The 288358-nt window shown below is 44.1% G+C and overlaps 6 protein-coding genes and 4 long non-coding RNA genes across 16 annotated transcripts; 6 read left to right on the forward strand and 4 right to left on the reverse strand.

Annotated features, from left to right (window-relative positions):
- The first annotated feature begins 13419 nt into the window (after window positions 1-13419).
- On the forward strand, window positions 13420-39499 carry TF (transferrin). Its single transcript, XM_083443270.1, has 17 exons — window positions 13420-13669; window positions 16183-16352; window positions 17042-17153; window positions 18143-18337; window positions 19432-19567; window positions 22174-22229; window positions 23141-23313; window positions 26576-26753; window positions 27465-27616; window positions 29813-29903; window positions 30882-30923; window positions 32724-32888; window positions 34019-34175; window positions 35202-35266; window positions 36595-36779; window positions 37306-37489; window positions 39257-39499. Exons 1-17 carry the CDS (start codon window positions 13627-13629, stop codon window positions 39295-39297), a joined length of 2145 nt encoding a protein of 714 aa, XP_083299396.1. The 5' UTR covers window positions 13420-13626; the 3' UTR covers window positions 39298-39499.
- A 1810-nt stretch (window positions 39500-41309) lies between these two features.
- SRPRB (SRP receptor subunit beta) lies at window positions 41310-49629 on the forward strand. The gene is made up of 7 exons (XM_083443392.1): window positions 41310-41558; window positions 43141-43235; window positions 44110-44187; window positions 44735-44817; window positions 45626-45762; window positions 46797-46851; window positions 47647-49629. Exons 1-7 carry the CDS (start codon window positions 41417-41419, stop codon window positions 47861-47863), a joined length of 807 nt encoding a protein of 268 aa, XP_083299518.1. The 5' UTR covers window positions 41310-41416; the 3' UTR covers window positions 47864-49629.
- A 104-nt stretch (window positions 49630-49733) lies between these two features.
- Window positions 49734-58663, forward strand: LOC310678884 (uncharacterized protein). 4 transcript variants are annotated; one of them, XM_083443420.1, is made up of 4 exons: window positions 49734-51197; window positions 52632-52740; window positions 56445-56601; window positions 58010-58663. In XM_083443420.1, exons 1-3 carry the CDS (start codon window positions 51006-51008, stop codon window positions 56585-56587), a joined length of 444 nt encoding a protein of 147 aa, XP_083299546.1. In that variant the 5' UTR covers window positions 49734-51005; the 3' UTR covers window positions 56588-56601; window positions 58010-58663. The 4 variants fall into 4 exon arrangements, with proteins under 4 accessions (XP_083299546.1, XP_083299547.1, XP_083299549.1 ...); XM_083443421.1 differs by having other exon boundaries at window positions 49734-51122; XM_083443423.1 differs by having other exon boundaries at window positions 49734-50348.
- RAB6B (RAB6B, member RAS oncogene family) lies at window positions 56368-112833 on the reverse strand. Of its 2 annotated transcripts, XM_083443408.1 has the most exons (8): window positions 112436-112833; window positions 84324-84382; window positions 74148-74201; window positions 70787-70892; window positions 67225-67336; window positions 66797-66890; window positions 65559-65625; window positions 56368-61292 (listed from the first exon to the last, which is right to left on the reverse strand). In XM_083443408.1, the coding sequence occupies exons 1-8, from the start codon at window positions 112503-112505 to the stop codon at window positions 61228-61230; spliced, it is 627 nt and encodes a 208-aa protein (XP_083299534.1). In that variant the 5' UTR covers window positions 112506-112833; the 3' UTR covers window positions 56368-61227. The 2 variants fall into 2 exon arrangements, with proteins under 2 accessions (XP_083299534.1, XP_083299533.1); XM_083443407.1 differs by lacking the exons at window positions 84324-84382; window positions 112436-112833 and adding an exon at window positions 74337-74539.
- Window positions 61299-66857, forward strand: LOC310678912. Its single transcript, XR_014512027.1, has 2 exons — window positions 61299-62611; window positions 66462-66857. It is a non-coding gene; the product is annotated as an uncharacterized lncRNA (long non-coding RNA).
- LOC310678907 lies at window positions 104413-126924 on the forward strand. The gene is made up of 4 exons (XR_014512022.1): window positions 104413-104501; window positions 110610-110878; window positions 116515-116584; window positions 126757-126924. It is a non-coding gene; the product is annotated as an uncharacterized lncRNA (long non-coding RNA).
- SLCO2A1 (solute carrier organic anion transporter family member 2A1) lies at window positions 126925-183680 on the reverse strand. 2 transcript variants are annotated; one of them, XM_083443280.1, is made up of 14 exons: window positions 182607-183680; window positions 159259-159396; window positions 152470-152632; window positions 147417-147638; window positions 142668-142766; window positions 138863-138996; window positions 137187-137265; window positions 135865-136029; window positions 133928-134117; window positions 132808-132967; window positions 131325-131494; window positions 130289-130353; window positions 129534-129654; window positions 126925-127848 (listed from the first exon to the last, which is right to left on the reverse strand). In XM_083443280.1, exons 1-14 carry the CDS (start codon window positions 182682-182684, stop codon window positions 127728-127730), a joined length of 1905 nt encoding a protein of 634 aa, XP_083299406.1. In that variant the 5' UTR covers window positions 182685-183680; the 3' UTR covers window positions 126925-127727. The 2 variants fall into 2 exon arrangements, with proteins under 2 accessions (XP_083299406.1, XP_083299405.1); XM_083443279.1 differs by having other exon boundaries at window positions 137187-137268.
- A 24483-nt stretch (window positions 183681-208163) lies between these two features.
- LOC310678899 lies at window positions 208164-212472 on the reverse strand. The gene is made up of 3 exons (XR_014512013.1): window positions 211776-212472; window positions 210001-210196; window positions 208164-209739 (listed from the first exon to the last, which is right to left on the reverse strand). It is a non-coding gene; the product is annotated as an uncharacterized lncRNA (long non-coding RNA).
- Window positions 212473-230491: 18019 nt separating this feature from the next.
- Window positions 230492-259730, reverse strand: RYK (receptor like tyrosine kinase). 2 transcript variants are annotated; one of them, XM_083443296.1, is made up of 15 exons: window positions 258639-259730; window positions 250579-250700; window positions 249276-249375; window positions 247394-247528; window positions 245495-245551; window positions 244459-244603; window positions 243049-243149; window positions 240663-240788; window positions 239714-239800; window positions 237338-237407; window positions 236526-236658; window positions 235357-235466; window positions 234325-234484; window positions 233428-233564; window positions 230492-231675 (listed from the first exon to the last, which is right to left on the reverse strand). In XM_083443296.1, exons 1-15 carry the CDS (start codon window positions 258838-258840, stop codon window positions 231564-231566), a joined length of 1797 nt encoding a protein of 598 aa, XP_083299422.1. In that variant the 5' UTR covers window positions 258841-259730; the 3' UTR covers window positions 230492-231563. The 2 variants fall into 2 exon arrangements, with proteins under 2 accessions (XP_083299422.1, XP_083299421.1); XM_083443295.1 differs by having other exon boundaries at window positions 240663-240796; window positions 243048-243149.
- LOC310678916 lies at window positions 250708-259032 on the forward strand. The gene is made up of 2 exons (XR_014512031.1): window positions 250708-253680; window positions 253789-259032. It is a non-coding gene; the product is annotated as an uncharacterized lncRNA (long non-coding RNA).
- Window positions 259731-288358: the final 28628 nt, after the last annotated feature.

The raw sequence follows: 288358 nt of genomic DNA on the forward strand, positions 1-288358 counted from the left end.
GGCTGTCTTTACACTACAACTTTGGAAACACCTCCCATAGGAATTTATAAACTTCGCCCACAGTGGTGAGCTGTGGGGTGCTGTCTTCTGTCCTCAATTCTCCTAACATCCACTGTGAACACTGCCCATCCTGAGAGCTTATTTGCACTCAGATCCATAGACTGGGCGACAAATATTGAGTAAGCTTATGGCAGAATGCAGACTCTTGGTTCCAAATTCAGCAGAAACGAACAAGGCACAGCAGTGCATTCTGGATCGCATGCCAAGAGCCTCATTTTCTTTGCAATTAACAGATCAATGGTGTAGAGAGCCTTTCATCCTGCCAAGCATCCAGTGTTCTTTGTACAATACCATCCAATCATAGCAACTTATTTCAAAACAGAAAACAAGCCCCTTTGGCATGTATAATATTTGGTGAGGTGTCTGAAGCAAGAATCCCTTCTTGTTATTTCCTTATTCTTACAAAACAGCTTGTTTTCAACAGCAGGTCAAACCTTGCTGAGAATATAAAGGATTTCAACCCTTGGTGCTCCTCTTGCTTAAAGAAAAGATTATTATTTATTCAATCACTGGTGGCAATACAATGGCATTTTAGAGTAACAAATGTAAGTAAACATGTATGTGAGCTTGCTGCACCTGGAGGTGTTTTCAAGAGCATTTTTTCTGCGGTCTTGCTAACCAGAACTGCTGTAGCCACTTTGGAAACAACATTTCTCAGTTTTGCACGAGTTCCTGTGGAGCAACATTTTATGGAAGGATCTTATGCCATGTCTGTAGTCATCAACTCCCAGAAGCCCCATGCAGAAAGAAGGGTAACAATGCAATCGATAACTAGATTTCTTCCAGAAACAGCATGGTGCCAAGCAATCTGGAACATGAATTATTTCTGACAGGGCAATGACAGGGCTGGCCTGTCATTAGGCAACATGAGGCAACTGCCTCAGGCCCCCTGATTTTGGAAAGTGGGCAGCAGTAATGAGGTGTTGAAGAACTGAGCTGTGTGTGCAGCTCTCAGCTTTCCTATTGCCCTCAGGTAGAGGATACTACCTATGTTGAAGTAAACCTCAAATGCCAGTCCAATTGGTTTGTGTGTCATCTTGCCCTTCATCTCGGGCAGCAAAATGTCTTGGGCAGGCCTGATTTCTAACAACATAATATAGTGCACTATCGTGAATGGTAGCATTGCAAAGCTTGAGCAGAACATTCAGAACATTGTGTAACCCACTAACAACCTTATATCTGCAGGAGTGTTCAAGTTCAGTCTGTACTCTGACAGTTTGACTTTCACCCATGGTTTCACTAGGCCAACCCTGAAAAATTAAAAGGGAGATAAAAATCAATCAATCAATCAATCAATCAATCAATCAAAGTTTAACATTTTAAGTAAGTTCAGTAGTTTTATATATAAATCACCAAAGCATGTAAATAATGGTGACAACTCTCAGGACCATTTAAGACTCTGATTACTTAGCCCATTCTCTCTATCAGAGATGACAAATGTCTTCAGCACCCTTAGGATGCCCAGAATAATAAAGAAACAGTCCTAACTGAAACGGCTCATAATCCTTGGGACATTGCCCTTTAAAGATGGCAGAGTCTTTTATTGATGCTCAAGCCCTGCAAATAGTCAAAAGCAGTCCAATAAGTTAACAAAGGGTACTTATTCTAATTAATGCATGAAGGGGTTAATGCTATAGAGTAAGCTGTCCTGCCAGGCTTAGCTATGTCACTTCCCCTCACCTTGGGAGGAAATAGGTAAACCTATTGTATCTAGTCTACTTGAGAAACTCAGCATGTGAAAAGATTTGAGCTGGTTGCTCCAGCCACTCTTGAGTTCCTATATCAATAATCAAGGAACTTTTAGTACTTTGCAACTAAGCTAAGTTATAATGTCATTACAACTTTTCTGACTGATGTGTGGGAAAACACATGAACCAGAACTTTGAAAAGTTTGTAAGTAAACCAATTTTTAACTTACCAAACATGTGATCTTTTCCCTATGCACCAAAAAACCCTTACAATTTTACTTTGTGTTATGAGGTTGTTGATTTTTCTCATTCTTTCTGGAATATGTTTCATGAATACTGTGTTTGCTTTGAAGGATGATGGATGTTATCCTTTATATCAGATGTGTGGCATATTTGTCCCTCTGTATGTTGCTGAACTACAAGCCCCATCAGCCCCAGCAAGCATGGTCAATGGCCAGGGAGGGTGGGAGATGTAGTTCAGCAACAAGCCAAAGTTTCCCCATGCCTGCGTTATATAGTGCTCTTGCAATTATAGCTCTGGTCCTTATATTCATGTATTATTATTATTATTCTTTTGTTAGGTGTGGAAATATTTATGTTTTGTTATAATTAAGGAACATATGTATAATCATATTTAAAACAAACAAACAAACAGATTCTCATTGACTTTTCTGGAGGAAGTTAAGATCTGTTGGCAGAGTTTCCTACTGGCATATTTCCCTGCACAAGGCAGAACATTCTCTCTTGTTTCTGTTTATCCAGGCTTATTATTCAAAACATCAAGTGAAATAGCAGTGAAGGCACATACAACATTAATCTGCATTAATCTGACATGTAATTATTGTTTTTGGGTTGGGGTTTTTTTTTTGTTTTGTTAATACCACCCTGGGAACATAAATGTTCTATAAACACCTGAAGCTTTTATTTTCAATATTGCGAAACAACCAGTACTGGATGGTAAAAAGAAGTTGCACAGAGAGTTCCTGGTGCTATGCTAAATGCAGGTGTGGTGAAATTTAAAAGCCATACACAAAATTGTTTCCTGTAAGCCAGGTTACACCTCTCTGAGCCATGCAAGATTTCAGGGGTTCCAGGCGCTTACCCAGAGTTTGTCTTTCCTTTGGAAATGAGGCACACTGAAGACTGTGGCGTCTTTATGATATATGGTTTATTTACACATATGTGCAACCCGAGCCTACAATTGAAAGGTGCACATCATTAACACTCCAAAAGGTTTCTGCTTCTCAGTCTTGGATGCCAGCAGAAATCAGCCATGTCTCCCTGTCCCCCTGCTTTAGCCTTCTGCGTTTTACAGACATAAAAACCTTTGCCCCTAATACATGCCACAGTAACTGAAATCCTAAAAAAACCCCTCTCCTTACAACCCTAGGCTTTGTCCTGCAAGCTAACCCTGAGCTGAAGAAGGGGCCCCTCTCTTGGGTGAGATTCCTAATGGCCTATCACTTTCCTTTTGTTCTCCTTATCAGCTCATCCCAGGCAATCTCCTGAACATGGGAAGCCAGCCTGTATTGATTTTAACATGCTAGATCCAGTGTCTGGCACTTAGGAATTAGAAGGGGGTCCAGGAATTAGAAATGGGGTCCAGGCATCCCACAAACTCATAACAGTATTCACAATTAGCTGATGGATTTTGAAATCACCATAATAAAAATAGGATTAAATAAGAAATGTAACAAAGCAAACAACTGTAGAACTAAATTACTGTGCTGGTGTGGGTTTAGCTTCTGCTAAGTCAAGTAACTTCAACCTTTTCATGTATCTTCAACTTTTTAACCCAAATATGCACGTGGGCCCCATTTCCTAAGCTTTTACAATATATTTGCATGGTGGTCGTGCTCCTATTGCCAGCCATGTTGGATCAGGCCATGGTCCATTAGGGAATTCTGACCCACCTGTTGAAGACCAGAGTGCTGAGTGTATACCTATATTGCATGGATTCTGTCTTCAAGCAGGGACACTCTTCAAATATGGATTTGGGCAAGTGTCCAATCTAAGCTCAGCTGTGTGAATAGAACTTTTAATCGACCCAGCGATGATTCCAGGCAAAGGGACTGCCCTCAGAGTTCGCCTTCAACATTCCTTACCCTTGAACTTCCTCATTATAAGCATCCCCTGTGGTCTGACTATTCATCTATAAACGGTCTGGCTTCCTCGTTCCAAATTCTCACTAGCTTCATGAGGTTTAGCTCTCAAGGACCCTGGCATCGTGATGAAAGAAACTTTTGTAGATCTGAAGTGTGCTCAGTTGGTAAAACAGCTTATCCCTTTATAGATGCAAAACCACCTCCAACTCACAATAAAAAATGCAACAGATCTCTGAAGTGGAACTAACAAGTTCTCATTCTTCGCCAGGGCAAGTCTCCTTTCAAGCTTTCCCCCCTCAGTAACCCCTTTTCTTCCACACAATACCTACTATGAGTAAATGACTTGGGGTTAAAAACTTTTTCCTCCTTGGTGGAGTGCTCTGTGCCTTTTAATAGCTATTGCATAGGCAGAAATTCTAATCAGGTGTAACCTCCCCACCCCCAGCATCCCTGTGTTGAGAAAAAATAATATGTGCTGGATTTCTGCCTGTTAGGAAGTTACAGACATATGGTTTCTGTCAGGAGAAATGGTGTGAATCCCAGAGACATCGCCTTGCCAACAAAGGTCCATATAGTTAAAGCTATGGTTTTCCCAGTAGTGATGTGTGGAAGTGAGAGCTGGACCATAAAGAAGGCTGATCGCCGAAGAATTGATTCTTTTGAATTATGGTGCTGGAGGAGACTCTTGAGAGTCCCATGGACTGCAAGAAGATCAAACCCATCCATTTCTAAGGAAATCAGCCCTGAGTGCTCACTGGAAGGACAGATCCTGAAGCTGAGGCTCCAATATTTTGCCATCTCATGAGAAGAGAAGACTTCCTGGAAAAGACCCTGATGTTGGGAAAGATGGAGGGCACAAGGAGAAGGGGACGACAGAGGACAAGATGGTTGGACAGTGTTCTCGAAGCCACCAGCATGAGTTTGACCGAACTGCGGGAGGCAGTGGAAGACAGGAGTGCCTGGCGTGCTCAACTAACGCTTGTTGGCTTTCAAGAAGCTTTGTGAAAAAGACTGATAGAAAAGTTGTTTAAAAGAAAGGTTAAGACCAAGAGATATAATGTGCAATATAAATGTAAGAAATGTGAGATGTAGTGAGAGTATGGAGAATTTTCAGATAGGCTGATGGAAGTCAAAAAGATGTTTATGTCAAAACAAATGTTAAATTTGGAAAAAATGTTTATTGGAAAGTGAATAAAAATTATTTATAAAAAAAAAAAAGGAGTGCCTGGCGTGCTCTGGTCCATGGGGTCACGAAGAGTCGGACACGACTAAACGACTAAACAACAAAATTCTGGGACTGCCAATGTAGTGCCTGTGGGTATAATGGTGACCCTGAGAATGTCTGGATCTGTGGGGTGTTGGTGTTTGGGGGGGGAGCAGGGGGCATTTTGCTCACAGCATCAAAATGTCCTGGGCCACTCCTGGGTTTTGCCATTTACTCATGTCTCATCATGTCTCTCAGGCTCTACCCAGCAGATTAAATATGGCCAGGTTCTTTCCACACATAGCCAGCCAGATAACATCCTCTGCCCCCACAAAGCACCATCAGGTCCTTCTCTTGTTCTAGGCTCTCCCCATGAGTTGGCAGGAACTGCTCTTTAGCTCTTAGGCTCCAAACTCTATCACTCAGAATATGAGCTTCTGCAGTCCTAGTGATCCTAACCCTAGGTAACTGCAAGACGCATTGGCTCCCACCCATACCCAATGTGGTATGGGGACAACCCTTCAAGGTCAGCCCCACTCCTGTTACATCCAGTTGGGCATCTGTTCATTCCATACCCTCCAACATTTCTCTGATGAAACTAGGGATGTCCCATTCCATAATGATAATTTTACTGGGCAGCTTCCAACATATATAAAAACATAATAAAACATTTTTTTTTTTAAAAAAAACTTCCCTATACAGGATGGCCTTCAGACGGCTTGGGGGTCAGATAACTCTGTACCTCCAACATTTCTCCAATGAAAATAGGGACATCCTAAGGCAGGCTTCCTCAACTTCGGCCCTCCAGATATTTTTAGCCTACAACTCCCATGATCCCTAGCTAGCAGGACCAGTGGTAAGGGATGCTGGAAATTGAAGTCTCAAAACATCTGAAGGGCCGAGGTTGAGGAAGCTTGTCCTAAGGAAAAGTGGGACATTCCAGGATCAAATCAGAAATGTCCAGGGATGTCCCTGGAAAATAGGGATACTTGGAGAGTCTGTCATTCTAAGAAGAGAACATTATCTCTGGATCTGCTTTTTGACTGTGTCATTCATGAATGGTTCGTCTACAGTCTGAACAGAGGAAGCTGCCTTATAGCAGTACTGTCAACAATGACTGGTAGCAGCTCTTCAGGTTTTTAGACAGGGATTTATCCAAGCCCTTCCCTAAAAATGTCAGCGATTAAACCTGGGACCTTCTACGTGCAAGCCAGGTGTTCTACCACTGAGCTATTGCCCTTCTGTTTGTGGTTTGTGAGTTTTATTAGCCACCGTCTTCTTATTTTGAAATCCTGGATATTTTCTGCAGCTAGTTTACCCTTTAAAGACAATGCCCTTGAGATATGCATTCAGATATGTGAGCCACATCTAGCCATCTTTTCTTTTGCTCTTTTTCTGGGAACATTTTTTAAAGGATACTTAAAATGCCTCCAAGCCTCTGTAAAGCCAATTCTGCATATGTATAGATATGGTCTAGTCAGAAGTACAGGGCAGCAAAAAGCCGTTTTAAAAACTGAATATACATCAATGTAGGTTTTCAGTTTAGATTACAGACATGGGAAATTCAAAGGAAAGAAAGAAAGTTTTGTTTTGTTTTGTTTTTTAAAAGACAGTAGGTCAAGGCATCAATCTTAAACCACAATGACAAAGGGGGAAAGAGAGGTTTTAATGTCTGCCAGGAGGGCAAAGATTGAATTTTGATATCTAATTCATTACTGCTTTTGGCTATGCATCTTCTGCTGGGGGAGTAGGGAATCGTCCAAAATTGTACTAGGATCCTAAGATAAGCCAGCTTCATGAATGGAATATTTCCTGTTCCCTCCTCTTACATCAGCCCTCTCTGACCCATCCCATATTGTCCAGAGGCTCCTTCAATAGAGAGGCTTTTTGGGGAGTGTAGGTGGCTGCATAAGGGAGGAGGGGATGGGGACATTTCCTTTCTGGGAATTCCAACCCCCCACCTTCTTAAACCAATGTTATTCTAAAAACAAACAACCTAGATATAACCTGTAATTATGGGTTAAATGGGATCAAGATCCAAACAGGCACTTATCAGGATAAATGTCTTTGGACTTACATAACCTCTCTGCTCGCCCGCACTTCCCATAGGACCTTTTTGCTGCCACCAGTTGAAATTGTCTATTTTGCCCTTGCTGCCTTCCACCAAAAAGCCTAAAATTTCACTGTGTCTCCTTGAAAAAAACAAACTTTCAGGGCAGTGTAGAATTTGGTGCTCAGACATTGGTGGTGAATCAAAGGAGAAGACAAGGTTTTATGAATTAATATTAAAAGTTTACTAAAAAAGATAAAATATGGCTCTTAGGAAAAAGGTTCAACATAGGAACAGATACAAACATACACAGCTTTCCTCCCACTTGGAGTAAAATAAAAAAATAAACTATCCATCCTTGATCTGCCTACAATGCCAGATTATTTGTGGAAAGTATGTGCTGAGAGTGCAGCAAAACTCTGAAAGATGGGTTGAGAAAGAAAGAGCAAAAGGTGTTCACAGTTAAATTGCAGTGCTAGAAAATTCCACTACCAACTGAGATCACAGCAGTGCACTCCTGACATTCAAAAATCTTACTGTGGTCTTAATAATGTGACAATGCTGGTTATGATCATCGCCACCTGGGCAGGTGGGGACCAGGACTCCTGTATCTTTTTACAGGATGAACACAGATTTCATGGTGTATGGTGAGGACAGATTTCTCAGCAGCAGTAGGAAAACTTCATCAGTTGGATTTCTGCAAAACATGTGACTATTACTAGCACAGGAGGTCTGCCAGATGAAGAGGTTGGCAGCCTACAACTCTCAGCAGGTTAAGCAACTTGGGTCTATAGCTGCCGGGAAGAGAAAGGAGTAGATATCTCAAGCAGACTGAGTGCCCTTTTTGCTTTCGTGGTTTGTAAATTGGGAAATATTTACATGCAAATATTGATTCAGTGGGCACCAGAGCTCCCCCCTGCTCTGGTTGCTTCAGCTCATCCTAATCACACAAGGGAACAAATGGAATTTTATTAACTTCACAGTGGGTGCCTAATATCACAAATGGGTCATTTAAATATTGCAACAGTGTTTGTCATGCGACTAGTGATTTGGCTTGGTGCTGCTTGTGTCAAAACCAGGAGCGGCTAGCGGGAAGGACTGGCCCTGCAGATCTGACCATCCAGCACCAACAACACTGCCATGTTTCAGGACTGGGTGGGGTGGAGCAGGGTGGCAGTGAGGTCAGAATGGTGCAGCCACACCAGCAAAGCCAAGCTGGTATTTGTGTTGTATCCACACTGCTATGCCCCCATCCCAATAAGTACCAGAGAAGTCGATGCTGAGAGGCTAGGTCTGTAGCTTTGGCCCTGCCTGCTGCCTGCTCCTGATGAAAACTAATTTGACACCTGATATAAGTTCAATCTGAATGCTCTAGAACTAGGTGTGGGGTAGGAGACCTGAAAAAAACCCCACATCTGGCAACCAATGCACCCCTTTGCCTTTTTTTATTTACCAGAAGTAATGTTCGTAGTGTTAACTCTGGAAGTGTATACTAAATTCTGACCACACAAAGCCTCCTGGTGCATATTGGGCTCCAGGAGGCTCTTTAGGCAACAGGTGTTTCACACTATGGCTAACCAGGTGCCCATGGCTAGTCTACTAGCAGGACTTTAGGGCAATAGCTTGCTTATAGACTTTCTGGACCCTTGTTGGAAAGATGCTGCTGGACTAGACTTTGGTCAGAGCCAACAGGTTCTTCTTACGTTCTGTTTTACAACTGTTGGCTTCACTGATCTTTGTGGATCTCTTCAGTGTTGTTCATATCAGCAATGAAAACTCTTAAGTTGCTAGTGCTTAGTCATTTTTTGTTTTGTTATTATCCATGCTTGCACATAGACTTACATAACCTGTGGTCTATATTGATAAACTATTAAACTTCGAGGTGAAGAAATATGCTGTTGGCCTTCTAACTTCTCCTTCTCTTATTTTGACATGGGGGTGTTCCTCTTTGGTTGTTGGCAAGAAAAGAAGTGAATTTCCAGCTCTTCACAATTTCTGTTGCAGAATAAACACATGGTATGTATGCAGTCATAGTTCATCATATTAATGCAGACTGTGATTCATATCTTTAAAATCTGTAAGATTTCAAGTTATATCTGGTTTTTATATATCACTATACAGTGGTACCTTGGGTTAAGTACTTAATTTGTTCTGGAGGTCCGTACTTAACCTGAAACTGTTCTTAACCTGAAGCACCACTTTAGCTAATGGGGCCTCCTGCTGCTGCCGTGCCCCCGGAGCACAATTTCTGTTCTCATCCTGAAGCAAAGTTCTTAACCTGAAGCACTATTTCTGGGTTAGCGGAGTCTGTAACCTGAAGCGTATGTAACCCGAGGTACCACTGTATAAAAAACCAGATTTATGCATATGCACCCTTTTAGCATGGTGAAATCATAGAATCATAGAGTTGAAAGGGACCATGATGGTCATAGGTCAACCCCCTGCAATGCAGAAGCTTTTGCCCAAAATGGGGCTCCAAGCCATAACCCTAATATTAAGAGTCTCCAGCTCTACTGACATTTGCTATGTCAGTTTGGCGCATGGTGAAGCAGTTGTAGAAGTGCTCAGTCCACATCCAGTCATTGTAAGTGAGGCTTCTTTATTCTTTAAGACAGGGGTTGTGGTGAAACCTGTACACCCAGATGCTGCTGTACTACAAATCCCATCATCCCTGGCTATTGGCTCTGCCAGCTGGGGCTGATGAAAGTGGGAGCCCAACAATATCTGGAGGACCACAGCCATTCCTGCTTTAGGAACGCTTCCTCTCTCTCTCTCTCTCTCTGTGTGTGTGTGTGTGAGAGAGAGAGAGAGATAGAGAGAGAGGGAGGAAGAGAGAGAGAGAGAAACTTTCCAAGTAAATCAAGTGGCAATGCTGAGTTTCTGGGCAAAAGTGACTTTTCTTTTACACGATAACATAATCATTGCTGTTGTGAGCACAGGGTGTGCAGTTGCCCATTGACTAGTTCTCATGCCTTCATTAGTCATCTTATTTCTACACTTCTTCTATTTTGTGTTTGGGGTAGAGCAATCCAATGAGAGTTGAGGGGGTGAAAAGTGGTACCAAAATGAAATAATAATAATAATAATACCATCTTACATATGCTGCTGATGGTGGAATGGATGCATGGTATGAAGGGAAAGGGGAAGGTTGATTGGCAGTTGTGGGTATAAATCTTAATACTAATACTAATAATAATAGCAGCTGGTGGCTAGGCCGCATTAATTTTCTGTTAACGATCTGTGTCCCTGAGGCACTTGCTAATCAAGGCAGAAAGCAGACACAAACACAGATGAATTTTAAGCCATTCAGCTAGCTTCTCCTGCAGCATCTTGTAGCAGCAAGTCAGTTTTAAACAGCTAATGAGTGGGCCACAATGCAACAAAGCTTAAGAATCTCTGGGGAAGGGCCATAGCACAGTGGGAGAACATCAGCTTTGCATGCAGAAGGTCCCAGGTTCAGTTCCCAGCACTTCCAGGTTGGGATGGGAGAAGCTCCTGACTGACAGCCTGGAGATGTGCTGTGAGTCAGTGTACACAGCAATGAGGTAGATGGACCAATGAGCTTCCTATGTTCCTAATTACTGACAACTAATTTTAGGGGATCAGTTGAGCATGCCTAGAATTACCACCCAAGGATCTGGTCCTTGGGACCATCACACCAAAGGAAGCGCCCTTGAAATCTGTATTTCAAATAAATATATTCAGGAGTGAGGTGCAAAATTCACATAATCACCTGCTCTTTGTCCTTTTTACTGTGAGTGATGGCTCTGTCACTTGTTTGGGTGGATCAGGGTCCTTCCCTTTTTTTTGACCAAACCAAGCCTTCCATTGTTGCTGAAGAGGAATGTCTCTCCACAACTACCTTATTCATCCAGTGTGTGATAAATATCTTGAATGCAAGGGTTATGGCATGGAATGCAACTCTTCAACATATTTCCCCCTTTTATTTGATCCACTCCTCCATCTTCAACTTAAAAAAAAAAAAATAACTTCATGAATCATGGGAATCACTCGGCTGACAAAAATAAAAGGAATTGCTAAAGCTATGCACACACCAAAACACCCTTATCTCCACTGAGAAAATAGTCCCCCTCCTGCTGGTAAAACTGGTACAGCTAACATGTTGCATGACGCAGCTCACATTTGTACCTGATGATACGATCATATAAATAGTTTCTGAGCAGCTGTCATATTACACATAGCAGCTTCCTGTACCCATGGTGCATTATGGGTTCATTCTGGGAAGTCCCGGAGAGAGCCACATACCTTCCCTGTCGCGTGTTCCCCATCGACATCCTCCTTGGCCAATAGTCTGGTGGCAGCATTCTGAACCAGTTGAACTTCCTGAGCTGTCTCCAAAAACGGCCCAGGGTAGATCATGGCACAATGGCTCAAGTGATGGGCAACTAAGGTATGTGTAACTGTGGTCATACCCAATGTTTTCAAAAATGGGCACAGTTGGCATGCCAGCATGAACTGTGCAAAGGCTCTCCTGACCTGAGCACCACCAAAACCCGGGCATTCACATTAATGAAGTGAATATACATGGTTTTATACTATTTCATATGTGGTTTTATATTATTTTACTTTGCCTTGAGCTTTAAATTTTTGTAATTGGTGTGGGTGTTTTATACACACACACACACACACACACACACACACACACTGGTCATTGACCGTAATAAAACAACGGCGACTACTACATTCAGGACTCAATCCAGGAGTACACCCAAACTGTGAAACTGAATTTTCAAAGGGAGTGTACTCTTATTCAAGACAGGTTGAACTCTTATCCCCTAATCTACCCATCTACTGACTAGGAACACTACTGGCTTGTCTGCATTAAGTATTTTATTTATTTATTACATCTATATCTTCTAAGGAGCTCAAGGTGGTGTACATGGTTCTCCTCCTCTGTGTTTCCTCCTCACAACAACCTGTGAGGTAGGTTAGGCTAAGAGATGGTGACAAGCCCAAGTGAGTTTCAGTTTGCTTGCCCCTTGCTAGCATCAGACCTGATTCAATACTTGAGCATATTTCTTGGATTCAGATGAAAAGGAGAAAACAGAGTTGGGTGTCATTAGTATATTGAAGTCACTGAACCTCAAAACCCCAGGTGACCTCACACAATGATTTCATGTGGGTGTTAAATAGCACGGGGGACATGCTGGAACTCAGAAGGGACAAAACTGATTTGGAATCATCAACATAGCACTCTTGGATGCAACAGTGCCTTTGAGGAGGACTTCCCTGACACTCACAGTCTCTGAGCCACACTCATTGCCCCTTTTGTCATGAGATGGTGAGAGTAGTAACTCACCCACCGAAAGGTACATAGAGCTGAAGGAGGACGTTGCACAAGGGATGCTCTTTCACACTTCCCCCTTCATCTCTTGGAACTGGACCACCTGAACTGAAAGAGGGTGAAAAGGTAGCAAGGGAAAAAGGGGGATCAGAACCACAGAACCTATAAAGCATTAAATGGCTCAGGACCCCAATACCTCAAGGACTGCCTCTTTTTGTATGAACTGACTCGGACCCTGCAATCATCCGGAGGGTGGCAAAAGGAGAACAGGCCTTTTCTGTGGTGACTCCCCATTTGTGGAATGCTCTCTCCAGGCAGGATCACCTCTTGGTTTTAATTTATCTCTGTGTCTTTTGGGTTGCCTTGGGCAAGATAAAACAATTAACAAATGTAATTAATAATAATAATAATCCTAAAGTAGCAAATTACCTAAACCTGAACTAGGTGATGAGAAGTATCCAGGCTTCAGTAGTTTGTTCACAGTTCATATCCTCCATTTTGTTATGTACCTCACCTTATTTAGTATAGTGAGAGAAACTGTAAAACAGAACATGAATGAATGGAAATAAAAACAAGCTTGACTAAATAGGGAGTTTCTTTCTCAGATGCTTTCCAAAATTAAATCCTAGAACTACTTTTCATTCTCTATTGGTTATTAAGCAGTTCCTTAAAAGTCCTCCATTTCAAACGGCTTTTAAAATCAGTAGTGGGTATATGATTTAGGTAACAATTTTATTCTGAAAGAAATCAATGGCAAAACACACGTTAATGTCAAAGGAGTAGGATTGTTACACAAATAGCCTAAATTCAGAGCCGCCTCAGACAAGCTGTTCTGTGGTTTGCCTTTGCGACAATGGTGGTGAAGGAACAGGCAAGGTGTTCCTGCCAGTTTCACTGTACTTCGGGTCCAGGAAGAATTAAAATGACATGGGGATTTCCCATGTGAAGCCTCTCAAGCCCTCTTGCTGTTCATATGAATCCCGTGCCAAAGTGACATTCTTCCTGCAAATGGAGGGAGGAGGGAGGAGCAGGAGCTATTGGGAAACAAGGACAGACAAACACAGTTGGGTCACTGCTTCTGCTAACACTGCAGAGTCCACTCTCTCTATAAAAAGGCAAGGCTGCTGAGTCAAAAGCCTCACAGACGCCGTGGGAGCAGTCTGTGATAGACACCTCTGCAACACCTCTCTCAAAGCCTCCAGGAAGAAGGCAACATGAAGCTTGCTCTCCAAGCTGCGCTCTTCACTGGGCTTCTGGGTAAGTGGATGCAGGCTTGCAGAAAGGGACAAGTCAAAGGCACTTCAAGGCTGCAAGCTGGAATTAGAGCCTGTGCTCAGACAATGGCAATCCTTTAAAAATCATGCCGCTTTAATTTCTGCCATTCCTTGCCTTTTAAGAAATAGGGTTGCAAGCCTTTCAAATATTTTCCTTATGGAAAACAGCAAAGTCCTAGTTTGGGATGGCAGAAAGCCTCACTGGTTTGCAGCAGTTCCTGCCTTTTGTTGAGGTCTCAGCCCAAGAGCCCTGCTGAGCTGAATGCTTCTGCTATCTTCTGTCATGCCCTCTCACCATAGATTGAAAGTGCATGGCTTCCCCCAAAGAGTCCTGGGAATTGGCGTTTGTTAAGGGTGCTGGGGATTATAGCTGTGTGAAAGGCAGGGCTTTTTTCAGCTGGAACTCATCAGAACTCAGTTCTGGCACCTCTCAGGTAGGCACCACTATCATTATAAGGAAACAAGGTAAGTTCATGGTGAGTTATGGCACCTCTTTTTCTATGAAAAATAGCACTGATTAAAGGTAAACTACATTCCCCACGATCTTGGGTGAGGGGGAAGCCATGGAATTTCAATGTATAGTGTGTACACAGTGAACCGTCAACCAGAATATCTTTCTTAGAGACTGAAACAGTGCTTAACTATAAATATATAGTTATGTAAGCTTGTGTTAGGTACAGTGAACAGCAAGATAGGGTTTAAGGAATAATATTTGAGGTATGCAACTCTACCTTCTGGAAAGGGCACCAGTACCATTATTAATCCCACAATGGTGATGTGCTTTGACCAGGATAGGGAGGCAGAATTGTATAGTCCTCTGTGAAATGGTTCAGAAACCCACATTTGCAAAGTGTATGTAGGATAAAGGGCATTTGTTGGGGAGGTTTGGGGAGGACGGTATGGTGGTTAAATCCTCTTGTGCTTCTCCCTTCCCCCACTGTATTTCTTCCCAACTGTTTTCCAGCTGCAGAAAGATAGATGTAGAAACAGCTTGAGGGAGATGTGGTCAGGGAAAGGGTTTAACACCCTCCTCCTGGCAGCTGATTCCCTCCTGCAAATCTCCCCAAACATGGGAGCCCCATGTTTGCATGTAATCCATGGTTTCGTAACCACACCATTGCATCTAAAGCACATCCAACACACATCTTCACCACAAAGAATCCTGGGAGCTGCGGTTTCTTATTCACAAAGCTGCAATACCCAGCACCCTTAAGAGACCACTGCTCCCAGAATTCTTTCCCAGGATTCTCGGGGATTGAACATGGGGTGCCTTGTGTGCAGAGCAAGTGTCCTACCACTGAGCTATTGCCCTTCTTCTAATTAGGGCTAGACTCAAATCAACTGGAATTAAGCTACAATGAATAGGGCTGTGTTAATTGCATGAGTGCAATTAATGCGTCTGGTGTTGGGAGGAAGCGATGGATGAATGGATGTGTTCTTTACCCATTCACCTCCCATTATGTGCTCCCAATGAACCTCTCTCCCTAGCACATTACTTTCAGTACATAAGGGAATCTTCCCCTGGTGTTTAATATGTGTCCAGGTTTTGGTGGTAGCAGGATTTTATTCCTGAAGCACGAACATGTCTTGGGATGGCTGCGTGCGAAACCACCTTACTAGAAAAGTTAACCAACAAACTTAAATTAGCACAGGGTCAAGCAAAGGAGGATGCCTTCACCCCGTGTGGTTCCCTTTTATCACATACGCAGCTTATAGCTGCTTGAACATGTGTGGCTGAGAGTGTGAAAGCAATCTCTCCAGACTCTTTTGATAAAGAATGTGATAGCTCTGGCTTGACTTGTGACAGCACAGCTGGCATTCATCACAGGCTGAATAAAAATCTCAGCTACCATGGACTGAAATAATTCATTGCCCTTAAGTACTGCAACATCAGACTACGCGAAAAGTGTTGCATTCCTCTAAACAGCTGAGTCTTTGTCTTGGGGCCAGTATGCGACTGCTCAGTGTGATGCAGTGCAAGACCTGGATTGAGGCTCTTGTGTGTAGGTCAAGCAACAGAGTTCTGATGGACAGAATCTGTAGAGATGCACTGAAAAGCATGCAGCTTTGAGAAAATCTCATTTACATGGACAATAAGGAAACAACAATTCAAGGATGTGTACCTTATGTAGGCATCTTGGAGCAGTTCCAGATCTTCAGGATTCTGCCTTGATAGTCAAGGTTAGCTTAATACAGCCTTCCACAACGTGGTCCCTAACAGATGATATGAGCTACAGCTCCCATCATCCCCGACCAGTGGCCATGTTGGCTGGGCCTGATGAATGCTGCAGTGTAAAACATCTGGTTGGGGAAGATTGGACTAACACAAAACTGGTGAGCAAATCTTCCTACCCTGATCCTAGTATTAGACAATTGCACAGATGGGGGGGGGGGAAATCCCATACATCTGGGGAGGTGGACTTCAGACAAAGCAGCGTTATCATCGTTCATGGCCCATGATATCACAACACTTCCCCTCCTTCATTTTCTTCACAGCATTGTGTTTTGCAACGTCCGGGGTAAGATGGTGTACAACATCAACGGCTGAGCAGAACAAGTGTCAAAGACTGCAGGAATGCTTAAGTACCTCCCAGCAACCTTCATCTTTCCCACAATTCAGCTGTGTGAAGAAGAGCAGTCCCCATGACTGCATCAGTGCCATTGCGGTAAGTGATTAGTTGAAGCTGGACCCAAACACTGGGGGACTTCCCTGAATTCGGTGTGCAAGGCAAACCAAACTTTTGCTGGTGGGTCTGTCAACTCTGCAGAAAATGGTTTGTTTCAAAGATCCTAGTGCCCTGGTTAGGGTCAGAAGCAGGAGCTAGGAGCGGCCCACGAGGCAGAACTGGGTTGACTAGGGACAGACGTTGGAAAGTTCTGACTGATCACAGAAGTGGCTGGCAGAATTCCTGGGGTCATGAAACCTGGGAGGAATCAATGGTAAAACAGTCTTTGCTTGTATACTGCCTTTTCAGACTCCAGTATGGGTTATTTGCCAGAAAAAGCTTTTAGTGGTTAAAACAGTAATCACCCAATCACTTTATTATGGGGCCATAGATCCAAACAGGTTAAAACAAAGTATTGTCCTGGCGGCAACCTAAAGCAAAATCCCAGGCAACTAGAACACTAAAGGAAGTCCCTTCTTGATCCCATGGGCTAAATTATCAGTTTAAGATCACTCTATACCTCCTTTCTGACTCTGGCACTATGAAAAAAGAGAAGAGAGCTCAGTTAATTTTGGGGTTCATCCGTCACTGAGCGGTACAATAATCTTTCTAGCTCCTTTCATTCCTGTCACTTCTCCTTCCCAATTGTGTTTTCTTCTTCCCATTTGTCTACTCTTATGTGTTTTCAGGCCTCCGAGGCAGATGCTGTCAGCCTGGATGGTGGTCTCATTTATGATGCAGGCTTGGCCCCGAATAACTTGAAGCCGGTTGTATCTGAAGTTTATGGCACAAGTACAGGAGGTAAATTTCAACAGGGCTGATTTTGAGAATTCTGTTGTGCTCTGTTTTGTGGCAAGGCCCAAGCTAGGATCAGTGTTCAGGTGTTGCTGCAATATGCTGCTTTGCTTAAAGCCCAGCCTGCTTAAAGCCCACTGCCAGAGGAGTGGAGAAGCCCCAGATCTTCCTGGGCCTACTGCAATGGAGTCCTCTGAGTTAGAGGTTAGAGACCCATCAGGTTCATCTGAGACTGCTTCTGGAGCAGGCCTTACATGCCCATGGAGTGTAGGCCTGGAGCCAGTGGCTTCAAGTTACAAGAAAGGAGAATCTGACTAAACACCAGGAAGATCTTTCTGACAGTAAGAGCTGTTCAACAGTGGAACTGACTCCCTTGGTTTTTGGTGGACTCTCCCAGATCTTGTTCCATCACTCTAACCACTACACCACACTGACTCTCTAGTGCTAGGAGTGGAAGAATCTGTCAGTTTGGGTTTCTTCCAGTTTCTTAAATTCAGCTCTTCCATTATTAAATTCAGCTCTCCAGATTTCTGCATCAGATTAGATTTTTTTAAAGTCCTCATGAAAGTTCATCAAGCTTCTTGAGTGCATTTCTCCTAACATACAGATTTTTGTATGCAGTTTTGCTGAATTTGCAAGCCATATCCTGTAATAATATACTCTAGTGAGCTGTTCTTAAACTTAGTAGACAAGAGTCATTAGGAGAAGGTCTCCAGACTAGGGAAGAAGTAGTAAAGTTCTTCAGGAAGAACCTTCCTGACAGTAAGAGCTGTTCAACAGTGGAACGGACACCCTTGGGAGGGTTGTGGACTCTCCTTCTTTGGAGGTTTGTCAGCAGAGGTTGGATGGTCACCTGTCATGGATGCTTTTGTTGCGATTCCTGCATTGCTCTACAATTCCAACTCTACAATTCTATTATTCTTCAAACTCTACAATTCTATTATTCTTCATTGCCGCACAGGTCACAATATGCCCTCTCTCTTTCTCCCTGCCAGGAGAATCTGTTACCAGTTACTACGCTGTGGCCGTTGTGAAGAAAAATACCATTCAGGCACTTGGTGATCTCCGAGGGAAGAAATCTTGCCACACTGGCTTGGGCAGATCTGCAGGCTGGGTTATGCCAGTGGGGCGGTTGTTGAATCTTGGTCTTATAGAATGGGCTGGAGCAGAAACAGAACCTATAGAAAAAGGTAAGAAGCAGAGTGATGAAAGCCACAAGATTGATGGGGATGGAGCGAGAATGGGCAGGAAGGTTCACCTGACCTTTGTTGAATAGATTACTTTCCAGCCACACAGAAGTCAGAGATTTCTTTCCATCCTCCATTCAGAGAAACAAGAGGTGTTATCATAGTTCAGAGACACATTCTAGCCAAGGAAAAGCACTCACAGGGTGCAGAGCAGGGCTGGTCATGGTGGTGGCGGCTTGAGGAGTGTCCTGATAGAGAGGGCCGCATTCAGCAACCAGGCCTCAGGTTCCCCATCCCTGGTGTACACCCTCTGGGAATTTTGGCATTCTGCCCTTTACTAAAGTCGAATGGTGACTCAGCACATGTTTTACATATAGCCACTCTTCATAGGTACCAGGTATAAAATCCAGGGTTAACGCAACACATTTTATTTACCCAAGTGTTTGCAGAGCATGATCTGAGAAGTGTGTCCTGGTATCCTGAGTATGTGTGTGCTTGTGTGAATTTGTGTGTGTGTGCGTGCATAAGAGAGGATGGAGGAGGCCAACTCCTGTTTTGTTTAGGCCACACCCACCTTTTGTTTTGGCAAATGGCCCCCAGAAGGCAAGCTGAGACTGAATGTGGTCCTTGGGCTGAAAGAGGTTTCCCCAGCCCTACCTTGCCGATATAACATTGCAGAAGCTTATGGGATGTCTATCACAAGTTGTATGCCTCTGCAGTTGCTGAAACAGCATATGGTCTGAGATTTGTTTTCTGGGAAATCACAGAACAGGGTTGGAGAACCTTAGCCCTCCAGATGTGGCTGAACTACAACTTCCCTCAGCCCAAGCAAGCATGGTCAATGGTCAGGGATGATGGGAGTTTAGCAGCATCTGGAAGGCCCAAGGTTCATCACCCTTGTCACAGAGACTCCTTGGACTTTGTGTTCCACCTGCTTTCTACCAAGAGGCGAGTGCTGTCCTTGACAATAATTGGCATTCTAAGGCCATGACTGAGACGTTTGTGTGGCTGACCCATCCCTGATACAAACTAATAGGTGAATGCTATTTAGAAGAAGGGACCTGCCAATGCTTTGCCTGTGTGGTCTTCTTTTACAGCTGTAGCCAAGTTTTTCTCAGCCTCCTGTGTCCCAGGTTGCAAAAATGAGCCAAATCTGTGCCGCCTTTGTGCTGGAAAAGGTGATGAAAAATGCAGCCGGAACGACCCCTACGCTGGATATTCAGGGGCTTTCCAGTAAGTAATATACATTTTCCATTTGGTTTCTTTTTGTGTGTGTGTGTGGGGGGTGTCATAGCCCTAGGAAATTCAGGTGCTTTATAACCAAAATAGGAAAAAGAGGGGTTTGTTCTGAAATGCCGAACACAATTTTTGAACCTAACACTGGAAACATGCAACCTGAGAGCCTTTCTGGACAATCAAAGGACTGATGGTACATTCCCCATTTCCTTGAACAACAAGAGATAATAAGAGCATCACTACCTTCTTTTGGCAGAGAAGGGGTGTTTTTGTAATATTTGGTTTATTTAGAAACATACAAGTATAGCTAGACATGCTTCTATTGTGCAGTGGATTCTCTACCCTGCATTAGATGAGAGGCTGCCTATACACAGGTGATGCCTTCAGCTTCTTGGAAACTCTCAGTTTTAAATGGTAGTTAGCAATTATGCCAGGGCTGCTGTTTCTTCTTCTTCTTCTTCTTCTTCTTCTTCTTCTTCTTCTTCTTCTTCTTCTTCTTCTTCTTCTTCTTCTTCTTCTTCTTCTTTCTTGCTAGGCCCATGGAGGAGGGAGTGTGCTTCAGGACTGAAGTACATGGGGATTTGAATTTTAACACTTTCTCCCCTAGCCATGATCTTGACAAAAATCAAAACCTCGTCAACATGTCTTTTAGGGTTAAAAACAAAACTTTAGCCAGATGTACACTCCAGTGCAGGAGAGGTGGAACAAAGGAATAAAAACAATCCACTCTCCTAACAGTGAAAAACAAACCAGAATGTTTCCGAAACAGCTAGACATAGCTGCGGGTGGGCTAGCTTAGCTGCCATTTTCCACATAAGTAAAGACATTTTTTAATAATGAAGGAAAACAAAGTTTCACATAATGGTGCAAACATGGACAGGAAATTATATCCAACAGATGTCAGTAACATTTTCAGAACATGTGACATTTATACTTTACTGCCATCACAATAGCAACATTGCTCTTCTGTGTGTGGATGCATCTGCAAATCATTGCAGAAGTACAGAAAGAGATGGAGATTATTTATTTTTGCATAATAAATGCACAAACAACTGAGTGTGTGGAAGTCTCCCAGTAGTTTCTGTGGCACACAAGTATGTGGCAAGCATTAAAATATCCTCAAAGTCTTGTATATTCTGGTTACTGTGGGTAGCAAGAAACTGGTTAAATATCTCTACATGGCAATGTAAAGTTCTACCATCAGGTTGTGGAAAAATGAATTTTTATTGTCAATTTCCAGTGAGGTAGCCATTTCAATCAGCTGCGGAAAACATGATAAAAAAACTTGTGGCACCCTAAGAACTGCAGACTCATTGTGACATAAGCTTTTGATGACTACAATTCCAGATCATAAAGCCCACAAAAGCTTAAATCATAATACATTTGTTAGTCTTTAAAGTACTACCTGACTCTTTGTTGTTTATATTATGAGTTTTTGCTATGATTTCTGTTTTGGAACACTCAACTTGCAATGTCTGATTTCCTCTCTATTCCCTCACGATAAGTCTTTCCTTTCCAGAAGAAAGTTTTTCTGGAACTATCAAAGTCTCACCTTACCTATTCTTCCACACTCTTACTACTCATTTGCACTTCAAGACCCCCAATCCACCCCTAGGAGAATAAAGACAAGGACACAGAATTTAGGTTAATGGGCAAAATTTAGGCCACAACTTTATTGGTTACAGAATGTGAGCGGTATTGGCATAGGCATTGGCATCAACAGACTATCTGACTCCTGCCCGCCTTGCAGGAAGTCTGGAAGGGTAAACCACCAGTAGGGGGAGCCCTGCCAATGAGGATCGACTCGAGCCCCCCCCCCCAGGTTCCTGCTGGGGTCGTGGCATGGCCCTAGCCCCTCCACAGGCTTCGGACAAGATCCACACCACCAGATTCCTTTAATAGAATACCCTTATGCATGGAGGGGCAGGTGATGGCTGCACCTCTCCTCCTCCCCACATTGCTATTCCACCAAATTGCTCCCCACATTGCTATGCCTAACCACCAAACCTTACAAAGTTGTGATGATTGCTACGAGGTAGGCGAAAACCAAGTGGCTGGTGCCAATCTGTCAAGTGGAAAAAGTCCTACCAGGCCCCTCAACGACGACCAACCGAAGTCCATAGCAAGGCCAGCGACCCTACCTAAAAGAGGGTGGGAGGGCAAGAGATCCGTGGTGTGAGGCTGAAAGAGGAGCTTCCAGAGTTTAAATTAGCACCGGCCACACCCCCACAGTACCCTGATTGGCTGCCTGGCAAATGGCGTGGCCGGGTCACCCTCAGTGTGACGCAGAACACTACCCCGCGCTACACTGAGGCGGGTGGTGGCCCAAGCGCAACCCGGTCCCACTCAGAAGCGGAACCGATTTCCTGTGCTTGGTCATTCCTGAGACCACCCATGTTTTATCTGTGTATTATGATTTTTAAGTTCTTTAGTTATGGACTGTATGACTTCTGTGTTCTGCTGGCGCTGAAGAAAATAAAGAATAGTAGTTTGTATGCTCAGGATCTGTAATTCCTTTCTGGTTCTTTGAACACGCAGAAGGTTGGTGTAAGGACCCAAAAATTCAGTTGTTCTAATATTTCTTCCTCTGCTTGTTCTTCTAGATGTCTGAAAGATGGAGCTGGAGATGTGGCCTTTGTGAAAGACGCAACTGTACTAGGTAAGGACAGTTGTTAGACTCCAGCTCCCATCAGGCCCCTGCCATCACTGCCTGAAGGTCAGGGATGCTGGGGACTGTGGTCCACAAAACCTGGAAGGCACCACACTACTGCCCCAAAGTTCCTAGTAGAGCTCAACCCTCTGTGCAGACAGAATTCACATCTTTGAGTCAGTTTGTGTTGAGTTCCATGGACTGAGTTGGTTTTATGAAGGCTGACAATATGTGCAGAAACCTGTATGGTTCAGCTTTTTCCACAGTGTAGCAAGTGCCAAAAAATACACAACTTCATTTGTGAAAAGGTCATGCTGTTCCAGCACCTGGGTGACTTCATTTATTATATCCTAAGATCAAACACCCTATATAGTACAGTAACCACTTGAGCATTCCTTGGAAGGAACATTGAAAGATCTGCCTTATGCTTAGCCAAACTACTGTTTCAGTGTTGTCTACACTGACTGCCGGTAGCTGTCCAGAGTTTCAGGAAGGATTCTGCCCCAGCCTTACCCAGAAATACTGGAGATTGAACCTGAAACCTTTTGCCTGCAAAACATGTACTCCACCGTTGAACTACAATGCTTTCCTGCAGGAAATTGTAACCACTGTAAACCTGGATGGACTCTCAGTATATACAGGTGGAATCAGTATCATGTAATTGTGGAGTTTCACCTTCATTGTTTTTCATTATTAGACATCACAAAACTCTTAATCTCAGATTTGTGGGTTCAAGCCTCACGTTGAGCAAAAGATTCCTGCATTGCAGGGGGTTGGATTTGATGGCCCTTGTGGTCCCTTCCATCTCTACCATGCTATGAGTCTATGGGCTTCTCATTTCTCAGCTTTGGTATTCTAGCATTTCAGGGTGGAACCTATCTTACATACCTGGCTTTAAATCTTGCTATCATTTTTCATAGCCCTCAGTCCGGAAGAAAGGAACCAGTATGAGCTGCTCTGTGATGATGGCAGTAAGAAGCCTATTGAAAAGTATAAGGAGTGTTCTCTGGCTAGAGTCCCTGCTCATGCTGTGGTAGCACGGAGTACCGACAGTCGGGCAGATGAGATCTGGACGGTCCTCTCCAAAGCAATGGTATGTATGTATGTATGTATGTATGTGTGTATGTATTTCATAAATTGTTTTCAATGACGTATCCCAAAGCAATTTACAATATAGTGGCCGCTTAAAAACAGCAACACACAGTTAAAACAACTGCACATAAGATTTGTAATACCTATGGGGGACTTCCAAGCATGCAAGTTTGTAAATTAAGTAACACACACATATAGAGTGATATTGAATGCTACTCCTACTCTCTATAGACCCACTGAAATGAATGGACAGGACTAACTTTAGTTCATTAATTGCAGTGGGTTGGACTTAGTTGACTACAACCCATAATAATGGAAACATACACAAACAAGCCTGCTTTAGGACTTATGAAATGTTGAGGTCCCAGAAATCCAAAGTATATAGAGCAACTTGTCCCTGGCCCAGCTGCTTCAGGTCATGGTGGTTGTGCTCCTGGAGACACCTAGTTTGGTTGTCCTAGGGGACTTTAACATCCATGCTGACATGACCTTACAAGGGGCCACTCAGGACTTTGTGGAAAGCATGGCCTCCATGGGGCTGTCCCTGAATAAGTTTGGCCCAACTCATAGTCATGGACATGCCTTAGAGCTGATGTTTACCTCGATGGATGTGGGTGATCTGACAATAAAAGCGAAACAAAAGAAGTGCCATGGTCGGATCACTTCCTGGTGCAACTGGACTTTTCTGCGACCCTTCCCCTCTGCAGGCAGGTAGGATCTATTCGGATGGTCTGCCCCCACCACTTAATGTATCCAAATGGTTTTCAGAGAGTGGTAGGGAATATTTTATCCCATGTTGATGGCCTTTCAGCTGATCCCCTGGTGGCCCGCTGGAATGCGGAGTTAACCAGGGCTATCGACTGTCTGGCTCTGAAGCGCCCTCTCTGATTGCATGGAGACTGGACAGCCCCGTAGTTTCCCCTGGAGCTGAGGGTGATAAAACAATCACTGAGAAGCTAGAGTGCAGGTGGCGGAAAACACATTCTGAATCAGACCAGACATAGTTTGGAGCTCAATGTCGAGCCTACCAAGTGGCAATAGCGTCAGCGAAGAGGACTTTCTTTACTGCCTCTGTTGCATCTGCAGAAAACAGCAGTATGAGACTCTTTCAGGTGGTTCACAATTTAACAGAACCACCTGCACCATCGGGGCCTGGTAAGGATGCCAAAATGAAGTTTTTTTGCAGATAAAGTCGCTCAGATTCGGAAAGAGGTAGACTCTAATGTGGGAGCAGGGCTGAGGCGGGAAAGTGCTAGAGTCCTGTCTAGTCAAGTTGCATGGGATCAATTCCAATCTGTTACCTGCGAGGATGTGGACAGGCTGCTTGGATGAGTGAAACCCACCACCTGTCCCCTTGATCCTTGCCCATCCTGGCTAATAAAAGCGAGCCGGGAAGGGCTGGGTGATGGGCTCTGTGGGGTGGTGAATGCTTCCCTCTGTGAGGGAGCTTTCCCAGACCCGCTGAAGGAGGCGGTTATTAAACCGCTTCTTAAAAGAACATCTTTGGATCTGGCCAATATGGCCAACTATCACCCAGTCTCAAATTTTCAATTCTTGGGCAAGGTGATTGAGCAGGTGGTTGCTGAACAACTCTAGACACGTCTGGAGGATGCGGACCATTTGAATCCCTTCCAGTCGGGATTCAGGCCTCACCATGGAACTGAAACTGCCTTGGTCGCGCTGGTTGATGATCTCCAACGGGCTAGGGCCAAAGATGAAAGCTGTTTCCTAGTTCTGCTGGATCTCTCAGCGGCCTTTGATACCATCAACTATGACATCCTTCTGGACTGTCTAGAGGAGCTGGTAGCTAGGGGCACTGTTATACAGTGGTTCTGCTGCTTCCTCCTGGGTCATGTCCAGAAAGTGGTGTTGGGGGATGTGTGTTCAGACCGTCACTTGTGGGGTGCCTCAGGATTCCGTCCTCTCCTCCATGTTTTTTAACATCTATATGAAGCCGCTGGGAGAGATCATCAGGCGGTTTGGGCTGGGTGTTCATCAGTATTCGGATACCCAGCTCTACCTGTCTATCAAATCAGAACCAGTGAAGGAGGTGAAGGTCTTGTGTGAGTGCCTGGAGGCGGTTGGAGGATGGATGGCGGCTAACAGATTGAGGTTGAATCCTGACAAGACAGAAGTACTGTTTTGGGGGGACAGGGGGCAACCAGGTGTGGAGGACACCCTCCTCCTGAACGGGGTAACTGTGCTCCTGAAAGACCAGGTGTGCAGCCTGGGAGTCATTTTGGACTCACAGCTGTCCATGGAGGTGCAGGTCAATTCTGTGTCCAAGGCAGCTGTTTACCAGCTCCATCTGGTATGCAGGCTGAGACCCTACCTGCCCGCAGACTGTCTTGCCAGAGTGGTGCGTGCTCTAGTTATCTCCCGCTCGGATTACTGCAATGCCCTCCATGGGGCTACCTTTGAATATGACCCGGAAACTACAACTAATCCAGAATGCGGCAGCTAGACTGGTGACTGGGAGTGGCTGCCGAGACCATATAACACCAGTCCTTATAGACCTACGTTGGCTCCCAGTATGTTTCCAAGCACAATTCAAAGTGTTGGTGCTGACCTTTAAAGCCCTAAATGGCCTTGGCCCAATATACCTGAAGGAGCTTCTCCATCCCCATCATTCAGCCTGGACACCGAGATCCAGCGCTGAGGGCCTTCTGGTGGTTCCTTCACTGCGAGAAGTGAGGTTACAAAGAACCGGGCCTTCTTGGTAGTGGCGCCCACCCTGTGGAATGCCCTCCCATCAGATGTAAAGGAAATAACTATCTGACTTTTAGAAGACATCTGAAGGCAGCCCTTTTTAGGGAAGTTTTTTAATGTTTGAAGTTTTGTTCTGCTTTTAGGCCTCTGTTGGGAGCCACCCAGAGTGGCTGGGGTAAAAATATGGGGTGGGGTAAAAATAAAACAACAACAACAACAACAACAACAACAACAACAACAACAACAACAACAACATTACAGTTCTGCATTTCTTCGTTGTTTCTTCATTAGACCCCCAAAAAGGAAGTGGAAGTCAGCTAGACTATACAAGTCTAGCAGTTAAGTTGAGGGCAGGTGAACCAATGGAATGTTGAAGGTGTCCACTGGAAAATAAAAGGGATGGAGAGAGATGGAATTGACCTGCTTTTGGCTAGGTTGGCAGTAGTGAAGCATATACCATGAGTTTTCAAAACTCTTCTATGCACTCCATCTGACTTCATGTTTTCTTCTTACCTTTTCTCACTCTTCAATGAATATTTATTATGCTATCTTAGGAGCTGGCTTCCCAGAACCCACAGTCTGGATGCAAACTTTTTGGTTCTCCTGAAGGTCCTACCAAAGACCTTCTATTCAAGGATTCTGCTGTCAATCTTCTTCGTGTACCTGAGTTAATGGATTCTCAACTCTACCTGGGCTCCCAGTACTGTGGTGCTATTCGGGCCATCAGAAAAGGTATGCAGGAGATCAGCTGCCATGGACCATCAGTACACTGGTGGTACCCAACTCTATTTCTCTGTATCATCTGGAACTGGGAATGGCTGAGAAGGCTCCAGACTGGTGTCTGGATGCAGTGGCAGGTTAGATTAGCTTAATAAACTCAGTGGCGTAGCGTGGGTTGTCAGCACCCGGGGCAAGGCAAGTAATTTGCACCCGCTAACCCGTGGATTTGCACCCCCTAACCCGTGGATTTGCGCCCCCTAACCCGTGGATTTGCGCCCCCTAACCCTAACCCCCAGAGGTTGCGCCCGGTGCGGCCAGCCCCCCCTGCACCCCCCCACGCTACGCCACTGAATAAACTGAGTCTGAATCCTGACAAGACAAAGGCTCTGTGGGTGAGTGGTTCTCAGATCTGTTAAGTTGAGACATTGCCTGTCCTGGATGGGATCAAATGCATTTGGGGGGGGGGGTGTTCCTGGATCCAGCTCTGTCACTGGAGGTTCAGGTCCCCACAGTAGGTAGAAGTGGTAAGAGGTATCTCTGCTGGTATTCTCTACACTCCGGCACATGTAACAGCACTGGTGCCAGTTAGGGTTGGACTTTGGGGCAGCTGTCCAGAGCCCCTTGATGAAGTCACCAGCACTTCCCTCTACCAGCACTTAATTTGCAGCAAGATGAGGCATCAGAACTCCTGGTTAATTGAGTTTCTCCTTTCTGATCCTTTAGACAGACCTTCCCCTGATACCGAAGGGAGGATCAGGTGGTGCGCAGTGGGCAAGGCTGAACAAACAAAGTGTGACTCATGGAGTGGAGTGAGCGGAGGCTCCATAGAGTGTGCTGTGGCAGAAACTCCTGATGACTGCATCATCAAGATCTTAGTAAGTGCTTCGAGCGGCACACCCCTTTCCCTTGTACCTTGCCACTGTGAGTCCTCACTTGGGTTTCATTGCTTCCATCCAGTGTGGTTTTGCTTCTGAGGCTGTGTACACATCATGCATTTAAAGCATGTTTCCCCACATGCCCCAAGAATATCGGGAACTGTAGTTTTCTAAAAATTATTTATTAAATTTGTTAGTTGCTTTACAATAATTTGTTAGTTGCTTTACAAGCGACTTACAGCCAAATGAACGGACATACAATAAACCCCACATAGAGACATTAAAGCCAAGAGGAAAGAGAAATGCATTAAAAACATCCCACCCATGTCTAAAAGGCCACAGGCAGTTAAATATAAATGAGATAGATAAGAAAAATCTCTCATAAATTAAAATATCTTCATATGAAGCAGGAAGTCCCACCCATTTGTTCTATAGCAGGGGTTGGCAAGGTTTACCTCACCTGGGCCAGTTCACTCCAGCGTGTGGGTTGGATCGTGTGCATGCGTGAGTGTGCACCCCCACCATTTCCGGCGTCTGTGCAGACACAATTTCCGGCACCACAGAAGTGAGTCCCCATGCTGTGCCAGTTTAGTGCAGTGCACGGGGACTCACTGAGTGGGTGGCTCGGTTTGGGGGCAGCTCGGGAGCTGGGCCGCTTGTGGCCCATGGGCCTTAGGTTGCTGACCCCTGTTCTATAGCACAGGGAAACCTCTTTGGTTATGCTGATCATTGTACTTAACTCACCAGCCAAAGTCATTACCTTAACAAAGGAACCAGTTTGGCAAGATTGCTCTTACACATTCTACCTCGACAGATGAATCGGAAGGGACTCAGGGAATCATGCAGAATGACCCCTGCCCACTCAGAACACTATCTTATCTTTGACCTGTGAATCTCAGGGATATCCAATATAGTAAGCTCTGGGTGTTGTTGGACTACAATTCCCATGATCTCTTCCCATTTGCCATCCTGTCTGGGACTGATGGAGGTTGTAGTCTAGCATCTGGAGGGCATCTTATTGGGTACTGCACTATTCTATTTCCCCACCTCTGCTCCCAAGGAGCTCAAGTGTCATATACCGCCTTCCCCTTCCTAAAGGGCTGTGAGAGTACTTTAAATGTCGGTGTGGACAATACCAACCATGTGCATTCTGTGCTCAGACACATTGAAACATTTGGAGGAAACTAGCTTCTGAGTCTTCCCCATTCTTTCTAGTCAGAGCTCACTAACCTGTGAGCAAGGCTGCAGCCAAAGAAGTTTTATATAGTGTTAATTTCACAATGTGTATTTATGTTCCAGCTTCCAGGCTCAGTGCCTGGAAGGCTGAGAGATTAATGTCAAGCTGCAAAATTTGAATTCGAATTACAAGATTTTAAACATGCTTCCTATTATGCAACATGGAGGTTGAATTTTAGAAAGGTCAGCCAATCTGGTGATCTCTAGATGTTTTAGACTATAGCTACCAGTATCTCCAGCCAGCATAGCTGGTAGTCCAAAATATATGGAAAGTATCAGGTTGAGGAAGGCTTTCATGGCACATGCATAACTACATCCAGGGCTACTGTTTCATGGCTTAAGCCTTTTACAGGCTTAACCATTTGACTGGGAAAGTGTAAGCATAACAAAAAGAAGAGGATTTTCTCTAATACTGGTTATGTCCAGATTGTTACATTTGTAGATGGATCTCTTACACATTTGAGTAGATACCCGTACAGTCATACCTTGGTTTTCAAACGCTTTGGGAGTCGAATGTTTTGGCTCCCGAACAATCGAAAACTGGCAGTGATCGTTCCAGATTTCGAACATTCTTTGGAACCTGAATGTCGGATGTGAATTCTGCAGCTTCTGATTGGCTGCAGGAACTAACTGCAGCCAATCAGAAGCTGCGCCTTAGTTTCCGAATGTTTTGAAAGTTAAACGGACTTCCGGAATGGATTCTGTTCGACTTCTGAGGTACCACTGTAAGTGCTCTTTGCGCAATAAAAGCACACCTTCATAATCCCTCTCCAAAGAAAGCAGGTACATTGCAATAAATAGCAATGACTGAATAATGCCCCTGAGGAACAAATTTGCTTCAAACCCAATGCATGTTTTCCGATGCCCCCTTTCATGCATGGATGATGTTGTCTTGGCTATATAAAACATTTCACATGTGGAGAATGTGTTTGCTATTAGCATATCTGATGTTCTTTGCAGAAAGATGAGGCTGATGCCATAAGCTTGGACGGAGGGTTTGTCTACACTGCCGGGATGTGCGGTTTGGTGCCAGTGATGGCTGAAGTTTACTGTAAGTATGGAAAATGACAGTTTGACTCAATACAGCCCACACTATCACAAGCACACATCTGGAAATAACTTCTGATACACCTTCATTGCAGTTCTGCAAGGGGCCCAATGGGGATTTTGACCCACAGGCTCAAGGTTTTATACCAATTTTGCATTGTGTTTATTATACCTACCTATGGGCAAGCATAGGGACATGGGTGGCGCTGTGGGTTAAACTACAGAGCCTAGGGCTTGCCAATCAGAAGGTCGGCGGTTTGAATCCCCACGACGGGGTGAGCTCCCATTGCTTGGTCCCTGCTCCTGCCAACCTAGCAGTTCGAAAGCATGTCAAAGTGCAAGTAGATAAATAGGTACTGCTCCAGCGGGAAGGTAAACGGCGTTTACGTGCGCTGCTCTGGTTCGCCTGAAGCAGCTCAGTCATGCTGGCCACATGACCTGGAAGCTGTACGCCGGCTCCCTCGGCCAATAAAGTGAGATGAGCGCTGCAACCCCAGAGTTGGTCACGACTGGACCTAATGGTCAGGGGTCCCTTTACCTTTATGGGGAATATTGTCACTTCAGATGAGAGCACATCACTGTGAAGGTGTGCCAAGCAATGCTCTGCATGTGATTCACTTTTATTATAAGTTCTCAGGAAGCATCTGGTGTTTGTCCCTCAGGTCTGTGACCACAAATGGCTTTACTCCCATTGCTGTTATGGCATTGCAAAAACTGGGTGGGTTTGGGGCGGTATTCAATTAGCGTGTCCCATCAGGATTTCTGTTTGCACAACAGAACTCCCCCTCATTTTCTTCCCCCCACTCACCACCAGACATGCACCCTGCATCCTCCTCAGATTTGCCCCAAAGGTTTAAAGGGGGGAGGACAGGGGGAAGCAGAAATCCTTGTGCTGGCAGAATGACTTCATTAGTGCTGCTTTGGATACAACTCTTTGTCTTGGAATATTGTGTCCAGAACCTCTTTCTCATTCTCTTTGTAGCTGACCCTGCCGCATGTGCCCATCCAGAAACAGAGGCAACAGGTGGGTAACTCTGGGACATACAGCCATGGAGAGTAAACCTAGGATTTAAAGCTTTTGTTCATTTGTTAAATCTATATCTTACCCTTCCTCTCAAAAGAACCCAGGGCAGAAAACATGTGATTCAAAAAACAACAACCCAACACCTAAAAACATGGATAAAACTTTCTGTGCAATGTTTGTTTGAGAGAGAGAGACAGAGGGAGAGGGTCTAATATTATACTTCCATTTCAAGCTGTATTTATATAAATATAATTATATATTCATTCATATTTGTTAAAAAGTGGGTAGACATAGCAGACAACACAGCGATTTCTCCAAAGCAGCTCTTTATTTGTAAGCTGGAACAGAACTGAACATGTAAAGCTGTATGGTGAATAGGGTCAATTAATATGCTTATGTGCCTTACTGAAACCAATAAGGGTATTGCTGTATGTAATGGAACCCCTATGATTGTAACTAATGCCTTATCTCAGTGGGGAGGGGTGTTATGTATTGAAGTTCTCACCCTGGCCACCAAGAGTATTTATATAAATGTATTTGCCAGCTTTAAAACTCTTTCAAATCCATGAAGGGTGTAGGTAGAGACAGTGCCGATTGGAAGGTCGGCGGTTTGAATCTGTGCAATGGAGTGAGCTCCTGTTGCTGTGTCCCAGCTTCTGCCAACCTAGCAGTTTGCAAGCATACCAGTACAAGTAGATAAATAGGTACTGCTGTGGCCAGAAGGTTAATGGTGTTTCTGTGCACTCTGGCACTCATCACAGTGTTGTGCCAGAAGCGGTTTAGTCATGCTGGCCACATGACCCGGAAAGCTCTCTTGGCTTGAAGTGAGATGAGCGCCGCACCCCATAGTTACCATTGACTGGACCAGGTCCAGGGGTCCTTTACCTTTACCTTTTTTTTACCTTATGTAGAGACAGCTCAAGCAGTGTCAAGGATGAGGGTCCTGCCCCCTGATGGTCAGATAGCTCAGAAGGGGAGGGGGAGCCAACAGAGGCAGGTGCCACCTCGCCTCCTGAGAAGCCAGCCAAACCAGGCCCACCCCTACCCCTGTCTCTTGGGAAAGAGTTTCCCCTGGTGGCTGAGCGGACCTGGCCAGGCTGGTGGTAGAGGGACAGTCAGAAGGTTGGACCACATTGTTGCTGAAGACACATTGCTATCAATGCAGGCATGAGCAGAGCAGAGCCATTCTCTGCTCAGTCTTCTCACTTGGGACAGGAACCTCATTAGTGATGGAGCACACTCTGCTCCTTCATAAGTAGAGCAGGAGGGGTGCGTCAATTGTGTTGGGACAACGTTTTAGCTCCTTTTTTTATTACATTTATAACCCACCTCTCTCCCAAGGAGCTCAAAACTCAGGACGTAACAGTGAGCTTACACAATTCTCCTTCTTGTCATTTAATCACGTCTGGTCATGCATCCTGGACTCTGCCAGTGTACCCATTGAGCCTTGTAACCTGAACCCTGAGTGAAGCAGCGATGCAGCTGATTTATTTAATAAAACTTTCAGGATTTCCTGAGCCGAGAGTCTGGGTTTTTCATCTGAAAGTGGGAGCCAGGACAGAGAACCCAGTTTTCAAACTGATCTATGAGCAAAGCATCCTTTTGACTTATGCCTATTTTCCAAATAAGGACACAACAATAGAGAGGTAGTCAAAACCCTACCCACTCATTCATTCAGCATGTGAGAGAATTACAAGCTTTCATGGGCCAACTTGGCTCCCTCCCTCCATTAATTAGGGTCTCATTTGATTTGAGGTCTTATTTGAGATTTTTCTCCCCCTTTTCCTTTCCTGTCTCCAGTAAAGGGCTACACTGCTGTTGCTGTTGTCAAGAAAACTGATACTGGAATCAACTGGAAGACATTGAGAGGAAAGAAATCCTGCCATACTGGTGTTGATAGGACTGCTGGCTATAACATCCCCATGGGCTTGCTTTACCAGGAGAACATTGGAAACTTCAATATTAGTGAGTGACCTCATGTTCACTTATTTAACTGCTTTGCACATGACTCCCCTTCGGAGCCAAATGTGGTTAAGTGGTATACAACCTGTTTAAATATGTAAACAAGCCACCTCACCCTATACATTATGTGTCAGAAACCTGGTGCCTCCTTTCCAAAGCCTGGGAAGCTTCTGCCCGGCTTCAGGAGGGAGGTGCGATGCTCACATGTGTGACATCACCCCCACCCCATAACCTTTGCAAGCTCACACTTCTGGCCCTAACTGTTCCCCTACGAAAAAATTCACTGCATGCCACTGTTTGGCGCTGCTGTTGTCCTTTTAAAAGGGCAGGGCTTTACATGGCAGAACACCCCAACCAGCAAGGTTGGAGGAGCTGGGAAGGACTAGGAGATAGACACTTCCACTCGCTCCAACCTCACTATTTCCTGCAGCACAGTTAGCCAGTGCTTTGCATTGTTCTGCCCAGCCCAGCACTTTCCTGCCTATTTTGTTTAAGTTGCAGTAAAATACAGCACTGTAAGCGCAACACTGCTATAATGCTATTTAATGAAAAATGTTTCCCAACATTTACCACGTTGCTGAAATGTGCGGGTGTGCACCTTGTGATATCTGGCCAGGATGGAGTGCTGAGAATCTGCCATTCCAGTCGCCTGCTTAAGAATGGCTGAGTACAAATGTATGGCACTGCCTTTTGGAGAATACCCTTGGATTGGCTGGCAATGTTTCGTTAGTCTATGGTGGTAATCCAGATGGCTGATAAACCATCACATGGGGGGGGGGGGGGATATGTTGGATCATGACGGTCATTTCTAGAGCTGACTCATTGAAATCATGGTTGACTTAGGTCCTACCTTGATTTCAGTCAATCTACTCTAAATGACTACATTTGGATGCAACCAAAATATTTTTGGGATGGGTGGGATACTTTCAAAATAAGATAGCTAGCCTGCCAGCCAACAAGACTGAAATTTTAAGAAGATGGTGGGGGGAATCCGCTTCCCTCTATTCTATTGGGCATTCCAAATAGCAATCCTTTTTTGTGTGCAAATATTTCACTGCAAATATGATATGTGGCCATCTTACAAGAACAGATACAGAAGAATTCCAAGTGACTATTCCATGTTCTCCTGTCAGGTACATTCTTCAGTGAAGGCTGTGCTCCAGGATCACCACCTAGCAGTCCACTCTGCAAGCTGTGCAAGGGCACTGGCACTGGAGGGGCACTCGCTGACAAACACAAGTGCAAAGCTAACAGCAACGAGATATACTACGGCTACAGTGGTGCTTTCCGGTAGGTAACTTGGATATTAAAAACAAATTCTTATTCAGGAGATGATAGAGGAATGTACCCATGAGATTTTCAAAGAGAAATCTTAAACAACTGCAGCAACGAGCCATTCAGTATTTTGTCTCTATTAGTCCATCAGATGCCGCCTCAGGCCCAGTTTCCTCCTCCTGTTACTTATTATTATTATTATTATTATTATTATTATTATTATTATTAGTGCTTCCCCCCCCTATAAAAATGTTTAGGGGGACTCTCATTTAGACTCAAGAAAATCACCATTTTATAGTTCAAATCAGGGAAAATAAATACAGTAAATGGACAAAAGTACAAAGATTCACAAAATGTTTAGGGGTATGCGTCCCCCTGTGTCCACCCAGAAAAAAAGCACTGCTTATTATTGCTGTTGTTGTTTTTAAAGAACATTTTCATGAATTCCCAGGATTCAAAATCCTATGCAGGATATAAGCCTTGTTAGTATTAATTTTAAAATTGGCAGGGCAAAGTTCTGCTTAGGATCCCCCCCTTTATCTCAGGTATGTGGAGCCTAGAAGCAATCACTTTGTGGGTACTGAATTGCAAACAACAAGCTCACATATTCCATGTCAAAACCTGGATATTGAAAGCAAGTTTCAAACTAAGATGTTTTGACTTCTGTCTCAAATGAAATCACTGCTCCACCTAGTGGGTGGAACAAATAAGCACAAATAACATTTCTCCCACTTCAAGTAAAACATATTAATCTGTACTTTTAACATGGCTATTAAATATACATCCAGGTAAATAGCAAAAAAAATCTGGTTGCCAGCACATTGCTGTGATTTCAACATTACACTGAATTGGCCACAACTCTTTTCAGTTCACAGCATCTCATCAAATTATCATCTGTGATTAATTGCGCCTTTCACTTGTCACTGCAAATTCTGAATCCATTTGAACATAACTGGAAATATTCAAATTCATTTCAGCAGTCTGGTTTGAAGGAATTGACAAATGCCACACCAACATTTTTCTTTTAATTGTATTTTCTAGGTGTTTGATTGAGGCAGGAGATGTAGCCTTTGTTAAACACACCACAGTCCAGGAGAACACAGAAGGTATGTGGAAGGTTCATGCCAGGTCTAAGCAGGATGCACAAGGAGCCCTACTCCTGTGGATTAACCTAACACAAATTTCACAAAGTGGCCACAGGTTTTATAGAGAAATGGTTGTCTATTTCCCCCATCACTACATGCCCATAAACGTCCCCTGCTCACAAGAGGGGTCCAAGCAGAATAGCATCTAAACAGCAAGTCAATTAGCAAGTCCATTGAAAAGAAGGGTAAATTCTGCATGAGTTACACTGAGGATGGCTAACTGCTGGCTCATGGAAATGTGAAATCTGAAGCAATTTAATTTGGCCCCTGATGGCTAAACTGTGTTCAAATTGAAAGGAACAAAGTCCTCATTTGGATGTTAAATTTATATGTAATATTATGCTGAGCCAAAGTTCACTATGATTGTGAATCCTTACTGCTAGATGGAAACATCTTTTTTTTTATCAGATTGCCAACCACTTCCAGAGTGGTAATGCCAGTGGTGGGTAATGCCAGACCTAACAGAAGGCAAAGCCAAAGTGTACAGTAGGTTATGTTCTAGCCAGGCAAAAGCACTTGATGGTGCAGAGAAGGGTATGGCCTGTAAATAGTCCCAAGGGCTAGACAGAGGTTGTTGGGAGAGGCGCATTTGGTCTTTGGACTGGAAGTTCCATACCCATACCCTCCCTATTCAGTCATTGTCCTCCACCCAAGCACTCCACAAAAGAGAGAGTGTGGCTGTTCTTGTTGGCTCAGCCCCTGACAACTCATGGTCTGCCACCTTTGCATGATTGACAGCTGTGAATTTACATGATTGCCTGCAGAGGGAAGCTTTGCACATACTGTTGTATTATGTGGTGGCTCGCATGAGACTGGGGACCCTGCACGATCAGAGCTCCCAGTTACAAGGAATCCTGCATATTGCAACAGCCAAGGGCAATGACAGCTGTTGGATGCTCTCCTCCTCCTACTCCTTCTTTTTACAAAATTTCTTTGCATACAATAAACTAAACTCTGCTTTTACAAGCTGTAAAGAAAAGGAGGGAAAGGAGCAAGTAAACTCAGTTGCTTTCACTTGTCACAATTCTCATGGAAGTTACATAAAAATATATCCCCTTAGGCTGCGCCACTGCTAAACCATTCCTCTTAAAGAAGCAAGTTCCAATACTACATGCAGATACCAAAATATATAAAGCCTTCTTCCCCTGTGTAGCCGTTTGCATCCACCTGTAGGTGTTGGTGGGGTATGTAACATCTGGGACAGGGTCACCTGGTGAGTGCTCACTTGACAGATCCCTGAATAGAACAATAAAAGCTTTATAATCTTTAACATTCTTTTTTCCTCCCAGGAGAAAACAAACCTGCTTGGGTGGGGAGCAAAACGGCTACCGATTTTGAACTTCTGAGACCTAATGGCGATCGCTGTCCAGTTGGAGACTATGTAAGATGTGGTCTGGCCACAGTTCCTACTCATGGAGTAGTTGCAGCACCTGGGAAAGCAGAGGCTGTCCGTCGTGTGTTACTTGACCAACAGGTGATATATTTTTTTTAAAAGGGGACTTCCCAGATCACAATTCACAATAAATCTAGAATCATAGAATCATAGCATCATAGAGTTGGAAGAGACCACAAGGGCCATCAAGTCCAACCCCCTGCCAAGCAGGAAACACCATCAGAGCACTTCTGACATATGGTTGTCAAGCCTCTGCTTAAAGACCTCCAAAGAAGAAGACTCCACCACACTCCTTGGCAGCAAATTCCACTGTCGAACAGCTCTTACTGTTGGCTTGTGATAGCTTTTGAAAATAGTATGTAAATAAATCACACCACTTCTGCATAGGTAGCCACAGTTGGACAAAATCCTTTGTACAAATGACACCCAAAAGCAATCAAGGAACAGTTTAATCATTAAGGAGCGCTCAGTAGGAAGAGAACAACTGTGAAACGTTTGATGCACCATTTGGATGGCATGTGATCACCACAACCTTTTACCAAAAAGTGGGTGACCAAAACTTTAACACGACAGCTAACTGAATCCTGCTTTTCTTCCTTAATTACAGGCTCTTTTTGGAAACAGTGGATCAAGAAATGGGGATTTCCAAATGTTCCAATCTGAAACCAAAGATAGCTTGTTCAAAGATGGCACTCAGTGCTTAGTTAGCACAAAAGAAAAGACCGTCGCTGCTTATCTTGGCGAGCAATATCTGACTGCTGTTCGTGGATTCAAGAAATTCTCACCTTCAGGTATCAATTATACACTGGGATGAATGACACCAGTCAGCTTCAGGCAAAAACTGGATTTCAGTTGTAGTCTAGACAGTACTCTCTTATAGTCGAAGAGGAAGCATTATATTTTTCCTCATCAAGGCTTTCCAGATGTTGTTGGAATACAAATCCCATCAGTTCCACCAACATGATCAATGGTCAGGGATGCTGGGAGCTATGGTCCAGCAACATCTGAGGGACCACAGGTTTCACGCCTCTGTTCTGCATCTTTTTTTTTAAAGCAGCCTTCCCTGATTTGGTGCCCTCTAGAAGGTTTGGACTATAGCTCCTATCATTTCTGACCATCAGTCATGCCGGCTGGGACACTTGAGAGCTGCAGTCCAAACCATCTGGATGATACCAGGTTGGGGGAGTCTAGTTTAAAGGGCATTTTAAGTGAGTGGCAAAAAGTAAATATCAGTAAGAACCAATGCTACATGACCTTTTCAAAAGGCAGTTTCATAAACTATAAGTTGTTGTCCCTCCCCCCCCCACACTTTTGGCTTGTGCACTTTTGTTGTGAATTTTTAAACATGTGTGCTCCACTATATTCTATAACAATTTTGCAAAGCAGATTTACTATAAGAGGTGATGAGTTACAATGTTTGGATCATTCTCAAAACTATTTAGATATCTCCACCCTTTTTTTTAAAAAAAAAAATGTTAGGTGACTAAGATCTAAAAATAAAGCAGTCTGGATTTTCCTGATAGGATCATCTATAAACTATATCGTATATAGAAAGTGAATTGAATGGTTAGCAAAGTTGTGGCAAAGGAGGAATTGAGTATTGGCTAAAATGGAGAACGTTTGTACAGGTATGTGTGTGTGCGCGCACACACACACACACATATGTGCTGAAAAGGCCTTTCAGAGCATGACATACATCTGGGGGACCATGGGTTTCTAGTCCCTGCTACAGAGAAACACCATTAAGAGCTCTGGACATGCTGTTTTCCTCACTGAGCCAATGCAACTCACCTTTTTCAAGTTCAGAGATGATTAGTGCATTCTTTCATCTTGTTGAGTTTTCAAAAGAATAAGAAAGCTATTTGAGGTAGGGATTTGTAGGAATTGAATTTGTTGCTGCTAATGTGCTACACAGAAACCGCAGGCCTAAGCTACATTGACTACTGTCAAGCCACAAAATGGTGATGTCATTTTTTCAGTCCTATAGAAGTTATGCAATCATCCTATTCCCAATGTTCTGGATAGGAAAACTGAATGAAATATAATGTTATTAGCTAGCTACACTGTTCATGCTCCCTCTCCTTCATTAGTCTGCACAAAACAGACCTTTGAGAGAGTCCATACCCATATTCAAGATGTGATATTACCCAAGGCTTTAGCTCCTAAGTCTTAGAGCCAGTGTGGTGTAGTGGTTAAGGGCGGTAGATTTGTAATCTGGGGAACTGGGTTTGCGGCTCCGCTCCTCCACATGCAGCTGCTGGGTGACCTTGGGCTAGTCACGCTTCTCTGAAGTCTCTCAGCCCCACTCACCTCACAGAGTGTTTGTCGTGGGGGAGGAAGGGAAAGGAGAATGTTAGCCGCTTTGAGACTCCTTCGGGTAGTGATAAAGCGGGATATCAAATCCAAACTCTTCTACTCTTCTTCTTAGACAAATTTCCATGAGAGTAAAATGGTTTCTAGGGCATTACGAAACATTGGCAGAGTTTGTCTGTTTTGGTGTGCTGATCTTAAACTTTCCTTTTTATTTCTCTTCTCTTCTTTCTGTTTTTATGTTACAGAACTCCTTAAGGTCTGCAACTTCCACCATCATGATGTCTAATGTGATGAAAAGCAGCTCCTTGTAATGAATGAGTAGCATTGGAAGCACCATTCTTTCTTGCCTTAACTTGGGGATCTGTCCAACTGTTTCTTTTCTCCTTAACATCACAACAAAGTGTGTTCAAGCTTCTCTTTGTATGGCTTTTTAACTCCTTGGTGTCACTAGTGCAAATAAATAAATAAAAGTAACTCTCACAAGCTAATTCATCCTGTTGGCTATGATTACTGATTCCTTTAGGGCAGGGGTAGGGAACCTACAGGCTGCTGGTCACAATGTCCATTATTCAAATCTACCAGCTCCGGTGGCTCCGGCTGAAGCATATTGGAGGGCCACATATTCTCCACCCCTAAGAACATAAGAAGACCCACTGTAATAAATATATTTTTCCTCTTATATTCCATCAGGGAATTGCTGTTGTTGATTCGCTTTTAATTGGTTTGGGAGTTGCTCCACTTTGGTTTTGACTCAGGCCATTCAAGATTCAGCACTACACCAGCATACAGGAATAGGTTTGTTTCTAGTTCACATGGAACAATTTATAGGTGGTTTATATTACAACGCTGATTTGCAAAGTTGGAAGAAGCAAAGCAAAGAGTTCCTATTTGTCTTGTCTCTCAGAGTTACCTACCTCAACCCTGGGCCTGTTAATTCCTGCAAGAAAACAGTTCATGTACTCGAGCAATGCTTTGGGAGATGGGCTCTACAAAGCCAAGAGGGTGCTGCTTGTGTGTGGAGTTTGTGCATCCAAAATAGAGCCCACACAGTACAGCAACTCCACTTGTTTACAAATCACCTACTGCCAAGCAACACACCTATACAGGTTACCAAGCCAAGGCAGATCATCCTTACAGAAGCTCCAACTGTGTCACAAGCACTAAGCAAGAACTAAAAGCATGTGGCTCAAGGAAGTGAGTCAACCTGCATAACAAACCAAGACATGTAAAGGCAGCACATTATCAGAGCTGGGCTATCTAAAGAAGGATATTGGGGGGGGGGGGGAGGCTTGTAGGAATATAGGAAACTGCCTTATCGCAGTATGACCATTTAATCTGGCTCAGTATTGTCTGGTCTGACTGGAAGTGGCTCTCCAGGGTTTCAGCCCCCACCTCTTAGGGCTCATCCATACTTCTGCCCTCTCTCTCGCCAATTTCATTCCCTTTTTGCCATGGGTGTAAGGAAGGACTTTTTTGGGTGGGGGCAGGCTTGGTTGGGGCGGGGGTCAGAACCTCATATTTGTAATGATTTACAGGGGGAGGCAACTGCAACCCCTTCACCCCCACTTGGCTATGTCCATGCTTTTTGCTGGCTTTACATCTGCCCAGTAGGGATAAGTAGGTCCCGTTGTCTAGCCCCCCAAAGCTCATGCTTACAATAACGCCGATGGTGCTTAATCAGGGCTGGATTTAGGTTTGATAAGACCCTAAGCTACTGAAGGTAATGGGGCCCTTTCTACATCCAGCTGTCGTTTGTCAACAACCAATTGTCACTGTTTTTGTGTTGAATGTATGCGATGTGGTAATTTATGGACCTAATCGGTATCTAAAGTCATTTGCATATGTTGCCATGCAACCAGTCCAGGCAGAGTATAGGCACCCTTTATACAGAAATGAGCAAACCAGTGATATTTTATGGAGCAGACTAGCAGGTGGGGCCCATTACTTACACCATAGGAGCCTACACAACACAAAACACTGTTGCTGTATGTAGGTTTTATTTTATTTGTTTTTTTATCTTATGTTTTGGAAATGTACATCCAGTTTTTCCCCCTTTAATTTTTTTGGGGGGCCCTAAGAGAGTGGGACCCTAAGTTATAGATTGTTTAGCTTATACGTAAATCCGGCACTACGGCTCAACGTGCAACGATATCCTTTTGTGGGTCTAACGACCCGCCGCCTCCAACGCTCCCCTCTCTCCTTCGCCTGTAGAACGAGCCGTGTTAGCGTGCGCGTGCTGGGGCGGGGGGGGCAACAAACTACAACTCCCAAGAAGCACCTGGGCCACGGAGGCGCGCGTCCCAGCAGTCGCTGCGCGCGGTGGCCGGAAGGAGACGAGTCCCGGGAAGGACACGTCGTTGTCGCGGCGCCGCGCGTAGCTCCGTGGGTGGCGAAAGCGGTTCGAGATGGACGCGGTGGAGGTGACAGCCGCGCGCGAAGGGTCGCCTTCTCCTCAGGATGCCCCGCTGCCGCCCCAGGACTTGGCGAGGGCCCAGCTGCTCGTCTCGGTGGCCGTGGCCCTGCTCGTGCTCCTCGCCTCGTGTCTCCGTGAGTGCCGGCCTCCTTTCGGTGGCAGGGGGAAAGAGCTGCCTGGTCGCGGAGCTCGCCCCGCCAGTCAGCCTCCTAGTCAGGCTCCTGTGCCTTTAAGAGCCGCGTGGCAGGCAGAAGTTAGTCAGGTGTAGCTTTCCGCATCGCTGCAGCTTCACGCTGGGAAAAGGCGCCTGCTGAGGAGCTGCCTCTCCTGCAGCTCTTATTAAAGACACCGAGCCACTTAGGGATCCGAGATCGTCTTCTTTCGTAGGAATTGCGCCTGCTCCGTAAGAAGACTCTTAACACAGAATGCAGTGGTTCTTATTTCCAAAGAACTGCAGTTCATTAGCATGTTATAGAATTGAAATTTAAAAGTCCGGACTGGAGTTGTAACATTTAGTGTCAAGAGTTATTATTAGCTGGTATTTCTGCCGTGTTTTAGAGTGTTGTAATGGCTCTATGGGCATTACAACAATCCCGTCAAGGGGGTTCATATTATTATTATCCTCATGTTGCTAAAGGGGGGGTGAAGATGTGTGAGACAGTTGGGCTTTGACTTGCATAAGCCCCCAGGGAGGGTTCATAGCAGAGGGAAATTTCAAACTGGGGGTTGTTAGTGTGCCCTTTCTTGCCATGCCAGATAGAGGAGGAGGAGTTGGGCAGGGGTGTATGCGTGGCTTTTATGAAATTTTGTAAGTTCTCTCAGGGCTTATACTGGTTGGAAGTTTAATACAAATGTTTACAATAAGTAAGTTAGTTAAGCAGGGCAATTCGAACCCCAGCTGGGCACCAGCCTGGAGCTGGGATGGCAATCAGGCCTGATGTCAATGAGTGACAGCTGTGGGGCCAGTAGGGGATCCAGTAGATCTCAAGCTGCCTTATGGTAGGATGTCTGAATTCTGTGGCAGCAGAGTGGCCCTGGTATCACCCTCCACATAGAGACCAGTAAGGCTGGCTAGAGAAATACCTCTGCAAAATCCAAGGCGCCTCTAGCCTGGTGCAATGGGGGGTGGGGGGTGGATTGTAGTTGTAGTCCCTCTCCCCTTCAGCTCCCCTTCAGCTGATCCCAACCAGGGCACATCTGCTGTGATCATCTTTAATGTGCTATGGCTGAAATCACATCCTTTATAAATCAGATGATAATGAATTTGCCCATGTTTTCTGTCATGACAAATCAGGTGCATCTTTGCTATATTGTGTACTACTAATGTTGTAGTGTAAACACAGTTACTAGACAGTAGGCCCCATTGAACATAGTGGGGCTTACTTTTGAGTAAAACTACACAAGTTGGGCTGCTACAAAGAAAGATGGTAGAAATAGATAAAAGCAAACTTTACTATGAAGTGTAATGTTATTTGTGTGGATGTATAAATGTGTTTGGCTGTTATGAGAAATGAATTTCCTGTATTGGATATAGGAGAAATGTATACATCATTATGACCCCAGAATGTTTGCATCCTTTTTGTACAAAACTTAAAGCAGCATTAAGACTTAATTAGAGGAGGCATGCATTAAATAGCTTGTTTTAATGGTGGCAAAATTGAGTTGCCTTGGGTATAAGCCTAAATACACTCCTCTAAGTTTTATCCTTCTTTCTAGTGATTTGGATATTTGTGCGGACCAGAAAGAGCAGTCGGAGAGCAGTGCTCCTGGTGGGTCTGTGTGACTCAGGGAAAACACTTCTGTTTGTTAGGGTATGTGAATTTCTGTTTCAGTTTCTTTTGGACAGTTTCTCAGACCTATACATTGTTGTCACGTTCCCGTTCTTTTTAAGAAAGGAGAACTCCTTAGGTTGTTCCCTCTTGTTTTCAAAGCGGTCTGAAATGTAAGGTATGAAAAATTCAAATGTTTTCTGATTAAGTTTCTTGGCACTTCATTTTGTAAGGTAAAGTAGAAGCATGGAGTACTAACTTACACTGTTAAATTAGTTGTTAATGTAGCTCAGTAAGGTAAAGGGACCCCTGACTATTAGGTACAGTCACGGACGACGCTGGGGTTGTGGAGCTCATATCGCTTTACTGTCCGAGGGAACTGGCGTTTGTCCACAGACAGCTTCCAGGTCATGTGGCCAGCATGACTAAGCCACTTCTGGTGAACCAGAGCAGTGCATGCAAATGCCATTTACCTTCCCGCCACAGCGGTACCTATTTATCTACTTGCACTTTGAAGTGCTTTCGAACTGCTAGGTTGGCAGGAGCAGGGACCGAGCAACGGGAGCTCACCCCATCGCGGGGATTCGAACCACCAACCTTCTGATTGGCAAGCCCTAGGCTCAGTGGTTTAGACCCCAGCGCCACCCGCGTCCCATAGCTCAGTAGTAGGCAGCATATATGAGATGCAGATATATTTGTAAAAAAATGTTTTGTCAAAGGTGCCATCAGGGTTTCTACTGATATATTCTGTTTCAGATTAGTTTTGTTGGATTCAATGGTTAGATTAAGATTCAAGGGACTATTTTTTTGAAATAAAAATGGCTCTTTCCAACTTTCTGCTGTGGTTTAGACTATAGTCAAATCATTTTAATTAGTCTGTTAATATTTCACCTTCTCTTTCTTTTATTTTTCTTAGCTATTAACAGGCAATTTCCGAAATACACAGACTTCTATAACTGATAGCTCTGCCTTGTACAGAGTAAATAATGACAAGGTAAGAAGATGTAATGTTTTGTGTTCTGTCATGTTCCTAGAAATTGCATATAAAGTCATCAGGGCACATTCTTAAGAGGATATGATGTAGCAACCTTTCTAAAGCGGAGTGGGTCTGTGCCTTGGTGGAAACGCTATGTATGTTGCCTTTAATTCAGTGATAGAAGGGAAGCAGATGTAAAACTAATTTCTGTATTTCAATACTGGCAATTTGTGTCTAAAGCAGAAGAAGCCAGCATGGTGCCATCCATATGTTGTTAGACTGCAACTCTGGCCATACTTGCTGGGGTTAGTGTGAGTTGTAATCCAGCAACATCTTGAATACAAAATTAAATAAATCGGTTTATAACATTTATGTGAAAGACTATAAATATTTATATGAAAATGGTGCATTAAATATTTGGAACAAATAGAGATTGATAATGATTTAAGCACAAGTAAGAGCATATGGATCCAAGCAGAATACAGTAGACTGATTGTTACCCTCAGGCTAAAATAATCATGTCCTCATTAAATGTTCATCAAAATATTTACTGCTTCTCCTACAGAGAACAAATGTGACATTGATTGATCTTCCAGGCCACGAGAGCTTGCGTCTTCAGTTCTTGGATAGGTTCAAGGCTGCAGCTAGGTAAGTATTGGAGGAATGGATATTTGTGCATTCAGGTTGTAGCCAGAAAGAGCTTTGATGGTGGTGTGCTGTATGTATTTGCTGTAATTAAACCTAGGCATTTATGGGTTGGGGGAGAATACTTGAGTCGCTACGTCTCCACTGTTCTTCCACAACCTGTATTTTCGTGCATGGTAGCTTTGGGGTCAGTTTTTCAAGTCTAGCTAGTCACATAGTCTGCAAGTGCTGGAGACTACTTGGGTGAACTGCTGAGAGTGTAACATCCATGTATTCTCTTTTTGCTAAAGTTGGTGAGAACGTGTAGAAATAGAATTGGGTAGGCGACAAACAGCAAAAATAGAAAGAAAATTTAGAAAGAAAGGAGACAAACTGAGATGGGGCAAAGAGGGTAAAATAAAGAGGCAGCAGAGATGTGGGGCTACAGACGTGATGCGGTGAGTGAAGATTTATTGTGAAATGACTTTGATATATTCTGTGGGAAACTATTCAGAAAGGCCTGCAATGGGGTAGAGAAATTGGTGCTTTCAGGACATTGTTAAAGAATACACTGAATGAAAATTGTGCCTCAATTGTTTTCCCGTGGATAATGTGCTAGTGTGGCCCTTGTTAGTTAGCAATAATGTAAAAGCAGCCCTTGAAGTAATTTTGAATCTTGCATCCCAGTATAGACAGTATCAAAGCTTGTGCTCAGAGCAGAATTCCAGGCGTGCAGTTAAACGTTCCATGCAGGCCATCTATTCACCGATGCTGCTAGCTGTAGAACTATGCCATACGAGACCATGCAAAGCGTACTCTTTTTATTCCGCAGGGCAATTGTATTCGTTGTAGATAGTGTAGCATTCCAGCGGGAGATGAAAGATGTGGCTGAATTCCTGTACCAGCTCCTGATTGACAACGTAGTGCTGAAAAATGCACCTCCCCTGCTAATAGCCTGCAACAAGCAAGGTAGTGCATGTCTGTTTGGAATCAAAATCATGACAGTTGGTAGATTTTTACAGCGATTGGCATTTTTTCATGTCCTTTTTCTTGCCTAAGACATGGAGTATCTGTACATGTTTCTTTTATATGCCATCCAAATGAACCCATTGCACATTACATTGGATAAATAACCAGGCTGCGCTATTAAAAAAACTCTACAGCCTGTAATCATCCAGCAGAGGCATCCTTTTACTTGCTGTTCCCAATCCTTATTGTAACAGAATATAGCATTCATATTTGTTCAATTGATTGTGACTGTGATAGGAGGTGACCATTTCATATGTCTATGAAGTAGTCCTATCATTTCATATTCCTCAACTTCAGAGGCCAACCTGGCTGTGCCAGGACTTACAGCTTTCCATCTGGCAATAACCAGGAAGAGAGCCTTTGTGTTGGTGCCCATATTCTGGAATTGTCTCTTCCCCAAAATAAGCCATGGTACCAATGCTATTACAGTTTCAGCATAATCTGAAACCTTTTGATTAGCCTTGGCTTTTGCTGGTTCTTGCCTGTCATCAAGAGTTTTAATTCATTTGGATTTTAATTTAATTTTAATTTAATATTTTATTATATATTTGTATAGAACTATCAAATTAGTGCAGTTTTGAATTCTACCAAAAGTACTGAACCATGGCATCAACTTGTAATTTTATGAATATGGGGTGTGGTGGCTCTCAAATTAAGGAAAAAGTATGGATTGTGAGAGTGCATGATAGTTTTTACTGCCATGTGTTTTCTTGCTTAACCTCGCTTTCAGTGACTTTTTGCTGACAAGGATTTTAAAAAGGTAGTTCCATTCTTTTCCTTGGAGCCTTCAGTTGTCTTTCACTCTGTCAGTTTCCCTTTATATAACTGCCAATGAGGCCTTTGTACAATGCACTTAGGAATTCCCAGTAGCAAAAAACCAACAACAACAAAAAACCCTGTAGCAAAATTGCAGGCTCCTTTTGTGGGTGAAATATTCAGTGCCAAATAATCCAAGGTTTTCCTTCCTTCCTTAGATGTTACAATGGCAAAATCTTCCAAACTCATACAGCAGCAGCTGGAGAGAGAGCTGTAAGTTGAAAGGGCTGGTTTGTCAAATCTCATTCATGTGTATGTTGTATTGTCCAGAATCCTTGACTGCATGTGATGTGACATCTCATAATTATTATCCCCATATGCTCCACAGTTCATTGCAAAAGGATGACAGGAAGGAACACAGAGCCAATAATTTGCCATGAGAAATGAAATGTATACTAAGGACAGTTCTGACCATAGTTTCCAAACTGTTCAGATGCCTGAAGTGGCGGGGAGGGGATTGCTGAACGTAGAAATCAGTTTAATCAAATCAGTTCATGTGTATCACATATTTTTGAAATATTGCCATGATTCAGACATCTCACTAATAATTTTTAGTCAGGTAACCGATTAATTGCTACCAGTTCCTCTCCTGTGTCCAGCAGGTGGCAGTAATATAACTTGGGTTGGTCAGTTTTAAATGCGATCCTGAAAATACATTTTCATCTTTAACTGACCGGGATTCTACCTCTTAAAAGGGCGTAGGGCATTGCACTGAGGGGGGGGGGGGGAGAGAGTTCTTCACAGGCCAATTTCCCCCAATCCTGCTGTATCTCCCCCTCTTTACCAATTCACTGCATATGGTTTGCATTTCAGAAACTGAATGGTATAAAAAATACAAACTATATTATCACATTATTCAGTGTGATAAAATAGAGCACCCCCAGAAAGAAGAATGTTGTCATTGCCAGTTTAAAGTGGATATCTCTAAATAAGTGGGTTGCGCACATCAGCCTTGGCTTTCACAGTCTTTTTTTGTTTTTCTAAAGTTATTTTTCTCTTCTCCAACAGCAATACCTTACGAGTGACCCTCTCAGCTGCCCCAAGCACATTGGAAAGCACAGGCTCTGGATCTGCCTCTCAGCTTGGGAAGAAGGGCAAGGAGTTTGACTTCTCCCAACTGCCCATGAAAGTGGAATTTATTGAATGCAGTGCCAGAGGAGGCAAGGGAGAGGAGGGTAGTGCTGATATTGAAGACCTGGAAAAATGGCTAGGAAAAATTGCCTGAACCTGGGAAGGTAGCAAAGGCAACTGCTGGGAAAATGGTATGAATTGGAATGAAGTCTAATGCGTTGCCAGGCACAGCCGGGATGGGGTGACAGTAGCACATGGAACTGCAATAAGGGCAAATTCATTCTGTGTTCTGCTCTGTTTTGGGCCATCTCGGCTTACCCTGTAGCAACCCATTCATTGTTACAGAATGCTCTGCTGGGATAACAGGGATCCTTCAGCAAAGTGCAGCCCCCTTTGCGCTTTCCGTTCTCGCTCCCTGCAGCAGTTTTCCCTGCTTCATCTTAATCAGAAAGTCTTTAAACGAGGATTCTATTTTGGGATGAAAGTTGCAAGAAACTGTGGAGTTATTTCAAACTATCATTCCAGGACTGTAATTTCTCCACTTCTGGGTTGCCTTCATATTCTCACCTGAGATACTTGTGAATACCCACTTGCCCATTCACACTTTTTTTCCTTGTCCCTGGGAAACATTACAATATTCAGGAGTGAATGGAACCTGCTCTTCTTATAGCATTGTTTGTGAAGGAAAGCTATGGGTTGCTAGTTAGATGCATCAGCAGGGGAGGACACTGCTTGCAATGCCTAGAATTGCTGTTCTCCTCCTAGGTTTGGGCATTGTGTTTTTTCTGCGAATAATTGTTACTGAATAATTGTCACACAAAGCCAGAAAACTCAAGTAGCCGGGGAAAATATTTTGGGTTCTACTTCCAAATAGTTTTTTCCCAGTCAGGGAGGATTGCTATTACAGTGTTCGAAATGTGTTTCTGATGAACTACTCCCTATTCTTTGGCTGATCTGGCTGAGTCTTTCCCTTCTTTGATCTGGCAATCACTAAAGTAACCTTCTGCATAAACTTCACACGAAGGGAGTGCGTAGCTTTTCAGTTCTGGATATGTTATCCATGGGTGGACTGAAACCTTCCCACAGTGCCCTAAGACCTGTCAGTGTCCCAAGCATTGGGAAATATGTCTGACAAAAGAATTTTAACTGTCCTGTGATATGTTAGGACAATTGTCAGAACGGCATACCTGTGTTTGACTACTAAGCCAGGGATGGCGGTTCTAAAGAATGTCCATGTGTAATAATGTGATTTGCTTTTTAACATATTTTTTTAAAATAAAAGAAAGATGCTTAGGGTACCATGCCACAAACAGGGCTGGGCTGCCTGCATAAAATCTGAAAAGATTTTTACAGCAATTGAATTGTATATCCCAGCAGTGAACACTGTTGTTTCAATGGGATATGTGTGTCTACAACTCTCTAAATCCCACCCAACTACTGCTTCTGGATGCTTGTTTACTATATTCCCATAGACATATGCCTATTCCTGCAGTGAATTTGCTGTAAAAACACTTCCATGCTGTTTGGAGCAACCCTAATGTTTTAAGTGCATCCATGCATGTTCATTGTTAGTGGCTCAGCCGTCATCATGGTGTGCTCCAAATTGTGGATTGTATTGGAAATTGGTTTCATACTTGCATGCAACTGAGTTTGGGACATTTGGACATGAAACAGCAGGATCCTGTCTGAAATCTGAGCTCTAGAATGGTGCTGGTATTGAGTTCTCTTGCTTTGACCCTTACAACCCTCTTGCCAAGTCGATCCAGTAATAAGAAATTCAGACCATGTACTGTGCTTGTCATTATGCCCATGGCTAAAGTTGCTGTCATGTATGTATTGGATTCGAGCTGCAAAGATGCAAGAATCCATTTCTTTTAAATTATTCTCCACTGATATCTGTAAATAAAGATGTTTGACTAACTTTTGACTGGAATTTCTCTTCTGCATCTCTGGTATCCCTTGTCATTGTCATGAATATCTTCTTCAAAATAAGACAGTGAAGCAATGCATTTACACTGTTCTGGTTCACTGAAGTGAGTTCATTTTCAAACACAGGATTTTGTGTTTGTGACTCTTGTACAAAATGTTTATATGCTTAGAAGAAATCCTAATTCGTGTCTCAGTAACAATTTTTTTACACAGACTGTAACAGTAGCTGTGTTGACTTATAACAAAAATTCTGAAATTGATGTTAGGGCATTATCTGTCACAAAATAACTTCAGGCTAGAAGGTAAATAAAGCTGGCTGAGTCTGTGGGATGGGACTCATCCATTGTTTATATGGTGGTGTGGGGAGCATGATTGGATACAATCCAAAATAAGCTTATTGACTCATGGAGAGGTTTGTCCAAGGGTGAGAGAGACTATTAATTTCTTTTCCACATGCCACCAAAATACCACTGCACAAAAGCCCATCCTCTCCTCTTTCTCCACAACACCAGCTAATCCCGCATCACCACTGAGGAACATTGCCATAACATGTTAATTCCTAGCTCTCTTTGGAAGAAGTCTTGCAGTGGAGAGGAATGCAAGAGTGTGGAGAAATAGCTCACGCATTGCCACCGCCCCAGGAATCAAAGGAAATTGTTATTGACTTGGAATACACCCATGGTTTGTTGAAAGTCCATATTGTTCAGCAGGTAAGTTGAAGGATTGTAACGAAGAAAAAGAGGAATCTTAAGTTCTATGCAGTTCTCCTTAGCTGTTTGCTGTATTTGGAAGCTTGTGACCAAGACTTATAAACAGACTTTTGTGAAGGAAGAGACTGCAGAGAGTGAGCTTGTGTTTTGAATTAAGGCTAGTTGCTTGTCTGAGCTGAGGCTTGCTTATGGGTTTGTATTTCTGTGGGTGTGCACATGGTCTAAGATGGAGCAGCTACTTCTGAGAGGAATCCAGGCTAAAGGAGGAAGTGAGTTGGGAGAAGGGGTTGGCAGCCACCAGCAGTTCTGCTTAGCTGTTTGCAATCTCTGGGAGCTTGTGACCTTGCGTTCGCAAGGGAGGTTAGCGGGAGAGTTTGAGGGGGAGGCCTGGAGTGCTCTCTCACAGTATATAGTGGTACCTCTTAACCTGAGGTCCATTCTTAACCTGAAACCGTTCTTAACCTGAGGTACCACTTTAGCTAATGGGGCCTCCCACTACCGCCATGCTGCTGCTGAGTGATTTCTGTTCTCCTCCTGGGGCAAAGTTCTTAACCTGAGGTCCTACTTCTGGGTTAGCGGAGTCTGTAACCTGAAGTGTTTGTAACCCGAGGTGTTTGTAACCCGAGGTACCACTGTATGTAGACTCAAGAGACATGGATGGCAAAGGAGCTGCTGTGGTTCTGCAACACCTGTGCCACATTTGTCTTCCTGCCTGAGAATATGTGGAGCTACACCTGCAGCAAGTGCAAGCTGGTTGTCTTGCTGGAAGAGAAGGTACAGCAACTTGAGGCCTGCTTACCCACTATTATCTGCTGTTTGCCACACAGCTCCACGCAAGTTGATTATAAGGTGTGCAACATTGATGTCCCCATTCTGGCCTCACATAGGAAATGCATTTATTGAAACTGTTGAAGCAGATGCAGAAGAGAAGACAATTCTTAACCCAAACAGCCACTCCACCTCCCCCCCAATGGCTGGCCCAGTATATTTTGCTGTGTGAGGGGCCCGCCTCCTATGTTTAGAATCCAGTTGGACTAGTGGTTGAATATTAAACACTGGTGATAGAATAGCTTCTTTCACTGCACCTAAGGCAGCAGACATCTTGGCTGCAGTTTCCACCGACTTTAAAACTTGAGTTTTGTTGGGGAATTTCTACAAGCTTTTGTGCACAGGAAGCTGTTGTCGTGAGTTTCCAGTTCATCTTTATTGTAGCAGTTTATAATGCTTTGTAGCCTCTGGAGAAAACTCAAAGGGTGGAACTGAAGAGATAAAAAACTCTGTTATTCACTGTGATGTTCCTACACTTCATGCAATTTATTGTGCATGTTAAAATTCAGTGGTAAAGTCATAACTGCTCCCTGGGGTTTTTTGGTTTGTGTGTGTGTTATAATACAGTATTTCTGCAGAATAATTTTTCATTTAAAATGGAAACAACAGATTGAAGCCAAACTCATTGTACGTTCACCCTATTGTAATCATTATGAAAAGTTAGTTCTGACTCCAGTGGGACTAGGGTGCAACCCCAAATAGCTAATATGTACCCATGTGACAGGATAAAGCCATATTCATAAACAGCTATAGAAGTAATTTGCTCAAGCATGTGGAACAACTTTGTAAGATACAAAGGTGGTCATGCAGTTCTGATGAGGTCATTCAAAGTCCATCTGACATTGCAGATGGCTATTATCAACCTGTCAAGGTCTATAGTAAAATGTGTGGAGATCTTGCTGACAATAATAGGAAGCCTGCTGTCTGATCTTCCATTGCCCATCATTGCTTAATAGTACAGCCTGCTGTTTGTGGCTGTTGGGCTAAGGCTCATTATATCATCTCCCCTTTTATGGAAAAAAGAACTTGATAGATAGCAATAGATTTTGACGAGATTCCTCAGGGGCCTCCCCTGCCACCAGCCCCATTTTGGCAACACTTGAATAATTCTTAGTGGCACTTTTTAAGATATCACACTCGCATTGTGTAAATGTTGTCTGTAAGCACTTTGGATCAGGGCCTGCTTGCTTATGGAACTCAGTAAATCATTATTATTATTTATTGAATTTATATACTGCCCTATACCCAGAGGTCACAGGGCGGTTCTACATATAATATAGATGGCACTGTACAAATGAGCACTTAACTTTTAAAATGTTATAGTGGCATGATTATATGTTAACAACAACAGGAAAAGCCCAGTGCTATATAAAAATGTGTTATTGAAATTATCTCTCTTTTTTAAGCTGGATATGTTCATCCACTCATTTTGAAGATTTCTCTTTTTCTCCATAGCTGACCATGGTTTCTTTTGTACAACAAAATGACACGGTTTTGGAGATAACCTGTTTAACGGATGTGAAGCTTTTGGTGATGGCTTTGAGAAAAATGACCTGTTTGAACAGTAAGAAAATTTGTGCTGCTGAAAAACAATTCCCCCCCCCCCCCATCTTGATATTTTATTAAGGATTTTCTTGTTTTACAGAAGTAAGTGTAATGCCTCGTTGTTTTTCCCCCATGTAACGTTTTTACAAATCCATTTCATTTGTTGAGGCATTAGGGGGAGAAGAAAAAAGAAAGAAAAAAGAAAGGGGGGGTGGAGAGAGGGAAGATGGATGGGGGTGGGGTCGGGTGGCGGTGTTTCTATTATGTTTAATGTATGTAGAGTTTGGTGTCAGCGTTGCTTGTGTTGTTCACTTGTGTTCCTTTGGTGGTGAGAGAGGTTGGGGTTGGCCTAGGGTGTGATTGTTTGCTTGTAACTGAAACTGACACGGGGACAAACGGAAGAAGACGCCTTCACCCCGGTATGGCTCCCATTTATCACATACACAGCCCAACAGGACAATGACAATAATCCACCAACAGCATACAAATCAATATGGCTAACCTGATCCAAAACACCCACCCACCCCACTCACACACGAAAACAAAGATCACCACAGCCAATGAAAAACAATTTTTTTTAAAAAATGGCACTAGTGCATGTAAGGGGAATGATCTAATAATTACTGTGACTTATGGTTGAGTTCAATTACAGCCCAGATTCCATTGGCAACTATTCCCTTGGGGCTGTGCCCCCTCCCTTTAGTCTTGGCTGTCTACAGCTAGTGCTTGTTCTCTGGATTGCCAATTAGCTCAGCGGAGGACCCTCCCCTGTGTGATCTTTGCAGATTGCTCACGAGACTGCTATAGTAGCTGTTCCTTGACAGCCCTTCATCCCAGCCAGCCTTTATTAGTTCTGCCTTCTGGTTTAATCTCTTCAATTAACTTGAGTGGGTGAGGGTGGAGAGGAGAGGAGGGAACGGAAGCTCCACTACACTTTTGAGAACTTCCCAGTGCTTCATCCATATGTGTAAATCACTCGGTGTAAACGCAACAATTTTCACACATGTTGGATTATCACATGGAACTTATGTGGTTCCTACATAGCCCATAATGTGTGCTGCTCTCTGCAAGAAGCCAAAGTATCTGGGTGTACCCTCACACTGCAACTGATGATAAACTCTACTGGTACATAAATTCTGCTTTATATCCTGTATGCATTTATCTTTTTCCTAGCAGCGTGTGCCATTAGTTTGGCCTGCCTTCTGTTTAAAATGTAGTTTAGCAAGAATAACTAAATGCAAGAGATGAGGAATCTGTGTCCTTCTGGATGTTGTTGGATTACAGCTCCCGTCATCCCTGACCATTGGCTGTAAAGACTGGGGCAGATGCGAGTGATACATCAGCAATATCTGTAGGGCTGAAGGTCTGCCATCTGTGTTTTCTGATATTAGCACAACTGAAGCAGTTTGGGCAAACAGTACATAAAACACTCTGCTAATGGGGTTGCTTTGCATCCATACTCTGAGATAGTCTTTGGACCAAACATCTTGGGATGCTGTTCACGTAATTAGCTATTGCACATGGGAGATTTTTAAAGTAATTAACAGCTGTGTGTGGAGGGGGCAGTCAGGAATGACACCATGATATGAAATGGGGGAAAGAGAGAGTAGTATTTTCGTCATGTGTCCCACCAGGGCAAGGATTTCTGTTTGCACAGAGGGACTTTCCCTCCTCCTCCTTCCTCGTGTATCCCATGTACCCTCCTCAAATCTATTCTAGGGGGTTGGGGAAACTCCAGAACAGATTTAGGGACTATGCAGGGGTGGGGAGGAAGAGGGGGGAACAAAAAGCCAGGCAGGAAGGAGGAATAAAAGCTAGTTAAAGTTTGAAACTTTATCTGCAACTAGATAAAGGTGGTGTCAGGTGTGCCTCCCTAGGGAGAGTGTTCCACAATGAGGATGCATCACTGAAAAGGTCCATTTTCTTGTTGCCACCCTCTGAACCTCTTGTTCAGGGGTCAGCAACCTTTTTCAGCGTCCCTCAGACCATGTGGTGGGCCGGACTATATTTTGAAAAAAAATATGAATGGATTCCTATGTCCCACAAATAACCCAGAGATGCATTTTAAATAAAAGGACACATTCTACTCATGTAAAAACACACAGTTTCCCGGACTGTCCACGGGCCGGATTGAGAAGGTGATTGGGCCGCATCTGGTCCCTGGGCCTTAGGTTGCCTACCCCTGCTCTTGTTTGCCAAGAAACAATTCATTTCATGCAGTTCTCATGTTTTCTTGCTCGTCTTTTGGATATCTGCCAATTCCTCTTTCCAGTTTGATAGTGGTTCTTGCCTCATAGCCTTCTTTTGCATGATGGCAAGAACCCCAATATTCACCTGGAAAAATGCTTCTTGGATGTATGTTTAGCTTTCCCTTACATTGAACTTCATGGGCATATGATACAATGCTAGACTTCTTAGCTGGCCAGATGTTCAAATGTATGATCAGGTACATAGAGTGTTCTCACTTCTTTTGTGCTGTGTTGTGTCCATGATAGTATTATTATTCAATTTGTGAGTTGCCTAATAAAAATGCTCTTAGGCAACGGATACATTCTATCTCCTTCTCTTCCTGAATCCTATCCAAAAATAAACCTTTTAAAATTAGACATACAGGGTTCTGATGGATAGGATAAGCTCTGGATCTCTGCTCCTTGTGTTCACTTTTGAAAAGGACAACCTGAGTAAGCCCCTCTATCCAGCACAGAGTCTGTTGCTTTGAGAGAAAACAGTGGCGGGCATATTTGTAAACATGGCTAGCTGGAGTAGGCCCAAGACATTTTGGCACCTGGGGTGGACCCCAAAATGGCTTCTCCCTCCATGTCAGGGAAAGAAGGGCTATACATCAGGAACAAGGGGGAAGAAAGATTGACATCAGGATCTGCTGCCCCAGTGGCTCATGCCGCCTAAAGCGGATTACCTCACTTGCCCCATTGGGTGTGCCGGCCCTGTGGCTACCACTGAAACAGAAATAGGTTCTTGAGTTATACACTGTCTCAGTTCATCACAGAAGAGCTCTTAGAGTCCCTGTTTTGGAACAGAGAGTGCTGCTGTAAACTTGTCCTGCTTATGGTCTTCCCATGGACATTGGTTGGCCGCTGTGAGAATAGAATGCTGGACTAGATGGGCTTTTAGTTTGATCCAGCAGTGCTATTCTTCCTTTCTCATGTATGAGGGTCTGTATAGAGCAGCCCTCCCAAACCTGGTGATTGCCAGATACTTTAGACTATAACCCTAGCCAGAGACTACACCGGCCATCTTTTCTGAATCCCCATCCCTAATAATTGGTGATTGATTGGATTTCTGATTGTGCATACTGCTCCAAAAAGCCCGGAGAAGTATAATTGTCTGCATTAAGTGGAAGAAACGGTCAGTAAAAGACATGTATGTTGGGTTTCAGAAGGTCTTTTGCAAGAATAATGGAATTCTAAGCAGGAAATGATAATGAAGAGGAGCCCGCCATTAGTTATGTCATGAGAAATGTACATGTGTCTGGGTAGGCCAGTGTAACTGCAGAGAGCAGGTGCTCCTTTAATGTTTCTTCCGAAACTTAGGAGAGATATAGGGAATGCTGGAGTTGCGATGACGTGCTTAGGTGGAATTTCCCCATGAAATACAGCCACTGAAAAATTCTAGCCACGAGACCATGTTTGAGAATAAGACAGTTTATTGTTAATTGGACTAACATGCTAAGTTCTGGTTTATTTTTGTTTCGTTTTTATACAGTTTTATGGAAAGTTGACGTGGCAGCCAATATCCTCCACCAAGCTACCGAGAAACTGAAAGACTCTGCCCTAAACTGCCTGCAGCCGCTCAAGAATGGGTATGATGTTTCAGTACAGAAAATGGAAGAAAGATGGAGAAAATGAAAGGGACTTCTCAGGTGATAACCCACAAGTTTGGGCTTAAGAATGCTATGGAGGCTAAGCTGTTTGATCATTATCCAAGTGTGGGTAGAGTGTGTGCCTGTTCCTCCAGTGCCAGGCTTCTTTTTAATTAGGTAGGGTAAGAAAATGGTACTCATATTCTAGAACATGACATTTATTTTCTTAATATACAGTGAGGGGCAACAGGTGAGCTCCTAAATTGGTAGCTCATGTGGCACAAAAGAACAGAATGGCAATTCATGTCTATCAGTGCCTGAAGGAGGGCAGAAGGCTTTAAAGGGTCTTTGGATATGCTTCAATATGGGAGCATGTGTTAGAAGTTTGAACCTTCAGTTATGGTAATGCATACACTACTGCATTTTATTCTCTTTATACATAGTCCTCTCCTTGGTTTCCTACTTATGAATGGCACCCTCTCTGGCTCTGAACAAAGCAAAACTGTTAGACAGGGGTCTTAGTAGGGATTTTAGTTGGGGGCACTGCTGCTGCTATTATTTGTGTATCTTTATTTTAGATCTTCTTGTGATTTGTGTGGAAATTGTTCAGTTTGGTTGTGTACTTTCTGATGTTTTTATTTATTCTTGAGGATTACTTTTGTATTTTTTTCCATGTCATAAGCTGCCTTGAGCATGGTTTTAACTGTGGAAAGGAAGAGTACAAATGTATGTGTGTAAAATGGATTTTCTCAATTTCCCCCCATCTGTCCAGTTTAAAGTTCCCTCTTTGCATAGTGGGGAGCACTGCTCAGACTGAAGGAATCATTTCCAAAAATGCATGTTAACTCTCACTTATGCTGGTGCTGGAACCTGCTGCTTGCTCACCTGGAGCTAGCCTATTCAGCCAGTTGATCTGGCCTGGTGACGGTTAGGGAGTCAAAATGAGGCTAGTTACATCCTTGCAAGCCAAAACACAGAAAGTTCAATGTCTGCTTGAAGAATTCGCCTGTCAAAAAAATGGAAATTTGTGAACAAACTTTGAACTTGGGTGTGGCGGTCTGTGCCACGACTGCTGTCTAGTTGTAGCCTTGCATGTGCTTGAAAGAGATTAAAATTGTACTAAAGTAGCTTGCTTGTCTGCATCCAATTTGTATTCTCTTCTGGTCAGCTGAGCTCTTGGAAGTAAACCATACCAATTATCTCCAACAGAACTCTGTCTGTGGTATTGTATTGGCATTTGTTGAGGTTTGGGACTTTCCAACATTTACTGTTACTTAAAAGCTGTCTTTATGTTGCCTACAATGGTTTTTGCAAACCTTTGTAGGGCAGTATTTCCACAGTCCAGTTGTTTCCTTTTATTTTCTTTCTTCTTCGTGTGAAACAGTCTGTCTATTCAGTTTCTTTTCACATGGTGTTAACAGTAAAAATCTCTATGCCTCCTGTCCCATCCCATCCTCTTCAATTTCAGCTTTAGTTTCCAGTGGAAGCTACTGGCATGCATGCAGAGCACATATCCTCAGACTGCAGCAACCACCTACATGAGAAGTTAAAGCCATTGGATGAGGACCTTCTGATCCCTTCAGTTTGTGACTTCAGCCCAGGGTGCTCACAAATGTCTTTTGTGAGCCCTTTTGTTCCAAGGTATTTAGACTTCTGATCCTTTGTGAAATCATCAGCTTTCTCATCCGTGTGCTATTGTTACAAATGTTATGGCATACTACATATAACCAAAACTTGAGATTTAAAAAAAAATGTTTGGGGGAGGCTATTGGGGTATATGTATTGGAGACTTTGCCAATGCCAATAATATTTAAGATATATTGGACACCTAACCTATGATGATTCTTTCTGAAGCTTAAGTTCATTGGAAACCAATAGTCTCAGTGAAGTCTCTGTTTTTTCACTGATAATAGTAAGAGCTGCCTATGGTGGTTAGGAAGAGGGAAACTTGTGTTTCTATTTGCTTGCCTTTGACAAATGGATGCTGTCGTTTAGTTATTGTTCTGCTCACTGTTTTGTGCAAATGCTCATCCATTTGCAAGCCCCACGTTAAACACTGGATTGGTTTGCTTGGTAGTAGCAATCGGCTATGTTCCGTTTAATTAAATCTAACACTTTCACATTTCTGGATCAGCATCTTGCTTAGGACCTCCTCGTGACCTTTTTCTAAGTGTAAGCCAGGCTTTTGCCTCCTTTTGGTTACCGAATTCAAGATAATCAGCTCACTTACCTTATATGCCTGACTTACTTAGCATTGATTTCCCCCCAACACACTTTCAGTCCATCTAGTTTCACCCTTTGCAAAGTGCTCTCTTATGTTCTCATGAAGTACCCCTGCAGAAGGAACATCTGATGGAGGGCAATCTTTCAAATCAAATCTGCCCCTGAGGATTCCCACCCTCTTCCTCAAAATGTCACTTCAGGATCATTTCACATGATTTAACTGAGAAACGCACAAAGTCTCAACACTTTTCAAGCTCTTTGAGTGAGGCAGTGATGCGTTGAGGATGGCATTAGATGCAAATAGGTAGAATAATGCTTCTATGATGATTGAGGCAAAAAACAAAACCGAGTAGGCAGGGAGTCTTAAAAGGATGATGGGAAAGGTAAGAAGGGAGAATTGAGGAGAAAACAGCAGAGAAGCTAATATGTTAAAGGAGAATGGAGTTGAGAAAGAAGGAAAACTTGATCACTTGTTCTGGCTGCAGGCTACAATTAGACAAACTAGAAGGGCACATGGGTGCTAGTGCTTCTCTATGGCTACTCATGAGAAAAAGAGACCTCCGAAGTGTGTGCTGGTAAGCATGTGAGGGGGTGGTGGTGGTTGTTTTGCAGCACAGGAATGGCACAAAAGTAGCACTATTCCACAGAGGAAAAGATAACACCATATTAAGTCAGTTATCACATACTGGTGATCACCGTGACATTTCCTGTAATGTAGGCTAAAAGTTGAACTAGAAAACATCTTGGAACCTTTCACTGACTGAAATGACCATGAGTTAACATGAGACCTCATGACAGCCACTTTCTCTGGAGTAATGCCAGAATATGACTACATGCGCTATCACACATTGATTGACAACATCTGGAGATACATCTCCGTGCATTTTTTTTCTAGCTTCACATGTATCTTGAGTTTAATTTATTGAAGACATGACAAATCACACTTTTCCCCGACAATAACAAAAACCTTCTAGACCCACACACTGCACCAACTGTAATTTTCCACAACTGTTGTTGGTTGCAAAGTTATAACAGTGGGAGAAACCAAGCATCTATATTGTGCATGGGTGTGTAGACATACACCTTCACACAGCTCTGTGTGTGTCAATGTATGTTTTATATCAATATAAAACATGCATACACATGTTACAAAAATTAAATACATTATCTATCGTATCTTTGTTGCCAAGGCAATCTTCTTTTCTACAGAGACAGGCTCTTTTGCTCTTTGTTCACTCATGCAGAAGTTATCATCACTCATAATAATGATCAACCACCATGAATAGTACAGTTGGCTAAAAGTGAGGTGACCCCCAAGGGATTACCTTTTGAAGTTACAGTAATTGACAGTTTCTGATTCAGTCTTGGCCATCATTTTGAGTTGCTTCCTTAAAGAAATCTACTTGTAACAATAAGCTTAGAGGGAGCCTTTGGATAACTCTATTTTATTCTGCCATATTTCCCACCTCCCCCCCTTTTTTGACAAAACCATCTGAGTGTTTTCTTCTTCAAGCCAATGTTAGCTACAAATCAGCAGCTATCATTGGTTGAGGTGGCCTTTTCAGGAAGTAAAGGCTACTGCTGTGCCCAACCATCCATATACACAGCAATGCCATTGGTTTCACATACACGCCATAGTATATGTGTGTGGTGGCTTATGCTAGCTAGTGTGATATTTAAAAAGTTGACATACATAGGCTACGCGACACAAGTGAAGGTCTTAAAAACAAGTATCCACCCACAGAAGTGCTAAAAAAGGAACGTCTCTCATGGTATAGTAAAATATAGCATGATGCATGATCGTAAGCTGTGCATGCGCAATAGATCCTTATGCATCTGGGAACTATGGAGGTGCACTGCCACTGTCATGAATAACATTTCTCTAGTTGTAGCTCTCTCTCCCACCTTTTCATGGCCATCTAGTCAGATGTTACATTGCACACCGGTGGTTGCATGCTTTGCTGGCCTCTCACTGGAGTGTGAATGGCACAGTTAGTGTTCAGTCAACTAATTGGGGGCTAGTTTACTTCAAGGATATGTCTACCATTTATGTCAAACACTGAAACTAGCCAGCCTGTATAATCTTGGGGTTTTCTCTGTAAGTTTACAAATATACAATTTAAAAAAAAGTACCCAAAAAAGGATATTAAGTCCCCATGGCTGAGAGTTGTATACACACAATTAAAGTGTCTTGTTTAAAATTCTGAATTGTTTTGGCATTTTTAATAAAGTACAATATATTACAACTAAACAAAAAAAAGAAAGAAAAGAAAATAGAACCAGTGGTTGAATCACATAGTCTGATCCTTGCCACCCACCCCCTCCCTTTCCTAGAGAGACACAGAGAGAAAAGAAATCCTCCCCATTGAATAACTCAATTCATATTATTAGGAAGCTAACCAATAGGAAGCAACACAACAAGCGTGTGGTGTCAAATGGAGCTGACGAATCCTGCGCTTTGCATTAACAAGAGCACCCGCCTTCACTGGGTGGTGGTTCCTGTGGTTTGTCCAATTTAATGTCAATCACTGCAGAAAAGGGTTAAGGGAGATAACAGGTTTATGCTATTGAGGGAAGGGCATCACTCCCAGAGTGTCAATAAGGTAATGCAACTTACCAAGGTGTCTTTACCAACAGCAGCAAGCAAGTCAGCTGGCAACATAAATGCCCATCAAAGCTTGTTAAATTCCATATCATAACAAGATCTAAGTGCATGATAGAGGTACACAAATACCTGTAGAGAACCCAAGAGGATGGTACACAAATACCGTTTTCACACGACATGTCCTCCTTGCCACCATCTAACACAGTAATTAAAATGGTCACCTGGAGTCACTTGGTTCCCACTCCAGACCATGAGTCCTGTGACTGGTTTCTGTAGGATGAGATTGGGAATTGACTTTGTAGCCAAGTTTTTCCCCACCTATATCTCCTGCCTCTGCTCCTCTTGCTGTGAATGAGGTATTAGTTAAAAGTCAGTATAAGTGAACAGCCAAAGAACATGGGCTGTTTCCAACACTGCTGGTGCAACAGAGCTTCCTCTTCCTCACCAACATCTCTCCCCCCCATCAATGCCCTCAAAATCAATTTGTATGGGGGGGGCGGAGGTTGTTGGTGGACCATTCAGAGCTGATCTTGAGGGTGCATGGGGAGGAGAGGAAACATAAGCCTGGTTGCTCCAGCAGCAGAACGCCCTCCCAATGGAGTGTGGAATACAACCCCATTATTTTTTCTGACAAAGCTCTCACTTCAGGCAACGTTAAAAAATCACAGTAAGGAGGTGCTCTCGCAAGTGACCAAGTAACTTGGCAAATACCCAAGCCAAAAAATGCACTGCAATGTTTGTATATCTGTGTGTTGTATAAACCTCCGTGCTGTCTTGTCTGTCGCTTGACAAGCAACGTAAAGAATCGGGATGAATTCCTGCCTCTTGGAGCAGAGGCTTTAGTCCTGAGGACTCAGAGAGATGACATCACACCTCTGTCTTCCTTAACCAGCCACAGACTGGTTTCTCCCTCTGCACGCAGCAAGGGCCGAGCCCAGGCTGTGCTCTTTGCATGTGGCGCTGACATATGTAATCTATATCAAACTCGGCGCAGGCCCCCAGGGGAGATGACCTTTCCCAAGCACAAAAGGCAGCAATTAGGGGAGAAGAGCTGCTGTCAGTCACATCCAGACACTCACTCTCTTCCGCCACAGTGGTTCGCAGGCGCCATGTCATTTCCCCTTTCCAGACAGGCACTCGCTGCTACCGCTGCCGCATGTGCCCTCTGGGGCAATCGGGAGAGAAGGAAAAGCAAGTCTCAGCAGTTGGAAGAGGATCGGTTTCTACAACCAGCAAAATAAAGTAGTGCCAGCTTTTTCTTGGCCTAGATACTTCAGGTTGCAGGAGGTTGTATCTTTGAAGTATTTTTAAAATATATATATATTTAAAATATCTCTCTCCTGAATATATGAATGGCATAAAAATATGGATCAGGCCATTGGCCCACCTAGTCCAGCATCCTGTTTTTGCAGTGGCCAACCAGATGTGGAATCTGAGTGCAATAGCCCTCTCCCCTCCTGCAACTGGTATTCAGAGGCATTCCTGTCACTGCCTGTGGAGACACAGCACAACTTACATCATGGCTAGTAGCTTTGGCTATCCTCCTCCTCCATGCTCTAGACAAGGTCTAGGCTGAACTCTTCTCCCTGCTGTGGTTTATGGGAATGGAGGTTTTTTGTTACTTCTGTAAAACAAGAAAATCCTTAATAAATAATAATAATAATAAGTGTTCAGATATGAGTGTTTCTCCATTCCCTCCTCACCAAGAGTGAGATTGTTCGGTCCCTAACTGCAGCTTGTCTAAATTGGCCTGGAGCGAGGGAACGGGCCATAGCTCAGTGGTAAAGCACCTGCCTTGCATGCAGAAGGCCCCAGGTTCAATTCCTGCCATCTCCAGGTAGGAGTCTCTCCTGTTTGAAACCCTGGAAAGACCTTACCAGGAAGCTGGAAAGACCAATGGTCTCAGTATAAGGCAGCTTCCCGTGTTGATAAGAACATGGATATTCTCTAGTCTTTGGCTGCATATATCTTTCTGCTGTGATGTCTTGTGTTCTGCCGCTACCTGAATTTAGGGATACCTAAAGGGGGATGCAGGTGGCGCTGTGGTCTAAACCACTGAGCCCAGGGCTTGCCGATCAGAAGGTCGGCGGTTTGAATCCCTGCGACGGGGTGAGCTCCCGTTGTTTGGTCCCAGCTCCTGCCAACCTAGCAGTTTGAAAGCACGTCAAAGTGCAAGTAGATAAATAAGTACCGCTCTGGTGGGAAAGTAAATGGTGTTTCTGTGCGCTTCTCTAGTTCGCCAGAAGTGGCTTAGTCATGCTGGCCACATGACCCGGAAGCTGTCTGCGGAGAAACACCGGCTCCCTCAGCCTATAGAGCGAGATGAGCGTGCAACCCCAGAGTTTAAAGGGGGTATATAGGCAGTTTTGTGTTTAAATTATCTGTCATGTAAGCTGCCTAGAAAACATTATGTTACATGGGGCATACAAAAGATGTAGATGAATATCCAAGATTGTTGGTCTAGATGGCATGGAGTGAGGAGATGGCAGGGGGGATGCAAGGCACATGAGTTAGCTAAAGGGACAAGGGGGTACAGAAAACTTCCCACTTGTGAAATCTGATTTACACAGGTTGCTCAAAATGTGTGTGTGTGGGAACTCATCATTCCATATCCTGAGGAAAAGAGCCTAGTGCAGAATGTGAAAGAAGCTCCTACATTTTTTTTTAAAAAATCTACTTACCAGGTTTGTGTTATCATTGGAAATAAATAAAAAAATTGTAGAAAATGGTCAAGATGATGAAATTTACAAATTAGCGAGAACAATAAGCACACAAACATTGGTCTTGATTTGGGGCCTTCAAAATGATTAATGGCACTTAACAAGGGGACCAGTGTGAGAACCAAGGAAGCGTAATTCACATCTACCAGCAAATGGCAACAGATTAAATGAGAACCCAGGAGCAAGCACAGAGCAGTCTACTGGATGCAAAATAAGGCACTTTTAAAAGCTCTTTTAGAATGAAGTTGATGTCATCACTCAGCCTCTGTTTCTGGGCCTCATTGGGACTCTCATCAAGATCATTTCTAAATCACACTGTTAGTAGTGAAAAATGGCTATTCAGGGCAGAAGGGATAATTCTGCAGGCCTCCTGCATAACCTATGCAAGGGAACATCTGGGGACATGGCATGAGCTGTCATTGTTTGGCAAACATTCCCTGTGTAACCATTATTCTTTATTTCCTGCCAGCTTCAGAGGCAGAGGAAGCCATTACTGCTGTGTTTAATTTAGAAACCATGAACTTCTCTGTAATAAATAACACTTAATTGGACCATATTCATTAGTACTGCTCTATGCTGATGCTTTCCTTTTGTGTGCTCATTCCATAATTGGAGAATGGGGATTCTGGGTTTAGTTTAACAAGGCCATTTGTGTCTTGAAGAACTATCGCAACAGGAAGGAAATAGCTGGTGGGTTCTTGCATTTGACCTCGGACATTCTTCTAGGGCAAGGCTGAGAAGTCATTTAGACACAATGTGAAGGAGTGATGGGACATGGCTTGCATAATCCCAGCTTTTCCCAATAGGAAAAAAACAAGCAAGGCAATCTGAAGTACCGTATTTTTCTCTCTATAAGATACACCAGACCACAAGACGCACCTAGCTTTTGGAGGAGGAAAACAAGAAAAAAAATATTCTGAATCTCAGAAGCCAGAACAGCAAGAGGGATCGCTGCGCAGTGAAAGCAGCAATCCCTTTTGCTGTTCTGGCTTCTGTGACAGCTGCACAGCCTGCATTCGCTCCATAAGACGCACACACATTTCCCCTTACTTTTTAGGAGGGAAAAAGTGAGTCTTATAGAGCAAAAAATATGGTACTTCCATCACTGATTAAGATTTTCTGAAAACATGCAACTCTCATTAGAGTGGACATTAAAGGGACAAGGAGCTATGCATGCAGTTTTGACTTGTGTACACATTTTTGTAAGTGGCTTCTAATCTAATGCATGTCAGTATGTTATTTTTATTAGTATTTTTTGTAAACATCGGTTGGGGAACTGCATTGGAAAATTCAGATAAGGGCAAAATTTGAAGGATGGCTGTGTTTTCTGGTTCTTACATTGTTTCAAAATTTGACAGATTTGGCTTCAAATGGGAACAGAACCAACCCCTCCCCCCCATCCCCAACTGTAAGATTTCGAATGGGAATGGTTCCTTGAGAAGCAACAATTGTTAATCAAGAAAGGATACTCCCTTCTTTGCTCTTCTCTTGGACACTCTCCATCCCTGGCAGAGCAGAGGCGACGCGTCGGAAGAGCTAAAGCAGCGTGCAGAGTGTACAGGAACAAAGGCAGGCAGAAGGTGGGTCAGGGAGCAAGAGAATAAATCATTAGTACTTTCTAGTTTACATCCAATATGCAACTGAAAACAGGAGCAAAAATAGTTACGGTATGTGTGACATGAGTTAAGTAAGCCCTAAGCTCACATCCATTTATACATCTGCCCAAGAGAACCAGACCTGGAGCTAATCAGACTGGTTACTATCAGTAGAAAGGGGAAGCTGTTCCCTTGTGCTTCTGAAAACAATGGTTGCTGTGATGTATAATTCCAACTTCCAGCCATGTGAAACAGGCTGACTTGAAGACCAATTGCAGTCAAACCTTGGTTGTTGAACCTAATCCGTTCCGGAAGCCCATTCAACTTCTGAAATTTTAGAAAACCGAGGCACGGCTTCCAATTGGTTGCAAGAGCTTCCTGTACTCAAGTGGAACTCGCGTTGGATGTTTGGCCTTCGAAAACCGGACCATACGTCCAGGTTTTGAGCGTTCAGGAGCTGAAACGTTCCAAAACGGAGCTGTTCAAGAACCAAGGTTTAACAGTACCAATATGGGAGAAGGACCAGCCAGATTGGGGCTTGGTGTCAAGGGAGCCTTTTAACCCTTTGCTTCTGCCATGGTCCTGATTGGACTTGCCCCAACACTTGCTAGTCACATTGGGAAGAAAGCTCCTATTGTGCAGGAGACAATTCTGATCATGACCACGGCAGGGGCAATAAGTTAAAGGCCTCCCTCCCCACTACCCATGCCACAGCCCCAGTTGGCCTGTCCCTCTCCCATATTGGTTATTCATTTATTTTTCCAATCTGCTATGCAGGTCACATCTCGTTTGACCTTGAGGTGCAACTGGTTTGCAGCTGAAGTTCCTGGAAACCAAAGGAAAACGAACTCTGCACAGACTAACGGGCTGTAAATGCTCACCACAGTATTGTACAAGTATATCCTGCTGCCACCTAGGCCTTCTTGATACATGACATTTCTCCCTAAATCAGGATAATCTAGCTTGCTAGCAACAATGATAAAACAGACACTTGTACCCCATTTGTGTGTGAAAAATGCATGTTTCATCCAATCTGCATGTGTCATGCAGGAGTCTGTAGCACACAAACTGGATCACGCTCTCCTCCTCACCCAGGAACAAAGGCACCTTACCTGTTTTACATTGTATCCTGTCTTCGCACTTGTCTCAATAAACATGACATTCAGTTCTTTAGCTCTCTGTTCCCCTTCTTCAATTGTTATCTGCCTAGGGTCAGACACACAGAAGAGGGGGAAATGGTAACTGTCTCAATGCAGCTGCAAAAGAGTAGGGAAATGGGTTGTGGCTCGAAAAGTGGAGTTGTAATAATGGCACCAAGCTGTGCCCTCATTCTTAACGATGCACAAGGGATTCAGAAAGGGTCAATAAAACAGGAGTTGTCACTCTAGGAGATCTGTTCCTATGGCAACAGTAGACAATGGAGCATCTCTACAGTATGTGGCTTATTGCCCTTTTGCAGGTTTCTTGTGTGTCTAAGAAGTTTAACCTTCTCTACCGGAAATTAATAATCCTCCCCCTCTTCCTCATTATGTGCATTTACCTCTTATCAGCAAGGTCTGTTTTGTTGCCCACTAACATGATGATGACATCACTTCCTCTTTCTGTTCTGACATCATCAATCCATTTGGATGTCTGCTGGAAGGAGTTGAGATCTACAAGGGAGAACAAAAACAAGGAAGGTGGGTATAAGACAAAGACCAGTCCTTCAATACGGGCGACAGATTCTGATACTTTTAAAAGAAGCAACACTTCTAACAAGAAGGGATGCTGGAGAATTCCAGTGAAAACAGAAAAGGAAGCGGAAATTGTTGCAGCTCACTTTTGTCTGTAGTTAGGAATGGAATCATTCAAGCAAATACAATGACTTTTTTTTTTTCATCATTGGGGATTTTGTGCGTGGAAGTTTGCAAATGATATGTAATTAATTGGAGGTTCTTTTTAATGCTGTTTTGACATTTCCTTTATGTTGAAATGTATGTAATTAACATCATTACACAACTTTTTCTTTTTCTCTTTAGCTTTCTCCTTTCCTTATCTTTCCTTCCTTCTGACTTTGTTCTCTTATAGACTAAATAGCTGTTTTTTCCAGTATATTACTAAAAAAATTAATTTGTAATGGGTATGTATTTTTGTATATCTTTGAATAAGTATGTACAAATAGATAGATAGATAGATATAGATGATAGATAGATAGATAGATAGATAGATAGATAGATAGATACATAACTTATATTACATGTTAAATAGTGGACAGCAAGACAAATAATGTAGTATTTGGCAGAAACCAAAGTGCAGCAGAATGGAACCAGCGCTGGCAGGGCATCCACTGAAGAAAATCCTGCCCAAAGATGTATCTGCATCCAAGCTTTTCCTGCTTGTTAATACCAGCTCCTGGCATCTCTGGTTACTGTAATTGTTAATGAAACTTCACTGTTGTTCTACTGCAGGAGTGGGGAACCTGTGGCCACCCAGATATTGCTGGGATCATCCCTCAAAACTGGCCATGCTGGCTGAGGCCGGCAGGAGGTGAAGTTCAACGGCATCTGCTGAGCCACAGGTTTCCCCATCCCTGTTTTACTGATTGTTCTATTTCGTTTTATGCTGTCGGCAGCTTTATTGTTCTGTAAATTGCTTTGGTGTTTCTGTGAAGTGAAAAGCAGCATACAAATAATAATTTAGATAAATAAAGAAGCCATGCCTCTTATCCACAGATGGCTCTCTGACTGCGCATCTCATTGGCAGCACTTTCAACTGATTCCTGCCCCGCCCCCCCCCGGCTCACAAACTGTGACGGGAGGCATCCACACCCCGCTTTTTCCCTGCCCCTTCCTTGCATTTTGCCAGGAGAATCTGCTGCCAATTAGAGGCAGAGTTTAGTGTAGCTATAGCAACCGGAGCATAGGCAATCCATTAAACAGGAACATTTTAAATGAGCCACTCGGCTCAGACTCAGCCGCCTGCGTAGGTCTGACCCCTCTGCGACGGCTTCGGCTGCCTGAGCCAGCAGGGGCCACCAGAGGGAAGCAGATCCACTTTTCTGTCACTTTTCATTTCCTCTTACATTAATTGCAATAAGGAACATGGTAAGTCACAGCAAACAGCGAGAGGTGGCTGCAGAAAAGGTCAGAGCGTTCTTGTCAGAGTCGGGCTTCAGAAAGTCTTGAAATATTTTGCTCGGTGGCTCCTTTACCGAGGAGGCAATAGATTCCTCAGAAGGGAGGATCTGAGTGCTGCATGAGACCCAATGTGGTCCAAGGGCCGGAGCACCAGCTAATGGCCATGTCTGATGGGAGTTGTATTCCAAAACCTCTGGAGGGCACCTGGTTGGCTAAGGCTGGGTCAGTGTCTGATTACGGCTGCAAAGTCCTAGATTCAAATCCTCAGTCATGTAGTTTCCTGGTTGATCTCAAGACAGTCAATTCCTCCCCATCTTGCTTAGCTTACCCCCCCCCCAGACAGCCCAATGAGGGCCAAGGGTGCGATCCAACCCCCCAATCCACTGTGCTAGGTTTGTGTATGGACACAGCAATGGTAGCCCTCCATTTGGAACAGTCCTGCCAGCACAAAGCTCCCTGTTCCGCCTGCCGAAAAGTGTAGGGAGGTAGATGTGGTGCTGGTGGCCTGTCAGAATCCCATGGGAAGCCCCCAAAGAGGTGCAGGGGAGCTGAGGCAACCCAGGATTGCGTGGGTCCTGAGCCAATCCCACTGCTGTCACTTGACAGCCTCAGGTGTGATCTGGATCTGATTTCCAGGCTAGCTCCAGGCAGCCCCCAGCTTTTGCATGCCCTCCACTTTTTATCCCAGCCAGGTAAGCAACAGGTTTGTGGATGTGGTGTGGTCCCGCCACTCTGCTACACTCCACCCAGGGCTTGGATTGCTCTGCCGACAGGCTGTTGGGAAGGGAAAACAAAAAATCATCAGGGAAGGGGGGAATGGGATGAAGTCCATTTGGCATCCTGAACAATGGGCATACCACACTGCAACACTCTGCCGCGGGTCCCACTCATTTCAGCCTATTCATAAAATAACTGGTTTGGCACTCTTGAGTTATTGTGTACATAATAGGAGGTAGTATCTCCTTAAAAAACAACAACATCCTCCTCATTTATCAGGTAGGAACCAATATATAGAAAGTTAAGGTCTCGTGCTTGGCATGGAAGCTCCCAGAAGCATTAGTCTGGCCACTGTTTGGCACAGTCTGGTGGACTGAATGGTCTTTGTTCAAAACACTCTTTCAAGGATGCTCCTAGAGGTCTTTGGATGGCCTTCAAACAAAGCCTAGCTCTTGCATCCTTCTACAGGTGTATATCTATCTATCTATCTATCTATCTATCTATCTATCTATCTATCTATCATCTATGTAAAAAGGTGAAGGACTCCTGGATAGTTAAGTCCAGTCAAAAGCAACAATGGGGTTGTGGCTGTGGTGCTCATTTTCCTTTCAGGCCGAGGGAGCCGGTGTTTGTCCACAGACAGCTTTCCAGGTCATGTGGCCAGCATGACTAAACTGCTTCTGGTGCAACGGAACACCGTGACAGAAACCAGAGCACATGGAAACACCATTTACCTTCCTGCCACAGCAGTACCTATTTATCTACTTACACGGGCGTGCTTTCAAACTGCTAGGTTGGCAGGAGCTGGGACAGAGCAACGGGAGCTCACCCTGTCACGGGGATTTGAACCGCCAACCTTCCAATTGGCAAGCCCAAAAGGCTCAGTGGTTTAGACCACAGCGCCACCTGTGTCCCTCTATCTATCTATTATCAAATAACTAACATTTAAGCAATCATAAGTTAACTAGGTTGCTTAGTACAACATGTATTTCATTTGGCGATTGTTTACAAGACAGCAGAACAGGTTTCTTCATGTAAACTTCTGCAGGACAGAGGCAACTCCTTCAGAATGGAAGGTTCTACCATGGTGCAGAGAGACTGTGTGTGTGTGTGTGTGTGTGTGTGTGTACAGGTCTATCCGTTTGTTACATCTTACACTGAGCCCATACAACAGATAGTCCTTAGCAGATGATATTGAGCAGCAATGGGCAGATACAAGGTCTTCCCATGCTTGCCCCACAGTCCAGCGCCTCCAAAACTGTAACTCACTTGTGATGTCATAGACCACCACGGCTACTGTTGAGTCTCGAATGTAGCTGGGGATCAAGCTTCGGAATCTCTCCTGGCCGGCTGTGTCCCAGAGCTGCAACCGCACCTGCCGAGAGGGGATCGGGAAGAGCGGCAGAGAGACATACAGTTAGGAGAAGAAACAGCCATTAAACACAGGAAGTCAGAAGACTGAACGATGAACAGAGGGAGCATCCATTATCTGTTATGTCCCCTGAGAGTTGTCATTTTTAATAAACAGCAACAATTGATTGCTCTTCATTCTTTATTCTAGCTTTCTGATTATACGAGGTGTGGAGAAATGACCATGTAATCCAGCATGATGTACAGGCTAGCCCTTCCCAGGTGGGCATAAACCATGGTTGGGGAACTGGATCCAGCTGGTGGGCTGGATCCTGGCTTCCTCTCACTCCCAAACCCATGTCACTATGATATCAGGGGAAGCCTATATACTGGTAGTGGCCTGCAAGCCTACTTAGTCCTGTAAGAGGTCCTAACCTGGCCCACAAGGCTTTTCCAACCCAAGCCACACCTGCCTATCCTCCACCTAGCATAACATATAACAACAGATTTGGGGGCAAGTAAAGGTAATACCTGGAAAAAAACCAAACCTGGCAGGCCCTGCTTCGGACCTCTATCCAGATTTGATGGAATGGGTAGGGACAGTCCCACAGACGGCACAGCTGTATTTGCACTGATATCCCAGTCATGTGCACTCAGTATACCTACGTACTTTGAGCACCTGAAAAAGGCTCTTTTGTAAAACATATCTGGGAGTCTCGTGAACAATAGGAAGAGTGCAGTAAAAGGAGGCAAAAGGCCACTGAGATGTAGATCAAAGGGGAAATGGGAAAGAGTAACAACTATGGAGTGGTTTCATCAAATCTTTGGAGTAGGCCACATTAGTCTTACTCATTAGACACAACCCTGCTTCACTAATAAGGAAAAAATGACCAATGACAGGTTGCATCCACTGCAAAAAGACAGATCTACTGTCCATGAGATCACAGTCTAACAAGGGTTGCTGACTCCCAACTGTTTAAGAACGGCAATAACAAAAAAGATTTCTTCTGCTTTCAAAATTAAGCTGTTAGAATTCCTGATCTGAAGCCACTCAGCTGTAGACCCCCATCATGTATACACGGGTCGTTCTAGTGTATGGCTCCTGGTGGGACACAGTGTGTGATTGGCTGCACCCCTTTGACCATTTTGCACTAGGCTCCAGTTGGCGGACCTCGAAAGTGGGTCCTGCCTACACTGCACGATTCCAGCCCATGGGCTACTCTGGAGTTTTGAAAAGTGTAGACTAAATTTCCTTCTACAATCCCAGGTCTAAGGCTCAGCCACATGGGACACAGCTGAGTCCTATGCTTTCACCCTTCGTGGCCTTTCTGTTGAGGCTGCCAGCAAAGGATATCAAGCTTGTGCTTCCATGATATCATGGAAGGCTTCTGGAAGCTGGAATGCTTTTGGAACCTTTCCGATGTGTAAAGGCCTTCAGTCACACGGGCTGGATTTTTGTGGGGCATCTGAGGCCACAAAATTTGCATTAACACCCATCAAATTCTCATTGACCTGAGAGGCTTTTGCAATGTTGTCTATGCTCCCATGCATTGAGAGTAAGACTGGATGGCCGATACTCAGGGAGCAAGCATACCATGTGACTAAAGCATCCTCGACTAAGAAAAAGAGGTGTGCAAAAGACTAAGGTGCCTTCTTGGACAAAGTTGGTTTGGTTGCTTGTAATCTACTCCGCAGTTCATTTGGCTTCAGTATTTTGCCTCGGTTCCAAATCACCACACAACTGATTTGGGATATCTTTTGGGGAAGAGATGATGTAAATGAAGAGATCCATTTCTATTTCTGCTGCTGGGTCAGAAACAAACCCATGGAAGGCCTAGGGAAATCTACCAGTGTGGCTTCATCTCCCCACCCCCCACGTCCCTAAATCACTCAGCCTGTGGCTTTCATTAGAGCAATTGGAAAGGCTTGGAAACAACCCATTAGGCCTGAGATGGATGTTGGAGAGTACATTAACACTGCAAGAGATAGTTAGCTGCTACTTATTAATGCAGCAGCTGCCGCTTCCCCCTCTCATTAGAGCCAACTCCCATCTGCACTGACATTGGGTTATCCTTGCACAAAGTCCCCCCAAAATCTATAAATCAAGACCTTTTTTGTTTTACAGTGGGCTCCCCCCCTTCCAATGCCATTTCCGAGAAAATAAGAGAAATGGCAAAATGCAGGCACTTAGGAAGGTCTTCCTAGCAGAGAGGATGATTGCCTGTCCTTGAAGAGGCTGCTAGTCACAAGCTTCCTGGCTCAAAGGAGAGAAAGCAGGCCCACTGTGGCTGCACGTTCCTGGCTTATAAGGAAAACAGCACAAAATCACACCCTCTCTGCCTGGTGAGCTATGGCGGTCAGAGTAGACAATACAGGGATAGCTGGATAAATGCAGAAACCCCTGGTAAGTGGTGCAACCCCTTTCCTGTCTGGCCCGTCTGAGGCAATAAAGAGTGCGCCTGAAATTAGATCACCAGGCTCTGCCAAAGTGATGGAAGAAAACAAGAAGTGCTTCAGTATGAAAAAGTGTTCTCTGGAAATAGTAAGGTTGAAAACCTCCAGGACAGAGGCATGAGTGCAAATGAGGAGTGGGGCATCTTAGTCTTGCTGCTCAGAACTAGGATGGAGCTAATGTGCAGGAACTCTTGCCTGCATGCTACTCTATGTCCCAGTGTGCTCAGTGCACACAATGTTAGCTACAATCCTGCATGTATGGTGCAATATCCTATATGTATGCTGTCATTTCTCTGAAAATACTGCATTTCGATTCATTTCCCCATTCCAAATTGAGAAAAAGCTGCATTTGAAGCTGGCAACATGTACAAAGCCTCAGTCATCAGTATGACAGTTTATCAGTGTAGCTTCAAGCCTCTGATTTAGCTGGGCTGGTGGCAGGGAATAAATTAAGGTATCGTGGGCAAAAATCCACAAGTCTTGTGGCCAGCTAATATATAGAATATAAAACTGTTTTATATTAGTTCCAGCTCCTCTTCACACAACTGAGAACATGTTATCTATAGAATATTATGATGGACAAGGACAAGCCCATGCAGAAATGTCTGATTGAAACCCTCCTTAAAACACCCATTTTTGACATGATGCTCTGGGAAAGGTAAGCCAGCATGCAGATATGAAAGAGCAGAGGCAGATTACTCCCTTATCAGTTTGGGCAAATCAGAACATGGGTTTGGTTCAAAAAGTCCCCTCTGCGTTCGCCCATTACTTCTGTCTGAATACGTAGCTTGGGAATGTCAGGTCCTCAGCAACTCCTGGCACTTACTGTCCGGTCTTCCAAGTACATGGTTTTAGATAAGAAGTCAATTCCAATTGTAGCCTATATAAAAAAAGAGGAACGGCATAAGAATTAGTAGATCGTCTGGAAGAAAATAATTTTTAAAATTACACACAGTGACTGGGATCCACAGAACCACTTCAAGAGATCTCAATGACTTGAGAGGGATTTGTCTACCTTTAAATGGTAGACCCCGTCTTCATGCCATGGAACAGACTGCTTCAGAATGTCCATTCAGTTTCAAATTGCATTGCTGTCTTGCATGGGAAGTTGCCATTCCAAGAAATATGGGCCCAAAGCTTGCATGGGGTTGGTAGTGCTAGTTGCACCATCTTTCAGATCCCATCTCACATGTGCTCAGTGATGTTCCCTTTGAAGTTGTTCTAGTGGACTGAGGGCTTATCCATGCTTCCTCTTCTCCTTCTGCTTTCCCCCAAGTGCTTTCCACTTTTTTAGCACTCAATTGGAGCAAACAGCAATTCAGGTTTTCCTCCAGATTGCCATTTCTTCTGATCTTTTGCTAGAGAGCGGGTTTTTCCTTTGGGAAGGAGTGGAGCAAGGGGGAAACTGTTCTGAACCATGCTTTCTAGAGGCACTGCATGAGGAAAATGTGGGTGAGCCCTGATGGTGGCCCTCTCAGCTCCGTTGCACTAATCTTAAATACCACAACAGTCATAGTGCACAACGTGTTTCTGTACAGCCTTACCACCATTTCTCTGCCATACAGAGTGCCATTCACAAGCTTCCCCGTTTCCTAGGCTTCTGTCTTACTCAAATGTAATAAGCAATGGCACCAATATTTGAACATCCTTTTAAAAATTTTATTTTGTCACACTGACTATTCACAGTTCTCCAATAGTTGACAGAGAGCCAAATAGGCTTTCCCACCATAGATGTTTTGGGTATTTTCTCTGTGTTTCCATAGAACTGGAACTCTAGAACACTGGGATGTCATCCAGGAATGAATGCATGGGCTGAAACAGTGGTGGGGAAATCTGAGACCATCTGGATGTTCTTAGACACCAATTCTCATCAGCTCCAGCTAGGTCAGGGACTATGCCAGCTTGGAACCAGTTTACTTGAAGAATTGTCTTCCTCTAGATATACTCCCACTCAACCACTCCAGTGTACGGAACTGGTGCTTTTACAAATGTCACATAATATTGGTTCTGCCCTTGTAAGGAATCAATCTTTTAGCACAGCAGCACTTACAGTCTGGAATTCCTTGCCTGTTGGCATTAGTCAGACACCCTCAATGTCCTGTTTGTGGCACAGGCTCAAAACTTTTTTGGTTTTGTTTAGGCAAGTCTTTCTAGATTAAGTTGGCATGTATTTTAATGTGCAAATTAATTTCACAGCATATATTTTCAGTGTATATAATTTTTATTAAATTTTCTGTTTTACAATTTAAAGTATTTTTTTTGTAAAATATGCAGGGATTTGTTATATGTAAAATGAACCATGGAAAGAGAAGAATGGAAGTCACTGATATCTTAAGGATGTAAAAATGAGTATTTTAAATCAGTGTATATTTTCAAACTACTGGTATTATTTATATTTTGACTTTTTAAGCTAACTTTTTTTAAACCCTGACTTTAATAATTCTAATGAATAATTCTAATTCTAACAAATAAATAAAATAAAAATAACTCCCCTTACCTCTGAACTACAATATCATAAGTGGTGAAAGCAATGTTGTTTTATTGAGAGATATGAGGGACTTCTGAACACCTATGGCGATTAATGAATAGTGTTACTGACACACTAAGGGATACTTTGCTCTAAAATGTACCCAGCATGGCAAATTGGGTGAAAAATCTCATTGTAGATTTGCATGGTATATAAATGCTAGCCCATTTTTACTACCCAGGTTTACATTGGTTTCCAACCAAGGACGGAAATTCCAGCAGGGCATATTACAGATGAGCTCTTGTGCCCCATGGCTGCAGAGCTGACCATTGTAATTAAAAGGAGCTGTCTCCAGAGCTCAGCCATTGAAACACTCACAGCTCTGGGAGTTTGGATTTCAAGTCACATCTGCGGCTGGCTTTAGTTGATTAATCAAACAGTATGTGCTGCAGTCTGCTAGGGGGCATCCTCTCCGGAGGGAACTGGCCAATATTTAAAAAGCAATGCAGCACTGGCTCTATAGAGTCTATATAGTTAGCCCTGCGCACTGAGCTGAGCTCGGCTAAGTGCTTGGGAATGCGAAAATAAGAGAATCTATCCATCTTCTACTGTCAAAACCACACTCGGTTATGTGCTGCTGAGCGGTCCAATTCAGACATCTGGGAGCGCCTTCTCAATTACAAGTGTCACAGCAGAAAAAGCAAACAGATGGAATCCAAATTTCTGCACATCTACATATGTACAGCAGCCACAGCATCCCACCTCGTTCCATCCCTGTCCTTTGTTGCTGTTGAAAAGCTACATTTGGGCACAGCAAATTAGAGAGGGAAAACAAAGGTGAAACCGCCAATTTCTACACAACTGAGTGTGGGGTGAGGGGAACAGCGTAAGAAGTCGAGGCCAAAATGGTTACATTCCTGCTTCTTAGACCTTCTGCCCACTGCTGCAAATCTATCCCGGGCAAATGGAGTTGCATTTCAAGGTGCTTAGTGCTTGCCTAGCTCGACTTCGACAAGCTTCCATGGCAACAGTGAGGCTGGTCAGCATGAATACTGGGTAGCTGCACATTCTCCCACCTAAATATTAATGCTTGTCTTATTTACATTCTAATAGAGGACAAAAACTTGACTTTGGTGCCTGATAATACGAGCGATGTGCAGTGTGGCAGTTAGACCTTGATATATAAGAGGAGGGTCTAGATCGGTGTCTAGAACGTCCATATTATCAGGGCTTGATAATATGGGCGCATTAGACACCAATCTAGATCTTCCCCTTATATAAAAGATCTAACTGCCATGCTGTTCACCCTGCTGCCCATTGAAAGACTGCCTTCTCAAGGGACTATCTCTGACAAGATGGCAACAGAAGGTTTGAGATATGGCTCTTTCTGAGCATCTACAACACAGAAGGCCAAGCAAAAAACCCAATCATTTTGAGAAAGTACGGTCCCCATATATCAGCCATGTAAACAGAAGTGATGTGAATGTAAGTCTCTGGGCTTATTCACAAGAGGCTGTCATGGATAGCTGAAGCCTTGGCGATGTAGTCACTGATTCAGCTATTCCACCCTGTCCTCACTCAATTTGTTTTCTTATATGTGGCTGGTATAAGCATATTAAGTCTTTACAGGGTTTTGCTGGAATTGATCAATGCTATTATACTATAAAATCAATAAAATATATCTCAAACCTTTAGTGAAAACCAAACAGAAAGAAGAGAGAAGGACAATGTGACAAGTGTATAAACAGCAGAAGGAAGATACCCTCTTTGAAACTTAAGGAAGTCCCTAACGCAGCCTTCCTCAGGCTGATGCTTTACAAATATTTTACACTATAGTCCCCATCACCCAACTATTGCCCAGGCTGGCTAGGGCTGAAAGGAGTTGTGATCCAAAACATCTGGGGAGGCTGCCCTAATCCCCCATTCTGAAGCCAGATCCGAACAGAGCCTTGGGAGATACAGGAGAGCTGGAATCTAAAAATCTGTGGGTGGATTGTACTGAATTTGGATTCTTGGGGATCCCAGCTTTACTTTTAATCAAGCCATTTTCCCTGGGAATGCTCTGAGAGTGTTCAGATAATGGAGAAAATGCTCTCCGGTAGGAGCACTAAGGGCCTGCGATTCCAGAGAGCAAGGAAAGGGCTTCAGGGGTCCTTGTATTGATTTGTTTCACCGCTGTCTGAAGGGGGATTGAGTGGGATTTAAGAAAGAAAGATGTGTGGAAGCCAGGAAGCCAATTAAGCCCAGTATCCTGCACCACGCAACTCCCATCAGAAAAGCAAATAACCTTTTGAATTTCAAGACCCCTGAAGCTCAGTGGTAGCAGACACTTGAAAAGAGGGGAAGAGAAACACAACAACAAAAGAACTGTGGAAGGCCAATGGGAGATGGATAAGAATGAAACTAAATCATTCGTCTGCACTGCTGAAGTGGAAAGAGGATGGGAGGAAGAGAGGCTAGACAACGTTTGCTTGCCATCACTTCAGTACAGCAGGTTAAAGGCACCTGTGGGGAACAGGATTTGACTAGCAAATCATAACCTTCTCTACCACTTTAGGCCACTTTGACAGGTGGGCAGGGCTGCCTACTTGCCTGACGTCGTTTTGACACCTGGTGATAATTTTGAAGGGGCTTGCTATCAGTGCCAATCAGCTGATTGGTGCTGACAGAAAGCCCGGCTTTGTCTCTTTTCCTCTCTGCACACTGGTCTGCAGAGGAAAAGTGTCAGCTTGAAGGTGTATTTTAAATCCAAAACCATGCCTGCAAATGGATGACTTAAAAGTGGTGAGCTATCAGTGCCAATCAGCTGACTGGCACTGACAACGAGTCCTGCTTGCCAAGGCACAATTGAGAGTGTATGTTAAACTCCTGATTGTTCCTCTGAAATAGCGTCTTACCTGCCCCACACCTGACGTCACATATGTCATCAGATGTGGGGCAGATGGGTGTAGGCCATAGGAGGTGTGTTCACAGCTACCCCAACCTTTGCCCTTGGAAACCTTATAAGGGAGAGGGATTGGGAGGGGTGTTTCTAGGACTAAGATGAAACTGTAAAGCTTCCTTATTATTTTTGTTATTGGATGCTGCATGTTGTTTAAGTAATCTTACTATATTTATAGTATTGAAATGTGGGTTTTTAATACGTTATATTTTTGTTTTGCTGTGTTATTATGAAATTGTTTTTGTAGTGTTTGTTTGAAATGTATACCTATTCCTTTGTTGTAAGCTGCTTTGAGCATTTTGTGGGTGGGGGGAGGAGAATGGCAGACAAATAAAGTGAATGAATGTATTGGTTGGGGGAAATTTGGCCCATGGGCTGGAGGTTCCCCACCTGAAGGAAATACACATCAGAAGAGCAAACATAGGGCTCTTTATATGAAAATATAAAAAATCTGAAACCAGAACATCCAGGTTCTGCATAGTGTAGAAATTAGGCAATTCCGTATACATTTTTTCATTTAGCATAAGTAATTTCCTTCTGCTAATTGAGGAGATGGGACATGGTTCAGCCACTGAGGGTCCACCGCATCTTGGCCTCTTTTGTCTTCAGGAGACTTCACCAGGCATCACCTGCACATATTAAGATTATTTTTGCAATCTTAAAGGCTTAGCCTCCCCACCCCCTTTTAAAATGAAACTTTGGATTTCCCAGTTGCTGATTTGTAGTCCAAATACCAGCTCAGAATCAGCTAGCGGGGAAGGAACCGGCAAACACACAGACATCTAGAGCTAATCTCAGCATCTCTCTGCAAAACTCAGAATTCAAAGGCACCAAATGAAGCATCTTGTCCAACTCCCTATCCCAGAACAAGGCATCCTGTCTCTAAAGCATCCTCACTGTTGAAAAACGTCCTGGAATTGGGGAAAGATTATGAGTCTTACTAACTTACAATGCAGCCCTAACCAGGTCTATTCAGATGTGAGTCCTACTGAATTTAATGGGACCGATTCTCAGGTTAGTGGCGTTTAGACTGCAGCCTTAAGGAGCTAACACACAGTGAGATCCACTGTAACACAGTGGTTAAGGGCAAAGGCTATGAGCCAAAAAGCTTTTAGTGTCTATCTAGTGCATTTACTCATTTATATGCTCATATGCCAGGGCTCACATGTATGCCAGATGCTGGAGATTAACAGCAGGGAATGGCTATTGTCAACTGGCTCTGCTTATGAGCATCCTAGAGGCATTTGTCTGGCCGCCATTGCTGGTACACACATGCTGCATTAGTCAGACTAGCACGACAATTCGTGTGTGAAATCCCTGCCAGATGAGATCAGCGTCAAAATGAGCCTAAGCTGGAACCGTTTGAAGACCCTGTTCAAGAGTTCTTTTTGCATTAACCTTCCTTAAGCAACAGGAACAGGCATTTTCAAACACAAGTCGTCAAGCAACTCCTGCTTTGATTAGTTTGCGATGCAAAAATGTCAGGCCGATATTGGACAGGAGACTCATTCAACATTGCAAATGGCCCATCGCTGCTTTCCCTTCTACGTTTAACCGAGAATTAATATAAAAATGCCTTGCCCTTCAAGGCCAAGCCTTATCAAGATGTCTTACAAAATAGACATCCAATGCAATGCTCAGATTTAAAACATGGGCAAAATATGGTCCTCTGCAGGCATTCTGAATTAAATAGTAAATATGTGAGGGATGGTGGTGTGGAGATTCATGCATTAGTTTTTCTGCACTTCAGATATAAACTACAATTGTCATTCCTTCTTTCCAAGAAACTGTAGTTTGTTGGGGTGGGCTAGACCTCTCTAATGTAGAAAGCACTGGGTCTCCTGATTACCAGCATTGCTGGGAGGGATATGGGGAGTGTTATGTACTGGAGTTCTCACCCTGGGCCAGCAGGGGGAAACTGTAGATAGTTATGCAAATAAGGGATCGAAAGTGACTTTCAGTGATTGGATAGTTTTAGAAAATTGTTACAGTTACGTTGTACTGGAGCTCTATATAAGCAGGCTGACTGAACCCTTCAGTTCAGTTCTGTTCTGGACTGTGAATAAACAAGAGCTGTTTGAAGAATCGCTGTGTCGTCTGATATGTTCACCCACAACTTAACAGGGAGGTTCCCAAATTTCAGTTTTCCAAATGAAACTAGCAACTAAAGGTGAGGCGGCAATGCAAAGAAACTGGGCAGGGACCTAAGGTTTGGGAAAAGAGCAGACCCTCCCCGTTGTGCTGAGTGTGCAAATGAGAACCCAAAGTAGGTTGCTGCTTCTCTCTTTCCCTGGCCAGGAGATGGAAGGAGCAATAAATGAAAAGGTGGAGAAAGATCTGAGGGTTTTTTTTTAAAGTGAGGGGGAGGAATTTGGGACTCTAAGTGACAAAGTGAGAAGCCGTGATGGATTAAGGGTTTTGTGATGATGGTGGCATTTTCGGGGCACTTGGAGACTACATTATCAATGTCTGAACTGGCCTGAGGCAGCCAAAAAAGAAATAACACATTTAATGGGGAGATTAGATATTTCAGGTTGTGTCTACTTTATTAGGCTTTAGGCATATCCCTTCCTTGAATCCTACATGCTTCCTCCTTTATGCCAACCGCTTGCTAGCTTGACAGACGCCAAGCACACATAGCATGAAATAAAAACTCTTCCTCTCCAAATACACTGGGCATGGGAAATATTATACTTTTGCAAAGTCATTTGCTGGTCACCAGTAGCAACCAGGCAAGAAGGAGCTTTTGGAAAGGTGGAAGAGAATTCTTGAGTGCAGAGGTATTTCTTTTTTTATTTCTTTTTGTTGTTGTTGTAGGGCCCAAGAAGGCTATCGTGGAAATTGCAGCAGTCTTTAACGAGGGAATCCATCTCGTGTGCTCATGCAGTGCTGCTCCTGTGATGCATTTTAAATTGCTTGTCAAGAGGTGAATGGGGTGTTTGTTTACCTCACTAAATTGCAACACTGACTGAGTCAGGTGGCTCTTTAAGCCCAATGCAGGAGAGGAAATAATTGCTGAAGGCCAATCACCTTTTAGCCTGAATGGAACGTGTTCCGTTTCAAATCGTAAAGCGTAAGAGCGCTGCTGCAGGAATGGCATCCTTCTGGGAGGTGATGAACGTGCTCCCCAACCCAGAGATGAAGAAAAACAACACTCAGGGGGGAAATGGAAGTGAAGTGGGCAATTAAAGCAGCTTTCCCAGCTTCTCTGAGTGACTGTCCTCCCTTCTAAGTCAGTGACAGCACCAGAAAAAAGAGAGAATTCTCTGTTAGAGATTCCTATTTTCCCATGTTAGAAAAGTTAGCATATGGGGCAGAAGCTGTAATATTATAACCAGGAAACCTAATGCAACAATCCCCTTGTCTGAATGCAGCCTTGGCTTCCCACAATGCTCTTGGCTTAGTGCCACACTGGGATGTTGTAAGAAACTGAAAGGGTGGCAAGACCCAGTTGCCCAGATCTGCTTGGAGTGCTGCTGCCGCCGTGGCTGTAACCAGGTAAGCCCACCATGAGCTACTGACAGAACAGGAGGCCCATCAGACGAACAGGAGGCCCACCGCCCAGAGTCACCTCAGACCTGGAACCAGCACTGCCAGGAGCACAAGCAAGGATCAAGGAGGCGTTTCAGAACCCAAAAACTGCCCTTTGGTGCTACATAAGAAGTCTGAAGAAAACCTCACTTTCCACTGCAGCAAGAAAATTGCAAGAGCCTGAAAGGTTAAAAAAGAAAAAGCACCAACTTGGAAGCACAACAACATCTCCTGGCATGCAAAGCATTTACAGATCTGCAAGGATTGTAAATTCCTTGGTTCACACCCATGAAAAGGCCCTAAAATGAGGGTTGAAATAGCATGAGGCATAAAAATATAATAAACTGGTCGTTCCAGGGAACCTGTAGGAGCTGGCAGGATGAGGCTCTCCACCAGGTAATTCTCAGTACCTCACCACACTGTAATTCCTAGAATTATTTGCCTGAGGGTATTGTATTGAAATTGGTACAAAGACTAATCTCAAATCTGTACTGTAAATAGGGCAGTCCCAAGGGATCTTGGTGAAGAGGTGGGTCTCAGCACCCTCATACTGCATGGGGTTCTGGTCACACCCCACATGTTGTGGATTCTTTCATTAGAAGCCTTCAAAATATTGCCAGAAATGATTGCTGCAGTTCTTTATGCTAGCCTTGGTAGCAACATAGTCAACCAATTGCTTCACAATGTGTCCAAGGTCCCATTTTTCCCAATATGGGCTAACATTTTACTGCTCCACGGTTCAATAATGATTGGCACAATAGAATGTCAACCCACAATAACTAAATTAGGATTCAGGTGCATAGTGGAAGCACCTGGTGAATCATTTAAGTTTTTTAAACATGAAATTAATCTGCATTTCTTTCCGGGAGTCGTACCCAGCAGAGTGCAAAAAGAAAGCATATTAACAGTTGCAAAACTGATACAGTAATGGATAACTGTTGAACAATGCATGAGCAGATCAAACATTCAGATTGATGGAAGAATTATTTGCTGGCAGCCAAGAAACATAATTTTGAATCACCCTGAGGAAGAGCAAAGCTTATTGCAGGCAGACCGAGGGGCTCAAATTCTCATCTATAGAGAGCAACGTGGGCACCTTTGCAGTTCCACACCCTTGAAGATGGCCGAGCAAGAAACCAGCCTTTTGTGTAACGTACAATAGCTTCGTGGGTTGCATCATCCATGGGGAGAGCTCACTCATTCGGTGTGTATTTTCCTGTTCCAGTGAACAGATGCAGCCTGCAAGACTGATGTCGCTGTCCTTGCCATGGATAATCATCCCATTTGGGGACTCATCCTAGGAGAATGGCCTCTCCTTTGCAACAGGGAGCGTGATCTTTTTTTAAGAGTACAGTATTGTTTCCATTTGAACAAATACTGCCTTGGTCAGCAAACAGACCAATTCAAATGTTTTGCAAGTGTGTAGACTCAGTGGATGCATGAGTGACTGGGATCATGGCTGCAGGTCACATCCCCAAGCAAATACATTTCTCAGAGGCTACCAGGGCTTTCTATCCTCTGTCATATTGCTTTACAGTGTGTCAAGCACCAGAAAGGAGGCGGGGGGGGGGGGGGAGAGCAGAAACAACCACCCTTCTGTTTCCATATAGTTTCTTGCTACTGCTGTTAGGCCAACACTGCCCATGCCAGCAAGAAGAAAGGCAGGAGACGAGGTCAGATTCAGATTAGCTCAGAAATGACTGAGTCCATTTCCTGACTTTTGGGAGAAATGGCTTGGCTTATTTCAGAGCTGAACCAACTGAAGCCATGGGCCTATGTGCCTTTCTGGGGTTGTGGCAAGGTTAAACCAGAAGAAGAAAGCACAGGGAAGTTGAGGCTACATCTACGCTGATAGGTGCAGGTGATCAAAAGCTGAACAATGCTCAGATTTGAATTCTGCTACTCCTCTTCTGCTCATTTGTCAAAAAGAAAAAGAGGGGAGCATTATTATTATTTTGCAGCCTTGGTCATGTGACATGGCTATCCAAAACACTGGGAAACTTTTGTTATTTACTATTACCATGCATCATGCAGTTGAGCGCCTCATAGGCGATGAAACTCACCTGGTATGTGTTGTCAAAGCTGTCATACATAAACCTTGTGATCAACGACGTCTTCCCAACTGGAGAGGGGCAGGGGAGGAAACACACAAAAGCCACAGAGATGCAATTAAAATAATGGACGCTGTGACCACCAATAATACAAGAGTCGTCATCCAAACACAGGATGGACATTCTTTGGGGCACTCAAGGCCCAGGTGGATGTGACAACAAAGAAGCAGAGATACAAAAAAACTTCTACAAATAGCAATCTGGTGGTGGTAGGGGACATAGGCAATTTGAACTGGGAACTGTGCCGCAGTTCACCCTTTGCCTTTTAGGTTTGCTTTTTTGTATTTTTTAAAACTTTTTGTTAAGTAGCCATGTGAATCTGTTGAAGGGTAGAGTACAAATTCCTTAAACTGACACAAAATTATTGATTCTTGTATTGCTTGGGTTTGGACTGGATGACCTTCGAGGTACCTTCTAACTTCACTCCATGTGCTGTTCATTCCGCCCTTCTAAAACCATATAAATGCATCCATGTGCTTCCTATCAAAGCAAAAAGCAGCAGGTTGGGGGGGGGGTGTCATCAGGGAAAGAGGTTCAAGGGGGAAGTGTTAGCTTCTTTCTCTCATGGTCTATGATTCTATGAATCTGTCTTGAATTGTCCAATATTCAGTTTCATTGAATGTCTACAAGTTATTGGCCACCTATATCAGGGTTGGGCAGAAGGTAGACTGCAGTCTGCTACTAGATCTCTGGGTGTTTCGAAGCAGATCAGAAGGGACTTCTGATTTCCAGTTGAGTAACTAGGGCAACAGAAACAACAACTCCCCCCCCCCCTTTAAATCAAACTGCAGAAATGAAGAAAGCTGGGAGTCAAGGCAGCAGTGAATTTGTGTGTAGAAAGACTGTAAGCTCCATTCAAAACAAGCTCCTGGGCTCAGAATTATTTAATTCTAAATGTTTGTCTTTTCCACCTTTGGGTTGAATTAAAAAACAAAGTAGATCTCACAAGCTGGAAATCTGCCCAGTGCTGACCCCCCTGGGAAGTGTGCATGCAAACCTGTTCTATGAAAGGCCACTGGGACATTACATGCAGAGCTTCAGGGGCCAGGCATGGAAGTTATACATTTCTTACACAACATATGGTATTTTTGTATTTTTCAGGAGATGATGGATTGAAGCCAGGCAATTCAAGTAAGAAACCCAAACTATGAGAACTCTCTAGAACAGATGCCTCGAAGAGACTCACGGGACCTCCTCTTCTCTTGCCACACTTCCATACCTAGGTATCTCCACAGAAAACACTTCTCCGTATACCCATCCAAAAACAAAAAACAAACAAAACCCCAGCTGATTTCCTGATTACAAAATGCACATTAAAAAGAGAAACATTTAAAGCAAACCTGGTTTAAGACCCACCCCCCTGCCCCGAGGGCACATTTGTTAATTAAGAAACTTTACAATGCCATTCATCGGGAGTCTTAATTAAGTATGCTAATTCCCTCCATGGTGTGCCTTCTGAAGAGATGGGATCCGTCTTTAGGTTTAATGAGCACCCTGGTGTTCAGCTCACACCAGAAGGAGTGTGAGGGTCTTTAGTAAAATTTTCTCTCACCCCCACCCCTATCAGAATCCCAGCTGAAAGAAAGGGGTGGAGAGAGACCATATTTCCCCTCAGAGCTGCTCTCTGTGGCTCAAAGCCAACCAGCTTAACACCTTAGCATTCCTCCTACATCCACTGTAGGAGGTAATTTGCCTCTGAATACCAGTTGCTGGGAATTACAAGTGGGGAGAACGATTTTGCATTCAGGTCCTCCTTGTGGGCTTGTGAGGCATCTGGTTGGCCAATGTGAGAATTGGATGCTGAACTAGAGAGGCCTTTGGCATGAGCCAACAGTAGAACATAACCATTGCGGGTTAGTAACTCATGCATTTCACCATGGAAAAGCTACCCCAACTTTGGAAGATACAGAAGATGTGCAAAAATAGGAAGCCAAAGTCTTTTTCCCTTCCTCACAATGCTGCGAGATACAATATCTACAGACACTCTCAGTATGCAGCATCACTTGTTGCTGGCATACATCTGTCTTGGGAGACAATGGAGGGGTGAAGTCAAACTGCTGGAAGGTTGCAGCACCTGCTGTGGTTGTAGAGACCAATATGGGAGAGGCATATGTTGTTGCAGTTGGGGCACATGAAGGCATCTGGTTGTGCATCAACATACATTTAAAAAGGCACTAGTCATATAATTCATTTCTGATATTCAGGAAGAGAGTGTCCACACTGATGCAGCCAAAATGGCAGCACCAACACATGGGAAAGAGGTAGTGTTTCTTAGGCCCCTTCCACAACATAAATTTAAAGCAGTATCATATTAAACAGTTGTGGCTTCCCCCAAAGCATGTATAGTACAGATGGGGCCTTATAAATAAGTAAGAAAAGAACCTCCCCCTCCCCAAAAAACAGCCCATTGAGAACAGAGTGTGGTCACTGGACACAGAATGCCGACTGGCTGTTGTAGGGGGGCAAAAATCCAGGTGGGAGGGGGGCATGATGCTGTGGCTAGAGAAGGAGGAAGAGGCACAGATATAAAAAGGACTGAAAGAACCATCTCATTGGTTCTTGATAAGCCATTTCTCACTTCATGCTGAGAAGCTATTTTAAAATGTTACCAGGTTTGGGAGCTGCCACAAAAACAGAAGTCCATGATTCTAATGTGTCTGGATTGGGCACCAGTTTGTCCACCCTGCTCTCTAAAACCTCTAAAGGTAGAAGCAAAGAAGAAGAAGAAGAAGAAAAAGAAGAAAAATCCCTGCTTTGCAAGCAAAATTGCATTTGCCAACCTCTGGAAATAGGAGAAAGCTGCCTGGGTGTGTCTGGGGATGCTTGGAAACTCATAAAGCCAAGCCCAAGAGCAATTTCTCTATACCAACCTTCCTGCTGCTCTCGTGGTACTCAGGAGACCAGCAGGAAAGATGGATTGAAGGATTGCAGATGTGAGTGAACAGCATGCTTTCAATGGAGAAAAGGCAGGTCTCTTGAGGCTGGGGAATGGAGAGAGAGGAACTGACAATCTCTTGCATTTTCATGCAATGCACTAATAATGAGAGAGGGGGGAGACTCTGCATTAATCCACTACACCACCAGTTAAAAACTCATTTGATCTGGAATGTTCCCCCCTCCCTCATTGTGCTAGATCAGCCTCACCAAACCTGGTGCCCTCCAGGTGCTTTTGACTACGACTCCCATCAGCCCCAGCCAGTACGGGGGCTGATGGGAGATGTAGTCTTTGGACTACATGTTTTGACATGTTGAGGGTGCTAAGTTGGAGAAGGCCGTGTTAGATTTTTAGTGCTCATAATTGAAGAGAATCCAAAGTCATCTTAACTGAAAACATTCCCACTCTCTTTTAAACCCTCCTGTTGCCTTCTGTATGGCTTTGTAATCTGTAGGAAAACATGAATGTGAAGGAACCGTAACTTTGGAAGCCACTAAGCCCCTGCTCCTCATGCATTCTCATTAGAGACTGCTTATTGTGAAAGGGAGAAAAAAGATGAACCAAAGAGCCAATCCAAACCAAACTATGGATATTTATAGAGCAGCTCTAGCCAGTTCAGTAGAGGATAAGGGGCTGATGCAGGATCCTAATTGGCTGCTGAATTCTACAAGGCATTGCCTGATGCTTGCTCCCCAGAGATGCTCCAGAAATCCAGAGCTTCATGAAGCTGACAAACAACATCCTCTCTCTCTTTGTCTCTGTTGCTGACAGATTGCTGGGACAAATAATGCAGAAATTGAGGAGGGAGGGAGGAAACTGTATATTGAATGTGTTTCCCATTATTCAACAGCATGCCCATCCCAATGCATTTTTGCCTCCCCTGTTCCATGTATCAGACTGGTAGTTTCATCTTATGTCCACACTGGTGACAAAATAATGTCCTTCACTGCATGCAGCCAAAACAGCAGGCTAGCTGAGGAGCACAGAGCAGGCTGCATAGTACACTCAGCTGTTCTTATTCCTGACCCTCAGCATCTGCTGCCTGAGGCAGCCACCTCACTCAGCTAATGGTAGGATCAGCCAGGAACATACAACTACTGGTGTCTACAGTCAAACTCAAATTTCATGCTGGATCTATTTCAGCATCTAGACTCATGGAGGATTGATTATTTAGAACTTCTATACATCATGTATTCAGTACTTGCATGATTTCCACTTCTGGTTACTTCCACACTAGTATTTATTCTGGAATAGCCATGATTTGTTCATCTTCTTTTTTTCTGAGCCATTATGATGACATAATAATCCAGTTGTTGTTTCCCTGCATTTTCCCTGTAGTTCTTCCATTTTCCCCAAGACTGCATACATACAGTTTTTGGCAGCAGCCATTGCACATGAAAGAACATAAATCATAAGGAATGCAAATTAGTTTCTTTTGTAATTTGATTTGCAAACTCAGTTCAGATCCCACAATAGCAATCCATATCAACTAACTAACTGTGCATGCACTCCTTTTAGGGGTTTAGAGTAACTGCAGTTTGCCATGATGACCAAATTGAGCAAACTATGGTTAGTATTAACCAAGAATTGCCTTGAAATCACCATCTGAAACCATGCTTCAAAGTACGTTTGCAAACCATGTTTCAGAGGCAATTCCATGTTAATGATCACCATAGTTTGCTTGATTCATGTAGACATCATAGTACATTTGACCCCAAATCATGGAAGAGAAAACTGGGATACAAAGGGAGGATGCAAGAAGGAACAAGCATATGAGCCTATTGCGTATTACAAATCCTCCAAACAAATTAGTGAATTGAACCAATATCTGGTTTACTTTAAATGTACTTAATGTGTCCTGTAATAAAACTGACAATAGTCTCAGCATCAAAACATAAGTATGTGAATATCTGGGTTCTTAAATAGTTCTGTTTTGCACTGTACATTCCTTTTTTTTCCAATTCTGTGTTTATATTTCCATTCTGCTGTGAAGGAGTTAGACCTTGAATGACTATTGTTGGTGCATTTGCACAAGAGTTAATGGAAAGGTTCTGGCAATGGAATATGTACAGAGCCAGCCCGCAGTAAACTACGAGAAAGGCTATTAGGGTGGCTTGCTTCCCAGGATCAATATCATTGGAGTTTTGAGGCAGGTTTAGGCACATAGTATAGCTATAATGCATCCCCCCCCCTATTCTGTGAGTATCCTGCTTGATAGCTGATAGAGGTTTCCCTCTAAAAGGATGCTCTCAGCCACCTGTGAATTCCACCAAGCAGAACACACAAGCATGCTCCCCTGAAATTGTCCTCTGAAGAAGAAACTACAGTAAAAGCAGACACATGTTTTGGAGGACTTAATTCCTTTATTAATATTTGCTTTCATAAACTGCAGTAAAAAACACATTAGTGGGGTAGGGAAACTAAGTCTCCTAGAGCAAAATATACACCAGGAGGCTTAGTTTGGTCAGAATCGAGTATACACTTCCAGATTTAATGCTAAATACATTACTTCTGGTTACAAATGAGCCTCCACAGCCGCTAGAGGGCTGTGAAAATTTGTGTCCTGGGGTTTTTAGACTCATCTACCCATGTACCCTCTGAACCCAAAGGGGCGTATTGTAGCCAGTTGTGAAATATATTGGCATTATTTTCAGCTCTCCTACCCCCCAAGTTTTTAGAGAGTCACTCATATTTTCTGAGACAAAAAGCCATAAAGAAGCTGCAAGCTGCTGGTGGTCAGACAGGGACAACTTGCAAACCTGAGCTTCTCCAACATGCATTTTACCTTCCTTCCTTCCTTCCTTCCTTCCATCTATCTATATCTATCTATCTTTCTTTCTATCTATCATCTATCTATCTATCTATCTATCTATCTATCTATCCATCCATCCATACCCTTCTTTTCCCTCCAAAAGGAAGTCTAGAGAGTCTAACATCATCATCCAAACATGACAAAAAAACAACAACCCAACACCATACAGGGGGAAATATCTGGCCATAAAGATGCTATAATAAAGCTACAAACTTTTTATTCAGTCCTTAAGAAAACACCGGGTTAATATGTACAAAATTCTGTAAAAATGAACAATGGGATACTAAAATACAATCCATATTTCAGCTAAACGCACACACACTCAAGCTGTCAATATAGACCATGCAAACATAATATTGAAGGAGACAAAGTCACCCAGCCTAGAGTCATCAGAAAGCAAGAGAAGAACTAAGAAGAATCAATGATACATTGATAGCATAGGATACAAAGAGTTTCCATACCCCAGAACCGTCTCATGCCTGCAGGTTAATATGCAGGCAGAAGAAAGGGAGGCAGCCTACACTACTCTCATGCAAAACTGAAAACTGGCATCCAGCAGGGGTTATTACTTCTATAGCCGGACTGGAGCATGCTGACAAGACTGCACATTTCCTCCAGGCTGGTGGGCAGGCACATCAGTCTCAGCCATGCAAGCAGGCTTCATGTTTCAAGCAGATCTATTTAAGAGTCAATAGCAGAATATATATCACACAATTACTGAGGGTCTTGGTGGACCACTTAATGATTCAACCCCAAATCCATTTTTAGAGGTTGGCTACTATCCTCAAAATATACACACACATATATATTACATATAAATAAGCTTAGAACTTCCACTCTCAGAGAAACTGAAATTAAATTTGCTCCTTCTTAATTTGAATGCAAAAACTTGAACAAGCCAACCTCTGCTCTTTTGCAACTGCTAAGTTGGTGCACTGAACTCACAAGGAGGGAGATGTATGTATGGCTGGCTGAAGTTTCACCTAGAGTTTTTTCATGCCCTGATTCTCAAGGGAACATCTGCTTCAGAATAAACCCACAGAAAAAATATCAGACTCATGTGTGTGTGCATCTGTCCATCCCATTCGGCACATGTTGGCAAAACAACCTCTCCCGAACTATATAAAGTCCTGTGAGATGAGAGTTTTGCACAGGGTACCCATCTAGGGGCAATGGGCTTGTATGCAGGGGTTTTTCTACCTACACTCCCATTTGCATACAGAGGCCGGGATCAGCCTTCAGAGCAGGATCTGTGCATTGAACCCAGGAAAGATATGACTATCCAGCCATGATTAACACTCACATCCACATGCAGCTTTTCAAAGCACTGTTGGGGGGGCGAGAACGCCACTCTGCTCACACATCGCCTGAGCAACTGAGCAGTTACTCAGCAAACATGAAGCAAGCAGGCTATTTGTATTCTGATCCCATGCGCCACCAGCATCCTGCTCAATGTTTCTGAAGGGAAATGCACTCCTTAGAAGATCTCTTTGAAAAACGCCTTGGGGGGAAAAAATATGTTGAGCTTTAAGATGCAATTTCTGGAGCTCACGCAGAGATCTAACAAAGCAAAATGTGGAACGGGACATAGGAATGTCTTAAAAATAAATTAAGATGGATTTGCACTTAATGGTGCTTCTTCCGCAAATCAATGCAGTGGAAAGCAACACACCTGGTATGCCCTCCCCTCAACTGCTTCTGGTACCCCAGATCAATCTTAGACCCAGTGCTCCACAACATCAGCCTGGGCAAGGGTCCACCTGCTCTCTCTCCTGCAGGTCATGCTCTGACCCCAGTTGCACAGAGATGCAAACAAGTCCCTCTTTACTAGATTGGCTCTTATTTCCCAAGGAACCAAACACTAACGGAACCATTTGGAATGGGGGGGGGGAGGGGAAGACAGCAAAGAGTGTGGAAGGAACATCCCAAAGTCAGACAGAGTGCCTTAGGGTGAGGAAAAATTATACGACTATAGAAAATTTAACTCAGAAGTGAGGAACCTGTGGTCCTACAGATGGCATTGGACTAAAACTCACACCAGCCCAACCCCACAGCCGCCACATCCTTTATTTAAGATATGTTGAGACACGTAGTGAAACAAAGCATGAGAAATACAATGCAGAAAAGGTAAAAATCAGTTAAATTTATTAAATCCCTGCTGGGATTTTTAAAAAACATATTCAGTAGGTGCTGGAAGTTCAACAAAGGCTCTGCCCAACTAGAAGGGGGTTCCACAAAATAGGGGGCAACAATTTTATTTTAGTCGTTTAAAATTTATGCATCACTTGATTTTGTTAAAAACCTCAAAGTAGTTTACAAAAGATAAAACAGTAAAATCAAAGGGGGGGGGGAATACAACCCTACTTTAAAGCATACAGAAGTTCATTCTGCGGTCCAAGGGCAGATTACTGCATTAAAACGAATAGTAAAACAACTTACAACCATAAAAATAAGGTGGGTTCTAAAAACATTTACCTCAAGTGTCAAAATCCAGGGTAAACAGCCACATCTTCAGCATTCTCCAGAAGCTTAGAATAATAGAATTGTAGAGTTGGAAGGGACCCTAAGGATCATCCAGCCCAACCCCTAGCAATGCAGGACTATGTAGCTGTCCCATATGGGGATCAAACCAACGACCTTGATGTTATCAGCACCATGCTCTAACCAACTGAGCTGTCCAGTGTATAATAAAGGCACCAGACACACAATGCTGAATGCACAGCTCCTGCTGGATACAAGCCAGGCATCAGAGCCATGAGGGATCCACTAGTAGTGACCCCCATGGAAGCCCTCCATGATCTAGCAGGGAATATAAGGAACTAGATGGTCCTTGGGGCATCTGGCCCCCATGTTAATAAGGGCACTGTAAATGAATACAATAACTTTGAACCTTGCCCAGTAGAGTCTGAGCACCCAGGGCAAGCTCTTGACCAGGCTCTTAGCTCTATCCATCAATATCTAGCAATGTGGATCCTTTATTGGCAACTTACAAGTTTTTCCAGGGAAATGCCCCCTTGTCAGGCCTATCCCAAACCGGCTCTTTCTACCCAGGTAACCACCCGCTGGGGATCGTTGGCAGGTCACAGGCTTAGGCAGAGGCTCAGTGCTATATGGCCAGTCACGTATTCAAGAGGGTGAGAAAGGTTTAGTCTCCAAACGAGACTGTGGCCTCTTTCAGTCCTCTTCTAGGCCTGCTGTGTGGAGCACTCATTGAGGCCTGCACTTTTCTGACCAATGCTACAATGGCAGCTGTTCATGGTCTGTCAGATCATGGAGAACCATCTTTCTATCTGCTTCGCTGGATTGTTCTCTCCAGCAGTCTTTGACCTGCTCCCACTACCACTGGTAGATACCACCACTACCCACATCCCCCTGCCATGCTCACAGAGGCCTTCACGCAACAGCTGTGGGATCCCAAGCAACTGCAACAAGGTACGAACATTCAGGATGCCAAGGACGCAGTCATGTTGGGTGGAATTAACCATATCTTAATCTTTGTTATTAGGAGGCTGCCCCGTCCTGCTTTGGACTTTGTGCCCATTTATTTCAAAGAACTATTTTAGTAGCTCCTTGACCACCCCTCCCTTCCAGTGGAACAATAGTTGTGTTAGAAGTGTGGCCTCAGCATTTGTCAAGATGTCTCCAGAGGGAAGCCAATGCTCTAGAAGAAACCCAGGGAGAATTACTGCCCTGCTGCTCTTGTTGGGAAGCCTATGAAGATGCTGAGCAGAGAGGGAAAACCATTTTTATCCATTAGGCAGGCAGTCCAGCCAGATCAATACTAGATCAAAGGTGTCTAGCAGAAGACGGTCCCTGCAATCCATCATGGTGCTCTCAGGCCCCTTCTACATTATCCAGGCAGCAGGAACTGACGGAGTGGGGGCCGACTAGAGGGGAAAGAGGTACTGTAGCTGCTTTGTAGTCTCTCTATAGACAACGATCTGCTTGCAAAAGGCTCCACATTATGAAGAGAGAGCATCTCTTTGTGTTTCTGAACAGTACATAAACACGGCTGGCAGTAACATTCTGGTGGTGGCGCTTTTAATTTAGTGGCACCTACAGAAAACAAACCCACATAGCACTCACATGATGGGCACGACCCAAGATGACATTAGGCTAACTGTAGAGTGGATTCGCTTGAAAGGTTTTTCCAAATAGCTCCTCAGTTGTTTTGCATCCCATTTGCGGGCAATTGTATAACTTGAGCATGAGGCTTGCCCTGCTAGAATCTCGGATTCTGGGCCTCGCTGGTGCCGCTCAATGCCCTTGGCCAGCAAACTATTTTGCAAAAGAAGATAGCAGCATCCCACCTTCACACACTGTGCTATTATTCCCCATAGCACTACCCATTTCATGCAACCCGGGGCCTTAGGTGCGTTTTAAAAAGATTAAGGCAATTACAGATAATGGATAGCTAAGCTTTCCTGGCAGGAGGAGCAAAGGAAGGATATATATCGAGCTCAGGAGAAGTCCCAGATTCAATTCCTGGTATCTCCAGGCAGGGCTGGGAAAGATGCCTAAACGAAACCCTAGAGAGCCCCATGGGCCCCTCCAGTGGTTGCTGGTCCTCAGCTCCCATCACCTTGGACTACTGGTCATGTTGATGCAAGATGGCATCCAACATCAGTGTTATTTTGCAGTACTGCTGCTTCTTGCTCGCATGTGGGTTGCAAGATATATTGCCCGACATGTAGTAATAATGCTACTTACTGTGCTTTTATTCTGGGGTTTTACAGACTTGTCTATCTTGGTGTTTTTGTTTTGTTTCTTAATTCATTGCATTGCCCTTGCACTGTTGATTCCCATGGTGAGAATGGCTTAGCATCCTTTCCCCCACCTCACATTTAGTTTTAACCTTGGGCAGGGCAGAATGAATCCGCAGAACAAAATCTTATCCTTCATTATGCTCTCAATGGTTGGACCATTTTTTAAAAGTTACTAAAACTGCACCTGCATAGATGTACTTAATTTGAAAACCCAAATCTTCCCCTAAACCTTCACAGTTCACCAAATAAATTAGTATTCAAAACCACCTAGAGATGATTGAATGATTAGCAGTATATAAATATTAGTAAATAACATACCTGTGATGGAATTCCATCTGTTGAACTAACTTAAGTTTTATTTTATTTTATTTTGGGGTGTGTGCCAAGTTCTGTTTTACTGAGGCCTCGCCCCCTTTTTAATGAATTTATGTTTTACTTTGTGTTTCTTTCCTTTATTTTGAGGTTTTAAGCCACCTAGAGAAATGTGGAATGTGGATTGTGGAATGACATACAAAGGTCACTCCTCCTTAATAGGCTCTGAACTGCACAATTCTCAGCAGCTAGAGGTCACAAATGGAAAATGCTGCCAGTGCTGCAGAGGATGGTTAGCGTTCATTACTGTGAAACAGTTTTTGACCACGCACTAAGCAGCCAACTGGGGTGCATCCTTTACCCGGCAGCAAAAACAGAGTAAAGGAACGCTAAGTACACCACAGTTCTCCCGTACAACCTGACCCAAATCACATCCTTATTTGCAAGCACAGGGCAGAGTTTTTTCAGTTAAGAATTTTGACGTTTAATATTTAAATAGTTGTGTGGAGGTGCGCCTGCATCAACCTTTTAATAAAAAAAAGTGGGGGGGGGGGGAGCAACACTGAACTCTAAGCACACACAACTCTCTGGGCTGGTGTACATGCCAGGGTTTCTAAAAAGTGAAATTTCAGAGACAATCTACTTCCTGCACTTTACAAGATGGGCATGCACCGAAGAGCTGCATGGCCCAGAATGAGGTTGCAGTACATGTGGCTTCAGAACCTCGCATTTTTAATTGCACCTCTAAGAAAGGCATGGCATTACCAATGAACGAGATATAGCGGCGTATTCCATACACTGGGACTCCTGAGCTGCAATTTAATTTATGGAAAATACTCCCCACCACCCAAAGGGTGCTATATTGGGGTGGATGAAGTGAATATTGTTTTTATATAGCAGACAGATGAAGAATCTAAAGTTCTTTAATTTCTTTATTTCTCTCTCTCTCTCTTTTAATACCTTTTCTATTTCTTTTTCTTTATATATATATATCTCTCTTTCCCCCTCTCTCGCTGTTTTTATCTTATTTAAATTAATATTTTAGTTTGGATAAAAATGGTATTTGATATTAAGCTTTGTGTTTCTCTCTATAAACCCTAATAAAAATTATTATTAAAAAATAAAATAAGATATGCCCCCCCCAGGGACTTCAGTGTGGATTGTAGATGGCAGCAGGTTACCTGTGCCTGTGTAAGTCTCACCTGAGCTGGGTGGCCAATGGTCTGGCTCCCTAATAAGGCAACTTCCTAAGGTCACTGTGAAGCTTAGAAAGAGAATCTGTTTCTTTGAACAACTAGAAATACAGAGATGCAAGAACAAAGAGAGAAGAAATCCAAAGATGATACCCAGCGATTCCAGACTCCACATTTAAAGCTGAACTATGCCAAGAGAAGGAAGGGTTAAGCAATGTTATACAGTATGTATGACTGAATAGTGCTTTGAATGCGTCGCCTGCTGTGTCCTGTTGAAATGCCAACTGGCATTATAATCAGAGGTGTACCAGCATTCTAGAATAGGTCATTTAAGTCAGCTTCTCCAAATTAAAAGTTGATGCCACCAGCAGCTGCTAGGAAAGATTGCCTACAAAAGAAGCAGCTTCTTCAACATTTAAATGCCACCCAGACACACTTCATTCTTCAGTGCGGAAAAAAATGAATGCCAACTGCATCCATCTCTGTCCCTACATTACCTACGGTGAATGAATGAGGGAAAGAAGACAAGAGAAACTGAATGATTTAATAAGCCTGAAAAGGGTAAAACACTATAGGTGGGCCCTGTTTTGATATGCAATCAGGTAATCTGCCATCTGTTGTCTTAACTTTGCTTTAAAATCATCCTGATTCTGTGCTAAAAGAATCAACCCATCATTTCACTATATTATTATAAATAGAATGACATTCCCACTCTGCATTAAGAATTGCCAAATCTAAAGCCAGCACATTTATGCCATAATCCCTATAATCAAATTCTCCTTCACCTCTTCTGATTCCTTCAGGTATGGACACCTTTTGGACCAGGTTTCTGGGATGGCGACAAAGGGCACCATGCTTCCATTTCTATCTTGATGGCTCTATCCAGAAGATGCAAGGCGACACTGGAGGATCTGCAAGATTCTATTTTGTTTCATCTACATGAAACTTCTGACATCATCTTGGAGACCAATAAGCTGATGAAACCAATCTTTCACCTTTTCATCAGATTCAGGTGAGGCTAGTAAATTGCTAGATTGAGGTGTGTAGTCAATAATGAACTAATCAGCCAATAAAGCAGAAGCTCAGTGAGGACATGATGAAACCATTTTGGTGGATGCTTCACCTGACTTGAGAAAGTAGAATTCAGCTTCTTCTGTATAGAGCTGCATTCACCAAAAAGAATCAGGTTCACAGCTTAGGGGTGCTCTGAGAGTCAGCCTTACCCTTGGAGGCCCAAGTGACTTCTGTGGCAGAAAGCACCTTCCACCAGTTCAAGCTGGTGTGCCAACTGCAATCACACCTGGCCATGGTTACCCACACTCCAGTAACATCTCATTTAGACTGTTGTTACACAGTGTACATGGGGTTGCATTGAAACACTTGGAAAGTCCATACACAACAGAAAGGTCTAGCCGAATGGAACATACCCTGTTCCTGGCTTTGAAACAGGACTGGCTCCAAGTTTGCTTCAAAGTACAAGATGGTGCTCATTTTAACCTTTAAATCAGGATGGGGAGCCTGTGGTCCACATAATTTTGCTGGACCACAACTCCAATTACCCCTGACCATCGGCCAAGGGGTCTGGATCTAATGGAAGCTGCAGGCCTAACATCATCCAGAAGGCCATAGGTTCCCATCTCTGCCCTAAATGCTCGGCAAACATTTCTACTGTGGTTACTGCATAGGATGCAGCAGTGCAAGTGTGATGGGCTCTTATTCGGAGTCACTCGCAGTGGAAATATGCAAAAGACAGCAACTCATACCAGCTCAAGCCTCCTCTACTTTGTGATGGAGCTGTATTTTATTTCTTTATTATTTACTTATAGCTTACATTTATATCCCACCTTTTCCTCTAAATGCTTAAGAGGCAGAACCCTGCCACTCAATAGCAGGGACATTTATCCAGTTGTTGTTGTTGCTTTATTTAAAAGGTGGTGGTGGTGGGAGTTTAAAGTAGCAAGGCCACTCTCTCTCCCCTTTGTCAGCAGTTCTGCCCTTAGAACTGCCCTCAGAATCACAAAAAATAGAGAGGAAATAGAGAGGTTGAAATAGAGGAAAGACAGGCTCGGCTGAGGGGAAAGGGACGGGAAGGCAGTGCCTAGAAATATTTGTGTAGGATGGGCGCGGCAAAGGGTTGAATCATAACCAGACGACTGAGAAAATGGCAGATGACATGAGATAACAAGGGGAGGGATGGGGGAACAAAGAGAAGACAGAGTGCACCAGAGACAGGCAAAAGGGGAAAGTAGTGCTGTCAAACATCCTGATGTATAATTAAAAGCCATCCTGATCTCCCACTGAGTGGAAACTGCTTTCCCCCCTCCCATTAGCCATGCTTGGGCAGCTGGAGCCTACGTCATACTTAACGGGGGTCCCTGGGGAGGGGGGGGAGCATAGCGATAGTGACTACTGACAGCAGGACAGCCACCCAGACAAGAGTTGGCAAGGGAGTGGCAGCCAGATGGTGCCACCACCAAAGTCACACAGAATGGGTGATGCGGGGGGAGCTGGCATCCATACCTGAGGGGGGTGAACCACAGAGTGCCACCAGTGGCTGCTCTCTTTGTGGCGGGTTGCAGCTCATAATTCCGAAGCCCATACACCACGCACAACGAACTGGGCACTTTTCCACATCGAGCCAGCTGGTGTGCAGCCTCTTCAGCGGCGCTTCCGCTCCAGCACAGTGGGAGAGACCATCCAATTCGCTTTGTGTTTGCCGTTGGCCTTTTTTCATTATTAAAAAAAAAAAAAGGAAAGGAGAAAAGAATGTGGTCCTGACAGCAGGTACGCAAATACAGAGTGCTGCTCTTCACAGTTGCCAGGCAACAGACGGCAAAGTGAGCACGGCAGCCTAAGGGGTCAGGCGGAGCTAGCAGAACTCTAGGTGATGAGCTTCAGGCCACATCGTTGCTGCATGGACATAAACACCCAATTAACGTGGAAGCCAAGCCAGTGCCTGCCCACTAAGGAGGACACCCTTCCGACCTCTGACTGTGGTTGTTCCTATATGCAAGAGCGCCCCGGACTGGAGCTGTAAGCACACTTAACAGGGTGTAAAGGTAAAGGGACCCCTGACCATTGGGTCCAGTCGTGGCCAACTCTGGGGTTGCGGGGCTCATCTCGATTTATTGGCCGAGGGAGCCGGCGTACAGCTTCCGGGTCATGTGGCCAGCATGGCTAAGCCGCTTCTGGCGAACCAGAGCAGTGCATGGAAACGCCATTTACCTTCCTGCTGGAGTGGTACCTATTTATCTACTTGCACTTTGACATGCTTTCGAACTGCTAGGTTGGAAGCAGGGACCGAGCAATGGGAGCTCACCTTGTTGCGGGGATTCGAACCGCTGACCTTCTGATCAGCAAGCCCTAGGCTCAGTGGTTTAACCCACAGCGCCACCCGCGTCCCTTTAACAGGGTGTAAGCCCCTTTAAAAACAATGGAACTGACTCCCAAGCAAACATGCACAGCGGTCACTATTAGGCTGCATGCACCCTGTGCATTTAAAGCACATGGCATCCCCCAAAGAATCCTGGGAACTGTGCTTTACCCCTCAGAGCTACAACGCGCAGCATACAAATGTGTCAAGTTACATTTACCAGGATTCCTTGGGGGAGGGAAGTCGTGTGCTTTAAATATCTGGTATGTACACAGCCCGAGCCTGCCTCTTTCCTGAAACAGCTAAATACGGCTGTGACCCCAAAGTACAAAAAGCTCACACTGAAGAGTTGCGAAATTATAACAATTCTTCAGAAATTCTGTTGGACGGTTTGCAAGTCATATGGACACAGCAGAAAGCGACAGGAGCGAGTATTTCATAATCCAGCACGAAGCAAAGCTAAAGAACCCTCAATTTCTGTGGACTTGGATTGAATTCATGGATGTCCACGTTCTGTCATGAATTTAATTCTGTGTTCAGCTGCAGCCACAGCGCTTAAATGCATGACTTAAGCCATGTGATTAAACACAACTGGTTCACTTGCTGATTTAGGAGACGGATCCTTTCTACACCTACTGGAGTTTCATCGCATGAAATGGCGGGTGCCATTCTTCAGTACAATTCGTCAGTGAACGCAATGGGATCAAGGGGGTCAGGATGTAAACCATCATTGAGGGATATGGGTTAGATGCAATTCACTAAATGAGGTAAAGGTAAATGAACACAGAAGTCTTAAGACCACACCAATAGCTTCTCTGGCCCAGTATTCTGCCCCCTGCAGGGAAAATGTGCATGAGATCAAAGCAGTGAAGGAGCAGAAACAGAAGGATTGACTTGCTGAATCAGTCTAATGGTCCATCTCACCCACCCACTGCAATCAAGTGGATGTCTCCAAGAAGATACAAGCAGCCTTTGAAGAAAACAAACCTCCCTGTCCCCAGCATCTCATATTCAGAGATAGGTGCCCAAATGGTGGTTGGAAACAAGGGTTGGAAACCTCAGGCCTGAGGGTCAAGTGCAGCCCTCTAGGCCTCTGTAACTGACCTCTGGGACTTTCCTAGGACACACCCCTCAGTGGTGGTCCTCCACATCTTTTGCACTGTAATCATGTCTCTTCCTTGCCTGAAGAGGTACATGTGGATACTGTTTGGTGGGGCTGGAACTGTACCCTACAGTGCAAAGAGAAGAGTCATATTCATTGCTCCACTAGCCATTGACATATGGCCCTCAGAAGGCTCCCCAGTGGGGAATGTGGACCTTGGACTGAAAAAGGTTGCCCACTCCTGGTTTATACCCATCAAAGAGTGTCCCCTTGGATTTGCTTGATCCCTTTTCAAAGCCATCTAAGCCAGCAGCCGTTACCACCACCTTGCAGCAAATAATTCCTGGTTGATCAAATGCTGCATGAAGAAATATACCCGATTAGTGATTCTGAACCTGTTTCCGTTCAATGAAAGTGGATGACTCCAAGTTCTACTGTTTTGGGGGAAAACAAAACAAAAACCAAGTCCTCTCTGTTCGCTCTTTCTGCACCATTTGTTACATTTCCTCTCAAGTTTCTTTCTGAAAAAGGAAAGGCAACAGAAAAGAGCCCTGTCCTTTTAAGCTCTTCTTTGTAGAGATCATCATTTTACTTGCAGTTTTTAAAACCTTCTCCAGCTCCGTTTCTCCTTTTTGAAATGGAGTCACAAGAACAGAACACAGCACTGTAGATTTACAGGGAGACATAATATCGGTTTACAAGGGTATATAATAGTTACTGTTTTATTTTCAATTCCCCTTTCCCCCATGGATTTAGCATTGTAAAAATACGATACAAAGTGTAAAAAAAATACAAACTAATCCAAAAGTATTAGCAAAAATAATGCTCCTTTCCTATAAAGGGAACCTGTTGTGTAAGCTAACATTGAGAGAGAGAGAGAGAGAGAGAGAGACAGAGGGAGAGAGAAACACACATATCATGGGGCAGGGGAATAAAAATACTCCAAATTGCTCCAATTCCAGCTCCTATTGATTATAGTAAAGCTGCTATGTATTTTATGAATGTTGTGTTTTGTGTTGCTTAATGTAAAGTGGGATGATGAAAGAATTCTACATGCCCTTCTGCCATGATCTCATGCTCTTTAAGGCACATGGATAAGGCTGAATTCCAACCCCACTTACCTGAGGGTAAGCCCCATTGAAGCAAACAATTTACTTTCTAGTAGGCATGGGCTGCATTCACATGGTTGCTTACTCAATTTTCCCTGTTCATGTCCACATTATAGTTGAGCTTTTACGCAATGTAAAAGCCACTTCTGGAACTATAGTGGAATGCAGCGCATCTTTAACACTGAGGATTTTGATCTGGGGCTGCAAAGTTTACCCTCAAATCAAAGGGAAACTATTCCTGGGCATTACACAACCCCCCAATATGGGCATTAAGCAGAGAAGGATCTAAAACATTTGTTTTGCCCCTTGGCAAAAAACTATAAATTACTGATTGACCTAAGTAAAAGAGAGATTGTTGTCAGATAAAAGTGGAGAAGAGAACTGGGATTTACTATCCCAGAGTCAATATGGTTTAAGATTTGGTGTTTTGTGAAAGATTCTTCATTAAGTTTATCAATAAGGGAAGTTCAATGGAAACTGTTACCACACTGGTATTTAACACCCTGCCAGATTGAATAGAAAGTGTATGGAAACATGTTGTGCTGCTAAATGCACACACATTACACATGTTATGGGAATGTCAGCATACTTACAGATTTTGGGAGGGAACTGTGTGTCAAATATCAATGAGAGGGTGAACTCTGAGACTTTCCTCAGGGTTGATCTGGTTTAACTGGATTGAGGAAGATATTTGTGGAGAACAGACGTATTTAGTTAAGATCCCGTTGATAACAGCTACAATAATTTGGGCTCGCAGATGGAAAAACCCAGAAGCTCCATCCATATGGGAATGGATACTTGAAGTGCTTAGAGTTGGCAGAAGGGACACTTTGACAGATTGATCCATTATGAGAAATGGAAGGACCAATAATGTAAAGTTTGCTGGAAGGTGGTTGTGTTTTGTAAACTATTCAAACATGAATTATGGAAATAGCAGACTGGAAGGAACTTTATTTCTGTAAATTATAAATAAAAATGTTTTGAAAACAAAACCACTGTTGTTTGTTTACAAGATCTGGAAAGAAATCAGTTTGTTTTGCTTGTCCCAGCAATTCATTGGGAATTATATTTTCATATTTTGAGAGGGTTTTTAAACCTGCCCTTCAGTGCATATCACATAAAAAATCCACCCATAAACTAAACATTGTGTTATATAAAAACACCATGTGAAAACCACATTATAACCTCTAAGGGGAACAGTAAAAATCAAAGCACAGACATTAATCAACTGCAGACCGAAGTTAAAATGTCTTAAGAGCTCCACCCAAAAAACAACAAAAATGGTACTATTTCCTCATCTGTGGTGCCATAATAAAAAAGGCCCTGCCCCCGCTATCTGTGAATTTCTCGAATCTTACCAAGAGGCCAAAAAGCAAGGCCTCAATGGATGTATCCTGATCACCACATCAATAATTGATTCACAAGGTCAATATATCTTAAGGTCTTAGGATGCTCCCCTTACTATCTTGAAACCCAGTGTGTTTAGACTGTCAGGCTAGGGCCTGGAAGACTGGGATTTAATACACACTCAGCCATGAAGCCTACTGGGTGACTGTGAGCCTGTCTTCGCCTGGGTTGTTGCAAGGAGAAAACAGAGAAAAGGAAAAGCATGGACACCACCCTGAACTCCTTGGAAGAAAGGTGGGCTAAAAATGTAATAAAGCATCCATCTTGAGTTACTTTCAAATCATAGGTGCTGTTCCATACTGTGAAGGCATCTCACAGTTTACTCCAAGGAAATTAGAGAGGTATTGATTACTCTGATCATCGTGGGGCAAATCAGAGGTGAGGGGGAAATTCACAATAATGGGAGTGGGTGGGTGTCTTTTCTTCACTTGGACTTATAAGATTATATCAACAAACTGAGTTTAAAGTAAGCTAACAGGACATTTTCTCTCCGCACTGGTAATCGCTAAGGGAAAAAAAGTGAATGGCATTAGTGCCACAAGATGGTTTAGACAGCTTACAATTCCCAATTCCCCCACACCCTGAGCACCTTCCCTGAAAATCATCATGACATGCAATAAATATCCCAGGAAACATTTGGGTATTATTTTTCATACTGCAGTTCTAGTTCTAGTCACCTGAGTCACATCTGCTGAATTTGCAGTACAAGCTATTCACCTCTAGCAGCTATGCTATGCCACATCACTGAACAATATTCCCATACAAATGTGCTACAAGCAGACACTAGCAAGGCTATGCTTGCAATTGTCAGACATAGGTCTTTACCAGCTGCTCAAATGCAGATCTGTTTGTCAGTCTTGCTTCCTCCCCCAAATGCTTTCTACCTTGTATAGCTAACTTAAAACACAATCCGTACCTTTATGCAATTAAGAGTATCATTTGTTGCCTCGCCCCACAAGTTCCAGAACTGTTATGTCCAGTGAGAAACTGAGCACGTTTGTGGATCCGTGACGTCACAGGCATCAGCCAGTCAGCACCCAGTGCACACCCAGTTTCTCTGGGAAATTCAAAAGAACTGTTTCCCCCAGAACTCAACCCTAGAGAAAACCATACCACAGCATGTGAGTAATCCCCACAACTTAAGCAATATTTTGTTTGTATGCAGCCAGTGTTACAGGTAGCCAACCTCATAAAGAATAAAGGCCTTAAAGTCTTAATATGAATAAAACCTAAGAGCAGCCCTTCAGAATCAGTGCTGTACACACAAATTATCAAGCTGCAGGATGTAATAATCAGCTGTGTAAAAGTTCACCATAGAATATATCTGGGGAGTCTACAATTTGGTGATTAAACTAATGGTTTGAATTTTGACCTCACAGCAAGTAAGTACCACAAATTACCTTGATTTCCAATACTTCAGGGGCCAGTTTTCATCCTCTGGCATCCAGGGCCGCAGTAGCGATGTTTGCCCTGGATCTCCCACACCTGTACAAGCCACCTTTCAACTGTGTGTGGAAGGCTATTGTTATTGTTCATTATTATGGTATGTATTTTTGTGTTTTCATATTGTAAACCACCCTGTGATCTTTGGGTAAAGGGTGGTATAGAAACTGAAGTAATAATTTCCTGGAGCGGCACTACATTGGGCACTGAGACAAAGGCCAACTCCCAGGCTACTGTGGTGGCCAAATATGCCTGAGGCAGCACATCTTTGTAAAAGGTGATACATGACAGGCCACTTTACCTCAGACTGAAAGCTGGCTCAGCATGTTGAGTATAAAGCTAAAGTGTATCTGCTGCACATACCTCTGAGAGAGGTAGGCTAGGAGTATTTTTGTCTGTGGGGATCAGGCCTCCATCACTGCTCAGGAGAGTCCTCGTCTCCAACAGCCATGCAGTGCAAAAAAGGCTTTTGGAATGTATACAGCACAAGCATGTCCTATTGCCAGCCATTTCTGAAGGTTGGAACCCTTTTCCCTTTTCTTTAGGGCTATCATACTTCTTCCTTCCAGAAGAGACACAAATTTGCTAATAATCCATCTTCCTGCTTTGTTGCCTTTGTTATCAAGCCCTGCCAAGCATCCTGCCCTGGCACAACACACCAACACACACTAAAATCCAGGGGTTTATTTTATAAGGAATGGTCCAAAACCTGAGATATCACAACCATCACAACCCTAATAAATAGCTCTGTGCTGTGCATGCAAAGACTCAATTTTTAGAATCATTTCAAAAACCTGAGCCCTACTTCCCTTGCTAGGGCATATACATGGTTATATAAAAGTTTAGCATCTTACCCACCATTTTTACATTAATTCCTCTCTGAACAGTACATAGAACCAAGGAATCACCTGCATGGAGGCGACTATAAATAAGATTGGGTGGGAGGAACTAAGAGTGTGAAATGAGGCTTGTTAGTGCTTTAATCAACCCTCACTTAATATTCCAATCAATAACAGTTCATTGCGAAGGTTACCGATACTGGGAGGCACAGTTAACTCAAATAGCCTAGTTGCTTTGGTCAGTATTATCTAACGAGCTACAAACATTTTGTTACTTTCTACACATTGCTATACAGAGCAATCCTACACATGTCTATTCAGAAGTGGGCCTCACTGAATTCAATGTGGGCAATTGGGTGTAGGACTATAGTCATAGCCATCTGGCAGTTAGCCAGTGGCCTGGATGAAACAGCAACAATACCTTCTAGGTGAATAAGATGGTTTGTCAAATAACCACTAAAGAGCACTTGGTGATACTTGAACATGCAAGCATGCAGGTTGGTAATAAAAGAGATCACAGGCTACACATCTTACTGTATAAATAAATGCAGCTTTGCAAATGCTAAAGGTCTAGGGCAGGCATCCCCAAACTCGGCCCTCCAGCTGTTTTAGGACTACAATTCCCATCATCCCTGAACACTGGTCCTGTTAGCTAGGGGTGATGGGAGTTGTAGTCCCAAAACAGCTGGAGGGTTGAATTTGGGGGTGCTGAGTCTAAGGCAATCTTCCCCAACTTGATACTCTCCAGGTGATTGGGCTATAATTCCCATTATCCTGACAACTGTCCACGCTGGCCAGGACTGATAGAGGGCACCAGCTTGGGGAAAGCTGGTTGAAAACAAAACACAAACATGCTTGCAAAAAATCAACTCTGCAGGCTCATTCAGATCAGGGGAGCAGGGAATCCACCTCGCTTTGTGTGACTTACACAAAAGGATGCTCAAAGTGAGCATTTCTAAGGGTATGTGCGAAAGCTTTGAACCACATCTATAGGGAAAGTGTGGAGTCTTTGTTCCTAGGTAGTGAGGCATTTCATGCTATCTACTGGAGCAGGGGATAATGCCATACATCAGTAAAGAAGAACTTGTGGCCCTCCAGATATTACTGGACTACAATACTCATCACTGGCCTTGCTGGCAGGGGCTGATGGGAACTGGAGTCCAACAACACGGGTCACCAGTTCTCCACCCCATCATACATTAACCTGCCTCAGAGACCCGACCAGGAGAGACCCATCTCTTTGTGCCTGATTCTTGCATCAGTCAAGAAAGCCTCAGGATGTCCTGCCAATATGTGGGTCAGCAAGCACTTCCCCTTCTAGGCAGTGGGGGTGGTTCACAGAGAACTGTGCAATTCAAATTGCATTCTGAATGCATTGCGTAAAAACCACGTTGCAGAGAAGAGAAGCCAAATGACCTTGGCACCAAACAGGCAGCTGCGTTTCAGACAATTGTGCTGGTTTTATATTATTGATCAAAAAAGAACTTTCAGCTGATCAATTTTTTCCATCTGTGATTATTTCCCTGCCTCCCACTCCCAGTTTCACAGCACCATTACCTGTCCTCAGGGCAAAAAAGGCTAGAGCAATTGGCTTTGGCTTTCTCCTCCCTTATCTGTCTTCTCTGACTGTTGCATCTGCCTGTTGCATTGTGCTTTGAGCTTCATGTCTGCTGCATGTTTATGGGCTTCCAAAGATTAAGCTTGAGATGGAGGCCCCTGAATATATCTGATACTCTATCTGTTACCTTGCTATGAAGACCTTCATTGCCATCCATTGGCATATGCTCCTGAGTGAAAGGAGGAACCACATAGATGGGAAGGATCAAGGGACTAACTATTTGGTTTCTCTAGAACAGGGATGAGGGAAACACCAGGATTCCAACCCCTATCAGCCTAGCAGAGCCAATGGTCAGGATTGAAGAGAACTAAACTCCAGCAGCATCTGGGAGGACCACAGATTAGCCATCCCTGACCTAGAAAAATAGTCCATTTTTAAAAGATAGTCTTTCCACCTTTATTATTTTTTAAAAAAAAGAACTTTTGAACTAGCCGTTCTTCAGCACATTACCTTCAAGAGGACATGGCAAGCAACTCAATGGGGTGGTTTTTACTGAGCTTGCTTCTGTGCTTTTTATCAGCAGCAGGAATCTAGCAGGCAAAGCTTATACTGACATAGAGATCAAGCTGCAGAGAAGGTTTCTTCACCTTCATACCAGCTGCTATTAATGGCACAAGGAGCAAGCCCAGAAAAAGGTATGGCAGCCTTACAAGGAATGTATTTGAAAGAAAGCCATCCTGCAATTGTCTGACAAGCTTAAAAGATTGCTTGAAGGAAAAGGTATACTGTACTGTCCCATTCATATCTTCTTTGAAAGATGGGAGAGACAAGAGAAAATCAAACTAGGAATGGCTTAGTGATTTTTTTCCTTCTTCCATGAAGATAAACCAAGATGTTAAAATATGCATCTATTTAAATAAATCAGCATGAGTCAGCCTCTGCAAGTTTGGGGTCCTCCAGATTTTGTGACTACAGCTCCCATCAGCCTCAGCCAGCAAAGTGCTGGGAACTAAAATCCAAAACATTTGGAAGGACATAATATTGGCAGAAGGCCAGCACATGTATAGAAGGAGTGATCCTTCTCAATTCTCAAGAGATGCCAGGGACATTAGCTTGATTTGGAAGAGTAGGAAGTAGTGTGGCCATTTCTGCACTACAAATATAAGCCAGTTTCAAGTCTACTTAAGTGCCTTGTGACGTATCATAGATTTGGGGGCTGCAAGGAGATTACAGCATGGTTTCAATGAGTTTAGATAGGTATTTATTCCAGGGAAAAATGTTAGAACAGCATATTCATTAGAGATATGCATTAATGGAAAGAGCTCCTGATGTGGACACCTAACAAAGACACACAAATAGGAAGCAATGGTTTAAAAGCATTTGATCAAGAAGATGAACATTAGTGTACTAAATTTCAAAAGGGAAAGGTTCAATGGGATGGAACTAAGAATGAATTGGCCTACCACACCACTTGCCTGATTAAGCCTCTGATCATTGTGTTTACAGAGATGAGTGCCCTTCCTTTCTTGTAGCAGACACTGCTTAGTTCCACCAGGAACTGTTCCACCAGGCCTTTGGTCAGGGCGCAGCCTGACCCCCTCCTCTGGCAATCTGCACAGGGTCTTGCTTGCTGGTTGCCATCAATTTGTTTTGATTGATTTTATGGTGAAAAGTTTTTAGAATGTTGGATTGTTTTGATTGTTGTTAGCTGCCCTGAGCCCAGCTTTGGCTGGGGAGGGCGGGGTATAAATAAAATTTATTATTATTATTATTATTATTATTAGTTTCTTGAAAGAGTGGCAAGCTGTGGAACTCAAACTTCCTTGAAACCATGCCCTCTCAGGTAGAAAGTTAGCAGGTGCTGAAGAGGGTCCAGTTCAGAACCAGTCTCCCCCCCCCCCCGGGATGATGATTGCAAAGCTGATAAAAATTTAAATGGGGGAAGCGAAGAACTAAGCATTTTGAGTGCAGCTGCCTCAGATAGCAATTCAGGGAGGTCAAAGAACCACAGGTCAACACGAAAATGCCAAAGACATCTGAAGGGAGCTAAAGCTAGAAGTCTCTCAGCCAAGATGGCGAACTGGGAATGCTTGGTTTTAGAGGATGGAATCAACATAGCGAGCATAATGGAAACATAGTGAAATGAAGGGAACCAGTAGGACATGGTTATCTCCAGCTATAGATGGTGTAGCTCTGTATGCCAAAAGGGGCAGATTCCTACACAGAGTCATTGTGGGTGGTGATATAGGAGCCCAAAAGTAATTTAGTACTGGTATGTGCTTTCATCCCCCTGATCAAAATGCTCAGGGAGTTATTGAAATGGTATCAAGGAAGTATCCAAAAGAGGGAATGTTGTAGTTATGGGTGACTTCAACTACTCTCACATAGATAGTTTGCAAATGTGTTCCAGTCATGAGAAAGAGATAAAATTTCTAGAAACCCTAAATGATTGAACAATAGGTCACAGAACCAACCAGAGGGGTGATGACCCTGGACCAAATCTTGAGTGGCACCCAGGGCCTGATGTGAGATAATAAGAGTTATTGAGCCAGTTGGGAGCAGTGACCATAGTGCTATGAAACTAAACATACATGCCAAGTAAATCCAACATGGTCACATTTGACTTCAGAATATGAAACATCCCCCAATGAGGGGACAGGTAAGGAAGCTGAAAGGCAAAGTCAAGAGGGCCAAATTACTTGGGAGTTGTTTAACACAGTATTGGAAGCTCAGTTAGAGTGTATGCTACAGATCAGGAAATATACCATGTGTTAGGAACTGCGGGGCAGATAGTAGTGATTAGAGGGGAAGTCTAGGCCTAAGACAAAATAGAAACTGACAAGTCGCCAGGTCTGGATGGCACCTGAGAGTTCTCAAAGAGCTCAAAACTTCTAACAAAAACAAAAAAAGGAGGTGTCCTTCAATCAGTCTTCATACCCCCAAACTGGAATGTACCCAATGTAACACCACTTTTCAAAAAGAGATCTGGGAGCCTCCTGGAAATTACAGGCCCATTAACTTAATGTCCGTCCCAGTTAAAATGGAGAAAGTATAGAAGAACAAGCCTTGCTGAAGTACAGCAAGCATGGCTTCTGCAAGCGTAAGTCCTATCACAAGATAGAACTCTTAAAGTTCTTTGAGAGTGTTAACCAGCATATTGATAGAGGTGATCTAGTTGACATAGGTTACTTGGACTTTCTAAAAGCTTTTGACAAGATATCTCTCCAAAAACTTCTGAGTGAGACTTCTATAAGGAAACGGTTGCAATGTTTGGGACTTTTTGGTTTAGAGGAAAGGTAAGTAAAAGGAGATGTGATAGAAGTTCTCTCTGTGCGCTGTAGGGTCAAAGTGGATAGAAAAATGTTTTTCTCCCTCTCTCATAATACTAGAACCCTTGAACATCCAATGAAGCTGAATGCTGGAAAATTCAAGACAGAGAAGAGAAAGCATTTCTTCACTCAGAGCATTGTTAAACTATGGAACTCACACCCACATGAAGCACTGATGGCTACCAATCTGTAGGGCTTTAGAAAAGGATTACACAAATTAATGGAAGAGGAGGCTATCAACAGCTACTCACCACAATGGCTGTACCTCCACTGTGTGAGGCAGTATGCCTCTGAAAACCAGTTGCTAGGTATACTAGTTGCTACCACAGGTAAGTGAGTGCTATTGTGCCCGTACACTGCTTGGGGCTTCCCTCAGCCATCTGGGTGACTGGTCTAGATCAGCAAGCTCTTCATATATTCTTAAAGTTTGCTCCCCAAACACAGGGTCATGTATGTGGCTACCCAGCAGCAGCAGAGGAGTTGGGGAGGCACATCAGGTTCATAGGCAATATGTCATTTGCCAGGAGGGCAAATAGTGGGAGGGGCCTTCTGATGCTCTTCCCAGAAGCACCTGACACTAGTCTACCCTATGGGAAGTGAGATGCCTGAACAGGTGGATCTTTGATGTGATGGAGAGCAGGGCTGTATATGTTCAGAGGCATGCCAAGATTTCACACATCCCAGAGGTGAAATCCAGATTCTGAATTGGGCAAGGGGAGAGAGGAGGAGGAGAATGTTCATTGTGAACTGCTATATCCTTTTTTTATTGTAAGCTATAATATTGTAAGAGACTTAAAGTCGAGTCCATGAAATGCCTAGGAAAGTAAAGCAAAACAGATCCTGGAGGTTGAGGTTTCAGCCCTGGGGCAGCTGCCCCTCTGTTCCCCCTTGGGGTTGCAAATTGGACCAGGCAGATGGATCACACACGCAGAAGGGGTTCTGGCCAATCTCCTCCCATCTGAGCTAGCTGGGGACCTCTGGGCCAATGAAGGGATGGGGGCCAGAAATGGAAAGCTGGGAGAGAGCATCTCCAGGTGGTGCTGCCTATTGGCTCTGCCTTCAGAGCCTGGGCAGGTATCTATCTAGCCACTGGGTTTTAATAGGAAGGAGGGGGGGGAGGGGAAGACTCAGAGTCTTGGCCAGCAGCAGGGTGTGTCTTCTCTCCCGGGCCTCCTTTTATTTGCGCAAATCCTTCCCGGGGGCGGCGGGGGGGGCAGAAAAAAATCGCCTCGTTAGGAATTTGCCTGTTTGCAGGGTGGGCAGGGAGAGAGGAGAGAGAACACATCTTCAGATAGCCCTGGGCTGGCTACTTCCCCATCATCTATTTTCCAAAGGTGGTGGTTCCCCCCCTCCGTCGAAAAAAAGGCACATTATCGTCTCCTAGCAAGGGCGGGGGAAGAGACCCGGTTCTCCAAAAAGGAATCCACACTATGCGATCTAAAGCTGCTCCGCGCTTATCATTCCAGCGCCACTTTGATCTTCCCGTTTTCTCCTCCTATACCGCAGGCAGCAATTCCTGGGCTAGAAGGCTCTCCTCGCCCACCCCACCTCTCCGTGGGCATCCTCTCCCACCGCACCACCCAAGAGCGGCGTTGTCACCCACCCGGCCTCACAGATCAGACGGCGAAGCCAGGAAAGGGTGGGGGGAGGCGGGCGGGCGGGCGCCCAGCGACAGAAGCGCTCCCGCCGGCAGAAGTTGCCGCAATGCAAGAGGCAGCGCGGGCACCTCGAGTCCATTGCGGAGCGCGGGGCGTCGCTCCGGAGGCTCCGCCGCCGCTTCCCCCTCGCGGCCAAGGGCTTCGCGAGAAGCACCTGCCGCAGCACCCGCCGCCGCCGCCCACACCCTTTGGCCAGGAAGGGCGCCGCGCCCGACGGCTCCCACTCACCGCTTTGCTCCCCGAGGAAGACCAGCTTGAATTTCCTCAGCGGGTTGCCGAAGTCTCCTCCCGCGGACATGGTGCCTGGCTCCGGGGAGAGGGCAGGGCGGAGGCGGGGGGCAAGCGGGCGCGGCTGCAGGCGGCTCCGTCGGCTCGGGGAGACCGGTCGCCTTGGCCCGTCTGGCAGGCTGCGATCGGGGCGCTCTGCAGAGGGGGAGCCGCCCGAGCGGGGCGCAGCCTGCGTCGGTGGCCGGGCAAGGGCGTGCGTCCACGGCGGAGAAGCAGCGCTGCTGCTGCCAATGCTGCTACTGGAGATGCCGGAGCCGGCTCTGCCCCTGTCGGCTCTCGCCCTGCCTCGCCTCTCCCGTCCGCGGCGGCGCCTGCGCTCTGCCCCTTTCCCGGCTACTCTGATGTCATGCTGGAGCAGCCAGCAAGCCAATGCGGTGCTGCAGGAGAGAGAGAGGGAGCGAGCGAGCGAGCGAGCGGCGCGGGTGGGGACGTACCAAGACGAGCTTGCTGGAGGGGCGGGCCCGTCTGGAGGGGGCGGGCCCGCGCCGGTGTGGAGGCGGCGGCGGGGGGGGACCTGCTGCACCTCGCCCGTCGGGGCCCAGCGCACGACTACGTCCCCGCCGCTGCCTCACGCCCAGCAGGTGTTTCTCCTCCCCACCCCCTCCCACGCACTCCCCACCGGCACCTGCTGAGGCTGAGCAGGTGGGAAGGAAGCCACAAGTGTGTCTCTGCTGGGGGGTGCAAGCAATTGGGCTGAGACGGATGATGAGATCATCCCCTTGCAATCCACGTCCATTAATCCGGAATTGCAACCTCCCGCTAGGTTTGCTGCGCTTTGATTCCTACAAATCCTTCGCAGGGATTCCCGCCACTCTTAAGGGGGCTTTAGACGGCTGCCTTTCTTGAAAGGAAGGGCCTTCGCTCAGGGGCGACCGAGCACCTGCTTTGCATGCAGATGATCCCTGCTTCAGTCCCTGGCGTCTGCAGGCAGAGGTTGGGAATCCTGGAGAGCTGCTTCTGACAGTCAGAGCCACGCAAGGGTGCCCAACAGGGGGTCCTCCAGATGTTGCCCAAAATCCTATCAGCCAATGGTGAGGAATGATGGGACCAGTAGTTTGAGAAAGTCTGGAGGGCAGCTGGTGCAGATCAGGTATCTTCAAACCCAGCACCCACTTTCAACCCAAACATGCATTTCTTAATCTTTTACTGTATATTAGCATGGTATATTATGGGACGCGGGTGGCGCTGTGGGTAAAACCTCAGCACCTAGGGCTTGCCGATCGCATGGTCGGCGGTTTGAATCCCCGCAGCAGGGTGAGCTCCCGTCTTTCGGTCCCAGCTCCTGCCCACCTAGCAGTTCGAAAGCACCCCTAAGTGCAAGTAGATAAATAGGTACCGCTTTATAGCGGGAAGGTAAACGGCGTTTCCGTGTGCTGTGCTGGTGCTGGCTCGCCAGAGCAGCTCGTCACGCTGGCCACGTGACCCGGAAGTGTCTCTGGACAGCGCTGGTCCCTGGCCTCTTAAGTGAGATGGGCGCACAACCCTAGAGTCGGACACGACTGGCCCGTACCTTTACCTTTTTAGCATGGTATATTAGCACGTCAAAGTGCAAGTAGATAAATAGGTACCACTCTGGCGGGAAGGTAAATGGCGTTTCCAAGCACTGCTCTGGTTCATCAGAAGTGGCTTAGTCATTCTGGCCACAGGACGCTGTACGCCGGCTCCCTCGGCCAGTAAAGCGAGATGAGTGCCACAACCCCAGAAGAAGAAGAGAAGAAGAGTTTGGATTTGATATCCCGCTTTATCACTACCTGAAGGAGTCTCAAAGCGGCTAACATTCTCCTTTCCCTTCCTCCCCCACAACAAACACTCTGTGAGGTGAGTGGGGCTGAGAGACTTCAGAGAAGTTTGACTAGCCCAAGGTCACCCAGCAGCTGCATGTGGAGGAGCAGAGACGTGAACCCTGTTCCCCAGATTACAAGTCTACCGCTCTTAACCACTACACCACACTGGTTCTCCGTGACTGGACCTAATGGTCAGGGGTCCATTTACCTTTTCCTTTAGCATGGTAGAAGTGCTCCTGCTGTGACCCACCAGGGACCAGACCTGCTACCCTATAGTCGCCTTTCACTGGGCGTCGTTTACCTTACATTTACCTGACCCACCAGTTGAAGACCAAAAGATAATACTGATCTAGATAGACCAATGGTCTGGTTATTTATAAGGCCACTAAGTAATGTTTCTAACCATCTTCTGTGTTGACAGGGCAGGGTGGACAAAGAACTACATACTGCATTTTACCCCTTTGGTGTCTTCATTTCTGGGATGCCATCAGGGCCCAAGATCTACATCCTCATGGAAGGGGCAGCGAGGTAGTGGGAGGACCTTGAGTGAAAGACAGGAAAGTGGAGATCTCTCAGGGTGAGAGGCTGGAACCACCCTGAGACCTCCAGGTATAGGGCGGTATATATATTCAATAAATATTAAAAATAAAAAGAGGAAAGGAAAGCTGAGAGCTGGGAGGGAAGGAACTGTCATTTTTGGTGGGGGTGGAATTATGAGCTAATTCTGTGCAGAGTTTAGACACTTGTGCACTATTTCTGCCCTTTAGATATCCTGCTGATGATTTTCCTCTCCCTCATTTTCCTCAAGGCTGTTTTTGTTAGATAGGTAGTGCATTTTATAGCTGTACCCAATGTAAGTCTATTATGAGACTCTGCATTTTGCAGGGGCTGTGGAGTTCATTGCCTGAATGAAATGGTGTATAATTTGTCATTGCTGCTTAGCATGGCTTCATTATGTATTGCTTATGATTATGAATTGTATTTATATAATTTTGGTATTGTATTTACTTAATATATTTATATCCTGCCTTTCTCCCAAGTTGGGATTCGAGGTGACTTGCAATCCTTAAAAACATCAATTATAAAATACAGAATAAGAAAATCCCAAACAGGTTAAACATAATAATCATGGCTGGGCAAGGACTTCTTATGAACTGATTTGGCAATGCAATGAGACATCCTGGCTGGTGGGAACAGTACCAGAATGACCAGGTACCCCAAAATCACAGAAAGAGAAAGGGCTGGCTAACAGACACCTGTCCATCTTCTATTATAATTCCCTACTCACTCTATATTTCCTCGTCCTGTAACTGCCAGAATTATTCTTTTCTTCCCACGCAATACTAGCAACCCCCAATCACAGAATCCGACAATAAGCAAATCCACACTCACTCAACCACTAGTCCTATAAGGGTTCATTCTAGGATAGAAGCCTCTTGAACCTTGGTTGCCTTCCCCTAATTTAAGAAGATATATTAGAAATCACCTATATCCTTCCTAAAGGAATGCTTCCCTCTCACCAAGGAGTGTCCATCAGTCAAACACAACCCAATAAAAGCAAAATAAATAAACGGTAAAGGGGTGTCACCATTGTCATAACCCCAGAAGAGCACCCCAAAAGGTGTCGCCCAATAAGCCACAGGTGTTTCCTGTCCCCCCTTCTTAGGATTCTGCCAGGACTTAGCAAAGCAAAGGCTGTAAGGTTGCCAGGAAAAGGGTAGGATGGGGAACTCAAAACCTCTTCCCATCTCCTGCACACCTTATAGCAACCAGTAAGTGTCTTCACGGCATATCTCATCCTTACAAAGAATCCTGGTTGCATGCACCATTTTCAATTGAATAATGATATTGTTGTTTGTTCTATATCTCGTGGTGAAACTTGGGCAACAGATTAATATAAAACATTATTCTGGATCATGCACAGTTCATCCATTTGGTTTTAGGCTCACTGTCAGGCCAGACTGGGGAACCGGCAGCCTTCCAGATGCTGTTTTTGGACTTTGATTCTTGTCAGCCCTGCCCATTGGCCACATTGCCCAGGACTGACCGAGCCTGGAGTGCCTGGAGTGTTTGGCCACACAGTTTCCCCACTTGAAGAGAAAGCTAAATGGGCTTGTCTGTGCTGCTTGAAGATCCCTAAGGGCTCTGGCATCATAGGGAAAGCACAAATATTTTCTTTCTTTCTTTCTTTCTTTCTTTCTTTCTTTCTTTCTTTCTTTCTTTCGTTTCCTGCAGGCTCCAGGAAGAAATATACTTTGAAAACAATAACGCAATGATAGATTGTAAAGGAAAATGCATATTTTAGGTAAGGTTACCAGATGTCCCCGTTTCCCAGGGAAGTCCCCGGATTTACAAATCAGTCCCCTGACAAAATCCATCTATTTAGTAGGTTGAAAAGTGTCCCCGGATTCATTGAAAAAAAAATCTGGTAACCTTAATTTTAGGTAATCTTATCCTCAGCCAGCAAAAGACTCTTTCCAGCATTTTGTCATATGCTTTGATCAGTATGATTGAAAGTGACTTGAGTGATGAACTAAGGAGAAATGTTCAGTGGCTTAAGTCTGCACCATTAGATCCTTCTCCTTACCCCCAAATATTCAGACCACAATCTCTTTTCATGAGTGCCAGATCATCTTCTGAAATAGATCCAGGAGCTTCCTCAAGTTTGGTGCTCTTTGTGAATTATATATGTATTTACTAGTAAGATGCCTAGCAAATGGTGAAAATGTGTCTGGAAGCATGGTCATAAAAGTGGGGAGGGAGTGCCGCTCCCAGTTTTCTTTTGTTTCCAGCATAGAGATAGGATAAAGATTAGAGTGATTAGGAGCTGGAGCTTCTGGTACTGAGCTGACATTTGGCATGACGCTTCATGTGTACACATACGTTGGTCTCCTTCTATGTCTTCAAGGAATTGTTGGATTGGCACTGAAAATTTAGAGTGGCACCCATGTGACCATAAGTTTCTTTTCATGTGACTTATACAGGACCATAAGTTTCCATCAGACTTGTACATGGACCAGAACTGGTTTCCAGCGGGCTTTGCTCCACATAGCTTTCCTCCACAAATAAAATTGGCCTCCTTTCCAAAGGAGTGGAAGGTTTTTAATGTGCTCTCAGTCCTGACTGGGAGCCTACTTCTGGTTTCATAACAGAAGTTAGTCCCAGGCCATATCACCTTTGGGGGAGATTTTTGGCTGAAAACTGATGTCACATACAGATAAGAAGAAGAAGAGTTTGGATTTGATATCCCGCTTTATCACTGCCCTAAGGAGTCTCAAAGCGGCTAACAATCTCCTTTCCCTTCCTCCCCCACAACAAACACTCTGTGAGGTGAGTGAGGCTGAGAGACTTCAGAGAAGTATGAGCAGCCCAAGGTCACCTGCATGTGGAGGAGTGGGGAATCAAACCTGGTTCACCAGATTATGAGTCCACCACTCTTAACCACTACACCACGCTGGCTCCCATAAGCAGCATGGTGATGGATCAGGACGCTGTGTGGCTGCTTCTCCTTCAAAGCAAAAGTGTAAATAACACTGCATGCAGTTGGGCCCTAACAGGCATATCATTTCTTTGCTCCCATCAGAGCTCTCTTTAAAAAAAACCAAGCTGTAAGCATGCTGTTTGTAAAGCATGAATAGTTTGATCCTTAATCTAAAGTATGTTCTGGGCTAACTGGTGAAAAAGCTTTATTAAAGTTAGAATCATTGCACATACTGAAGAACAAGCTTTGCAGAATAGTGAAGAGGGCTCAGCATTGCTTCACCAAAGGGAAAATTGCCCCTGACTCACCAATCAGAATCGTTTGAGAGTGTGAAGAAACATATTTGGCAGGGATTTCATACCAGGGGCTCCTTTTGAGGTTTTAACAAAGCCGCTAACCAAAGTGTGAAAAGTGAAGGCAAGGGGGGGGGGGGGAGAAAGGTGATGCAAAGGAAGTAGAGACTTATATTGCAGCTGGTGCTATTTTTTCATAAATGATCTGAGGCTGGGCACTAGGGTGAGCAGTGAAGCTGCTAAATTGTGTTCCGCCACAAGTTATTCTGGATAGAGTAAACCCAAGTGGTCCATGAAGATCTCTAAAAGCACTGGAACCTATGCCCTTCCAAAGGTTATTGGACTCTCAATTCCAGCCAGCCAATGGTAGTCCAGCAACATCTGGAGAGCCACAGGTTCCCTGTCCCTGCCTAAAACTATCCTGCCAAACACAAGGGCAAATGAGGTTCATATATAAGCAAAATGATGCTCATTGTGGTAAAAACACTCCCAGCATATATTGGCAATATTTTGGGTTGTGTATAACTCAGTGAAAATGTCACATGTTGCAATGGTGACGAAGTCCATTTCTGTGTGAGGGATTATTAGGAAAGTGATTGAAAATAGGGTGGCCAGTATTGCAATGGGGACCTTGTGGTTCCACAGAGAAAACACTTCACACAGTGCATAGTGAACTTGTGGAATACACTGCCACAAGATACGATGCTGGTGCCTGGCTTAGATGGCTTTAGAGGGGGACATATATATTTACACAAACATACAATTGATGCGAAAAGAGGCTTCTGAGCAGTTTACAGAATATAAAAACCAGTTACACAACATTATTAAAATACTTAATTGAAAATGCGCCACAATTAAAATGCGCAATAAAATGGTACCATATAAACATCCACAATTAAAATATGTGGTTAAAAACAATTTTGTTAAATCACAGCAAATAAAACAAGAGACTCGGTTCAAGAGATCAAGCGAATGCTTGCATGTGCTGAGCACCCTCCGGCCAAGGAAGGGTCTGATAGCAATTCTTTATTATCAAATGCGCTTACTTACAGCAGCTCCTAAGGTATCGCAGATGCATATGCTTCTAGCATCCAGGTCTAGGCAGCTGTTCCCAGGTCTGTGCCCTGGGAAGCAGTTGCAGCAACAGTGGGACCATGCTCCCCACCCCAGCTTATGAACCCTCATCTGATGGGGTTTGCGCATGTAACCTGAGGCTTCTACACAGAAGTCATCGCTGTTCTTCCATCTTCAAGCGCCACCAGGTTCTAGGAGACAGGGCAATGGATGGTGGGGATTCACACCTCACCTGAACAGCCTCTTCCTCTGCGTCTGACACATTCTGCACCGCCACCTCTGGCTGCTCTGACCTGTCCTCTTTCCCTCTTTCTGGCTCCTGCTTCATGAGCAGCACCAAACCCCATACATTGCTGGTCTGCTCCCCTGGGTGAGTCCCCAGCCGCTTGCTTCTGCCACACATTCACCACAAGGACAGCAGATCCTGGATTTACCGTATTTTTCGCTCCACAAGATGCACCTGACCATAAGACGCACCTAGTTTTTAGAGGAGGAAAGGGGAAAAGCCCCTTTTTTGAGGATCAGCTCAAAGTTGTTGAGCTTTGCAAAGGGAAAAAAATCCTGTTTTTATGGGGTTCAACTCAGAGTTCTGCAGCTTCTTTAGGAAAGGAAAGGGAGCCGTTTCTACAGTTTCCAGACAGATAATCTAATCACCCAGTCACATGTCGCTGGGAAAACAAACAGCCTCCATCTGCAGAACATTCAACAATGGAGGCCTGGGCAAGGGGGCGGGGCCAGAAAGGGAGCCAGCGATCGACCACACATTCGCTCCATAAGACGCACAGACATTTCCCCTTACTTTTTAGGAGGAAAAAAAGTGTGTCTTATGGAGAGAAATATACGGTAGATCTTTATTTCCCCCTTGTTCCTGGTGTTATTTCGCCACTCCTTCTTCCTTGGCAGGAAGTGGGGGCGCCATTTTGTGGTGCCGAAATGTATTGGGCCAGCCAATGCATCACTTTTTATACCTCCTGATCATTTGGTTCTAATGCTTGTCGAAGAAGCACTCAGGAATGACCCTGCGAAGGAAGCAATGCCGTCGAGCTCTTGGAGAGTGCATTTTCATCAGTAAAAAGGGAGAGTGCTTTAATTCACTTTATTAGTGCTCATAGCAGTCCCTGTCAAGGACAGAGGGCAGTATTATTATTCAGATGAGAATGTGAGGTTGCAGTATCGTGACTTTGCTTTTCGAAAGCCATCTACTATAGCAAAGCTGGGAGCTGGATGTTAATTCAGACCAGAACCTTCCTTCCAACCCTGAATGACCGACTTCTCATTTTAAAGGCTGATCTTTCCAGCCTCCCACTTTGAAATATTATTTCCCGATTTTGGCTTTGTTCTTCATTGAAGTTTCCTAGATAGGAATAAATCTGGGAGGGGGCTGGAGGGGGTCACGGCTTACCGAAAGAGAATATGCTTAGCATATAGATATTCCCAGGTTTAGTTCCTGGCAACTCCATTTAAAAAGGGCCAGGTGTCAGGTGATGGGAATGAGACAGGCCGAAGACCCCAGATAACTGCTGCATTGCCAGTACTGGGCTAGATAGTCTGATCTGTGCTAAGGAAGCCTCCAGTATTCCTTACTATCTCAACCAAGCTGCCCATGAGCAGAGCTTGTAAAATCACAAAGCAGCGTTTTATTGGGAAGCCAGTTCCTCTACAAACTAAATTACAGTATACTTTGCAGAACCCAGACTGCTAGATTCTGAGCTCCACACAAGACCTAAGTGCCTTTAATTTATTTATTTCATAAAATGCCTACATTGCTTGATTGCTGTTGTTGTTTTTAAAAAACCCCTCAAAGCAGGTTCCGCTTGCAGTTTTAAAACTCACTAAAACCAGCACTCCAAAAGGACTATATCACCATAATTTAAAGTTAAAATGGCTTGTGAAGTCCTAAACAGTGCTTTCCCCCCTAGAAAAATAGGTGCCGGTTCTCACCATGAAATTGTTACAGTACGTGCCACACTTTTTAACAACAAAAAATGAGGGGCTGGTACTGTATACCCTTGAGTAAAAGGTAAAGGTACCCCTGCCCGTACGGGCCAGTCATGACCGACTCTAGGGTTGCGCGCTCATCTCGCTCAAGAGGCCGGGAGCCGGCACCGTCCGAAGACACTTCTGGGTCACGTGGCCAGCGTGACGAAGCTGCAACTGGCGAGCCGGCACCAGTGCCGCACATGGAAATGCTGTTTACCTTCCCGCCAGAGAGGTACCTATTTATCTACTTGCACTTTGACGTGCTTTTGAACTGCTAGGTGGGCAGGAGCTGGGACCGAACGACGGGAGCTCATCCCGCCGCGGGGATTCGAACCGCCGACCTTACGATCAGCAAGTCCTAGGCACTGAATTTTACCCGCAGCGCCACCCGCGTCCCCACCCTTGAGTACCCCCTGAAAAAAAGCACTAAATAATTTTTAGCTCACCAAATTGCCATGTCCCAAGTAACTAGGCCTGCCTCAAAGTAAAAGTACTTTTAAAAACCTCAAGTAGTTACCAAATAAGATCTAGGCCCATCTGACTGATGAATGAGCTAGTGTCTGCTTGCTAGATTTGTAATATTTAGCAGTACGGGTTTAGCAAGCATATTTTTCAAGCAATTTAAGGTCTTGCCTGATCTGGCTGAAAACCCTGCATCTAAGAGATGCAGCAGCCCAGATTTGGCAAAAATTGATCTCCAGGCTTCAGCATCAGCCACTCTCACAAACCACCACCATCCCGGTCTGTTGTTATTGATCCTATGTGCTGTGGCATCCAGTCAGGCAAATGGAGTGCGGAAAATGCCTACCTGCTTTCCAGGACAGCCCCATCCCTTAGTTGTAGCTATTGCAAAATAGGTCATTGTTTGCGGAGCTGATGAGAACACTGGTGTGGTTGGCTAATGCTATTATCTTACCAAAAAAATCTTGTCTGACTAGCTCAGCAGCCTCTTCTTTTAGATTCTAACCCTCACTTGATACGGGATCACATTCCTGGAAGGGATCTAAGTGTATCATCCAGACAGACCCTCCTAAGCACATAACAAAATTTTGAATAGCTGTGGCTTTTCCTTTTCACTATAGCAATGATGGAAGAAGTTACAGTCGAGGGGCTTTTCCTTTCTATGTGAAGCCTCAAGGTAGCAGACTCTCCTCTCCACCTAGACCTTGTATTTTCAGGGCATACCTGGGCTAGAAACTTTTATAGGCTATGTACAGTGCAACTGCCATGACTTCCCCCAAATAAAGGATGGGGAACTGTGGGCCTCTTGGTCAGGAGTAGCCAACACAGTGGTCTTTAGGTGTTATTGCACTCCATCTCCCATCAGCCCCCAGCCAGCAGGGCCCATGGTCAATGTCATAGACTGGCTGGATGCAGAGGAGTGTTGGGAGGCACCAGCTGAGGAACCCCCAGGGGAAGAAGACTCAGAGCCAGGGGATTGGTGGTGGGACAATGATGAGTGGTCAGAGGGAGAAGACTGGGAGGAAGAGGCATCGGAAGCTGGAGAGGTAACAGGGTGTAGTGAGCAGTGAGTGGCTGCGACAAAGAGCAATCCCAGAATCAGAGGCTCTTCTTTACTAGTCAGGCTGGTGAAGAAGCCACGGTGTCTCCCCTTCCTGATGCGACCAGTTCCCTGCTCCCCTGGTCTCCCAAAACCAGAAGAGGTATGAAGAGGTAGGCACAGAGATAGGCATGGCAATGGCGTCTCAGATTGCTTGGAAAGGATCTGGGGGAAGAGAGCTATGGGAAGGTGTGAATTTCAGTCCCCACAACTGCCTCATAGGAGCAAGATCTACCAGGACGAGTTGCTGTGTTCACTGGGCCCAGCCTCCTGGTTTCCTTGAATAAAGAGTTAATTTCACTGATGCTGTGTGATTGACTGCTGACCTCCTCACACCCTCTGCTGACAGTCAAGGATGATGGGAGCTGTAGTCTAGCATCATCTGGAGAGCCACAGGCTCCTCAGTCCTCCCTTAAGTTACATGCTACATAATTTGGATTCATCACGGATCCTCCCAATAACAGGTTTGTGAAATTTGCTTTCCTAAAAGGCTTAGAAACCCAACCAACCAGCCAGCCAAATGCACCTGGAAACAAATCACAGTTGGAAATGAGCTACTGGCTGATGCTCAGTTTCCTCTGCAATTTTATTCCTATTGCTCTGCGGCAAAAAAACCCCCCAAAACAACCCAAGCCATAATAATAGCGGGTGCTCATGGGGGAAAGAAACAGCTGGCAAAAATCATAAGGAGACGAGTAAATGCAAAGGAGGTTAAGTGAGTTGCTATGATTGACTGGTTATAAATATATGCCTAAAAAGCTCTTGTGACTCTGAGTAAGCAAAACTTTGCCTTTGGGATGTGAAGAAGGGCAATGGCATCTGCTGGAGCTTGAAAGGAGAGGCCAATCAGTCATGGCCATGCATATAGGGCTGGAAGTTGCTCAAAGGTCGTTCAGTTCCAGGCTCTCACATTCTAAGGATACAGAAAAGATTATCTTAGATGTTAACTGTGGTGTGAATTTCTATAGGCAGCCTGAAAATGGGTGGGATGGGTGGCTCTTGAACCCAGACCTCCAGCAGCCAGTCTTTGGCACCTTGTCTTCTAGGCCCTCATCAGACAGAGGAGGCTCTGAGGATGAAGGGTGCCACCAAGTGCCTAGCCTAAACACTGTCACAAGAGCACAAGAAGAGCCCTACGGGATCAGGCCAAACCCCCAACTTGTCCTGTTCTCATGTGGAAAACAGATCCTATATGAGAAACCACAAGCAGGACCTGAGTGCAACAGCATTTCCTCCACTTGTCATTTCCCAGCAACTGGTATTCAGAGGCTGATTGCCTCCAGCAGTGGGACGTAGCCATATCATGGCTAGTGCTCTTGACAGCATTGTCCTCTAGGAAATGGTTTATTCTTTCAAAGTTGTCCCAAGCTGGTGACCATTCCCGACACCTTGTGGGAGCGAATTCCATAGATGAACTAGGTGCTTGTGTGAAGAAGTACTTCCTGTTGTCTGTCCTCATTCTTTCAACCTCCAGTTTCATTGGATGTCGCCAGATTCTAGAGTTATGAGAAAGGGAAAAGAAACCTCTCTGTCCACACCAACTGTCCCCTACACACACTGTCTGGTCAATAGGAACATGCCAGCTTATACAACTTTCTCATACAAGGGCACAAACAGGACAAAATGTTAGGTTTATGAATGAGGAGTCTGAGCAACATTGGGACTGCAGGAGGTGGGCAGGGAGAGTTTAACTCTCTCCTCGCCACCTCAGTCATGGTACCAATGGAGGCTTCCCTCATGCTGCAAATAGCAGCTTGGGGGGGGGGGGTTCATAAGAATCCCAGCCAGGGTTGATGGGCCCTGAGCAATATGTCCACCACCCCTGACCTACCCACCAATGACGTGAAAATGGTGGCAGCCTGTCCCCAGCTTTGCTTGCTATGAAATGCGCCCTTAAGAAACAACAGGATAGATATTAATTGTGCTTAATGTTGTGTGTACACTGCTTCTCAAGCCAGGGGTGAGAGTGCATTGGATGCAGAGGAGGAGGAGGAGAAAGAGGACAGACAGATGAGTTGTTTTGCCAAAATGACTCTCAAACTACTGAGTAAAAGTATTCCCCATAAACTACCAAGTAAAACTATTTTGTGATGATTGTCAGAGAAATTGCAGAGAAGTGGCCCACTAAGGAGATACCTGCCCGGGCCATTAAGATGTTCTCCAGCAGTCACCTGTTGATTCTGTTCACCCTGTCCTGTTCACTCTCCAATCAATATTTGGATTGGATTTGAAGGAGGGGTTGAAGGCATGACTTGGAGCAAGTATTGGGACGCGGGTGGCACTGTGGGTTAAACCACAGAGCCTAGGACTTGCTGATCAGAAGGTTGGCGGTTCGAATCCCCGCGATGGGTTGAGCTCCCGTTGCTCAGTCCCTGCTCCTGCCAACCTAGCAGTTCAAAAGCACGTCAAAGTGCAAGTAGATAAATAGGTACCGCTCTGGCAGGAAGGTAAACGGCGTTTCCATGCGCTGCTCTGGTTTGTCAGAAGCAGCTTAGTCATGCTGGTGACATGACCCCGAAGCTGTTCGCTGGCTCCCTCGGCCAATAAAGCGAGATGAGTCGACCAGACCAGACCGACCAGAGTCGGTCACGACTGGACCTTTACCTTTACCTTTATTAGTCTAGAATGGACCAATGGGCTGATTCTGTACAAGGCAACTTCACATGTTCCCAACACCAATCTACAGCAATATATGCAAACTAGCCACTAGAGGGAGACAACTGCACTCTGCCAACCTAAATTACACAACTTCAGGCAAGGTCTTCTCACAGGTCCGTTTATTGCTCTGGGCATCAGTCAAACCTTCATCAAAACAGAACCCAGGGTGGCTTAAGTATCAAGGCAGGGATACGTGATCTTGTTAAACTGAGTAGATTGAACTGCAGGTTTGCGGGAGAGAACAGCAGGATGTGGAAGCACAACTAAACCTCCTTTGAGGAAAACACAGTTTTCATACTAATTTGCCAGATGAATTCAATGTACAAGAATGGAGAGAAGACACTGCTCTCTTTTTCACACCCTTTTGTTCTCAGGGATTGCAGCTGAGCTCATGTAAGAGCCATGCTGGCAGGGGCTGATGGGAATTGTAGTCTAAAACATCTGGAGGGGGCCAGATTGGCAAAGGCTATTCTAAGCCAAGGTTCCCAGCCCACAAACACCTGTCTTTTCACCCAAACACTTTCTGTTTTACAAAAGGCATTAACAGTGCAGTATTACGCAAGTTATAGGGAAGCAGGTGGCACTGTGGGTTAAACCACAGAGCCTAGGACTTGCCGATCAGAAGGTTGGAGGTTTGAATCCCTGCCACGGGGTGAGCTCCCGTTGCTCGGTCCCTGCTCCTGCCAACCTAGCAGTTCAAAAGCACGTCAAAGTGCCAAGTAGATAAATAGGTACCGCTCCGGCGGGAAGGTAAATGGCGTTTCCGTGTGCTGCTTTGGTTCGCCAGAAGCGGCTTAGTCATGCTGGCCACATGACCCAGAAGCTGTATGCCGGCTCCCTCGGCTAATAAAGCGAGATGAGCACCGCAACCCCAGAATCGGCCATGACTGGACCTAAGGTCAGGGGTCCCTTTACCTTTACCTATTACACAAGTTTACTCAGAGGTGTGTTCAGTGGGGCTGACTCCCATGTAAGCAGGGCTGGCCTGAGACCTTTTGGTGCCTGAGGAAAGGTATGTCACTGATACCTCCTCCCTCAGATCTGGGCCTGAGTCCTGGCAGGGAGGGAGGGAGACCAGCGGCAGCACAGCTCCCCGCCTTCCACTGCAATGCCTTGCATCTTACAATGCCTCTTGAACATTATCTCACAGGGTAGACCTGTGAGCTAAAAAGGTTATAGTGCCACCCAGTGGTACTTTGGTTTATAATGGCTAAATTTCAATATACCTAATCTACCATAAATCAGAGATGTTAAAAATGTTGGTTTGTTTGAGCCTTAAAAATGTAAACAAATTCTCCCCTCTCCCCCTTTTTGGAGGGCAAAGTAATGAAACACAAGGTATTTTCATTTTAAAAATAAAGAAACTAAGGTACTTCCATCATCAGATATGATGCAATTTCCTGTATTTGAAACAAGCCAATCTGTTTTAGAGACGATTCGCTGAATGGAAATTTTGATAAGCTCCATTCCATGTATCCCAAGATCAGACGTGGCATCACTATGGCAACGGAAAGGCCTGGAGGCAAGGAGAACGCTAGGAGTCTACTCCTTCAAACACATACACAAATAAATAGAGATCAATAAAAAGCGTGAAGAAATCGGGAGAAGTTGATTTTATTTAAAAATTCAATATATATATCACAACAACTAACTTTATACATTGAGTGGAATTTACGTCCACTCTACCTGTGTAACGGAGGAGAGGGGAGAAGAGAGAAGGCACGAAAGTGGGCTGGCCCAAGCAGAGTTATAATCCCCGCCCCTCCTCCTTGTTCCATACCTTGGTCAATCCTGGCATAACGTAACATGCTTGCTGGAATCGGTCCATACAGGGAGCCGCCGGCAAACAGAAATGGTCGCTCCTCACCAACTTCAAATGCTATTTACACGGTTCTCTCGACTTCATCAGTTTTTGTGTTCCATTCCCATCCAAAGGACCTGCTTGCTTTTCCTCCAACCCATCTGACCTATCTCCTCAGAAGAATTCTCCACATGTTGAGCCTGTCACGGGGGCTGCAGAGTGCATGCTCTCAATCCCAAAGATGGCTTCCCTCGCTGTGATTTGCTGGCTGCCCCTTTTTCTTTCCGAGGCCTGGGGAGATTTTCAAGGCAGCTGCCTCTTGAAAAGGTTAGCCGGCTGCACTGGCTCCTTTTAACACTGATTAGGTGCTTGGTCACTGAGAGTCCTGTTTGTTCTTCATTTGACAACGTGTCCCTTTAAGCTGAGCTACCCACGGCAGATGCTGATAATGCAGAGTTCTAAAAGTCCAGCTGCTAATATGAAATGGTTCCCTTACAGTTTTATTTTTACTTTAAAAAAACAAAAGGCACAAAGGCCGAGTATTGTTAGTAAATACAGGCATGGAACTAAATGGCCATTGAGATGGGTCTGGTTGCGGCGCTATACTAGGCCAGCAGCTTTGTCTTGCACGTTGTATTCCTTGTTCTTCGTCACCCTCCAGCCGATTACGGTTAAGAGAAGGATGCCAATGATTTTGTAACCCACTTGGAGGCCTAGGTATCTGTGCCAAAGAGAAAAGAGAAGCAGGAGGCGGACACAGTGAAACTTGAATGGAACAGACCTTGAGATGAAAGCAACCTTCTGTTTTAGAAAGGCAACCAGAAACAGACTGAGTCCTCAGGGACGCAAGTGGAATGGTAATAGGGACTAAGTAGACTAAGCAGACTTAGTAGAATAAGTACCCAGACTGCTAAGTTGCATTCTAGAAAACTTCAGATAAATTCACACATGCATGCATTTGCATGAAAAGGCAGTTTCTGGCACTTGGTGTGTTCTCCTTTATGGAGGGCAGTAGCGAGGTGGGGAGTTGCACACCTTTGCCCTTTAAGCACCAACAGCAGAGAACAGCTGACTGGGGCTGTCCAATGAAGCGCATTCAATCTTTGCTTTCTCTATGCTAAAGTCAAGTTCCCCATTTTGTGTGTGTGTGTGGGGGGGTGCCTTTTTAAAAATTACTTTTGCTTGGGCAGGTTTGCAGATGTCAGAGCCCTGCAGGAGCATGGCACCCATGATGAAAGCAGGAAGTCTGGGGATTGTGGAGAGAAATCCCTTCTCCTCCAGTTTAAATCTTGGAGCCAGACTTCCTAGCCTCAAAATAAAATAAAATAAAATAAAAGCGGGGGGAGAGGTCACAACAGGAAGAGCTTCATTATTGCCTGGCACCGCTTCAAATTATTATTTTCAGCAGAGGCAGCTCTCCGATGCCACTGGGTGTCAGTGGCGCGTATGTGCAAATCCTACTTTGTTGTTGGCGAACACCCATCTATCCAAGAGAAAGGGCTTTGCAACATTCCTCTGGCTGAAGGGGTCCTCTCTTAGGCACTGATATGGAAATTTCTCTTCTAAGGAAAGGGAATGACTGCAGGGTTCCTAGGGCGTAGGCTCAGGGGGAATTCCTGGTGCTCTAGTCTGGTCTGTAGACCTGAGTCATGTCAGTCTTTCCAAAAGGATTTTATTTTTTTAAAGAAAAAACCAAGAACCGCGTAGAGGATGCCAAGATGTGTTCACGTATTGATGGCCTCAGGAGCTCAGATAATTGGGTCTCCCATGAAAACAATACATTCCGTAATTCTCAGGTTCAGCAGGGAGTTTTTCTTCCTAAATCACAGCCTCAAGGCTCAGCCTGATGCAGCTGCATACGCAGGTTAAGAGAGCAAAAATCGGAGCGCAGGCTGGAGAGGATTCAGGCAGCAACCAAGCAAGCCTGACAAACAGCTGTCAGCAGGGATAACTGCAGCCATGGGCTCCAACATAAACAAAGCCACATTACAAGCAGGGAGCTGCCTTGCTGACCCTTCAGCCCTATTGATTCCTAAGGGTTAAAATAGACAATGCTTCAAGCTTGAGATCTATGCCCTAAGTGCAGGTGGCTTTCCGAACACGAACTGCCAAGCATGGCAGGGGGTGGTGGAGGGATTTGGAAGAGGAGTCTAGCTTGGAGGGTGGAGGACTTGAACACCCTCGTGCCAGCAATTTGCATTAGGAAAAAACTCCTAGCCAAAGCATATCTGTCTGCGCTGGCAATTTGTGTGGGCTTGGGGACTGAACTTAATGGGCATAGATGCGGAGCTAACGTAACATATAACTTGGCCCCAGTTTTGCATCTGCTCTGCACTGCCAGGAGTTGATTTTCTGCACATCAGGTTTTTTGCATCTCCTGGGAGATAAACTATACAGGTGGGTTACCTGCTGCGGAGGAAGTTGTTGTCGTAGTACGTGCAAGATCCGCTCTTGTTGCACTGTTTCCTCCACCAGATGCACGAGGAGTCGATGAGGAAGCCAAAGAGGGCAGGAGCTGGAAGCCAGGCTTCAAAAGAAAGAAAAAGGGTGAGGACCAAAAGGTGCATCTCTCACAGTTAGCTCTGGCTATTATTATTATTATTATTATTACTATTATTACTATTATTTCTATACCACCCTTCATCTGAGGACCACAGGGTGGTTTGCAACATAAAAACACAAAAATGCATAACACCATAACACACACACACACACAGTTCATTATTTTTAAAAATATTTGTATCAATTCTTAATAATAACAAACATCATATAAACTTAAACATTGAAAAGAAAAGTTTAAATACAACTGTAACCTTTTTTATACAATCAATACAACATTGAAATGTGGGATTTCCAACTCCCTTTTCTTCCCTGCCCTCTCCATGGTTCCATTATTTTTATTATTAATTCATGCATGTACAAATTAAATTTTCCATCTATTTGTATCTAATTCTATCTTCCGTTAAAATATTGCAAATGTTATTTAGAATCCTGCTGATGTATCAGCCTGTATACAATGCTTTGATATATATGCAATAAATATTTCCCATTCATTCCCACACACACAGTTTAAAAGGTCATAGATTGCCCCATTGAGCACAGCAGGATTTACTTCTGACTGTTCATATTTATTAGTATTGCAGGTCCTGGCAGACACTCACCTAGCAATCTCATCAGCAGGAACTGGACTCCAATGGCAAATGACTTTTCATCAGGATTCACCACTCTGAGTAGGATAAAAACACAGTATAGGAGATACTTTTGGCTCAAAAGCTAGTTGGTATTGCTCTGGGAGAAAGTTAAGAAGCCTGATGATGTTTTGTGGGTTCATGACACAATGCAGCAAGCTTCAAAGCGGCCAGATCTTTCATGCAGTAAAGCTGAAAATGTCCTGTCCACTGGCCATAAATCAGATCCTTGTCATGTGGTGGCAGGTAAAACATTCTGAGGCCAGCTGAAGGCTAACTTTCCTTATTAAAACATATTCAAACAGCAATGTGGAACTGCAGATTTTCTTCCACTTTAGTGATGTTACGGGCAATTGACTAATATTTTGTGCTTCTGGGACATTTATTCCTTAATTATTATTATTTTTTATACACCGCCCTATAACCAGAGGTCTCAGGGCGGTTCACAAACAAGACCGCAACATATAAAATCCTCTTTTTTTTGTACCTGTGAGTCACCATTTATGATGAGAAAGTTGGGGAATATATGAGAACAAATAAATATAAAAGCCTGTGGATCCCCTAAATTACAGGTAAGTCTTGCAGAGGTTATCTTCTTGTGTAGTGAAATGTGCTCTGGCCCTAAGTTAGAAATGGATGACTGTTAATTTCACTTTCTATTTTTTCCAGTCTTGAATTCATCCAGTTTCCATGTGTGTATGATTTTTTTTTATTCACATGAAAATTCACCCACATTTCTACTAATATTTGCATTTGCACACAATTTTGCCTAGCACAAGCATTTATTTATTTTTTGCAGCAAAAGAATGGACATTTGTGCACTATTTTCACAGTTGCCTTCATTTTCATATGCATTCTTTAGATGGCAAACTGCACTGCAAAACTCAAAGGTGAGGATTCTGAAGGAGAGCTGTCTTTTGGTTTGCATATTGATGCATGCATGATATGTGAATTGGAAGAGTTAATGTGAATTTCTTTCCCCCTCCTCTGCCCTACTGTGCCTACTTACCTTAGCACCATCATGTAGAGAGGGTTGTGACACAGGCAGGCAACCAAGGCAGCAAAGGAGATGAGGAAAATAACAGGCAGCAGCAAAGAAGCACAACGGATTGGGCAGGACCCAGTCTTTGCTGAGGACTGGCCATTGCTGGTTTTGATACAGGAGCAGTTTGTGTAGATCTGGTTGGAATAGCAGAGGAGAAAGTCAACTTCATTTCTGGGAATCCATTATGTTCAGGGAGGGACCACAAGGTCCGGTGCTGGAGCAGAGGATCTTTGCAAGCAGAAGGACACAGGTTTCAATTCCTGACGTCTCCAATTAAAAGGCTTGGGTAGCAGGCAATGTGAAAACCATCTGCCTGTCAATCAGAGCAGCAATTTGGTCTTCAGGGGAGTGTGGGGATACACTTGTGGAAGGAAGGCAGTACTGCACTAATGTGACTGAGAATTCATACAGTGCTTTTAAAAATCAAATGTGTGGTTTGAAAACTTGTGATCCAATCCCCTGAGAGCTTATGGCAGTTCTCAATACTTTGAATATGGGCACACAGGTAAATGGAGAGATGAAAAAAAGGGCACTTGCTAATACTTGATCCAAATTGGTTCAGCCTAGGTCGCAAGAACAGCAACAACTACAAACATCACGTAGAAAAGGTTGTGACACAGGCAGGTAAGCAATGCCGCAAATGAGACAAGGAACATAAGAGGCTTCGAACAGATGCTCATATTTTGGCTGTGTATGTGACATGTCAATGATATACTGGTGATATTATTAAGAGGGCCCTTTAGGGTGGTCTTAAGTACTGGGGTGGTACATCAGGCTTCCTCTTGAAGATGTAGGGCATGAGCCATTATAGGTTAAAACCTGGATTGTGTTTGGAAGACCATGTAGTACCAGAGCATCTTACTAGTGGAGCAATCAAATGAACCAGTGGTCCATTTACCCACTCTGTTATCAACTTTGAATGGCAGAAGTGCTTCAAATTCTCAGACACAGCTTTTCCCAAGATGCTGCTTTATTGGGGATGTCTGGAATTGAACCTGTGGAGCAATGGATTCGCCGCTAAGTCACTATTTTCAACAGTTAGGCCTACTGGAGCTGATACTGAGTATAACTCAATGGCTCAGGAGCCCAAAGCTCTAGCAACACCTCTGTATGTTGAGCACTACAGTGGTACCTTGGTTTGCAACCGCTTTGGATTACAACTGTTTTGGATTACAACCACATCAAACCCGGAAGTGTGTGTCCCTTTTTTTGGATTACAACCCATTTTTGGGGATTACAACTAATTGGGGGGGGGGGAGGCCGCATTGGCGAAAGTGTGCTTTGGGCTACAACCTGTTTTGGTTTACAACTGGACCTCTGGAATGGATTATGGTTGTAAACCAAGGTACCACTGTATTTAGATTTGAGGCCATTAAGATGAGCGGACATTCAGTATTACAGATCCTCTTACCAGCCCCTTGAGTTTTCCATCAGTACTACTACGTACCTTAACACTGGATGTGGAAGAATTGCTGAATAAACCAGTACAACCAGCGTGGCAGGGAGAAAGGTACTCCACGCCATCATCTCCACAGACTGGGTGGAAGAGATAGTCTGAGCAGGAGCACATCCTGTTGCATTGAGCCTGTCCTGGGGAACTTGATGTCCTGCCAGAAAAAGAGAGACAAAATAAAATGAAATTAAAGAAGATGGGTGAAAGATCCTTTTTTTTAAAAAAAATGCATTGGGTGATTAACCTTTGTTTTCCAGTCTGTTATTGTTGAGTTCTTGCCACTTGGAAGTCTGGCCTCCTGCCTAGGACTTACCCACCCAAGATACGTCTAAGGTTTTTCAGTGAACTCGGTCGTAATTATTACTCACACGCACATGCAGACAAAACACTCACGTACCTGGGTGGGAAAACATTTGATGCCTGGAGGAATCAACCTGAGCTGAGTCTTACCAGTAAAAAAAAGGGGGGGGCCACCATTGAACACCCAAAGCAGAACAAAGATGAAAAAAGCCAGTCAAAAGAAAACGAGAATGAAAACTGGAAATATTCTAGGTGCAAAGTATGATCCAAGGTCAGTATCACATTGGATGTGTACAATATTGAGAGCTGCCATTTAGACAAACCTTGTCCACTTTGACCCCCATCAGCTCTCTGAGACCTCAATTAGAGAAATTCCATAGCCTTGGAAGCCCTGAGAGTCTTTTATATGGAAGGTGACCTGGAGTCAGTCTCTTTTAATGTGCCAATAACATTTCCTACCACTCAGCTTCCCCGCTCTCTGAAATACCATGGGGAATAGAAAGAATAGAAAGGAGGAAGGAGAAATGACTCAGTGGCAATTGTTGGGGTTTATCAAAGGAAAGTGTGAAGGGGGAAATCTGCGCACCCATGATTTTAGAGTGGATGACTCAAAGTCAGGGATGGTGAATCTGTGTCCCTCCAGATGTTGCTGGACTCAAACTCCCATCATCCCTAATCACTGGTCATGCTAGTTGGGGCTGATGGGAGTTGTGGTCCAGCCATCTTTGGAGGGCCGCAGGTCCCCCACCCCTGCACTAAATTCTAATTCCCCACCCCCACCCCACGGTGCTTAATGGGAAGCGGAACGTGTTACCTGTCTGGATAAATTTCTGCTATCTTCTCTGTAGAGCAACCCATGAAGAACAGAGGGAGGCAGCAAAGGGTGGAGACGAGGAGCACACTGATGGCAAACCGTGGGATAGCTTTGAGGGAGAAAGCAAAACGCTTCATGACAAGGCCTCCAAACAGCATTCCTAGGGCAGCTGCAGGAAGGTTCACAGATCCTGCAAAAAAAGGGGAGGTGGAGAGGAAGCAACGGGAGACAGTGGTTCGTAACTGAAAGCAACTTAATTTATTTAGCAAAAGCATGAAGTCAATCTTACAGCTAGCATAGAACTGTACTCTATTTTGCATGGCGAAGCCAACACAGAGTACTCCTACTGAGTCCTGGTCACTACCTCAGGGGCTGCTCCACATGCAATGAGATTCCTACAAGGGAAGCATCCTTTTTGTGAGAATCTGCATGAATCTGGCATGTGACGCCTAGTTGCAATGACTTCATGTTTGTAATTCAGAAAAAGTGTACTTGTTCTGGGTAACTCATCATCATCATCAAACCTTTTATTGGCATCACATACAAACATCCATAGTAAATCAGTACAGAATTACCACCTCCCCAATGTCGCAGATGGAAAGAGGCAAAACAGTCTAACATTACATCTCTAGGTCTCCAGGGAGATCAGACATCTGCAATGTGTTTCTGCGACATAAAAACCAAATAAAGATATTTAGCCATTAACTTGGCGAGCTCCTGATCATTCCTCAGTAATAGAAAATGTATGACTTCCAACTCTGGTTTCCATTTGGGGATGATAGTTGATCTAGAAACTGCTGGTGGAGATCAGCATATAGTTAACATTTAAGAACCACAGAAGTAAGAGTTTTCAGCAGGTGGTCTTCACATGGGCAAATTCTTTCTCCTTCCAACATTCCCGAGAACCTTCCCCAAAGGAGGTTTGATGGATTTGAATTAAACCTGGCCAGTGAAAATGCCCTTCTTTCTTGAGGGATAAGCAGCAATCCAAGATAATTGTGATTAGTTTCATATGCCCAAGAAAGTTGAAAGTAAAGAGGGGTACATTTTTTCTCTGCTGCTGCTGTTAGTTCCTGGCGTTCAATGTCCCACAACCAAGTTTTTATTATAGCCTTGGCAGATGGTGGGGGCATCGATCGCAAAAGTTCTGGGTAAATAAGGTCAGCCTCCACTCTAAGGAGATAGAGGACACCTCCTGCTTCCAGCACAGCTTTGTCCCATGTTACAGGCAGGATTCAAGATAGAAGGAGTGTTTCCTTCTAGTTTCAGAATGCTTTTGTTGCATTTTTGAATTATGTAACTGTTTGTCCATGCAGCAGGGCCCTCAGCTTGTTTAGAAGGGTGCTAGTTTATTCTGCCTATCTCAAAGGGTGTATCCAAGCAGAGTTTGGCTTCATCACTTAACTGAGGAAGCTGTAAGTGTGTAGTATACAGATACACACACAGAGAGAGAGAGAGAGAGAGAGAGAAGAAAAGAAAAGGGAAGCACAGTGAGCTGATTCACAACCAGGATAGATGGAAATGCTTGACCGTTGCCCACACAAACACTGTCCAACTGCAGAAGGCCCCACAGCAACTTCCTTAATTAAATTATTTTTGACTTCATGACTCCGACACCCACAAACATTTAGAGCTCTGCCAAACCAAAGTCTGCCCTGACTCCTGAGTAATGTTCATTGCCTGGTGTGGTTAAAGGGCACCCATTGTTTCCATGAGTGGCCCAAGGACTAGAGAGGTAGCCAATGATTGCCTAGTTGCCTTTGACTGCCCTACCCTGTCCTCCTCCAATCAGATTGGACTGCCAGCTGGTATGATACCAAGAAGGACTGGCTGCCAAGCCTTGAGGAACGTAACCTGGCTATAACTTTACTCTGAGAAGGTTTGGGCTGTAATAACTAAACATCATGATTAGTCGAGAGGCATTGCCATTCCCTCACCAATGAGGAAGTTTGCATAGGAAGAGGTGGCGCCAAACTGTTTCTCTAGGAACTTGTTGAGGAAGGTGGAGAGGCCAGCAATGACGGAGGAGAAGCTGCACTGAGCCAAAACCAGGAACATGAAGAGTGGATTGAGAAGCAGCCTCAGGAAGCCCTGGGGAAACTCTGAAGGCAAAAACAGGGGAACAAGTCAGTCATACAGAGAGCCTCACCAGTTGCATGAGCAACAGAGAGCATGCTTTAAAACAACAACACTCTTACGATCTCATTTATTTAACACCTTTTTATCATGCTCTTCATTCCATTTAAAATGGTCGTGCTGGTTCAAAATTGGTTAGATGCAGCACAAAACACAACAATAAACCTATAAGGGGAAAATAAAGAGATTCTTAAAACATACACATTTTAAAAATACATGGCTGTACAAAAGAGTTTCCGCCTACCACCAAAAGCACTGTGGTGTAGGGTGCCAGGTGAGTCTCTATAGCAGGGATAGAGAACCTGTGGCCTTCCAAATGTTGTTGGACCACGCTAGCTGGGGCTGATGGGAGTTGTGGTCCACCAATCACAGGCTCCCCATCCCTGCTTTGTAGGGAACAGCATTCAATAGACAGGATGTCAGTACCTAGGAGGCCCTTTCCTTTGTTGTCACATATCTTACCCTATTATAAACGTTAGTTACACCAAAAAGTCCCGTGGAATTCTATTCCCATTGGGCCAGACTATTAAGGCATGTCAAACCTGGCTTCTGTTTCTAAAGTCAGTGATGCCTTGGCTGGACTGATTTAGGTTCTTAACTGGCCTTCTGCTAAATGCTTAAGGGAAAGGTTACATATCAAAAACAGACTGCGGTGGGTTTACATTAACAGTATCTTTTGTAAAAAGAGAGTGCTATCAATGGCTACAAATCATTATGTCTATGGGCTGTGTCCCGGTCCAGAGGCTACATGCCTCTGAAATTTCAGTTGTTGGAGAATAACCTTATGTCCTGTTTAGGGGCTTCTCAGAGGCAGCTGGCAGGCCACTGCCAAACGGGAGGCTGGACTAGATAGAGCCTGGGCTTGCTCCATAAAGGTTCTTTGATTCTTCCTTCTTGTAATATGCAGCATGGTCATATGTAGCTAAACTGATGAGCTTTGCACAAAAGCAGCAGAGGCTGCAGCCAAGAAGCCTTTCAGGAGAACATCAAAATAACAAAATCATACACAGCTGCTAGCTAAGATAAGGATACAGGTGTGGGTGCTAAGGGATCTTGTATTTCTAAACAGTTCCTTTTTTGCAGTGTAGCCTGAAAGCTGAAAGTTGGTAAGAAAAGCATTTACTTTTGGTGAATTCTACCAGTGATCCTTCCTCTGCCTTGGCCTTCTCAATCTTCTTCAGGACGTCCACCTCATATTCCGCCTGCTGGGACAGAAGCAAAGAGAATGGTTTTTGTGTGTGAACAGGAGGGTGATGGTTCGTTTTGTCCTAAGGAAACAAGGTCCTGAGCATGCAGAGCAAGCATGAAACAGGGTGCGGATCCTGGGAGCAGGCCCAGCAAAAGAGAAATAATTGTGGGGGGTGTGCATGTTCTTCTCTGAGCATAACAGCGACAGCAAAAAAGACTGAGGCAAGAAACAAAAAACAACAACAAAAAAAAGGCAGGCTCATCTGGAAAAAAACTGACCTTGCCCACAATACAAACGACATTCCACCTGCTTCCATACAGCTTTCTTTGATTTGGCTATTGCCAAGGCTGGAACCTTTACCCCCATTTTGAACACTGTCTTGATGAATACGAAGGGAAGCTATGGCAGAACTTTTGCCTCTTGATTTACAAAGTGATTGGAACACTTTAGGGGCGGCTTTTGAGCTACTTTTTGTACCCTCTGCTTGGGGAGCCTGCTATGTCCACCTACAGAGAGGGATACTGAAAAAGCTCATCTGGTAGAGAGCATGAGACTCTTAATCTCAGAGTCAGGGGTTCAAGCCCCACATTGGGCAAAAGATTCCTGCATTGCAGGGGGTTGGACTAGATGGCCCTCGTGGTCCCTTGAACTCTACAGTTCTATGATTAACTGCTCTCCTGGTGCCATGAAGGGTAATAACAGAAAAGGGAAAACACACACACACACACAAAATAAAAGCCTTCATATGAGATTAAGATGAGGATGCATATTTCTCCCCTCTTACTGTATTTCAAAGTAAGGAAAGGAGTCAGAGCTATACTGAATATGCAAGACAAAGACTAACACTGGGATGCTTGATAGTATTTCCAACATCTTTGTTAATGGCTTTAAGCACACACACACACACACACACACACACACACACGGAGGATTTACATGCTGCCTTCCTTGCTATGGAATGGCACCCCTAAACAGAGTTTTTTCATTTCAATAGGTTGTTCATTCTTCAGACACAAGGCAGGCTAGAATAAGGTAATAAACCTCTCTGCCCAAATGCTCCAGCCTTGATTGTTTTGAGGTCCACTCTCAGCATATCCCCTGTGTATATACTGTTGGTGAAACAGGCATTTAAGGTGTTATGCTTCTATCAACAGCAAGAGGCTCTCCCCAGTGGAATAATGTGATTGCAGAGTACAAGTCATGCAGGCCAAACCCATGCAGGCAGGCTTTTCTTCATAGTGACTATTGTAGCACCTAAAGAGCCCAAATTAATAAATCAGAAAACTGATGTACAGAAATAGGGGACGAGACAAGAGTTCTTGCTCAAGCAAGCTGCTACCTAAGAAGCAGGCAAATAGGAAAATGGTTTAAAATAGAAAAATACAGGCCCAATCCAGGACGGCCCTGCCTTCTTCATCTTCCCAGTGGGCCAAACAGACTTCCCCTCTGGAACAAAAGAGGTTCCTCAGAGGAATTTTTCCCTTGCAAGGGTTCACCTATCACTTTGGAAAAGCTCTGCTGCCTCTTGGCTCTCAACAGTTGTAGTTGGCCCTCAACAGCTGTAGTTGGAAAGGGTTGCCCGTCTCTTCACCACCAGCAGAGACACTTACCCTCCCTTTGAGCATATACCGGGGGAAGAAGAAATAGGGAATGGACGTGAGCACCAAGCAGCCCGAGGCAATGAGGAGTCCCAGCCACCAGGCTCCAATCCAGCGCTGGTCTCCTGGGACCAACTGCACATCCTCTGAAAAGAGATGGAGAAATTAAAAAAGAGCTTCGTGAGTCCACTTTCTGGTACAGTGGTAAATTGGGTTAAGAACTTAATTCGTTCTGGAGGTCCGTTCTTAACCTGAAACTATTCTTAACCTGAGGTACCACTTTAGCTAATGGGGCCTCCTGCTGCTGCCACACGATTTATGTTCTCATCCTGAAGCAAAGTTCTTAACCTGAGATACTATTTCTGGGTTAGCGGAGTCTGTAACCTGAAGCGTCTGTAACCTGAGGTACCACTGTATTTAGGTGGTCTGCACTGCACTGTGTTCCCATGGAGGATGAAAGATAGCTCATTCACCCGTGCAGGAAGGGGAACCTGTGGCCCTCCAGATGCTGCTAGACTCCAACTTCCAGCAGCCCCAGCCAGCATGACCAATGGTCAGGGATGATGAGAGTTGTAGTCCAACAACATCCAAAGGGCCACAGGTTCTCCTCCCCTGACCTAGTGCCTCAAATAAAATAATAATAATAATAATAATAATAATAATAATAATAATAATAATAATAATAATAATAATATATTTATACCACACCCATCTGGCCGGGCCTCCCCACCCACTCCGGGCGGCTTCCAACAAAATATTAAAATACAGTAATGCATCAAACATTAAAAGCTTCCCTAAACAGGGCTGCCTTCAGATGTCTTCTAAAAGTCTGGTAGGTAATTAATATCATTCATGTTCTTTTAGATGTCACTAATCCCCAAATATCTCCAGGACTGGGGGATCCATCTTTCCATGTGACCAATCACCTTCAAGGGCACATCCAATATTGCTCAGGATTCCTACAAAAAGCAGCAATGCTGCCTCACCAGAGCTGGGCTCCTTTGTTGTTGCTGTATTGAGTCTCTTAATACTGGAGCTTTTTATTTTTGGCTAGAGACATTTTTTGGTAGCTATTCAGATCTCAGTGCCTGGCACAACACTCATAGTTCCGCCATTTCACTAAACTGGGATAAATGAGAGGTTTAACACCTAAGGAAGCTCTGCTCTAAAAACCAGTAGCTGTAAGTTCAGGAGTAGGGAACCCGTGGCCTTCGCAGAACTACAACTCCTTTAATCCTTCCCCACATTTGCTGGGGCTGGTGGGAATTGTGGTTCAGCAACATCTGGGGGGGCCACACCTGCTACAGTTTGTGAAAACATGTCTCTTTAGCAAAGGCAGGGTATATTCTCCCCGATGATACAGTGGTACCTCAGGTTAAGTACTTAATTCGTTCCGGAGGTCCGTACTTAACCTGAAACTGTTCTTAACCTGAAGCACCACTTTAGCTAATGGGGCCTCCTGCTGCCGCCGCGCCGCCTGGGGCACAATTTCTGTTCTCATCCTGAAGCAAAGTTCTTAACCTGAAGCACTATTTCTGGGTTAGCCAAGTCTGTAACCTGAAGCGTATGTAACCCGAAGCATATGTAACCTGAAGTACCACTGTACTTCATTGGGAAAGTTGCTGCCACTTCAGATCACAATCCCTCTGAAGTTTGAGAAAGCACGAGCATTTGGTGAGGAACACACAGTGGAAACCAAAGAGCATCTGTGCTGCGGAAGGTGCTTCTTGGGAGCGAAGGCTTTAAGCAGGCGACAGCCAAGATATGGGGTTAAAGGAAGGAGCTGGCACATCTAATTCATTTGTGCGATTACAAACTTAATTAGAGAAACCAACGCTCTTTCCTTTTAGACGCCTAATGCCTGCTGAAACTGTTTCCCCAGCAGTCTGTGCAGACAGGGGAGATGGAAATGTTAGCTGCCCTCTTCCTGGAAAGACTATCCTGTCCCATTGTTCCTAGGCTGGGCAGAGTTCTGCTGGCAGAGAGTCAGGCACTAGCACAGTCACTGATCCCCGTGGAGCAGCCTCTGAATGAGCCTGGCTTTTGGAGTCTACGCTCTCCAGGGACTCTGGAGAAGAGACACCGAGTCATTTCACTTTGAGAGCGGACATCCTCCAGGCAGGAGGCCTTGCTCAAAGGAGTCCACGCTTCACTGGGGTTGGCATGGAAAGTGTCTCTCCACATTGTTAACGAGTGGGAAGGAATAAACAGCCATCTCCAGCCTTTTGCTCCTCAGCCCAGACTTCCTGCCCTTCAGGATTAAAGAGTGTGCAGGCAAAAAAACGAGCCCACGCCCGGCAAAAACAATGGCTCAGCTTCCCTGGACGTGACCGGCCCACTCAAGACTGGGCGACATCATCAAGCGGTGGCCACAAAGGGGTAATTAAAGCTGCCTGTCTACATGCAAAAGAAACCCGCTGTCATTTCCATCCTCTCTTCTCACTTATTTTCTTTATCTTCCACAAGGTATCATTCTGTTATCTCTGATTGCCTGGAAGCAATGCAGGAGAATTCTTTAGCACAGAGACATGGATATAGGAAGAAAGCCTCTGTTGCACGGTGGGTGGGTGTTGGGGAGAACAGGTAGAAATAGTGATCAACCCTAAGGCAGCAATCTTCTGAGTCCAGTGCTCTTTCAGACGTACAAAGCAAATTTGTGATGCAACAGCCCTAGACTGTCATCACCCTGCCCCACCCCCACCCCAATGACAGGCAATATATGTGAAGCAAGAAATAGCACCATGGTGTAGATCGGGGGGGGGGGGCAAGCAAAGATGGAGAGAATGGCCTGCCTTAAGCTATCTAGCCAGATTACCTGCGTTCCAGATTACCTGCATACTCTGCCACAGAACAACAATAGTGCATGAAGTTCATTGCATGCACAGAGATAAACCCATCTAGTTTCTATAGACAGTTCCATCTACCTGCATTATGGCATCACATATTCAGGATACTTCCCTGCCAACATGGTTATGTGATCTGTGCAAAGTGGATCTGAATCACTGCTGTGCTTGTACATGTACGATCATCAACAAATGTCCCTGATTCAACAGCAGACACCGAATGTGATGTCTCCCTCAGGTGAGGAGCAAATTAAGCCATTCTAGTGGATCTCCACACTGCAAATGATCGGCCATCAGATCTGGACATCCCTGCCCCATGACTGGGGTCCTCATACCAGCTGCCTGAGTTCCTGGCTGGCACGCACAGTCACTCACTATTCCCCCAGAGTCACAGTTGTACAGGAGATAGCAAGCCAGACAGGAACATCAGGGCCACTATATGGACAGCAAGCATGTGAAGCTGCTCAGGAGGAAGGGGCAGCACATGGAAATACGCTGCTCAGATCAGGGCCTGGCAAAAACCCAAAAGGGATGGAGCTCCCAGCTCCCAGCCCACTCTGAGCTCTGGCTTTCCTGACCAGGTAAAGTGACAGCATTGCACACTGCATGCTCAGGTCACTTAACGGGGCAACAACTTTGGCAATTGAACCACTACTTTGTGGTGGTGGTTCTAACATTCTTCCAATAATACCTGAAAACCTTTTGCTGCTTTAGGACTTTTAATCTGCAGCTAAGAATATGTGGTGATGTTGGTCTTTGGGTATGTAGGGGATATCAGAAAAATCTCTAACTGTATGTAGTCAGGTCAGGTCTTTGCCTGTCACCTAGCAACACACCAAGAATCTGCCCTCAAACAAAACCGGGAACCAGTAGCGTGCTTTGTGTGGCCATGACTCAATTTCCATAATCAAGTGGCTCAGACGATGGACCTGTGAATGAGTCCAATACCCCCCTCAGCAAGAACAGATACTCACTCAGGTCAACCCTCCCATAGTCCACAAAGATCCGCAGTGCTGCAGAACCAAGCAAGTAACCGAAAGCAGGGCCAAACACCGCAATGGCAAATAGGATTGCTGAAAGAGAGAGAGTGTGCATGAGTGACATTGCATCCATGTTTCTGACGATGTTTTATTTCTTCCTAAAGCATGTTTTAAACCACACAGTGTTTGTAGTAAATGAACAAGAAGATGAATGGTGTTAAAAACCAATCAGACAGTTAATACTACTTCTGCATTCCACACGTCTTATTGAATGAAAAGCAGCTGCTACTGTTCAGACAGGATCCTAGCAACGCTCGTGAAATAAAGACTATGGTAACACATCTTTTTCAACAGCTTTCCCAACCTGCTTTGGACCACAACTCCCATCAGCCCCAGCCAGCACAGGTGGGAGTTGTAGTTTAAAACATCTGGAAGGCAGCAGGTTGGGGGAGGCTGCATTGCTGTTCCATCTGCCATTTATTTCAAACATGAAAATCTTGTGGTGAAGAAACACAGAGACAAGAGACAAGCAAAGAAATGTTCTGAGATTTGCATAAATACAGAAAGTATGCCCTTAACCAAAAAATCTTTTAAATTAATTTGCACAATTGTTACTTTACTTTTGTGCAGAAATGCAGAGAGACTAATTGTTTGATCCCATGTTAAGAACTCTAATTATTATTAATAATAATTATTGTATTTATACCCCGCCCATCTGGCTGGGTTGCCCCAGCCACTCTGGGGTATATATACCTTTTTCAAACAGTGCAGTCCTATATATAGCTACAGAAATGACCCCCTCCCTTGAGTTCAATGGGACTTACTCCCAGGCAAGTGTATTTAGCAGTCCTCGCTAACCTGGTGCTCTTCAGATGTTGCTGGATTACAACTCCCATCAGCCTTGACCATTGGCTGTGGCTGATGGGAGTTGCAGTGCAAAACATTTGGACGGCACTAGGTTGGGGAAGGCTGGCGTGTAGGATTGCCATCAAAAACCTTGAGGGCAACCCACCAGAGAGATGAGTCACCCAAAGGGAATGTTCTGGAGCTATACTTTAGTGAGAAAGTATCGACAATGGGAAGGTTCAAAGCTTCCTGTTCCAACCACCAAAGTTTTTAAAGCATTTAGCAGAAGATGCCAATGTTTTTATTATAGTTTCCTCCCAGTGCTCTTTTGCAAAAAAGAAAGCTTAGATTTTTCATTATTTTGCAGATGCTGCCATATTCTGCTGGTATGTGTTTTCTCTGGAAATTGTATTCAAGCATGGTTGTTGTTGTTTTTTTAAGACTCTGAGCACTATAGCCCAATAAAGACCAGGGGACAATATCTGTGGAAAGTTAGGCTACTTAGAATCATAGAACTGTAGAGTTGGAAGGGATCCAAATGGTCATTTAGTCCAACCTGCTTCATGCAGGAATCACAGCTAAAGAATCCATGACAGATGGCCATCCAATCTATGTTTAAAAACCTTCAAATGAGGAAGTCTCACGGAAGTCAATTACAGCCTAATCAGAATTGCTGCTAAAGTCCAAAAGGACAGTTCAAATACAATATTGATGTGCTGTGATAGCAGCGCTTGTAGGGAAGGGTTGCCCTTGGCTATAGGTCAACAAAACAGTGCAGTACTGATTATGTACCTCAGAGCAACAATGAGCTATTTTTTTACTTTATTAACACAAAGCTCCATTAAAGCCAATTGAAGTCACCTGCCAGACAGCTAAAAATGTTATGCACTCGGGGTTGAGGAAAAACTGCCTCCAGAAAGGCTATCATTCTTTGAGGGGTGGGTGGTGAAGGAATATTTGACTCTGTCATTTCCAAAACTAATAAAGCTTTACTTTATCAGCCCCTGTCTCCTCGTTTTATGGACAGTACAGTCTGATGGGGGAAACAGGAGACTGGAGCTGCTGTTGTAGGAGGCACCGCAAATTAGTGGGATGGAGGATGCCTCTCGTAAGAAGGCCCAAAGTTCAATCCTTGCAATATCCAGTTCAGAGACGACCAGGCTAGATGGACCAATAGCCTGACACAATATACAGCAACTTCCTATGCTCACAGGACTGTTATTTATCAGCTGGTCATTCTGGGAGGAAAGGGCCACAGATAATCTGGGTGTTCCAGCTCTCATACAATTTCCAGGAAACACATTCATGTTACCAGTTGTCTGATAACATTAGGGACAGGGAGCCTGGAAGACAACTTCCAACATCCATGGTCATTAGCTATGCTAGCTGGGGCTGACAGGGCCTGGAGTCCAACTACATCTGGAGAGCCACAAATTCCCCATCCCTGGATTACAGGGCCAATTCACAAGGCAAAGTTGTCCAAACAACATCTAGCCCAGTGGCCCAAATTGTCGAGTGCTGATAGCGGTGATTTATTGCCTACCAATATGACTGAGGTCCGTGGTTTCATTTCAACCATCTTTTATGACTTGCTAATCATGATGCTTATTATGTTTTTTTTCCCCCTTCTGCACCAGAAAGGAACATTATCTACTAATTAGATTCTCTTTTCATATCTACAAAGACAGATGGGAAACTCGTTATCAGAAAACGCCCCTGATATCTACAGTACTTGGTGCCTGAAAACCTCTATGACCCTTTCCCCTTTCCTGTAATAAGTACTCTTGCAATACCTTTGGACGGCCAACACCAACAAAGCCAATAAAAAAATAAAAATAAAATCATTTGCATTCTGGAACTGAAGGAAGCACTTTTTCCTTTCACCTTGCATTTCAGACTTCTTCTTGGCCTAGTTTTACATAACAGCAGGAGGTGACTAGAAACATTTGAAATCCTGGTAGAGCCAGGTCTTGGGCTTCTCTCCACACCGGAGGATTAGATAAATTCAGGGAGGAGACAGCTAACAATGGCTAGTGGAAGCAGCAATACTTCTGAATACCAGTTCCTGGAAACCACAGGAGGGGAGAGGGCTCTTGTGCTCAGGCCCAGCTTCCGGGTATCCCACAGGCATCTGGTTGGCCACTGTGAGAACAGGATAGTGGACTAGATGGGCCATTGGCCTGATCCTGCAAGCTATTATTTTGTTCTTATGGAGATATTCAGAATTCTATTGTGGGATGGGAGAGTTTCCTTTCAAAAAGCAACCATGAACACATTTTGGCCTCAAAGAGTAGAATTCTGCTGCCAAATCTGAACGTTTTTTGGATTATTATTATTAATAATAATTGCATTGAGTGGAGATTTAAACCCTGGTCTCCTAGTGTGAAGCTCTAACCACTCTACCACACTGGCTTCTCTGAGTTGCAGGCCCGTCCCCTGCGCCAGTGGCAACAGGATACTGCATCAAACATTCAAGTTGCAAGCACCAGCGGAGGAGGGCTTTGTCCCCCTGGCTCTGGAAGCTGGCCCCACTCTTGGCAGAGAAGCAGGAGCAGCCCAAACTGGCCAAGGACCTCTTCAGGGCTGGGAAGCTGCTAGCGTCTTGGACAGCCCCCAACAGTTGTTAGAGAGGCCTCTGACTCTGGGGGTGGGAGGGAGACGATAATGCTAGAAAGAAGCTGGAGGAACAAAGTGGAACAGAAACTAAAAAGGGGTAGAAAGTGTGTTTGTCCCCCTACAAATACACATAACATCCTACCCTTTAAATCAGTGGTTTAAGATCTATGATAGGAAGGTGGTTGGGGGGGTGAGAATTTTTCACTCCACGCCAATTTTTTTTTTTAAAGTTAACAATTGAATCCAGCTCTACCCTCTTTTGAAAATAAAAATTTAAAAAGCTCACCAAAACATAGCTGTCAACTTTTCCCTTTTCTTGCGAGGAATCCTATTCGGAATAAGGGAATTTCCCTTTTAAAAAAGGGAAACGTTGACAGCTATGCACCAAAACTGCCCCACAGCACTGGCAGTATGACTTCTCTCTGTGATCTCCTACTACAGTTTCTGCCTATGCAGGCAAAGCTCCAGATTTTGAGGGACTCTGTGGCCCCCAGTGCTGACCGGCCTACCCCACCCCGCTGCAGAGGTATCTACAGCCACGTGAACCCCATAGTGTTGCTGATGCAACCACCAGCCCTGACTTCCCCCTCGTGTGGGGTGACCGGGCGCTGCTGCTGGCTAAGCCCAACCAGGAACGTGACAGGGAGGTCTTATTCTGTGGCAGTGCTGTAATGGGCTTGGAGCACAAGCAGCCACTCTGCCCCCAAGCCCATTATAGTGCTGCTGCTGCAGTTGCTAAATAAGTCCACTCGCAACCAGGGCTAGAGGAGGAGATTTGGTGGCTGCTAGAATACTGCTGTTGGAGGTGCACTAGGGTTGAGTGGGATCCAGGCAAGGTATTAGCCCGGTGGGCAGGATCAGGGCGCATGAGCCCCAGCAAAAGCCTGGCCATGTGTGACTCTTAGTGCACTACTTCAGCTCTCCTAGAAGAAGAAATCATTTCGGCAAACACTACAGTTTTCATGCACAGAAGGGCACCCCTAAATCTCTCCAACACCATCACATTGAGAGGAGAAAGAAAAACTGGCACTCTCAACATAGCCATGTCAGTCACACAACTAAGGATGGCTTGTCAAGTCCTTCCAACATAGCAATTTTCATTGCAGGACCGATGAGCTGCATCAGAAGCAGCCCTTCAGTGCGAGCAATGGAAAGACATTTCCTAAACAGCAGATTCCCTGCTCCGCCTGCTGCAAAGACATGGATAGCATGGCAATGTAAGCTGGATGGTAAGGTGCAACCCTGCTACAGTAAGTACACCTTCCCAGGGAAAGGGCTTACCTATATACAAGGGAGAGTTGTTTGGCTCAGCAAAGTCATCCACATAGGAGATCCCAAAAGGCTGGATGGGGACTGTCCCAATTCCTGCCAATAGTTGTGCAACTACCATTATTGCCCACATGGTGCTGTCCTCGGCCTGGACGCTCACGTTGGCGCTTGGACATACAAATTCATTGTTGTTGCAGAGCTCAGTTCTGGCACTTCCGCTCTTGTTACCTGCATCTTGTATAAGATGATGCAAAAAGAAAAATTAATAGGACAAACAAACAAACAAACAAACAAACAAACAAACAAACAGTGTGGGAACTCCCAGGCCTCTGTACCCAAGTCTGATCTTAAGTCAGGTGCTGGAAACATAATTTGTCGTTGCAAAAGAAAAAGAAGCAGCAAAGCATCTCAGTTTGAGAATCACTTTGCAGGGATGTTGCCTGTGCAAGTTCACATGTTGCCTGCAGGTCTAGCTTAGGTCACACTCATGATTCACTGCAGGTGCCCTGGTACACAGCAAACAAATGGGGAGCAGTACAGATGGGGACAATCAAGATACCCCACCAGTTTCTAAGCACCTTTAGGGCCCAGATGACTAAAAGTGAACATGAACACAGGAAAAACCCTCCTGGATCAGACCAAAAGTCCATCATAGCCCAGCATCCTGTTCTCACGTCGGCCAACCAGATGCATATAGGAAGTTCACAAACAGGACTGAGTGCAACAGCACTGCCCCTTCTTGTGATTCCCTGCAACTCATATTAAGAACATAGCGTAGGGGACATTAGATCCATGGCTGGCCTATAGACAGGTCCATGCACACGCATGCAAAGGACTTCCACACGCAGTTGGAGAGGGAGCTGGTTTTCCTTTGTCACACCAACCTGGGTGGGGGGAACCTTTTGGGACAGCCGCTGGATGGGGAAGGCTGAAAGACCTGGAGAAGATCTGCTTTGATTGCCGAAGGTCTCGGGTTCAATCCCTGGCATCTCCAGGTAAGGCTGGGAGAGACAGCCTGCCTGAAACCCTGGAGAGCATCTGTCAGTCAGCATGTAGGTCAGGCATAGGCAAACTCGGCCCTCCAGATGTTTTGGGACTACAGTTCCCATCATCCCTGACCACTGGTCCTGTTAGCTAGTGATCATGGGAGTTGTAGTCCCAAAACATCTGGAGGGCTGAGTTTGCCTATGCCTGGTGTAGGTAATATTGTGCTAGATAGACCAAGGGTCTGATGTGCCATATGGCAGCTTCCTATGTTCCTATGCAAAAGCTCATGCAGAGGCCCATGTGTGGTCCTTTGTACCTGGCCCATGTCTTCTGTATACAGCACCTTACAGTTTGTGGCAATAGCAACGGAACTCTTTTAAGTGAAATGCATCCTTAGGCTTCCTTAACAACCCCTCATTCCTGGATTCGGAAGACCTGCCAGAACTGTAAAACTTCCTCCATTTAATTAGCAGCTGTCATCACCTTTTTTTCTTTCAAGGTATTACCACAACACTGCTTACAGGGATAAGTTCAGAAACAGCTTTGAACAAACCTATATCAGTGTATTTTGTGGGTGGCGTGGGGAGGAGAAAACATCAGACGCCAACCGGAGAATTATTGAAGGAGGAATAAGGGTGGTTTGTCCAGGACTCCTATTTGCTTTCAAATTACAAATTAGCTTTCATGGTGAATAAGCTGTTCATAGGGGAACAGGAAACCAATTCCAATCTATTAATCAGAGTACTTGAAGTGCCTTTTAGAGTGAAGAAAACAATGCTTAAATATCTGGAGGCGTCTAGGAACCCACATCCAATGCAAAATTAAAACAAATGCAGTGTCCTTGCCACACATGTCAGTTCTCATACATCTTGTGCCTCGTTATTTGTTCGTTTTTACAACTGTTCCACTATTCCCGTCAAGCCAGAGCACTTAACGAGTGGCCCAGAAGACTTGTGGTACTTTGATTGTATAAAAGAGCTGAAACAAAAATGTTGACCAGGTAATTTTGGGCTTTCAGCTAATGCAACATCACTTTCCACATACTTCTCCACACTACCACAAACATTCCTGTACATGTTCATTACAAAACCCTTATTACACAAGGCTGGAATGTATTTTCAGAACTCAGGGACCTTCTTAACTATCTTAGATTTACTTCCATAAATTCAATTGCCATGGGGGGCATGTTAAACCTATTGCCTGCCAAAATAGAATTTTTGTAAGTGAAACTGGTTTGGGATAAATGAGAAGAGAAATGCCAGCTATACCAAGGTTTTGAGGTTTCTTTGTTTATATAAATGCTCCCATCTTTGGTTCCTGCCACTTAATAAAGAAATGGTAAGCAAATCTAGGAGGACATAATGGAAAACAGAGAGCTTCATTATTTCCTGCCCTGGTACACACAACTGGCCTACGTTATGCCTTTGGCTAAGTGTGTGGAGAGTAATATATTCCTGAGCATGGGGATATTAAAATGGTAAATGAGGGCTTTGGGTTCAGAACAAGAAACAAACCTTCTTACAAGAGGATGCCAGGGGCCTAGCCATAAAAATGAAGCCACCCCATTAGTTGTTGCAATACAAATTAATATACTGCTGTGAGTGTTTAAGATCTTGCATTTAATTATATTTAAGCACTTTACATTTAAATAAACGTGAACTATATTACTATGTGAATTCATGTTACTATTCCTCAGCAGTAGTGCAAGTAAGACTGTATTAGAGGTTAATGTGTTGAGAAGCAATAATGCCAATGGGTGGCATATTACAAATGTTCTGTCTTTACTAAATATCAGCTTGCCAGATGGAACAATCCCCCCTCATATCTCTGTTGTTCAGGGGGTTCTCTCTCTCATGCACCCCCCCCCAATTTGGGGGCACAAGGGGCAGGAGAGGGGGAAAACCCTGTTGTGCAGAGCTTCTGCTTACAGGGTTCTATAAATGTATCTGCACAAGTTAAGAGAACATTTGAAATAAAAAGTAGCAGCAAATAGCAGTTTTGGGTAATTTTTACCAAGAAAATGACATGGGGCAAATGATTAAACCTTTCTCCCCAGGCCCATAGCACTGGGGCCCCCAATGCCGCTTTTGTTTTTGTTAAGCGTGTGAACTCCCAATCACTGAAATAAAAAATGCATATAAAGTAATGGGTAGTTTGACCCTGAGATACCCTGTTCAACACTGCAACCCACTTCACTGTATAGGATTCTGTGCTGTATAATGAAAGTTTGCTTATTTAAGGATTCCACCAAGTTTAAAAATAATAAAACTGTTGTTTCTTTAAGAAGGATTAGATATAGACTCTTCTGATAATTGTGGCAAACTGGGACATCTTCTAAAATCCCTCGAGATGTCTAGTCTTGGTGTGAAAAATCTAAACATCAGAAAATTCATCCTGCACACATAGACCATTGTATTTAACTAACCTTTACTCAGAGTAGTCTTATTAAAACCAATGACCAAGACTAACTTAGGTTCATTCATCCCAATGGGTGTACTTCAAGTAAAAGTTAGTTGAATACAATGCAGTCTGGAGTATGTGTATTTTTTTTAAGGTGAACCTTATTTATATAGCAAGAATGTTACCAATATGTTTGCAACAACTGATAACATATTCCCTTTGACTACAATGAATTCATGCTGTCATTGGGATTAGGCTTTCCTTTGGCCATTTATGAAGCAGCAGTCAACCCACTGCAGACAACAGTGGTTGTGATTTTGGACTAAATTCCATGGAGAAACGTTAGGCTAGAAGTAAAAATCTGTGTAGATGCTACAGGACAGATCCATGTGCTAGATAGCAAACTCTGCTGGATCCCACTCGCAAGATCTTTCCTGCAAAATCCACAATCATCTTCAGTTCCATGACGTATTCTGTTATGCTTTTTTCCCATGGGCATAATTCAAAAAGGAGAAGCTGTGGTGTAGGTTTTAAGGGAACTCGGATGCAATTCCTGAGCTTGCCAACAACTTTTGACGCCTTGATTTCCCCCCTTTTGGAAGGCAAGTGGGAACAATGTTTTTCAAGCTTACTTCCTGGCTATGCTACAGATAAATATCATGACAGCAGAACTAAGAGTTGTTATTACCTGATTATATTCTATGATTAGAAGGTATTGAAGGAGCCACATGTATGTGCCAACCTTCCAGGAGGAATCGTTCCCCCAACTTGCACACGTCTCTTTCTTTGCAGAGAAGATGGTGACAAGCCTGATTTGCAAACAAATGCCTGGCACCATGTCAACTAATGCTGGCTGGTGCCGGCAGAAGCAACAAACATGCCGGTGCCATTCATGGGCATAGGGGATCATGGCTTTGCTACCTGGCATGAAAGGAAATTGGGTGAGAGGGAATGCAAGGAAGCAAAGCCAATCATGTGATCATTGGTGTGAGTGCCACCCCTCGCTTTCCCCGATACAGGATTCTGGCAGAGGAAAAAGCATATACTGAGCAGCTATGCTATGCTAACCAATCCATCATCAGGTAGCAGCCCTGCACATTTTTGGTGGCGTCAGATAATAGTGACACTTTAAAAGAAGCAATTCGACGCAGAGCAGCATCCACTGACACAAGACACGAACCAAAACATTCATTGCCTTGGGCTCCCTTGGCAATGATCTGGTTTGGCACACCCATGACAGGCAAGTCATTGCACAGAGACCGCAGCATGCCTCGGGGGACGTTGGAAGCCTGGATGGGTAAAAGCCAAGTGCCTCTAATGTGCAACTGCATTTGCAGGCTTAATTTCCCAGGGAGAATAACATACCTACCTCACAGGATACTGTGAGAACTAAGCTACCAAGGATTCTGAAGCAAAACTGCTGTCGCATAGACCTTGACCAAGGTCCCATCTGCACTACACACCCTGAAGAAACTGCATTCCCCAGGATTCTTTGGGGGCAGCCATGACTGTTCCCAGCGGTATGATACTGCTTTAAAGGTATCGTGCAGATGGGAGCCTATGTTTTATTAATTTATGTAAGCCACTATGAGGACACAGCAAACATAGTTTCACAAAGTCCCTAGCCATCAGAGCAGAGAAGGGCTGAGGCATAAGAGATATTCGGAAATATACATACTGGTTTGTGCTGTGGTGTATTGATATGGGGCTGAGAGAAAATGTGGAAGAGTGAGAAGGAAGGCCCCCAGTGCCAACAGCAGGCCTCCCAGGCCAATTATCCTAGGCCGGTGGACTCGGCTGCCGAAGTAGCTCACAAAGATGATGAGGACAACATTCCCGATCTGTGGAGACATAAAAGTGCACAGATGAGAACGTCAAAACAGACCTGAAAGAAGACACCAACCAGACAAGGAGGCACCTCAGTGTCTCTGCTTTTACTTCTGAGTTTAGTTTATTCTGGGATGGCCCACCTCTGCTTTTTGTGTACGAGGTAGCAATTTTTTCCCTGAAGACATACAAAGAGGCAGGCTTCATGGTATTCCCCAATGAGAAAAATGCTTCCAGGTAGAGTAGAGCAGGGTTTGACAACGTGACACCCACGAGTGTCAGTCTCAGTAAAAGATCTCAGTAAACATCCTTTCAACAATCCGTAACACAAGAAAGACTGTTTGCTCTTTCTGCGTAGTTTCTGTTTGCATGGCTCAGACTCTCCTACACTGAACATGTCCCCTTAATCATGCCCACATTTCTGTTCTGAACAGGGACAAAAGTGTCCTGTCTGTGAGGCTGGCAGCGGCTGATGAGTGCTGTTTATGGGATGGCTATTTGTGTGGGGGGGGGGGTAGGCCCATGTAACTTTGCAATCCTATTTCTGCTCTTCCAGATACCACAACCATTCTGCCATACCCCTATGGCAGTCATTTGGTGTTGCATTATGCTGCCCCCACCCCAAATCATGGTACTCATTTGGCATTATTCCAGGCTCAAAATTTGGCACTCTCTCAAAATTTCACTGGCCTAAAAAGGTTGCTGACCCCTGGAATAGATGCTGTAAAACATCTCCTACTTATCTTTTGTAGGACCAAAGTGTTGTGGCTGGGTGTAGCTTAAAACAGGCTACAGCAGCGACAAGAAGAGAGCTCTCTGAACCCCTAGCTTGCTAGAAATGGGATGGGCAGTACAGAATTGGGAAAGAGTGGTTCAGCCATCTTTATCATCTAAGACCTTGTCTTGCTAGTGAGGCCTCTTCAGGATACAGCAGTGTAAATAATCAGGATGATGAAAATAGCAGGCATAGCTCACAAGTTATTGTGTACGAAGGGAGAGTGAATCTAAAACAGCTTGTTGTCTGTGCTAAACCAAGAGCTCTTCAGCAGCATCCGCCACCCAAAATCAATTGAGGGCTGAAAGCAGAGGCAAACAAAAAAGAACAGTATGGAAAAGGAACACAACAGTGGAGAAGGCAGAAAGAAATAGATTAACTGGATGGTAGTTGAGAGCAAAGGATTAGAAGGGCTAAGGGCCAGTTCACACACAACAATATTACTCAACATTTGATGGTCTAAAGATTAATGCAAATTATTCTATTGGAAGCACTGCATCTGAGACCATATGAAGCTCCTATCTGTGATCTGTTCTGGTTATTTGATCTGTGAGGGCTGATTCGCACGTGCAAGTCACTGCTTGATGCACTAGCAACCGAAAATAAACATGCCTATGTTGAACACTCCCCTGGGTGAAAGCAATACCTATGATCATTTAAAGGAAAAAGCAGGGTAGCGTGGTTCTTTTAAACACATGACACTTTCCAAATGTTAAGTGCCCACGATTCACTTATTATGTTTGAAAAGCAATAAAGCAGCAGGATAACCAACAAATGCAAATGTATTTCTGAGATTGTATTTAATAAATTCTCTGGAGCGTTTAAATGAAGGAATTCATTTTATACATTAAACACTCACACACAATGCAAGCATTAGATGTAAGTATAACCTCACCAGAGATATTTACAATAGAAAAAAAATCCACATCAGCATTCATTTCTATTATTTTTGAAATAAAAGAGATGCTAAAGGTACTTCTGCTCTGTGGAACACAAATGTTTAATTGGTATGTACCTAAAAAGTGACGTCCAATCAGATTATTGTGTAAATTTGGACTGTGGCAACATCTTCATGTTAAACATCTTCATGTACCAATAATGGCCCCAAACAAACATTATTGCTAAACAATCTAGAATTCATTTGCGCCAATTTTTTTTCACATAATGCAGGCCAACACAGCTCAGTTGAAGATGTTGGCTTACACCAAAGTAAGGATCTGCCCTATGCATAGTTCAACACCCCCTGAATGCATTCTTGAATGGTCAGTACTGCGCAAGAATGTAGACATGTGATTCAAATCAGTCCTCTTGGTGTCTGTTAAAGGGTCTGGATTTTAAAATCTGTTTGGAAGTATGTGGATCTATGGGTTTGGCATGAGACAATTCCCTTGTTGTCTCAAAACATTTACATGTTGCATGAGATGTAATGGTTAGCCATAACGTGCGGGTTACATAAAGTTAGAATTGCACTGGCTTGGTCCAGACTTTCAGACTAATTTAACATTTGAAACTACAGTAATTGTGCCCAAGTTTCCTTTCTTATATGCTTACATGGGCTCCCCTCCCTGGTTTTGCGGCTTTTGGAACCAATCTAACAAATAAATGAGAAAAACTTTATAATCCCAGAGAGAGTCAGGAAGGGGAGCCCCATATAAAAGTATGAAAGTGTCTGGAAGCAAAAGCAAATGTATTCCAAATGGATGGGAAAGATAACTACTTGTGGGTTGGAATGGCCACAGATATATGACTGCCCAAGGAATCTACCACAAAGTGGACACCATGGAGGTTTCCCAACTACAAGACATCTTTTTTGCATAAAAGTACTGAAGAATTTCCTGTGTCCCCTGCTGTGAATGGAGCAATGTGTTTCAGGACCTGGTTAGAGCATTTCAGGGCACCAGAGTTTGTTTTGTTTAATGGCTCCTGCACATTCATGTCAAAGAAGGGAAGGGCTGTGGCTCAGTGGCAGAGAACATGTTTTTTGTAATTAGGAGTTCCCAGGTTCCATCCCCACCATCTTCAGTTGGGGCTGGGAGAGAACAGGGTCTGAAATCCTGGAATGCCTCTGCCAATCAGTGTAGACAATACTGAGCTAGACCAACCAATGCTAAGGCAGCTTTTTATGTTATTTATTTATTTATTTAGCTACCTAGCTATTTATTACCATTAATTTCTACCTTACTTTTCAGGATAGAAATCCTTCTAAGGTAAAAGGTAAAAAACAATAGGTGTAATTCAGCATAGCCGTTCCATCAGCACAAACACTTCTGCTTGTCCTATGAAATGACCTCTCCTTTCCCTCACCCTACATACTGTTTGGGGGAAAGAAGATTTGGGGGGAACACGGGTGGTGGTGGAAGGGGGGGAATCCTCATTGAGGTAGCAGCCCCTTGAGAATGGGTTGGTTGAATCTGACCCTATGCTTTTTTTAAAACTTCAACAAAAAATGTCAACATACAAAAAGTAATCAGGATCTTTCCCACAGGGAAAAAGGTACAGCCCTTGAATCTTTTAAAGTAATAATAATAATAATAATAATAATAATAATAATAATAAATCGGCCTCAGTATTAGAGATCTCAATGTAAATCGAGGTCAATGCTGCTGCCTACACTGCCTATTTGACAAAAGAAACGTTTTAAAATGTGATCTAGTTTCAGACACATATACCACGATATAATGGGGCATAATCAATATTTGCTCTTATTTTGCCCTCTGGGCAAGTTCTGTTACTCCTACTACTTAGGGAGAAGTCCATAAAGATGCTCATTGAAGTAGCTGCTTCTCTAGCTAGGTAGAAAGAGTCGCAGAAGCAGCGATTTAGAGTCCCGAATAAAGTAGGAAATATGGATGGTCCAAGAGGTATAACACTGGGGACTGCAGGGCCAGCTCCAAGATATTTTGCTCCCTGACCTAAAAGGACAAGAAGGTGCCTCCAACTAGACTGGCAGGTGAATCTTACCTCAACACCACCAGCAGGACTGTAACCTTTTCTGTACCTGAAGGCAGCAAGCTACCTTTGGTGGTGCAGGCCAGGCAGCTTAGAGGATTCAGGGGGGGTTTGCCACCTGAGAGCTGCCTCGCTCTGTCCAGTGCTTGGGCTTGCCCTGAAGAACTGTTGAGTTTTGATTTTTGCATTCTGTCCATGTATCCCATGGGCGTTCAAAGAGAAGTGGGTTGCGGCTGACATGTTTATGGGCTTCCTCTCAAGTCTCTGGAAGTGGTTGATGCTGGAGGCAGCAACAGGGTGAGAACCACTGGGAGTGATTTTTTTCTAGAACAGCCCTCAGAGAAAGGAGTGGGAAACAAATCTAAACAGATGGACAGTCACGCTAACACAGCACAGTTTAACTGGTCTTATGTTCTCAGTTAAGTGTGAGGCTTTGGCAAACGCTTTCCCTCGCAGTGCTATGTGAACCAGAGCTGCTCACCCTGATGGCTAACTGCTGGGCCCTTGGATGTCGGTTCTGCTCTGCTTTCGGCTTGTGCCAGGCCCAGAGGCTCATGTTTACTTCAGGCCCCATCCATTTTATATTTCTGCCCAAGTGCGGTTCGCATGCTCTTCGCACGCTGACAGTACAAACTGTGCAAACGCAGCAGAGCCCCGGCTAATTAACACACCTATTTTGTGTTTCCCCCTAGAATTTGATAGCGTCGCTTGCCAGGCTCCAGGTGCTTTGCCAAATATCAAGCTTAAAAATCAAAGCTGGGCCTGATTGAGTCACTAGGGGCCAAGTTCCAACTTGAAAACTGCTCAAGCAGAGCCAGAACTATATTATAGCACCAGCCACTGCAAAACAGTACCACATGGAGAAATTCAAAGTCAAGGGCAGTTGGTGGGTAAGTAGATGGGAGACTGTATTGCAGTCAGTGCTGCACTGGTATTAAGACTGTTTTGCTCTTCTTGGACAGGAATATCCGATGGACAAGAACTTTGGATCGGTCCAGACCGCCTGTTTACGTCCTGCTGTCTTTTCCTGCTTGGAGGCAGCGAAAGCAAGATGGTCCCCATTTTAACCTCTGGCTGTCAATGGCCCTTTGCAGGATTCTGCATTGCAGATGTGCCTCTGACATTTCTGATAGTTTCGGATCCCAGAGCACAAAAGTATCTAAAGCTTCTGCTCCTCCTGATCTGTTTCAAAGGGAAGTCTGTGCTGGAAATGACAAAAAGATGCTAGGAGTCATTTCCCGCAGGAGGATAATTTCCTAGTGTATTAAAAGTACTTATAAACAAGCTGAGAAAATTAAGCAGCCCCAAAGCTGCAGAGCTTAGAGCAGGCATCCCCAACCTTCGGCCCTCCAGATGTCTTCAACTACAATTCCCATCATCCCTGACCACTGGTCCTGCTAGCTAGGGATCATGGGAGTTGTAAGCCAAAACATCTGGAGGGCCACAGGTTGGGGATGCCTGGTTTAGAGGTTAGGAAAGGGGAGAGGGCTCTAAACCTGCCAGCCAAAGTGCAATGCAGAGAATTATGGGAAGCAGAGGCGGCAGAAAATGTTTCAGAAAGGGAATGGGGAAGAATTGGAGTTGGAGGGTCTCCTGGATTCGAAAGCAGGGCAAAGGAAGCAGAGCAAAACCACAACCGAAGCAGCAAAAGCCGTTGCTGTTGGCTGGGTTCCATGAATGATGTTGACTCCATCCCCGGGGAAAGAGGGATTTCTCATGGGAAACACTGACATAATCTTAATTATGGGGGTACTACAAAGGTGCTGCTATAATAAAGGCTATCACCGTGTGTAAAGTTCTAGACATTAGTTTTGGATGGTGCAGGGGATGCTGTAATGGTCTGACTCACAGCTCCATAACAAATTGGGGGGTTTTCACCTTCTTTTAATATAGCATTAATTAACGTGTAATGCAGCATTACACACCAGATGCGGCACCACTTCTGAGGGCCTGGAAGAAAGCACATATCTATTAAACCCATGGGTGTAGCAGCACTCCATTGCACAGAAAGGTAGGTCAGGCTCTCCTCTTTCTCAGGGAAACAGTCAGAAAGCAGCAGGCCCCAAGGCCTCAAAATCATTCTTTCCCACTGCCCCCTCTCCCCTCCCAGGATTCTTGTTTCGGAAGGAATTGTCCTCGCTAAGTGTCATTCCAAGGCAGCATCCAGTTTGCCTTCTTAAAAACCAACTAATCCAGAATGCGGCAGCTAGACTGGTGACTGGGAGCGGCCGCTGAGACCATATAACACCAGTCTTGAAAGACCTACACTGGCTCCCAGTACGTTTCCGAGCACAATTCAAAGTGTTGGTGCTGACCTTTAAAGCCCTAAACAGCCTTGGTCCAGTATAGCTGAAGGAGCGTCTCCACCCCCATTGTTATGCCCGGACACTGAGGTCCAGCACCGAGGGCCTTCTGGCAGTTCCATTGCTATGAGAAGCTAAGTTACAGGGAACCAGGCAGAGGGCCTTCTCGGTAGTGGCACCCGCCCTGTGGAACGCCCTCCCACCAAATGTCAAAGAGAAAAATAACTACCAAACTTTTAGAAGACATCTGAAGGCAGCCCTGTTTAGGTAAGCTTTTAATGTTTAATAGGTTATTGTATTTTAGTGTTTTGTTGGAAGCCGCACAGAGTGGCTGGGGAAACCCAGCCAGATGGGCGGGGTATAAATAACAAATTATTATTATTATTATTATTATTATTATTATTATTATACACTCATGACCTCAATGATGTAAGCAGCAGTAGAAGAAGGTCTTCTAGGTTATCTGGAGTGTGAACTATCATCCATTACTTCATCAACAATGACTGCATAACCACAGGTACCTAAACTAAGCTCAGGGAAACACAGGGAGTAATGAGGAAGGATGACCAGTCCCACTAGCTTTATGTTGAACCGGTATGCCTCACACAGTTACCTCATGCAAACTGGAGATAAAGCCAGAGGACAAACTGGAGAGGCCAAAGCGTTTCTCGATGGTTGTCAGGCTGCTCTTGAAGTAGGCACTGTAGAGGAGCTGGGCCAGCTGCAGAAGGCTATGGCAGGCAACAAACACCTGTTGGCAAAATGGTAACAGAATTAGGGTCATGGCAAAGTGAGCCCGCAGGAATCACCCAGATCAAGGCTGGAGCATCCTCAGTCTGGTGATCCCGGGGTGTTGCCAAGATATTGCCAGAGCGATAGTGTGCATATAAAACCACACTCACAACTCAAAATACAATTGACTCAATTATTTGAATGAAGCCTTCCCGGTTCACTCGGGTTGCCTGTGCAACTTGTTCATGCAACGTTTCTTAGAATCCAGCTAAGCTGAGTTTCCCACCCATGACACACGTCGGAAGCGCCGACACTGAGAAAAGATCCAAACATTGTGACAGACATTATGAAGAGGACGGGGGAGGCTTTTGCTTTCGTAATTTAATATGTGATTGATTGACAGGTTTACACAAGCAAATGAGCATTAGACAGAAAATGCATTGTGACTGCTGAAGGCACTGCCTTCTGACTGACAAGAGAGTACCCGTTCCAATTATTACTACTGCTTGACATAAGCATCATGCCTTCATTGCCTCTGTTTAGAGCATGAAATAGGTGCTTGTTAAAACGAACAAGCATGGGAATTTAGCAGTGGAGAGTACCGCTGTTCAGGGTTTCACCCATCTCATCTCATACACATATAATACATATATAATTCCCATATGTGCTTTTTTACAGGGGGTAATCAAGGGTCCACAGTACAATCACCTCTTGTTGTTAAAAAGTAGGACACTTACTGTAACAACTTTATGGTGAGTACTGGCACCTATTTTCCTAGAAAAAAAGCACTTATTCCCATAGTTAAAACCATGCTCCAGCCAGCTTGCAACACGAAAAAACCCAATTACAAACATAACAAAAGTAGCCATAAGCAATAAATAAACATCCGAAAGTACACAACAAAAATTAAACAATTTCCTATCTCCAACTCCACACTGTGAAAGAAACAATATTGTTCAGAAAACAGGATGAAGGCAGCATAATTTCAAATACTGTACTTCATGCCCCCTAGTTCTGGAGATGGGACAACCCCAGCAAGACTGACTGGCAGGCTCCAATGTCCTCCACCCCCACTTTTGGAATGCATGTGCCAACCAGTAATTTTACCAATAAAGGAATATGAGAAAGCAGGACAGGAAATGGAGGCAGGATGAAAGGAGGAAGCTTATATTGCATTTCTGTAATAGACCAGGAAAGCAAATACATCATAATAGGCAGTTTAAAAAATGATTAGGCTTTTCCCTATTTCTCTACTTTAAAAACATCACTTGTGGAAAATAAAAATATGTATTTATTTAGTATTTACAACTTACAAGAGTTGTTCCATTGGACAGGTCTACTCAGAGGCAAGCCCCAGCGTTTCAATGGTGCTTACTCCCAAGCATGGAATTGCAGGTGGAAGTTGACACTGGCCTTAAAGTGCAATGATGCTCCCCTCCCCATTTGTCTCATAGCTCCTCACCCCAGCAAGGCTTCCATTGTGTTTTCTGTTTTTGTACACACCGGGAGCAGGAGGTCACCAACATGTCTTTCCCCCATGCTAAGGTGTTTACCCCTTAAATGGCTAGGTTAGGTATGAACTTAAGATGCCAGTCAGTGGGAAGATGGCTTGAGCGAGAACACACCAGACTTTAGTAGGTTACAACAAAGTACAGGATATATATGAATTTTGAATAACACCCCGCAATCATAGATTACAGAGGCAGCACTGGAAACGCAGCGAGTGTGCAGTAAATGGGAATGTGGACACAGCCTATGCCTTGGGCTTTGAGCTTTGCTTGGAGTCTCTGGCTCAAAGCCCAGGACACAAGGCAAAGCTCAGGAAGCCTGTGGCTGGGCAGCTTTAGGTCTTACATAATTGTAATGGACAAGCCTGCGAGTCTTCTTTTGGTTTTGTTTTTTTTAATGTAGTTCTGGAATCTTCCATAAGGAAAACCAACTGCAGGAGTATTTGAAGAGGGGGGAAATGTAAATGTTCTCCCTTAATTGAAAGCTGGCTGGTACTACTTAGGGAGAAAGGAATGTCTCCCAGGAGAGCAACATTTGTTATGCCTTTATTAACTGAAGCTTCTGCAGCTGTTTGATGAGGATCCCAGACACTATGATTCGATGACATGGCAGATGTGTCCTGACTATTAGTTATTGAACACTGAAGGGGCAGTGTATTTAGAGACAAAAATACATTTTCATTATGTTTAAAAGGAAGTTATTCATTAATCAGTACAGAACACATTCAAGTCCAGAGGCCTTATGCATTTCAAGAAACCCCATTTTTTATACTAGCAAGTGACTTCGAAAGGCTCCCTTTATCCTCTCTAGGATTTGCTTGACTTAGTATTATATGCGCTACGGTTTAGGCCTACTCTCAGCCTTCCCGCTCACTCAGTTAACATCCATTTTCTAGGAGTGGGCAGATCGCATCACATAAAACCATAGATTAAAAACCACCACATAAAACGCACTCCAATCTTATGGCCTATTAACCTCCCCACTGTTTATCTTTGTAGAAGAGTCCCTAGTGAAAGGCAACCGTTTCCAAAAACTATTCTGCATAATGCAGAACAGGGTTTCCTAGGTCCATGTCTGTCTTCCAGCACTCAGGTCGAAAATACTGTTTTGTATTGTACAGTGGTACCTCAGGTTACATACCCTTCAGGTTACAGACTCCGCTAACCCAGAAATAGTGCTTCAGATTAAGAACTTTGCTTCAGGATGAGAACAGAACTCGTGCTCTGGCGGTGTGGCGGCAGCAGGAGGCCCCATTAGCTAAAGTGGTGCTTCAGGTTAAGTACAGTTTCAGGTTAAGAATGGACCTCCGGAACGAATTAAGTACTTAACCCAAGGTACCACTGTATTAAATGGAACTTCATAGTACACGCTTTAAAAAAACACAGCATGACATTTGTTCATAGAATGACAGTAAAAAACCAACCCCAACACAATTCCTCAAGCATTCTGGAAAGCTGTTCCACTTTCATACAACCCTAAACCCAGCTACTATTCAGAAGTCATGAAGGAATTGGGAGAAGAGAGGAGAGATGAAGAGAAGGTAAACAGTACAGATTTATATGTCAAAACAAAAACTTGGATCAGATGCTATTAGATTCTGTGCTAGCATCACACCAGCTAAATGCTACAGTGTCTCATTTGGCACATGTGTGAAGCAGAAGGCAGACAAGCCTTTTCCAGCATGTAGGACCCAGGAGGTTAGCAGCACATTTCTGTGAATATCTGCTCAGAAGTAAGATGCATTAAGATCAATGAGGCTTCCTCAACATTTAGTGGGTAAAGGATTGCAGTCTTAAGTCCCAAGTGACAGAAAGGAAACTCTCCATATCCTGAGGCACAGTAGGCTACACTAACAGTTTTGATCTATTTTTAGCCATTTTTAGAGAACATTTTTAAATTGGAAGGAAAACTACTGTTTGCCACACCCCAAAAACACACAAGGAGGAGAAGAAACAGGCTCAGAAAGCACCTTCTTTAAGAGAATGGCCTGGTATGCTTGTCACTTTAAAGTTAAACCATAATTAAATAAACTAAACTAGGGACGTGGGTGGCACTGTGATCTAAACCACAGAGCCTAGGGCTTGCCAATCAGAAGGTCGGCGGTTCGAATTCCCGCAACGGGGTGAGCTCCCATTGCTCGGTCCCTGCTCCTGCCAACCTAGAAGTTCGAAAGCACGTCAAAGTGCAAGTAGATAAATAGGTACTGCTCCGGCGAGAAGATAAACAGCATTTCTGTGTGTTGCTCTGGTTCGCCAGAAGCGGCTTAGTCATGCTGGCCCCATGACCCAGAAAAACTGTCTGTGGACAAACGTCAGCTCCCTCGGCCTATAGAACAAGATGAGCGCTGCAACCCCAGAGTCGTCTGCGACTGGACCTAATGGTCAGGGGTCCATTTACCTTTACCTTTATGGTTTAAATGCGAGTGTGCAGCATGCTAGTGCACACTGCTGAAATCCATAGGCCCTTCCCTTCTACTCTACTCCTGCTGCTGCCATACTGCTGGAGACAAGTCATAGTCTTGCTTAGTGTTACAAGCCCCCTTTTCGCTTCAGAGTATATTTATTTATTTTATTCCTTAATCATCCCACAGTCTACATTCCCTAGGCCAGGCTTCCTCAACCTTGGCCCTCCAGATGTTTTTGGCCTACAACTCCCATGATCCCTAGCTAGCAGGCCCAGTGGTCAGGGATGATGGGAATTGTAGTCTCAAAACATCTGGAGGGCCGAGGTTGAGGAAGCCTGCTCTAGGCAAACTAAACTTTGCATACATTACAACACTGAATAAATAAAACTGCAAAAATCAGACTTAAGAGTAAACAAAACGTATTACTCACATTGGGAGGGAACAACTTCCTAATAGGACAAAATGCAATGTAAGAACCATTTAAAAAGTCCAACTTTCCTGTATTTGCCAAGGATGATGGATGAAAAGGCTATGGATGGAAATCACCATGGCCACTGGCTGGGGATGGTGGAAGCTGCAGGAAAGCAACAGCTTCTCCACTTCTGATCTATGCAAAGCACTTTGTCCCAGGACGTGGTCCGAGGACACAACACACCAACATTGCTGAAGCTATGTGTCTAGATGTGTCTGTGTCTAGATGAAATGCTGCCTGTGAATTCAATGCACACTGATTGGGTATTCCACTGAAGAAAGAGAAGAGATAATAAATTCGAGCACACAGGAAAACTGTCCTGGAAATATTTACGCAGCTATCATTGTCACCCACTTGCTCAGGAACTGATGCTTTATAAGTTTTCTGTCATTTTGCTGTTTTGCTTTTACTCTCCTGGTCTGATTTTTATCTGCTGATGTTTCAACTATCATGCTTTTAAGGCTGTTTGCTGCCCATAACATTTTAAATAATTTTGTTATGTAGCAAACTGCTTGGTGTGTCCCCCACAACAGAAAAGCGAAATGAGAAGTGATGCATTTGATCTAACCTTAAGGAATGACACACATATTACTTTTGAGAGGGATTGATGATGTCAAGATGGTGAAGATGACAAGCACATAAGACTGAAGAGAAAATTCTAGAGAAGGTGAAATCAAGAACAGGAGGACATAACAAGGAGTCCGAAAGTCAGGGAAGTGAGAACTGGAAAATGATGGACTAAAACAACTAAGATGACCCCTTTTGTAGGCCTTGTAGGGCTATATACATGAGCTCTGCTATCTTTCCTACTCCCCAAGGCAGCCCAACATGTTGACAGTTTCCTTTGTAGAAACTGACCGCCGTTTCCTCAAAGACATATTCTGCTGTTCCAGACTAAAGCATTTCCAATGTACTTGGTTTTTCTCCATCAGCAACATAAACTGCAAGGCAACACTTGTGGCTTTCCTGAACTACACAGTAAGAACAAGTGATACTCCTGAAATGTATGCCAGAGATCACAGGAGCTGCTGCAGCTGGAAGCTATAAGCTAACTAGCTCAGCCATAACGTTGGCTGGGCAAATGGATTATTCCTGCAAGGCTGCAACGTTACACATGAGCTCAGCCCAGAAAACCTGGAAGATATCCATTTAAAAACAAACAAACATGCCACTACATCTGTAAAGATGGCACAGTGATCCTAAACTCCTCTTCATTGTTGAAAGTGATCTCCTGCAAGAGGGAGCCAGGCCATGTCTTGTGACTTCAGGCAAATTTCAGACAACATTCATCAGGCATTTTGTAAAAGAAGCCACACTTCATATGCATTTGTACTTACCTCAGCCACCTGTTAATCACCTTTATGTTTATTTTAAAGACAGATGAATGATCCTATCTACAGGCTGCTTGCATAAGCAGCTTATAAATCCCTCTTCTGAATGGCTTCACCTGCCCTGATTGTGTGATTATGACAGGCTGGCTGCAGTACATTAAACAGAGCCAAATCTTCTCTAAGGCCATATTCACACCATACATTTAAAGCACTTTGATCCAGTTTTGAACAGTCATGGCTTCCCTCAAAGAATTCTGGGAGCTGTGGTTTGTTAAGGGTGATGAGAGTTAGGAGGCCCCATATCCCCTCAGAACTGCCTCTCTCAGAGTAGTTTAACAACCAATCTCTGTTCATAGGGAACTTTGGGAATTGTAGCTCAGTGGGGAGAACAGGGCTTCCTCACAACCCTGAAGCACCCTTAGCAAGCAACAGCTCCCAGAATTCTTTGAGGGAAACCGTGTCTATTTAAAGTGGCATCAGGGAAGTTTTTAGTGTTTGATGTTGAATTGTGTTTTTACTAATTTTTGTGCGGAGCCACCCAGAGTGGCTAAGGCAACCCAGTCAGATGGTGGCATAGAAATAATAAATTATTATTATTAGGACTATTACAAAAGTCAGGCACAGCTCTGCAGTTGGTGTCTTAATCCATATCCCAATTAATCAAAATCCTAATATTTATTCATTCCTAGGATTTCGGGGATGTCCCCCCATTCCTATAACACCATCATCATCATCATCATCATCATCATCATTATTATTATTTGGTGTGAATGTGGCCTTACAGGGCAATGCACATGCAGCATACCTATTGAGAAGTGAGCCCCACTAAGATGACTGAGACTTATTCCCAAGTTAATGCAGGGATAGAAGCGTAAGAACTGCTTACTAATAGGGCTATCTTTTATTTATTTATTTGATCATATTTTAATATCAACCGTCCTACAAAGATGCTCAGGGGCTCTTCCCTCCCTGCTTCATTTCATACTCGCAGCAAGCCTGAGTTAGCGGAGGGAGACCGACCAACCCAGCACGATTTGCAACTCAGTGAGGATTTGGAAATGGATCTGCCTAGTCCTAGTCTAACACTTTAACTGATGCACCAAAATAGTTTGCTCTTTTGGAACCAACCTCAAAGACCCCATGAGAACCAGGACTGCAAGTCTAACCTTTGAGGAGCATAGTTTGCCAATAATGAAAAGCAGAAAGGGAGCTGTCTTACTTTTTCTGTAACCTGCTGTCCTTTTCATATATTAAAAATAAACCAGCCTAGCAAAAGGCCAGGTAAAGTCATAGGTGACAGCAGATCTGAAAGAAAGCAAATCCCACTCTCTGTCCAGCCTTTCTCGTCCTTGTCATTCTATATAAAGACAGCAAATCCCATTGGCTATCAGGATGGCATTAAAAGTCCCAGGAGGCTTCACATCATAGGGAAGACATTGGTTATAGCAGCGTCTTGTTTCCTACTTTTCTGTCACATATGCCTCCTCAGTTACATGGAATAAAAAAAGATTAAGATTGTGGCAACAAAAGGAATCAAATGAATATAAAACATTGTCTTTTCATTCACAATTACCACAAAGAGAAAGAGAAAGGAGATCTGGATCCTGTCTATTTAGACTCGATAAAATATTATGACAACATGTAAAAATGGGAGCAGCGTCTATTTTCAGCAAACTGACAGCATGCAGTGTATACACAATAATGTAAAACTGGCTGTATTCTTTTGTCATAAAGGCTTCAGCTGACAGCTTATGCAAGGTAATGGGAATCAGTCAACAAGTCTGTTTACCCTTAGACTGCATATAAATGTCTGTTATGAAATGCAAAGCTTGCAAAGGTCTGGCAGAAGACAGACAGCGCTATTGTGGTCAGAAAGCCACGTCTCACACCTACGGCAACCACAGAACGGGTTAATGTTAAAGAAAACCAAGATAGGTCAGAATTGAGGGTATTGGTTCCCAGTGGAAGCAGAACTTCCTTTTCCTGTTCTGCAAGCAGAGAGTTTAAGAGTCAAGGAACATAGTGAAATTAAGTCAAACTTGGTTCTCCTGACTCCCAAAGAGCAGTGCTGGTTGGAACAAGAGAGGATCTTCTAGCCAAGGCAGAGAAACTGGCAATGATCAGGCTGCTTCCTTTGGGGGGGGGGGAGAAGAGTACAGTTAAGCCCAGTCTTGAGCTGCTTTTCTGTTGTCAAGAGTGGAACAAAGGGAGCTGGAGCGAAGGAGAAGAGCCTCCCTTGGCATCTTTGTGCTAACAGATAAAAAGCACTTTTAGACATAACCCTCTAGAAATCTAGTCATAGGGAAATGGAGGTGGCAGGAAAGGGCAGGCCAAGGTAATATCTGAATTTCTTCTCATCGCCCTGAAAACATCACCACCATCATCATCAAAATGAGACCCAGAGGCAATTGCTCTTATCTGCACTATAATTTCTCCACCTTCGAAGTATGAAACAGCAGGAAGGGAATTGCTGACACACAATGAGTCCACATCTAGTAAGTGGTTGCATGAATGATGAGTACTCAAAGCACGTACCGACAGCCTTCAATACATTTTAAACCATGCAAACTCGGCCCTCCAGATGTGTTGGGACTACAACACCCATCATTCCTGTCCTGTTAGCTAGGGATGATAGGAGTTGTAGTCCCTATACATCTGGAGGGCCGAGTTTGACTATGCCTGTTTTAAACACAATCCGTATTACAGAGGATTTAAATTTTTAAGTGGAATTTGTAGTAGAAAAACTTAAGAACCTTGCTAGATCAGACCAAAGGTCTGTCTAGTCCTGTTCCCAACATAGCCAGCTTCCCAAGAGCTCATGGTGGCCAATATGGATGGGGGTGATCTCACTTTTATCTTGACAAGAATCCTGTGTAGTAGGCTCAATTGAGAGACAATGGTTGGCCCCCAGCCACTCAGGGCGGTTCACATCAGCATGGAGATTTGAACTCTTTCTGGACAGAGTTGAATCACGACTCCACACTGGCTATAGTGCACTTCACATTGGGTCAAATCTAACCTAAGTTAGTCCCACTGAGGTCCCACTAACATCAATGTAAAAAGTCAGTCATGACTTCAGTTTAGGTTCCACTGAAATAATGGGAACCAAATGCAACTAACTTGGGGTACAAGACTGTATACACTTCCTTGGGGGTAAATCCCACAGAACTCAATGGAACTTGCTTCTGAGTAGACATGTATAAGATGGGATCCAGATGTGCAGTCTAATCCTATGTCACACAAATGATTTGCCTTTTGAAAACTCTCCAGTTAAAAAGGCCATAATTTTACTTCCAATATTTAGTTGCTGCTTTTCCCCACTCAAATCTCCAAAGCAGCTAACAGAAAACATCATAAAAATTCAATGACAAAAGGCTATTTAAGAAATCAGCGCAACAAAATAAGCAGCAGCAGTCAGCAAAACAATTTCTAAAACAGCCACAGGAACAGCAGCCAGTAAAACAAACAGATCAGCAGGGGCAACAAATTCAGTTAAAAGCTTTGGAAAACAAAAAAGGTCTTAAACCAGCACTGAGCAAGATAGTAACAAAGGTACCTACCAGAACTGACTGGGAAAGGCGTTCCGAAAACACACCTTTCTGGCCTTTCAGCTGCCTGTTGAAACGTTTCTGTCTAGCACATACATCTGAAACAATACACTTTCCTTTCCTTTTTATTTTTTACCCTGCCCCCACTTCCTCCCATTTCTCTGTTGCTTCCTCCTTGTTGAATTTTAGTTTGCCACCTCTTTGGGTCAGGTGGTGCTATATAAATAAAATAAAATCCAGTTGAAAAGAATATAGAATCCCACTACCTTTAGAAGGGTGGGGGGAAACAGAGAGCCTGGACTTAACACCTAGGTAGGAATTAGGGTTGGAGGGAGAGATTAGATTCCATTCATGCTGAAAGGCAAACCTACTTAATTTGCACTTCCCAAAATGCACGAACAGAAACACAGCCAATCTTTGAAATTCGCTCTTATCTGAATTTTGCAATGCAGTTCTCCAGCCAAGGAATGTGTACAGCATGTAGCAGGGTAAAGTGTGCATAAAAATGCACATATTGGTGAAAATAAGATACAAAAATGCATTATATTAGGGGGGATTGCTTTGCAACAATGTGTACATTAGGCAAAAATGCATAGAAACATTTGTATATTAAGAGAAATTCACTGATGAATTTTCACGGGGACTTAAAAAAACAAACCCCAACAACCCCACACTGTACATGGAAATGGGGAGAACTGGATTTAAAAGTAGAAAAAAATTGAAACTTGGAGGAATTGACAAATTCCCCCATCCTTGGCAGGAAAAGCCAATCACAGACACTTTGGCTGTAAAAACTCAAGAGGTTTCAAAACTGCTGTAAACTCTGTGAACCAATATAAGGCTATTTTAATCCAGAGAGATCCAGGTCTCTCTCTCAGTAGCTGTGAGATCACATTTAAACCAGAGAATCAAAGCGTTTGATGGGTGCAAGTGGTAGTTTCTTCTCAAATCACTTATAAGGGCAGAATTTGCCATGAATTAGCCCAGGCACTCCAAACTCGGCCCTCCAGATGTTTTGGGACTATAATCCCCATCATCCCTAACCACTGGTCCTGTTAGCTGGGGATGATGGGAGCTGTAGTCCCAAAACATCTGGAGGACTGAGTTTGGGGGTGCCTGCATTAGCCCAAGCCCACAAATATCTAATTCCCATCTACCAGATACTACTGTGCCAGAAGGGGGGAAAAACCAGGAATGAATAAGCAGCACGGAGAGAGAGTTGCTGGCTGCAAGCAAAGATTTAAGTAAACTAAGCCTAAATGACATACTGTCAACCACTATACCATGTTCAGTGTTTGCAAGCATGTGTGTGTCAGTAGAGGCAGGAGAGTCAGTTTTGCTACCATCTCTTACTCATAGTATGTTATCTAACCAACAAATCACTGCCTGGTGCGGTGCATGTGATCATATTGTATCAGAGCACTGTCTTGGGGTCAATGGGGGATGCACAGACACTTGAGAAAACTCTTTAAGCTGTTGTCACCTCATGGAAGGCAGTGATTTATAGCCTGGCTGGGGATGGTTATTATACAAAGAGATCAATTTGCACAAAAGAAAGAGAGGAATTTCTATGAAGTCAACGTTTCGAAAAAGCACTGGCCTTTTAAGGAAATGTCTGTTAAAAGCTTCTCAACATCTTTATTGCCATACAGTTTTTGCAGTGTCTGAAGAGATCTGATCTGAAAAGCCCCAAGACTCTGGATGATTAGGGTCAAGCAGCCTACAGAAGGCCACTGCGAGAAAATTATTCGGGAGCGATTTTGCATTTCATTAGATGAACTATTGAAAATTCAACATTTGGACTTGAGTGCTAGGAACTATGCAAACCAGGCTTGGTGGCATTCCACTTATGGCCAACTTCTCCAAAAACCATACTTAAGCTTTGGTGGGCCTTTAATGGAAGACAATTCCAGAAGAAAACAAATTGAGAATGCTTCCTTGCAAGCCAGTGTTGTGCTAGGGATCAGACAGAAGAGTGCCGCTAGCTGCCCGCCATATTACAGAGACTCAATTGGCCTCCATTAGAAGTCAGGCATTTGGTGCTGTTGGTTCCATGCTGTGGTGAACACTCTCCCAGCAGAGATTCAGCAGCCATTCCTGCTTTTGACTTTCAGCCAGCTCTTGAAGGCCTTTTCACAAAACAAGCCAGTGTGGTGTAGTGGTTAAGAGCGGTAGTCACGTAATCTGGGGAACCGGGTTCGCATCTCCGCTCCTCCACATGCAGCTGCTGGGTGACCTTGGGCTAGTCACACTTCTTTGAAGTCTCTCAGCCCCACTCACCTCACAGAGTGTTTGTTGTGGGGGAGGAAGGGAAAGGAGATTGTTAGCCGCTTTGAGACTCCTGAAGGGGAGTGAAAGGCGGGATATCAAATCCAAACTCTTCTTCTTCTTCAAGCGTTTGCTGTTGTTTTGACTGATCAGCCAATCCCTTTAATTATTATTTGTATTGTTTTTAAATAGTGTTTTATGTCTTACTGTTTTGCACCACCCTGATTTTTTATGAGAAACCAGTACAGAAATATGGCTTTACAGGAAATTGGCACATGGGGCGTTCTCCTGCTTGCCTGGAGTTCCTTCTGCCTCCACCCTCCTCTCCTGTTTTCTTTGCCACCACACCAGCAGAGACCCAGGAGCATGGCACGGAACAGCTGCCTTGATTACCAAACTGCTTTTCATCGGCCCCATTTTTGAAGGCTGAAACTTTGCTGCTGCCTTATTCCCCCGTTATTTTAAAAGGTTCATTGTACAGGGCATTATTTGTTGCTGGTGTGCCAGTCAGGTTTCTTTGTGTCTCCCCTTCTTTGCTATGGCTAACCTGTTAACAACGAATTACTGTGTAGTCTTTATATTCTAAAGAGCTATAAGAATGTATTACAGTGGTACCTCTGGTTACGTACTTAATTTGTTCCGGGGGTCGGTTCTTAACCTGAAAGTGTTCTTAATCTGAAGCACCACTTTAGCTAATGGGGCCTCCCGCTGCCGCCGCGCCACCAGAGCACGATTTCTGTTCTCATCCTGAAGCAAAGTTCTTAACCTGAAGCACTATTTCTGGGTTAGCGGAGTTTGTAACCTGAAGCGTATGTAACCCGAGGTACCACTGTATGAGTGGTGGGGAACCTGTAGTTGGGAAAGGCCAAGACAGAGTGCCAGGCTGGGGGCCCAAACCTCAACTCAGTGGGTGACATTGGGCAAGTCACTGTCTCACACGGACTGTGATTTGCCTCACAGGGTCCGTCTGCAGAAAAGAAAGGAGGAACGCATTGACAATATTCAGCTAGATGGACCAATGGTCGGACAACCTAATGCAGCTTCCTTCATTCCTACAAAAATCCATGTAAACCACCTAAGCTTCTTGGGTCAAGGGGAAAGATGGTATTAAAATACAATCAAGAAATACCTTACAAGCTGCAGTTAACAGCAATCATGCTGATTACCTGAGTTAAGTTTGCTTCCTTGATCCTCCAAGACTGCTATGGACAAAGCACTGTCAAAGGAATTCTCTCCCTCAGGTTTGTCACCTATTCATTAGGGCTTCCCCTCCTCAGCAAGCGTTGTTCCTACTGCTGTATCACTGCAATAAAGGCCCTGCTGATTTAGTTACCCAACAATTCACCAGTTTGTTTGCAGACTCCGGATTCCTGGAGTGTGTGTGTGTGCGCGCGCATGGTTCCATAGCTGGCTCTTTGTACTTGCGCTGTTACTCTGTGCTAGATAAGCGCAGGGAGTGGGGATTACCAGAGTTTCCTCTGCGTTTTCAAATCCCTTTTGTTTTTTCTCTTGACCTACGCACTTATGCAACCTCCCTTCTCATACCGACACTGGAGGCCATGCCCTTGCCCACAGTATCAGGAGCTCCTGCTGCTTAATTTGCTCGTGCTAGTCTTATCTGTGGTGACCACTCCTTGGTAAGATTTCGGCATGGAGCCACCTTACCCTCCCTCAGAAAAACGGGCCTGCCTGCTCTTGTTTCCCCTGAGTGGTCTGGCTCAGCTGGCAACAGCTGCCCTCTTTGGGCACTTGCGGGTCAATCCGGCCTTATGATTGGCAGTTGTCCATGTCAAAATGCAACTTGACATCTCACTCGAGAAAGGCGCTGGCAAGAAGGCAAAATCCCACTAAACAGCACAGGACAATTTGTAGACGAGATGTTCAAAACACATTTCTCCCCTCTCCTCAATGATCCTGGAAACTGTAATTTCTGAAGGTTGTTCCCTTCAGGTGGGGGAATGTGCCTTGACTATATGGTGTGTACACAGCCAGAGAGTGTGTGTGTTTGTGTCACCTAGCCATAGAGGTTTGTTTCATGCTTCTGAGAGAGCATCCTCTTTAATGTGCAACTGCCACCAAAAGGTGTGCTGGTCGAGAGAAGCAGCTACAGTGGTACCTCGGGTTAAGTACTTAATTCGTTCTGGAGGTCCGTTCTTAACCTGAAACTGTTCTTAACCTGAAGCACCACTTTAGCTAATGGGGCCTCCTGCTGCCGCCGTGCCACCGGAGCACTATTTCTGTTCTCATTCTGAAGCAAAGTTCTTAACCTGAAGCATTATTTCTGGGTTAGCAGAGTCTGTAACCTGAAGTGTATGTAACCTGAGGTACCACTGTATGCCCAACTCTAAATATGTTTACTCAAGTCCCGCCAAGCTCAACAGGATTTGTTCCCTAATAAGTGTGCATTGCTGTAATGAGGTCGTGATCATGTGCATAATTACTTGGAAGCAAGTCCTGTGGAACTCAGGGAGACTTACTTTTGAGTGAGCTTGCAAAGGCTGCACAACTTAGGCACACCTACCTGAGAGTAAGCCCCACTGAACTCAACAGGACTTACTTCCCGACTTATTTTCTCCAGCTCGTCTCAGCAAGGCAAAAAGCAGGAAGGTCTCTTTGAAAAGAAAAGAACCAGCTCTCTCTCTCATTTACAGAGCTCTCTCCTCCTCCAAACTACCCCCCACTTTTGGTGCTGCTGCCAAGATAAACACACACTACATCCTGATTCAATCACGAAGTTATCAACACTCTGCTTTCCTACCAACATTACATGAACCAGGTAAAAAGGCAGCATGGGAGCCTTGCAACATCCTTTCAACTGCCGCACATTTGCTCTGAGCAAAGGCTGACATTTCTTAGAGCTGGAAGGAATCTGGCTTCCAAGCCTCAGTAAAATGTGTACAATCCAAGGAATGACATCAGAAGCAACTCCACCAGTCAGGCACACAACACCTATTAATGGGTTCAAGGCCATTATTACTTCTCATCCTTACTTTAAACGCTTCGACGGAAAGCTTTTTGAGCTGAGGGTTAAGGAGCTTGCTAACCTTGCAAATAAATTAACAGAATGAACTGGTCTTCAGAGGGTTTTAATAGTGATCCTGTCTTCTACATACCCATGTTAGACAAGCCACAAAGGAAGCAACTCTCTTCCCATTCACAGAAATGAGATTGCCCAATCACTGGGGTGCGGGTGGGGAAGAATCTCATTCCCCATGGGTGACAAGAAAAATGGCTTCTTGCAAGCCTGACCCAACTGTGGAACAGTTACAATCAGTTCTGGCACTCCAATTACTGGATGCATTTTTTGAAATGAGTAGGCCAGCCAAGGAAACTTATTAGCCAGCCAAGAGACGAGCTTCCTGCCTTTCAGTGTCTCATGAGAGGGGAGCAGGGGTGTTCTTCATGACCAGGCATGGAAATGGAGCTTATGCTTGCAAACTGTGCCCTTCTAACAAGGGGACTGGTGGAGAAGGCATGATCTATCCCCCGCTCTGTCAGTCTGTCTTGGGATGAGGCAGCTTCCTATGAATTCTTGGCCATCATTGAATTCCTGGCCACCATAGACTACAAAGCAAGTGCTATTGCGAAGTCAGATTAAGCAAGGCTTCCTGTTCTACTAAAAAAGCAGTGACCCCCCCTTCCCCCCTCACAGCACTCCACATGACCAGTGAATTTCTGGTCTTAATTCCCCCAAAGATTTGGGACACTCGGAAACCAGAGATCCACATCCTTTTTGACTTCATCCTGTTGCATTTTGCTCCCTGACAAACCCATCCTCAACTGCGACCAGGGGTATAGTGTGGAGGGGGCCAGGGGGCCATAGCCCCGGGCACGTGATTTTCAGGGGGCGTGAACCAGGCACTCCCATGCAGGGATCCCTGTCCCACCCTGTGTGCCACTGGGGATTTCTGGGCCCCGGAACCCGGCCTGGCCCTGATTTGTATAGTGTATATAGGTCACCAAATTTACTTCTCCTTAGCAAACACATTTTAGATTTTCAGTACAAAATATACACAGTTTTGGTCTGAGTATGGGCTTCTGTCTCTGTTGATACATATTGAACTAAGATGGGCAATGCCTAGATAGGGGCATCTATGACTGCTGGTGTGAATGGCTGCTTAACTGAATTTGTTGCAGGCTGTATACTTTTTTGCATCCGAATGTGTCTATCACACATGTGCACACCTAATTGCCAATTGAGGGTAATGCTCCATACATCTGAAGAAGTGGACTCTGCAGGCCACAAAAGCTGATGCCACAAAAAAATGTATCGATCTTGAAGGTATGACATTGGTTTTGCTGCAACAGACTTAACACAGATACCATTCCAGAAGCTGGACTAGGACTGATTTAGCCAGCATTCCTAACCATTCTCCGATCAAAACCTGCCTTTCCTGAACCTTTAAAACAAAAGAACAGCCAATGCATTTGTTTGAGATGGTCTCCCCATTTTCCCATGCTGAAATGGAGATGAACTTCTAATCAGATCTGGCATTTCTGGTTGCTTAATTCTGAACTGAGGTTTTCCATTATTAGGTCAACAACAATCTTACAAAATAAGAGCAAAAGCTTTCTGGTTTTCCAAAACTCTTCACCAGGCTAAATTAAAAGAAAGCAAAGTGGAAGGAACTCGTGGAAGACATCATGAATCTGCATCTGGTCAGAGTCTTATGGCAGAATGTGGGCAGAAGGAGGAGATGTTCAAATAAGGATGTTAGCTCCCTCCTCCCACATTGGGCCAAAGGACTCTGACCAGATGCAGCCTCATGGCATGACTGCCAGCTCAGTTTCTCCCTTTTCCCTAAGCCACTTTCTTAGCCATCCAGCCTGATGGAAGAATTTTTTTAAAACTCAAAAGCTTGCACATTATTTCACAAGATGAGTTTAATAAAGGGTATTGTCCTAAAATAGATTTTGGATATTTCATCACGGTCCAAAAAAGCTACCTTTACTTTTTTTTGTTAACAAACCACTTCCTCAGCAACTCTTATTACTTTCAGCTGCCAATTCCCCAGAAGCTCCCAAATGCCTCCGTGCAGCTTCTTATCTATGAATTTGCCATGATGAGCAGATATCTAAGGACCACGATAGTAGCGGTACCAGCTCCCTTCTCTTCCTCCTCCTCCTCCATCACTAGCTGTGGCTAAACATCAGCAGTTAGGGGCCTCTGAGCTCCCACCTCAAGAGTCATGTGGAAGTGATTCAACCTCTCCCACAGCAGATGAAGGATAACCGGGATGTGGGGGGTGGGGGTGGGGGAGAAAGAAATACTCAGCACAGAGGGCTTTCTCTGAAAAGGCTGCTGTTTGTTATTTCTGGAGAAACTTTTGAGAAAGGCATTCTGTAAACACCGTGCCATAAAACAAATAGGAGCTCCATTATCTTGTGCCGACAGACCAGAGCTTGAGGGGTGTATTTAACAGAGAAATGCCTTGTACCGGAACCAGAGCAATGTTTAGCAGCTGCTGCTGGAGCTTATGAAAGTTAACGCTGCTTGTTTAGTTTCTCTGGCACAGCCAACAACGTCTGCGCAGGTAGGGTCTTGGCACTGCCCCAGCTCTCGCCTGGGTAAGACAAAGTGAGGACTAAACCTCAGCTCCACACAGACATCATCCCGCCAGGGGCAGGGCTGCCTTGTTGTCATAACGGAGAGGAACACAGGACTGCTGCTCTCCATCCTGCAAGCAAGCAGATTGCCGGGTGGAGAGAACCCATCCCAAGCAAACTTGCCATGCCGATGGAACACAACAACAAAAGGTAGCAAAATAATCATTGTGCCAACACCAGCGTTCATTCTTACGATGGGAAACCGGGGTAAGCTTCAAACTTAGAATGCTGGCTAATGAATACTAATGAATTTCTGCAGTGGTCCTGCTGCCAGACTAAACAGCATGTTTCCACATGTGCAGGCGTGCACACACACAAAACTGTGGAGAAACACAACTGCTGTGGGATTTGAAAGGTGACTATGACCCCATAGGGACGTAGGGACTATGACCCACGTAGGGACGTGGGTGGCGCTGTGGGTTAAAGCCTCAGTGCCTAGGGCTTGCCGATCGAAAGGTCGGCAGTTCGAATCCCCACGGCGGGGTGCGCTCCCGCTGTTCGGTCCCAGCGCCTGCCAACCTAGCAGTTCGAAAGCACTCTTGGGTGCAAGTAGATAAATAGGGATCGCTTACTAGCGGGAAGGTAAACGGTGTTTCCGTGTGCGGCTCTGGCTCGCCAGAGGAGCGATGTCACGCTGGCCACGTGACCCGGAAGTGTCTTCGGACAGCGCTGGCCCTTGGCCTCTTTGAGTGAGATGGGCGCACAACCCTAGAGTCTGTCAAGACTGGCCCGTACGGGCAGGGGTACCTTTACCTTTACCTTTATGACCCCAATCAGAAATGACAAGGTGAAGTTTCCACAAATCAAGTGGGTGTAGAACAGGAGTAGGTAACCTCAAGCCAGGGGATGGGGTGGGGCAGATGCAGCTTTCTAGGCCAAGCCTGCTTTCCCCAGGATACACCTTCTCACCAGTCCAGCCTCTTGACTTCCCCAAGTGCCTTTGCCTGGCTGAAATGTGTCATTAAACTGCTTGCCTGGCCGGTGCATGGAGAGAAGTGTGTGGGGTATATACATGGGTGACTATGCAGAAGCCTCTGACCTCTGCTTGGCTGGAAGGCAGCCTACTGTGCTAAAGGTATGGATCACATCCACCCTTTGACCAGTTTTTGCCACTGGCATGCCACCCTCTGGGAGGTTCACCGTGATGGAATGTGGTCCTCTCGAAAAAGGTGGGTCCACCCCACCTTCGTATAAAAGCCACGGGGATGAACCAGCATGGTGAGCAGAAAGTTGGATTAGAAAAAGGGGGACTCGGGTTCAAATGCCCACTCATGGCCTATCGTTTTCTCGCAACACTCTCAGTCTGATCTAGCTCAAAGCCTTGCACTGGGGACAAAATGGGGAGAGAAAAGAACTACGTATGAGATACTTGGGGGGAGGGCAAGATAAAAATGCAGCAACAATAAATGCAAAGGTAACAGATAAACCCACTGCAGCTGAAGGTATTGTGAAACAGCAAGTCACTGACTATTGGGCTCGTGGCAAAGATATGTTTATTTACAAACTTCTTGTCCGGGTTTAATGCTGGCTTGGTGCTACAAGCTTTGCTCGGGTTCTAAATCATTTTACAAAGACCATGATGTTGTTCAACCACAGAGTGGTTACAGGGTTACAGTGGTACAGGGTTAGCTCCAGAGGCCCTATGTAGAACATTTGCATCAGACACAAAGCAAACTAAGTTGACCTGGTAGGGTAAGTAGTTTGGGATAGTGGTGGCCTGAGAGAGGCCATTCTCCATGGCAGCCCCTAAGCTGTGGAATTCCCTTCCCTAGAGAGATTCTCCTGACACCATCACTATGCAGCTTTCTGCAAAAGGCTGTGTCTTAGTGTAGGCCCAGGTCATAAAGCCTGAGCTTCCACAGCCGCCGCCTGCCATGAACCATCATTGGGACAATTTGTAGCAACGGCAGCAGGTATGTTCTATACTTGTGATAATATTTTATCCTCTTGTTAATTATGCTGCTTTACATGTGCATTCTATATCTGACTTCCTTTAGTAACGTTTTCTTTTGAAGCTTTTAGGATAATTGTTTTTTTGTTAACTTTGCTACGCTAAATGTGCATTCTGTACCTGACCTCCTTTGTAATGTTTTATTTTGAAATCTTTTAAGATAATATTTTAGTTCCCTGTTAAACATGTTGCTTTGAATGTATACTTTTTATTTGACTTTGCAACATTTTATTCTGGATTGTTTAATTTGATGTTTTAATTTAGGCTACAAACGGCTTTGAATATATTCCCCTTGAAAACAGAAAGCTGTAAAATGAACAGTAATAATAACAATAAAATGCTGAAAACACACCTCTTTACCTTTGACACTTGAGAAGTGTGTGTTCGGGACCCACCCTATTCCCATGACTGTAATTTATTGTAACTAGTTTTAATATCGAATTCTTGTAAACTGCCCTGCAACTTGGCGTTGGTGAAGGACAGGCAATATTAATATTAATGATTAAAGGTGCTTCGTCCTACAGAGTCATCTTAGGTAAGCGCAACAGTGTGCACACTTTGTAGGGCCTATCCCAACTCTCAGAATGGGAAGGGAGGAAAAAGGTCAAGCGTGTTTGCTTTTGACCCAGAAAAATTCAAGGCAGGGAATATTTGTTCTCACTTGAGGGCTTTCCTCCCTGCACGCCCTGAGCCAGCCAAAGCACTTATAATCGGCTAGCCTGCCTCATGAAACCTCACATTTATTATGGGAACGCTGATAAAAACCCTTTCTGCAATGCTATTGTCAAGATTGTAAACAGCACGGTTGCATAACGTTAGTGGCCAACATACAACTGCCTCCACCTCTTCACCAGCTCTGGAATGTGCAAGTGAGACTCATTGGAAAAATATGTCCCCGTTGCTGTGCCATTCAAGGAAGGAAATATAGGATTCTGCTTCTCTGGGCATTTGCAATGCATTTACACCCATGACCAGTTCCCTAGGATGACAAGTGTTTATTTATCTGTACCCAACTCTGTCCCTGGACAGGGAAGCTTACAGCAATTTCATCACTGTCCAAAGAGCTCTCAATCTAAACAGGTTTCTATCCCTCCACTCTCATTTGGGATTATGCTACTAATCCCAACAGCTTCCCTTGAAACTCTTTTTCCTCCCACCAGGACTTTTTTCTTTTCTTATTTGCATCCTTTATTCATACAAACTGGAAGTTTCCTCTTGAAACAGTTTCCCTTGTGGGAAAGTTTGCCCAGCTAAAGGTACTTTTTCTCTCTCCAGAGATCTCCCGCTCTGGTTGGACCTGTAAGGTCAAGAAAGATGCTATAGGATTGAGTTCTAAAGCTGCAAAGCTATGAGCACTCGCTCGGAGAAAGTCCCATCAATATAAATAAATAAATATATAATAATGATCATTTTATTGGTGCTTTCTGTTGATATATGGATGCATCTGGCTGCAGTGGTGCCAAACTACACACTGCATTACATGCATGGGTTGCACTTGTGCCATCAAAATGAGCAGTCAAATGGTGGGGGAAAGATCCAGACAAGGGCCATGGGGGGGGGGGGCAAAATGGAAGCACTTAATCCTTCCCCTCCCTGTTTTGTGATGTATTTGCCCTGGGGCAGGGGAGGGGGAGCTGCTAACTGCACCAGTACCAGTTTCCTTCCCCTTGTAAACGGCACCTGAGGGAGCAATTTTCACCAGGACCATAATGTGCTCTCGTAAGTGGTGCCATCAAGGCAGGACTTAGGGGCAAAAGACCAGGTCTCCATTCAGCAGAATAATCAGGAAGACCCCCTAATGCAGAAGTAAGCCAAATAGTTGTTCTTGTTTAGTCATTTAGTCATGTCCGACTCTTCGTGACCCCATGGACCAGAGCACACCAGGCACTCCTGTCTTCCACTGCCTCCCGCAGTTTGGTCAAACTCATGCTGGTAGCTTCGAGAACACTGTCCAACCAAAGCCAAATAGTACACATTCCCATCTAAAGAGAGAGAGTGTGTGTGTCCCCCCCCCAAAATAAGATCATCATGCCCAGAGCCTAGAATTCCCTATCCACAGCATGGTCCCAAATCAGATTGCCCCACAAAGCTCCTCCCCCCCCCCCCCCAGTTACAAAAAATACTCAAGTGCAAAACACGCATTCAACACAGCATGCCCCACAGCACTGTATCAAGACCTCCCTCTCAATAAAGCCATTGTGCTTCGCTTTTATTTCCTTTTCTCATTTCTGAACTTCCTTGGTGGCCACCGACTGCTAAGGAAGGGGATCAGATGCTATACTTCTTTCCCCAGCTGCTTAGCAGCTGCCCTGCTTCTCTTAGCAAGAGGAATATGCTGCTAAGCCAGACTGTCCTCTGCAGAGACAGCATCCTTCAATCTTTTGGATAGGCAACAGCATGCAATAACGACCGCTACTTACCGTATTTTTCGCTCCATAAGACGCACCTTTTTCCTCTTAAAATCTAAGGGGAAATGTCTGTGCGTCTTATGGAGGGAATGTGTGACCCCTGGGGCGGGGGGGGGGGGGGACCCGGGCTTCCCCCACCAGCCCCAACCTGCTCTTTGGGGATGAGGGTGAGGGAAAGCTGGGCTTCCCCCACCAGCCCCGTCAAGCTCCTGAGCAGCTCTGGGGTAGCCCGCAAAGCCTCCGCAGAGCAGCAGGGAGCTTCGCGTGGCTATATCTGGCTTTTGCGGGAGGTAGGGGAAGGGACAGAGCACGGCTCTCTCACTTCCCCCACCTCCCGCAAAAGCCCCCAAGAGCCGCATTATTTTTTTCTTGAATTCTCCCCCCAAAAAGCCTTATGGACAGGTGTGCCTTATGAAGTGAAAAACACAGTACTTCTGAGTGTCATTATTACTCACATATGAGGCAGGGAAATGCACACATGTTCAAGAGACAAGGTTCATCCATTTACAGAGTATCATCTCTAATCAGGGGAGGGGAGAGGTAAAAGAGGGAGGATTAAAAGAGCAACACCAAGGAACATCAATATTTCCAGGCGGCAAAAGTAAGGATGGCTTCCACTCCAGAGGAGAAGCGATTATTTACAGCACCATCCAAGACATGGTCTTTGAGTTAAAAATCAATTCCCACTGATTTCCAGGTTAACAAATCTGTGGATTGGGGTGAAAGCACTCAGGTGCAGGTAAATAAAGCCAGACGTTTGTCAATGAGGAAGGGAGAGCACTATGAATGTTGGTTACAGGTACAAGAATTTATTTGCCACTTTATGATCTCTATCCAGAGTGTGTTGCAACCGGAGCAATATATTCAGTGTTTGTTTAACTCAAAAATAATGGTCATTTAATTATTTAGCATTTAGTTCAAGTAAGTGTGCACAGGACTGCAAAATAATAGCACAATCCTATGCAAGTTTATTCAGAGATATGTCCTACTGTGTTCAGCGAGGCTTACTACTCCCAAGTAAGTGTGCATTAAACTGCAGCCTTATTCCCCAGTCCTATCCATGTTCACCCATAAGTAATTCAGTGAGGCTTACACACAATCCAAACCTGGAGTTCAACCAGTGGAATTTAAATCAACATAATTTATGCTGGTTTAAGTCCAAAAAAGGGTGTGTGGCAGGGATGGGACAGGGCAAGGAGAGGCTATTCCAAATCCCTTTCAATCCATCTCATGACCTGGCAAGTCAGCAGAACTTAGCTGGCAAAAAGGGAATTGCAGGTCAAATTCCTCCCAGAGTTTGGAATAGGGTAACTTAAAACCGGTGCAATTTACATGGTTTTCCTATAGTCAGGGTTGCATAGTACAATGCAAACAGTATTGAAGCCTCAACCGTGCAGGGCTGCTCAGGATTACATTCCACCTAGTTCAATGGGTAATTGCATCCAACTCTGGGAATTTAAATCTGAAACAGATTGCTGTCGGTGGAATCCACGACCATGAGATGAACCCGGTCCAGTCTCTACCTAAATGCGCTCGGAAGTCGCTCTGAGTGCAAGCGCTTCCTTGGCGCCGGGAGTCGGACTGACTGGCAGTACTCGTGCGCTACAGAAGCCGAACTCCAAAAAAGAGCCCGAACATAAAAATGCACAGAGTTTCATTCAAAGTAATGAATGAAAAACAAGCCATTGCACCATCCCCCAAGCAGCAAAGCTGAACCCGGGGACCCCTTACCTTGATGTTACAGAAGACGCTCGCGGAGCAGGTGTTCCCAATCCTGGGCGCTTTGCCGTTTTCCGGCGCCATCCCCATGGTCTGCTCGGCGCGATCTGGAGACTCCTCGGGAGACAAAGGGCGAGTTAGCCCGGAGCCTCAGCAGCCCGTCCCGCGTTGCCCGCGCTCGTGAACAGCCTCGCTCAGGTGCCTGCCTTCTTCGCAACCTCCCCGCGAGCCAGTATGGAAAGCTGCCCGGGCGAAAGAGCGCGGAGCGTGCCGTTTTTATAACTCTGCGGCGCACTCCGAAGCGATGATGAAACTTTCTTTCTCCTCCCTCTTTCCCTCTAGTGCGTAAAAGCAGGCGCTGGGAAATGCGCCACCGGGCACACGGCGCTTCCCGCCCGAAAAGCAGGTGGGAGCTTTTCGCTCTCCGAGGGGACGGGCAAAATTTCCCTCTCGATCCCTCCCAAGAGATCAACCCCGCAGGAAGTCAGACCCTCAGGAGGGAGCGCCGGCAAATCCCTTCCCTCCGAGTTCCTCGGCTCCAAAACCGCGCGCTCCGTGGGGAGACGTGGGGCTGCAGGCTCCGGCTTCTTCTCCGAGGTTTCCGGCTGAACCTGCCGTCGGGGCCTCTCGTGAAAGCGTCGTCGGTGGGGTGGTGGGCGAGGCCGCTCGCAGTGTCTCCGAGCACGGCATGCGCCCTCCACATGTGCGAGGTCAGGCTTCGACCTACGGTCGGTTTGGCTCCAGCCCTTGGCTTTCCAAAGGCCGGGGAGTGGCGCCCGCGGCACGGGGCGTTTGCGCAAAAGAATCGATCTCCCCCGGCCGTCTTACGCACGGTCGGCCTCGACGGAGAAGGGCCTCGCCGTGGCCTAGGCTGCTCGCTGCAGCTCGGAGCGAGGCGGACCGCTGTCGCTGCAGACAACATGGTCCGAGGAGGCGAACCTAGCCGGTGGGCGCTTCTTTTTCCCCGTTGCTTGGAAGCCCAGTCGCCCCGCAGTTACCTCAAGAGGCACTGACACGACGGAGGCCTGACCCCGCGAGCAGCCCGGCATGTTCGTCTCCGGGCGGCCAACGGGATTGAACCGACTCGATTAAATATTAACCTCCCCAACGTGGCTGAGGTGGCTGTGGGCTGCCTGATCTGTGCCTACAAGTATAGCAAAATGAAGTGGGGGAACTTTGCTATCTTAAATAAGCAAACCTTGCAAGGAGAAAACTAGCAGATCAGGGAGAGGAGGGGCTAGGACCTTTTCCTTCTTGTATTAGTTTTCCACTGGCAGGGCGTCGTGTGTGTTTGTATTTAGCTAAAAAAAGGGGGGGAGAGCTTTCAACGAATGTATCCCCCGCCCCTAAGTAACATTTTCCACCTACAAGTTGAGGTCTCTCCTGCCTATTGGGGAGATCTGGGTCAAGAAACCCCAGTTATATTCAGGCTGCTTCTTAGTAGAAAATGGTGACACTTGGGAAACTTCTCCAGTGAGCCAGCTGATATGAACCCTCTTATTGTGGGTCCTTTCCCGTCCCACTGTAGTATGGAGTAGTTAAATAGAGACCAACAAAATGGCATTCCCATGAGTGCTCCCTTATGAAACCTCATGCACCACAAAGTAATCTTTAAGGAGTCTTGGAGCTTTGTCTGCTACTCTTCAGTGCTTAATTGCAGCTTCTATACATCCATTTATATGGCATTAATTTTTCCATAGCTCAGGCAGCCTGCTGCCCCCTTTCCTCCTGCCCACAGTCTCTTAGTATTTTGGTTTTCTGTCCCTCCATAGCCTCTGTAAGAACTACTTGTTCTCCAAGTCCTTTACCAAGAACTCAGTAAACCCCTGAAGATGGACAGCAAAAGGTGACGTTTTCCCTACTCCCATTCCTCTGCCTCTCAAGTCAACCTGTAATGAAACGATCAGCCTGCTACTTGCATCAACTACCACCTCATGTCCTACCTCCAGTAATGGGGGACAGTTATTCATCATCTCCATTGCAGCTTTTGGAATAGATCGAGACGTGTCCATCTTCTCTCCTCTCGAGCAAAAGCTCATCTCATCATCCTTTCCCTATACTTGAAACCCATTTTTATCTTGATCACCACCTGCAAGATCTCAGCCTCTTGATGTTCCTATTACGCCATGTCCCTAGAATGAAATATTAGCCACTCAAAGTTAAATGATAACTAGTTCTTAAAATAGGTTCCCACCCACCCCCAGTTCTTGCTTTTTTTAAGGTCTCTGGGTCAAAGAGATTTTTATGGCAGATGGATGAAAACTTGGCCACAAAAAATGCCTTCTTAAGTGAAGCTACAAATGGAGTGCAAGACTCACGGGCAATGGCACATACTAGATGTTCCCCTTGACTTAGCACAAACAAATTCATAAAAGATGCAGTACAAACAGAGAAATCTTTTCCTCAGAACTCCAGCAGAATCTATGGAAGAATAAAGCACAACCACTGGGCAGCTTTCCAAAATCACTTGTCATGTGTTTAACTTGCTTAGAATAAGCCCTTTCCTTTTTTATCCTTTTTACCCGAAATTCAGCATGAAATAACCTCAAACTTGAGTATCCTACACTGCCAAGTTCCAAATACCATATTTTTCCATGTATAAGACAATGGTTTTTATTATTAAAAAATGTTAAAAATTGGGGGTCGTCTTATACACGGGTATTGCAGGGGGGATGGGCAACTGGTGGCAGCCGCAAGCAGGAGATTGTCAGTGGTGATTGGGTGGGTGATTGTTGGCTGCGGCAAGGCCTGCTGACGATTGGCTGCTAATACAGCAATTGGTGGTGATTGGCGACTGCTGGCGGCAAGCGGGCAGACGATTGGTGGCTTTGGGGAGGCGTGCAGATGTCAGGCGGGTCAGCATTTGTCAGTAAACCTCCCCCAAAAGCTCAACACCTCTGGACAATCTCCCGTTTTCTTAATTTGGGGTCCCAAAAAATAGGGGTCATCTTATACACAGAAAAATACAGTAGTCCATGGAATCATTTCCCAACTATAAGCCATGGAACCTGCTGCACCCTTCCAGTTTTTCTTAAGTTTGTATGGTTTGGAGCTGTCAACTTTTATGAGCCTGTGGGCACATATGCAAACCAGAGAAACTCATTGTCACCATGCAGACACTACAACCACACACAAATGTGTACACGCACATGGCACGCATGACAACTACATATGTATCAAAACCACACACGTGCACATTAACTCCCCTTGCCAGAAATTAGTTTGTGGGGCAAAGGGTTTGCTTCCTCCCCCCCAACACAGGATTTGATAGAGATCTTCCTGGAGACTACAGACTAATTTCTAGGAAGATAAACCTTCACTGAAGAGCACACACAGCAATTAGGCTGGGGGGGGGGAGCCTGTTGGTGCCTGGGGCCCACAAGGTCCCATCCTGTCCCCCACGCTGAAATTTGTCTTCAGAATTTTTAGTCAATGGAATTATTTTAAGCTTAACCTCAAAACAGGGAGCATTTTTGGCATGCCCTCCCACACTACAATTATGCCTGGGGAGGGGAACCCAATTCAATCCTAATTTCAGCTGGGGGTGGGCACACAGGTACAAAATAATGTCTCCGTGGGTGTTGGCAAACCATGACAGATAGGTCCCATAGATGAAAGCTAACTATTTGAGGCTTGCAAATTGGGAGCAAGGCAAGGATAATATGAAAGAGATTGTACCTAGATGCTTATTTTCCTCTTTACCCCTTTTCATAAATGGGAAAACGTTATTACAAAATGTAAACAACCAAAGGAAACCTATAATAAATAGAGTAAATGAAGAACCCAAGCTCAAAATCCCTGGATGTGTCATAGAAAAAAATCCTGGGCCTGTTTTCCCCCTATTCACAAAGAGTTTCCCCAAACAAACCATACAGCCAATTGGGAGTCAGGACAGCAATAATTTCCTACTCAAATTTTCTTATACCTCCTGTTCAAACCTCCCCCTCTAAAGAAAACCGACACATTGCCACTTAAATCAGTGACCTGTTGCCCTACCTGCAGTAATGGGAAATAATTATCCTACATCATTTCTGCATTGGCTATTGATGTACTTTTCTCTCTCTCCATCTAACAAAAGCCTGTTGTGTCCTTGGAAAAATTGCATGCATGTTTTATTCTTAAACGCTTTCTTATCTTTGTCCCATCCTCTGGATCCTCTCTAGTTTATCAGTTCTCCTCGATTTCCAGCAATTAGGGATGAGGAAGATTCACTTTGCATCTAAAGGCAAACCTACCTAATTCACACTTTATGAAACACTAGAACTGAAACACAGCAGTCTTTCAAAATGTGCACCTCTTTGACAACACTGTCCTCCAGCCAAGCAGTGTGTACAAAAATGCATATACTAGGGTAAAATTTTGTATGCAAATGCATCTCGTAGTGAAAGTTACATACATAAATGCATTGTATTTGGAAAAATTGTTTTGCAAAAATCTGTGTAAGGGAAAATTGCTCACAAAATGTGTATATGGGCGAAATTTGCAAAAAAATGATCATGAATTTTCATCAGAACTCCCCCCCCCCCCCATCGTAAATGAGAATCTTGAAAATGTAGAGAACTGAACTTATGCTTGGGAAAATGAGAGACTGAAATCGACACATTCTCTCATCCCCACTGACTATTTATAATTCCACATGTTATCTTCCAGCTGAACATATAACCCTCCAGTGGAAGCAAATCAGGTCCAAATTATACATTACAAAGCAGGCAGGTCCAGGAGTCTCAGGGTTCCTTTTAAAGTGAAAACCAGCTGGAACATTGGGGGGAGGGGTGTATGCAATTGGAAGCAGAGGGTTTGCTGCTTTTCCCACCCAAGCACCACCCCCATGCGTTTTTACCTCACACAACAGGAGAAGCAGCTGGAGTACTGCTGTTGTGAGTTTAATCACAAAAAAGTAGTCGGGGAAAAGACTTCAGCAGCCCTCTGCTGCCATTTCAACACTCCCAGCTTCAGTCTTCTATGGCTGCTTTTCGTTAAATAATTTGTTTTAAAAGCCAGGGTGCTGTTATATGCTTCTGCCATGTAACATCTGGTTTGGTCCACCAGAGTCTTCAAAGGAATAACCCAAGGAAAAATTATTTTAATGATTGTAATCATAGTAAACCTTTAAATACTGGGACTTCCACATAGGCATAGGTTTGTAAGACTGCAATCCTAACCCTGCTTACTTGATTTCAGTGGGACTTACTTCTGAATAGGCATGGTAAGGATTGCAGTCTAGGGGCACTATTTTCCAGTGGGATTCAGTCACATTCTGGCTAATTCAGGTTGCATGGTAAAAGCTGATATGGAGTTCTTGCACCTGATTCCCTAAAACAAACAAAAAACCTGGACTTTGTGAGGAAAGTGTCAGGAAAATACTTTGGAAAGTGTGGGAAAACACTTGTCTAATGCAACATCATTTAACCTCTCCACAAACAGGGTTCAAGATGACTTCAGCAGGGTGGATAAGTGGGCCCAAATTAACAAAATGAATTTCAATAGGGACAAATGTCAAGTTCTGCACTTAGGCAGGAAGAACCAGTTGTGCAAATATAAGATGGGGGACACCTGGCTTGCCAGTAGGACATGTGAAAAGGATCTAGGGGGTCTTAGCACACCACAAGCTTAACACGAGTCAGTGGTGTGATGCATCAGCAAAAATAGCTAAATCCAATTCTAGGCTGCATGAACAGAATGGCCAGATGAAGGGAAGTCATAGTACTGCTCTATTCTGCCTCAGTCAGGCCCCACCTGGAGTCTTTGTCCATTTCTGGGCACCATAGTTTAAGGATATTGACAAGCTGGAGTGTGTACAGAGGAGGGCAACTCAGATGATCAAGGGTCTAGAAACCAGGCCTTATGAGGAATGGTTGAGGGAGCTGGGTATGTTTAACCTGGAAAAGAGGAGACTGGGAGGAGATATGATAGCCATCTTCAAATATCTAAATGGCTGTCACACGGAAAAGGGAACATGTTTTCTCCTGCACCGAAGGGTAGGACCAATGGATCCAAATTATAAGAAAGGTGATTCTGATCAAACGTTGGGAAGAATTTCTTGAGGGTAAGAACTTCACTTGGTACCAATTTATCTATGAGATGGCCTTGCCCCATATGTACCTACTCAACCACTTCCATCTGCAGAATTGGCACTTTTACAAGTGCCCCATAACACCTGCCCCACATCTGTAAGAACTCTATTTAGTGTGGCAGCACCGACACTTCGGAACTCTGTGCATTGATAACAGAGAGGGGCCTTTGCTGTATTCTCTCCAGCACCTGTCCAGATGTTTAGAAAGTTTGTGTTAGTTTATTCTACCATAGTATATAATTTTTTAAACAGTGGTACCTCGGTTTAAGAACTTGATTCGTTCTGGAGATCCGTTCTTAACCTGAAACGGTTCTTAACCTGAGGTACCATTTTAGCGCCGTCACCACGCAATTTCTGTTCTCATCCTGAGGTAAAGTTCTTAACCCGAGGTACTATTTCCGGGTTAGCGGAGTCTGTAACCTGAAGCGTCTGTAACCTGAGGTACCACTGTATTCAATCAAGCAGTATATAAATTTTATGAAATAAATAGCTGTTCAACTGTAAAAGGGACTACCTCAGAAGGTGGTGGGCTCTCTTTCATTGGAGGTTTTTCAGCAAAGGTTGGATGGCCATCTGTCAGGGATTCTTTAGCTGCAATTCTTGCATTGCAGGGGGTTGGACTAGACCTTTGGGATCCCTTCGAACTCTACAATTTTATGATTCTATTAACAGAACTTCTGGAAGTGACCTTAGATGGCACTTGGGGAGAGAGACCAGAGAGACAAGTGAACAGAAACCTCCCACCCACCTCCTCTTTCACATACTTTAATGTCCAGCCTTGTTTCTGAATGCTTGAATAGTATAGCATTTAGCTTTGAAGTTGCCGTTTACCCTTTGAAGGCTAAATAAGCCGCCTGTGGTTATTTCAACATAGGACACAGTGAGATACCAAAATGTGCCACATAACAAACCTGAGGTGGAAACTGTGGGGCATATCCTTCCATCTTGTAATTTTTACCCGGGTTTCTGTGATCGTCCATTTAACCTCCTACTGACCTCCTTACATGCTAGGTCAATTAATTATTATGTGGTGCATTTGTTTCTAGACAGTAACCTACCTGTCGATTTGTCAGTTACCACATCTTTTCAGCAGCAGGAAATAGGGTTAGAAAGCAGTCAAGGAAGCTGAAGTATTTCCCCATTTATTTCTGATTTTTTAGATACTGCTTTTCACGAAGGAGTTGCAAAGCAGTTTGTACAGGGATATTAAAACAGTGAGCACAAATGATTAAAGTAATAAAATGGCAAAGGCAAGTTATAAGGCACTTGGGGAGAGGAGCTTTTTGAAAGCTAAATCTTTCCTCCTTTTAGAGTCTCCACAGTCTTCTGAATGCCAGCTGCTGTGTCCTGGGAGCCACAAGAAGGGAGAGTCCTCATGAGCTCAGGCTCTGCTTGCTGGTTTCCCACAGGGAGTAGGCTGGCCACTGTGAGAACAGGATGCTGGACTAGATGGGCCATTGGCCCGATCCAGCAGGGCTGCTCTTATCTTCTTACATTCTTGAGACGGTTCTTGAGTATCCCTGTGGGGGGCCTTTGGGAAATGGAGAAGCCACCTCAGCAGGAAGCAGGGTGTATTAGTTGCATGATCCTGGATGGACCAATGATCTGGCCTAGTGAAAGCCAGCTCCCCTTGTTCCTAATTTTGGCTAAAGAGCTATGTGTGTCATGGGCTCTGAGTTTTAAGCGACAGGCTACCTACACACCATACATTTGAAACACATGTGAAGCACACAACTTTCCCCAGAGTATCCTGGGAACTAGTTTGGGAATTGTAGCGCTGGGGGGAGGGGTAAACCACAGTTCCCAGGATTCTTTGTGAGGAGACATGTGCTTTAAACATATAGTGTGTACACAGCCTTTAGAAACAGGAAAAAGAAGAAGTTATTCCAACAAAATATTAAAACATCAAACATTAAAAACTGCCTTCAGATGTCTTCTAAAAGTCAGATGGTTGTTTATTTCCTGGACATCTGGTGGGAGGGTGTTCCACAGGGTGGACGCCACTACCGAGAAGGCCCTCTGCCTGGTTCCCTGTAACTTCGCTTCTCTCAGTGAGGGAACCGCCAGAAGGCCCTTGGAGCTGGACTTCAGTGTCTGGGCAGAATGATGAGGGTGGAGACGCTCCTTCAGGTATACTGGGCTGAGGACTGTCCAAAGCAGTCCTGAAAAACGCTAGGGCCACAATTTTGTCGCCTGGGTTCTCCCTTTTCATCAGCCACCTCCCATCCCATTCATACCCTCATCCACCTTCTGGTGAACTGAGCTTGCCTCCCAGTTTGTGCTGGCCAATATACACCCTGATAAGGATTTATTTTTTTATTGCCCACAGGAAGCAAAATACATTATAAATACCTTAGTGCAATAATAGGCATAAACCCAGGCTGAATTTCCTGAAGTGCAACCAGTTCCACAGGGATACAGAGGGCATGTAGCCTGCTCTGATGCACGTCTACTTGAAAGTACAGTATGTCCCTTTAGGTCCAGGAATACTCCCTTGAAAGTATCCACAGGCTGGTAGCATAAAGGGTGGAGAGGAAACTTTCAGGGAGAAGCACCTTCCACTGCCAGCAAACCGCTTAAAGGTGGCCTGCCGTGTCAGCAAACTTGGCATGAGAGCTCTTGAACAAATGTATCAGTACAAAATATTTGCTTGACCGCAGGACCTTTTAGCGATAGCTAAAGTAACAATAACGAGGAATGTGCATATACCGAAGCACATACTATGGGAGTGATTACAGAATTCAGCTTTCTGAGCCTCATAGCATTTTATATGTATAAAGAGCAAGCTGCTAGCCCTCATGGCCATAGAAATAGGCTTGATGGTACGTGAGGAATGCCATGTGAAATGTCAGAAGCCAGAGGCATAGCTGAATAGACTGTAAAGCTCCTGGACCCATGGCCTGCAAAACCTGTTCTTTATAAAGCGCCATGTCAGGAAGTGGAGCTATATAAATATGAATTGATGCTGGTTCCAATGTTTATCAAGATTCCAGTATTTCTGTGGTTGTATACTTCCTTGCCCATCCTTGATTTGGGAAAAGTAAAATGAATTATGGAAGTAAAAAAAAAAGTTTCATAGCAATACTTTTTAAATGTGACGGTCTCCAGTTTTTCTTTGAATCACATGGAATTTGGGTTCTCTTTAGATCCATAGCTATAACTTTTGTGGAGAAGGGACCTAAGGCAATAGGTGGAAAGAAAGGCGGGCAGAGTAAATGAGTTGGTTTTTTGTCTTCCTGAATCTTCCAACATTGTCCAAGAAGAAACTTCAAAGTGATAGGGTGGGAGGGCAAGGGGAAGAGAGGAAAGAATTACATTCATTCTTCACAAATTTCATATTTTTATTTGTGCCTTTATGTGTGTGGGTTTTTTGGGGGGTGTATGGGTGTGGATACACACACACACATATACACAAACACACACCTTCTCCCCATTTTCAAGCCTTAGCAGGTTAAGCTGTGTAGCCTGTGGGTTTAAATGCAACAGACTGCATTTAACTGAGTTTCAAGCTCCTTTTTTTATTCAGTTTTCTTAAGTTATGCAGGCATGTACCCAGCAGCAGAATAGAAAATTTATGATTATTGGTGCAATTACATTTTAGAGTGCCCCAGGGGCTGCTGCTTCTTGCCTTGTTAAACCAAATTCCTCCTAAGCTGGGGCTCTCTGCCTTGCCACAGGGCAACACCATCGGTGCTTCTGCATGTGCTGGTAGCACTCTGAACAGAAGGGGAAGCTCTCACAGCAATAAGCCAACAATGAAACAGAATCAAGGGATGTGCTCCCCACTGATAGGAAATCCTGATTTTACTTGGACATCATTTAAAAGTAACAACATCGCAGATAAAAATACAGAGAGCAAAAAAAAACCCACTTTGGATAGATTTGCCTGCCTTATTTTTAGGCTGCCTGTAACGAAAAGTTATTTAGGCCATTCGTGGAATAAAACTAACAAGTGAAAAATATAACAATGCAAAAATACAGCAAGAGAAAACATCATTAGAACAAATAAGGTCTAAACCAGATAAAATGGGGTGGATCTACAGAGCTAAAACCACACAGCATGACTGGGATAATCAATCAATCAATCAATCAATCAATCATATTTTAAAAATCTTTGCCTGGCACAAAAACAATAAAGTGGGCACCAGATAGTTTTTTGCGGTGGGCATTCCACCACCACCACCACAAAAAAGGGCCTTTTGCTTGCAGCAATCCTGCTTCACCATCCTTGGGGTGGGCACTCAAGCAAGGGCGATGATCTCAGGGTCTGAGTAGGCATGTGTGGGGAATGGTCCCAAGGTGTGAAGGGTCTCCAGCACTTTGAATTGGGTCTGGGAAGAGACTGGATGCCAGTAATCATGCCTAATGCTGATATTACCCCTGTCCAGGACACCGAAGGGATTGAATACTTTTCTTATAGCAGGGTGGAGTGCAGGAATTTGTTGCTGGAATGTGACACTTCAGACCACTTCTCATTAAGGACACCCTTAAGGTTAAGGGTGTTAAGATTTCAAGAAGTCTAGACTCCAGAAGGCCACTTAGAAGCAGTTTGCTCCATTATGAGGCAGTTTGCTATTATTAAGAGGCAGTGTAGTGTTTAGTTCTACCTGGACACTGAGGTCCAGCGCCGAGGGCCTTCTGGCGGTTCCCTCACTGTGAGAAGCCAAGTTACAGGGAAGCAGGCAGAGGGCCTTCTCGGTAGTGGCACCCGTCCTGTGGAACGCCCTCCCACCAGATGTCAAAGAGAAGAACTACCAGATTTTTAGAAGACATCTGAAGGCAGGCCTGTTTAGGCAAGTTTTTAATGTTTGATGGATTACTGTATTTTAATGTTTTGTTGGAAGCCGCCCAGAGTGGCTGGGGAAGCCCAGCCAGATGGGCGGAGTATAAATAATAAATGATGATGATGATGATGATGTCAGAGAGGACCTGGGGGCCAGGGTTCAGATCCCCACTTGGCAGTGAAGTTCCTTGGGTTACTGCCTCTCCTCCTAACCTACCTCACAGGATTGCTGTGGGGATTAAATAAAGAGAGGGAGAACCATGTAAAGCACCTTGAGCTCCTTGGAGAAAAAGGTGGGATATACAGTGGTACCTCTAGTTATACACTTAATTCGTTCCAGAGGTCCGTTCTTAACCTGAAACTGTTCTTAATTGGAGGCGTGCTTTCGCTAACGGGGCCTCTTGCTGCCGCTGCGCCGCTGGCACACGATTTCCATTCTCATCCTGGGGCAAAGTTCTCAGCTCGAGGTAACTCTTCCAGGTTAGCGGAGTTTGCAACCTGAAGTGTTTGTAACTCGAGGTACCACTGTATATGCAAATTTCCCCATGTCATAAGTCTGTTGGTCCTCAGAGACTGTCACCACTACCTTTTGGGCAACTTTGGAGGGGGATGATGAGTGAGTGAAATTTTTATTTTCACAAATACAAAGCCCATAATTCCAAAAGGAAGGAAAGCATAAGCATAGGAAAAATGTGATGTTTACTACTACTGACACAATGTGCAAAAAGAAAATGGAGATGAAATTGAATGTGGCAAGTAGTGCTGGTGGAGATGTGCCAACTATAGCTGCTTTTTGTCTGGCAGTGTGCTGAAAGGTAAATTCAGACATAGACTAATATTTTCCCAGAGGTTTGGACCTTGGAAATGGAAGGGCATAGCAAGCTAGACTCCCAGCCTCAGATTGGCCAGCAGGCTGAGCTCAACACCTCTCCAGAGAAGGTTATGCAAAAAACATAGCCATAGTCAAAGCAAATGAGTGTTTCTGTGTTCTATAAAATTTTCTTCAATAAGCTACTAGTCATTTGATTTTTCTCTTTTTTATTCAAGTAGATGTGTGATTGTGATATCTCAACAGTATCAAATGTGATAGCATATAGCTTTCTTTTTATTCCATTACCTAAGCAGGTATTATTTTTTATTAAGTTTATGAATAAAATACGTTGCATATACCAGTAAATTATAGCAACATTTTAACAGTCGTTCATAAATAACTACCATAATGGCCGTTGAGTCTGTAATACCATATAGCATCCACTTGTAATCATCTCTAACTTTCAACAATATAGAAAGAAAAATGTACTGCTGTATCTCATTTATATGGTTATTATTCCAATAAATTATGAAAACAGACTCTTTTTCAATACATCTATTTTCCTGACTTCTATAGTAGCTCCTTGAAAAGTTTTCAATTTCTTCTTCTTCTTCTTTTAAAAAAGCCAAACCAATACCCCAAATCTTTTTGGTATATGTGAAGTTGTCAGAGGCTTGGCAATATTACAAATGAATGCCATGATCTCTAAATCCATTGCTTTTTCCCTAGAAAAATAGGTGCCAGTACTCACCACGAAGTTGTCACAGTAAGTGCCAAACTTTTTCACAACAACCAAAAGAGGTGCCGGCACTACATATCCTTGAGTACCCCCTGAAGAAGAAAAGTGCTGTCTAAATCAATTGGTTCAATTCTGCCTTTTAGGTAACTTTGTTGAATCAAAGGTGAAATGTTCTGGAAGGCCTGCAAACACCATCTTGGTAGTCAAGATTACCCCAAAACTAATTGGATGTTGTTGCAAGAATGAGCTTATATATTATACTCACTTGCTTTGATATATGCTAATAGGCTTGCTTTGACGCTGGGCTTATCTGTGGACCCTGGGATGCTGGGCTCTTGGCCCAGAGAGGGGAGCTGACTGCAATCTTTGGATGCTTGCCACCTGTGGCCTAACAAGTCAGGTGAATTTATCACTCTGACATTTTTGACATCCTTTCTTTGGTATCTCTGCAGCAAACAACTGTGATGAGCCCTTCTTTGGGCTGGCGGATTGGGACAATAACCCAAAGGAATAATCTTTGGATCCAAAGAGATGTAATATCCTGATATGTCCCGAATCTCATGTATAACATTCTTCCAAGAAACAAGACTTATATAATACACCCGGAAAGCAAGCAATATGAATCATGACCTGACCACCCTGTGCCCCCACCAACCTTAAAAATACTTGTGGTCCCTGAAGAATAGGCTGAAGTCTCCTGACACTCTGTTATTGCTATTCCTTCAGCCACTTCCCCCTTTGAGATGGTGGCTCATGTTCTCTATGCTTCGCAAACATTCTTTACCCAAAAGATTGTGTCACCTGGTGTGAGTCAACTGTTTGCAAGAAAAACAACAGCAGCAAGAAGTACCCAGAGTGGAACCTGGAATACAACTTAAGGCTATCCTTTACTTCATTATCCATCACTCAACTTATGAGTCATTAACAAAAAGGATGTGTCCAGGATGTTTCACCAATAGTTGGAAACTAGAGCAATACAGTGATGCTTCATGTTGATGTAATTATTCAGGGTGTTAAAGTGCATAGAAATCAGGATTGTAATCTGGAACATGAACAATTATTGGATACAATGTTGGGTTCAACTTGCAAGTATCTTGATGTCTCAAGTTATAATATCTTATTTATACTGCAGCATCAGAGTGAAAGTGGACAAGTCCCTGCCCTGAGGAGCTTATAGTCTAATATTCACACATCAGACAGGTATTCTGAGAGGCAGCACAGCATAAAGGGCAGCAGGGAAGAGAGGGTGGAGTCATTTGAGGGAGCTTTGGGGCAGTGGGTGGTGGTAGAGCTGGTGGAGCAGACCTGTATATAGGAGCTGAGGGATAAGGAGTGGGAATAACACATGAAGGATTTCTAAGGTAAAGGCAAGGAGCTTGTGCTGCACCTGGGAGCATAGAAAGCCAATGAGAGAATTTAAAGAGAGAGGTTGCATGATTATAAGGGAAAAAAGGTGAATTATTTTGGCAAGAGAGTGCAGAATAAGCATGAGGGATCAAGGTGGGACAACAAATGTCCAGTGAAGAGAAGGTTTTGGTTGTCTAGGTGAGTGTTTTTGCCAAGAGTACAGAGAGGAAAGGCCATATTTCTGCACTGCAATGTAAACGCAGAAGTGGCAGGACTTGGATACAGGCTGAATATGGGAAACAAAGGCAAGAGTGGGGTCTCAACATGGTAGCATCTCCAAACTGACAAAAGGGTGAACAGAAATCTTTTATCCCAGTGCTTAAAACAGACAGTGATGGAGCCAGGAAAGTTTCCCTGGGTAAAGCATTCCATAAATGGAATTGCCATCCTCCACACCTACAACAGAGGAGGCACCGGAGAAGGGCCTCTGTTGACAATCACAGTGTCCAGGTAGGTTCATGACTACTTCAAGTTCTGCACTCGGAGCTGTCTGTGGTGCTGCAACTACTGACCTGTCTGGTCCCATGGACTCCTCTGCAGGACCAGAACAGGGCAGCTACCATATTTTTCCATGTATAAGACACCCACTGTTTTGGGGGACTCAAAATTAAGAAAACACCCCTCAGCATGACCCGTGTATAAGACGAGCCCCAATTTTAACCTATTTTTTGGGTAAAAAAAAGACCTAGTCTTATACACAGAAAAACACAGTAATTTGATGCGCATCTCTAAGACCTTGGTGGGCAAACTGGGTGGAGTTGTTCTGACTCACCTTTGCCCACCAGGTTCGTGATGCATTCCATCCCCCATCCCAGGAGACCCCTCCATCTTGGGGCAGCCACCTGGTGTTGGGCCATAGAGACATGCTGCTGGCATACTGCTCAACTTGCTGCCTCACAGTGTCCCTGACTGAGATGGTCCTGACAGTTGTGTTGGAGGAGCCCAGTACAGTGCTCCTGGATGATGCCAATAGCCATGCTGAAGTCACCACTAGGACTTCATGGCAACCATGGATTTGTCTCAAATAGTCATTGGTCCAGCACACAGAGCAGGACATACCCTTATTTATTTATTTTTGTCCCAGATGATGATGGAGGCTCAAGTGGCCTTGGTCTCTTGGAGTGCTTTTTGCCACCTTGGATTTGATATCCCGCTTTATCACTACCCTAAGGAGTCCCAAAGCGGCTAACATTCTCCTTTCCCTTCCTCCCCCACAACAAACACTCTGTGAGGTGAGTGGGGCTGAGAGACTTCAAAGAAGTGTGACTAGCCCAAGGTCACCCAGCAGCTGCATGTGGAAGAGCGGAGACACGAACCCGGTTCACCAGATTACGAGACTACCGCTCTTAACCACTACACCACATTGGCTCTGGTGCAAGTTTTGGGTTGTTGCAATGCGCTGTTTGTGAGGCTGCCCATGCACTTGGTCCAGAAACTGCAGCTAGGACAGAATGCAGTGGCAACACAGTTTGTGGATGGGGTGGCCATGCAGCAGCATATCCAATATATCACCTTAACCCCCTACCCCAATATAACTGTTCACTGTTGTTGTCTATGGGGGCCATGCGTGCCTGAAATTCATTTTACGGCAGCTCAGATTAGCTCCTTCAGTGTAGGAGCATCTGCCTTGTGGACCACACAGGCCATTGAAGCTAGACAGATTGCACACATTTCATGGTATGCGAAAACCATTTCCATGGGCATTCCTGGAAGGATGAGTTGACTCCAGATGGGCAGTGCTGAATTTCTCGTCAGGGGTTGTTTAAAAAGAATTTTTGTACTTCTGAAAAACTTGGGTTTTACCCGCCAAGGCTGTTGATACCACCCTCATGTGTGTCAGCATGTGTGGTGCTGTTTTGATTACACAATCAACAGCCCTCTCAGCCCAATGATCCGAAATGGAGGGAATTATGAGGAACTGCAAGGGGGAACTTATGAGTTGGATGTTTTCTCCAAAGTAGGTAAAAGGCCATAGAGCTGGCAGCTGTCTTTGACAGAGCTCCCCAGGAAGCTTTAATGATCAACAGATTCCCCCCTCTCTTCCGCTTTAATTTACACACACACACAGCTTTGTGTATCCAGGCCTGCATGTATTTAAGGACCCAGGCTGTTATTGGCTGGTCCATCTGCTTTTAATCCATCACTGGACAACAGCTGGATTTTGGGCCACATTTCACTCCCTTCTCCCGACCTGACCTTCCCTCTGAAAGATTCTTGGCCTTCAGGCTTATGCAATGGGTACACCGTGTGTAGGCACACGCAAGCGCAGGTTACAAGGCGTTAACAGCACCAGCCAGCACTGCAGCAGGAAAGAATAATATTTCTTGTTCCTGGAGCAAGTAAAGATACTGATGTTTATTCTCTGGGAGGGAACCCTGGCCACAACAGCAGCAGCATTTTCACAGTATTCAGTACATGCTGTTTAGAGAGGCCACCAACTGGGTTTTGGAAACAAGAATTGCAAATGCTGTTTTCATTAATAATTTTTTTAAAAAAGAATTAATACCATTTCATTCAATGCATCCTTCCACTTCACTCTCGGCTTAGTCCTGGCGCTGACTTTTCCGGTCATGGTCATTTTTCTGAATAAAGCCAGGCGGACATGATTTTTTAGGTTGTAAGTCAGCCAGCTGGGTCTATTTGCTGAGCCATAAGCAGTTCTTTCTGCTGCTGCTAGTATTCAGCGACATGCTACTCTACTCCTGAACATGGAAGGTGAAACTTAACATGGTGCTAAAGAAATAATTTCACCTGTAAAGCTTCAAATAGTCTACCATTGAATTATAGAGTTGGAAGGCACTCCTAATGTCATTTAGTCCAGCCCCCTAAAATGCAGAAATATGCAGGTAGCTTGTATGGGGATCGAATCCGTGCCTTGGCTTTATCAAAACCACACTAACCAACTGAGCTAACTGGCGTTGATCAGAATACACTGAGAACTGCCATATGATCCGTTTAGTACATGTCAATTTTCAGAAGCCCTCGTATGCTTTTTTGATTCCTTAGAATCTTTGAGGTTCTTGCTGCGTAACCAGCGCTTTTCTGAGGAACCATAAAAAGCAGAATTGACATGCTTCTCTGTGATTAACTCTGCATTACCTCACAGTGCAAATGTGCACAGAATCAATGAAGTGATCATCAAATGCAAATGACGTGACATTAGGCAGCCATAAGACTACTGCAATGTGCTCTACATAGGGCTACCTTTGATAGTGACCCGGAAACTACAACTAATTCAGAATGCAGCAGGTAGACTGGTGACTGGGAGTGGCTGCCAAGACCACATAACACCACTCTTGAAAGACCTAAATTGACTCCCAGTATGTTTCCGGGCAAAATTAAAAGTGTTGCTGCTGACCTTTAAAGCCCTAAACGGCCTCAGCCCAGTATACCTGAAGGAGGGTCTCCACCCCCATCATTCTACCTGGACACTGAGGTTCAGCGCCAAGGGCCTTCTGGCGGTTCCCTCGCTGCGAGAAGCGAAGTTACAGTGGACCAGGCAGAGGGTCTTGGTAGTGGTGAACGCCCTCCCATCAGATGTCAAAGAAATAAACAACTATCAGACTTTTAGAAGACATCTGAAGGCAGCCCTGTTTAAGGAAGCTTTTAATATTTGATGAATTATTGTTGTTATGTACTGAAGTTCTCACCCTGGGCCAGCAGGGGGATGCTGTAGATAGTTATGCAAATGAAGGACTGAAAGTGACGTTCTGTGATTGGATAGTTTTAGAAAGTTACAACAGTTACATTGTTCTGGAGCTCTATATAAGCAGGCTGACTAAGCTCCTCAGTTCAGTTCTGTTCCAACTTACAAATAAAGAGCTGCTTTGGAAGAATTGCTGTGTCGTCTGATATGTTCGCCCACAACTTAACAAGCCAGATGGGTGTGTTATTAATAATAATTTACTATTATTATTATTATTATTATTATTATTATTATTATTATTATGTCATCCACTAAGGAGTTTTCCTGCTCATGCTCCAGTGAAATAAGTGTGAGATGTGCAAGAATTCACATTCATTTCAGTAGAGCTCACTCAGCAAAACTTCCCAGGAGATTGTGTGCCCTGAGGCGCTCATTCTTTATCTCTACCACAGGAAGCAAACTATAACAGATGTCATGTGACAGATAATGTGTCACAGGAGGTCTCATGAGGGATCAGGGGTCTCAGGTGTCCTGTGACAAGAGGTTTTCTAAAGCAAACAGTTGCACTCTTTGAGTTTTAAAAATAAATATTTTGATAGGGTTCTTCCGCTCAGAGATAGTGCGTATGGGCAACATACGCATGTGCCGTGTGAAAGTTTGGAAGGCAGTTGTAAAATCTGTGGTGTAGAAGTTTTTTAAAGCATCTTATTATTTGTGATTGAGGAGATTAGAGGGAATGCATAGGCCTGTCTCTCTCTGTGTGTGTGTGTCTGTGGAGCATGTCAGTACCCCTGAGAGCAAGGCTAGCCCAAGCCAATTTACTGCCCAAGTCGAAGGACAAGATGGTGGCCCTCTCATTCCATGTACAGAAGCTGAACAGACTGGTATTTGGATCTTATTTCAGTAGACCTAATGGCAAAAGAGTGGCTTAGAAAGCACAGAGCAGGGCAAACGGAATGCACAGATCTGCTCTCCAACATTTCACTGCCATTCCCCACATCATCTGCCATGTTAGGCCGCTTCACTTTGACTAATGGTAGGACCAGCCCTGCCTGAAAGTCCCCTTTTCATGCTAGACCGGTTTACATGCAAATATTCAACACATCCCTTATTTTTACTACAGTATCCTCTGTTGGAAGACCAAAATGCACATCCTTCACAGAAACACAGAATGTGTATCAAGGTTTTGCTGGGAGATAATACTGAAAATGTGCAAGAATTCTCAAAGATTATAGACAGGCTCTGAGATGACATTGTCAAGGTCCTTTAGTACTCTTGGGTGCAGCTCAAACATAGCCAAAGAAACCCTTTAAATTTTGTTTTTAACCTCTCCTGCCATCTTGCCAACCTGAGTTGTTGGAGGATAGGGCTACGTCTGGGTTGGGGGTTTCCTTAAAAAAGTTCAACAACTTTCGGGGTCGGGGTTTCCTGGATTTTTATTAGAGGAGAATGGAGCTTTTTACAGATGACCTGCTTATTGTGCATTTATTCTGATCTTCTTGCATGAAGTTTGTAGGGAGGTCATACAGTGGCTACTTTTCACTGAACATTTATTCTGATTTGTTTTGTGGGGAGGTTATACAATGCTGTGTCATGCATTTTTTACCCCATGCTTTCCAATGTATTTTCCCATCAGTTTCCTTGAAGTCATGTCCAATTTCTTTTTTAATTTTTTTTTATTTTCAATGGAAAATTACAACAAAAATTACAAACATTGAATCCAAAATAAAACAGTACTTTTCCTTGTTTGTACTGTTTCAATTTCATTTTTTTTATTGCACAAGAGCACCAAAACCACTTTAATTGCCCAACCTAAATTTGCCAGTATATGTTTAGGTAAAGGTAAAGGGACCCCTGACCATTAGGTCCAGTCATGGCCGACTCTGGGGTTGCGGCGCTCATCTCGCTTTATTGGCCGAGGGAGCCGGCGTACAGCTTCTGGGTCATGTGGCCAGTATGACTAAGCCGCTTCCAGCGAACCAGAGCAGCGCACAGAAACGCCGTTTACCTTCCCGCCGGAGTGGTACCTATATATCGACTTGCACTTTGTGCTTTCGAACTGCTAGGTTGGCAGGAGCAGGGACCGAGCAACGGGAGCTCACCCCGTCGCGGGGATTCGAACCGCCGACCTTCTGATCAGCAAGCCCTAGGCTCTGTTGTTTAACCCACAGCGCAAATAGTGCCAATCTGGAAGCAGCTGGAATGTCAAGGGCTGGTCATACACAAACAAATGATCCATGCTGGGACACAGCTGGTAACAACAGAGGTTTAAAACTGTTGGGAGTGAAATCTTAAACTGCATGTACACCATGGCTTGTCTCCAAAATAGCATAAAGTCACCCACTCCATTAGCATAAGGATTTCTGCGTGTGCAATAGAACTTCTTCCCCTCTGCTCCACTCACATGCCCTCTAAATCAGTTTTGGGTTTTGCTTTCTGGAGAATATTTGGCAAGGAGAAGAAACTGGTGCGTATGGGGGTGGGAGTTCTGTTGTGCAAGTGCAAATACTTGTGCTAATGTAACAAAGGTATTGGATACCACTCTGTACATTTAAACTATGCTTCCAAAGAATCCTGATAAAGTAGTTTGTTAAGGATGCTGGGAATTGTAGCACTGAGAGGAGTAAACTATAGTTTTTCCAAAGAATCATAGGAAATGTGCTTTAAATATATGATGTGTGTCCGCTGCCTTAGAGGAGAGTACCTCTCTCTCCTTGCTCTCAAAACAAGTGGCCGGCCTCAACCTTGTGTTTTCTTTTGGACTGTAAAGACTCAAAGGACAATATCACTTTCTCATTTCACTCTTTTCTTGAGTAAATATGCCCAGTTGGTTCAACATTTCTTCATAGGTTTAGCGTTCCAAATACATCTTATCTAAAGCTTCTTATCTGAAAACCCTTCCTCTGAACCTTCATCAGTTTGTCAATGTCTTGTGTGAAGTGTGCAACATCCCAAACTGGGGGAAGTAGACCGGCTGAGGCCTGATTAGAGTACAGCAGAGCAATGACCTCTTCATGTGCTTTCCTCACAGTGTTCCTGGCTATTAGTGAGTCAGGAGTTGGGGGCTTCCAGATATGGACAATATAGAAGAACCTAATCACTGCTGTTCTGTTTTAAGTTGGAAGTGGAATAGCGACTCTGCTTCCACTGAGGTGTGAATGGGACATCATCTACTAAAGATGGCGTACTAGTCCTTTACTCCTGCCTCACCTCAAGAACTAATTGCACAAATTGATGCAAAAATAACTTGCCCTAACAGAACATAAGCAAAGTTGTCTTGAACTCCGAAAATACAACTTAATTTACCTACCTGCACTTGATAAGTTCTCTTTCCCTCTTGTGAAGGCCTTGCATATTAAGGCTTAGTGGTGTGTAAAGGTTTGAGGCCTGCTAAGGAACACATAATGGTTATAAAGGATATGTTCCTTCAGTTTAAGCAGGAAATCTCAGGTGAATTGCATTAAACAGCAAATCGTATTTGGGAGCAGATTAAGGCCATGATGGCTGGAAGAATACTTCTGATAACACTTAGCTCTACTTCTCCATAACATCTGAGCCAGGAAAGGCTGTTTGGGGTAACCAACCTCATATAACTAACATGCTTCAATCAAATTAATGCATGAGTAAGCTGTCCTGCCAGGTTTAGCTAGGTCCACTTTCCATCATCTTAGGAGGAAATGGGCAACCAAGCCGATTGTTCACCTTCAGTCTACCTGAGACGCTCAGTGTGTGAAGAGGTTTCAGCTGGTTGCTCCACCTCAACTGCAGGGCTCCCACAGTTCTTGAAATTCTTATACCAATAATTTAGGAATTTTCACTACTTTGTAACTAAGCTAAGATTTACTTCCTGTGCAACTTTTCTGAAGCACATGAATCTGATCTTTGGAGAGTTTGTAAGTAAAGCATTTTAAACTTACATAATATATTGTCTTTTCCTATGCAGGGGCAAGGGGGGAAATGGAACTTTGGAAATAATTTTTTTAATACAACATTTTGGAACTCACTTAGAAGGGCATATTTTAAAGATCTAAAAGTCTATATTTCCACACTTTACTTAGCTCCGTATTTTGTGGCTTTAAATCTCTGCTGGGGTTCCCACACCAAAAAGTACTTGCCCCAAACTTGGATCTTGACATATAAAGGGCTCCATTACCTTCAGTAGCTTAGGGCCTCATCAAACCTAAATCCGGCCCTGGGTAACATGACTCAGCTGAGAGCACATCTCTGAAGAGGCACATTCCAGTTTGGGGTCTGAAAAAGTTGGACGGTATGGACTTCTAGGAAAAGAAGGCAGTTGTTTTGTCTCCTGCTGCTTTCCTGTGTTTGTGCTTGGTAGTCATTCTCTGTTTCCTCATTTGCATTAAATAACTTGCAAAACAGATCAGCAGGGACAGGAAGATAGGCAGACTCTGCTGACTCAAGGCAAGCAATCCCTCAAAGGGACTGCAGTGTCAGGCCTGAAGTGAGGGGAGGAAGGAGGAGGAGGAAGAGGAAGCTGGGGAAGAGGAAGCAGTACAGAAGAGGCCTGAGCAGTTTATTATCATCATTGGCTTTATTATTTTGTGCCCCCTCAGCTCAGTGCCCTGTGAATGGGAACTGCCCACAATGCCCTAAATCTGACACTGTTGACAGTCTTCGTCTGCTAGTTCAGGTGCTAAGCAATAAATGTTCCAGAGAATCTCTGAGTGTTTCACAATCTCCCAAACAACGAAAGGAATAGCTGCCAAGTCCCACAAATAGAATCATCCTAGGATATCTACAGCCACCATCTCTGCTGTTGTGGAGATGCAAAAGGTTCAAACCCAGATACATACTTTGGGCTAACCCAAAGTCCAAACAACCCAGGATTGTGGGGTTGTTGAGGTAGACTCAACAGTTGCTTGTCATATCAGGTCAGGAGACCTTTCCCTTCTGTTGGGAGCATAAATGTGAAACATAGATTTACTTGCCTATAATTATACATTCGCTTTTTAAAAACTAGATTCTAACACAACTGAGTGAAAGAGAAATCATTGGAATTCTGTGCCCTTAGTTTGATAAAAATTTCTGAAAGAGAAGTTCATAAACCAAGTAAAAGCACAGCAGTGTGCCATAACCATCTGCCTTACCTAGGCTTGGGAGCATCTCTAAAGGATTTTGTTCAGGAGAGGGCATGTTGATGCAATGTGCCTCTAGCTTTTACTGCAACAGGTGGTAGCTTTGTGTGAGCATACATAAAATTCAGGACCTCCCACTGTATGAGGATGGCCCGGCGAGACTACATACGGAGTGCTGAAACACCCATAGAGATGGGTGAATCTGTCAGTTTTGGCCTCTCTCCTTTTCTCATTTTCCCAACCTTAATTTCAGTTCTCTACATTTCTGCAGAAATTAAAATTCTGCATAAAAAAAATCTTTATGAAAATTCTTCAGCATTTTAAAGTGAATTTCTCCTAATGGACACACTTTGCATTCAGTTTTGACTACTATATATATTTTTTCAGTACGTTGTGCATTTCACATTCCTGATGTACCAAACCTTCATGAAAAAACGACTTCTTTGGATTTGCGAGTTTGAATATGCACTTCCGCCACCTGCACCCTGAACTGGTTCAACCCCAACAGGCTATGCCATGCAATTATTCTGAAGGTGTAGATCAGTTTTAAGGTATGCCCAATATTCTCTGGAATGGAGACTTGGTGAGAGATGTTACTGTGCAGTAAATGATGATTCACCTGCCCTGAATTTCCTTGAGAGGCAGTCTGATTCTTACTCTAATCAGGCCTGCCCATTCCCCTAACTGGCGCCAAGAAGTCAATAAAACCATCCATCTTTATGTTTCCCTATCAAATAGCATGGGAAAACCTATGACTCAAGCCCAAGCTTTGCAAAATCTCATTTCCACTTCGACTTTTCCTGTCATTTGACCCCTTGATCCCCCACCTTTTTCTTTTCCAAGGAGAGGCATGTTTGGGAAGATCTTCCCTAAATGTTGCTGCCTGTGTCTTTCCTTTAATATTGTTCTCTTGACTGGAAAGACTAAGTAGCATCTCCATACCTCAGTGGAAACAGACACCAGTCACCAGCTTCCTGTAGCCGCGGCGTCCTCCCTGTTCCTCCAGAGAGCCATTATTAAGGAAGAAGAAAAACCTACCCCTTGCAGATATAGCTCGCTGGATTGGGAGCTGCTTGTAACATCTATGAAATGACTCGCTGTTTTTCTCCTTCCTGAAATAGCTTTATTTTTAAAATATCTAATAATAGCTGATTGCAATTCATTTAGATAAACACTACAAGGCACCAGTCGTATTCCCCGTTTTAGAAACAACTTTCCGTTGCTTCCACAAAAAAGTAAATCCACACAGTTAATCAGGGATAGCACAGAAAAACCAAGAAATATTCTGACTGATTCCCCATGGAGCCTCAATAAGGCACACAGTGACCAGCTTTTCATAGCCAACACATCAAAAAGCCATGTTGTCCTGGACTGATCCAGCAATCCAGAGATGTAGTGGGGGCAGCCATACCAGAGATTAGATTTGCCATATAACCGCTGAGTGGCAGAAATGTTTGCAGAGCTTCTCTGAGTTCAAATAGAAGTATAAGATGCATGTGGGACAGGAAATAGTGTGTGGCATGGAGAATTTTGGGGCTATGTGTGTTAAAAATGGCTTGACATTCTCCATGGGTGGTTGTGTCCTCGCAACCCTAGTGGAACAGCCTCCACTGCTTGAATGGCAAGCAACTTGTAAATGCAGATGAGCAAATACTTAGCTGTAGAAGAAGGATAAACAGAAATTTGAATCTGACTGAGGTGAAAGAGATTGTTTGGATGAAATGAAAAGACAATGCAAGGCCAGGCTTACAGGCTTGGAACTGGAGTGGCAGAGAAGAAGGCCAGAAGGATGCTTTTCTTCTTCTTAGGAAATGGGTCTAATAAGGATCAAATATTCTACATGGAAACAGCAAGTCAATGCATGGTAATAAATGTGAATGCTTGACCAGTAGCTAACAGATCTTCAAAGGGGAAATCAAAGCAGTTCTAAATGCAGAGTCTAGGCAGTAATATAACAAATAATGCAATACCTAGTTGGGGAAGAATAAAATCTTCCCAGTTTTTCATGACCTACCATTTTTACAGGGATCCAGAAAGCTTGGAACTCAGCACTCATAGTATCTGCCCACTGAATTCCATAATCATTGAGAATCTGGTTCAGGTTGACATGATCAGTGCTCTTCTGGGAATGTATTTATACGTTTTTATTTAGAATATTGAACGATTTATTAGAAAACTCATGTGCCTATAAAATAGGACCTGACTTTTTAAAGCAGGGGTGCTAAGCTATGACCCTTCAGATGATGCTGTGCCATCCCTGACCACTGATGGTTCAGCAAAATCTGGAGGGCCACAGCTTCCCCACATGTGTTCTAAAGCAGAGACCTGTGGTCCTCCAGATGTTGTTGGACTGTAGCTCCCATCATCTCTGACTATTGGCCATGCTCGCTGGGTCTGATGAGAGATGGAGGTCAACCACATTTGGACAGCCACCAGTCTCCACCGCTGTGCTAAAGAGAATACATTTGGGCCCATCCAAGCTAAGAGCAAACTGGCTGATCCAATTGCTAAGGTGGGTGTCATTGCTGCTGATTGCTGCTGTGGATTTGGTGCCTTTCTAAGAGGCACTGTGGCACAGTCCAAATATTTTCCCCTAAGAATTCTGAAATATGATTGCGGCAGTTTGACGTATGCTTTTGTGTTTATAGAGGCAGAAGTACATAATTTTGTATGTGCTTATTTCCTCCCATTTAATTTGCACAATAGTTCCACAGTCAGGCAAAACCTGAAGGTTCTGAAAGATATATTAGAGGGGAGGGACCAGCAGATTGGAGTAGGGCATTTCAATTGCAGGGGCAGGGTTCTTCCTATTGTTGTTTTTGCTTTTTGTGAGTGTATTTGAAACATACCTCACATCCTCTCTCCACCATGCAGCTGTCATGGCTAAAAAGAATAAGTTGGAGTTCTTGTTATTAAATATACCAAGAAAAAAGCACACCAAGAACTCAGGCCAATGTAAGTTTCAATAGTGGGAGTGGTCCCTACTCACAAGTCAAGTCAACAGTAACAAAAACTAATCCGTTCAAAAGTATGTATTCTGACAAGAAATACAAACTCAGGTAGAGATTACAAACTCTAACATAGATTACAAACTCAAACTCATAGAGATACGTATAACACAATAATTCATTACAAAGATTTTCTCTTTTTCACTCAACAATAATGTTGATCCTTATAATTTATCAGCTTGCAAATGGAGATTCAGTTTCAATCATAGAGCAGAAGTCAGAAGTCAATCATGGATTAGGAGCCAGGACAGGTCCCTGTTTCGATGTATTCACAACATACAAATATATAAAATTACATTAATAATGTAATAAATCTGTCCTACTTTAACAAACAGACTCTTGTTTTCAAAAAGCCTGGTCAATGTCAGCACCAGCCTAAGGTGTAATTATATATTTTACACCCCAACATTAGTTTCACATGTAGTGTATCAGCACAACTACGTCATGGGAAATGCAAAGTTCAAATACGGCAATCTTGCACAGACACCTCTTTCCAGTGCAGTAGAGCACGTTCTACCAGATCCGTAGTGGGAATTTATTACCTCCATACTTGATAGCACATGGCCAATTGTAAACAGCTTGTGGTGTCCCTTTTTGCTTTGTCCCAGAAATCCTCAGGAGTGTATAGTTATTGTGCTTGCTTCGGCAGCACATATACTATACTAAAAAAATGTATGGTTTTCAAGCCCATGTTTGGTTTTCATTTGATTTACTCAATTATTACTTAGAATAAGGCCTGCTGAGATGCAATGGCCTCAGTCACAGGAACATCCAGTTATCAAACAGGCAGGGTTAAGTCAACATTCCAGGAGAGTTCAACAATGGCAAGGCAAATAAAGGGCAGACCTCTGTTGCGTGCATCACACTGACCAAGAACAGAATTGGCCAAGAGAGCCAATGGAAGCATTAGGAAATGGGGTCTTTCAGATGTCCCCAGTCTTCACCACCGATGCTAAGCAGGAAACAGTCCACTTCTGCTGTTATCATCTTAGCTTGGCCTCCACTGAAATAGCATTTTTAAGGGACCAAGATAAAAGTAGAATGACATTTTAATACAGAAACAAAGAACTTCCTGTTTTCAGTTGAGCATCCTAGAAGCCATGACTCTACTAATCTGACACTCCCATTACAGAGCACTGCAGCGCTAGATTTACCAGAGGTCCCAAATAAATCAGGATAAACTGTAGGTCATGTTGTAGGCCCATCTGAGTCCCGTGGCTAGGAGTCTCCAAGGAGCATTTGCCTGAGAGCAGAATCTACATACGAAGTCAGATAGTCCAGAGGTCAGGGAATCAAGATGATCACAGAGTCAAGGGTCCAGATGGAGAGCAGGAAGCAGCAAGGTGGGGCCTGGAAGCACAAGCCTTGTTTCCAGCATCTGGCTGCTGCTGGAAGCTCTGCTTAAGAAGGCTGAAACCAGCTAGTTCTCATCAATGGCTTCTCCTCTGTGTCTTTGCCAGCTGATCAGCTGCAGATGGGAGTCACTCCTGGGCCTTCTCCACCTTCAGCAGGTGAAGCTGACTCCTGGGCCATGACAGGTCATCTCCACATCCATTGAGCACAGTGAGCTCTGCTTTTATGCCTTAATGAAGGAAAAGAATTAAGAATAAAAGAAGATGTCTCCTGAATGAAAACAAAGGGCCCTCTAGTACAATATTCTTTTCTCACAGATGCCTATGAGAAGCCTCCCAAACAGCATTAATATTAAGTGTGCCTTCAGCAGCAGGCCTTGGAATCTATTGGCATGTAGCAAATTGTTGATTAAAAGCAGGCAGTACTCTAAAATTTTTACTATTAGCCATAGGAAACAGACAAGCAGCAGGTTAAAAACAAATACCTTTACCTCTTCTCTTTGCCAATGGAAGATATCAACATTGCTCAGTAAATGCCTCAGGGGCATACCTAGGGGTTGGTCAGGTTGGCCCCCGCTGCTCAGAGAAGTGCATTGATTGCACCGTATTTTTCTTGCCCTCCTCAGCAATGCAAAATGATGTGTTTCTTGCTTGTCTGCATGGGCATTGTGTGTGTTCCTTTGGTATCTAGAAGGAAAGAAGCCTAAGAATGTTGCGGCAGTGGAGGAACCCAGGACTGGGGTGGCTCTTCCTGGAATGTGGACAGCACTCGCTCCATTGGCCCATCTGAAGGCAGATGGATGTGGAGCTGCACAGAGTGAACATGGATCAAAGGGACTGGATGCACCTTGTAGCATCACTGGTGCCAGCCCAGTCCAAGACAACAGAAGCCAATCTGTGATGCAAACACACAAGCCTGGAAACTATCCCAGTACATTTGAGGGCATAAAAGAATAGAAAAGGCCTAGCTTGTTCACAATTATTTTTAGCCACCCGCTTCCACCCACTATGACTAAGGTCAAAAGGCTATCGTCCCTCCTGGGAGCCTGGTGGTCTTTCTTTTCTATACAGGGTGGGGGGAAGTATGAGGTCAGTGCCTTTTTTTCTCCTTTGTTTGGTTGTTTTGAAGCTAAAAATCTACCAGGTTCCAAAGAAGTGGATGTGGTGGGATCATCTTACTGAAATCGCTCAATAAGTTCAAGCACATTGAATAGAATTGTTTCCTAACTTGGTGTTTAATAAGTGCCAGAAAGCAAGAGCTGGACAGTGGGAAAAGGCAGCAAGATCTGATTTATTCAAATTAGAAAAATGATATATTTTCTGTTTGCTATGGATGTGTACGCATGTTCAGGGAACTTTTGGATACATCTACAGTGACACTTCACCTTGGATTATCAGTACATGATGCGGCTTCTGTACTGTTAATATAAAAGGAAGAACTGGAGCAAGAGCAGTTTTCCCATGAGCACAAGCAATATGACAGGAGAAGAAGCTACATGTACAAAAAGACTCCCTTCCATGGGGATAGCCGGGGGGGGGGGCAAGGAGGGGCCACTGCCCCCCTAAATCAATAAAAATACATGGCTAACTGAGGTTCTGCCTTCCCCTAACAAAAATCCTGGCTACGCCCATGCTCCCTTCCATGTGATTATCAAAGACACAGGAGCCCTGTCCTGCATTGCACTGAATTTGGCAACCGTACATCAGGGTTCAGCTGAAGGCTGCAGTCAGAGGGGAGCCATGAGTTATGCAACAGAGTTTTGAGCAGGCAAGCACACCAGAACATGCCACTGCCAGGAAGACCATTGCAGCCCAGATAAACTCCCACAGTCCCACCCCAGACAGGACGTCCTTTATTGCCCTTTCTGTCTAACAAGGCCCAGTGGCCAGCCTGGAGAAGGGCAGTGCGTAGGGACATAGGAAGCTGCCTTATCCTGAGTCAGACCATTGGTCCCTGCACTGACCGGCAGCTTTTCTTCAGAATTTCAGACACAGAAAGTTTTCTCCCAACCCTACTTGACACCCTATGTATAAACTACTCTAAATTCATAGTATTAACAGCACAGTTTATATCATTGTGAAGATAGCTCCTTCATAAAGCAATCCTGGACTGACTGCGCTGGCTGCCAGTCAGTTTCCAGGCCCAATTCAAATGCTGGTGTTGACCCACATTTGAAATTAACGCTACTCAATGGACTAGAATGTGGTCTAAATCTCCCTTTAAGTCCATATTGGCCAAAAGAAGGGAATTCACTCTGAAACTCACCTACAGGTGGTACGTAACACCACTGGTGCTGATACGCCCAGGAACCTCATGATGTTGAAGAAGCTGCACCTCCACAGGCACATACCTCCACATGTGGTGGGAATACCCTAAAGTCCAACCCTTCTGGATAGCAGTCCTACAAGAGATACACAAAACAACTAAGCAGGTATTAGAACTCACCCCAGAACTGGCCCTACTGAACCTCTTCCAAGATCATAATGACCACTCACATTATACAGAGCTTATAACCCACCTACTCTCAGCAGCCAGAAGCCTCGTAACTAGACACTGGAGAGACCTGTCAGGAGTAAACATGGACCAATGGTATCAAATTGTACAGGAAACAGCCTTACTAGAAAAGCTAACCAATGAGCTGAAACTGACATGGGGACAAATAGAAGAGGACGCCTTCACCCCAGTCTGACTCCCCTTTATCACATACACAGCCCAACAAGACAACAACAAGAATCCACCAGCAGCATACGATTCAATCTGGCTTACCTGACCCAACAAGGCCTCTCCCTCCATCACAAATGCAAACAAACCCCACCGCAGCCAATCACAGACAGCCAACCACACCCCGCCCCCCATACCTCTCACTACCAAGGAAATGTGAAAAATGAATAGAAAGAGAACCTACCCAGTTGACGCTGACACAAACCCCCAGATTTACACTATACAAAAGATTATAAGCCTCCCTCCTTCTCCCCCCCCCCCACTGTTCTTCCTGAGAGCCAGTGTGGTGTAGTGGTTAAGAGCGGTAGTCTCGTAATCTGGGGAACCGGGTTCGCGTCTCGGCTCCTCCACATGCAGCTGCTGGGTGACCTTGGGCTAGTCACACTTCTCTGAAGTCTCAGCCCCACTCACCTCACAGAGTGTTTGTTGTGGGGGAGGAAGGGAAAGGAGAATGTTAGCCGCTTTGAGACTCCTTAAAGGGAGTGAAAGGCGGGATATCAAATCCAAACTCTTCTTCTTCTTCCCAAACCTTAAACTGTACTCAACACTAATGTATCACAACAAATGTAACTCATTTGTAAGAAGGACTGTACAACCTGAAAAAAGAGACAAGGCATGTATTTTTGTAAACCAATAAAAACTTTAATAAAAAAATGTGATGGGGATTCTCTTATGTTTGGAAGCTCATTGATGAAACTGAATGGAAGCCAGTTGGATAAGCCAAGCTTGCCTTTCCTGATAAATTAGCAGATACCCTCGAGTGACACTTCACAGCACTGCATACAGAATTAAGTGCACTTTTAAAATTAATGGATTGTGCAATAAAGTATAAAAATCATTCTGTGGCCTCAGGCAAGCACGCACAATGTTACTGATCTAGAGGAAACTTTTATCAAAAGGTAGCTGCTGTAATGGGATAGTAAAGTTTGTTATTGTAGAGGTTCCCCCCCCCCTTTTTTAACATGTGGACTATCTGATCTTGCCAAGTTAAGAATCAAACAGGACCCTGAGGCTTTTCGTGCCATTGATATCAGCCTCACAGCTGCTTCTGCTGCTGCTCTTTATGCAGTAACCCGCCCATCAAGCTCCCAGATCTTCCTGGTCTTAAGGCATTTCCACAAGCAGGCTTGTGTGGAGGCTTGCCCACATTGCTCTGGAAAGCCCCCTGAGCCATCAAACTGACGTCAAAAGCTGTCAAACAATGGAGATTAAAACTTGGCAGCTCAAACTCATCAAGGATTTGCCCTTGAAGGGTCTGGGGGGGGGGTGGCTTCTTGCTTTCCAAGAAATGAGAACCGACACATTAGATGATGCAGGGCTGCTGTGGAGACCTGTGTTGGTAAATGTGTTGGAGGAAAAAGCAAAACATGACCCAACCTGATGGCCTTCATGGAGTGAAGAATATCCCATCTGAAGTGTAGGTGGGTTCCCATGAAGCAAGACACAGTGATAACAGCAAGAACCTTTACTGAACTAATAGAACTGGACAACTGGGGCAAAGCAACTGCTTATATACCTTTCTGAAGACCTGGGCCACTCCCACTCTCAACATGATTGGCTGTCTAAACTCCCAAGCTGCGGATCATAATTCAGAGTTTAAGGGCCAATGGCAATAGCCCAAATCCTGAAATGTTCTGTGACTGGATATCATGTATTGAATCAGAACACAGACTCAAGCTCAGGCAAACACAGACCACTGAATACATAACACCATTTGTATTTGAAAATTCAAAAAGATTTTGATCCCATTCCTGAAATAAATATTCAGTCCTCTCTGGGACACTATTGATTCCAGGATAAACACAAAGTCAATTAGCTCCTGTGTTTTTAAAATAGTTGCCTATGTTTAGCATATGCTGAATGCACATTAACAGGTTGTTCTGTCTATAAGGGCATACCATACTTATTACACACACACACACACACACACAGAGAGAGAGAGAGAGAGAGAGAGAGAGAGAGAGAGAGAGAGAATGAATTGTTGGCCCAAGGAAATATTTCATTGAGGGGAGATGATGCACCAGGCCAGGAGGAGGAAGTTTAGCCAACCTCTTCAACCCACTCCAACTGTCCAGCTTCAGGGACAACTGTTCATCTCCTTTCTTCCCTTTAGGGTGCTTCCAGACCATCACCATTTTGTAGGTGGGATTCAATTGCATACTGGCAAATTTAGGTTGCACACTTGAACGGGATTTGATACTCTTGTGGAATAAAACCCACTTTTGAAGTGGTGGTGGGGAATCAGACTTTTGTGACGGAAATACACTGGCAAGTGTGGGATATGAGTTGATTGACACAAACATAACAGAATGAATGCTCTGTAAGCAGCCAGCAATGTATAACCTAGCTGCAAACTTTGTGCTATTTTATTTATATTTAGCATAAATTATGTACCTTTTGACCTCAAATAAAACCTCAAAGTGGTTTACATGCACAAAAAGACATTAAAACTGTCAATAAAGGATTTAAATTAAAAGCATTCCAAATATTTGAAATTAAACATCTTTGGATGAGCTTGTTGAAACAAAGATGATTTTAGCGGGTTCTGGAAACAATAGAATGAAGCCTGACTGATGTCAACTGGCAGGGAGTTCCATAGTGTGGGTGCTGCCATGCTAAAATATCAGAATGAATGGTCAATGAATGGATTACCTAGAAGCAGCGCATGTCTCTAAGTTCCAGAGGCCTTCTGTCTGCATGGTTCACTTTGCTACCTGGATTTCTGTGACAGCAGAAGGTAACACACCTACACAGGCCTCTCTCTCTCTATGACTTTTTAAACAAGGAAGCTTTGCCGGTTGTCTCTGGTGTGCAGAGTCATCTCCTGCCTTCTCCCTGGGCTCATCTTAACTCCCAGCATGTCTGTACACACAGCCTCCAACTTACTGTGGTAGTGGGGAAGGAATGATATATCTGGCATCTCTTGGTCACACTCCAGCTTGACCCAAAGGTGCAGTGGTAATACGTAAAGCAAAATGAGACTCTTGTTCAACTTGTCTCCCGGATCAGCAACTGTATCCATGAGGGCTGTTTTTCCCCTAAGCACAGACAACTAGCAGGGCTGTGAACTGAATCACTTGGGTTGGCTGATGCTTTCTTGCCTGACTTCACCCACTCTATTTTTTAAGCTTCAGAAGCTCATTTCGCAGTCACTGTTTGCACAAAAAAACCCTCTCTTTGCTCAGCTTCCTGCTCCTCCGTCGCTGACAGACTATTTTCTGATTCAGACCCCTGTTGATTTATCATTTGCTCTCAGACGGGCGCATTTCCTCAGTTTGCTACAATCTACCAATTCAAGTCCCCTCATAAATCTCTCATCTGCGTGCACACTTTTGTGTGCGCATATGCGTACGCGCACACAAATGAATCACGCAATGGAGGTGGAACTAATATCGAGGGCAGGGAGGGGAACACGAGGGATGTTTGCTAACTGGGTGTCCTCGCCGGGGAAAGAGTGCGTACAGAAGGCTTTCTGAGATGCTCTTCAACATATTGGACATCTAAATAGATAGGAAAGGCTCTTTCGGGTAGCTTCAATGGAATACTGCAAGGTGGCATTTCAAATGTGATAAATCATGTGGTTTACAATACAAAATTATACAATTTTATTATTATGTGCTATATTTATAGTTGACTCTCTACTTATGGTCTGTTCACTTTTGCTTGCCTCATGTTTTCTTCCTCTTGACCTGTAATTTCTAGGTACAGGTCTGAGAGCTTTTTCTTTTGTCCTGCCACTTTCCTTGGGGAGGCCTGCTGTTTACTGCTGAATCAGAACAAATGTCAACCCGCAGAAAACTTGCTTTATTATGATTCAGCGGTAAACAGCGGGTTTTCTCAGGGGAAAGCGGCAGAGCAGATGAACCACCTCTAGAAAGCATGTGACAAGCAGAGGAGTGGATGAGCCCTGAATGTTTCCTGACTTATATCACTCTTCCAGTGACGGCTTTTGTTTGCTCATGATTTGTTTATCCTGGTGCTTTTGTCACCTATTTGTGTTTCTGCCAACTGCTTAATACCTTCCAGGGATCTGATCACAATGGTAAACAACTTATTGGTGTTTTGATATGATGAGCTATTCCAAGGCTCTGCCATGATTGCAAGAAGAGATTAGAATGTGATAGTTGACTTACTGTATTTTTCGTCCAATAGGGCGCACCGGCCCATAGGATGCACCTCCTTTGGGGGGGGGGATGAATAAAAAATATATATTTCCCCCCCCCCCAGCCGCGGCTGCCACCCCAAGCCTTGCGGACACCCGTCCGAAGCATGGGGCGCCCTCCGGAGGGCTCCCCGTGCTTCGGGCTGCAGGCTGCTGCCCGCAAGCCTTGGGAGCCCGCGGGAACTCCCGCCGGGCTTGCAAGGCTTGCGGGTAGCTTCCTGAACCCTGGAGAGCAAGAGGGGTCGGTGCGCACCAATGCCTCTCGCTCTCCAGGCTTCAGCGAAAGCCTGCATTCGCCCCATAGGATGCACACACATTTCCCCTTCATTTTTGGAGGGGGAAAAGTGTGTCCTATGGGGCGAAAAATACGGTAATATCTATTTCTGCAAATTTGGGGCTGTGTACCGTATCATCACTCTAGAGCACATTTCTTAATGTAAAATGAAAGTAGGGGAGAGAGAATAAACTGAGAATTTCCAGATGCCAGAAAGTTCTAAACCCAACAGTTCTAAACCATCCACAGACTATTTGTTGGACGATAAGAACACAAGAGCTCTGCTAGATCAGACCAAAGGCCTATCTTCTTTTCCTTTCTTTTAATGAAAGCCAGCCTCTAGAGACTTAAAATACACATTTTTAAAGACAGGATTAATTAACTATCAAAACGTATGCTGGCATCTGTCTGTCTCGGGAGAAAATGGAGGAGTGTGCCTTGTGGGTGAAGTCAACCTATTAGAAGGTTGCAGCGTCTGCTGTGGTTGTGGAGACTAATACATGAGCAACATGTTTTGTCGCAGCTGGGGCAGATGAAGGTGACCATTAGTCAAAACATAACCAAAAAACCCCAACCCAACCTCTAAAAACCCCCAATACAGTGAGACCTCTAGCTACAAACTTAATTTGTTCTGATGGTCTGTTCTTAACCTGAAACTGTTCTTAACCAGAGGCGTGCTTTTGCTAATGGGGCCTCTTGCTGCTGCTGCGCCGTTGGCACACAATTTCCATTCTCATCGTGGGGCAAAGTTCTCAACTCGAGGTAACTCTTCCAGGTTAGCGGAGTTTGTAACCTGAAGCGTTTGTAACCTGAGGCGTTTGTAACTTGAGGTACCACTGTATCAATATTAGCAGCTCCTAAAAAAGTGACTCCCACATAAAAGCCCTAGCAACCAGCTCATCATATTCCACCAAATGCTCCCATACAGTGTTCAACCAGGTGCCTAGGAGAAGTTCTGAAACACAGTATGAGTGCAATAGCCCTCTCTCACTGATCCCTAGTATCTGATATTCTGCCTCTGATCTTGGAGGCAATGTATAGCCATTGTGACCAACCGCTTTGGGCAGACCAGGTCCATTCCCACACAATGAAACTCCTATGCTATATCCAACTATCTTTCAGGACTCCTATCTCCTAGGCCAGGGCTCTAGTCAGTGAGGCAAACCTCCTCCTATTTTTTAATACAAGGTCTGACCTGCTACAATATAACGGTTGCCACAAAATAAGGAAATTTCACTACAGCCAGTATTGTAAACTAAAAAAGAGAATTTCAGCGGCCTACTCGCAGGACACATTCTTATCACGTGGGATGGTGGTGGGGAAGGCAAAAGTACACCAGGAACCAAAGACAGAGTCATACCTTCTTCAATATCAGTATTACACAGTAACTTACATCAATGCTCTGGGCAGGCCTCTATGGCAAAAGTCCAGCGCACAACTCAGCAGAATGAACAGGGAGGTCCTTAAGTGCAGCATGGCTAGCTTGCCACAATCTGAAGTAAATGAAGTAATTTATTTACATATTTTATTTTACTACATTTATAGCCTGCCTTTCTTTCATCACAGAACCCAAGATGGTGTACATGGTGTCCCAAGTAGCCTCCCATCCAGGCACTAATCAGACCCAAACCCCTTTAGCTTCAGCAAACTGTAGCTTCAGCAAACTGGCCGCATCACATGCCCTCAGACCATACAGGAGACTTTCTAAAGCCTAAGTAAGACCATTAAGCCCCGAGTCTAAAATCCCCCACTGTATTGCTATATCAACGTCAGCCAATGGGGTGGGGGTGGGAACTCGCTTGAATGGCAGCTGCAAGCTTTGCTGTTTGTAGCCGGTAATAATGGGCCTTCTTGAAAAGATACCACAGCACAGCCATGAGAAATGTCCTTCCCTGAGTTGGACCAGACGTTCTAGCCTGGCCATAGAAAAGATCAGCCCGATAAGCTTGTGCCCACAGCACAAGGCCAAAATAAGTGTTTTGCTTCCTGCTTTCCCAAGTGTCTCTGAAAAGAACTTGATATCAGGAGAAAGGGCTTTCTTTTCCTCCCCTTGGGGATGTTGCCTTCAGCCAACATGCCATGTACAGCAATGTTTTTTTTCCAAGAAGACAAGTGACCCTGTCTGTTATCGCAATGGGCAAACAAAGGAATATTCGATCAACAATTAAATTGCAAGAGGCATTTTTTCTCTCTCCAGCAGCTATGGCTTTTCCTCAATGAGCACACAATAGTGAAACTGGTTCTGTTGACGTCTTTTAAATTGTAATCTCCCAAAGACCAGAACCTGGATAAAGAAGCCAAGAGTGACTAATCCCAAGCATTCTCAGCACCTGCCTTTGTCAGCACAGTCAAGCACTGCCTGAAAGTATTTTGCTGCCTGAGGTGAAGACTAAGATGCAACTCCCCATTACATCCAGGAGACAACCAGACTGGCCCAACTCTCCAGGATTTGAACACCTCCCAGAATATAATTGAATAGCACCTGGAGGTGTGGAACAAGCACATCCTTCTCGTGGCTTATAAAATTCCCAAGTGTAACCATCTTGTCCCAGAGATCTACAGTGGTACCTCAGGTTACATATGCTTCAGGTTACAGACTCTGCTAACCCAGAAATAGTGCTTCAGGTTAAGAACTTTGCTTCAGGATGAGAAAAGAAATCGTGCTCCAGTGGCATGGCGGCAGCAGGAGGCCCCATTAGCTAAAATGGTGTTTCAGGTTAAGAGCAGTTTCAGGTTAAGAACGGACCTCCGGAACGAATTAAGTACTTAACCTGAGGTATCACTGTATTTAGTTTAAGCCTCTTTAAAACCTTTTGTTCCATAGATATGGGTTTATCCATAGCTTTGGGATAACCTGGATTCCAACTTGATAGTTAATAATATCCTCCAGATTAGTGGCAGAAACCTTATACAAATTTCCTAAATTTATAGCAAATTTATCAGTAATGATGACAGGGTCAAAATGCCATATACCACCTTCATTCTTTATAATTCAGATTTTAGTATTGGCCTTCCTTTTTGTAAGGTTTAGACCCTTTGTGATCATGTTTTTAAAAAGTATTTAGTATATGAGATTCCCATCGTAGTTTTATTGAGTTCCAGCCAGTTGAGTTCTGTCTTCTTTGTATCCATTCATTGCCTTATTTTGACAGTTCCAGTTGTTCCATACTGCACCATGAGGTGACTGATATCCTGCACTTCTTTTGTGTTCTTATGCACAAATCTGACGCAATGCTGAGGCACTCATCCATCCATGTTTCAGCAGATAGTAGGTCTTACAGAGAAGGAATTTGAATCTTATGACCTAAGAAGACTGATAGACATCAACAGTGTTTTGGGGAAACATATTTACTGATGTCAAGCCCAGCCCCAGTCAATTGCAAAACAGCCATATTCTCTTCATTTTGCATCAAATGACAGCTTGTCAAATCACACCTTATTCTTAACTTGATTCATTATCCCAGTGGTGCAGCAGCTTTGTAATATCTTGCTGGCCTCTTCTCTTTGCTCACCCCCAGCTGGTTGGCAGCTTGAAAGGCTTCCTGCTTTCTTGATTCTTGGCAGCTCCTGCTTTTCCTTTGCCATTACTTTTACAATCTCATTTTCGTCACAATCTTATCTCTAGCGCTACCAAAGACCCAACTGGAGCAAGCACAGTCCTGCAGGACCCTAGGAGTAAGCACCAGATGGCAACTGCATTGTAGCAAATGACATAAAAAGGCTGGCATTCAGTTGTTGCACATTGTCGAAACACCTGCTTTCCAGAAAACGTTGCAGCTGTGATATGAGACATAACCGACTCAAAGCTCTTCTGTTTATAGTAGCCACCTGGATTTCAGGAGAGATGCCAGGTTCAGATTCCTCAATAGTGTTCATCAACTTTTTTTCCAGGGTTGGAGGGAGAGACACCATGTTGCATCACAAGGAGGATATGCAACCCCACTCACAGATCTCAAGGACATCCAGCCTGTAGCAGATGGGGAACTCTTACTCTTCCCCCTCCCCAAGCTAGTCTAGGTAGGCCAATAGCGTAAGAGATTCTCAAGTCAGCTGCCACCACATTTCCCTTCTATTCCCTCTAATCCCAAACTGCAGTAAACCCCAAGTGTGCAATGCAAATACTTGTGAGGGAAAGCACCTGGAGAAAGACAGTCAAGTTGTGTATCCATAGCAGTGACCAGAGGAGGAATAACCTCTGGGAAGAGCACAGAGAGAAGGAACACCATGGTGCATCTGCAGCAGCACAACTAGATGTCTTCACCTGCCCCAGCTTTAACAAAGCATGTCTCTTCCGCATCGGTCTCTACAGCCACAGCAGGCGCTGAAACTGCCCACAGCTTGATCTCACCCCAAATGTGCACTCTTCCATTGTCTCCTGAGACAGACGGATGCCAATGACTTATCCTTCACTGGACCCCAAGGAAGCAGAAAGGAATAAATCGCTATTTATGTCAAAAAATGGAATCCACCAAGGACTAGTATTGAGGCCTGTGCTTTTTAAATAATCTAGTTAGGGATGAGCAGTGAAATTCCCTATTAGCTGATGATGCTCATTCATTCAGTGTTGTTCAAATGAAATGGAATTGTGGGAAGCTCCAAAATGAGCTCTCCAAGCTGGGTGAACGGCCAGAAAAATGGCAAACGCAATTGAATGTAAACAAGAATTAAGTGATGCATATTTTGATTTAAAAAACCCATGAGCTCCAGCTAGCTTGGCCAAGGGTCAGTGATGATGGGAGTTGCAGTCCAACAACTTTTGGAAGGCCCAGATTCCTTAGTCTTGCTGTAGCTTCTCAGCTTTCAGCTAGAAAAGGAGCCTGATTGACACCTCATCTCTTAAGCCTTTGTGCAAGCTGTGTATTTTGCCTGTGACTGTACCAGACTTAGTTGCCCATTGGATGTGCACAAACAAGCCCAATGAGCACTAAGTTGAATGCTGGTTGCATATCCGATTGGCAGTCAACATACACAGTCCATGCCAAAGACAAGTATGATCATAGTGTTAGAACATATAATGTATCCAGAAGTGATTGTGGTGCCAAGTTATCCCAGGTCACATCATTCCTCTTTAAGCAAGTATATTTTGTTGCAGAATGATTTATTCCATTGACGTGCCAGCACAAACCACAGGTGCTTACCACACCACACCACAATGCTATTAAAGCAAGAGCTTTGGGTCAGTTCTAGCTACCCAAAGCAACTGTTCCCGCAGCGTTGAAAGCAAATCTTTTTTCCCTTTTCTTTGCACCACTTGCAAAAATATTTACCTCTTAATATCATCTTTTCTTCCCCTGACTTGGCCTCATGATGTCATAATGCAGCCAAAATCTGATTGGCTGAGGAGCATGAAAAGGTCACTTTGCTCAGTGTGTGATTCCAGGTTTTCTGGGTCATCTACATAAGCAGTTTGGAACTGTTTGGAAGCTACAGCTGCTGCAGCCCAGTCATATTGCATCTATCCCCCTGAGCTGCAGTGTGTGCAGATACCTGTCCTAAGTATACTTCCCATCAATATCACAAGGCAACCTCGTTCTAATAGTGGTACCTCAGGTTATAGACGCTTCAGATTACAGACTCCGCTAACCCAGAAATAGTACCTCAGGTTAAGAACTTTGCTTCAGGATGAGAACAGAAATCGTGCGGCCGTGGCGTGGCGGCAGTGGGAGGCCCCATTAGCTAAAGTGGTACCTCAGGTTGAGAATAGTTTCAGGTTAAGAACAGACCTCCAGGACGAATTACATTCTTAACCTGAGGTACTGCTGTATTCAGCTCACTTTCCCCACAGCAGACGTTTTACAATCCACCTCCTATACACCTTACATCTTCCATCATAGAGAAGGTTTTAAAACACTTATAGTTTGAGACACCATTTTCTTCATCTCTACAGCAGAAAACCACTGCAGTGTACATGATGTTCCAAATGTAGCAATGCCCTTAAATATGTTCTACTGTGGAATTTGTCTTTTTGACTGGCAACACACAGGCGAGCTTTCCTCTGTCCACAATCAAAAATTCTTTCCTTTCCCTTCTCTCTCTCTCTTTCTTCACTGCCAGTTTAGACGTCATCAGTGTCTACATGGAGTTTGTTTTTTGACTGCTATCTGGACAGCATTCCATTAATTTATACGGAACCTGAGTTGCTATTTTGTTGCTCATGCATTCAGCCTGGACAGATGTTTTTGGAGGCCTTGGGTTTTCACCATCCTGATTTTTCCCCTTGCCAATTATAAGCTTGATCACCACACAAAGTACCCTTCTCATTCCTATAGGTGGATGCTCCTTGAGAGGGAGCCAGTATTTAATTCCTTTCATGGTAAGAACTGCTTGCTTTGCCCCCCCCCCCCCCTATTGTTTAATCAGTTACGAATCCTAAACATGTCATATTTAATGTATTCTTCCTTAGTATAGCTAATAGTCACACAGTACCTAAATGAGAACCAAAGACAGAGAGCAATGGCTTTTGAATATTCTGTAGACTAAAGCAATCCATCAGCTGCTACAAATGCTTCCTCTCCTTGAATAGGCTAAAATAATAGCCCTTTCTTTCGGTCAGGCCCTCTGCAATAACAATTTCCTGTGTTAATGCTGTCTAGGAGTAAATGGATTTATGGGGTAATTTATCATTGCAAGGAATGTTTCTTAATTTCAAAAAAACCCACGTCTTAATTTCCACTTAAAAGAAGAGGACAGCGGGACCCTGATCCTCTTGATAAAAAGTGGCAGCATTAGTTTCCATTGGCATCCTATCCTAAAAAAAGAGAAGGGCAGTTAACCTCTCCTGTCTCTGAAATAGCTTCCAAGACATGAAAAGGCAAGAGAGAGAGAGAGAGAGAGAGAGAGAGAGAGAGAGAGAAGAAAAGGAAAGGAAAGGGGGGGAAAAGAAAAGACTTGTAAGACATCCTGTACGGGGCCAGGTGGTTGTTATTGTTGTTTAGTCGTTTCGTCGTGTCCGACCCTTCATGACCCCATGGACCAGAGCACGCTGCCTTGCCGTGGCAAAGGGGCTTGAATAACTCAGAGAAGCTATGAGTTATGCCGTACAGGGCCACCCAAGACGGACAGGTCATAGTGGAGAGTTTTGACCAAATGTGATCCACCTGGAACAGGAACCAGCAAGGCACTCCAGTATCCCTGCCAAGAAAACTCCATGGACAAAGACAATAGGCATGGGGCCAGGTAGAAGTCAACAAATGTTAGCCTAGCCTTCTGGACATGTCAGTTTTCTACATGGAGAGGTGTGTATTTATTGTACAACACAGGTGGGGCAGGGTGTGAAATCCCATCTATGTTCCCATATCAGCTGCCCCACAGGGAAAGTTCCGCACCTTCATGTTGAATAAGGTTTACAGGGGTCTTCTACCCATGTTTGCTTGACGATGGGTAGAACCTTCTACATGCTCATGGACCCAGGGTCCTCAACTTTACAGAGGAGCCCATTCATGTCCAGAACTTCCCATGCAACACGGAGGTCAGGGACTGAGGGGACGTGTGATGTGCCCAAGGAGGTTGGGGGCAGGGCTTGCATGCTTGCCCCTGCCACATGTTGAGCCTTTGCCTGTTGAGGCAAACACCTGAACACACCTAGTGATTGGGCTGTAGTCCCTGCTCACCTCAACCATGGTTTGCCCACTGGCAGCATGTGACCCCGCCAGTCTACAAAGTTTAAGTTGTGGTAAAAGTTTGGTCTGTTTACTTCTAAGGGGGGAAAGGCAATGAATCTCGATGTATTTGGTAATGTTTTTTATTCCTGGGTCATGCACTCTTTGGGAAGTCAAACAGGCATTGCCAATGTGTCTCTTAGGGGCAAAGACCTGTGTGAGGAGAAGGCTCACAGCTTAGTGGTACAGCATCTGCTTTGCATGCAGATGATCCCAAACTCAATCCCTGGCATCTGCAGTTATGGCTTGGAAAGACTTTGCCTGAAACCCCAGAGAGTGTCTGCCAGCAAGTTTAGACAATAACTGAGCTACATAGACCACTGACTATGTACATAATGCAGTTTCTGTGTGTCTTATGCCACATCACACCATTTATCCATCTGGTCCAGTCCATTTATCCATCTGGTCCAGTCTTGTCCACTCTGTCTCACAGTAGCTCTCTGGTGTTTCAGAACAAATGGACCTTTTTAAGGGATCTTCCAGGAAGTAATTTGTTGCTGTTCCAGCCTGCCCCCCACAAACTGATGAAATACCACCAAAGAGCAAAACCTTTACTGTTAAATCATGTCAACTTATTTGTAGAGCCTGATTATTCATAAATGAGTTGGATTTTTCCAGCCCTTAGACTAGAGAGGCCCTCCACAATACTAGGCTAATAATGTCCTCTGTTTTTATTTCAATGTGTGGAAAAGCAGAGATAAGAAAGGCTGCAGAAACGTTCAAGCAGTCACCTTGGTTCATTAATGGCTACTAGTCATGATGGCTGAGGGATGCGGGTGGCGCTGTGGGTTAAACCACAGAGCCTAGGACTTGCCGATCAGAAGGTCGGCGGTTCAAATCCCCGCGACAGGGTGAGCTCCTGTTGCTCGGTCCCTGCTCCTGTCCACCTAGCAGTTCGAAAGCACGTCAAAGTGCAAGTAGATAAATAGGTACTGCTTCAGCAGGAAGGTAAATGGCGTTTCCATGTACTGCTCAAGTTCGCCAGAAGCAGCTTAGTCATGCTGGCCACATGACCTGGAAGCTGTACGCCGGCTCCCTTGGCCAATAAAGCGAGATGAGCGCCGCAACCCCAGAGTCGGTCACGACTGGACCTAATGGTCAGGGGTCCCTTTATCTTTACCTAGTCGTGATGGCTATATAGAATGCTATGGATACATTTGGATTTTTGAGAGCCATGGGCATCACTGCCTTTGGTAACTTCTTCCCACCTTCCCTGGATCAGCCACCTGCCTGACAGATATGGCCAAAAAACTGGATCTAGAGGTATTAACCTGAGCCTTGAAAAGCACAGAGCTGAAAGGGGACATAGGAAAGTGTTGCTCTTTCAACTTCCTCCTTCAGCTCTATGGACTTCTCAAGGGAGAAGACAGTAACCATCCCCACCACCTCAGAACCAAAGGGGAGGCAAGTGGTGGGCAGCTCAATGGCTTTGTGGGTGCCAGGGAAGAACTCAAATGTGTTGTGATGCCCACAAGCACCATCTGGTAACCTATGCAATGTGCCAAGGAATATCAATTGCTGGGGAGCAACTGCTAAAAGTTATGGTCTTCACATCCCGCTTTTTCTTTGTGGCATCTGGCTGACTAGCAGAAACAACCTATTAGACTAGATGGGCTGTCGGCATGTCCTTGCAAGAGCCAGGCTACCTGCCACTGGCTGATCAGCCTTGTGTTCATCTGGCTGCCTAGATGGAGCTGGGTTAACTACACACACAAAACCCTTTCCCCATATTTGTCCCGATTCATGCTGTTTTTGCAAAACCCAGCGCTCTGGAGTTCTGAATCCGTTACTGCCAGTGCTGTGGCCTGTGAGTCATCTTTGGAGATAAGGACAACTTGTTTTTAACAGGCACTCCCTGATTTTTGCTTATTGGTAAGATTTGGAAGTAGCTGCTAATGAGAAACTGGCAGCAGCGAAAATTTAGCCAGGAAACGAGCAGAAAACTGTGTTTTGCTCAAATGACTAAGAAAACAAAACCATTCCAAGTTGTGCTACGCCATGAGATGCAGAAACAAATCTTCAATACAGAATCAGAACTATGGTGGCTACGTGCCCTACTTTACGAAGCTAAGGCTAGCAATTTGTTCACCTGCTACGCTGCAACCTACCTGCACAGTTCCACATCCGCACACCTTCTTACCATCTTGTGGGTATCTCAGTAGTACAATGACCATCTATCTATCTATCTATCTATCTATCTATCTATCTATCTATCTATCTGAAATGCATCACTGCTCATTTATATGTATAGATGCAATTGCTATAATTTAAGTAGAAATGCATCAAACTATAGTGGAGGAGACTACAAGCAGGTGACCTGTACAATACAAATTCCTGGGAGCTGGAGGGAGTTCTGCCAACATCTGTTGGTATGGAAATCTTTGTGGGAGTGCTACCAAGCAGAACAATTCTTAGGGAAGCAGGTTGCCTTTATACTGGGTAAAAAAATAAGGTATATTATTGCATTTTCAACTGTGCGACAAATCATCCCCTTAAGAGTACCAGAATATTCTCAACTCACTAAGAATTGATTGCAATCTAAACAAAATTCAGGTTGTGGAGAATTTGGATCGCTACTTATCAGTGTAGTATAATCAACACATTGTAGCCTTACTGAGCTGTACATGAATCTGAACACAAAAAGATAGCTGTCAGGGGTTTTCTGAATAGGTGTCAGTAAAAAGGGAGTTTTAAATGGCCTAAATGTGGGCATCTTAGATTAAGGGAGGAAGGGCTGGTGCAGTCTTTCCCCAAGGTCTGCCCCAGAGATAATAATGAGGCAGTAGCTGAAGTGCCCATCCACATGGGACAAAAAAAATAGTAGTTGGAATCAAAACCTTAGTTTAAGAGATACTTGGTTAACAGAAATCAGTATTTCCCATACATCATGGATCAACTGGCTCACATTTGGAGAGCCTATCTACTTGAGCAACCAACACACTCTCAAGCTACCTCTCATAAACTCTTAACCCACTTGGTAGCCTCTCCCAACAGCATTTGCCAATTATATGCCCAATGTTATGGCACAGTATGCAGTTAAATATTTTTGCTATTTGACAGCTTAATTCAAAGCTAGTCTCACTTGACTTCAGTTGTGATATTTCTTTTTTGCTCATCCTTCACATCAGACTTTTGGGATCTCATTTTTCTTTCAGCACCTTTCTGGATGTCTTATTAAAACTAGAATAAACTCTTCTATCATGTTCAGACTGTACCAGCCAATTTGCTTCAGGTATTAAAATCAAAGGCATAAATCAACAATGAGAGGAGTTTACCAATTACAGATTGGACTTCTCATTTAAGTTGACTGGATGCCATTGTGTGAACTGCCAGAAATGGATTGTGCAATTTTCACGTACATAATTCATTCTCAAGAAGCACTGCTGCCCTGGAGCTAGAACTAACCACGTAGGATGGAATTTTTCAGAAGTGCTTAATGTTGGCCTAGGTCCATTTCTATTAAAGGCAATAGAAAAATATGTTGACTAGAGCTTTAGATGAGCATTCATTACTCTGGAAAACCACAAATTGCAAATGCTCTCAGATGTATTAGGTTTCTAAAGCACAAACTTAATACAGCTTCTAATCTGGATACTTGTTCATAGTACATGAAGTAAACCATTATAGATCTATGTGCTCCATCTCTCTCCTCCTGTTCATTGAATTTTGTTCTACAACCCTGCTATACCACATCAAATGTACAAAATCAGAATATATTCCCTATTGCAATTACAAAGTACTGTGGTACCTCGGGTTACAGATGCTTCAGGTTACAGACTCCGCTAACCCAGAAATAGTACCTCGGGTTAAGAACTTTGCTTCAGGATGAGAACAGAAATTGTGCAGCGGCAGCACGGCGGCAGCTGGAGGCCCCATTAGCTAAAGTGGTGCTTCAGGTTAAGAACAGTTTCAGGTTAAGAACGGACCTCCAGAACGAATTAAGTTGTTAACCTGAGGTACCACTGTATAGGACTCCTCGTCTTTCTGATTCAATGATTTTTTTAAAAAAGGGAAAAAAAGAGACTGCTTCCTTCAGATGAAGGAAATTTTTGGGCCTAGGAGGTAAATTTGCCCCCTCCTGAAGGGACAGTCCTAGGTGATGATGCTGGGAACTTCTGCTCTGCTCTGTGGTTCTTTGGCACATGCTGCATTTCAGGCCAAAGGATTAAGAGATAAGATGTTGATCAGGCTCCTGTTCCAGTTGAAAGCCAGTAAGAAGCTACAGCAGGACTTGGGAATCTGTGGACCCTTCAGTTTCTGTTGGACAACAACTTCCATCACTCCAAAGTGCTTTGTTGCTGTGTATAAGCGTAGTCCATATGTAGCCTAGGTTCTGTGCTATTGGCACTTGTCTGGTTGCAAGTTTGAGTTTCCAAAGCAGGTGTTCTTGTAGCTCTCAACTCTGCTGCAATTTCAGTTGCCAGAGCTTCTTTCAATTTTCTGTTGAGGTCTGAAATGACTGCTGAATTATTTTGTTGCTGTTCTTTGTTGTGTTGTACCAGCGTACCTCGGTTTGTTGTTGCTGCTGTATTGTAATATTAGAAAGTAAACCATCTTGTTGATGAAATATAGTTACGGGCTCATCCACAGGTCAAGGGACAGGTCCCTATGCACAAGTCCAGGAGGTTTTTTGTTTGCCCAGCTGCTTTGGCTAGGAAAACCATGTTTACTGCTGAATTGTAACAAATGTCACTCAGCTTGTCTGCAGATTGACACTTGTTTCGATTCAGCAGTTAACAGTGAGTTTTCCTGGTGAAAGCAATGGACCAAATAAAAACAAAAAAGAACCCCAGACCTCTGCCTAGAAATCATAAGACAAACAAAATAAAACACTGACCAAACCAAAGTGTGGATGAGCCCTGTGTCTTGTTTGATGGTGCTGTATTTTGCTGGTGTAATACTGGTCTTCGGCCAGTGGTGGCAGCAGACATTACTGTAGCACACTGCTTGACCCATAGGTGGCAGTACAGTGTTGATAATGCAGTCCCTGTGGCAGCAGCAAGTTATTTAGCTGCAATATGTCCCTTTGGCTGGTGGTTGGAGGACAGGGTTGTAATACCCAAAGTGCCTGAATTGGTAGCAGCCGACCACCAGGAGGAGGAGTGAGCAGTGTAAGAGAGTTTGTTTTCCCCAACGCCCGATATTGTGAGATGTCAGTTTGCGGTGCCCCCTTCCTTTGTTTGCTTTCTCTAGGTATGTGTGGAAACAGTGCTGTGTCAAAATTATCACATTTGTTTTCCACTTAGTTTGAGTTTTCTCCAGCACCTATTTGCCGTATCTTCAACATGAATTGTTCATCCATCCCTTTGTGGCCATTCTAGCATGGGCACCACTAATACAGTCATACCTTGGAAGTAGAATGGAATCCGTTCCGGAGGTACGTTCAATTTTCAAAATGTTTGGAACTCAAAGCATGGCTTCGGATTGGCTGCAGGAAGCTCCTGCGGCCAATCGGAAGCCACAGAACCCGTCAGACGTTCGGCTTCCAAAAATTGTTCGCAAACTGGAACAGTCACTTCCAGGTTTGCAGCGCTCAGGGGAGCCAAAACGTTCGAGAACTAAGCTGTTCAAAAACCAAGGTACGACTGTATAGGAAATTTGAAAGAAAGGTTAACTGAAGATGATTCACCAAGTAAACACTCTGACGGTTAGACACTGGGGGAAAAGTAAATGTACATAAGATGAGGGCGGAACAGCAGAACAATACCAGATATATGCATGCCTCTGTTGGTCCTGCAAGCTTTTCTGTGCACAGTGGCACAGCCCAGACTGAACAGTTTGACCAGTCTCATTTGGGTAGCTGTTTCATGACAGCAATGATTTATCCATAACAGTCTACAGTTTCAAAGTTTGTTCATCTGTGCCATGTGACTGCAAGCCTTTCAAACAAAAGGCAGAGCAGTTATTTATATATGAAAATAATACTTGAGTCAGCAATCAGCATACGTTAACTCTGTAGGCATAATGAATCAGTACAGGATCAGAGAAAATAACATTTCTCATTATCTGTGACGGCTTCTATGCTCAAGAGATGATCAAGTGGCTTTACAGCCATCGCCAGAATTTGCATCAAGTGCTGATTAATGCATAATGGTAAGTGCTGATAAATGCATAATGGTAAGCTGGATACAACCCCACAGTATCAGGGATGAAGTTTCTCATTAACTCATAATATACAGATATTTTTACTCTTCAAATGCGGATTTACAAATATATTTATATATTTATATATTTAATTCCTTTTCAGGTCATAAAAAATCCTAAACACATAAACCAGTACCTTTTTAACAAGAAAATCTGCATTCTACAGTCCGAGGTGAAAGGCTCCTAATAGAGGGCTGCTTTGGCACTTCTCTGAAGGCCTCTAGCACTTTTCTTTTTTCCATAAAATTTATATACCGCTTGATTGCAGAAAAAAACTTCTAAGCGGTTTTAGCCTTGCAACATGAGGCTCCATTTTACTCTTGAGGTAAACTGGAAACAGCTTCGTAGAACTGTCTGTCACTTTTAAAAGGGGAATAATGCATCTTGGAGGTAAGCTCTCCCCCCCCCCAAAAAAAACACACAATTGTTTAAGAATGGGATTAAAACATAATAAAAAGGCCACTTGTGGTTCCAACCATATTGTGCTGTCGTCTTTAAAAAAAAAGGAATGGATACTTTAAAAAAAAAGGCTATTCCAACTACAAACCTGAACACCAAAACCAGTCAAGTCATTTTAAATAGTTTAAGCTGCAGCACACGTAAGTCTTTTTTGGGGTGTGGGGGAAGGAGAAATTCTTTTTGCCACTTTAGATTTTTACACAAATGCCCCCATGCATCAGTTCAAGCACCTGTGAAATTAAGTTTGCATCTTCTTTAACAGTGCCAAAAATTCATCCAATTCACATTCCAGTCTCTTATACTTACGTTTCAGGCTGGGAAATTAAAATGTCTGATTTCCACTTAAGTGACACGTAGAATAAAACCTAACCTTACAAAAAACACCAGACTGCTTTATTAAGGCACAGTGATTTTGGAAGAAGGCAATCTTCTAGTTAGTGTCTCTGCTTCACACATGGGCTCCCTGATCCTTCTCGCATTATGTGAAAAATCCACTGAAATCAGTGAAGCCTACTTCCAAATAATGTGTTTTAGATAGACGTTATAGTGTATATAAATAGATGCAAACGCCACGTTTCACTGTTACATGGACACAGCGTCTCTTTCCAAGTAGAGCAGAGTGTGTATGCCTGGCATCAGACATAGGCTCCCAATGCTGCATGGAATTCGGTGAGGCACTGCACCAGCTGTTGGAATTTAGGTCTCTCCTCGGGGTCCAGTGCCCAGCAGCAAGCCATCACAGCAAATCTGGACAATAAAAAAAAGCAAACAAAGGTAAGTAAGCTTGACACAAGTGGTAAGCCCTTCGGCCACAGGTTTAATAATAGATTAATAGTACCTTATTTATATGCCACCCATCTGACTGGGTTACCCGCAGCTACTCTGGGCAGCTTCCAACAAATTAACACACAGTAAGTAAAGGTATTAAAAGTGTGATATTTTCATCCCCTGCCATACGCTTTAATGTGTGGTAAGTATTGGAGACCTTAGCAACATGGAAAGTATTTCACATTTTCACCTGTGTGAAAATTAGAAATCTACAGCAAGTGACATCTAGTGAAGATACTCCCCAAGTTAATGTCTCATAGCTGGTTACCCTTTTAAAAGAACACAGTGTATCTTCTCTGTTCTTTTCAGATTTTGTGAGATATTTAACATCCACTTTAAATTTATGTGTATTGTTAGAAACATCTTTATCAGGAGCTTATAGCAAGCTATAAAGGTAAAGGTACCCCTGCCCGTACGGGCCAGTCTTGACAGACTCTAGGGTTGTGCGCCCATCTCACTTAAGAGGCCAGGGGCCAGTGCTGTCCGAAGACACTTCCGGGTCACGTGGCCAGCGTGACATCACTGCTCTGGCGAGCCAGAGCTGCACACGGAAACACCGTTTACCTTCCCGCTAGTAAGCGGTCCCTATTTATCTACTTGCACCCGAGAGTGCTTTCGAACTGCTAGGTTGGCAGGCGCTGGGACCGAACAACGGGAGCGCACCCCGCCGCGGGGATTCGAACCGCCGACCTTTCGATCGGCAAGCCCTAGGCACTGAGGCTTTAACCCACAGCGCTACCCGGGTCCATAGCAAGCTATAGCACAGCCTTAAAAATGACTCCTCACCTCTGGAATACAGTGGGCAGAAACTGAACCAGGATAGGAATCTAATGACTAAATTTTGCTTCAGTGTATAACAGGCTCAAAATTTGAGCCTCAAGTGGTCAGATTAGTATAGTTTTTGAGGGTTACTAAGTAAGAAACTATAATGATTTCTCAGAAGATATAGGGCTGCGTATGTGCATGTATGCATGAATGATTTTAGGAAATGTAAAATTGCATGCAACTTCACAATCTTCCTTTTAAAAGCAGCCCCATCTCCTAAAAGAGTAGTTCCAAGGAGTACGATAAAAAAGAACCTGAAACACCACTATCATCAGTATGAGTCAATTTAAGACTGAGATTAACTGCTTATGTCCCCAAAAGAAGGAACCATAAAGTAGTGACAATGCACTTCAGCGATGAATTGAGGGATAGAACTTTATTCCATAGCAATGGAACAAGTGGAACAGGGACCACGGACTACTACAATGTCAACCACAGAAATCTGTATCACACATATAAGAAACAGGAAATATTCTCCACCTATTCAGTTGTTCCCCACATGGTCCTCACTGAGTCAAGAGTATGAGTTGCACTTTACTGCATGTATCTAATGTCATTCTTTTGATTGCTTTTGAGGACTTCACTAATCACACCATATTTCCGAGTCTTCAAGACACAGAGGGATAAAAACACCAACATACAGGCAGCTTCCCATTTGAGCATCCAACTGACGAGTTACCACACACATGCGCATCGTGCCGAACCCTACTATACCCAAATGAAGTCCAGTTAATGTAGAATGTATAATGCTTTCAAACACAGTTCTTATTCGTTCGCACCAACTAATCATAGACATTATTTTCCACCTACATACACAATTATTATGCAACTCTAACAGTCACTTACAATTCATCAGGACAGTTGATTGGCTGAGCTATCCTGTATCCATCTTTTAGATAGGCTGCCATCTCAAAGGGGTCGATATCTACATAAGGGGTTTGTCCCAAAGTCATCAGTTCCCATAAGGTTACTCCAAAAGACCACTGGAAAGAGTATCACATATAATAACTGGTTAGATTTTAGGAATGTTTCATATTTCTTTCAAACAAGTATCAGTTTCTTGCAAATAAGGGGCTCAGTCCATCTTTTATTTCAAATAAAGCTTGAAAACAAACAATTGTAAATTGCTGTGGCGTAAAATGGCCTATCAGACCTATTAACAGTTACCAGAGATATTTGTGTTACTGCTTTTACTCAGGTATGACTCCAAAATAAAAAAACATGTGTGCTGGATGTCTCAATATGAATTGCACATATTTTTAAAGGATTCAACACTTGTGGTGTGTGTATTGTTTCCTATTATCATGCCACTAAACTCCAGAGGTCATACCAAGAGTAGGCCTACTGATTTCAATGGGTCTACCCTGGGTATGATCAACACTGGACATCACTCCCAGTTCTATTAGCCTTAAATTTCTTTTTCTATAATCTCCTCAACTTACCTTATTAAAACGAATACTAGGATATTCAGTGTGGGTTTGCTGTTTATCCAAGGGCTGCTTACCTAACAAGTAAGTTGTTCTGTATGAAAATTTTTACAACTCTGATTGTTGTTTCAATTTAAAAATATACGGGAGGAATTCTACATTGTGCAATTGTTCAATCAAGGCAAGCATTTTGACTTGCAGGACAGAACGATTCCCACATCTCCTCTCCTCACTTGCTGTTCTGGGGTTCTCCTGATGGCACTCAATAGTTGATTACTGCAATATGTTTTTGTTCTGCTACTGTATATTAACTTACCACATCACTAGCGCCGGAAAACTCATTGTTAACCAAACTTTCAAGAGCCATCCACCGCACTGGCCTGTTTTCATTGTCTCCGAGGCAATGATAATCCATGGGAAATAGATCTCTGGACAGGGCATTGTCTGTAATCTTCACCTGAAGTGCATCATCAATGCTGTATATTAAAATACACACAGACAACCACTTAGATGGGTAAGTTAAGCTCTTTACAGTCGTATGCTTGCAGCACTATCTAGGTGACACTCAGGAAATGACAAGGCATTTTTAGACATACTCTAGCCTACTAATGCCTAGTGCAAAAACAATTTGGAGTAAGACATGCATCAAGAACCTTGATGTCATTTTAAAGTATTTTTTAATTTTTAAATAAAAACCTAACAAACTGCATATTGGTAGCGTGATACCTTCCTATTTCATTGCTCCATTTGTCGGTCAAAATATAGAATGACAGCATGTGCAGGAATGTAGCCTATTGCCAACCGTCAACTACTACAAATTCTTAACAAATGATGGATGGATGCCCAAAAGTGGTACTGCATAAAGGCAACTGTGAACCTTAGCTTTCCCTTTTAAGACAAGGGGGATGGCCCTAGTGGCCCAAATGCTAAGAATCAAAGCACCCCCTATCTACAATATCTCAAGCATAGTTTCTGTTTCTTGTATTGAGAGAAAACATTTAGAACTGGTTTTTTATGGAATAATGGCAAACAAAGACAACACTTCATTTGCATAAGCAACCTAAAACATTATGGTCATATTTTCCACAAATATGGTAGATGCTGGCCGATACCTACTAAGTTCTTCTAGTGCTGCGGTACCTCATACTTTGATTTCTGGTGCTCTCTGCAGGCATCTCTTTATTATGCTGCACCTTAAACATAAAACTAGCTGTGCCAGACAGGTGCAGCTAGCAGCTTGCAATGGGAAAGAGTGACTTGTACAGTGAATGGACAGAAGACCCGTTAGAGGAGCATTTTACATTGCCCCCAACTGAGTGTCTTTAGCCCTTTACACTTCAGTACTTACACACAATTTCTAGCAGCCAGGTCTTTGTGAATGACCTCTCTTCGGGACAAGTAGCTCATTCCACAGGCAATCTGAATAGCCATATGTACAAGATCTTGTTGTGAAATTGCCTATAGAAATAGAGATTATAATTATAAACCTCCTTGAAATGAAAAGGTGGAGCTAATTTTTAAAAAAACAAATATGCTTGAATAAAAATTCCTAGCTTAGTCATTATTTGCTACCTGTCCAAAGTACAAACTTTTCTTATTGCCAATTTTCACTGAAAAACTGAGATCCAAAGAGGTTGTCTTTCCGATAAAATGAAAACTGCTGGTGCTTGTCCCAAAACTCAGGGGCACCATATCTAATTTGCTTTCATAGTGGCAAAAACCAGAGTTAACAAAATTTCTGCTGCATTTCCTGCTACCACTTCTGTGAGAAGGGAGAACAGAACCCTTTGTGTGTTAGGTGCAAGTCACTGTGATCTGCTCAGTTCTGGCTTTCACAAGGCACAGGAGTCTGATTATATGCACTGGGCACATAATTCAGCATCCTGCGATGCAGGAATATGTTAACAAGCACATACTGTGAAGCTCTTCCTGCTAGATGACATTTACTGTGTCACAAGCCTCTTGTGATGAAATTAGTTTGTACAACAACATATGCTGGTGGTCCTCTGAAGAACAATGTGGCCCCTGAAAACATAAATGTTGGCTTTCCTAATCTGGGAAGCAGAGGAGATTAAGACAATTTTGAGAAGCTGCCCTAGCAGGACTGGGAATATTAGGATTACACCTGATGTTTCAGCCTTCTCCTTGTTATTACACTACTTTCCTATGTTTGTATTTAAGAAGCAACATGTATTTAAGCAGAGAATGAAACATTAAAGCAAATTGTTTTTAAAATATTGTTAGCATGTTTGTTTCCTATGGCTCTACTGATGCTTTCACTGACCTGGTGTCCTCTGGGTGTTCTGGACTGCAACTCCCATGAGCCTTGCGCTGGGGTCGATGGGACTGCAATCCAACACTTCTGGAGGGCACCAGGTTGGCAAAGCCCGTTCTACTGAATGAGTTTTTCATACCTATGAATCCCTTGGAAATTCACCATGATCTCGACAGTTTGAATTTTAATTAAATCTAAATTGGTGACCAACTATTTTATATTCTAGATTAGCCACTTCTTACCTGAGGATTGTTAGCTTCTACCAGTTTGCACTGTCGCAAAAACAGCTTGAGATTCCCCCAGTTCATATAAGGCAACAGTACCATTGGTTTTTCTCCTTCCTCTATACAAACGTGAGTAATGGGGAGCAGATTTCTGAAAGAAATATAGTTCTGGTTGGTTCTGGGGATTCCATTAGCTGTTCAACCAACAATCCCACAATTGTACATGGACCCTCGGGTTATGTTACCTTCGGGTAATGTAACTTTCAGGTTGTGAACGCGGCAAACCCGGAAGTGTATACTTCTGGGTTTTGCCGTACGGGCATGCACAGAAGTGCTCTATCGCGTTGTGCGCATGCACAGAATCGGCGCTTCTAGATGTGGACTTTTGGGGGTAAATACAGACCCCTGGAACGAATTAAGTTTGTGTCTGGAGGATCCACTGTACTGCACAATTACCACCATGTATCCCATATCCTTGATTTATAATTTAGGAAAATGTATACCCCTTTTTTTAAGTACAAACACTGCTCGCAATCATAACCAAATAGCTTTTTGCAATTGCATTATAGGCCAAATTCGTTATTTGAGAATTCTTGAATGAAGCATATGCAAAGTACACTTCAATTCCAGTCACCTTCAAGTTTGCACTTTGCCCGACTGAAGATGGCTCACATGAAGACTAAAACTGAAGTCTAGTGAAGTGTTTTTGCAGAATAATAATTAATAACTGTTTTCAGTAGACTGTTGTGAAACTAAACTTTAGGTGATAAGCCATCAAATTCCCAAACACAAATTAAAACAACTTTGCTTTCATTTTGAAGAGCGCTAACCTGTGATGAAGACCTCTGAGTTTACAGCTTTCTGTTAACATCATTGTCACTTGAACTTCTGAGGCCTGATCTAAAAAGGCAAAAGCTTGTTAGAACAAATTTGCATAGGCAAAAAAAAGCAGCTAACAGACAGACACACATAAAATTCAAAATCCTCAAATAGCAAAATCACATACTAAGATATTAAACATTCTTGATGAACAAGATCCAGACCAAGTTAATTGCATTAAAAGTCCTATTGAAATCAATGGGATTTAAATTAGACTTTGTGAACTACCGTATTTTTCGCCCCATAGGACGCACTTTTTCCCCTCCAAAAATGAAGGGGAAATGTGTGTGCGTCCTATGGGGCGAATGCAGGCTTTCGCTGAAGCCGGGAGAGCGAGAGGCATCGGTGCGCACCGACCCCTCTCGCTCTCCAGGCTTCAGGAAGCTATCCGCAAGCCTTGCAAGCCCTGTGGGAGTTCCCACAGGCTCACAAGGCTTGCGGGCAGCAGCCTGCCGCCCGAAGCACGGGGAACCCTCCGGAGGACTCCCCGTGCTTCGGGCGAGTGTCCCCAAGCCTGGCGCGCCCGACGGGAGGTCCCGCCGAGCGTGCGATGCTTGGGGCGGCAGCCTCCCGCCCGAAGCACGGGGAGCCCTCCGGAGGACTCCCCGTGCTTCGGGGGCGTGTCCGCAAGCCTTGCGCGCCCGACGGGAGGTCCCGCCGAGCGCGCGAGGCTTGGGGCGGCAGCCTCCCGCCCGAAGCCCGGGGAGCCCTCCGGAGGACTCCCCGTGCTTCGGGGGCGTGTCCGCAAGCCTTGCGCGCCCGACGGGAGGTCCCGCCGAGCGCGCGAGGCTTGGGGCGGCAGCCTCCCGCCCGAAGCACGGGGAGCCCTCCGGAGGACTCCCCGTGCTTCGGGGGCGTGTCCGCAAGCCTTGCGCGCCCGACGGGAGGTCCCGCCGAGCGTGCGAGGCTTGGGGCGGCAGCCTCCCGCCCGAAGCACGGGGAGCCCTCCGGAGGACTCCCCGTGCTTCGGGGGCGTGTCCGCAAGCCTTGCGCGCCCGACGGGAGGTCCCGCCGAGCGCGCGAGGCTTGGGGCGGCAGCCTCCCGCCCGAAGCACGGGGAGCCCTCCGGAGGACTCCCTGTGCTTCGGGGGCGTGTCCGCAAGCCTTGCGCGCCCGACGGGAGGTCCCGCTGAGCGCGCGAGGCTTGGGGCGGCAGCCTCCCGCCCGAAGCACGGGGAGCCCTCCAGAGGGCTCCCCTTGCTTCTGGCGGGTGTCCGCAAGGCTTGGGGCGGCAGCCGCAGCTGAGGGGGGGAAATAAATTTTTTTTATTCATTTCCCCCCCCCCCAAAAAAACGAGGTGCGTCCTATGGGCCGGTGCGCCCTATAGGACGAAAAATACGGTAGGTCCCACTATTTTCAATAGGACTTAAGCATGAGTCACATAGCTTAAGATGAAATTGACAAAATGTTGCAGTGTGGTGGGTAAAAAAGAAAAGGCTGTCACAGTCCCTTTTAAGCGATTGTGGGGAGAGATCACAGAGAGGAACATATGAAGCTGCCTTAGAACAACGATCCACCTAGCTCACAAACTCTTCATTATGGCCAGTAGTACCTCTCCAAGGTCTTTCCCTCAGCCTTGATACCCCAAATCTTTTAAAGAGATGCCAGAATCTGGACTTGGGAACTTGCATTCTGCCACTGTCTGTGGTCACTAAATCTTTATAATAAACTTAAGGCAGTGGCTTGCCTTCCTTTTCCTTCCACTAAACTTCTGAGGGGACTGAGATGAGGGACCATGAGATGAAAGCTTCATGTGAAAAAGGACCAGTGAATTCTGGCAATCAGCTGAACATTGAAAATAGTTCTCATTTTTAGATGCTGGGACCTGTAACTTCCTCTCTTCTCGGGGCTATGAGCGTCACATTCCACACTAGACAAAAATTAGCTAGTGCTATGGTCCCTCTTTACTTACCATTCAGGCCTTTTTTCTTTCCTGTGTCCCCTTTTATCTCCCAAGCGGCAGAGCTAACCTACTAGACTATGGAGTAGTCTTCCCTCAACCATATATTTCCCCAAGGCTCAGTGGAAGCCAGCTGTCTCCCAAGTATGCACTAGCCCACCAAACCAGCCCCTCTCTACTTCTTAGGGGGTCTCCATGTTTGGTTCAAAATACATACCTGAAATATACACACCCAATTCAATAAACTGAAGCCAGACACAGAAAAATTACTATTACTAGAATGAGACCTGTTGGAATTCTGTAACTGTGGAAGAGGTTTTGCCCTAACATTCATTTTTCAATACATCTAAGAAAGAACTGTTTTGCAGAAGCAGTGACTATCCTATAACCTGCCTAACACTGAACAAAAGTCATGCTGAAAGCCTACCTTTTACTGTTTTTACAAACATCTGCTTTTCTTTAGTAGGGTCTTTTTCTTCTATTAGCATTCCATGGAAAATTCGACCAAATGTGCCTGAGGATGAGAGCAATGAACGAAGAAAATGAGGTCAACAGAAATTTGTATACACATTCAATAAATCAACAGTGAAGGGAAATCAAGGTTAGCAGTGGACTCTCCTCTTGTGAAACTTCACATCCATCCATGGCCTCTTTGTTCAGCATTTCATCAACCTTTTCATAGTTGGCACTTGAACCATTATTTGCCGATCTAATTTAGAGGAGTTCAAAGGGAGATTGCCAACATAAGCAATAGAAGTTTTAACATTTTCGTGAAAGCCTCTTTCGCTAACATTGTGGATTAGTAAGATTACCTGCAAAAATTTAGCTCATAAGATTAGTAGAGAAACTGATCAAACCTTAAAAAATATGCTAGTTTACAAGACTGACCAGAAGATTAGGAAAAAATAAAATGAGGCCCTGTTTTCCCCAATTTAGTTTCATTAAGCAAGATTTCAGAGCAATAAGATGTATCATCAGAAATGTTTTGAGATATATTTGCCCAATTCAATTTCCCCATAATATTCCCTATACCAAGGATAACTAAGCAGCAATGAAAATGGTATGCTTTTCAAAAACGGTATGGATAAAATCATTATGTACAAAACATAATCCTACACATCTAACCTCTTAAAAATGGAATTGCACACCTATCAGACACATCAGTCTAGATTAGATATAATAGCCGAACCATTGTTAGACATCATTGTTAGAAAGCTGCCCATTTTTTTTGTTGGCTATTTAAACAATCCACCCTACTTATAACTACCACCAGTCATTTGAGGTATCAATAATACACAGAAAAAGCCAAGAAAAATGAAAAGCATATCATGTGATTGATTGCATATTGACACATATGAGGAATTGTTTACTTGTACCTTCTTGAAGAACATCTTTTAATGTTATCCTCTCTCTGGAGATTGCTATGTCCTTTACTTTAGCCTTTGCCTCCATCAACGTTACACTTTTAAGATCGTTCTTCTCTATTCGTAAAGTAGGATAACCTGAGGAGCCAGCAGATCCAAACAATACCAATATAAATACCAAATGTAAATAGGAGTATTCATCATTATCTAGAGATGAAATTATGCTGCAAAAAAAAAACACATGTAGGAAAAGAAACCTATGGCCCTGGATAGTACCTTTAAAGTATTTAATGTTTTGCCACAGGATGCAATAAGAATAATGATCTTCTGGTTAATTACTGAGTATCATACACATTACAAGATTGAAACAAACAAGAAAGCAAACACATTGCCCTCTTCTGGGCTTTAGAAGACATTGCTATATGCAAAGTGAATCCTGTGTTTATAATTTTTAAAAAATTGGTAAAGCATCTCAAAATTATTTTGGTTTCTAGTAAGAAATGTTCCAACGCCTTTCACAAGGACTTTTGTTTATGTAGTCTGGGCGAAGCTTTATGCAGCTGGTCAATCTGGAACATTCATAGCAGCAAACTGAGAGGTCTCTTCAGCAGGAGGAAAGGTTACATAAACGAAATAAACTCTTCTGCCCCAATTCTTTCCAATGTCTCAAAGTGCTGCAGTTGCAGAGACTGATCCTTTACTTCCAAGAACCGCTTCTTGCTGGTATTCCATTCCAGTCTAATGGGCTCAGACGATCTAGACACTCATAGATATTACTGTTTTTCGGAACCTCCTTGAGGTTTTTTAGAATCAAACATTATCCTAATTGTATGAAATTGCTAGGGCATTGTCCTTTCAAACAGTTTCTGATCTAGCACATCTTAATGGTTACCTTGCTGCCGCATAATAGGGAAGTGTCAAAGAGAAACTACTAACAGCAGTGCAGTCTAATGAACTGTTGCCCCAAGAACAGAGGCACAGAATATTTGGCCCCACTGTCTGGGGATGATGGAGGCTATAGCCCAACACCATTTGGAGACCCAGAAACAGAACGCAAGTGAAACAGTAATCTTCCCATCTGTGATTCCCTGCAATTGGCATTGCATACTGCCTCTAACAATGAAGTTAGAACACAGCCAAATCCACTGATAAGAAAATTACTTACATTAATAATAATAATAATAATAATAATAATAATAATAATAATAATAATTTATTTGTACCCCACCCATCTGGCTGGGTTTCCCCAGCCACTCTGGGCGGCTTCCAACAAAGATGAAAAATACACTAAAATGTCACATATTAAAAATCTTCCCTGAACAGGGCTGCCTTCAGATGTCTTCTGAATGTCAGGTAGTTGTTTGTTTGTATGTTGACATCTGATGGGAGGGTGTTCCACAGGGCGGGCGCCACTACCGAGAAGGCCCTCTGCCTGGTTCCCTGTAACTTGGCCTCTCGCAGTGAGGGAACCGCCAGAAGGCCCTCAGAGCTGGACCTCAGTGTCCGGTCAGAACCATGGGGGAGGAGACGCTCCTTCAGATATACTGGACCGAGGCCAGCTACACAAGCAGTGATGATGGATGCTATCATTCAATCCACTTTGGGAACATTTGTAGTATTGTGCTACATTCTGGGAACCTCTTGAAATTGTGGGGTGGGCACCCAGAGTGTAATGGGACAGGAAACATTACTTTTCCCCCTACGCCTGAACCCACATCATTCAGGGGGATCCCCCAGTCTTTTTGAAGGAATATGGGTGGGGGCAGCAAATTGTCCTTCATGAGCTTACTGAAGTTAACTTATTTTAGGATCCAAGTCAATTGATTCAACCAATTTAAAAGTATGGCGAAAACTAACAATTATGCATTCTAGTCCTTAGATATACAGAGAAAAGTTTGAACACATGGCAACAGTGTCTGCTGCAGTCTCACAAAGGAAAAGGGCATGGGCATGTCAATAATCTGAGGCAGCACAGAAGAACACACAGAAAAAATGATTTGACGGTCATCATCCTACCCGTACACATTAACTGTTTTGCCACCAGTCTGAGATCTAGCAAAGAAACAGACACTCCAGGCAGAGCTACATGCACTTGGCAAAAGCATGTCATCCCTGTGTTAGCTCCTTCAGGGGGATTGAACATTTATATAGGAGAATCGGGGAGGAACCTTTGAAGAACATCAGGGTTCTCTATGGGTTGAGAATCCCGTTTCTCATACAATGTACAGTATTGTGATCTTATAGCCCAGAGAAACAAAGGTCACTAGGATGCCAACTTTAGACTTTTCACACATTTTCCTGCTAGTCAACATCAGTATGGTCTCTTAGAACACTAAGACTAACACTCATACATAGAAAGTTGAGGTTTGTGGGTATCTGTAATTAGATTAACACTTACTAGTAATTGGTGTTGCATTGTTTGGAGTGTCAGCTCTCAGGTACTGTGTTGTTTGCGTTGAGGGCTGAGATAAGCCTTGAGAACTACTGCTGTCACTAATGCTGTTTTGGAAAAGAAAACACAATCATTTTCTAATTTTCAACCACTTAACTTTTGCTGAGGCTAAGATACCACTTCAGTTGTGCAGTTAAAAAAGATTAACAAAACCAGACTTCTCCAAAACTCAACTTGAATATAGCAAAAATGTCAAAAGCTTGTAATACTTTAAATGAATATCAGAACATGAAAAGGCATTCAAATAGCATTTTGATTAATAACGTTTTCAATCAAATCAACCGTAATTTAAGCAATTACACCTTTAACTATTGCAAATCTTGCCGAAAAGGAAGACAAAATCTGTAGCATAGTTGGGAAAGTCCAAACATTTAAGTTTGTAGATTGAGTTCTGATGTGTTATAGGTTTCAAATAGATTAAAACAGATGTAAGGGAAACTATACTGGGCCAAGCATTTTTCCAGAGTTTAGCTAGAGATATGTACAACAGAAGTCAGAATGTTCTTGTTTATATCCCCAACAGAGAAAAGGAGTTGGACTGTGCATATATAGCACTGGGGGGGGGACCCCTCTATTGAGTATTTGAACCTGTCTTTGTAAATTAACTATGACCACAATAAAGAAATGCATCCGTTTTTTAAAAAGAGTAACAGCCACACATCTTAAAACACATTTTCAAGTATTTTTCAGTGTTGTTAAAGGGTTCCTCACCACCACCAATAAATCACCCCTTACTCCAAGAATCTTCACTTTCAGTCCAACTGTTAGGGATGTGCAGATTGTAAGTAAGGAAATGAAGCTTAAGAATATTATTTAAATGGAGAGAATCTAGGGGTGGTAGAATCCCAAGAACTATCAGCAATCCTTAACCAGTGCTATTTGGAACCTATTATGATTAATCTTAACTCTATTTCACAGAATATGCCAGTCCCTTAGAGCAGCCCCACTAGCATAGGCTCAACACCCATGTAGCTAGCAGCCTGTTTTCACAGAGGCCAGCCAGATGGCTATGTGAAGTCCACAAAGTCCAGATGGCTATGTGAAGTCCACAAACATGAATGCAATAGTACTCTCCCACTTGTGTTCCCCTGCAACTGGTATTCAGAGACATACTGCCTTTGAAACTTGAGGTAGTATTAAGCCAACATGGCTAGCAGCCTGTTAACTTAGTAAGTCTTGTATTGCATTATCTAGGAACATTGAAAAATAAGTTATATACTGCACTGACATTAAGTTCTCAATGTCAATGTCAACTCTGCCAAAGCCTAGGAGCTACCTTTAGTGCATCAAGAAGTCCATATAACGTCTCAAACATGAAAACTGGAAAGAAAATTGAAGTCCACGTTTTTTCTTTACCTGTCTTCCAATTCTATTCTCTTCATACTGTGAAGATGCAAAACAGCTAGTATTATTGCTACCAGGAATATGACTGCACAGCAAACTCCTACACTGATATAAAACACACGCGTAGAAGTGGTGGGAGCTGCATTTACAGGATCAACTGAAATGGAAGAGCAAAGCATTACTGCAACAAAATGGATATAACATTTGCCAGCTTCAGCTAAGTTCACATACAAATAAATAAGTAACATGTTTATTTTTATTTTCCTATTATACTGTAGTATTTAATTTAAGCTTATGGTGAAGGAAAAAAGTGACTTCCAAGATTAGTTTTAGAAGTCTAAATATAAAATATTGAAAACAGTCACTAAGAGATGCCTAGAAAAACTAAACATCATAGCCTTTAGATACAAAACCTCTACATTAAAGTCTTCTCTAAGCCTTGTTTTCCTTGAAGCACAAAAAGAGAAGACTGATGAGTACCAAGGACAGAGAGATGCCCTCCACTACAAAGAACTCAGCTAATTATGCTAATAACGCAACATGAAAAAATTATGAAATTGCTTCCACCAAAAGGCCAATGGAGTTTTTTTTGTAATATAATATCTTCACTAGCAAGTTGCCTTCTCTCTATTTACTGTTCACAGGAATTCAATTCATATACCAAAATATGCAGCCATGTAACATGCAAATTCAAAAATACATTCCATAAAAAGGCTGGTAGCAAAACTAATCTCTTACAGATCTGCTTGGTGGAGTACCTGGTTCACAACATGATAATCAATAAAAGAAGCATGAAATACAAAAATGCGAAAGTACAAGCTGCTCGGGATTTATACTTTTTAATTTCCATTAATGAACAAAGTCTGTCTCTTTAAAAATCTGACCAATTTTCCTTATCTAACAGCAAAAGGGGAAGAAATGTGTTTGAATTATGTAGACTGATGATTTTAAAAGAAAATGACAAAGATCCTCAACTTCTCCTGCATGCTGCATACGAATAATGCTTTCAGGTATATTTCATTTAAAAATATGAAACACATTTACTTACAAATAGCTTTGCTGCTATTTTTGTCCAATACTGGTGGTTTTACTTCTAGCTCAGGTTCTAAAGGCAAAAGGGGTAAAAAGGGACATTTGATATCACTTTTCCTCTGAATTTTACTTTTCATACCAAGACAATGAACAGAAGAACACTTTATTCCATCTTCTATCAATACTAAGTCAAAAAAATATCTATCAAGCTCTGGCAAACCTGAGAATTCAATGTAGTTCAGCTACTATAAGGAGGAAGTAACATACCACATAGTAGCACCAACCACAAGATTTCAGTAGCATGCAGACTGGTCCTTTTACTTGCCTTGAAATAAAAAATAAATACAATGCTAACTTCCGATGGTTGACCCTTGTTTAAACATGTGCCCATGAAAGAACATAAGCGGAACTTTCAGATGTAAAATCCAAGAACAGAACAGGGATAGATTTAGCACATGGATACATTTGTATTTCATCCTTTGTGTTTCATGGGAACACAATATTTAACTTTCAAGCTTTCCTGTAATCATTGCAACTACTCATTCTCATGAGTAGATGCTATTGAGAAGAAATTTATTTACTGTATTTCAAATCCACCCTGCAACCCAAACTTTCTCAGGACACGTAAATGTAGCCAATGATGTTAACCCTTCCCTAGGTCTCCACCTTTCTAGAGTTCTGAAGCATATTGGTTATGGGTAGCTTCTGTTTCCAGTCATGCATCTTGGTTTAAATATTGATTTCCTGCATTCCCAATGTTAGTAATAATCCTTTCTGGTCAACAATACCCCTTTTACTGAGATACTGCTGCAAAGTTTTAGTACTGGTAAGCAAAGCCCTTAAATCACCTGCTACCCTTAAAGGCCAGACCCTGTACCAAGATTGCCTGGGCTTGGTAAATTTACTGAGGTTTGGCTGGAAGTGCAGCAGGGAGAGCCTTCTTGGTGGTGGCATCTCAGCTTTGGAATTGCCTTCCCTCTGAAATACAACTGGCACACACATTGTTGGAAGCTCGACACCATGTAGAGCCTTGGTTATTTGCCCAGACCTCTGCAGAAATGTATTGTCAGATTGCATCGGTTTGGAATTGCCTTGCTTTATGCCGTTTCATGTTGGTTTTTGTTCTGTTTTTTTTGAATATGGAATTGCTTTTTGCAATGAACAGGATAAAAAGGGTTTAAATAAATAATGTTGCCGACATCTTTACAAACGTACAATAAGCCAGCCAGTTTAAACATTGTATCACAATATACAAAAAAAATTCCTTTAAAATTAAACAAAAATAGTATACAAGTTGCAGTTGAAAAAGAAAATATTGGAACTTCATAATATATTAAATCAATTACGTTAGTATTAAGCATTTATCAATGTTTTCAAAAATCAATAAACAGTAGCCAAGCCTTTTCAAAAGTTTGTGCTTTTCTTTCAACCCCTTAATAGGCCAATATTACTAAGTTTGCAGCAAAACTCCTGTGCTTTATAGAGTATGGCATTTAGAGACAATTACAGTCTTCACTGCAGTTATTGGGTATTATATTTTCTTTCATCTGCACTTTCCTTCAGCTTTGTAGAAATTCTTTTCTCCACATTTATTGGAAGCTCTTTCTGACACATTCTCTGCTCCAGTACACCCCTGACCCCAACACCCCTCACCTCACACTGCTCAAACAGGTCTGTCCAGTACTCTCAAAGCCAATCTAAACAGATCTGAAATGTCTGCTTCCAACTAGGCAAATTACAGCTCCCAACACTGGTGGCAGCTCCTACACACTTGCTTTCTCTGGTGTTGGGTGGGAAGGGAAAGAATAGGAAAAGGGTGGTGGTGGAGGGACTCTAGCTGTGTGCAATGCAGGTGAAAAAAATTACAAAGCTGTATTGCCCCTTTAATATGAACAGTGAATAAAAAATATCTTACTTTTGTAGCACATTTTCCTTCGTTTGAAATTTAAGACTGTGATATTTTTGGAAGCATTAATGGTCATGTTGAGCTGCATTAGTACCGTAACATCAGAGTCTAATCTGCCTGTGCAAGAGAGTTCCACCCGAAACACTGTAAATAGAAAAGCCACATACATACATGTTTTTAAAAGATAAAATGAAAAACCACACACTTTAAATCAGCAGTGCAAAACTGCCTTAATTCCTGAGTATTTTTAATTCCTTTGTTACAGCTTTTTAAAAAATTTAAGGCATTTATACCTTTAGCCAAAAATGCTCTCAGGGTAACTTTTAAAACTAATTTAAAAAACTGACATGATTTTTTGATTCCTCCTTTCATGTTCCTTAATAAAATTAAGAATAACCCTGCTAGATGAGACCAAAGTCCTTTCTAGTCTGGTATCCTGGTTCCCACAGTGGCTAACCAGATGCCTGTGAGAGGCCACAAGCAGGACATGAGTGCAACAGCCTTCACTCACTCTTGCTTCCCAGTGGTTGCTATTCAGTCACTGCCACTAACATTAACACTGATATTGGAGACAGTATATAACCAGCAGAATTAGGAGCTATTGACAGTTGTATTTTCCATGAATTTGGCTTGAATTTAGACAAACCGCGCTTCGGCTAAACAAACTATGGTTTATATTCAAATCATCCTTTCCTCTAATGCCTTCTTTTCAAATTAATTTTATTGTACAAACTAGTGCTATACAGACCACCTTCAATATATGAATATGTAAATGCCCCCCCCAACACACAGGTATAACACATCGACTTTATAAACATTGTATTCATAAAACTAGGAATTTCAAAATTGGCACATGGACAATAACTTACATACCCACATAAAACACTGAATTCTTTTCAAAGATTAAGAAAACAAGATTTGAAACTTGACAATGGCTTATATAGGGTTTCAACTAAGATACTCAAAGCAGACCCACTAAAATCAGTAAAGTTACTTGAGTCTACTCATTTCAATAGGTCAACTCCAAGTATAAATAGCTTATTTTTATTATATTTTTTCCCCAAACAGCTTAATACTTAAAATCTCTAAGCAAATCTCAAAAATACAGACTTGAAAACAGGTAAGAGAAATCTTGGAAAAACAGGGTCCAGTTTTACAAGTCAGGAAAAGCCTGATGTACATTTTTGCAACACATCTGAAAAAACTGATGGGATGGTGCTTCACATACAGTGGACCCTCCGGTTATGTTACCTTTGGGTAATGTAACTTTCAGGTTGCGAACGCAGCAAACCCGCCTCTAGATGTGGACTTTTTGGGGTACGCATGGACCCCTGGAACAAATTAAGTTTGTATCCGGAGGGTCCACTGTATTTCAGAAGGAAGGGCATTCCACGGTGCATGTGCAATAGGTGGAGGAAATGTCCATTTTGGGATCACCGCCTTGTGATATTCTGTAGGGTTTGGTGCCACAAGTAAAATTTTCCCACACAATCAAAGTGATCTTACAGTTCTATACATGGGCAGGCAGTCCTTCAAGTAAACCTGGACCTGAGTTGTCCAGGGATTTATATTAATTTTATTACAGACTTTACATTCCTTCTTCCAAGGTTCATATGCTAATAGCAGACACTGAGCACACCCTAGTAGCTAACTGGCAGCCAGGGCAATTCCCTCAGCATGTGAGTAATATCTGCACATTCAGGTACTTCACTCCACAACTGAGTCACAGTGCTCTGAACCAGCTGCAGTGTGCAGATCAATCCCAAAGGAAAAACCACATGAAGCACATTACAGCAGTTCAACCGTGAGGTTACCAACGCATGAATCACGGCAGTGAAGGTATCCCCATCAGCACATAGCATTACAGTTTGTGTAATGAAAGACTACTTACCTGATAAAGTACGAGGGACTTCTCCTTGTTCAGAAATATTTGCTTGTGGCATATCCATAGCCAATAGATTATCAACCTGAAATCCCAGTTTATATTCAATCTGTAATGATATGCAGAACAAGCCAAAAAGAAAATATGCTCAATAAAACGGTATGCATTTGCAATGATTTCTACTTGAGATAAATTAAGAACCAAATTATCAGAAGCATGTTGCTAAGTGTCCAACAAAAATGAACAAGTTAAATTCAGAGGATGAAATCAGACATTGCCTTAATCTACATGCATCTCAACCAAGCAATTATTAGGGGGAAGGGTAGAATCTGGATCAAAACCAGAAAAAGGGATCTGTAAGCAGAACAGATACTAAACCATACCAAGATATGGAGATGACCAATACAAAGTGATAGGCGGGAATAATTTCTGCCAGAAAAACACATTTCCATTCACCCCCAGAGATCTACCCAAAGACCTAGTTTTCGATACTGCTAGAACAGTTAATATTTCAGCCTTAAGTTGGATGCCAAAATATCACTGTTTGAATTATATTTAAATATTCAAACCACAAGCCAGCTATCCTTTTAAATGTAAACAACTTTTCTTACTCATGTGTGCACTGATACAATTTAATACATGTTGTATGGTTTCCAATCCTGAACTAGAGGCAAAATTATGGTTTACAGATATCTGAATTGGGCAAACTATAGCTACTGAGAAACAGGGAAGGAGGGACTCTTATGTATTTAAAGATGAAGCAGCACACAAGCCTAAAGCTCATTCATGAAAACCAAACTGTGTTTAGGACAAGTCATTTGAATCAAACCTATGAAATGAAGAGGAAAGCCTTCTCACACACTATACTTCTTAAGTGCAATCCTAGTGTATGTCTAATAAGAAATAAATCCCACTGTGTTCAATGATACTTTCTCCTTGGTAAGTGTACACTGGGGTTTTATGGGTGCAATGGAGTTTACTTTCAATTGGACAATATTTAAGAATGGGATGTTGATCATGGACACACGCTGCACATTCTGCACAAGTTCATGGACTTCTGCTTCCTTCCCCCAGCTCCATGCTTGATTCTGTCTCTATGCGGACAGAATCCATGAAACTGCTCCAGGCAGCAAAGGGTCTCAAAACCCCACCACAACTGCTACAGACAAAGCTGCAGTGTGTTATACCAGCTGTAGCACACCTTACACATGCAGCTTCAGTCTTAGGTTACCCACCCTGGTTAAGCCCTCCAGTGCCACACAATGAATACTGTTGCTTAATTCAGCCACATAAAATAATAGTTGGTGCTTACCTTGGCCTTGGAATGCCAACTGAAATGGAGGCTGTTTGTCTCACTTGGTACCAGCAGATTAAAGGACAAAGCGTAGTGATTGATAAGGTCATTTCTCACATAATAAAGTTCTGCATCAATACCTAAAACATGTTTAAAACAAAGAGGGGGATGAAAATGAAGTTAAAAGCTAAGCTATAGCCACAGGCAATTTAGTAAACAAGAAATAAAGATTACTTGTTTAACAGGAAGAAAACTAACATTTAGTTCCAGTTAAGCCATTTTGACCCAATTTACCTTCAACATTTAAAGAAATGTTTAAAATCAACTACAGTTTTTCTCTCTCACCCCCCCCCCCTTCTCTACTCGTTAATGGGGGAGGAAACAATCCAGAGCCTGGCTTGTTGTGGCATGGGAGCACTCTGAGCAATAAGCCTAGAATAAACCTTTATTATAAACTATGAATTAATACAGCATGCAAACCAGGCTTTGGAATTGATAAAATCTCAGGTAGAATAGATTCATGAGTCCTTAGCATCAATGGAAACTTTCCTCCTATTGTGTATAGCTGGTGCAGTCTCCTCCAATCCCATATCCGTTCCAATCAGGACCACAGCAGGAGCAAAGGACTAAAGCATTCCTCTTCCCCACAGTTCTGATGAGGCTAAGGGGTGTGTGTCAATGTTTGGTTGTAGTTGTTGTTTTAAAAAGCTGCTATGAAATACATAACTATGGGCTAAGTCATGTCTAGTATGGAAAAAGTATGGAAGGAGATAAGGAAAACACTACAAAAAGGTATGAATGTCCAAGGAAACGTGTACTAAGACTCTCTGATCAACTGCAGACAAAACAACAGAATAATAATTGAATAACTTATTTAACTGGCATAAAGAAAAACTTTTCTGGAATCAACTAAACAAATCTACTTTAAAACTCTTCTGACTTGCAGACTCCATTAAGCAAGCTCATATATAGAAAGCTTAAGGCTCAAGGATCTAGTTTCTTGTTACTGGATCTTACCTAACTTAAAGCAAACCACATGACAAGGCCTGCTTTTTTTTTTTTTTTTGCTTTAGATTTTAAGAGGAAACACTGTTTTGCACAGGCAAACCCTAAATCACATTAACATATATCTTTGTGCTCCACACTTGGACATAAACCAGAGAGAATAAATTAAATCAAGCATAGAACAAGAAGGTAGGCTTATGCCATACCACAGAAATACAAGGTCATTCTTTAAAGATTTTAACATAACACATTATGAAGCAGACAAGGAGAGGCAGGGATTTCATTCTTAGAATGAAGGATGCTGAGGAACCCTTGTATTCATTACAAAACTGGATCATGTCACTCTAGAAGCCTTAACAAAACCGTGGCTTTTTCAAGGGGCTCTTGCATAAAAGAGCTTTAAATCTTTGCAGTTTTAGAAAATACAAAAAGCTCTCCTCAATTAGCATGGGAAAGTGATTTTTGTTTATTTAAGAGGGGCTCTTGTGAGAACTCCCCCCCCTTGAGGAGCAAGACAGACAAACAATAGGTGGGTTTCATTTTCTAAACGTTCAACAGAGTTTGAATTACTAGAAGCAATTCAAGTATTATCTTCATCTTTATAGCTTATGTTCCTTGTGTCTCCTGTAAATTAAAACAATTTCTATGTGTCAGTTTGCCTTTCTTTTTAACAAATGGGTAGCTTTTTAAAAGTTAGGAATGCTTTATCAGAAATTTAAGCTATCATCCATAATCATTCAGATGAGACTTTTGTAAGAAAGCCTTTGTATGTGGACTTGGAAACATGCAATACAAGTTTTCCTCTTAACCAAGTGTGCACAAAATCACATTTATTATATTAATCACCTTCCTTTGACTTACATATTCTGCTACAATTCACATCTTACCAACAACCATGCATAGCAAGAGCTAATATCCACTGAATGATCTACAGGAACTGGCATGATCCTAACAGTTCACAATTCTATTCAGTCTCATGGAGCAGAAGATATTTCCAACTTCTATTTTGCAATCCAGTTCATGTGTGCATCTTATGGTATGAGAAGGTGGAAACTGCACAAATATGTCCCTTTCCTCTCTCACTTGATGCTGTGCAAGGCCAGCAGCCAACTGATTTCTCAGTTTTGTTTCCTTGGCGCTTACATCATCATGAAAATTTATGCTGCTCCCAACCAATTGATTTTGTTTGAGCTTCACCAAGTTTTGTAGTTGAGACATAAATGTAACAAGAGATTTGAGAACTTCTGGCACAAACTAAGAAGAAACACAACAAATATAAATTCTCATGGATACTACTGAATACACAAAACATAGGAACAAAAATCCTAATGTAGCTAAAATTCATGCCTTCAGTTGCCACAGTAGTGCCAAAGAGACCCTTGAGAATGTCTTTGTTTCTCTTCCCATCCACTACAATGCAGTTCATGACTGAATAAATTTGTTTACTATGAGGTATTAGGGCAGGGTTGTTAATTGTGCCTGCTGCAACAAATCACGCTAAATAGAAGACATTCTACATCATTTAGGCTGTGCACCATACACTTAAAGCAGATTTTTCATCTCCAAAGAATCTTGGGAGCTGTAGTTTCCCTTGAAGACAGTTGCAATTCTCAGCCCCCTTCACTACAGTTCCCAGGATTCTTTTTGGGGGGGAGGGAGATAAAAGTTTGAATGTATGGTGTGTACACAGCCTTTCATAGCTAATTAAAGGAAGCTAGGGAAGAGATCCTGGATCTAAGAACTAGATAACTCTAATTTCATTTTGCTTTTTGCATCTTTTAAAAACAGGCAAGAAGATATCAAACTGTCTTATATTATGCTGCCCCTATCTTTGCTCTTCTTTTGCACATCTAAGTTACATTGCCTATGGACACGTTTGACCAAAATGTTTACTGCATGTCAGATACATAATGTCAATGAATCCAACATGGGGAATTGACTTCCATAAATCACTCCCCGCCCCCTGCAATCAAGAGACAGAGCACACACATGTACTTCACTTTTCCAAGCAATCCGAATAAAAGTCAAGGAGAATTAATTGGAACCATTAAAAACATAGAGCTGAAAGAGGAAGTGAGAAAGTGCACCTCTTACAACTTCCTTCTTCAGCTCTATGTACTTTTTCAAGAGAGAAAAAGGGGGCAGTGAGGGGGTAGGCTTAGAGGCTTCATGAGAATCAAGTGAACCTCAAGGACACCACTGTGCACACAAGCATCAGGCTAGTTTTTGCTGGGCTATATAGCTAGAATTGTACAGACACCATCTATCTGAAGGCAAAGCATAACAAATTAGGTTTCAAATTTTAAAACCCATTATTAATTACAAAGACAACCACTGGACATCTCATATCAATCAGTCATTCTTCAAATTTTGGTAATTACTAATCAGACTCAAGACAAGACTTCTCCAACCTAGTGCCCACCAGCTGTACTGGCTTCCAGCTCCCATCAGCCCCATAAAGCATGGTCAGGGATGATGAGAACTGTAGTCCAAAAGATTAGAGGGCACCAGGTTGGGGAGTGCTACTCTAGGCACTTTAATGGGTTGAACAAGGTCACCAAGAATGCAAAGGGACCTAGAGACCTCTGCATCTACTACAGTCATTCAGGAGTAGATTCCCACCTCTATAGCGTCATTCACAGGTCCAGAAGATTATGAACCACTTACTGAAAATACACACTAGACACTGCATCCTGTAGACACTGTATCCTGTAGGCACCATCACAGAGGTAACGGAGCACACAAAAGGTTTTAGAGCCTTGGGGAACGCCTTAATCACTTAAGAGTCCCTTCTGGACTCCTGACTTTAAAATCCAATGACTGTGTCTGAGAATTCTGAAGTTTGGCACCGACTCTAAAAGCAATTGTCCACATTATATAAAACATACCCAAAAACAGCACACTGCACTAAAATTTATGAACCATGAAGGGGTAGAGAAATCACGACAGTGTAATAAACCATCAGCACTGAATTAGTAAAATGATATATTTTATTAGACTACTGAGTGTTTAGAAATATAGTAAACATTCACCCTTTGAAAATTCTTTAGGCATGAATATTCAGAGCAAAAGTGCAATAAACATCTAAAGTTCTTTCAGGTCCTGGTGTGTCATTGCTCATCCCATGACAACAAATACTGCCAAAGATTCATTCTGCTGCGTCAACATACTTTTACATCTAGAGTTGGTAAGCATATTTCAAATTTGTGGGCATCACTATGAAGTTCTGGCCAGCATTAATTTTCTTCATGCCCTAACAATTTGGCCTCTGGAATTTATCCAGGCACTCTAATCTGCACAAAATGATCTTTATCTAAGGCTTGAGTTCCACTCTGCCTCGTGATCCCAGATGGATATAGGCTGCCTCACCAAGAGCAAAGAGAACCGTGAAACACATCTGTATCAGCTGTACATGCACAGCTCCTTTGTACAACTGGAAAACATATTCAGCCATTTTAGCATCTGTCTCTACCATCTCAGACTTAGATATTTAATAAGCTGGAGCATCCTCAAAGAAGATACAGACAGTCAACTTAACAAAGTAAGCTCCTTCTTCAAGGTTGTTTTGCCTTCAGTAATTGTTACTGTGTAGTCATCTTTTCTCCCTGAGCACTATGTTAAAGGACAGTTTTCAGCTAAGAAATAATTGTTCTGCAATATATCACACAACTCCAGGCAGATATATTCAAGTAGGACCATACAACTGATGAGATGGTGACATACAAAAAATCTAAAAAGGTTGTGTTCAAAAGATTTTAAAAAACAGCTCAGCCTTATACACTAAAAGATGCAAGTCTTTCAATGTGCAGTATCTTCATATTTTGTTAAGAGAAGCACTTAATTCAAATTAACATCCATATCTAAATATCAGATCAAAATAGAAGAGTAAATATAGATAGTATGTAAGTACTTTATTTAGCAGCTCAAACTTAATGGAAAATAAGACACCTAACAAGCACTGGCTCTCTTCACACATTAGAATGCTAAACCATTGTTTGGTGCTACACCAACAAATATTCTGTTCCCTCACACACCTATTCAATAAATTAGTCTCTCAACAACTGCAGCACCTTGAAATGCCTTTCCACAGGAGAGGCAGGAATGTGGCGCGCAGGTGACTGCCATGGGTTAAGAGAATAGCTGAAAATCAGGTTAAAACAGCTCAGTTGAGTGGGCGTTTGGATACAATTTATCAGGCAGTGATAAGAGATGTGAACATATGCTAGAGCTTTTCTGAGTTTCCCTCCCAGCTCCCCCCCCCCCCAAATGCTTTAAAAAAGAGCATTTTCTAAGCTGTTTGGGTATTCAGTAATGAAAGCTGCTGAAAGGGAAGATTCAAGTACTCCAGAAACAACTTTCAGTACCTGTGCATAAATCATTAGATACTGTACCTATCTTTAATTAAAAGTTTGCATTACATTATTACCAGAAGACTCCCCAATACCATCTGAGCAGTAAGTTGCAATGTATCAACTAAGAGATAGGATGGCTTTGAAAATGTTTGGTGAAGAGAGGCGACAAGTATAGCAAGAATTATAAAGAAAACAGGCCTTTTCACTTTTTGTTTTATAATTTCTCTGTGATACAATATTCTCTGCACAAGTCCACAGGAAAGCAGAGTTACAGCTGAAGTAAATATCATAGATATGCAACAAGAACAGGCAACTGGCGATGTACAGGCAGAAGTACTACTGACATGCCTGGACCCCCCAAGCTATTTTTAGAATCTTAAAGGTTCTGGTTTTGTAATGATTTCCGTCATCCTTGTTCCATAGATAAGTTTGAAAAAGTGGAGACAATTATGTTACTAGGATTACGAAGGTGTGAGTAAAGGAGGTCTTGTAATAATCTTAGGGACCTACCAGAGAAAATAATGTCCTGCAACCATTGTTTGATAGCTTTAAAAGAGAGAAGTTATGAACATTTGAAGTTGCCACATCAGTCTAACTGGGTAGACCTAAAGTGCCTTGTGTACACCTACACAAGACTGGAGTGGATTTACACCACTGGGTAGCTCAGTTGGTCAGAGCATGGTGCTGATAATGCCACAGTCACAGGTTCAATTCGCACATGGGACAGCTGCAGATTCCTGCATTGCAAGAGGTTGGACTAGATCATTCTTTCAGTCATTTCTAACTCTATGGTTCTATGAAGAATATTTTATCCATTCACAACTGTGAAAACTTTCCCGCAAGACATTGTGTGTACCTAGTCCCAACCCAATGAGTCTGAGATATACACAACCCTATCAAATAGAACTGCTAGGCAAACATACAGGAACACATTGTAACACCCCTCTTTCTGCAGTTATACCCATCCTTCAAAATTTAACATGAATCCGTCTTCTGTCAGTTTCTTATTTAATCATGCTTAGCACCTTCCTCCACATAAGTGATTCTTTACTTCCATGATATCCTGGGTCAAACCTATTCTCAGGCCCCCTTGAAACTATAGAAAGCCTCTGTGACCTCAGACAAATTACCTAGTTTAAGGCAGCATCAGGAGAGCAAGCCAGCACATCTAAAGACAAGCATCTGGCTAATAACTAAATGTTGTTAATAATATAAATTTCCAAGCTATGAAAATAGACTTGTACAGAGAACACTGTTATACTGTAGCAAATTTATAAACAAATTGTGAAAAACTGTTTCTTTCTTTGACAGAAGTAAAATCACCCACATCAATCTACCTTTATGTATTGGCAAATTTCAGTTTTGAAGATTGCTTACTTTAATTATCATTTCTCCCCATCTCAACATCTAGTTAACCACAGACTTATAAACACGCACTTGTCTAGTCACCTGTGGCAAGTAAGCATTTCAATGAGAAAACCAGACAGTTATATTTTAATTTTTGTAATGTAGAAGAGACAGGGGGAGGAACATCAATGTATACATGAAAAAATGAGTTAATAATTATTATTTTGAGCTAGTAACTTTTGCAGACATATTTGCAGGACTGCTTACTCCTGAGTAAAATATGTCTTTGTAAGTGTGAATATTCATTACTGCATGTACAAATCAACAGCTTCAATAATAGGTATCTGGATATACAATGTGCCATTCAAATGTTATCAAATTCATTTTTTGAAAATACATACTGGAATAAATTGATGTGCTATGACACATAAAATTTTATTTCTGTGACTTGTGTTTTAGACTGAGATTTCACAAATTTATTGTATTCCATTAACAAGGCTTAAGCAGGACTAGGGTGACAAAATGAAGGCCATCACTGACCCTTCCATCCAAAAACACATTTACTTAAAAATCTCAGTGTTGTTCACTTTGGAGTGTAGGCAAAATTTGCCATATTTTGGTACATTTCATAAAGCAGTCAATATGCTAGGAACAAGATAAACAAATTAACATAAGGTATAAAGTGTTTACCCAGTCAAGTCTTAAGGATTTAGCATCTCACAGCATGAACTTCTAGGGCACAGCTGCATAAAATAATTTATTGTGTATGCACTGTACAAGCAGTACCACAAACCAACCCTTGTAGCACGTAAAAGGGCTTGAGTCTGAACTGAGTGCGACCGTCCCTATTTGCAAAACACACCCACCCGCCAAGGAAAGTCTGCTGCTGCTGCTGCTGGCCTTGGTTCTAGGCTTCTCCCGCTCCCTCCTCCTTCATCATGAAGTGGTTTGGGTGGCTTTTGGGTGGAGAATGTCAGCGCCTCACCCGGGCAGTTGCAAAGCGCGGATTTGGGAATTTGCACCGTGAAGCACATTTGAAGCCATTAGATCCCCCCTCCCTCCCCCAGCCACGTATTTTGTTTCCACCCCGAAACCCAAATCCAGCCCCCTCTCATAAAGCCCTGGCAAGCAGGCGAGTCGCTGAGCGGCATTAGCAGAGCAAGGCCGTACAAGGAACGAAGGCAGGACCAGCCGGGGAGAGGCGGGGAAGGGGGTGCCTGGCCAGACGCCCCCCACCCGCCGCCGCCGCCCGGCCCTCTCGGGATCCCCCTCCCCTCCCGGAGGAAGACGAGCCTGGACCGAGACACCGCGGGGCCCCTCCCCCCCTCGCAGGCAGGCGCGCACGCGGAGAGGCAGCCGCCGCCCCTCACTCACCGATGAGGCGCCGCACCTCCTCCTGGCTCATGTAGACGCTCAGGCCGGGCCCGGGAAGGGGCGCCTCGACGGACCCCCCCGGAGCCTCGGAGGCCGCCGCCGCCGCCGCCGACAGCAAGAGGAGGAGGAAGGGGCGGAGGCGGCAGGGCAGCCTCTCCTCAGCCGCGCCGCAGCTTCCATCCCCCCGGCCACCCCGCACCATCGCTCGCTTCCCGGCTCCCTCGGCGGGGCGGGGAGGGAACCCGGGGCCCCTCCCCACCCGCGAGCCCCTCACACTCGGCGGCGGCCCCTCATGCTCCGGCCGCGGCGCGCGCTCGCGCTCTCAGGGCCGGGAGTCATGGAGCAGCCTCTTTTCTTTTCTTTTCTCTCTCTCTCTTTCCCTCCGTGCGCGCGCACCCCCCTTTTTCCGCCCGCCCCTCCGGCGGAGCCGAGTAAGGCGAGCGAGAGAGAGAGCGAGCGAGGCCTACCCCCCCCCCCGGTCCAGTGCGCGTGCGCGCAGCGCCGGCGGACGCGGCAGCCCGCCTCTCCTTCCTCCCGCGCTTGCGCAAAAGGGTCCACAAGGGGCAGGCGGGCTCCTGCGAGTAGAGGTGCGGTTTGGTTTTTCTTGCCCACCGCGCCCCCTCCCTTCTGTATACCGTGACGTCCCATTTCAATGAACGCTGAGATTCACCTCCCCGAGATGGATCGTGCTGTTTACCTCTCTGGTAAGAGTGAGAGCAACTCAGTTGCAAAGCTGATTTTAAGAATTCCTGCGAAGGAACCTGCTCTGTGTAGGCGCCGCCTGCACAGTGTCATTACCGATTTCTGACGTTGCGAAGGGTCGTTTTGCATATAAAGTGCTGATTGAATTGCCACTGGCTGCTCTTCGGCATTTCATTGCTGTTAACTGGAGACACCGTGCCCCTGATGAAGTGAGTTCTGGTCCTCCGAAAAATGCTATACCATGATAAAATTCGTTAGTCTTTAAGGTGCCGCGGCAAGACTCTTGTTTTTGTTCGACACCTTTATGTATGACAGAACCAATGTTTGTATAAAACCATAACAAAAAGAAACAAATATGAAAAGAACAGCATGTCTGCTGAATAAAATAAATTGTCAATAAACATAAAGTGAGTTCACTGTCATGATTCTCATTATTGGACGTAGCCCCACCATATTGCTTTTGGGGGTGCTGGTGGCCTAGGGAGACTGGGATTTATTAATATAATGAATGGAAACCATGTAACATCGACGTCATCCCATTTCGCTTTGCCCTCAGTGACTCGCCTTTGTTGGATCCAATGTCCAGATAATGCTATGTCCCGAATTGGGTCATATCATCCCTCCTTTGTGGGCACAGAGCCTGCCCCCTCCAATGACTAGCTAGTTCCAGCTGCACTGCAGCCAGTAGCATTATTACTAGCACTTCCAGTCAGGAAGAGTGCTAGAATCAGATCTAAGTACAGGCTCAATCAACTCTCACATGACCGCATATATATGCGGCACCAGGAAATAAATGAATACAGTACATTCAACTCCTGCAGAGAGCTGGGGAGTCTTAGTGGCTTGCAAGGAGATTGTCCCTGGAGCCCAAAGAGGGCATCAGTGAGGGTAGAGGAAGCCCTGAAGAGACTGGAGGCACAGCGCAGCTTTGTTTAGGCTGCTCAGCCTCCTTGCCTAACAGCTGACGTGTGGGGTAGCACAGCAGCCACCGCTTTTCCTCCTGCCTTCCAGCCGGCCTCAGAGCTACAATTCTAGTGGATATTTTTACATACAGATTGTAGACAGGGCATTTAAAGGGTGGTTGAAGGGTGCTCCCCCATGCACATGGGAGGACCCCTGTAGAGGGTTTGGCTGGTCATTTTGCCTAGTTCAAAAAACGCCTTCCAAAAATTTTGTTGTTTCATTGCTAATTTTAAAAGGACTAAACTGCTGTTTAAAATTGTTTTTATTTTTGCCATTTTTGCCTCTGCCTCATCAGAGCATTTATTCCGCAATATAAATGTTTTAGCGATAGTAAAGTAAAATAAAGGATTGTGTTTTCAGCCACTGCCACACAGCACTGGTTGCATTTTCCTGAATCAGGCCCGCTTTATGGTTGCAACAGCGACTTAGCAGTGTATTAAAAGCTCATATTTGGTCAGGTTTCTACTGATCTAATTTATACAATCTACTTTCTTTTAGCAAAGTGTCTTTAATGAGCTAGGCGGGCAAGGCAGCTTTCATCAGAGGACAGTTATGCTCTGAACACCTCAGGGCAGAGGGTTATTTACCGTATTTATTTATTTATTCAGTCAGCCTGTTTATTCCCATATTTTTTTCCAGGATGGATGTGGGGTAGAAAAACTCAAGCATTCAGGCACAAGCATTTCACACAGAGCAGAATCTGGAGAAAGCATTCTAGGAACATTAAGAACATTAATTGAGGGCTATAACTGTTACTGCAACTGAATTAAATAAGCAGATGCATGTGGCCTGAAGCTGGAAAAGAGCAGAGCATCTGCACATTATTACAGCCTGTGGTCGGGAGCCTACATACCATTCTTTTGTTTGCCTTATAAGGGGAGCGGTGTGTGGTGTAATGGTGCTAAGCATGAAAGGGCTTTTCCTCTGGGATTTTACATGTGGCCATTGCCTATGCGCCTATTTCTGTACGTGTCTGGAATGTTGGCCAGGCTGCAAGGTAGTCTGAATATTAATTCATCCTACATTTCTGAAGCATTTTCATGGTAAATAGATGACAAAGCCATTGATTGTCCCGACTGCTAGCTGAGCATTACGTTTCCAATTACACACATGATTCTGTTTTATGTTTAGCAGACTAGAGCATAATTCGGTGGAAAAGATAAAATGTCTCTTTCTCCCCTGCTCCTTGTCCTCCTCCCTCAAAGGAAAAACGACAACATTGCAGACCAACAGTGCCCTCCGGCATGCTTAGTTCTGCAGCTCAAAATTTGGCATGCTCAAAGGCAGGCATAGATTTACATGTCTCCTTTCCTCATATGATTGCTAAAAGGACATTGCTATATCGAGGAGACAGTTAATATGCTATACTTGTATCTTGTCCAAGGAGATCTGAGTGGCATTTTAGTTTCACAACAACCCTGTGAGGTAGATATGGTTGCTATATGTTCTCTTTTTCCAGAACACAGTCTTTTTCTCATGGGTATGTAAAATGAGAGTTGTCATAGTGATCCATAGTTAAAAGTAGAAGTCAGCAAATGTGTCTTCTTTTTTGCTCTCCAAAATATGGCAACCCTAGAACTTCAGTGAACATTAGTGTCATGTCTTGGGCTATCTATCTATCTATCTAAGCCAATGCACAAGTCACTGTACCTCAAGTCTCTAGCTGTCAGTTGTCACTGCTCATCTGTTTCATCATGCAGAAGAGTTGTTAAGCAGGTGTGCTAATAGTGGTGCATGTAGCACATCAGGAATTTGTGTGGAACTCCAGTGCCTGTAAGCAGAGTGGCAAGTATTTTTGCTGCCATGTAATGTGCCATGTAAAAAAGGAGGTAGAGGTGGGAAAGAAACCAGTATGTATGAGGAGTAGTCAACGAAATAGTTTCACTAGTGCAAACATTAGCACTAGCACTGTGGGATTCCCCACCCCTGCACACACACTATGCCTGTGGTTTCCATCCGGTGGTCCACAAACTCCAGGGGGTCTGTGTAACTCACCCAGGGGGTCCGTGGCACATACTCATCAACTGTCCAAGATATCCCATTCGGGGAGGGGGGGGGGCTGTGCTCTTGCATGGGTAATGTGGCTCACACGGGAGCATGGCCCGGAAAACACACGTCCCAGTTTTGCATTGTGACATGTTGAAGGGTATGGTGGCACCATTCACATAACAAAAACTACCACAGAGATATCAGCGTTTTCAAAAGAAGGGGTGCCATGGCCCGGCTTTTCAAAAAAAAACCAGGGGTTTGCAGTACTTAGCCCACTGGGAACCACTGCTCTGTTCCATTCCTACATCTGCTCTGGAGGGTTATGGGGAAACCTAGAACAGATTTAGGGGCTACACAGGGAAAGCAGAGGGAGATATCATTTGATTGCACAGGGATAATTCCTTGTGCTGACAGAACAATCTGCTCAACACTGCATTGAATACAAGCCTGTATGTCACAAGGCCTCACCTTGGCCGGAGTATTAATCCTGCTGACCATACATGGGTGGTGGAGAGGAGACCAACACACTCCATTCAGATGTTACAAAGACATGGGTTTTGTTTTTCTGTTCCTTATTTGCTTTTTTAAGATGGGAACAAGAAAGTGGTGGAAAGCAGCTCCTGGGCTGTAACCCACATTACAGCTCTAATATGCTTAAAACAGAAATTGGCAAACACAAGCTCTTGCATTACATTCAAAACAGTGAAAACATAAGGCTAACATGTTCTGTCTCATCAACAAACAGGCTCTCTCCTTAACAGTCATGTGTCCTGCTGCCACATCAAACAAGAAGGTGCGTGTGTCTTGTAATATTTGGTGTCAGCACATCCTGCCACAGGGGAAGCCTGGGGAGAGGCAGCAGGGAAGGGGAATTGCAATATTCATCCAACGTCTGGGAAAATTTGTCTTGTGAAACTGTGGGGGGAAATGGCAATTTTCTCATTGTCTTGACACCCTGATCCAACTAGGGGGATCTGCATGCATTTCAGCTTCTGCAGGCAGGTTCACTTTCTGGGTTCAGAGAACTGTACACATATAAGAACATTTCCTCCACATACTTGAACTAGAAGCTTGGCTTCTGGGAGAGAGGGGACTTCAAGCGGTGGAGCGCAGTGAGGTAAGTTAGGGAAATGACTGGGTTTTGCTACCATTCCCCATACACTCTTTTTGGAGTTAAAAAATTAGCTGCCTCATCCCCACTTTATAGCATATTTTTTAGTAATAAACTCAACACATGACTGGTTTGGTTCTGCAGGTCCCACCAGCTGTGATCTCCACCCGTATGGTAATTTGTAGGTTTCAATACACTTTCTCATCCAGCCCATAATCTACATCTGGATGCACATCTTCAGCTGCTGTCTCAGGCCACTATCCCTGCTCATCTTGGTGTATCGTGGGTGACTACCTGCAGACAAGGATCAGAGTGTTTCTGTATGTGTGTATATAATTAAAAGTATATCTAACAAAGGTGTGAATCAGTTAAATAATTTATTAATCAATTTTAAATGATATATTGTCTTTAAAATAGGAAACAAACTTCCAGGGCTACTGTCCCACTCATTTCATGCCTGGCATTTCGCAGTTTGCATCCAACTGAAAATCATAACTGCACTGCCACCTGCTGTTTTAGCAGGGGGTTAAAAATTTAAAGCACTACTATCACATACTTAGCAATTTTAAAATCATCATCATCATCATCATCTTTATTTATACCCCACCCATCTGGCTGGGTTTCCCCAGCCACTCTGGCCGGCTCCCAACATAATAATAATAATAAAGCGATAAAATGTTGTTGTTGTTTAGTCGTTCAGTCGTGTCCGACTCTTCGTGACCCCATGGACCAGAGCACGCCAGGCACTCCTGTCTTCCACTGCCACCCGCAGTTTGGTCAGATTCATGTTTGTAGCTTCGAGAACACTGTCTAACCATCTCGTCCTCTGTCATCCCCTTCTCCTTGTGCCCTCCATCTTTCCCAACATCAGGGTCTTTTCCAGTGAGTCTTCTCTTCTCATGAGGTGGCCAAAGTATTGGAGCCTCAGCTTCACGATCTGTCCTTCCAGTGAGCACTCAGGGCTGATTTCCTTAAGAATGGATGCATTTGATCTTCTTGCAATCCATGGGACTCTCAAGAGTTTCCTCCAGCACCATAATTCAAAAGCGTCAATTCTTCGGCGATCAGCCTTCTTTATGGTCCAGCTCTCACTTCCATACATCACTACTGGGAAAACCATAGCTTTTACTATACGGACCTTTGTTGGCAAGGTGATGTCTCTATTTTTTAAAATGCTGTCTAGGTTTGTCATTGCTTTCCTCCCAAGAAGCAATATCAAACATTAAAAACTTCCCTAAACAGGGCTGCCTTCAGATGTCTCAAGGTACATATGATCTGCACCAAAAACGTGTGGTGTAGAATTCTGCTCAGGATTCCAGCCATCTACTGTATATCTGCTTCCACAATACTCCCTTCCATTTCCTACCCCACAACAGACAACTAGCATTTATTTGACAGCCAGCTTCATTGGATTGTTTTCTTCCCTGTTACTTATTTGGAGATGTATTAATACTATTTCTTGTAGTTTTCATTTACATTTCATATATATTTTGTACACACACACCAGCAACACCCCCACCACTGGGACACAAAGAAGAGATTCATGTACAGATCTTAGGCAGGCTTGTTTGGGTGGAAACAGTCCTTTAGCTATAGGAACACAGGAACCTGCCTTTTACTGAGTCAAACCCCGGGTCCATCTAGCTAACTATTGTCTACACTGACTGTCTGCAGTTCTCCAGATTTTCACAGGGTTCTCTCTCTCCCAGTGCAACCTGGAGACACTGGGAATTGAACCTGGGAAGTTCTGCATGCAAGGGAGATGCTTTGCCACCAAGCCATGACCTGGGCCCAAGCCACTTAGTGCTTTACATGTAATAACCATCACCTTAACATATGCCTGGAAGTTCATCAAAAGCCAGCACAGCTATTGTAAAATATGTGTCGCATCACATGCGCAATGCTCTGAAGTGGTACACTCACCAAAATCCTTATTGCCACAATGTGGACCTGGGCTCAGCTGGTGGTCCAGCTTAATGTGCCATGCTGTTAGTTAGCCCTCCAGAAACAAAGCTGTGTTCTCTTTGGTCACTTCTAAGTTGTGTCCAGAGACTTTGCTGGGAAAGGAGCTCTCTGCAGCATGAGCTGACATGAGATGAGAAAAGTAGGACACATGAAGAAATGTAATAATTGCAGGCCCAGACTGCACACTCCCTGCCCCCTGCTCAGGTGAGCTACCAATAAAGGAAACTGCACAGTTGAATGGGATCAAACCAGGCCACAACTTGATTGACTACAGATGAAGTGGTTTGGCAAAGGCATTGGGTAAGCATTTCTTTCCAGGCTGCCTACTGGATATGACATCAGGATCAACCCAGCAGTGGGGATTCCTATGACTTACATCAAATAGGGGGATCCCCGCAGGGATCACTGTCTCTAGGCCCAAGCCCCCCATCTGGGCAAACAGGCAGAAGCAACTCCATCACGAATCCCTTTAGTGGGATACCCTGTTTCTGGAGGGGAGGCAAGGGTACAACGGCCCCTCCCACCAAGGCTAAGGTTAAAGGTAAAGGGATCCCTGACCATTAGGTCCAGTTGTGGCTGACTCTGGGGTTGTGGCGCTCATCTCGCTTTATTGGCTGAGGGAGCTGGCGTACAGCTTCCGGGTCATGTGGCCAGCATGATGAAGCCACTTCTGGCGAACCAGAGCAGTGCACGGAAATGCTGTTTACCTTCCCACCGGAGTGGTACCTATTTATCTACTTGCACTTTGACGTGCTTTCAAACTGCTACGTTGGCAGAAGGTGGGACCGAGCAACAGGAGCTCACCCTGTCATGGGGATTTGAACCGCCGACCTTCTGATAGGCAAGTCCTAGGCTCTGCGGTTTAACCCACAGCACCACCCGTGTGAGGTTACCCAATGCCTAATCCCCTGGTCTTGCGCTGAACTTGATCCAACAAAGTCCGGCAATCTTGATCTGATGAAGAAGCTGGGCATTGGGGGCTGGCGCGGGTGGTTTTAAATCCCCCGGGAGCAGTCCTGAGGGAAGCCTGATTGTTCCCTCAAGCCCATCCCTGGACAGCCCAGCCCTCTGGGCGAGCCTGCCATTGGCCAATTTGGCAGGCTGATGCAGAGCAGGATTTCAAGGCGGGAGCATGAGCAGAAGCCCTGCATCGTTGGCAGGAGGGAGGCGCTGGGGGTAAGTGGACTTATCTTACAATGTAGCACATTAGTCTTCAGCTGGTAGGTGTGGACCCACTACCAGGTCGCAGTGTAATCTAAGGTAGGTCACAACAGCAGCACTGCCACTATATAAATATATTGTGAAAGAAAGAAAGAAAGAAAAGGTAAAGGGACCCCTGACCATTAGGTCCTGTCATGGACGACTCTGGGGTTGTGGCGCTCATCTCGCTTTATTGGCCGAGGGAGCCGGCGTACAGTTTCCAGGTCATGTGGCCAGCATGACTAAGCCGCTTCTGGCAAACCAGAGCAGCACACAGAAACGCTGTTTACCTTCCCGTCGGAGCGGTGCCTATTTATCTACTTGCACTTTGAGGTTCTTTCGAACTGCTATTTCGCAGGAGCAGGGACCGAGCAACGGGAGCTCACCCCACTGACCTTCTGATTGGCAAGCCCTAGGCTCTGTGGTTTAACCCACAGTGCTACCCCAAATTGGGTCCCCAAATGCATGTTAGAGATCAGACTGCTGTGTGATATCATAATCTAAATCAAACCAAGCTCTGGGACCACTAGGTGTCAGTGTTCCCTAAGGCCCCAACACAACAAGAAAAAAAACCCCTTATTAGACTAAGAATCCTATATATAAGAAAGCTTGAGTTTTCAGGCAAATTCTTCATCTCCACATGCGCTAATGTTATATATTTATAACATGGGTGTACAGAATAACATGATCCCCGTTTTAAGAAGTGAGACCTTCATTTCCTTATTTCTTTGGATACACCAGAAGAAGCTTAATTTCTTTCATTCATGATCAGATGGCTGAGAGAATTCATTGCTGAAGAAGCTGCTGTAAATGACCTCTAGAAAAGCACCACCGCTTTCCATTAGTAAGAAAACATTATGCTTCCATATACATCAATGGTGTGCCTGCTGATTCACTGAGATAAGCAGCCCTGGTCACTTCATCATTTTCTAAAGGATATGGGAAAACTAGGAAGAGCACCCAAAATTAATTCCTTCCATATGAGTGAAAAGCTAGCATGATCCAGTCTTTATGTGTGATCAGTTTTTTTATTCAGTCAGTGTGCATACTTTCCCTTTAGTTGCACATATTTTGAACAATTCCTTCAAAGTAAATAATAATAATAATAATAAAAATAAAATAAAATAAAATAAAATATTATTTATATCCCGCCCTCCCCAGCCGAAGCTGGGCTCAGATCATATAACAACAATAAAAGTAACACAGCATTCTATGTTGTATCTTGGTACAGTAATTCATTTATTGCCATTGTAATTGTTGTAATTGTTGTGCCGAATATGGTCACAGGCACCTTGTGTTGTGAGTAATCCCGAGCCACACAATTTCTCTCTCCATACTTAAATAACTTTGTAAACCACTGTCTACTTTTATTTTTTATTTTCTATACTCTTTTTAGTGTCCAATCATTGGTTTTTAAGCTTCTCAGAATTTTGCAATGCATTTCTCAGCTCAGAAAATGTATTGAAATGCATATAAAAATGTACATCTTTAGTTAAAATGCATACAACAGTGCACATTTTAGGGTGTGTGCAAAGCTGTATATGACAGAATAAAATGCATACAAAACTTAGAATAGTTTGTGAAAATTCGTTAAGAATAATATTTTTGTGCGTGCGTTTTAGATTGATTTGGAGACAGGATGGAACAGATTTATGCCTGATCACATGAGAAAAGGTCACATGCTGGAAACAAGCTGGTCTGTCCATCTCTTGCTCCTGCATAACAAGAATAACACCCCCCCCCCCGATCTATTAGACACAGGTTACATTCTGCCAGCAGCATTTGGGCAAGCTGCTTCAGATACTCTGTAACATTTGAAAGTGCAAGATTGCTCCTGGAGAAGGAACCCCTCTTGCAAAATGTGTTCTGCTGCAATAAATTTAATGGGCCACAACTTTGAGGACTAGTTTCTCCTCCTTGCATTCTTTTCAGTTTCTTCGTGTTCCTCCTGTTTGTTATGTGAAAACAGCTGCCAGCTTTAGGGGGAAGCAGATGGGCAATGAATGGCGTGATTCAAACAAATTGGTCACATTTATGCACAGTTCTGTACAGCATCCGAGTTTAAAACAAGAATCAAAAAAGTATCTTTCAGCAGTTGATTTTGCCTGGTTTTAGCCAACTTAGGTGCATTCCTGCTATTGTCAGAGATTTTTTTTTTTTTTAGGTTGATATTTAATTAATGTATTATTTGCAGTGGAGGCTGGTCCATTAGGGTGAATGAGGGCACTGCCTCACCAACCTTGGTTTGCCCTCAACCGGTCCTCATCTGGTTCCTGCTAAGTGGGTGAACCCTGACACCTCCTTCTCCCTGGTGTCAATTTTGCCCTTATAGAACTCAGCAGGGAGGAAGATGGGGACAGAGATAGAATCAGTTGGCTCTGACTGTCTTTTGCTCTGGCTCCACCTACGATTGGCCTCCCTGCCTCTTCTCCTAACAGTTCCAAGGGCACTGCCACCAAAAAGCTTTGGATGCCGTGTCCAGAAGGCAAGGTAAACATGAATCAATCAAAAGAAAAGGGAAGTGACTGTTTCTTCATATGGCTCATAAGTGACCTTTGAAACTCAGCTACAGGCCAAGGCACATTCCAATAGTATAATTAGGCTTGAGGAAGCATAAAGCCAGCTGCAAGGAATATCAGTGGTTAAGGGATCCATCCAATTACTGATGAATCCATGATCTTAGACCGGGGTGGACAACCTGGGGTGCAGCCTGCGTGCTAATTTCATGTAGTCCACATCCTAATTTCATCTGGGTGGTAAGGAGGGGGGGGAGGGGTGTCAGGGAGAGAAAGGGGTGCCTGCCCACATTTGGCTTCAGCCCTGCCCATCACGTTCTCTCTTAGACCATGGGAAGCTGGGTGTGATTCAAAAGGCAGGCATCCCAAAACAAACAGAACAATTGACGATTGTGGGAGAAAGGAGAACTTGGCTAGAAGGATTAGGAAGAAGTTTCTGATGGTAAGAGTAGAACAGACTCCCTTGGAAGGTGCTGGACTCTCCTTCATTGCAGGTTGTTGCGCAGAGGTTGGGTGGCCATTTGTCAGGGATTTTTTGGACTAGATGACCTCTGGGATCCCTTCCAACTCTGCAGTTCTATGTTTTTTAAATCTGATGTGGATGAGCTGATTTGTCCAGCAACACATGCCTTGCTTCTACCTGCCCGTGATTTTCTTCCCTTCCATTGCTTTCTTGCTGTTTGACACCATGATTTGCATGACCAATGTTTGATACACATTCTGAAAAAAATATGTAGCCGACAGACTGAGGATTTCAATATTTGGGTGAAACTTCCTTATGGCCTAAAACTGAGATGGGGAGGGAGGGGAGGGTTTGTGGAGGCGAGCATTCCGGCAATTCCCTCTTGATAGAGCAGTTTGTGTTTACAACACACACTATCACAGTTTTCAGCACAAAAACAAGAATGACAATTTAATATATGTTTTGAAAACACCCTCCTGTGTTTTTAACTGGGAATCCTCTGTCCTGGGCAAAAGCAATGCTCCTGCATTCTCTCTGGAGAGGATCTTGGCATTTTTGAGAGCAACATCTTGAAGGAATGTGGCCTCTGGCATCAGAACAGGACCTGACATTCCAGCCTTGCATCCAAGAATGTGGACAGAGTGTTCGCTCCTAGATCTTGGCACACGAGTTCATTCACCTTCTCTGCACTGTGCTAGGAGATGGGAGGGATATTGCTGGATAGGGTAGTGGGCTTGAATTGGAGAGGCTGGAGGGGTGCTGTAGATTTTTAGGTGGAGATGCCTGTTTTTGTCCAGCTATGAGCGAGCACTGGTGATCTGCCATATATTCAAATCCTTCCTCCACGTCTGGAACTCTTGAACATTTTTCCTAGTGTGGGTTACACACTGGTTGGGAAACTGCTTCCCAACCATCTAACTTGCTCCTATTTACAATTGCATAAAATCTCCCTTGTGTGGCAACGGCAATTGCTACGTGGAATGTAATGTTGGGAGGGAAAACTAAGGGCATTTTCAGTTCTTAAGTGATGGAAACTCACAGTCTAGTTTATTTATCCATGTCTCTACGTACTTCCATTAAGCTCTCTAGGGAACAACTGGCAGGGTGCAGACCTTAGCGTGACTTCAGATGTATCCTGTTTTAGGATTTCATTCAAAAATGTAACCAGGCCATTTGGGGTAGCTGTATTGCGAAAGCGTTGTGAGAGGTTTCTTCAGAGATAGGCAAAGCCAACTTTTGGCTTAAATCCCTTCTTTCCTCCAGTGATCTTCTCATCTTGCTGCCACAGCATGCCTCTCATAAGCAGTTGTTTCTCATCATTACAGGGCCAACTACAAGTGCGAGATAATTACTCTACCCTTCACAACACACCCCTTGGAAATCAGCATATTATTTATTTTTAAAACACTTCACCCATAACTTGAGTTGTGTCGGCATTACAGGATATTCTTGTTGAATTTGGTGCGATTTTGTTTTTACATTCCTTTCTGAACATTTGCATTCTTGTTGCCTGTTCCTTCCTGTGTTCTTTGTACATACTGCACATTTTCAGATGGTGAAATCAGCACATAAGAACGACTTTTTGCTGGTTCAGATCAATGGCCTGTCCATCTATCTGGTTCAGCACGACATTTCCAGCAACAGTTAGTTATCTGCACCTGGAAAATTCAACAACCAGGTCATGCTGGTGGTAGGCACCTCCTGTTGTTTCTCTCTGGAGCTGGTATGAAGAAGTCCTTGGAACATAAAGATTCCATTTAGTTAACATGGCAAAGAGCTCTTGAAAGACTTAGCACTCAGAATTTCTTTTAGGATATATATCAGGGGTGTGAAATATTTTTCAGCCTTCCCGGTAGGCAGAGTCATGGATGTGGCTTCTACCTTTGTACACATTCTCTCCAGGAAAAAGCACTTGAAGATGGTACACAACAGGTGAGGAATGTGGCCTGGGAAGAAAAGTGTAGCCTAAGCACAATCCAAAGGCCTGGCTAGAGAGGCCTACATCTGGCCCGCAGGCCTGAGTTTCCCCACCCCTGATATACCCCATGGGTGGCCGGCATGCGACACGAGTGCCAGAAGTATTAATGTCAGCAGTATTTATGGCATTTCCAGACAGGACCGGGAGAAACCTGGCTTTGGACCCTGCCAAGACATAAATGTGCAGGCTGCGCTAGTCAGTGCCTTGCCAACTGTGCTGTGGCCTGCCCTGCAGCTCAGTAAACTAGAAGCAAAAATGGGTCCACACTCCAAAATGGGGCAGGGGTTGAATATCTACAGTCATGCACACTAGAACAGCATTATCCACTCGTGTTTTTCCATTTGACTTGTGGCATGCACTCTGAGGCCAGCATATAACTGACAGCATGGTCAGCCTTCAGGTAAAAGTCAGGGGCCCTTGAAATATTGTTGGCTTTCAACCGCCCATCATCCCTGACCATTGACCATGCTGGCTGGGGCTGATGGGAACGGGAATCTAGCAACATCTGGAGGGGGCACAGGTTCCCCATCTTTGGGGTACAGAGTTGGCAAGAGGCCTTTGATCCTTTCTGGCGCTTTGAATACTCGACCTAGCCCAAATGGCGGCCACCAATTTATTTATTTATTTAAACGATTGCACCCACAGGTGATGAAACACACCAGCTCTGGACCTTAATGTCTGGAGGAGACTGACCATTTCCTTAGCATAAATCATACCCCCCTCCCACTTTATTATTCCTAGGCTTCTGCTATGATTCACTAATTCGGCTGAAAACAATGTGAAGCTGGATGCATGGGAAGGTCAAACAAATATGAATTAGAAATGATTTCAATTCCAAAGAAAGAAAGAAGGAAACCTCACATTTATTGCAGCCAGGCTGTGCTTGGAGAGCAAATTGCTTGGCTGCTTTCTGCATTTCTCAGGCTCAGCCCCAGCTGCAGATGACACACCCCATACTTCCCACAGGTTCCTCATTCCTCTCACCTGATCTGCTTTGTGAGGCAAAGGTTGACAGTTGATTGAGTTTCACAGCTTTTTTTTTTAATGTCATCTGAGTTGCCAACTTTTATTACTGGCTTCAGTCCTGTGCCTTTTAAGAAGAACTGTCTGTGCAGCCATTAGCAGGTTATCATGCTTATCTCCACGCTTCCATCTCCGGATTCCTCCATGGTCAAACTGCTGTCGGAAGGTGTAAAGGCAGGGAGGAGAAACCTGTGGCCTTTCAGGTGTCACTGAGCTGCCACACCCATCAACCCTAGCCAGCAGGGCCAGTGGCCAGGGATGATGGGAGTTGTAGTTCAACAGCTTCAGGAAGTCCACAGGTTCCCCACTGCTGGTGCAGGGAAAACCTAGGCCATTTTTCTTGTAGCCAGTTGGCAATTCTACACAGTGCCACTGGTATATGGAACACAATGGCGCCCATTTTCAAAGCGCAAAGAGGAGCTTGAAGTATGGTGCATTTGGGCACATCTATCATGCGGGCATAAATTGGTTTAGGATTATAGAAGATATGTATAAACATGCAACACATGAACAAGTTGAGTATAAACATAGATTTGCCATGGACAAATTCAATGATATTTGGAAATTGTTTGCATTGTTACACTGTACAGTATTCGATATAGTTCAGGATGTGTATAACAATCTTGTAAGTGTGTGTGTGTGTGTGTGTGTGTGTGAGAGAGAGAGAGAGAGAGAGAGAGAGATATTCATTCTCTCATTCCCTCTCACTCTCTCTGTGGAATGGTCTTGCTGCATGCAGATCTCTAACAGAATTGTCAGCATCCTCACCAAACTACTGTGGTACCTCGGGTTAAGAACTTAATTCGTTCTGGAGGTCCGTTCTTAACCTGAAACTGTTCTTAACCTGAGGTACCACTTTAGCTAATGGGGCCTCCCACTGCTGCCGCGCCGCTGGAGGACGATTTCTGTTCTCACCCTGAAGCAAAGTTCTTAACCTGAGGTACTATTTCTGGGTTAGTGGAGTCTGTAACCTGAAGCGTCTGTAACCTGAAGCGTATGTAACCCAAGGTGCCACTGTACAATTCTCAGGATCTTTTTGCAGACTCCAAGGCAGTTAAACTGGTATAAAACGGATACAAGTATAGGTGTTTAGATAAGCCCTTAGGTTCCTCCCTGCAAGAGATTAGGGAAGGCTGCAGAGGACTGGAGGTGCGATATTCTGCAAACTGATAAGCACCATTGGCTGCTTCCTTTAATATCAGGGGTCAGCAAACTTTTTCAGCAGGGGGCTGGTCCACTGTCCCTCAGACTTTGTGGGGAGCCGGACTATATTTTTGTGGGGGAAATGAACAAATTCCTATGCCCCACAAAGAACTCAGAGATGCATTTTTTTTTTAAAGGACACATTCTACTCATGTAAAAACACACTGATTCCCGGACTGTCCGTGGGCTAGATTTAGAAGGCGATTGGGCCGGATCCGGCCCCTGGGCCTTAGTTTGCCAACCCGTGGATTAGCTAGTATTGCCTGCTGCACTGGAGAAGACTAATACTACAAAAACAAGTGAAAATGTGATCAAAGCCGGTTTCAAATTTCCAAGGTGGTAGGCTGAAGTGCAAGTGTTCTTGCCCTCTCCTAAAGAGGTCAGCTACCTGAAATCTGGTGAGATGGCAGGCTTTATTAAGTCAGTGTTTATAAAAACAGCATCTGAAGCAGGCCTTCGTCACTATCAACGTGCACAGCACTTTCCAGTGTGAAAGAGGACAGGCTCCTGCTCCAAGGAGCTTGCAATCTTTTTTAAAAAGGGGGGAGCCACTACTGAAAAGGCTCTCTTTTTATTTGTCACCTTTAAACAAATCTCTGCAGGCTGCAGGGTAACCAGAAGGCAAACATTTGTGTTTTCACAAGACAGTGTACATTTATTCATTTACTGTAATGGATTTATGTCCAGCCTTCTCCAATGAACCCAGGGCGGCAAACAACAGTATAAAAGCAACAATGAAGCAAAAACATTGCAGAACAAATCCTCACTTGGCCGTGAAGCTCACTGGCTCTCAGCCTAACCTACCTCACAGGGTTGTTGAGCAACTTGGAGAAAAAGGTGGAATATAAATGCAATAAATAAATGGAGCCTTCTGGTGTAGTGAATGAGCATTAACGGGCCTCTTTTATGGGATTCCTGTTTCCATTGGCTTAGAGCTTTGATTTTCAAATGTATTATTTTTATTTTGGAAGCGTTTCTTCAAGAATGGGAGCAGGGAGCTGAAAGAAAAAGCTTGCCTGCTATTTTTCCAGTTTATTTCATTTTCTCAGAATTTCCTCTCTTGCTTTCTATTCCAACCCGCCCCCCCCTTTCAGATTCAACATTTTTTGACAGCTGGAAAAAATAACATGTTTCCATTGCCATGGCAATGCACTTCTAAACCTTGGATGGGCTCTGAGGAATGCCAAGAGCTCCAGGCCATTCGGCAGCCTTTTGGGGAGAAGTTATTACAGTTTCCATAAAAGAACATACAGCTTTGTAAGCGGTTTTGGTGTCCACACTTCATCCATGCAGGTGGGCGGTTGTGCGCAGGGCCCTGACGGCAGCTTCAAAACCACATTATGGGATCATAAGACCGAGCGCCAAAAAGCATGGCATGACTTCACACTGGTTTTTATGCTAAAAGCAAAGACCGCATGTTAAGGCAATTAAAATGTGGGTGGGTATATCCTCCAGTGAGTGTCACTTTCCACACTTGGCATATTACGTTTATTTTTATGTCCCCAACACCTAACAACCCTCCAGGGTTTTATTGTACTTTTCCACCACCCATGGTTTTGAGCACACCCAGGAGAATTGTAATCGAAGCCATATTGATACAATGGGGGAGCTATTGGAACAAGTGGCATGTCCTTTCTATAGCTAGTACATCTCAGCACAAGTGCTGGTTTTAACTTGTGAATTCCTAAATGGCCAGGGCCCAGGATTCCGGACTTAAGGAGTGAGAGCTCCTAGGTGAACCGACCTATGTGAAGATCTGGGTCTTCAACCAAAGCCCAGCTTTACAACTCTCTGCCATCTGATGCAAGGGATGTCATGTGGGACAGAGCCTTCTTGGTGCTTGCACCCAAAGTCTGGAATTCCCTTTCACAGAAAGTCCACTTGGCCTCTTCGCTTCTTGATTTTCACTGTACTGTCATTGTTATTTCCAGAGGGTGTTTAAGAGAATGGTCCATTGAGTATGATTTGATGGTGCTAACTCTCCATATGAAGATAGGAATCTCCCTTATATTGGAGCCAGATCATTGCTTTATCTAGTTTAGTACTGCCCACACTAACTGGAAGCAACCCTGCAGTGTTTCCCCAGCTCTACCTGAAGATAACAACAACAACAGCAGCAGCAGCAACAGTAAAGGTAAAAGTACCCCTGACTGTTAGGTCTAGTCATGGATGACTAGATGGGGTTGCGGCGCTCATCTCGCTTTATTGGCCGAGGGAGCCGGCGTACAGCTTCCGGGTCATGTGGCTGGCATGACTAAGTCGCTTCTGGCGAACCAGAGCAGCACACGGAAATGCCGTTTACCTTCCCACCGGAGCAGTACCTATTTATCTACTTGCACTTGACGTGCTTTCGAACTGCTAGGTGGGCAGGAGCTGGGACTGAACAATGGGAGCTCACCCCATCGTGGGGATTCGAACTGCTGACCTTCTGATTGGCAAGCCCTAGGCTTTGTGGTTTAGACCATAGTGCCACCCGCGTCAATAATAATAATAATAATAATAATAATGTTTATATCCCACCCATCTGGGTGGCTCCCAATAGAATATTAAAAATACGACAAATACATCAAACATTAAAAACTTTCCTAAACAGGGCTGCTTCAAATGTTTTCTAAAAGTCAGGTAGTTGTTTATTTCCTTGACATCTGCTGGGAGGGCGTGCCACAGGGCAGGTGCCTCTACTGAGAAGGCCCTCTACCTGGTTGCTTGTAACCTCACTTCTCACAGTGAGGGAACCGTCAGAAGGCCCTCGGGACTGGACCTCAGTGAGCTGAATGATGGGGGTGGAAACGTTCCTTCAGGTATTTGAACCTGCAACCTTCTGATCACTCTCTCTTGCTGCTGAATTTTCCTTTTTGAGGATTGTGCTACTGTTTCATGTTATCGTTGAAATAATGTGATAGTCTAGTGTCTTGTTTTGTGTTTACATTGGGATGTGTTAGCTACCTTGGGTGACAGAAAGGAAGGATCTAAAATATTTCCACACATAAAACTTCCTCAGCTTTAGGAAATGAGACCCACACGTAACGTCCAACTTTGGATGCCAACACCATCTAAAACAAGATGGCCAGAAAGAGCACTAACTCCCTCTTTATTTTGGCAGTTCCATTCATGGCTTTTCCTCCTCAGCTGCAGTGGAGCATTTAGAAAAGCAGTCAAGACTGTTTTCATCTTTGAGAGCTGGGAACCAGTAATCCCATTCACTCCAGTTATTGCTGGTTTAATTCCCCTGCTGTTGTGCAGTGTAGTGGTTAAGAGTGGTAGTCTTGTAATCTGGTGAACCAGGTTCATGTCCCCGCTCCTCCACAAGCAGCTGCTGGGTGACCTTGGGCCAGTCACACTTCTTTGAAGTCTCTCAGCCCCACTCACCCCACAGAGTGTTTGTTGTGGGGGAGGAAGGGAAAGGAGAATGTTAGCCGCTTTGAGACTCCTTAAAGGGAGTGAAAGGCGGGATATCAAATCCAAACTCCTCCTCTTCTTCTTCTTCTTCTTCTTCTTCTTCTTCTTCTTCTTCTTCTTCTTCACTCTTTATACAATGTACACTTCAATTTCATTTTGTGTAAGTTTTACTACTATGGTGGTGTTTTCATCATTTATATTTATGCCACCTTGACATGCCCAGAAGAGATCAAAGATGAGGCGCAAGTGTAAAAATGAATAAATAGTGATGTGTGTTTGGAAGCAAGTCCCCTTGCCGCCTGTGAAACTTACTTTTTTAGAATAAAAAATGTTAATGGCCAGAGGAGTCCTATACAGTGGTACCTCGGAAGTCAAACAGAAGCTCCTGCAGCCAATCAGAAGCTGTGGAAGCTGCGCCGGACGTTCGGGTTCCAAAAAACGTTTGCAAACCAGAACGCTCACTTCCAGGTTTGCGGCATCCGGGAGCCAAAATGTTGGACTCGCAAGGCGTTTGGGATCCAAGGTACGACAGTACTCACATTGCAGTGTTCCTGGAGATATGCCACTGCCACACTGGTGAAAAGACCACAAAAATCTGGCGCATGCTCAACCCAAGAAGGGAGGAGACAACACAGAGCTGCCTGGCCCTAACGTTAGGCAGAGTGAGGCAACTGCCTCAGGCGGCAAAAGTTGGGGGAGTGGGAGCGGCAGCAGCAGAGCCCCAACTGCTTCTCCTGAGGCCTCCCCCCCCCACTTAGAAGTCATTGCATAGAAGACATGGTCTGTGCTGCATCATTTAAGCTCATTTGGCTGCCCTCCGAAGGGGCAATGGAAGAGACTGTTCTGTCACCAGTGCTGAAGGAAGGTTCATCTGTGAACCCGCTCAGCTCCTGTGCATCAAATGCTGGGAATGTGTGAGTGTTTGCCATTTTTTCCTTTGCCTTAGGTGGCAAAATATTTTGGGCTAGACCTCGGAAAACACCCCCCCCCCCAGGTGTAAAATGATAGGAATGTCCACAGCATCCTTGGAAATGCCATCATTGCATGCCAGCCAGTCTGTTCCACACACACAGGCAAACAACAAGCTCGTGACAACTGAGACACACACCACTGTATCTCCACCCTGTCGGCCTTAGAGGCACAGTCCCCTACGGCATGTCCCCAGGCGTCCCATTCCCCACTCAGCAGTGCTACAAATCCTCCTCATGCTTCTCTCAGCCACTGTTTTGTGACCACGGAGCATAAAAGGGAGGAAGGAGAGGTCAGAGAACACAGTCCTCTCCCAGCTCCCTGGGCAGGACATCTGCAAACATAGCATACCGCCAACAGAGTTTAGTGTCTTTCTAAAAAAGAACACTACAGGAAAGATCACTGACCTGGCCACAGACAAAATGTCAATACCATACTTCAATTAAAGGCAAATTGTCCTGTTTTGGGGAATCTGGTGCCATCTCTAGACTTAGGAGCGTTATGTCTTGAACTAGATGAGCAGAAATCAGTGCAGGATAGGGAAAAAATGATGTTGTATTTAAATTATATAACCACCTTTCCATTATAAATCAAATTTTAAGTGCATTTCAAAAGGTTGGCTGTGGTTGGTTTTTTTATATTAAAAAAATAGAAATGTATTGGCCAGAACACAAAATACTCAAGATTGCTTGAAGGTTAGGAAATCTGGCTGTCTACATGGGCTATTTTGTTTATTGTAAAATCTTTCATTAATTTGAAAATAGCTTTAAAAAACAGTTTGGACTTCTAGCTGCAGATTTGTCCTGAATCTGAACTTGCCATATTTTAGAGCTGGTTGGGCATCTAATCTGGTCTGCCTAGTGTGATGAAGTCTTAAAACTGGGTCACCCTGCCCTTGTAGATGGCAAGTTATTAACCCTTTAAAAGGAGTATTCCTGATTCCATGCAAAAAGAAGTGCATCCTCATCTTTTTCCAGGAAGGAAACGCTCAGGAATACTATTAACTTTAAAATACAAGTCATGTTAGCTATGCTCTGTTTCCCTCTTTGTCAGACATCCAGTCTCCTAAATCTGCCCACAAAGAGTCATCTGTGTTCCCAGTTGATTCCCCACCCATCCTTCTACCTTGTCTGCAACCGATATTTGATTTCTAAAACCAGAAAGGGTGAGGTTTTTAGGCCTGGAAATCACAGGTCCTGTTATGTGTGAACAGTATCTGATGCGAGGTGCGTGGTGAGTGGGATTGCTTTTGTGGTCATCATTCAGTGATAAGAGAAATGGTATGTTCCCAGGATTGAAAAGAGACTTAGTCAGATGAAGCTCTGCATGGAAACTTGTGAGGTACAAAACTTCCAGAATCTTATTCAGTAGCACAGCAGCTTCTAGAGATACATGCCCTCTATGTGGATATCCTATACCCAGTGGTGTAGCATGGAGGGGGCCACAGGGGCAGTTGACCCAGGTACAAAATTGTTTGGGGCGCAAAAATTTAACACCCAGTGCTGTCTCAATACAACTGCGCTCTTCTGTCGCTGGGCTTCGTTGAAAACAGCTTCTCCATGTGAACCAGGAAGGTGACCTCTCCAGACAGTGGAACGAATCTTGTGACCTCTGTGGCTGTGATCTCTTGGGTGACGCAGACACCGTTAGGCAGTTGAATGCGCATGTATACTCTGTCCATTTCCCTGCCACCTACCCACCTCTCCATGTTGCCCCGGGCACTGGCAATCCATGCTACACCACTGCCCATACTGTTTTGGTGGTGGAGTGGGAAAGTTTATTAACACCTTACAGACACCATTCAGCAGAGATAAGCAGAACAGCATGAGCTCTGATCACCAACCCATGATGGTGTAAAAGATCATGTACCCGCTATACCTTTAAAACACATTTGAAGCATATTCTTTCCCTCAAAGATTTCTGGGCACTGTAGGTTACCTCTCACAGAGTTACAATTCCCAGCAAGCCTTACCCAGGGAGCCAGTGTGGTGTAGTGGTTAAGAGCGGTAGTCTCGTAATCTGGTGAACCGGGTTCGCGTCTCCGCTCCTCCACATGCAGCTGCTGGGTGACCTTGGGCCAGTCACACTTCTCTGAAGTCTCTCAGCCCCACTCACCTCACAGACTGTTTGTTGTGGGGGAGGAAGGGAAAGGAGAATGTTAGCCGCTTTGAGACTCCTTAAAGGGAGTGAAAGGCGGGATATCAAATCCAAACTCTTCTTCTTCTTCTTCTTCTTCTTCTTCTTCTTCTTCTTCTTCTTCTTCTTCTTCTTAACAAACTACAGCATCCAGAATTCTTTGAGGGGGCAAATGTGCTTTAAAGTTATGGTGCATATAAAGCCCAAGATAGAAGTAAAAAGGAAAGAACTATAGACTGGGAAAAGAGCAAACCTAGCAATCTCACTCTAAGTTTACTAAATTAATAGGTCAGGAAATGTTTTCAGCATCTTTTGCACCTGGCTGTTTCAGGATCTTCGTAACATGTATTTTAACTTTTTAGGAGGTGTTTATTCTAATGATGTTGCCTACAGGAACATCAACCAGTCGTATCTGAAAATACATTTTTGAGGCTTGTTGTTTTTGGGAAGAGCCTGGCTGTTTGTGGGTAGGTGATTCTCTGAACCACCCCCTCAGAACGAGTCTCAGCATCTGTGGAAATACCCAAGAGCAGGTTCCTTTCCCTCCCAGACAAGGTGGGGCCACAAAAGCAGTCGCTGCATATTGCTCAATGGACACCGAGCATTCAAAATATTCCAACCATTTTCCAGAGGTTAAGCAAACAAGGATTAAACCTGGGCCCAGCCTATGCCAGCACCGGCCTTTATAGAGGCAAAATAGCAGAGTATCCAGAGAATGTTCTCTTAGCTGTGAGCAGAGCACAGAGCAGGCAAAAGATGGAGAGGAGATGAGGAGGGACAGCAAAAATATTGGTGAAGGGCAGCTTCCCAGACCTGAGGGCGGTTGACAAATATATAGGAAAAGCAACCAGCCTCGTCCTGTGCATTCCCATGAACCTCTGGAAACATAAATTGTTGTTAACAAAAGGTACAGTTAGTCACCTGTCTGCTAGTGGATGGGAACTGGAGTCCAACAGCTTCTGGAATAGTTGTATTATCAGCAGTCTCACAGCTGATTTAAACTAGTTGAGTCAAAGGTGACTGAGATGATTCAGAGACATTATTGAGGTGTCTCTCTCGCTGCTTGTTTAGCATATGTGCCACACCATATATTCACTATATTAGCATAGCAAGCTAATAATAACCTTCCATTAAGATAAACCCATTGGCATCTTTGCCTTTTCGTGGAATAGATGTTGCCACATACATTATAAAGATAAGCTCTGTTTCATTAACGAAATATGTGCAGAAGGTGAGAGGCTTTTAATTATGGATGTCTTCCCCGCACCCCACCCCACCAAGTCTCCTACATGTGGGTGGCAAAGGAAAGAGGGTTGTTTCCAGAACATCTCTTGCAATGGCTCTACCAAACTTTCCCATCCAGATGGAGACTTATGCACCAACATAAGCTTTTTAGACAAGCGCAAATAATTTGAAATTTCTAACCTGACCACAATGAGGTCCCAAAAGCATATACAGTGGTGCCTCAGGTTAAGTACTTAATTCGCTCCAGAGGTCCGTACTTAACCTGAAACTGTTCTTAACCTGAAGCACCACTTTAGCTAATGGGGCCTCCTGCTGCTGCCGTGCCGCCGGAGCCCGATTTCTGTTCTTATTCTGAAGCAAAGTTCTTAACCTGAAGCACTATTTCTGGGTTAGCGGAGTCTTTAACCTGAAGCGTATGTAACCTGAAGCGTATGTAACCTGAGGTACCACTGTACCTTCAACTCAAACATCTGAAAATCCAGTTTACAAAAACCACCAGATGCTGATAGCTGATCTCCCAGAACTGATACCAAGTGTGTTTTCTTGGCAATTTGCTACAAAGCCATAGTCAAAACCAGGATATTCCTTGCAGACACAGCAACCCCAGACTCCTGTAAGCTACGTATATAAGGGAAGGACCTTTCTCATAGCCCTAAAAATAGGGTAAGAGACTCTCTACCTCAGCAAAGACCGACTAACAGCTTCCATCTGTGGGAAAGGCATGGTTAGGCCTGGAATGACTTCCAGGCATGGTTAGGCCTGGAATGACTTGTATAGCAACTTGGCTCTGGGCAAAGAGGGGCTGACTAATTTTCTTTGTGTAACAAGTAGAGTTGGCACCTTCCCCCCATCCCGGCGGAGATTTAACAGTTGCATCACAGGCAGAAATCTAAAAAGTATTACTTTCCCATCACTGCAGCTCCAAGCCTGGAAAGGTTGTGCAAGTTGTATTTCTGACTTCTATACAGACAATAAAGGCACACTTTCTGTGGTGGAAAACAAAGGTGCAAAACCAACTACACCCATATTGTTCTATACTGTTGCATGCCACCCCAATCTCCGAGCGGTGAGAGACTTCAAGGGCTTCCCCAGGGTTTGTGTTTCCTTTGGAATGTCATGTAGCTGAGCCTGTGGTGACTTTATATCACATACATTTTATTTATACATATATACAACCTGAGCCTAAATAAATCTGCCTGACATATATACACCAGCTTTAACCAGTCGCCCTGTGGAAGTGGACTTTTAAAGAAAGATAGATGAGCACAACCTGGAGGGAATCTAGTATTCCCTGCTGCCCTGCACAGATCTTTCCTGGCAAATCTTTCCTGGAATTTCAGTTCTGACATAACTTTTCCACACGTACTTCTCCACTTGAGTATTTCCAAAACTGCTGGCTGTAGGGTGATCATAGATGCAGCAGAGGCCCAAGGCTCTCTCTGTATCTTAGTAAAGGTAAAGGTACCCCTGACCAACAGCTCTAGTCGTGACCGACTCTGGGGTTGCACGCTCATCTCGCTCAAGAGGCCGGGAGCCGGTGCTTGTCCGAAGACAGCTTCCGGGTCACGTGGCCAGCGTGACTAAGCCGCAGCTGGCGAGCCAGCACCAGTGCAGCACACGGAAACGCCGTTCACCTTCCCGCTGGAGAGCGGTCCCTATTTATCTACTCGCACTTTGAGGTGCTTTCGAACTGCTAGGTGGGCAGGAGCTGGGACCGAGCAATGGGAGCTCACCCTGTCATGGGGATTCGAACCGCCGACCTTTCAATCAGCAAGTCCTAGGCTCTGTGGTTTAACCCACAGCGCCACCCGCGTCCCGTATCTTAGTACATAGTAGCAATTGTTTAAAAGAGGGCATTTTGGGGCACAAGCTGTTGACCCTGTTACTCTTTTGTGTCTGGTTGCACCCCAAAAACCAATACCTATCTTCAGGATATGCATACTTGGCTTGGGTAAAATTACCCTGAGGAGCCGCCTGTATCTTTGAGAGATGCATAGGAGAGAAGATTCCTTTCCTCCAGATATGCGTCTCTTGTCACTCAAGCACTTTGCTTAGAAAAGCGGCACTACGTGAAATTCTCCCTGGCGCACAGCTCACACAGGCGCTCTGGGAGCTTGCCCCTGGCAATGAACCACCAGTGTGCGCAAGCAGCAGGGTGGATCATGGGAGCACATGCTCTGGGAAGAGTATTCGCCAGTTCTGACTCATCACAGCTTGCATGCCGCATCTTGAATATACCTGCCCTTCATGCAGTGCTGGGAAGCAGTGTAAGCCTACACACAAAATGGACCAGGCTACATCACTGAAGTCTACACATATCTCTGCCTGGGCGGGAAGCGGGTGCGTTCTAAATTCCATTCATACTAGGGTTGCCGGTTTTCCCACCAGCCAGCATAGCTGTGCCTTGATCCACAGACATTAGCAGGTGCTGTTGTTTTTCTTTAGAGAATCATAGAATTGTACAGTTGGAAGGGATCCCAAGGATCATCTACTCCAACCCTCTGCAATGCGTGGATCTCAGCTAAAGCACCTGTGACAGATGGACATACAACCTCTGCTTAGAATCATAGAGTTGGAAGAGACCACAAGGGCCATCGAGTCCAACCCCCTGCCAAGCAGGAAACACCATCAGAGCACTTCTGACATATGGTTGTCAAGCCTCTGCTTAAAGACCTCCAAAGAAGGAGACTCCACCACACTCCTTGGCAGCAAATTCCACTGTCGAACAGCTCTTACTGTCAGGAAGTTCTTCCTAATGTTTAGGTGGAATCTTCTTTCTTGTAGTTTGGATCCATTGCTCCGTGTCCGCTTCTCTGGAGCTGCAGAAAACAACCTATCTCCCTCCTCTATGTGACATCCTTTTATATATGTGAACATGGCTATCATATCACCCCTTAACCTCCTCTTCTCCAGGCTAAACATGCCCAGCTCCCTTAGCCGTTCCTCATAAGGCATCGTTTCCAGGCCTTTGACCATTTTGGTTGCCCTCCTCTGGACACTTTCCAGTTTGTCAGTGTCCTTCTTGAACTGTGCTTAAAAAACTCCGAGGAAGTAGCCTTTGAGTAAACTCTGTAAATAATATATATTAAGGAAAAAGACATAGAAATCGTAAATATTGTGTTATTAAATAACTAGACAAATTTATGCAATATGCTTATGAAAATGAAAGTAATATGGAGGGGTCGGGAAGTCAGGTGTTTGTGAAGAAAGTTTATTGTTGGAAAATGTATGTATTTTTGGTAACTTTTGATGTTTTTGATTGATAACAATGATTATGTTTACGTTGTACAAATGTGATTATGAACAATAAAGCATCTCCCAAGAAAAACCCACTCTCTGGGTTGGACATATAAAGCTGTTGTTAAAGGCACATTAGCCATAGCTCATTTTCTAGCTCACTTGACAACTTTTACTTTTTTTTTTTTTAAAGAACACATAGCCTGGCTTATATGCCAGTCATACTATTGGGAGTTAGCATAGTTTTGCGGCTAAGAGACTGAACCTCTTTTCCATTTTTGCCTCTGCTACAAAAGCACTGGGAGGTTTTAGCCAAATGTTCTGCATTCTCTGCTCTCCCATCTGTGGTGTGCCACTTCTGCAGGTTGGGGTGCTGGGAGCAGGGTCAGAAGAAAAGGTAGCAACTCAGCTTCAATGTGCCACAGCACAGGCTAATCCATTTCTGTATGCATGAACAGTCAGACAGCAGTTTGCGATGCTCAGTACATCCTTGCCATGCTAAAATGATGATATGAATTGACCCCTGGTCGCCTGCAGAAGGAGCCTGCAGCTGAACAACTCACAATAAATCATGAGTAGAGTCTGGGGGTCTCCCCCCAGCCCACTCCCCTTCTCAGGAATGCCTGCAAATAGCTTTCAAAAGTAGCCCACCATTATTTTTATTACATGTTAAGCTTATCTCATCAGCAGCTAGCATCTGCAAATATTTGCTGCACCAGCTAGTTCTAACTAGCTGCTGGATTAAACGGCATGGAATTGTTTCTTTTTTGTGTGTATTTATTTAGCACAAGCACTTTTTGGCCTCAATACTTGCATACACATACCACTAGAGGTGGAATTTGAATTCTAGAGACAACTGAACTCAAGGAGATACGGGAAACTGCTGCTCATTGTATTTCAGTACTATTTGCCCTGCCCTGTTAAGAAGGCATGTCTGCCTGGAGCCTGCAAACATGGCTTGGAGGTGGTTCATATACTCACTCGCTTTGCACATTGTCCAACCAGTTAGACCAGACGTGGCATCTCAGAAATGCTTGTCAGTGTCTGCTGCTGGCATACCAAGGTTAAACTGGGTGGACCGAGTCTCCCAAAAAAAGAGCAGGTTCCCCAGCAAAATTTAATCCAGCCACACTGACTCCAACACACATCGTCAAAAGCTTTTCTCATCTGGGGAATAGGATGACACCACAGCAAGCATTTGAGGACTCTGGTTTTAATAGCGTATGAATAAGAACCATTTCACGTAGGCCGATTCCATGCACATTCACTTAAGAGCAAGTCCCATGGAACCTAATGGGGCTTATACTTGAAAAAACACACACATGTGTATGATTTCACTGCAATGTGTCATTATGGGCATCCGGTGCACATAAATATGGGTGTTTGTTTAAGGGGTTGGAGAATGTTGGTTAAGTTATTATGGTTCACTGTACTGATCTCATCAGAAACTAGAGCTGGTACTGGGGAAACCGGCAAGGTCCCCCCCCCCCCCCCCAATATTGGGTGCCTCCAAATTGTCCCTATTATTTTGTGAGAAGGATTCGAGCTCATACTCAAACTTTAGACTTTCCGAGCACTCTGTGGCCCTAGCACAATAATATTACACTTTTTAAAAAGATAGTTTTTGGTGTGGTTAGGAAAGTGACCGGGAAATGCACTGGGAAGTGTGAGATGAAGAAACGGTCGACTGAAAGATGTGTAAACACCCAGCCAGCCAGCAAAACAGGATGAATCCTCATTGCAACCCTCAGCAGGTCCTCTCAAGGAGTTTGGTGGAATTTATTTCCAAGAATGGTATGATTGTAGGAGGGCGGCCAACATTGCATATTGCAGCTCTTCTGTACGGGACTCACCTGCTACCTGCATTCAGACTGTTGTACAATTGTCCTTAAAGTATATACATTTCTTCACGCACACATACTTAATGGTTATTGCATAAGATGGTCTACACATCTTTGCAGGGAGACATTTATTTCCACACAAAAAGAACTCTGGAATGTATAGTAAGCCCTTTAAGCAGTGGGATACAGTGGTACCTCAGGTTATATATGATTCAGGTTACAGACTCTGCTAACCCAGAAATAGTACCTCGGGTTAAGAACTTTGCTTCAGGATGAGAACAGGAATCATGCAGTGGCGGCACAGCAGCAGCAGGAGGCCCCATTAGCTAAAGTGGTGCTTCAGGTTAAGAACAGTTTCAGGTTAAGAACAGACCTCCAGAACGAATTAAGTTCTTAACTCAAGGTACCACTGTATCTTAGATTCGTAGCACTGCTGCTGCTTTAACAGGGGAAATGGAGGAAGAAGGTTTCTCCCTTGCCTTGCCCCAAGGTTGCGGAGGTGGTGGGAAAGAAAGATTGAAGGAGCCGACTCAAAAACAGCTCGGTCTCATTCTCTCTGGCTTCTTTTTTCTTTTTTTGGCCTTTTTAGAATTCTGGGAAGAGAGAAAATAGCCACAGTTATTCCAAGCATGTCAGGATAATAACAGGCTGTTTACTGTTTATACGCGAGGAATGTCAGGCAGGCAGTACAGTGCAGGCAAGGAGGAGGGGAGATTTGGCAGGCTTGTTCAGACATACAAGATCTTCTGCTTATTCAAGCAAATGGAGAGAGATGCGTAGATCCTGGCTTTGTTCTATCTGGGACGCACACAGCACCAAACGCTCTTGATATTTAGGTCATATACATTCCTATATGCTGTGATTCAGCCCCATCGGATTTGGAAGCGACGTGATGACACGTCAGGCAAAGCATTGCCAAACCCTCAGAGAAAAGGGGCCTGTTCATAAGTCTTTGTGAGGTGACGAACCTGTGGCTTGCAGCTGATCCTCTGTGCTTTTGTCCTCGCGGCCCACCCTGACCTGGTGGCAGCTTACACACCTGTGCCATCTTGCTCCTTTCCCCGAGGTCAGATACCGTTTCTTCTTCACCATTTCCTGGTGAGCCATCACATCATGACGGGTTCAAGGAATTTGTTTCCTTGCACGTCCTCATGTTTCAAACGCTAGCCTAAAGAAGCCTGCTATCACTATTGTGTCAACATTTAACCTCAACAGCAAGTCCGCCTGGTGGTTGTGAAGAGGGATGGATATATATCTAGATACTACTGTGTCTATATCTAGACACAACACTTTGTGTTTATGCACATGCCCTGATATTTATTCTATCGTGTTCTTACTATGGCTGCCTTTTAAAATAAATAAATAAAATAAAAGAATCTGGCACTGTGGTCTGAATACTTTTGAATATGCGCAGGAATCCCCTTACCTTTATAAAATAATCTAGCTTCTACTTTTTAAAAAATGGGTCTAAGCAGTGGGCAAAAGGCCTCTGAATGGTTTGGATTCATACTTGGACATGTTTAGAGTAGACCTGCTGAAATGAATGGGATTTAGGTTAGTCATAACTGAGTTAACTTACACTTGTTGTAACCGATCTACTCTAAGCGTGGCTAAGTCTGGCTCCAATCCTATATGTGCAAAATGCCTCTTTCCTCTGATAGGAAGCCTTCCCCCTTTATATCAAACTAAGGACATAATACATCTGATGCAATGGCAGAGTCTCTTCTGTAGCTTGCAAAAAAAGGTCCCCTGCTTGTGTTAGCCAACATGTCCAGTGGTG

This window comes from Podarcis tiliguerta, assembly GCF_965153285.1.
Source record: "Podarcis tiliguerta genome assembly, chromosome: 5".
Lineage (NCBI taxonomy): Eukaryota > Metazoa > Chordata > Lepidosauria > Squamata > Lacertidae > Podarcis > Podarcis tiliguerta.

Excerpts from the sequence above, each read along its gene's own strand:
- TF (XM_083443270.1), top strand. The coding sequence starts at position 13,627 with ATGAAGCTTGCTCTCCAAGCTGCGCTCTTCACTGGGCTTCTGG. Across the intron at positions 27,617-29,812 it reads ACTGCATCATCAAGATCTTA|AAAGATGAGGCTGATGCCAT; the intron begins GTAAGTGCTTCG and ends TGTTCTTTGCAG. Across the intron at positions 29,904-30,881 it reads AGTGATGGCTGAAGTTTACT|CTGACCCTGCCGCATGTGCC; the intron begins GTAAGTATGGAA and ends TTCTCTTTGTAG.
- SRPRB (XM_083443392.1), top strand. The coding sequence starts at position 41,417 with ATGGACGCGGTGGAGGTGACAGCCGCGCGCGAAGGGTCGCCTTCTCCT. Across the intron at positions 41,559-43,140 it reads GCTCCTCGCCTCGTGTCTCC|TGATTTGGATATTTGTGCGG; the intron begins GTGAGTGCCGGC and ends CCTTCTTTCTAG. Across the intron at positions 44,818-45,625 it reads AGGTTCAAGGCTGCAGCTAG|GGCAATTGTATTCGTTGTAG; the intron begins GTAAGTATTGGA and ends TTTATTCCGCAG.
- LOC310678884 (XM_083443420.1), top strand. The coding sequence starts at position 51,006 with ATGGCAAAGGAGCTGCTGTGGTTCTGCAACACCTGTGCCACATTTGTC. Across the intron at positions 51,198-52,631 it reads CCACGCAAGTTGATTATAAG|CTGACCATGGTTTCTTTTGT; the intron begins GTGTGCAACATT and ends TTTTCTCCATAG. Across the intron at positions 52,741-56,444 it reads AAAAATGACCTGTTTGAACA|TTTTATGGAAAGTTGACGTG; the intron begins GTAAGAAAATTT and ends GTTTTTATACAG.
- RAB6B (XM_083443408.1), bottom strand. The coding sequence starts at position 112,505 with ATGTCCGCGGGAGGAGACTTCGGCAACCCGCTGAGGAAATTCAAGCTG. Across the intron at positions 70,893-74,147 it reads TGTACTTGGAAGACCGGACA|GTGCGGTTGCAGCTCTGGGA; the intron begins GTAAGTGCCAGG and ends CCCTCTCGGCAG. Across the intron at positions 65,626-66,796 it reads CAGGATACAATGTAAAACAG|CTCTTCCGACGCGTCGCCTC; the intron begins GTAAGGTGCCTT and ends ACGCTGCTTTAG.
- SLCO2A1 (XM_083443279.1), bottom strand. The coding sequence starts at position 182,684 with ATGGGGATGGCGCCGGAAAACGGCAAAGCGCCCAGGATTGGGAACACC. Across the intron at positions 147,639-152,469 it reads ATACACCACAGCACAAACCA|ATGCAGGTAACAAGAGCGGA; the intron begins GTATGTATATTT and ends ATCTTATACAAG. Across the intron at positions 142,767-147,416 it reads CAACTCTCCCTTGTATATAG|CAATCCTATTTGCCATTGCG; the intron begins GTAAGCCCTTTC and ends TCTCTCTTTCAG.
- RYK (XM_083443295.1), bottom strand. The coding sequence starts at position 258,840 with ATGGTGCGGGGTGGCCGGGGGGATGGAAGCTGCGGCGCGGCTGAGGAG. Across the intron at positions 234,485-235,356 it reads CTGGCTGCTAGAAATTGTGT|CATTGATGATGCACTTCAGG; the intron begins GTAAGTACTGAA and ends TTTAATATACAG. Across the intron at positions 233,565-234,324 it reads TTTCCGGCGCTAGTGATGTG|TGGTCTTTTGGAGTAACCTT; the intron begins GTAAGTTAATAT and ends TACTCTTTCCAG.